This window comes from Eupeodes corollae, chromosome 1, assembly GCF_945859685.1.
Source record: "Eupeodes corollae chromosome 1, idEupCoro1.1, whole genome shotgun sequence".
Taxonomy (NCBI): Eukaryota; Metazoa; Arthropoda; class Insecta; order Diptera; family Syrphidae; genus Eupeodes; species Eupeodes corollae.
This window is the reverse complement of record NC_079147.1, coordinates 196868075-197156432: the sequence shown is the minus strand read 5'-3', so window position 1 is coordinate 197156432 and position 288358 is coordinate 196868075. Positions and strand designations below refer to the sequence as shown.

Below are 288358 nucleotides of genomic sequence, written 5' to 3'. Positions count from 1 at the left end.
GTATTTTCATTAACAACAGTATCGATTGTTTTTAAAGACATCAAAGTGCATGGTAACAACTGTTTTATCCGAAAGTTAATTTTGTCAACACCAACATTTTTTGGTGTTTAAAATAGTCCAAGTACTGAGCCAGTACATTATTCTGTGTATCCGGAAAAATACTCTGAATGTATTCATTTTTTTCCTAAAGAACAGCGCAGAAATAGTCTAGCAGTTTAATACATAGCTTATATAAAGCGTTCGGAAGTTTGACATAGCGCCATGTATTAAATGCTTACTCAATCCAATCATCACATATCTGAATATATCTCTTAGAGGTAACACATAATTGTGACTGGCGAATAATATACAAATAATTTGCAATAAAATAATATTGCGAGGGTCAAACTGCACACGGTGTACAAATTTGATTAAAATCGGTTAAGTAGTTTAGAAGTCCATCGCGGACAAACATACAATTTATATATATATAAGATAATAAAATTAATATTTTACTAATTACAGACATTATTATTAATGTTAACTCAAATATATTGCTGATGTCTACTGATTGTCACGAAACATATTATTATCAAATTTTAAAATTTCATAATATTGTTGTATCATTCGATACTAGCATACAAAGTTAATAAATTATAACTATTTTTTTTATCTTAAACATTCAGGGTATGTCGGAAATATTTAGTTCGATGCGTTAGATAATGCTATTTATTTCGACAATGGAGCAGTGAAGTCTTTCATGAATCGGTAGTGAAACGTCATCGTGCATTCAGAATTAATTTTAACATTGACCATCACGGTGCGGAAAACAATTATTGGAAAAGCGGGAATAATTACAAAAATCAAGCCACCTGGTACTGTACGTACTTTAACAATTACTGGTATGATTTTCGTACGGCTGATTTCTCCAAATTCAACAATCTTCCTAGCTTAGAGTCCCTTACAAATTGGTTTTATTTGATTCTCTCATACTGTATTGAAGAATCAGTACCGTTCTATGGTAAAACAAATGTCACCATTTCTCCCCCTTAGTATTGCCAAAATAGTAAGCCTCAAAGAAAACTTTGGCCCTGGTCCTGATGGAATTCCATCAATTATTCTAAAAAAATGTATGCATTCTCTATTAAAGCCTCTAACTGCACTCTTTGAACTCGCCAGACCTATTGCTCAACTTTCGTGCATTCCAAAACTGTTTGAAAGCTTAGTTTATGAATCCGTTTATTTGCATTGCAAGACCTCATTCTCCCCTACTTAACATTGTTTTTTTAAAGGAAGATCCACTACGACTTACTAAATTGAATTTATATAAAAAAATTTGTTAGCCATCGATAATGGTAATCAAGATTACATTGTATGCAATGATTACAGCAAAGCCTTTTATAAAATATCTTATAAGGTAAATCATCTCAAGCTTAGAGCCCTAGGATTTCGATCTATATTTATTAACTGAATAAGCTGCTGGATAATACATCCAACTTGCTCCTTATGCTTATCGATTACAACTGCTAGGTTTGCAACCTTGACATATAGGACGCAAAAGCGCTGGGATATAATTTGCTCACCAATTGCTAATGGGCTTGGGCAATATAGATTCCCCGACACTGCTGACTAAATTTCATCTTAACACTAACACTCGAAATCTGCAGTCTATCTCTCTTCTCTTAAAGAGAGAAGAATTCTCCGTCACTGCAATGCTGCTATGCTAGTCTTCGACTTTAACATTCAAATCCCATCTGAAAGATACCCTTTACTTTTTTCCTTTTTAAGGCCGCATTCCTCGTCCCTTTCAATTTTAAGTCTAAAAAGAGGCTGGGATGCGACCCACACTAATAACTTCCCATCCCGTATGTTAATTTGTCTTGCTTAAAAGTTTGTCTATATGTACTCGTATCAATGTTTACCAAATTTGCGAACTATTTTTTGTAGATTTTATTTTTTTATGAAAAAACGGACTGTTGGATTTTTATATAAAATTTATTGAATATCGAAAATAATATTTTCTGCAAAATAAAATAAGTTTGAAGCCAATATTTTAAATTTTTGAAAAGCTATTTGAGTCGAAAGTGAATTTTTACCAAGTTTTAGTATTGTTTTTTTTTTAGTTTTATTTTTGGTAAAAAAAACTGTCAATTCGATTTTTTTCAAAATTTTATCGAATGTTGAAAACAATGTTTTTTATAAGATAAAATTAGTTTGAAGCCAATTTTTCAAATTTTTGAAAAGAAATATCGAAAATAAATTTTTACCAACTTTTATTAAATTTGGTTTAGGTTTTTAATTTTTTGTACAAAAACTGTGAATTAGATTTTTTTCAAAATTTTACTAAATGTTAACAACAATATTTTTTGAAAGATAAAAGTAGTTTTGAGAGAAAATATCTACAATTTTTGAAAAGATAATTGAGTTGAAAATCAGTTTTTTTCAACTTTTATTAATTTTTTTTTATGGTTTTATTTTTTGTAAAAAAAATGTCAATTCGATTTTTCTCAACATTTTTCCAGAATGTTGAAAACAATATTTCTTATAAGATTAAATAAGTTTGAAGCCCAAATTTCAAGTTTTTGAAAAGAAATTTGAATCGATATTCAATTTTTAACAACTTTGAGTAATGTTTTTAATAGATTTTTATTTTTTATAAAAAAAAACTGTCAATTCGATTTTTCTCAAAATTTTATCAGATGTCAAAGACATTATTCTTCGTTGCACAAAATTGTTTTGGAGATGAAATCATATTTAAGTCGTAAAATTATGGATGTGACAAATTTTTTTTTCAGTTTTTTTGATTTATAGAAAAAACCGTTAAATGGATTTTTTTCAAAAAATATACTTCTTTGATATCACGTTACAATATATTATATTAAATTTAATTCAAATCTCTAGCGTTTTTGGTTTGTAAGATATTTAGGGTTAACCAAAATTTTCACCTTTTTTTCAAACTGCTATGGTAAATAAACCACCCACGAAATTTTCTTGAGAGCCCTTTCTGCATTCGATATCTCTTCTGGTTCTTGAGCTATGGACGACGAAAAAAACGTCGCGAACGTACGTACACACGCACGCACAGACATCTTTCTAAAAATCTTTTATTTCGATTCTACGGACCTTGAAACGTCGAGAAATGTCAAAATTTTCAATTTGACGAATCGGACCCATTACAATAACTTCCTATGGGCGCAACAGTCCGTTGAGAACTAGGGCCTAGTGACTTACAACTCTCAACCATTCCTGTTTATGTGCCGAATCCGAAAGGCTGAAAGCACTTTTTCATGACAAGAGTTACACTTGGAGAATTTGTCAATTACTCGCAAGGGGCAGTACCCGTGAAAAGACTTAAGATATGGCATAGGCAGGGATCGAATCCAAGACCTCTGGCATGACAGTCGAACGCACTAACCATCATGCCGCGGGTACTAAGTCTAATAAAATTAAAATTGTTAGTTTTTGTACATTAAAGAACTTTTGTGTGGGTCTTAGGGCCCAAATGAATTAATGTTGAAAACTGATAACAAGAACAAGAAAAAAAAATTATTCTTAATGTTAAGTGTATTTAAGTTAAGTTAAGCTAAGTTATAGCTTGTATTAAGCTGAATAAATAAATAAATAAACAACTCCCAAAAATTTGGAAAGGGTAAGAACCGCTGTTCTCGAAAGTCCACGACGCTCAGTAGCAAACAAGATTAGGAAATTAATTGTTCTTCCGTTTGTTGCATCGTTGAACTTCCATCCTTGTTAAAACCCAATGATTATTATGTTAACGTTCAGAATTTGCATTATTGTTGTTATTTAAGGTGAATGAGGACAAGTTATTATTTTCACGATCATCAGCAACAAGGTGACCGTCAACAGTGCCCGTTACATTCACATGCTATAAGTAACTGTTTAAATTGAGAGTAAAAGAAGGAGACAGACTTTCTTCGTGCAACAAACAAGATGGATGTCATATGCTCGATGATCTGTTAAAATTAAGAATGGCACTAAACAAATAATTGAACGTCTAAAACATCATGAGTTATATGAACCAAAATGCATATCTTATTGTTAAACAATTTTTTGAAATGAATAAAATAACCAATCAATCTAAGCTTTCTGAAGTCAAGTCCACAACTAGCAACTTTTTGAAAGAGCAACTTTGAAGGTGTATTATTAAATTTCAGCAATCTATGACGGTCAATTATCCAATATGTTATTTCAAAAATTATTCCAAAAACTATTCCCATCTTCATTTTATATAAATCACAAGAAAAAATAAAGCTATATTTTCGTTTCAATTAAAATTAAGAATGAATTATGGCACAACCTTTAAAATGATTGGGTTCTGAAAATCTGCACCCAATCATTTATAATTCAATAATAATGACACAATAACCCAACAAGCTAACAGAAACTCAATCAGTTATGAATTTTTAAAACTTCAAAACTATATTCTTTGTTTGGCAAACCAATTCAACTTTCTTACACCAGATGATGATGATGATGATGATAATGATGAGGACAATGATGGTGCCTGATGCCATTCCCTGGTCCTGACTCAAGCTCTGTCTCTGATGCTGTGCCACACTTTCTACACACAAATCCATTGTCGCCCTGGATCAACAAATTACCACTGCATCTCTTCCATGAATATGAAATTTAGTCTCAACTTGCAAATTACCATTTTCTAAAAAATAAAGAAAAACTCAACAAAACAAAAACTGAATAAAAAAGGAACAAAAACTAAAGACCTCTTATTTGTTCAACAAAAAAATAACTATACAAACAGCAACAAAAGAATCTCGATGCCTGAGAAACTTTTCCCATTTTCGCTGCTTTTGGTGATTTTCCCTTTGTATTGCCGCACCCCGTCCGCCGCCATTTGCCATTCGACGTATAATATTGTCTTTCTCGCTACCTCAAAAAAAGAAAAACAGCCCAGCCTTGTTCCTATCTCTTGTCCATTTGTCGGCACAGAATCCTACCTTCTATATTATATACAAGGATGACATTTTTGTTTCATTTGTGATGACTTGGACGAAGAACAAAAATTTTTGAAAGCTACTTTAATCTGGTTTAAGCCATTATTTTGAAAACACTGGGCACGACTTCAGCAGATTGTCTTTTGGTTTTCTTCTTCGAGTTTTGAAGTTCTTTCGTCTTCTTTTCTGAACTGGTGATGATGTTGTGTCCTTTTATTTTATATTTTTAAACCCAAAAACAAAAAACAAAAAAAACTTTGTTGGTCGTTTTCACTAATTAGGACGAACGTGAGGGGCTTTGATTTTGTATATAACCTCTTCCTTTTTGGCCATTTCTGTGTCAACATCATTTAAAGGACGTTTTTGTGTCGTTCAAAAACAACAACAACTACTACAAAAAAGTAATGTCAAACTCTACGGTATTATATCGAATTAACAAAGTAACAAAATGGGTCAGGACCAGGACTTGGAAGAGGACAAGGACCAGAACCAAAACCAGAGCAGCAATAATAAAATTGTCGGGACAACAAAATACGTATAAATATAGAGACGACACAAATGCATGGCGCGACGTAGAGAAAAACAACAACAATACAAACAAAAAAGAATCACATAATCGCCTTGTCGGATGAAAGTGTTGAAAAGGACGTAGTGGAAGTCAAGGCGTAGATAGGTACTTTTCTTCTTCTTCTTCTGCTGCTACTGGTGCTTCTTCTTTTTCAAATTCTTATAAATGACTCATAAAATTTTCAAGGGAAAACTTTTAATGATAAAAGTTTTTTTTGTTATGCGCGTTACCATATTTCGAAGATTTGCCTCTCCTTGGACAGGACATTCATGATGGCACCAGCAGGATTCAAAAGTCTTGTGTTGTGTTGCTTTTGCCCTTGCACTGTTGTTGCATTGCATGCGATGCTGATGCGGTATACGTACAGTCGTATAACTGCGAGTAATATGTAGTAGATTGTTGAGCATAAGTTTTCATATCGTGATGTCCTTGCTGTCTCTGTATATTTTTGTATGCACTTCCTTTCTCTCTCCTTCCCTCTGTCTATCATTTGTGGTGGTCGTGGTAGGTACGACGACGACGCACGGGTGTATCCTGTTTTTGAAAGTGGTATTGTTTTTGAAACATACAAAACAAATCCACTACTGAAATGAACATGAGTTTGCAGCTTGCATCGGCTTAGAGGAGAATCGTATATATTCTAAAGGATATAGAAAAGGAAGTGGACTTGAACTACATATTTGTTAGGTACAACTATTTTTATTTTTATTATTTTGTTTTTGTGATTCGTATTTTGCATAAAATAGTTTTATTTTGACATTTCATTTGCAGTGATAGTGAAATAAAAGTGTTGTAAAAATGTTAAAATTATTTTCAAAGATTTGTATCTTCAGAGACGAGATAGAATTTTATGGAAAAACATGAGTTAGATGTGGAATTGTGCCAGGGATAAGTTTATCAGGGGAATAGTATTAATTAGAATTTCATTGTTGTGGTTCTTTGAAGTTCTTTCATAGAATTTGTTGTTATTTGAATTGTTATGGAACTTGAAAAGAATCGGTATTTTAAGACAATTAGCATTTACGGAGCCAACTCTTGCTCGGGTGGTCTTAGAATCCTAAGAATGTTTAACCTAGATTTTAAATTTTAAAAGTTTTAAAAATGTGATTCAGTTATTTTTTCTTTAAAAATTCTTCGAAAAGTATACATTTTCTGATAATCAATTCTTCTGCATAACATCTTTATATTTGTGGGAAATAGAACCAAACAATAATGTCATGACTTTTTATCCAGCTCGTTAAGAACTTATCATACAATTTTCTTATTTGCATTGAGGTTTTAAAATAAAGAATTTTAAAGATTGTGTCCTTTTCTGGTTTTCATCAACCAGGGACCTGCTCTAAAACATCATTTAAGGAGACTATCAGGAGCTAAAGCAGGAACTAAAACAGTACGAGTGACACATGGTCCTCGAACGTACATAGATATAAATCGGTATCAGAACAACGTAACAACATTTTTGTAGATATAAGATAAAAATGTTACACGAGTTCATAATTCCCTAGTCTGCGTGAAAGTCCAAAGGAAGTAAAGTAAAATCGAAAACTACTTCTAATCTTCGAGCAAACATTGCTATTCCTCAGTCTAAAGCAAGCAATAAAAAGAACGTGGTGGAATAATGAACTTAAAGTTCTTCGCAAAAACAAACAAATTGCTTTTCATACACTGCAACGATTTCACACCGATTTAAATCTTATGAATTAAAAGAAGCTACGCGCTAGCTTCAAGTTTATGTGCAAAAACGCAAAACTCAAAGCTTATGAAAATCTTACACAGAATATCAAACCATCTACTTCAGATCAAAAAATTTGGAACAACATAGGACAAATCTCAAGCCCTTAGTCTGGTAAAACTATAAAGGTAATTGATACAGCAATAGGACCATAGTTTCAGGTTCAAAAACATTGTCGGAACTTTTTAGCCAGCTTTGGTCAAATTATTCAAAAGATTCGAATTACCATCCCCGATTCCTAGTTAAACAACATAAACTAGTCTAGTATTCAAAATCTACCATCGCCATCCTGCACTGCCAAAAAAATTGAATTACAGATTACCATATCAGAGTTCAACTTCACCCTAAAAAGCTTAAAAGGTTCAACCCCTTCATATGACCGTATATTGTACCCCATGATCTCCCATCTATCGAAAACAGCCAAACTACGCCTTTGCAATCTTTACAACAATATTTTTTCATGCGGTATACATCCAAACCAATGGAAAACGGCACCTATAGTACCTATGGTAGAAATGGCGATCTCAAGGCAACCTAGCCTGAGATCCAATTAGCGCTGTAGTGCGCCGTTTTGATAACTGAAGCCTATACTAAAGCCGAAAAAACCGTCCTATATTTTTGCTATCTTGCCTCAGAAAAGTTTTTGAAAAAATATTAGCAAAGAGACTACTGTTGTACATAGAACAAAACAACCTAATTAACAAAGCACAAATAGGTTTTAGACCTAACAAAGGTACAATGGATGCCTTATTACATATAGACTATAACGTTTCCATCATACTATCAACTCGTTATCACGGTTCTATTATTTCCTTTGACTTTGACTTTGAAAGAATTGGTACACACACTATACTTGAAAATTGAAAGAATGGGAGCTTGGTCGAAGAATTATAAGAATCATCAATCACTTCTTAATAAAAAGTATATTCCGCACCAAGGTTAATAATGAGTACTCAACACTTTGGACACTTGATAATGGAATCCCACAAGGATCTCCACTATCGGTAATCAGTTCATAACTGCATTTAACACAGTCAGTACGATAATCAACAGCGAACAAATTTTAGAACATGTAAGTTATGCTGATGATGTATCTCATAATCATTACAAAAGTTACCAACATCAACTTGATACAAGAAACCTCATTAGAATTTTAGACAAAATACCAGAATGGGCTGAGACATCGGGTGCTAAAATCTGCCATAAAACCAGCTGTAAAGACTTTTCATTAGATCTCGGTAACTACACAATAAACAGCATCAATGCATTAAAAATCCTTGGCCTTACGATTAACAAACCTTATCGTTGGTCTTCGCATATTGAACAATTAAATATAGCTGACATATCACGTTTTAATATAATAAAATAATTTTGTAACAAAAAAAGCAGGGTTTATCCCAGCTCAATTTTAAAGATGAAATGTTTGCCTGCTAACAGTCGAATTGTTATTTCTCGATTCTCGATTTATTCGAGAAAATATGCGTCAAGACAAAGTGTAATGGTCATCTTCTGATGAACCCAACCATTACATCGGGGCGAAACACATATTTGAACACCACGCTGGTTTATTTTTATATTCATTTTTCATGATTTTAAATCATATTTATTAAATTAAACGTTGTTCAGGAAATAAAAATTCTACTGTTAACAGTCAAACATTTCATCTTTAAATTTCCCATAGCAAGGAAAGAAAAATAGCTACAATTTATCTTCTCTGAAGACTTGTAGCAACCATATAATTCACAGTAGCTCTATGTAGCTCATATTATATGGATTCTCGATTTATTCGAGAAAATATGCGTCAAGACAAGGTGTAATGTTCATCTTCTGATGAGCCCAACCATTACATCGGGGCGAAACGCATATTTGAACACCATGCTGGTTTATTTTTATATTCATTTTTTATGATTTTAAATCATATTTTTTATCAATTTTAAACGCTGTACGTGCGTTCATTTCGGCAAAAATCGATTACGGGCATCCCATTTTCGGGGACTGCCCAAAAACTCGGTTCTGTAAACTCAAAGCTCCATATCATTCAGCACACAAAATTACCCTAGACGCCTTTACTACAACACCTATCAACAATCTTCTAGCCGAAGCTGGATTCCTTTCACTTGAAGAACGAAGAGTACTTCTTACTGCCACATTAATACCGAAATTCCTGATTTCATATGGATAACCTATACTAAAGGATCTTTCACCTTCAATGAAACGTAAAACCAAACCTAAATGTGAACACGTTATCTATAGAGTACTTCAAATTGCAAACTATCTGAATATTGCACTTAGACCTATAAAAACAAAATCAGATGTGTTTTCCCCTTGGATATTAAAGGAAAGCAGTGTTGATATTCAAGTCACAGTTTAAAAAAAAAAAACGAATCTTGATGCTATCAATTTCAGGCAACTGTTTAATGAAATGTACAACAACCTATCTAAACAACAATATAAATTTCTTTATACCGACGGCTCAGTTTATATTAACAAAATTGCATATGTGGTAGTTGATTCAAACTACAATACTGTACAAGTAGCAGATACGACGCAACAGATACTGCTGCAAAGTAAGCTACCAACTCACCACTAATCTCATCAAATGTTGTCAATCTATACGACTTCATAAACAAAATTAAAAAATTACAAATGGAAAAATATTTAAGCAATTAATAATATTAATAACTACTTCACGAAAAAGGGCATGATTCAACATCAGCTAGAACCTAATTAATAGAATTGGTCGATTCCGTTCGTTGTTTGGTACTCAGGAAGATATTTTTTATTTTCGTTTGGCTTTTGTTTCGAGTAAAAGTCGTCTTTTTGCAGTCGTTAATGTTCCATTTTCGTTGGTATCTACCAATATTTTGTTCCTTAAACATTGTCAAAAGATCTTGGGTTTTAATCCTACTTGTATAAGGTTTCCCGGGCAAAAATCGTAATCAATAAAAACACTTTCAAAAGTTAAAATATTTGTTTTATTTTGTTCAGAAAATGTTCTTCGTTGGCTCTGCTATAAAGCTTTGCAATTGTTTCTTTTTTTTTAAATAAACTACTGACGGCTATTTTGCTTTTTAGTAGGAACACTCTTTTACTGGTCTTAAACCAAAATTTCAATGTTTGTTTTTTCTTCAATAGTATTTGATAGGTAAACATTTCATTGGAATTTTTTTTCTCAAAACTCGATATCTTTGAAATGGGTCATTATTTTCTTATGAGAATCAAACGTAAAACACATATTAATAATTTATAAATAACCACACAATAAAAATATTTTTAAACTAAAATTGGAGAATGTTATATATTCAAAATTAATTTTAAAAAACGCTCAAGCGATTTCTTTGAAAAAAACCTTGATTTTTTTTTTTAGAAAATCACTTGAAGACAAACTTTTTTATGTTGAAAGATAAAATAATAATTACTAACTAGATAAGCAATGAGAAGATGAAAAGGTCTTGTAGCCTTTTTCCATATTTAATTTTTGTAAAAAGTAATATTAAAAGTTATTAAAATATTAGAATTTAAAAACAAAAAAAATTGATGTGCATATAATATAGAAACCGAGGTTTTAAAACACATTAAGGAAATACAAATTAAGAAGGTTATAAGAATAACCAAAGAAGAAAATAAACAAGTTAAAAATAATCCAAGTTTTTTAAAAACAAGAAAACGATCATAACTAAGGTTTTAAAAACAACCACTCTTATAAAAAATAAGCAAGAATATAAAAATAATCGAGGTTGTAAAAATACTTCTGGTTTTTGATAATCAATGTAACTGACTGACCAAAATTGCAAAAAAAAACTATGGTTAAACAATATTCAAGATCACAAAAGTAACCAGGATTATAAAACTAACCCAGGGTCTATTTCACCAAACAAAACAATTATCACTTTTAAACTTTTCAAAAAAAAAATATAATAATTAACATAATAAAGTGAAAAGACTTTTATCTTTTCAATTTTTCAGACAATATTTTCAAAGTGAAAAGTCACAGTGTTTCACCAATTAAAAATACAACTTTTTGCAGTGAATTCGTATTTTGAACAGTTGCAAAGATTGAATTTATCACGATGAAATAGACAGTTGTTTAATAACCGTAAATAATGCAAGATTAGTCGGTCAGACAAAAGTACTAAGAAGTTAGCTGTCTTGGAGGTTGAAAACAATGAAGAGGTAATTTTTGAATGCTAATTTTGATTCAAATACAGAATGACGATGGAGAATGCACGGTGCTCTATCAAGGTCATTAAAGATCTTCCCTATGCATTTGATGTGAAAAAAGGCTTTAGACAAGGCGATGATGCACTGTCATGCGACTTCTTCAATATCGTTCTGGAAAGAATTGTGCAAAACTCAACCGTCAGAACTAGAGGCACAATCTTAAAGGTCCATGTAATAACTAGGATACGTAGATGATATTAACATAATTGGAAGACCCAACCGTGATGTCAGTGGAGCATTTTTGAGCATTGCGTTGGAAGCGAAGAAGATGGGTTTAGTGGCCAATGAGGGCGAGACCAAGCATATGCTGTCATCAAAAAAGGACATTGAACAACGACGTCTTAGACAATACGTCACCATGGACAGCTATAAGTTTGAGGTAGTTAAGGACTTTGTCTACTTAGACACCGCTATAAACACAGACAACGACAACAGCGCTGAAATCAAACGAAGAATAGCTCTTGCAAATGGCTGCTTCTTTGGACTTAGAAGGCAATTGAGAAGTAAAGTCCTCTCTTGAGCATCTAAAACCACCATCTATAAGACACTCATCATCCCGGTTCTCATTTATGGCGCTGAGGCCTGGACCTGGCAAAGAAAGATGAGAGCGTCTTAGGATGCTTCGAGAGAAAAATTCTTCGGGTGATTTTTGGTCCCGTACGCATAGATGGAGAATGGAGAAGTAAATATAACGACGAACTGTACGGGCTGTACAGCGACACTGACCTAGTTAAAAGAATTTAAGTCAAACGACTTAGATGGCTGGGTCATGTAGAGCGAATGGACATCAACGCTCCAGCCCGGAAGGTCTTTAAATCCAATCCCGAGGGACGGCGCAGTAGAGGAAGACCGCGACTCAGGTGGCGCACGCAGGTGGGTGACACCTCAACCAACTTGGCGTGTGAAACTGGAGACAGCTAGCTAGGGACCAAGCTGGCTGATCTGCAATTCACGTTGTGAATATTTTCTGTACCAGCATTGTACAAATCTTATAGGTTGAATTTAGAAAAGAAATCCCACGACAGTTTACTGCATCCAACTAGGATCCTTTTTTGTGTTTCGGGAAGATTATAGCGTCTCGAAATTCATTTACGGAAATATACCCCTCCAATACTCCATTAAAAGTATTACTACACGTTTTTTTTGAATGGCTGTTCCGTATTTATAGAACTTAACAGGAATACCATTTGCACCCGCTCGCCGCTTTTCCATCTTTAAGAGATCCTAGAGTTATTTTCCACTTCTTGAAGGTTAATTTCCGTATTAATGATTTCGTTGTTGAATCCAAGTATAGCATACGGCATAGTGCCAATTTGTTTGTATGCGGCTAAGATTCAATAATTCTTTGAAATGAGTAGATAGAAAGCTTAAACAATAATCGAAGATGTAAAAATAAACAAGATTATAAAGATAACCAATGCTATAAAAACAACCCAGGTAATAAAAATGCCAAGATATGCGAATTATATTCAAGCTTTGGAGGGATGAAGGCTTTGTAAATTACAGCCAGATCAGAAGGGGTGAACATTTTCTTGCACCGTCGCGTCGTCAGAGAAATTCTAGGCGCCTGGCAGCATTTTTGGCAATATCAAATATATGATCATTCCATAAAAGGTGGTCTGTCATACACACACCTAGTACTAAGAGTTCATAAGTTTCCTGGATGCAGGATGTAAGAATGGTAATTTCTAATTGTAGTTCAAATTGGCTTTATCAATTGAGGATGACGTGGTGTTTCGTATATTTTTTTACAAATGACCAGACATTTTAACTACCTTTGGGACCTTGTAGTATTATTTGCCTTAACTTCTAATCATGTAAAAATTTGGTTCGTTGAAGATGATAGTTTTTGTTTTATAAATTTTAAAAATACTCCTACCTCCCTGTTTACAATCAAATAAACATCAATTGACTTCTATTAAAAAAATACTCTATTATTCAATTTCAAAATGAAATATAACTTATTGTGAAACCCTACAGAAAGTAAACAACTGTCCCTTTTTAATAAGCGAGCCATTTTTTCAAAAATTCCCGTCATCATTTCAGTTTTCCCTTAAAAAACTTTGAGCACAACACAAATCAATCCATTTTTACACCGGAACTCTCCAGAACTCTTCAAAAGATATTGCTTTTTTTTATAATTTTGCTCTATTTTATATTTTGTAATCCTTTTCCTTTTTTTCGTATGAAATACTCTGAATCTCTGATGATTAAAGACTTCGTTCCTTTTACTCGCTGTGACACTTTTATTAATATGCATAATAAATAATTACAATAGCATCAGTCGTGTTGTCGTATTATCCTTTCCATTGATAAAGGCTATTTTTCTATATAAATGTAAATATAATATTATGTCCTTTAAAATAAAATAAGTTGGAAATGTAGTAAGAAGTCAGTATTAAATATAGAAAAAAAAAGTAAAACTTCTTGTCAGTACACAACTGAAGTGTACAGTAAAGAATGCTTCGTCAAGCAGAGCCTTTTTGTATTTCAATTCTTGTACAAAAAGAACTAAACTGTGAAGTGTATATAAGTTTTTGATGGAACACCATTGAATGCGCTTCTCTTGAAAAATAGTTGAGATCTTTTAATGAAGAACATTGCAATACTAGTCGTCGTTGTGTAGTCTTCGTCTTCGTCTTCGTCTTTGTCTTCAACTTTATCGTCACCGTCATAGTCAGCTCTTGTCCTGTAAAGGCATCAAAACGAGAGCATATAATATTAATTTCCTGTCCTTGATCTCATTACTGACATCAGGAGGAGACTTTATATTGAATGTTATAATATTTCTTGAAAATTGAAATACCGTTATTGCAATGAATGAATGAATGACATAGAAACACGGACACTTTATATAAATAGAACGAAATGAAAAGTAGATAGAAATGTTTTTGAAAAATAAATTCCGCTGAGAAAATGATGATGACGGAAGTATGAGGAAAGGTATCCTTTTGCAGGACATCTTAGTCTTTGGTGTTCAGTTTTTGAACATCATCTGGACACAAGCACTTGAACTTGAAGAGATGATGATGCAATTTTGAAATGTATATAATTTATATTATAATAAGTAAGGCAGCACTAAATGTCACATCGTCGTCGTTTAAATGTCCTACGAAACTGAAATTATTATTATAATAATTTTAAAAAATTTAATTCTAATTACGAATAATTTTAGTGTTTTGAAATATCTGGATTCAAAAAATTCAAGATAGAACAATAATTTTTTTATTTAATTTGCTAATGCACATTTTCCTGTAACATTGAGGCAGCAAAATTATTGAAAAGTGGATAACTCAAATCCTTAAAACGGAGACGGAATTTAAATGTTACTTAGGATGCTCTTTAAATTTCTGGCAATGTTTACTTTTTTACGGGAAAAAGTTTAGGACTTGACAATTAATGTCACCAGATTGTTTTTCTATATACAAGCGATTTTATTCGTTTAATGAAAGTTTAAAATTTTTAGAGATAGATTTCTTAACATCTATCGTAATAATTTAAATTCGGAACTTGCATCACATATGTTGCATAACCAATTACAACTAAGGAACCTGAATCAAATGATAGTCAAAGCTGTCCCAGCAGGCGTAGAAGTTATATGGTTTATAATATTTTTAGGCAGGGATGGTTTGACGATGAGTATCTTAAAGCAAGAAAAAAATCGTTGGCATTCTTAAAGTTGCTGAGGAAATTCAACACATCTTTTTTCAAAATAATAAAGGGTGATTTTTTTGAGGTTAGGATTTTCATGCATTAATATTTGACAGATCACGCGGGATTTCAGACATGGTGTTAAAGAGAAAGATGCTCAGTATGCTTTGACATTTCATCATGAATAGACTTACTAACGAGCAACGTTTGCAAATCATTGAATTTTATTACCAAAATCAGTGTTCGGTTCGAAATGTGTTTCGCGCTTTACGTCCGATTTATGGTCTACATAATCGACCAAGTGAGCAAACAATTAATGCGATTGTGACCAAGTTTCGCACTCAGTTTACTTTATTGGACATTAAACCAACCACACGAATGCGTACAGTGCGTACAGAAGAGAATATTGCGTCTGTTTCTGAGAGTGTTGCTGAAGACCGTGAAATGTCGATTCGTCGCAGTTCGCAGCAATTGGATTTGTGTTATTCGACCACATGGAAGATTTTACGCAAAGATCTTGGTGAAAAACCGTATAAAATACAGCTCGTGCAAGAACTGAAGCCGAACGATCTGCCACAACGTCGAATTTTCAGTGCCCTAGAAAAGTTGTCAGAAAATCCGCTTTTTTATCGACAAATTTTGTTCAGCGATGAGGCTCATTTCTGGTTGAATGGCTACGTAAATAAGCAAAATTGCCGCATTTGGAGTGAAGAGCAACCAGAAGCCGTTCAAGAACTGCCCATGCATCCCGAAAAATGCACTGTTTGGTGTGGTTTGTACGCTGGTGGAATCATTGGACCGTATTTTTTCAAAGATGCTGTTGGGCGCAACGTTACGGTGAATGGCGATCGCTATCGTTCAATGCTAACAAACTTTTTGTTGCCAAAAATGGAAGAACTGAACTTGGTTGACATGTGGTTTCAACAAGATGGCGCTACATGCCACACAGCTAGCGATTCTATGGCCATTTAGAGGGAAAACTTCGGAGAACAATTCATCTCAAGGAATGGACCGGTAAGTTGGCCACCAAGATCATGCGATTTGACGCCTTTAGACTATTTTTTGTGGGGCTACGTCAAGTCTAAAGTCTACACAAATAAGCCAGCAACTATTCCAGCTTTGGAAGACAACATTTCCGAAGAAATTCGGGCTATTCCGGCCGAATGCTCGAAAAAGTTACCCAAAATTGGACTTTCTGAATAGACCACCTAAGACGCAGCCGCGGTCAACATTTAAATGAAATTATCTTCAAAAAGTAAATGTCATGGACCAATCTAACGTTTCAAATAAAGAATCGATGAGATTTTGCAAATTTTATGCGTTTTTTTTTTAAAAAAAAGTTCTCAAGCTCTTAAAAAATCACCGTTTATATGCAGATGTCAATAAGAAATTGAAACAACTCTGTTTAGAAAAAAGAAAAAGTCTGCAGCTTCAAAATATTAATGTTTTAAATACGACAAAGTCATCCTCAGAATTTTGGAAAGCCGCCAAATCTATCAACGGAAGAACCGATTTAATTGCTGGCTTACTGAAAGCGTCTGAACTCCGTATGTATTTCAAGAAATTATTAAACGCACCGCAATTTGCACCACTTCCACAGTACGCAGCTCCATATTTCAAGGACGAATTTTTTGATGCACTATTTTCGACTACTGAGCTAAAGAATGTTATTGAAAATGCCAAAATGGGTAAGGCTCCGGGTGAAGACAGAATTCCAGTACAGTTTTTTAAGAACTGTTCCATGGAATTCTTATCCGTATTGATAGAGGATTTTTGAGAACGCATTCATCCCTGTATGCTTCAAGAGGTCAATATTAAACCCCTTACACAAAAAATGGTCCTTCTCGAATTCTTCCGTAAAGCTTTTCAGTACTCTTATTTTTAATGGACTTAGACATTGAACCGAAGAAAACAAAATTCTTAATGCATTTTAAGCAGGATTTAGAAAGAGCTATTCGACTACAGATCAAGGTGTTCAGTTTGGTAAACATGGAAGAGGTCTTAAAAAGAAGGAAACAAAAACTTTACGCCTTTTTTGTGGATTTTCGAGCTGAGTTTAATTCAATCAACCTTCAAGCGTTTTTTATAAGCTTTGAGTTTCAAGAAAAAAGGGAAGTTTCTTCTGTGTGGAAACGTTGCATCGATAATAAAGGTGTCGAGCACAGTTCAAAGCTAAACATTTTTCATGCTACAGCAGCTTCTGGGACGTAGGTTTTGGGATATTGCCAATAGGAAGAGGTGGAAAGGTTCCCCAGGTATTTCTTAAAGCGCATTTTGCGGCTACCAATTTATATGCTACATTTGGAAACAACTAAACCTCCATTGTTCTTAAGGACCTTAAAGCTTCATTTTGACTACATTATTAAGGTGATGGAAATGGACGAAGAAAAATTGACGAGACAAGTACTTAAAAAGATTTTGTAATCCAGGGGTAATCTAGTCAAAACGTGGGAGAAGTTGGCTATTAGCTTAGGTGAAAGTATCGAATTTTTTCCCGGTATAAGACTTTCATATCTAAAATACAGTTTTAAAACAATAAAAGAAAATTTTAGCCATGTCGCGTATAGAAGTTTAAAACAGGATGCTCAATCTTCGCAACATAGAATGATTTACAGTCAACTAAATTTAGAACTTCAAGAGCGAACATACCTCCTTAACCGTTTCCCCATAAGTGTGATAAATGTTATATTTAAAGTTAGAGGCGAACTATTAAATTTTGATTACATTTCGCATCGACCAGATCGGCCGATCCTATGGGACCTTTGCAATTTTAATGAGAGGGAAGATGTACAACACTTCATTGCAAGATGTCCTGTTTTGAAAGAGTTTCGTATAAAATATTTTGGAGCAGCTGTGATGGTATTGGCCGAAACATTGGAAGTTCTTAATGAAAAAGTAGGCTGGAAAATTTTATTTAAATATATTACAACCGCATTGCGATATAGACAGCGTATCCGCGAAGGAGGCTTTTGATTAAACAACTAGGTTAGTTATACAATTAAACTTAAATACATTGTCAATCTGGTAGACGGCCACTGGAGAAACCATATTTAACTTGTGAAAAAAGTGTGATTATTTTAAGTTTTAAAATCATTTTTCAAATAAAGTTTTTCTAACTATGTAATTCATTTTCATTGACAACGATTTTCTACGCTAGAAGAAAATAAAATTATATTTTATCTTAAATCTCATTTTCTTTTAAGCTTCAAATATGAAGTTATTGTAATCGATCCATTTGTTGAAGTGAACATTTTGTCATTTCACCACGTTTCAAGGTCGCTCGAATCCAATTCAAAAGTTTTAAAAGAGAAGTCGTGAATCCGTACGTTCGGGACACCTTTTTTGTCAGCTTTATTTCAAGAACCGGTGACGACATTTACACTAACAATATTAATACATCAAAATATGCAGAAAAGTTTTCCAAAAATAGTGGGCAACCAAATACCGTCTGCCTGTTCTCGCCCCTAGAGTCTATACCATTGGGTCGATTGAGTTCAAACTTAAAAGTTGACGTTTTAAGCAGATTTGCGTTAGGCGTTTTTTTATCAAAAATAAAAGTAACGCTCTTACGATTTTCAAAAAAAAAATTGAAAAATTAAGGTTTTTTAAAAATCAAAAGCCATTTGCGGGTAGATTTTTAAATTTTAACATATTGGTAACTACAATTTTTAAACAGACTCTTTGAATACCAGTCGTGCTTGTATAAACATTTATTTTCGACTGGAAAATCTTTTCAAGAAATAAATATATTACCTTTAAATTCATTTTATTTTATGAAAATTATTGTTTATAATATTTGGTTACATTTTTAAGAACGTGGCAGTTTTTTTCTATAGAAAATAAAAATTGTTACAGAATTGTTAAAACTTGGTTTTTGAATAATCGAGAACAAAAAATTAACTTGTGTTATCAAATGCATATTGTTCTTAACTTTAAGTTATTTTTTTAAAGAAGTTTAGTTGACAACTTTTTTTTAAACTTTTAACAATTTAAAACCTGCACAAAAAAATAAAAACTGATAATAATTGTGTTTCAACTCAAGTATCGTAAGAACAAAGGAAACGATTGGTTTTAAACTTGTTTTGATTTTACACAAAACGTTGTTATTACTATTTTTTAAGACTTTAAGGAACATCAAATGACAGTTAAGTTAAATACTAAGAGATAGTTCTGCCAAAGATTCGTTTGTTGAAGGCAATTGTTTTCCCTTAAAACCAGAGATTCGTTGGTGGGGCGTTTTGTATAGTTTTACCTTAGAAGTGCTGAAACCGCTTGCATTATTTCATATAGGAACCCTTAAGTATGTCTACGTATGGTTTTTTCCTTATTATTGTACTCCGAACAAATTTACACATGAGAAGCAACTATTAAGTACTAATGAGCTATCTCCTCTAGGCGTATCTAACCATTCTGTAATATCAGCAAATTTCTCGTGTCAAAAATCTCTAGTTAAAGAAAGAGTTGCTAAGAGAACCGTTAAGCAATACGAGAAATATTGACGTCGATGCCAGCACTCATATGATCATAAGTTTGATTCTCCTGGGAATGAGAACATTAATCCCGAATAGGGTTTAAAGCATCAGACCTAAGAAAAACGCATTATTTGATACGAGCTGTAAAGAGGTTATTAGAGTTACGGAGGCAAGTTTCCGTTGTTTTAAAAAAAAAAACCCAAATGAGGAAAACTGGAATAAGTTCAAACTAGCTAGGAAAACCCGCAGCGGTCATATTCGACGGACTAAATTTTTACATGAGCAAAAATTACGGCAAAAAATCCTGCAACGTCCCAAAGGCATTACAAATTTTTGGTCATTCATGAGAATCCTCGGTTCCCACGCTCGTTATCAATGATACTACATTTTTTAGCTATCTCGAGAAAGCTTATCTCTTTGCTAGGTTGTTCGCGTTCAATACAATGCTGTCAGTGAGTGTTATAACTGCGACTGTCATTGAACGCGTTAGTGATCCTATGAGACCAATCTTTTTTCGTACTTATATTTTGGTGAGAGTCCTTAAAGATCTCAACATACATAAATCCACTAGTGCGGATGCTATTGTTCTAAAGTGGTGGCTATCAAAACCACTACGTAATCTTTTTCTTCTGTCCTACTCCTCTGGTGTCGTGACGAGCGGATGGAAAACTGCATCACATCCCCAAAAAGACGAATCTGCTTCACCCTATTACTACCGACCGATTGCACTTACATCCCTTCTTTTCAAGTTCATGGAATCGCTGATTATTTATTACCTCAAGAAATATCTTAAAGATCGAAAGCTTCGAAGCAATAGGTCCATTGTTCATCTCATGGTTCATCATACCGAATAGTGGAGCAAATCTTTACATTGCTTTGGAGAAAGTAAGATTATTGCACTTGATATTTCAAAAGCATTTGATAAGGTTTGGCATCAAGCTCTGCTATCGAAAGTGCGTGCTTTCGGTTTTTATGACTTCCTCCTTCATTGGATTAGTAATTATCTTTTGAATCGTTCAACCAATCTGATAGATGCGACCCATCCCATACCGAAGCAGTCGACGAGAAAAGGAAGTTGAAGTATAGCTGCAATAATTTAAAGCTTGTACAACAATGCTTGTCTATTCACCTTGTCAAATGCAGCTTTGCAGTCAACGAAACAAGCATATATTTTTTTCTTTTTATCAATACATTTCTTGTCAATACTTGTTAACGCAAATATATGGTCCAGCATTGAGTAACCCGCTCGAAAACCGGCTTGGAACATACTGAGAAGGTTTTTGTACTCAATCCAAGCCGTTCGTAGAGTATTGAAGTGAAGATCTTCCTTAATGAGCTAAGAATAGATATGCCTCTATAGTTCTCTGGCTGGTTCACATCTCCACTCTTATTAATTGCAAAAATAACTGCTTTGTTTAGATTGTTTGGAACATGAGACTCATCATATAATCGGTTGAAGTATAGAAGAAGATAATTTTTCAATTGCTCAGTACCATTTTTGTAAAATTCTACTGGAATTCCATCGATACCAGGTGCTTTATTATTTTTCATTTTTTGTAAAGTTGATTCCAATTCACGTAACAGTATTGGACTATCCAGTTCATCGACTATAAAGTTGGGGAGAGCATAAGAGAAAGTATGGAGATTCACGTCAGCCGACAAAAGCGTTTTAAAATGAGTCGCTAGTGTCTCAGCTGCAAGAGTATTCACCGAATGTCGACAAAGTCCTCCTAGCTCGTGAATATTATCCCAGAAAACTTTTGAGTTTTTACAATCTTCAAGTTTCTTCGACAGACTAGAATTGTAATCTCCTCTTTTTGCTGCGCATAAAGTCTTGTACTCCTTATTTACGTGAAGGTAAATACTTTTGAAGAACAATGCATTAGTTTGAGATACACAAATGATAGTTTGCGGAGCTTCTTGCAATCATTATCAAACCATAAGTTTTTAGGAGTAAAAGAGTTAGAGTTGTTATTGTTAATGGCAAATGGCGCTGAGATATGAATTACACTTGTTATTCGTTCATCTAAATGTTCTACTCCGGATGTGGCATGGGGAGGGAGGGAGCTAAAGTTACGATCCAGGATAAATTTATAAACGGTAGCACTGTTTTCTTTCTACCTTAACTTTTGGAAATTATTTGAGATGCTTTGGCTAGCTACATCAAAGAATTTAACGTTGACTTCTATTGGAAGGTGTGCAGGGAAGTTCGCTGTGCCGACTTTGAAGTTTGGGGTTGTATTAAGCCACCCAGTTGATACTGCGTAAATATCGATCACTGACTGTCCTTGCCTGCTGATAAAGGTAAACTCTCCATATTCGTCGCCTTTAATCGCACCATACAGTACAAATAGGCCAAAGTTTTCAAAGAATTCGGTAAGAAGTCGTCCGATCCTATTAAACTGTTCATCTTTGGAGTTTCTAGCAACATTTAGTAAGTTTAGCGACAGTAATTCATAATTTGAAGGATTCTGATATCTCCCAATACGTGCGTTTAGATTTTCAATGATCATGATGTTCTCCAGATTATTGTTATTCACGTAACCAATTAAGCAATCGAAGTCACTCTGCCAGTTATTACAGTTCAAGTACACCGGAATTACTTGGTATTTTAAATTATCATTAAAAATATGAAAAATAATTCTATTTTCTATACAAATAAGTTTGACAAAATTGCTGTTTATAGTTTTTTTGACACCACATAAAATTCCTCCACTAGTTTTAATGTGGACGTTTGTTCTAGTTGCAGGTGAACACATTATTTTGAAATTTTTGAAATATTATCTAATAATATTTATACACATCCAGAACTTGAGTATAATTCCCAAATCTGGGCTGGTGGCTGCAACAACTGGCTCCTGCAACTTATTTCAGCCACTTGGACAGTATTGAACGTAAAGAATTTAGATTGATTGATGATGAAACCATCATAGGACCATAGAAAAACACATAATGTAGAATACTTACTTAAGATACTTTAGCATATAGGAAAATCGATAGGTTTGACATTTAACATTTCTTCAAACCGCTGTAAATTGTATGCACTTGCTCGTAGTTGACCATTTTACAAATGCAATACTTGTCATATAGTTCCCATTTGTCGCAGCTTAAAAGAAGTAAATTATCGATGGTATCAATAACCACTATTTTAAAAGTATACGTTTTTTAAAATTTCTAAAATTATTTTTTTGACCCCATTGAATTAGATGATCCACTCAATATTTAACATGATGATTCCATCAGTTTTAATTCGCCTTTACTGCATATCGAATTAATTGATCCCTTTCAAAATTTCCAATATTAAATTTCTCTATGCTCAAAAACCATTCAAATGTTTTTGAAACCATTTAATTTTGTTGTGTGTTTTTGAATTTGCCAGACACACTCAATTAAATTCTCAAAACTAAAACCAAATTAACAAAACATTCCCAATTAGATTTCACATATTAAATCCACGCTTTTTGGATATTTTAGACTCGCCATAGGACCAAACCTACATAATATGTTCGTATATCGGCTAGAAATTCTCTTTAGAACTAGCCAGAGCCCCTTTCTTCCTCTCCTTTAACACGTAGCATAGTAATTTCAATACAATCAAAGGACTTTATTTCATACTGCACAGGCCTAAATAGTTAGTGATGGCATCAAATTCATAGCCAAAGTCCTTTATTACATTAAATTAACATTTTAACCCTGACTGCAGTGCTTTGCCACGCTCCTTTCGTAAAGCCAATAGCCAAAGGCTCTTTTATCAATGCGGGGATTTGAAAATCCCCACAAAACCCAAATCCAAAAGTAGGTATAACCTTTAACACTGACACGGAGATTCCAAATTATGCCTGTAGACAGGACAGACAGGCAGATAGACAGACATACCATCACCATCCACGTCGTCCGTCCGTCGCTCGTTCGTCGACAACAAACCACCCGCGCCATATTCCCCCTCCAGCTTCTGTTTCAATCGAATCCTGTAAAGGATTTAAAACGTTTCAAATCATTATTAAAGTCAATGAATAGGATTTTAGGTGATGGTGATGGTGACGTTGAATATTTGTGTATGAGTGAATGTGTTTCATGTCCTGGATGTATGTGGTGGTCTTCAAAATAAATAGGGATTCAGCAGCAAGTTGATGTTGATGTCCATGTTGGGAATATGCACGACAACGGGACGACGACAAACGCACAGTAAAGTTCGTGTGAATTTCCGGGTACGATTGCGGTGAGCCAATTTTGCAGTTTGGCCTTACGAATTACAGTCGCCAATGGCGGTGGTAGCAGCAGCGGTGGCGGCCGGCGAGGCGGTGGCTATCGGCGCAGTGAGGCAGTCGGTGGCGGGAGCAGTGGTAGCTCAACTAGGAATGCGGTGTATCTCCATCGGCTGAGCTTTAGCGACGAAATTAATGAAATTACGTCAATCTGTGCCAAAATACACGTGAAAGCAGTCGTGTTTGGGCGTTGTTCCGGCCACTAACGACCCCTTTTCATGGTGTCAAATTATTTTGCAACATTCACAATGTACAAATATGTAGCGCGAGCCGTCCGCATCGCATTGCCTTGCGTCGCGTCGCGCCGTCGTCAGACTATGAATGGATTTTCGTATTTCCACAATCAGCAACAGCAACTTAACCATACATACGGATTTCGATATAATTAACGTCCAAGGATGTTTTCCCTTGCTCCTGATGATGGTGGTCTTGGCTCTGCTCCTATACTGCATCCCATCAACAACGCATCATTCGTAAATATGGTGTATGCCCGGAACTCGAACATATCCGCCGCCGCCGCCGTATATTGGTGTCGCATTTTTATAATTCACTGCCTCGTTTCACGTCCACGCATTCAGGATCAGAAGGATGCATGTATATAGAGCGATATTTCCATCCAGTTAGCGCAGAGCAGCGTGAGAGAGAAATATCAGGACAATCACACATTCGTACATATTCGCATGCACTCGTTTGAAGGACATTCATATTGGCTAGCGTGACATTTGTGTACGGTACGTGTATGTTTGTTATGTGACGTGATTTGACTATGTTTTGTAGTTGTAGTCATTGGGTGATGGTGGTCTTTGTGTTATTTTTATTTTTAATGCAAATTGACCTCCACCCACATTCTGTCAAGCTTTGTATAAATATAAACGGACGCGACGGCGACGGCGACTGTACGCTAGCAAAAAAGACTCATATGTCACATTGGAAGCATTTCGCGCTAGAGTGGTTGTTGGTTGGGCTTTGGAACTCACTATATGCGTTAGATGTGAATGTCAAGCTATAGGTCAGAGAGGGGAACAAATTGCAGTCACAATTTTGCTGCGCTAAATGTAATAAATTATTCTAAGTAATTGGAACTGTTGTCGGGATAATTAATTACTATACAGTTGCAGTGATTTTTTGTTATTCTATTTAATTTTTGTGTTTATTTTTTGTTTGTGAACTTGGGGAGCTTATTTTTGGATTGAAAAAAAAGAACAGTTTAATTTTTCTGAATTAAATATTCCAATTTTTAGATTTTAAAGGGGCATAAATTAACTAGAGTAATTTGATGGTCATGGTCACATTTAAATGTCATTTTAAGAAGATTCTTAAAGATATCGAGAGCTTATAAGGTATTAGCCTTCACATAGAACACTGAGAATTCTTGTGGAAAAGAACTCTAAATGATATTATCCTTAATAGGTCTAGAGTATTTCAAATGAAGACTTTTGGGTAATAATTTTACATTCAAATGGTAACCAATCTAGCAAAACGCCTAACACTCTTAGCTATGGTTGAGGTTGTGCTTACAGTGATTTCCCTTAACAGCTAGCATTAGAAGAAGAAACTTCAGGATCTATCAAGAAGTATGAAATCTCATTACCACAAACACACGAAAAAGAATTTTTTTCGAAAGGATTGAAGTGTCTTAATAAGAATAATTTGCTGTTAGGGAAGGTACTTTTGAAGCTGTGACACGACACAAGTAAAAACACTAAGTTTAAGAAACTGCACGGTTCACGAAAAAAGCCTTGAAATTTAAAAAAAAAAAATTGAATCTTTTGCAATCACAGTTTGCAATTTTGGGACGGCAATGGGAATAACCAAATGTTGCATGCATCACCCCACAGTTTTAACGAAAACACAGATTTGTCGATTCTTCGTTGATCTATGGAATAAGACATCCGATAAAAAGCATCACAACGTGCTTTTTTATAATTATTCACAGGCACTCAAGGTGTTATTAGTACCCTCTATATGTTTAAATTTAAACACAGTGCGAGCATTAGGAAAATAAGGAAGGATTACAAAGGAGATACCGGTGCACAGTGGTCTTGAAGTTCAGAACATCAAAATGGGAGGGAAAACAGAGTTGGCTAAAGCATTCTACATTCTCGATGTGCGATTTAAGAAAGAATCTCTTTACATGACAGTACGCCCGAAATTGAGCTCAAGGTAAAACTGATGAGCATTCCTAGAAGTGCGAGTATTACGGCTGAAAAGTTTAAGGGGTGGAATGCAACTGGATAATTCGACAGATCATTGTTTGTAAAAATATCGATAAAACAACGAAAGGCATGAAACATTACAGCGATGTTCTAGCGATGTAAATGGTGTAAATTATATCCAAAAAATTTAAACTTGTTTAAGGGGCACCTGCCCAGATATGCAAATTATATTTTGGACGGATGAAGCCTTTGTAAATTACTACCAGATCAGAAGAGGTGAACAATTTCTTGCACCATCGGAGAAATCCTAAGCACCTGGGAGCATTTTTGGCAATATCAAAGATATGATCATTCCATAAAAGGAGATCTGTGATACACATACCGAGTACTGACAGTTGATTAGTTTCCTGGATTCAAGTGCCACTCATAGATATCAGCATTGGGGGTGTTTTACGCTCTAACAACAGGAGACAGCATTGAGTTTTCAAAGCATTCAATTCTACACGCTTTCTGACTCTCCATTGGACAATGCTGTCAAGATCAGAATTTAATGAGCTTATCATACGCTGCCGTTTAAGTTCCACATCCGAAGGACAAAGATGTGAATCTAGAAACGAATATGAAAAGCTGAGGGTACTATCGTCGGCGAAACAGTTTAATCAATTATGAGTAAAAGGAAAACGATGTAAAGATTTCCTCCACTGTTCGGTGAGATAAACCATGAGATCACTAGTGGACCTATGGCTACGAAAGCCATACTGCTATTTGCCACTAAAACACATGTCTCAATGGTTTTATGTTTAGTTAGCATAAGCTGCAAGCTACAGGCTGCTCAATGATTCAACAAATTGCTCCGGATTTTTATCAATGATAACGTGCATATTCACCTCGAAAGCCAACACTTTAATACGAATTGAATTGAATGATTCTTGAAAAGCCTTTTCATCGTTTAGTGATTTATTTAGACAAGCGGGCGACACTAATAGGAAATAGCTTTCGACCCAATTATCTTGAAAACAAAAAAGATATTGACAAAAACAAACAATTGTTATTAAAATTTTGTTAACGTTTTAGATAAATCCTACTTTTTTCAATAAAAGGCTCAAGTGGGAAAGTTTCTTAGCCATGTTAATTCTCAAAGAAGTAATCACAATTGGCCACTGAGATATTGTGATTTTATGGCGAAGAAATATAACTACTCGGGACAGTATTCCCAATTTTCTGTTTTTTGGACAATTGTGAGACATAAATTAGATAATCTAATTTAGGACATATGTTCCACTTTCGTTTTCTGATGATGGGACAAAACTTAGAAATTTAAAAAAAATAGTATTTAACAAAAAAAAATCATAAGCCTCAGCGTATCCAGCAGAAAAAATGTTGCCGAAGAGAAGTATGTATGGGAGGGTACGCTACTGCATTGTTACACCCCTACTTAAGCAGGATATATGATTTCGGGGTAAGTGCGACGTTGTCTTAGACATTTTTTAGTCGAAATCATGTCCCACCTTAGTTTTGTACGAATCCCAAATGAAAAAACTAGGACTCATGTCACTTATTCAGTTGATGACAAAATGTGTCACCAACTCCCATTCCGCCTCCCACGTCGTAATTCCAAAAAAGCTAGACAGCGCTCCTCTCTCCGGTGCTCCTTCTGTTTACCGATCGAAATCATTTTCTTACATATAAAAATGATGTTCTTAATATCAACTGACTCTTTACCCTATCTCTTAAAGGTGTTAAACGACCCGTGCCGATGATCAGCCTGGCTGGGGCCCATTTCAAAAATAGATCAGTCTCTAACGGAGTATCCGGATACCTGGCGACCTCCGGATTAACTAGCCTTATCTGTATATGCGAATCTCTGTACAGACGGACCTCTCTTTTTTCGCAACGCGTGGGACCAAAAATGAATAATCGAAAAAAAGAAAAAAATCATGAGACCGGTATCTCTCCAAGATCGGGCGGCAGTTTGGCGTCAAAGCCTTTTGCCGTATCTCTTCGGCCAACACAGAGAAGAAGAAGAAGAAGAAGAAGAAGTGGCAATCTATGGACCCTCCTCTGCTGTTGGTAGCAACAAGAGTAGGAAGGTAGCGATACCTAATTCCAGTAGTGACAGGGTTTTTTATAATGGCCCTACCACAACTACTGAGAGTACATCCAGAAATCGAAAGGAGTACTTTCAAAAAACCTATATAGACAAAGGCGGAAAGCTGCGAAAATACTAAATGCCTCTGGTGCATCTACGTCTTATCGTAAAAGGTCTCTTGAGGGGGCCAAACCGACACCAAAACGGCCTCGTGTGCACAACACCAGCCTACCCCTCAATCCCATCAGTAAACAAGCCAGTTTCAGTGATGTCACGAAGAGCAAGGTCATTGAAAGGAGCGATGATGATGGCACAATATCGGTTGATCGTTGGCAGCTGGTCAGGGTTAAGCTCTCGGAAGGCTTTTTAAGCATTTTGAGAGAGCTTCTGGGAAGACTTCCTTCCATAAGCGATGGGGGTTGGCACAGGGGCATGTCAAACTAAGGTTTGTGGCGATCAGCGGTCTTGTGACTTATACAAGCTCGCTGTCAGCTGGTTAAGTGAAATTTGGCCATGTGCGGAGCTCGAGGTTGTCGCTAAGGAAGACATTCCCAATAGACCTAGAGCCCACATTGGGATTCCAATCGAACCTGCTGGTATCGAGAATATTCTCGAGATGATCAAAGTTTTGAATCCATCCCTTCCGAAGCATAACTGGAAGATAGCCAAGCTAGAGGAAGTGAAGGGTCTTTATAGGAATGCCATTGTGGTGCTCAATAAAGAATCCTTGGCTCCACTTGCCTTGACCAATGGCTCTATAAACTATGGCTTCGAATAAATCAAAATTCGAATTTACAAAAAAGATGAGTTTGATCTGCCTAATTGTAGCCAATCGTTGCTGAAGCGGAACGGCAAAGGATCAACCTAATTATTGGGAGCGATGTTAACGCTCAACGCACCGTATTGGGAAGTACGAATATCAACAACAGAGGTGAGTCTCTTGTTGATTATATAGTCTTGGTACTAATCTCTTAGTAAGTAATGTTGGAAATGAACCAACCTTAATCACTAAAACTCTACAAGAAGTCCTAGACATAACTCTTGTCTCAGATACTATACACCATATGATCTTCGACTGCAAATTATCCAAAGAACACTCGTTCTCTGATCATAGATACAACCAGTTCAATATCAATTTGGACAAAAACCCCAGTTCATTGTCATAAATCATAGGAAAACTGACTGGGCTTCATACACGAACTTATTACAAAGTTTACCAAAACCTGGACTATCTAGTCCTACCTCTAACGCTAATTAACTTGACAACAAAGTCAATTACCTCACCTCAGCTAAGAACAGATCGCTAGAAATTGCTTGTCCACTTATACACATAAGAGGAAAAATTAAACCACAATGATAAGCCTCAGAGCTTGCCTCGCTCAGGAAAACATGCAGTACACTCTTTAACCGAGCCAAAGCCACAAGACTAGCCTCTCACTGGAATTCCAACAAAGAATCCCTAAGAATTTACAAGAAGGCACTAAGACAATCTAAGCGATCTTCCTGGCGATCCTTCTGTGGCACGATAGAAGAATCTTCTGAAGCCTCTAACGGTAACAGAAAATTCTTTCGACTTATCTAGCGATGCCAAGCTGCTTGAAAAATGAAGACGGCTTTTTATTCAAGTCGCTAACCATTTTTTTGAGAGTCCTTTCTGAACGTTCTTAAGATATAGAGGACGAAGACATTTTTCTAAATATATTTTATTTTAACTATAGGCACCTTAAAACTTGGAGAAATGTCAAAATGTTTAACCCGCCATTCGCCAAATTGGACCGATTACAATAACTTAAAGTTAAAAATAATTTGTTCTCCTACTATTCGTTTTTTTTAAATATCGAAATGAGAGCTACTCTTGAATACCCTGCACCTAGCAAATGTGAAATTATATTTGCTAAGCTGCGAAGAATGTTAAACTATCACTTACTTCGGTATTTTACACCGGGAAAGTCAAGAAAGTCTTAGATGTCTAAACATAATCATGATCATCCTACCAAGCTTCTTTAGTGCTGATCTTGGACGACTTATGAAACCTTATGTTTGATTAGATCGAAAACATTAATAGCTAAATCAAAAATAACTGGTTAGCTTAAATGGAAGAAATTTTCAATATAAAAAATAAGGTTCAAGTCAACAAAGCTCTAAATCTGTGATTGATCACGCGTTATGATAAAGTCGATTGCCTCTGGCCAAATGGTAATAGTAGCCAAAGCTTCGAATATCTCAAACAATGAAAGATCTTACACCTCCGCAAGAACGAAGATATCATTCAATAAATCGAACCAAAAATGGAACACCCGAAGTTTAAAAATATTTTCTACTTAATTATGTAAATTTTTGTTTTAAAATTAAGCCCTCTCTTACGAACCCTCTCTTTCATAGCCTTGAACGATTAAAGAAGCAGGAGAAGAAGACCTAATGTTTGCGAGCATCAGGACTGCGAGACGTGCTAATCCCTCTGATGCTAAACAAAGTTCCTTTTGGAATAAATCCTCTTTTCATTCTTCTTATTAAGGGATGTTATCAGGGATGGTTTTCAAATTTATTAAACAAAAAAATAAAAACAATCTACGAACTTCCAAAATAGGAAACCAATTTAAAAAGCATTTTATAACTTCTTCCTTTTTGTGTGTCTTTAATTCAAATAAGAATTAAGCTTAAAAAAATAAATTACGAAAACTCCACTAACACGCTTTGACGTGCTGCCTTACTGGCTCGGTATAGTCTGACTGACATCCATCTCTCTGCATAGGTGCGGGGATATCTGCGTTTGTCTCTATCATCATCCTCACTAAACTCCGACAGGCTCTCATTTATTTAAGTGTACTTATGGCATATGCAGCACAAGCACAAGCTGAGAAGCACAAGCCAAGCACTACTCTAATAGTCCTCTCCTCATCATCGTCGTGTCGTCCTAGTCCTGGTGGTGTCAACAGCATACACTTGGATATGTTAAACTCCCTTAGCTACGACGACGACGACATTGCTTTAGCTTTCTATACCACTTCTACTTCTGTTGCTGCTTACTGGGTACTGCCTTTGGGGTAGTGGGTTGTGAGACTTGCTACTGCTCCTGCTCCTGCATCCTACTGACTGCTCCTAGTGCTTGTGGATGTTGATGATGATGATGATCCTTCTGCAGTATTGCAGTTGTCGTCACCTGTTGCTTGCGTGTCGTCTTTATTCATTTATTTGCTTTGGCAAAATGCATATGCCCTACACTCAAAACTACACACTCTACACTCCAAAACTCCACTCCACACCCTCCTCTACATGTATGCATTTAATAATATCCTTTTTGTCGGCATATACATATATGTGGAATAGACGATAAGTGTATATGTGGTACCATCTGACTGCTGCATATATTTGTAAGGGCATTTGAAAGCTGGATGATGGTACCGGTATACGGCTCTTTGCAAATTCGGTATTGGGCGTCTGTCTATTTTTCTTATGTTTGTGGATGAGGGGCAGTGCAATGGTTTGGGAGGAAGAGGCAGCGAGGGATTGAGCAAATTTTAGAGGAAATTGAATTTATTAATCTACACCTCTACTTTCCATTCCCGTTTGTCTGGGTTGCCGTTGTTCCTGCCTTAGGACATTTTGAATCCTTTACAAAGGATGGCTCTGCTGAGGCTCCTTCTGCTGCTTTGCTACTATATTCTGCTGCTATTGCTGCTGCTACTGCTGCTGGTGGTGATGATGATGATAATGACGATGAGCAAATCCAAAAATTGATGGGACTTCCTATGTATGTATATTCGACAGGGTATAGAGGATAAAGACTTTGCTGCAAAATCCATTTCGAGGAATGAAAATGCAATGAAATTTTCATACTCAAATTCGCTTTAGGGTGGAATATTTTCTCGTAATGACGCTGACGCGGAACTACATACGAGTATGTATATATAAATAAGAGGTTTGAAACAGGCGAATTTCACCACAAGTATGAAGAGTTTAATGTCTACAAGGTGAAATTTAAGGAGGTTTTGCTTATACAAAAGTGAACAATCTCTACTCAAAACATGAGTAATCTTTTCAATTTGAAAGAAGGTCATGCGTTATGGCCTTAACCAACAAGCTTCTCTCAATTTCACACGTTATTTTGATTGATATCGACTTCAGCTTATATGAATCACTATTTCACATTTTTAACTTTTAAATTAGCAGATTCAAACATTGGGTGTACTTACTTACTTAAGGTGGCGCTACAGTCCGTGGCGGACCTGGGCCTCAACCAACATGCGTCTCCAGCCAGCTCGGTCGCTAGCTAGCTGTCTCCAGTTTCGCACGCCAAGTTGGTTGAGGTCCTCTCCCACCTACGTGCGCCACCTGAGTCGCGGTCTTCCTCTACTGCGCCGTCCCTCGGGATTGGATTCGAAGACCTTCCGGGCTGAAGCGTTGATGTCCATCCGCTCTACATGACATAGCCATCTAAGCCGTTGGACTTTAATTCTGCTAACTAGGTCAGTGTCGCTGTACAGCCCATACAGTTCGTCGTTATATCTTCTCCTCCATTCTCCATCTATGCGTATGGGACCAAAAATCACCCAAAGAATTTTTCTCTCGAAGCATCCTAAGACGCTCTCATCTTTCTTTGACAGGGAAACCGAGGACCGGGATGATGAGTGTCTTACAGATGGTGATTTTAGATAATTGAGAGAGGACTTAACTTCTCAATTGTCTTCTAAGTTCAAAGAAGCAGCGATTTGCAAGAGTTATTCTTCGTTTGACTTCAGCGCTGGTGTCATTGTCTGTATTAATAGCGGTGCCTAGGTAGACAAAGTCCTTAACTACCTCAAAGCTATAGCTGTCCATTTTGACGTTTTGTCCAAAACGTCATTGTTCAGTGTCCTTTTTTGATATACTTGGTCTTGCCCTCATTTACCACTAAACCCATCTTTTTCGCTTCCGTCGCAATGCTCAAAAACGCTCCACTGACATCACGCTTTGATCTTCCAATTATGTCAATATCATCTGCGTATCCGAATAATTGGATGGACCTTTGGAAGATTGTGCCTCTAGTGTTGACGGTTGAGTTTTGCACAATTCTTTCCAGAACGATGTTGAAGAAGTCGCATGACAGTGCATCGCCTTGTCTAAAACCTTTTTTGATATCAAATGCATCAGTAAGATCTTTTCCGACCTTGATGGAGCAGCGTGCATTTTCCATCGTCATTCTGCACAAACGGATAAGTTTGACAGGGTACCAAGTCATCGCCTGCTGCTTTGAATAGTTCGGCAGCGATACCGTCAGCTCCAGCAGCTTTGTTTGACTTAAGTTTAGATATAGCTATCTTCACTTCGTCAAGGTCGGGTAGGCGGAATTGTTGATCTGCGTCGCCGAGGTTGAGTGGTTCTATCCCCTTACAGCGGAATTCGGTTCGTCATCGCCGTTATATAATTTGTATAAGTGATTTTTCCATATTCATTGGGTGTGTTTAACTTTTATTGGAATAGGGGAGAGTTCCCAATGTCATTCTTTAACTTTAAATTACATGAAGAGAACTTATAAGTTGTACATTATTTATTCTCTACTGAATTGTTTTAGTTTTAAGTTTAGTTTATTTCATCAATATCAATATCTATAACCTCAACAACAGAATTCGCTTCTCTTATGCAACGTGGAAACAGTTAGTTATTGGTTGACTATAATTTCTTCTATAAAAAGTCTCTTGATAGAAAGTAAAAAAGTATTCGTTCTAACAAAAAAAAAAAAACATTTGATACGATTGCTTATTAAATATTTTACAAACATTATTGAAAAATATTTTCTCCTTACTTCAAGCGTTGAATGTCAATAAGCAGGCTTCTAAATGGACAAGACGGTACTTCTATACTCCAATTTAATTTATAGAAAGCATACCTAACCTAGAAAAACTTTTTTGTAATTTTTCTATTCAAGAAGAATGAGTGATATTTAAGGGGTTCCAAATTATGCTGCAATATTCCACTACCGATCAAACAAGCGCAATATAATATAATGATTTGAGGATGTAATCCCTAGAGTATCTTCTGATAAGCCCGAGCATCCCATTAGTTTTACTGACTATGTAATCGATGTGCTTATTAAACGAAAGTTTTTTATACAATATAACTCCTAAACCCTTTTTTTTCCGTAACCCTATCTTAACTCGTATTGTTGATAGTACGAGTGTAATCAAATATGATATGTTCTTTTTTTCTATTGCATATAAGGCTCTGACATTTGGCAACATTCAGGAACAACTTGTTATATTGACAATATTCGGCCAGTTTTTGGATATCCTCTTAGAGATACAGACAGTCTGTAGAATATTTTATGAGCCGGAAAATCCTGACATCATGGGCATACATAAGATACTTTGAATATTTCAAATTTACCGGAATGTCATTTATAAAAAGAAAAAAAAACAAGGGGCCAATATGACTTCCTTGCGGAACACCTGAATTTACATCAATACCTTTGGATTTAAACTTTCCCAATTTTACAAGTTGAACCCGATTTATTAAATAGGAGCAAATCCATTTTATGAAATTATAATTGAAACCAAGTTTTGAAAGTTTAAACATTAGTATACTATGATTAACTCTATCAAAAGCTTTTTCAAAATCTGTAAAGATAATATCAGTCATTTTTGAACCCGCAAAGAAAAAAATCGCATATCAATGAAAGGTTTTTAGCAGCAGATCTTCCATAAACAAAACCATGTTGGTATTCAGATATTAAATCCTTAAAAAAAACTAAATTTTTTAAGGACAAGTATTTCGAAAATTTTTGGGATCACTGATAATTTTCAGATAGGCCTACAATTGGTCACATTTTGCTTCGAGACAGACTTAACTATTGTGGTTATATAAGAGCTCTTCCAACAGTCCAAAAACTGTAGACTTTTTAAGGACTGATTAAAAATCAAGCTGAGCGGTAATGATGTTATCTGGCCCAGGACTTTTATTTACATCCAGACTAGCTAAGGCTTCAAAAACATCAGAAACAGATGGCGAAAAATCAGAGGGTTTACAAGGACCAGAAGGCAAATAAACAGATTTAAAATAATCGGCAAATAAATCGCATATAACGTTCATATCACTAGATACACAATTGGAGTACTTCATACAGTGTGGAATCCCTAAAGATTTTCTTTTGATATTTATAAATTACCAGAAGTGTTTCGAATCATTTCTAATTTTTGACTCAGCAGAGAAAATGAAATTATTAAAAGCTATTGAGACAGTCATATTCAAGGTGGCACTGAATGTATTTCTGCTTAAGGGCCAGATTATCTTTGTTGTTTTATAAGCTTTATACTCTTTGTTTTTTTCTATTTTTCAGATTAGATATCTCTGTTAAACCAGGGTGGGTTTGAATTGGTTTAGCTACTTTTTTAGGAATATATCAAAAGTATCATGTAGATACATTGCAAATTTTTCAAACACATGATCAAGGCTTACATCAAGGTATTATCCCAAGGAATTGACAACAAAAAGTTATTGATTGCAACAAAGTTTGCTTAATCAAAATAAAATTCTGGTACATCAATTGTATCTTTTATATGAGTTAAAAATGTACATTCTCTAGTAAGGCATATATGGTGAATTGAGTTTCTTATAGCAGGAAAATCAGTCTTATCGATATAAGCTTCGGACTTTTTATCCACAAAAATTAAGGCTAATATAAGATTTAGATTATTATGAAAGTTATTAACTTGAATTAAGTTAAATTGACTAAAAAATCTATCACTTACGTTTCTATTTCATTATGAACATTGAATGGCACCAAATATAATCATCCAAAACGGTTTCCCAGCTTATATCACCAAGATTGAAATATTCTAAAACCATAACATGATAACAAATAAGTTTAAGTTTATGTTTATTTTGACAAAACAAGTAATAAATGTCAAAAATAAAAAAATGTTCTTGTTTTTATTTCTGAGTAAGGAAAGATCTCAGGAATAAGTCTATTCGTAATGAAATAGCAAACCAAACCAAGTATAAAACAAGTGACAGCTGTCAAAACGATCAACTTGGAACAAAAGTATTGCCAGATTGAAAATGTTTAAGTTGTAATTATGAAAACAAACAAAAGAAACTTCACAAAAATGATAAATTGATAGATAGATAGATAGATAAAAAAATTTATTTTCTGAATATTAACAATTTAATGGTTTTCGTAATAATATAAATTAAATCAATGGCAATAACATATTATGTTGCCTGTCAGGTTAAATTGTTTACTTAAATAAGTTCAGCGTTGGATTGGTGTATTTTTTAAGAATATTCATTAATTATTAGTTTTCTATACCTTAGAGCGTTTTTTAAATAATTGTAAAGTTGTAAATAGTTTTGGCCATTCAGGATTTCTAGGAACTTATCACGGTTAAGTTTTTCGCTTCCAAGGAATCTTTTTCTGTAAGTTCGGAAACAAGGACACACTCCTACAAAATGATACGTATTTTCAGTAGCGTCAAGGTTGCAGATCGTACAAATTTCATCCGTATTATTTTTAAATGCTCATGCATTGAGGTTAAGCAGTCCACACCTGGACTTTAATACCATACTTATTATTTCACGCCAGTTACTATCATTGAAATAGTTTGGTACCTCAGCATAAATCAAGTTGCAATATTCATCATGGAATCGTGATTGTAGAGCTCTATTAGTCAAGTTTTTCTACAAGTTTTTCGCAAGTTCCTGCGTGCAGTGCCTTCCATTCAGACTTAGTATTCCAGTCAATCTGAATGTTCAGATCGTTAAAGAGTTCTGACCATTTGTCAGCCCAGTAGATCTTTTTTCTCACTACAATATCCAAAAGTCTTCTTGGCAGTCTGTTTTCAGGGAGCTTGCTTACCCTTTGGATGTATTTAAAGTGGAGTTTTAGTGACATAATATAAGCTTTTCTTAGACCAGGTTCAATATTTAGAACATAGTTCGGCGTGTTATTAAGAAGGGAGAAGCATTTTTTAATAAAAAACCTTTGCAACTTTTCAACTTCGTAATTCTCCGAATATCCCCAAACTTGGGCACAGTAATTCATTATAGACTTTGAAGCAGCTTCGTATATTTTGAATTTATCTGAGTATTGTATGTTCTTATTTCTGATAATGTTTGGCCAAGTTGCATTAATTGAATTCTTAGACATTACTAGCTCTTTCGTAAGATGATCCGTCCACGACATATTGTATGTGAGATTTATTCCTATGTACTTGAAATTTTTAGATATTTTGATCTCGGTGTCGTGTACTTCCATTTTTCCTCAGCTGCTCGACGTCAACCATTTTGAAAAATAACTATTTCTGATTTTGTTAGGTTCACATAAAGTTGCCATTTGGAACAAAAATTTGCAAAGCTGTTTATCATTATCTGTAAGGAAGCAGGATTATCTGAGAGTAGAACTATGTCGTCTGCGTAAAGTAGAGCTTTTATACCGATCGTTTAAGCATAAGATAAATAGCAGAGCGCTTAGAACACAACCTTGTTTCAAAGCTTGATTAATAGGGAAGAAGTCACTGATATGAGTTCCATTCCATACTGTAGCAGTGTTGTTGGTACAGAGTGCTTTAAGAATCAATACCATTTTTGTAGATATACCTAGCTGTGTCAGTTAGTAGAAAAATTCGTTTCTGCTAATACTGTCGAACGCAGCTTTCAAATGTATAAAAAACGCATACAGTTTATTTTTCCGGTTAAGCTGAGGCTTATAAGGCAGGAGAGATTGCAGATTTGGTCCCTGGTTGAGTAGTTTTCTCTGTATGCAGTTTGGAATTCGTTTAAAATATGATTTGCTTTGGCTTAGTCTATTCAGAAGAACAGTTGTGAACAGCTTACATATAGTGTTCATAAAAGACAGACCACGGTAGTTGGCTACATCCTTGGGATTTCCTTTCTTAAAAAGAGGGAATATTATTGATCTTTTGAATGAATCAGGAATTTTGCCAGTGCGAAAGGTTTTGCTGAATAGACGGTGAATTTCTAAGATTAACGTGGGTGTTGCATTTGAATAAAATTCAAATGGAATTCCATCGATTCCGGGAGCTTTATTATCCTTTGCCGTAGTAATAGCTGCAAGAACTTCGCTGATTTCAATTTCCTTATCAAGCAAGGGTATATATACAACTCTATTTGAAGCATATTCGAAAGATGTTTTTGTGGACAATGTCTGATAGAGAAGGTTTTGAAAGTGTGTTATCTAAACTCTAATGTGTTTATATTTGCCGTCATGTTGCTTTCGTTTGTATTGTTACGTATTTTCTTTGCCAGTTTCCGCCAGTCACTTGTTGTCTAAATTGATGCTAGTTGACTTGTGATATATTGATAATAATTACGCTGTTTTGCTGTGCATAGGGCCCTAAATTTCTTGTACTTATCACGGTGTTCTGTAAACGTCAATTTTGTATTAATAAGCGTTAGGAATGGTCATTTCAGAGCTTAGTCCAAAAAAAGAACAGCAAATTTTGCTACCTCATTGAACTTCCATCTTTCTACCAGAAGGTATGTTGCTTTAAACATTTTTAGATTTATTTATCTAATGTTTTTTGATGGTTTTCTTTCCCACTCATTAAATTTGTCTCCTTCGCCTACTTTCCTTTAACCTGTCACCAAAATAAAAATAGAAGAAAACTCAGCTTTATTCTCCGAAAGAAGACAATCAGCCTCATTCCAACAAGCCCAATACTACTAATGAAAACAAAAAGTGGTAAAGCACTCTTCTTGACAAAAATACATGTTTTTCATAGAATTTCGAGTTTTGTTGGAATTTATAAGTTACGTCCTTTTTTGACATTCGTAGTATTAATATATTTTCTCCGAAAGACGCTTTTCGGCACATTATTTCTTCTTGTCAGTTGATTATAATAAATAGCTAATGTCTATTTTATTATTTAAACAATGTAATTTAATCTTCTGCTAGTTAAAATAAAAGTAAACAAATAATAATACGTTTTGTCTGAAAAGAGAACCTTTTACGAAAATATAAAATATCAAAAAGCAACACTTTGGAGAACTGACAGGTACATATCTGATCTAGTTTGAGAATACCTGTGTATACACTTTAATTTCTATGAACTAAATATTTAAAAACAGTTTACAAAGTGGTAAATTTGACGTACGAAACAGGAATATATGTATTTATTTTGAACTGTCTCTTTCTCAGTTGACAGCGCTGTTCCTTATATAATCGGACAGTTTAAGTTTCTAGGATTTCTTAGAACTTTGCAAGTCATATTGACAGATTAAGAAAATGAAATTTAGACCTAATGCATTTTCACCTAATATTCCAATACTTTTTTGAAATTTTGAGTTGTGCGTTACAGAATTCTTGAGAAATCGATTGGCAAACATAAATTCTTTTCGCAGACTTCTGACAGCAAAAGTAAGATTTTTGTATCAGTAATATCGTTTACACATATTGCTTAGTATACGGAAATCTCTGATATCTTAGAAATGTAAAACAGCCGAGTTTTTTATGATGATTAATAATTTTTCTGAAATAACTCCTAAAATTTAAGTAAGTGTTAAAAAACTACCTGGACATTTTCGTTTTCTCGTCAACGAGTATTTTTTTCTCATTTTATATTAGTATTATTTTTTTTAAATTACAAATATTATAAGACCAGTTTATATTTTTAAAATCCCAGAAATGTTTGCATTCTCAGAAATACATAGTAACCAACTTTAGTATAAAGTAAGTGTCTCATTTTTGAAAGAAGAATTTTTATGATTCGAGATCTCAAGAATTCTGTATCGCATAATTCAAAAGGGAAGAAAAGAAATGCAAAGCTAATTTGATTGCTTGGAATGTAAACTGGTCAATTTTAAGTGACAGTCAACACTTTTGAGAACTGACAGATGCATCAATTCCTTTGTATAGAAATAATCTTTCCCAATACAAGCATTTATTTATTTCCAAAAACAATGGTTTAATTGTCATTCTCCAAAGTGGTGACTTTGACGTTTCTTTGAAAACAAATAAGAGTATGTAGAGCTTATCCTTAAATAATTTAACAGAAACATTTATAAATTCACAAAATCTTGTACGTTGGTGAATATAAAAGCGAGCATCAGGAATGTTCACCCCAAAGTAGACAATGACGGATTTCCAAGGTTATTGGTTTGACGGTTGATTAAGAATTTAATTTAAATTCTTTAAATTCATTGAACGCTCATTACAAGCTAGACTTAAAATAAATTTCATTAAAATTTTAACAGTAAATTAATTGAACAAAATAAGAATTAACTTAGCAAAATTTCATAAAAATATAAGAGGCAGTTATTGGCATAAGTAGAGTTGAGAAAATTTCGCAGGAATGGTTTGGAGGTGTGGCAATCCAAATTTTTTGATGCAATGTTATTATAGAGCAACATACTAGATATGGGATTATAGAAGCTACAATTAGTGCATTGGAAAGGAATGAGGAGAGGAGGTACGGATGTGAGACAACTACTAACCATGAACTCAGAACTTGGCAAAAGTGGAATTAATATTTTCAGTTATCAAATCAACATTACAAATTATATCTCCGGTTATAGGTCTATTTTCAAGAAATTGGCTGTCGATCAGCTTTAAGCGATTAGAGCTCGGGGTAGCCGATATCTTACACATGGAAAACCATCAAGTCCTACGTTGAACGGCTTCGATCCTTTTAATTTGAGTAGTATCATAGGGGGACCCAACTTAAGTTTATTCAAGTATAGGTCGAACAAGCAAAAAGAAACGAGATTTCCTTACCTATGGGTCAGAGAAAATTTTTCCTACCGCTTTATAAATTATATTGCATAGAGGATCGAGATTTACTCACAAGCTTTATAAACAGAAAAATAGAGTAGAGAACACAGGCTTCTCAGAAGGAATAAGACAGAGTATATGAAAATCGTTCGGTCGAAGATGTTGAGAGGTTCAAAAGCAGAAATGAAGTTCAAAAGTTTTATGTGCGGGTGGATACAATTTAGTTAGGTGTATTGTTTGCCCGATACTGAAAAAGGATACCTCCAGGAGCGGAAGGCCCCTAAATTATTTTCAAAATAAAGCAAACCATTTTTTTTCACTTGAGTTTTTCAATAAATAATTTCTTGTGAAACCAAGTAGATTCCTTTAGTATTGAACAAACATATACATATAAATATAAACGGAAAAAAGAATTATCTGAAATTAAATGTTAGGGCTAACGAACGGAAACTTTTTAACTTTTTTCGCCCACAAATCGTTGATGATTTCGCTTAAATCCAATTCGCGGAGTAAATCACTTTCAATTCTCAGGAGAGAGAGAGCTTCGATAGACGATTTTGTGCCATCGTGCCTATTTTTAATAATTTTCATTTTTGAAAATGAGCGCACTCTAGTGCAATTTGTTTTCATCAAAACCAAATACATTCCCAATTCAATATCGAGGTTTGGGCAAGTAGCTCTGAAATGTTGGTTTTCGATAATTTGGCAGTGAAATAGTTCCGGTTGGTATTTATCGGTTGTTAGTTGATCTATTCTAAAATTCTTTTCTTTTTTGTATGAGTAAATCAAAGACACAGATTGAACCAACTCATTACCAAGAGTAGGCTCTAAATCATCCAGTTACACTTTCACCAATGCCTCTGCTGCAACGTGCAAATTTTCAGCATCCGTCTTCTCGATGTGATTCAAGAATCTAAATCTCGAACGTACAGCTTTATATGCATGCAATCTTTCAGTAAGAAAAACGGATAGCTGCTCAACCTCACGGATAAATGCGATACTTTCCTTCGATTCAAGAAACATTTTTGGGTCTTGCAAAATCTTGTTTGTAGCGTTGAATCGCTCCAAGATATCTTTCTAAAGTGTTGTAAACAAAGCGGTTTTGAGACCAGTCATCATCTGTAGAAGGTGCGTTGCTTGATTCCTCACGTTTTTTTGCTCTTTATTGGAAGATATGCTTATTAGAGCTTCTTCAATTTCCGAATAGCCGTTGACTAAGGTTTTCGTAGCTTCAGCTTCAGCTCCTGCTCCAGCTTCAGACCAACGAGTGTCGCTGAGCTTTTTCAAGACTAAAAACTGGGCGCTTTTCTCTCCGATAATTTCGCAATCAGAATTCGGTGCCGATCTGTACTGGCTGTGAAAAACGTGTATGAATTCTGCACGAAATCAAGAAATTGAACAGTTGATGGACAAGAGTTAGCAGCTGCCTTTCCCACTAAATTTAGAGAATGAATACAACAAGGTACGAACGCCGATAATTGATTTTTCTCCAAAATAAGAGCCTGCATCCCCTTGTATTTGCCACTCATGTTTGCAGCATTTTCATATGGTTTTGATATTTCACTAATTGCCTGATTGGATCGAACAAATGTAGATCAATGATTTTTGTTATTTAAGATTAATATAATTAAATAATCATGTATGTACAAAGTACTGTAGGCTGTAGGTAAAGGTAAAAGACCAAAAAAAAAATGCATATCAAAGGAAAAGATGTTTACTAGCATTTACTAGTAGGAGTTTGAAACAATAAATTTCCGAAGTGTCTATTGTGGGGGTCCCCCGGTTGCCCTCCTTTTGATCCGCCCCCGGATACGCCTTTACTCGTACTTAACATCGCTTACAAAATCTTCTCCGCTGTAATATGCGAACATCTAAATCACATCATCAACAACCTGATAGGTTACTGCTGATCCTGCAAAAGCCCAAGAACATCAAATCGACACCCACCATCTTTTCATCGATTTCAAGGCCGTATATGACAGCAACTACAGGGACGATCTGCATAGAGCCATGTCTAGTGTTGGCATTCCTGCCAAACTTGTCAGTTTGTGCAGGATGACCATGTAGCATTCGCACTGCTATATATAGGTTTAAAAGAACTTAACCAAACCAAAGTTTTCGAGACGGTCCCCCATCTTTCTACTAACCACGCTCACTCATATTTGATTTCGGTGATCGATGGGAACCGAAGCTTTATCAGTGACTAGGCCGTTACCTGAAATCTGTTCAATTACTGGCATATGCTTATGACAATGACATAGTCTAAAGAGCGTGATGTCAATGGGGCTTTGTATGTATTGAGTATTGAGACAGAGTTGACAAAAACGGGTTTAGCGATTAATGATGACAAAACAACGTACATGCTGTCATCAAGTAAGGACCATCGACAGATGTAATTTAAAGCTACCTTAGGACTTCGTCCACATAGGCTTCGATTTTGACGCCGAAAGCAACACAAGCGCTGAAATCAAACGAAGAATTACTCTAGCTTAGCTCTGTTTCCTTGGGCTAAAAAAGCAATTGGTGTAGTAAAGCCCAGTTTCGCTATATAAGACCCAAATCATCTCCACCCTGCTATACGGTACAGAATTATATACCATGGAAAAAGCTGATGAAAGCACTTTGGGTCGTTTCGAGAGAAAAGCTATTCATGTGATATACGGTTCTGTATTCATAGAAGGTAAGTTGAGGAGAAGATGGAACGACGAGCTGCATAGTGACGTGGACATGGATAAATTTTGATAAAATTGGAGTTCTTAATAACAAATGACTTCTAAATCACGAGCTAAATCAACTACAGGCAATAACTCGCCATTGATAAAGTTGTTCCTGGGGGAAGAGGGAGGCGTTTACGTGAGAGGCAATATCAAGTTGAAACATTTACTGAGCAAATTTGTCTACACCATTAAGAAAAAAACTTCTAAGCTGTGTTTAGATAAATACCAGTTGCCGTAGATGGCTACCTTGCGGTACACCAAAAGGTGAACGAAACGGAAAAGGACGATCTATAACGGACAAGACATTTTCAATTAGCAGTTCAGTCAATAGAGGAGTGAACCCTGGGCTTCTTAAGTTAAAATTTCTCGATATTGTTATTGCCACCTTTTTATGTATTAAAATAACAAAGTCAAGTGATAAATTTAAAGTATTTATAATTTTTTTTAAAACAAACAACTATTTTGTTTAACTTTTGTAAATTTCACACTGATAACTTTATTTTTATTTGAATGTCATTTTTATAAGAGACAACAAATATTAATTTACAAAATCTCTATTATTTCAAAAATGTGATTGACAAATTCCTCTCGATGGTTTTCGAGTTTTTTTATTTGAATAATTTCAATAAAGACATATTTTTAAAACCTATTCACAATGAATTATTATTTTTTAAAATTCACCTTGGTTTTCCCTGATGAGCATATAAAACACATACACATACAAAACATATAAGGATTCATACAAGAGTATAGAGTGATAATAATAATGAATATGATGATTATGATGATGAAAAGGATGCCAGAAACGATATGAGGTGACAAAGTCAAATAAAATCGTTGGCATTGTTCGTTCATCAAATGGCTTTTGTTCTTCACTATTGCTATCGCAAAGTGGGGGTATAAAATGATTCAAAAAGGATATAATATCTAGGACCATATTTTCTTCTCTCGTTTTATTATTTTCAATTATGAATCTCAAATACAAGTTCGTATCTAGTATCATGTAGAAATGCATATTTGTCATTTTGAAATTAATTAGTAAAGGAGGTCTCTGTGTCTTCTATATAAATTTAGCTATTTTTTTCTTTGTCAGATCCTCAAGGATATAATCATCGTCAAGCGATGTGCTGATGATGAGAATAGCGCTGAGATTCCGTGGGATTTCTAGATGTGTTAATTAAAATTTAATCATACTGTTGCAATATTTCAATTGTATTTTCAAAGATACAGGATGAGCTTGAGAATGAGTATGAGAAGGTACTGCACTGCATACTGCACAGGTGGTAACGTTTACGACGGTTTTCGGATTCACCGAATATTTATGCTAAGGGTTTAGTGAAGGAAAAGGGGTCTTTTAAAACACAGGTGAATTTTGTAATATCACATACATGCATACATAACAACAAAGCATACGGTAGTATTCAAAGGAATTTGTACAAATGTGAAACCACAGTAAGTTGTTCACCAAAAAGGAAAATGTTTGAAGGATGTACAATAGATGTTGTTTTTTTTTTGTTTTCTTGGAATGGATTTAGTTATTTTTTGAGGCTATTAAATGAATTTGTCTTTCCATTTGTTAAGGAATTCTTAAATACTTCCAAGAACCAGACGGGAGTTGGGAATATAAATTGAATTATTTTCTTGCAAGTTAATCATCAAGTTAGTAGTTTTTAATACGTTTTCAATGAACAAGAAAGGACATATTACGGGGGAGGTCAAATAATGCCAACAATTTGTTTGAAAAGGTGTTTCCTTACTTTCTTGGGACTGGATAAGTGTAAATATGTATAAGTGTAAGGATGAGTGAGGATGAGTAAGGATTAGTGAGGATGAGTGACAATGAGTGAGATGAACAAGGATATGATTGAGGATTAGTTAGGATGAGTGAGGATGAGTGAGGATGAGTGAGGATGAGTAAGGATATGAGTGAGTATTAGTTAGGATGAGTGAGGATGAGTAAGGATGAGTGAGGATGAATGAGGATGAGTGAGGATGTGTGAGGATGAGTGAGGATGTGTGAGGATTAGTGAGGATGAGTGAGGATGAGTGAGGATGAGTGAGGATGAGTGAGGATGAGTGAGGATGAGTGAGAATGAGTGAGAATGATGAGGATGAATGGGGATGAGTTAAGATGAGTGAGAATGAGTAAGAATGAGTGAAGATGAGTAAGGATGAGTGAACAAGTATTTACTTCACATAGAAAGTTATCGGTCCAATTTGTCAAATTGAAAATTTTGATTTTTTTCTACATTTTAAGGTCATTAACATGAAAGGTTCTTAGAGTGATATCTATGTTTTCATGTATATGAGAGCTCTAAGAAACGCCACCAGCGGTGGTTATAGGCTCAAAGAAGGGAAAATACCTATGTGCACCTCCACGTGGTACAGAGTGGGTCGCGCTAACGCACATTAAGGGGACCGAATGGCTGCCGGTATAAGCAAGCAACCCAGAATTGTTGGCATGGGCACATACTTCTCCTTGGGTTGAAGAAAATCTCACTATAGGTGGAAGAACTGCATGTAGTGGTCAACCGCATGGTAGACTGTTGGCGGATGAGCCTATTTCTAGAAGGCCAACGGCAGCAGCTGGCAACGTCTGTATCCATATTGGGCTGCTTCAAAAGGCGTCTGTTTTCCCACATTGGGCGGCCTTGATTTATTTTACGTGTTCGACAATCCAAGATAGTGTTATTAATCACATCCGGGAAAACACCCAGTGGAGCGAGAAGTTTATTCTTTTATGAAACATGACAAAGAATGGTTGAAAAGGCCTTCGATCGCGTTAGTCGTGATGTTATCTGGAGATCGGTTGTTGCTAAAGGCATTCCTGATAAAATTGTTGCTCTAATAAAAGAGTCATACAACAACGCAAGTTGTTTCGTTTTGTACAATGGACAGCTTTCTGACGCATTTGAAGTGCAATAGGGAGTGAGACAGGGTGGTGTTTTGCAACCGATTCTGTTCTTGCTTGTTATTGATGATGTTATGACTGCTATGGTGGGTGAACACTGGGTATCCAATAGCGCCTGAAGAAAACATTAAACGATTTGCTGACGACATATGCAATGGCAAACAGAAATGGAGAACTCAGCCAAATGTGCCACTCTCTTCAAACAAAATGGAGATGTGGTAGGCTTAAGAATTAATGCCAGTAAGACTTAGTTAATGCACACTAGCCGAAACCAGCAACAACATGTTGTTGTGAGACAAGTGGCAGTAGAAGAGGTCACCCAGTTCAACTATCTGGGAAGCTATTTGGCACTCAATAATGGAACGGACTTGGATGAAGTTAAAGTTGTTCGAGTCCAACGTAAAATCCGTGCTGCTATATTCCTACGAAACGTGGAAGTGCTCTGCAGACATCTCGGGAAGGTTCCAAATTTTTGTCAACCACTGTCTACGTTACATTCTTAACATCCGAAGGCCACATACCATATCTTACTATGAACTGTGGCTCAGGACTGGGCAAACAAAAGTGGATGTTGACATCGCGCAGAGAAAGTGGCGCTACATTGGCAATACATTCAGGAAGCCGGACGACAACATAGCAAAGCAGTGCTTTCAATGGAATCCTCAAGGTAAAATGTTGGGCTAGAAGGCCAAGAGAAACATGGAGATCATCTGTCATGAAGAAAGCTCGTTCCCAAAACTTGGAGACGTGGTCTCCAAGCAGCAAAAACACCAATTCGGCCAGGAGAGGATGATGATTCATCTCCAAAGCCTTCAACAAATAATCAAGAAGATGACGCAACAACAACAGTAAGTACTAGAACACTGCCGACATTTGCACCAACATAGGGATCATTAGAAACCTCATTAAGATGTTTTACCGACAGCATAAAAACTTCAAACGTCAAATGGATAAGACGGTCAGATCAGAAAAAATCTCATCCCGAGAAGAAAAAGACGTGGTGGAAAAATTCAATGATCTAAAATTGATCTTTAATAAGATCATGGTAGACCTCGGATATTATAACAATAAAATTGAGGACATCTACGAAGAATCGGCAACAGAGCGCTTCTAATGTCCAACAAATATTTGAAGACATACAAACCCCGAGATCCAGAAGAAGTCCTCCAACCTGAAGTTAAAATTCCAGTTTTTTATGGCGATTTAAACGAATGGATGTCCTTCCGTGATTTATTTGTGAAATTAGTTCATGAAGTAAAGCACATCTCCAAAGTAGAAAAGATGTTCAGACATAAGGACAGCAACGTTACTGAGACGAATTATGAAGCGGCATGGAGTATGCTCGAATACAGATTCGAGAATCGTAGATTTCTGTTTACAACTCTGGTTGACAGATTAATTGAACAGCCAAGTTCTGTTAAAAAGGTATTAGACACCACAAATGAGTGCATATTCGCACTAAAAAATCTAAAGATACCACTAAATGATGCATGTCCATTTATAGCTAAAGTGGGTATAAGGAAGCTTGGATGACGTTTTACAATTCCTGGAGCAGCAGTATTAAACACTTGAAGCAATAAAAGGAAAAGCGAGTAGAAGCAACAATGCGCAAAAGAATAAACAAAATAAACACACGTTTTTTACAGACCAGGCCACCAAACAAAAAATTATTGAAAATTTGTACAACTTAATGTGGCGGAACCAAGAAATTGGACTCGGAAATCAAAAGTATGCTATGGGTGTTAAAACCACACAATAAACACAAAATGCACAAGCAAAACAGAAAAATGCCAAATTTGTAATCGTAACCACAATACGATTCTTCACGATAAAGATTTTGCTGCAGAGAAAAAAGAACGACAACTAACAGCAACAGTGACGAAGGAAGGCGCTTCATCAACCATTTTGCTGGCAACTGCACAAATACAAGTGAAATCAAAAACCGGTGATATCGTGCTAGTGCGAGCATTAATAGACCAAGGATCCCAAAAAACGATGATCTCCGAAGAGGCCACAAAAATATAAGCCATTCACTAGACTAAATATAGAACCGAACTTCAAGGAACTGGAAATACAACAGTGGGAATATCTAAGAGCAAAGTTGTGTTAAAATTCGAGCCACGTTTTTTGATTACACATGTAATCAAAGTTGAGGCATTGGTGTTACCAACATTGGCTAAGGCTCAAGGGAGCAGAAGCTTTTCTTTTTATTTTAACCACTGGAGTAATTGTGTGCTCGCTTGATCCATTATTTAACAAATCGGAGAGAAGATAGAATAATAAAAATTATTGGAGTACTGGGACAATCCACAAAATTTGGCTGGATATTGTCTGAAATAATTAAAAATGAGAAACCAATTAGTAAAAAAACTAACAACTGCCCTTACAAACTAGAGCAATTTTGGGAAATTGAAGAAGTATCGTAGAAAGTGTCACATTCGAAAACTGAAGACCAATTATGCTTGGAGGCTTACGCAAATAATAGAGAAGTGGACATCGATGGAAGATATAAAGTGGCTCTCCCGCTCAAAGAAGTGGAAGAACTTTGGACTCTAAAAAACAAGCCGTAGCTCGATTTCTTAATTTGGAGAAGAAATTTGAGTCTGACAAAGTTCTAAAAGAAGAATATTCGAAGTTTATGAAAGAATATTTAAAACTAGTTCATATGCAAGAAGTCGAAAAAGCCAACATGGGAAAATATTATTTACCTCATCAAACAATAATAAGAGCGAATAGTCTTACTACAAAGCTTCGGGTGGTCTTTGATGCGTCTGCTAAAACATTAAATGGTAGAAGCCTGAACGATATAATGATGGTAGGCCTTAAAGTGGAAGTTATGAAGACTGGAGATATTGAAAATATGTACTGACAACAAAAACAAGGCCTTAAAGGAGTATCGACTTACTACTGTAACCTATGAAAGGGCAGCTGCACCATTCTTCGCTGTACATATCTTAATGGACATAACCAACAATTGCAGTAAAATAAACCGTGCTACAGCAAAAATAACCGCAGAAGATTTTTACATGGATGCCCTTATGACATGGGCAGATAATATGGAAAAATGCATGGAAATTCAACAGAATGTATCCACACAACTTAAAAAGTATGGTTTTTATTTTAAAAAATGGTTGGCAATTGATTTAAAAATAAGAAACAACATACCCGACCTTACAACTTGGTGTTTTATTTTTAACTCGCGGTTCATAAATTTCCCCACCAGAGGTAAGGGATTTTGAACAATCGGTCATTGCTCATCTTTGATCTTTGTTTACACCAAGCTTACTGAAGAATTGAAGCCGTCCATTTCTTAAGCTAAGTTGTCAAGTTATTAGCATTCAAATAAATTCTTTCTAGACAAAAGATGGCTATTGATGTAAGATACTTTTCTTAAAAAAAAACAAAACGTCATTTTCTTATAAGAAATAAAAACTTTCAAAAATTGCTACTAAAAGTTGGTATTGAGAACAAAGAAAGTTATTGAATGAAATCTTTTTGTATTATACTTTAGACTTTGTTACTTATATCCTGTAGATCATTTTGAAATATCGTAATCGATTGTTTTAAAATTTCCCAAAAGCCTGCGGGCATATTAACTTTAACATTTACCATCTATGTATGTACTTTTTAAAATTAATTGCAAATTAAATTTCATTAAAATATTTTGTTATCCTTGAATTAAATCCTATACGCTTCTCTTTTCTATTTTTTGATGAATCAGAATTCAGTAAAGGGTAATGTTGCCCTCTTTGTCATGTGATACTTTGTTGCGCATTAAAAGTGCAATTCAAAACTAAATGAACATTAGTATCTTACTCGAAAAAACACATTAAAAAAACTATATGCAACAATCCAAAGGACTAGAAAGAATGCTTCAGTCGTCGGATATATGAGGATGCTTTAGTATACGGATGAAGTGAGAAGGTCTCCGTCTCGTCTCTCTGATGGGATGCACGATGTTCCTTAAAAGCTACGTGATGTAGTATTTCGCACTTATCAAGGACAACACTGCAGATTGCAGGAGGTTTGAATTTCATGAAAAAAAATACAGAACGTTTCTAAATAAAAAGACCAGAGACTCAATTTAGAAAGGGCTCAAAAAGAGAGACTATATCCTGATTGATAAAATACATTGCGAAATCTTTAACACCAATTATCTTGCACAGAAAATAAATAATCACTGTCTGAGTGTATGCTTGAAATATACATATTTATTAAAGAATCAGGGATTCTAAGATTTCTTATATTCAAGAATTTTCGATTAACGTTAATCTTTAATTCATAATGGTATATGGATGAATGTGTGTGAAACTTTGATAGGAAAAACTATTATTATTATTTTTATCATTATGACGAAGAAAACTCACCAAATATAAAAGTTTCCTCCATAATTCCTCCAAAAATGTGTTGGGTACTCAAGGATTCATTTATACCTTTTATGGAAAGGTGTTTAAGTCCTTTTTTATATCCTTATAACAACAACAGTAGCAACAAAAGTTTCTTAATGATTTTAGTGACCATAAAACAAAAAAAGAAAACCACAAAGCTATATATATAAAGTCGTATATAAGTATACAACAATGCGTGTTAAAGTAATGATGATTTTGGTTCTTTTTTGCGAGAGAGTCCAAGGACTTTGTTGATGTTTATTTTTGTTTGGTCCTTTGACACTTGGATTGCGTGATGGGATCAGAGTTTTCCAAGAAGATATTATAGTATAAATTTCTTTGTCTTTCTTTGACACAACTTGAAAATAAAAGAAAAGAAAAATTTATATATACATACTATAATTTAGTTGAAGTTGATTTTTATTTTATATATTGATTATAATGAAGAATGAAGATTTAACTTTGGTTGACCAAAAACGATTATAAAAAGTTTTTTTTTTTCAAGAAAAATTGTTTTGAAGAATCAACGTAATGAAATTCCTCGAATACATACAAGAAATTCTTCTTTTAATCGTAGAATTATTTTAATTCTGGTGTTGAGAGCGAGAAGGCTTAAAAAAACATTTTGTTTAGTAATAAATTTCATTCGAAATGATAAAATACAAGTAGGATCTCAAATATATGATAAAATCGTGCATTCATTATAAGTGGCGCCCAACGCGAGTATTTTGTTATTATTTCGTAGAAGAATTTTCACTGTTTTTCTCAAAGAGTTTTGATGAAATATAGTCTTAATTTAATTGTCTACCTCTCCTACTGCCAAAATCCCCATACCTGCTAGCATATCATAATTTTTATCGCATTATAGCCTCAAATAATTGAATCTTTTTGCTTAGGGAAATATACTTCTTGGTTAATACTCCTTTCCAGTTGCAGTTTAGCTTTAGCTTTTTCTTGCATCGATTATCTTTGCTTTCAAGTGTTTTTTGAGGGATAGCGATGGCGTTATGATTACGCCCAAAAATGGTACACTACATTGTCGATTTTCTTTTCTTATTGCATATGGTCCTGTTCGGTTGTTAAAAATCATTTCCTTCTAATTATTGGTATTAACAGTCAGATCCCATGGGTTACAATATAATTAGACTTTGAATTCACTGCAAATATGACAACATCATCTGCATATAACAGTGCTTTAGTTGTGGCGCCAGTAAAAATAATAATACCACAAAGTAAACCCTAGTAAGATCACCCAGTAAAAGATAGAAGAGAACTGGGATCAGAAGACATCCTTTTTTAACACCTGAAGCCGTGTGGAACCATTCTAAACTTTCTTTTACATTCCATACCGTTGTTTGGTTGTTCGCGTGAAGCTCTTTCAGCGTATTGAATATTTTTGTGGATATACCTAAGCAGCTTAGCTTAGAGCTGACTTGAAGTTAAGGTTAGGTTAGGTTAGTTCAAAGTGGCTGTCCATGATGGAATCGGACACACTTAGGCCAGTTTAATGCCTCAATGTGATACCACATGAATTTTGAGGCTTTCTCCTCAGCTCAATGGAACCAGTTGGAGTCCTTTACAAACATTGAGAGGCTGACTATGCTGATATTATTTAGATCATTTACATCGCTATAGAAGATTCTTGCGTTTTTGAGCTAGAACACGGCACGTAAAGAAAAGGTGAAGAATTGTTTCCTCCTCTTCCTCGTCCATACAGCTTCTGCAAAATGCATTTGAGAACACGTCTAGCCACGTGACGTGCTTTCCTATTAGACAGTGTCCGGTTATTACACCTATTATCGAGCTTATATGCGATCTGCTTAGAGGGAGCAAGCACCTTCAACGTTTTAAATCCAGTGTTGGCCAGATGTTTTTTGTAACTTGACAAGTGGTAATGTTGTTCTACCTGGTGTTTGCCTTCTTCATATCGTCCTACATTAGCAATAGTTTACAAGTAGCGATTGGTATGCCAGCATTTGTCAAACGTATTAGAATGGGCTGTACTGTAGGTACCGTTTCTGGCGAGATCATCCGTCTTACAGTTACCCAGCAAAAGTGAATATTAAACTGTTGTGCCATCTGCATTAGAGATGATGGACAGTTATCTTAGAATTTTAATGGGATTCCTTTAATATAGGAAGGGTTAACAAATGGAATTATGTATTTCTTCGAAAAAAGGACTAAAACGGATTTGTGTGGGTTAACATGCAGTCCACACCGATCAGCCCAAAGTATTGGTCTGTCTAAGGCATTTTGTAAGAGTTATTTTAAGGTGTTAAGCTGTTTTCCCGAAACCGCATCCACCCTAGTTAAAATTGTATTCAATACTAGGTTTCAGAAGAGAGGGGATAGAACACCACCTTTTCTCTACGTACGAATCATCTAAAGGAAGAGTTGCTCAGTTTTTAGGTGAAGCGAAGAAAGTGTTTAACTTCTTTCCTTCCATTTGGAATGATCTGGCAATTCGTGTGAAGAAAAATATAGTGTCCTCCGTTGAGTATCCTTTTCTGAAACCAGGAATGATAATCGCTTGGCAGATTGTTATCTTGCACCCTTAATTCGGTCTAGAATCACATCAGTTAAGATTTCCATGACAGAGTTTATAAGAGATATACCACTTTAGTTGAAAACTGGGAAAGAAAATTTGGTTATATTATATGTATTGGACAGTTTTCTGAAGCGTATTTATAAGGTTCATAGGGAACTCATTCATCTCTTGGAGCTTCGTTGTTGTTTTATGTTGTTTTATGTCATACGATACACTTGTTACAGCTCTTGAAACCAGAGATCAAGCGGCAATAACTTTGGATCCAGTAAAAGCAAAGTTACTCGAAGAGTTTTCAAAATAAAAAAAGGTATCATATAAATTTTCGAACGAATCTACTAAATGTTTCATTTGTAATAAAACCGGTCATATGAAGAAAGATTGCAGCAAATACATCCAATGAAAAATTCTAAGTCACAAGGAAAAGTCAACACCGTAACTTCTTCCAGTGAATTTTGTTTTGGTTTGGTTTATTGATTCAGGTGCAACAGTTTACATAACCAACAACCTTAACAATTTCACAAGCATAGACTCAAGTCATAATAAAAAGGTGAAAGGAAAAGGAATTTGTATGCTTCAAGTATTAAACGACAATAACGAGGAAGCAACTGATCACTGATCTTCAAGGCAGTTTACTATCTGTGTAAAGAATAACAGACACGGGATTTGCGGTAAGTTTCGGAAATAGGATTTGCTCAATCAAGAAGGATAAAGGACACGCGGTAGCAGTAGCTGACTTAACTGGCAACCTATACAAATTGAGGCTTAGATTCAACTTCAACAATTCGGAGGCACTTTTAGTGAATGACGGGGGGGGGGGGGGCTCCAAAACACTGTTTTGATTATTGGCATCGTCTGTTTGGTCACAGAAGTACTGAAGGTATTAAAAGATTGGCCAAAGATAAAATGGTTAGTGATTTTAATATTATCGATTGTAAGCACAGTAGAGACTTTGAAATATCTGCGCAAGGGAAAATGACTCGTTTGCCATTCGTAAAATCATGAATTGAAAGTCATTCGCATATGGATTTAATACATAATGATGTATGTGGGCCAATGCAGACAACTACACCAAGTGGAAATAGATATTTCTTGCCGTTTATAGACGACTTTAGCCGTTATACTGTAGTATACCTCTTAAAAGATAAATCTGAGTTATTTGAATGGCTTATTCAGTATGTTGAAACTGTCAAAAATATTTTTTCGATAAGGCCCAAAGTCATAAAATCTGACAAACGCAGTGAATTCACTACAGGAAGAGTTTTACAATTTTTAGAAAGATAGGGCATTAAGTATCAAAATAGTGCACCTTACACTCCTCAACAAAATGGGACGGCTGAACGCAAAAACAGATCTTTGGTAGAGATGGGTAGGTGTATGCTTTTGGAGGCAAACCTAGGATATGAATTCTGGGGAGAAGCAATTATGACCGCGAACTACTTGCAAAATAGACTACAGTCGAGTACAATTCCAACAACACCCTATGAAAGATGGACTGGAAAGTTTCCAAATATAAGTCATCTTAGTATTTTTGGAAAAAAGGCTTTTGTCTACATCCCTAAAGAAACTCGAAGAAAGTTATATGATAGAGCTGAAGCTTAGATTTTTGTTGGTTACGATGAGCATTTAAAAGCTTATCGCTTTGTTGACAAAAGAAACAAGAAAATTACAACTAGCCGAGATGCAAAGTTCTTTGAGTTATCAAAAAATGAGAAGGTTCAACGCTCGACTTGTTGAGCAGTGATTCAGTGAAAAATATGGAGAAGATCACGACCAAACTTTTGCACCAGTCATCAGGTAGACAACTTTTAGACTTCTTCTCTCCATATGGATGTAAAGTCAGCATTCTTAAACGGGGAACCCAAGGAAGAGATTTATATGAAACAACCGCCTGGGTTCGAAGTTGGAGAACAGAGCCTGGTTTGCCGATTAAGGATGAGTCTATATGGTTTGAAGCAAGCAGCACATGTCCAATGTCCTCATTGGAAGTGGTTCCGTCCAGAGTAAAGCAGATCTATGTCTATACATTAGTTTAACGAAAGGTGAAGGTTGTTACATACTTTTGTATGTCGATGGCATTTTAGTTGCTAATAAGGATGAATCACTTATCAAGAAAACAGAGGCATTGCTAAATCATCGTTTTTAAATGAATAATATAGGAGAGATTAATCACTACTTGGGGATCTCCAAAGATGCCATTATGAATTACAGAATAAGGCAAAACAATACATTGATAAACTAATTCAAGACTTTGGACTTACAAATGCAAAGGACTCAAAAAATCCTATTGAATCTGAATAAGACAAATCAACTAAAGGAAGAACCGTTACTACAAAAAAACAAGAAACACCAAAGACTAATCGGATGCTTATTATATACAGCAGTTAACACCAGACCGGACATAGCAGCAAGTTGATCAATCTTGGCAAAAAAGCCATCGTCACCAAATCAAGCTGATTGGATCGAACTTAAACGGGTTCTTAAGTATTTATAACGTACATCTAATTCGCAAATAAACCTCAATAAGGACAATAGAACTAAAAATAATTGAATCGGAAATGCTTAGGCGAATTGGGAAGCAGATAGAGAAAATCGAAAATCAAACTCAGAATACATATTCTTCATAAACGGTGGAGCTATCCTATCCTTATCCTGACATTCCCCAACAACAACCAACTTTAATTTACGAAGATAATCAGAGCTGTCTGAAGCTTACATGTCAAAAAAAATTAGGCAACTTATCCAAGCATATTGATCCCAAATTTTATTTTGTAAAGGATAACGTGGACAAGAATTTTGTTAAGTGTGAGTACTGTCCAGCAGAAGACATGCATGCAGATGTGTTGACCAAACCACTGGGAGCTGTGCGAATTAAACAACTTGAACTAAATGTGGTCTTCAAAAGAATGAGGAAGAGTGTTAAATATTACATTCGTTAAGTGACAACACTTTGTAAAATATTAAATTATAATCACTTGATCAGTTTATTGAAAATCAGAAAATTTCCTTTAGTTTTTTCTGTCTGAATAAAATATCGTTACCTAGAAGACGTTGTTTTTCTTATAAAGGAACTTTATAAATCTAATTAGCCAACACAAATAGTCCAGTACTAATTTTTGTTTTCCTAACGAAAGGTATCCTATTTAGTTCTCGTGCTAATTTTAAAAAAGAGCTTTCTGTTACTGTGTTCAGTTTTAACATGCTTTTCCTCGCAAAAATTTTGTGTAGGCCACATTTGCCTATAGAACATGATTTTTGCTGAGTTTGTATTGATTGATCTGACTAGCCTAAGCTACTGCTTCGCAATCTGCATTAAACCATGGGTCCCTCCAGTTTTTTTGCCTACGGTTTTTTTATTTGTATGACATCCAAAAACGTCTTTCCACTGGGGCTTCGGTAAAAGTTTAAGACTTTTGTTTTGTAGTTCTTTTTATATAGGAAGAATGGCTAAGTAAACCAGTTGCTCTACTGTTAATTCAGTTGTGTACTTAAGCTATTTTCCATGTAAAAGGCATTAGTGTAATATGGAGTTGGTACTTCCTCTCAAAAAGTAAAATTACCAGTTTTGTCACTTCTTTTTCCTCCATTCAACACGGTCAGACCAATGATCCATACATTATTATAAGTTTTCTCCCACATGCTGATCTGTCTGAACTTAACGATAAAGGCGTCAAGTCGGATGGCATCTGCAGTATCTGAGAGTTCGGGTTACATTTTTCAATCAGCATTAAATTTGTCATGCCTTCTTTTAGAATGAAATTAAGTGGTCGGTATACTCATGTATCCATTTGTTGCTGCAATTGATGTACACGATAATTATTTTCACTTTTTAACGTTTAACTACTACCCTATCCATTCTTCTTACAAAAAAGCTATTTTTGTATTTCTTAAAAGATTTCCTGATTCCGTAAAGACATTTTTATCGTTGACACTATTTGGCTGGTACTCCACTTGTCTTGAGTGAAATACAAAGGGTATCAACCTTCTCTAGCGGATTTTGATGAACCTTGTTGTTTCGTTTTAAAATGTCAGTATCAGTATTAAATTAATCCATGTCTGCTTTAGGAGCAAAGGATTTACGTTTTCCATCCAAAAGTGCAGACATACGGTCAAGTAGATCTGGGATTTTCATCTCTCTTGCGAACAAAGCGGATTTTCCAGTAGTTTGTTTTGGTGGAAGAAAAACCTCTGGCAAGGTGCAGGATAAAGTTTGTGTTGTGTCGTCTATGGTTTTTTTGTTTGATTTGCTCAATTTGGATACATTTTTAAAGGGATTAATAGAAGTTTTTGTATTGGTTTTAGCGAATCTTGGTTGTCTCACACAATGGTTTAATACTGCAACGAAAGATGACTTACTTTATTATAACTATTTCAGCTTTAAATCTATACCATTAACATTTTTCCAGAGATTTAAAATAGCATGTCTTTACTCACTCACTCACTTTTTAATATAATAATAATAATAATAATAAAACAACACCCCAACCAATTTAAGACTTCAACAAGTTCTCCAACTTTGCAGTTTTAAATGATCTCATTTCCAGTCAAACAATTAAACATTCTCCTGCAATCAAATTTATCCTATCGTTCGTTTAACAAGAATAAAATGTATGTCAAGACTCAACAAAAACAGTGTTGAACAACTTTTCAAAATTAAAAACAAACAACATTGGAAAGACCTCAAAAACCAACCAACCCAAAACAACTAACCAACTATAATATCCTATTTTCGAAAATAATCCTCCCAAAAAATCTGAACTTTCTGCACCAAAATAAAACAACACAACCATTTTTGACATATTGTTTACAACTACCACAAAAACAAATTTTTGCTGCCACCCATCTTGTTTGTACTGGATTAAAGAGTATTTTCCAATAAATTAAATTTCGTTTGAACAGTTTTAGGAGTTTGTTCCTTTTTATCATGTACCTATATCGTCCTGTGCATTGCTGATTCTGCAGCTAGCTGCTTGGCTTGAATCAACCTCCCCATCATAATATTTTTCACTTTGGAATAGAAAATCCAAAAACTTTACATTCAATTCAACACACCAAAAAATTGAGAAAAACGGAACGAAAAAAAAGTAAATGATTGCCACGGCGACCGTAAACGAGGATAACAGCCATGGCATATGAATGATCAGATGAGGATGGAGTTAGAATATTGTTTAAAGCCTTCAACTTGGTCGTATGTTCTTTATTAAGTTGCCTAAGGAAATTCATTGAAGTGGAAAAGTTATTCAAATTCCTTTGAATTAAGTCAAAAACCATGTTATTAATTAAATTAAAAAAGTAATTAAAAATAGGTTTTCGATAATACAAAACAAAATATCGAAAAACCAAACCAGCATTGGGCGCCACTTATCATATTCGTATTGGTATTTATTCATAGTTTGAGACTCTTGTACAGTGTTAATTCCAATAGAAAAAATAGTCAATAAGTGATTAAACGTTTAAATATTAAACGGCTTACGAAACTTTTGGCTGGTCCCGAAAAAGAACCCACATTGGGCGCCACTTGTAAAATTCATATTACTTACTTTATTTACTTACTCAAGGTGCCGCTACAGTCCTGTACGAATTGCTTTCTTCGTCTAAAGAAACAGCGCTAAGCAAGAGTAATTCTTTGTTTAATCTCTGCGTAAGTGCTGTTTTCTGCGTTCGTTAGCGGAGCCAAGATAGACAAAGTCCTTAACTACCTCAATGTTACGTCTGTCGATAGTGACGTTTCGACTCAAATTGTTGCAGGTATTTTCTTGATTACAACATATATTTTATTTTGCCTTATTAACCGTTAAACCCATTTTCGCCTCTACTAGATCTAGTGTTAACTTGGAAGTTTTACACTATTCTTTCAAGGACGATGTTAAGAAAATCGTATAAAAGCGCATCACCTTGTTAAAAGCCTTCCTTAACATCAAAATGTTCTGTTAAGTTGTTTCCAACCTTTATGAGCCAGCCCGGATTCTTCACGGTCACACTGCACAAACGGACGAGATGCTATGATACGGAGCCTTGAAATCGATGAGGAGATGGTGGGTGTCAATTTGATGTTCTTGGATTTTTCCAAGAACTGCCTTAATGTAAATATTTAATTGACTGTGGACTTTTCTGATTTAAAACCACACTGATGGGGACCTATCAGGTTATTGACAATGGGCTTTAGTCATCCTCATATTACGGTAGAGAAGATTTTGTAAGCGATATTAAGTAGACTTATTCCTCTTTGGTTGGTGCAGTTTATAGGATCTCTTTTTTTCAGTATCGGACAAGCTTTTTTCGGCCCATATTTTACAGATAAGTTGGTGCATGGTCCTTAACAAATTACCTCCAGCTTCTTTGAAAAGCTCGGAATTCAAACTAACTGTTCCAGCGGCTAAGACTGCAGCTTAGATATAGAAATCTTCTCCTTACATATCCTCAACATTCAATGCGGTTTTACTATGATGTTTCCAGTTTCGGTTTTGCAGCCTTCGGTTCGAGATTTATGTATTTGTGAATTTTGTTTCACCTGCACATGCAACTTTCGAACTTTATTTCTACTTTTGAACATCTCAACATCTTCGATCGCACCCTTTTCATGCTCTCTCTTTCTTCTTTTTATTTTACATATTTTGAAAAGAGCCTTGTAAAATGTTTATCAGATGAAAAGAAAGAGTTAATAAATTATTACACTTGTATGTATAAATCTGTTGGCCCTGGAAACAAATCCACATTGGACCCCACTTATAATATTCAAACGTCTATTTTTTCTTAATTTGAGACTCATATATGACTTTTAGATCAAAAAAAAATTAAAATACAAAAATGTTCATATACTTTTGGTTCTTCCAGAATACGAACCCACATTGGGCGCCACTTATAATATTCATGATACTATTTCTTCATAATTTAAGGCCCTGATTTAGTTTTATAAGAACCGAAGAAAAAAATAATGGATGAATACGTTTTGGAATACAAGTGTTTATAAGCTTTTTGTTGGGCGACAATTTCAACGAGCGATTTCTTACCGTACAGGAGGCGTTTCAATTTGTTTGTTTTAGTGTTAAGATATTTTAAACTATAACTTCCTACTTTTTGTGTGAACCAATAGGTTATCCTTTTATATACCCCTAGTTCAGTAACTTAAGTTTCGAAAATCAAAATAAAAATACTAAACTGAAACGCAAAACGATTTGAAAACACTTTGCAGATGGATCGCCATGTTGTATACTCGCATACAACACACTCTAACCATGGACTTTTATAGAACAATCGAAAAGTTATTTTATCCGAGAAAGGGCAAAGTTTCTCTCTTAAAAATGGTAATCGAAAGTTCCACTCGTAACCTTTTTTTTTTTGCTGTGCACTCTCCCACAACCAACAACAGCAACAACAACAAAGAAGGACGAACGAATAAACGAACGAGCAGCGATGGTGACCTGCTTCGCATCATCGCAACATCAAGAGAAGAATTATTGCAAAACTCAATCAACATGAGTTTTCATAAATCCATGCAATGATTTCCAAAATACCAACAAAGACCCTGGTAAGGAGAAAGCAAAGCGCATAGGAATAAAATATTGGATTGGGGCTGGGGTTGTTTTAGGGTTTGAAGAGGCGAGTCTTTATCCAATTACCCATGCGGATTACCATTCATTATGATTTTTCCGCCTTCGTTTTGTTTTTGTTTTTTTAATCGTTCTGCTTTTTCCAAGAGTTCGTAAGCATGGATTTCAACAATTACCCTCGAACTGTTGAGTTATTTCAAGCGTACATAGATGGCAGTGTTCACGCACACTACAGCTTCTAACTGCTGCCTCTTCTCTTTCCCAAACTGAAATCAGTTTCCATTTGATGGTTCTATTGGCCTAGTTTGGTTGAATAGTTGTTGTTGTTGATGTTCGATTTTTGGAGAACAAAGGACTTGTAAAAGCGATAAAAGTTCGATTTTTCTTCTGGTAAAATATGTTGATTCATGTTTTTTTTTAAAGCAGAAGAATTGAAAAAAACCTTAACATTTTTTAACAAGGAAAGTGTAATGGAGTTTTTTTGAAAGTATTTTTATTGAATTAAATGATTAGAGATCTATTTTAAGTGACTTTGGAAATGTGAACATGCAACACAAATCAAATGTCATGGTCGATTGACTTCTTCTCAGCTTACAAGTCTCCAGGGCCTGATGGAATTATCCCAATGATGCTTTAATGCTCTAAAGACCCAATGGTTTAGATTAAAGTAAATATATTTTTTAATTTTTTTTTTTTTTTTTTAAATTTTTTTTTTAATTTATTTATTCATCAATCGAGTTACAATTACTCTTACAGACTACGAAACTTACAATAACTTGTTTACATATATGTACATACATTATTTGTTAATAAAATATAAATTTAAGATATTTTTGAACATTTCTCTTGTATAGTGAAAATTAAAGTCAAATTCAACTATAACAGCATTAATCTCTTTGATACAGCGATTAATAGGCTCATTTGCGGCATAATTAGTAGTATGATAATCTTGTATGAACAATTGATTTAGATTTCGGTTTCTTAGACAACGACTTGGTGCATAAAGACTGATCAAATTGAGCAAACACAAACAATTGATGCGATAACATAAAATATCTCTTATAAATATGATTGAAGATATTTTCCGACGGTTTTCGAGAGTATGTAAGCCAATAAGCTGACATCTTGAATTGTAAGGAGGCATATTTTCTATATTCCAACCGAGCCTTTTAACAACAAATCGAGTAAATCTCTTTTGGACTCTCTCAATTCTTACTGAGTACGTGATATAACAGGGATTCCACACTACACTACAATAATCCAGAATTGATCTAACATATGAGATGTATAATGATTTAAGAGCATACGGGTCTTTTAAATCTTTCGAATTCCGAATAACAAACCCTAACATTGAATTAGCTTTGTTGACTATAAAATCAACATGTTTGTTGAATCTTAAGTAAGAGTCAAAAATAACGCCTAGATCCTTCTTTTCATTTACTTTTTTTAACACGATATCTTCTAAAACATAATCAGACAAAATAGGAGATAAACAACGAGTAAACGTAAAACTTTGACATTTCGAAACATTGAGAAGAAGTTTGTTTTTATTGCACCATTGCGAAAGCCTATTAAGGTCTTCTTGTAAAAGATAACAATCAAACGGATTCTTAATACATGAAAATATTTTAAGATCATCTGCAAACAAAAGACATGTTGAGGTAGAAAAAGCAGAAGGTAGATCATTAATAAAAATGAGAAACAGGAGAGGACCAAGATGGCTTCCTTGAGGAACTCCAGATGTCACCCTTATTGATTTAGAAACTGTAGAATCAATTTTAACATGTTGAGTGCGTTCTTTAAGATACGAACTGAACCAATTAAGCATTTTGGAATGAAAACCTGTTTGATTAAGTTTATGTATCAATAAATTATGATCTACCCTGTCAAATGCTTTTGCAAAATCTGTGAAGATTACATCCACTTGATAACCATTTTCGATATTATTTAGAACATAGTTTGTAAAAAGTGTTAAATTTGTGCAAGTTGACTTTCCAGACATAAAGCCATGTTGATAGGGAGATATTGTTTCTTTTAACAGAAAACTAAGTTTATCACAAATAAGTTTTTCAAACAACTTAGGAATCACTGATAATTTACTAATTGGCCTATAATTTGAAATATCTTGTTTCGAACCACTTTTATATATTGGAGTAATAAAGGAAGTTTTCCAGTCACTCAGAAATTCTCCTTTTTCAACCGATGTATTATAAATAAAACACAAAAACCTAGCAATCGAAGAAGCACAATTCTTTAGAAGTACAGCTGGAACTTCATCGGGACCGGCAGAAGTATCTTCAGTAAGACCAGATAAAGCCTTTTCAGTTTCTTGTAAGGAAATGTGTATGCTGCCAATGTTGATGCTGCTATTAGAATCAACATTTTCAAAACTGTCAGTTTGAATTGAACTTAGATAATTTGATTGAAAAAAATTCGAAAAAGCATTACAAATGTCTGATAAATTTGTGTATTGTGAACCTAAATATTCCATATTCTTTGGTATTCCATTACTATTTTTTTTTGTCTTGATGAAAGTCCAAAAAGTTTTGCTGTTAGTTTTTAATTTAGATTCGATTGCAAATATGTAATTCTTATAAAGGAAATTATTTAACACATTAAAACTTTTTTCTAGAGTAACATAATTAGTCCGCAAACTATCATTTAACCCAGAATTTCGCAGCATTTTATAAGTTTTATTCTTTTTATTCTTCAAATTAATCAATCTCTTATTGAACCAAGGTGGCTTTGAGTTATTTTTAGTTAGTTTTTTTGGAACAAAAATATCAATTGCCGTTTTTAAAGTGACAAGAAAAGTATTATAAAATGAAGCTAAGTCAAAATTATTTGAATTTGATGGCAACGATAGATGGTCTATATAACGCGCTATACCAGAAAAATTTGCCTTATTATAATTGTATTTAAATGAATTAACTGTATTACTTTTAAAATATTTTAAAATTTTACATTCAAAGACTAAAGCTAGATGATGGATAGAATTTGAGAATATTGGAAAAACAGCTTCTTCAGTAGATATAATCAATTCTTTATCCACAAATTTTAGATCTAAAATTCTGTTTAAACTATTTTTACAGTAATTAATTTGTTTCAAATCAAATGATGCAAAAGAATCTATGACTTCAGAAGCATAATCCTTATTAACGTTGAATGGTATTAATTGTAATTCATCTGAGTCAAAATTCCAATCAATAGTTGGCAGATTAAAATCACCAAGTATAATACAATTTTGATTGTGACTTAAATTCGATAAATAATGTTTACAGTTATTTACATGCTCTTTATATAAATCCAGCGAGCTTCTTGGGGGAATATAGCTTAACATAATATAGATTTCTTTATTATCAAATAACATTTTTATAATTAATTGATCTGAATCAAAAGATGATGAAAGGAGATTTAATTGACTTGACGCATAAACAGATCGAATTGCGATTAAAACTCCTCCACCCCTGGTGTGAGTTGAGTGAGAACATCTGTCTTTGCGATATATAGAGTACTGAGTAGTATTGAACATCTCTGCGTTATGCTGATTAGGAGTGAGCCAAGTTTCTGTGAGAGCTATGACATCATACTGTTCCGAAGACGATGATAAGAGTAAATGTTGCATTTTTGTGCGAAGGCCGCTTACATTTTGATAATATCCAAGAATATTTTGTATGCCTGTTGGCGATGACGATGAAATTGCAGGAGAATTATTAGTAGTATCAACATTATAAGTGTTCACTGCAACACTCGATGATTGTGATGACGATTGACATTGCAGCGGAGACGAAAGAGACAATGAAGAAAGAGCAAAATTATTATTTCTGATAAACGATAGTAGCGGTGGCGTTGAAGCGGCATTGGCGTCGTCGTCGGTGGCTACTGTTGCAGTTTGAGTCATTGGTATGAAAAACGGAGAGAGAGTTTTATGAGTCGTTGATTGAGATGCTGTTGACATTAGGTTTGAAGGGTATTCAAGAAAATCTATATTCCTTATAGATGAAGACCAGCTAATGATATCTTCATTCCCAAAGCCGATAACCCTAAGTCGAAAGACTTTAGGCCTATACGCCTATCCTTTTTTCTTCTAAAGACTTGAGAAAAAATATATATAAAATCATTTTGTAGGTGTCCACACCCATTGTAAGGCCAATATTGAAAAACGCATGTTTGGTATGGTTGTCAGCCCTTAACAAGGTTACCTATCTATACCAACTGCAGCCCTAGAGAAATTTCTATAGCTAGCCGGCGGAAAGCGCACTACGTCTAAAACAATGTAATAACTATAAAGGTGATGCTTTGGCCATAGAAACGTAATTAACACAATCGACATGGACCTTTAAAATGAAACAGACTATTTAAAGCCTTACATAGGTTTTAACCCAGTAACCTATACTGAAATCCTTGCTAGGGAAGAATGAGTCAAAAAAAATCATGTATCAGTTTTTAGGGACGAGTCTAAAATTTGTAAACAAAAACAGAGATTTTTAAAGATAGTCAAGTAGGAATCAAGACCAAACCTAAAAAAAAGGTTCGAAGGGAAATACATTTCCTCAGCGAGGTTAACACGTTTACCCTCTGCCAGTGCCCTGTGACATTAAGGGAAATGAAAGAGCAGACAAATTGGACAAAAACGGAACAATGCTTCATCTGAGCTACATTGCTGATATGATCTAAAAGCCAATTAGTCGAATAAATGGATTTTTAATACAAAATTTAATTGAAACCGCATAAAACAGATGGGCAGGTCTTGGAACTTGCAGGGATGCCAGTAACCTGTGGCCCAATATGACCTGTGTGACGTCTCATCCTTGACATTCTGATTTTTACACAAAAATCACGATAGTTCAGGGGCTCACTTTTACCCCTAATCCTCTCTCACTACCCCATAATCAACCAAATCCTTATCATTTTCTTAGGAGCATATTGTATCTATAGTGATTCAAGTTAGATGTTTTTTGGCCTACCCTTGCATCACCTAGTCAGCAGATGGATACCCCAGAAAATTTGAAAAGCTTACTAATGAAAATTAATATCGCGTTGGGCGCCATTTATTAAAATTTCATTAAACCTTAGGTAAACTATGCATTCAAGAGAGAAAGAAAAATAGTTTTTGAATATATAGGTTTGAGTATACAAAATGTTATATTAAAATCTTGAAATTTGAAAATATTCTTGTATTCATTATAACCTTACCTTCCTTGTAACTGTTTTAAATTTGGTATTTTTCTCTTATATTTCTACATAGTAGTCTGAATTCTGAAAGCCATATTGCTACCGACAGACCGAACAAAAATATAATCTTCACGTTGGGCGCCATTTAAGAAAAAACACTTTTAGAAAAGCCACATGCTTTCCCTCCCTAATTATAATCTCTGCATTTAAATGACATGCCTTCTAGACTTAAAAATCAGAGCGTGTACTATTCCAATAGTACTTACCTAAGCGTAAACATTTACCCTCTTTAAAACCGCCCCCAAAACCAAAAAAAACACCAACATCTAACCTTGATGTGTAACTTAACCTCTTATACCGGATTTCCCTCTTAGTCTCATTAAATGTGTTCAAAAAGAACCAATTCGGTTAAGCGTTCGTCCTTAACTTATTTCGTGTTGTTTTAATTGAAAGCATTAAAAGCAAGTTTTAGCTTTGTAAGCTTGCTAAAACAAAAATACTACTTCCTATCGTATATTTGAACTGAACACCCCCAAAAACACCATCATACGCTAGCACTTGCAAATATATGTATATGGGTAAGATGAAGGCAGAAGAAGAGAGAAAAAACAAGACCATGGTCGCTACAATAAACAGAAAAGAAAAATGAAAAAGAAAAAATCCGGAAGCAGGTTATTTCCCGCACAGCAAAACCAACACAAATATACATACACACACAAACACAAATATAGACTCGTATAAGGCGTAAAGAAACTCAAAAAAGAGGGACGAGAATCCGCACCGGGGTATGCCGGAAATTCAATGAATTGATTATTTCCACTTTAGATTAAGCTCTTGTATGAAAGGGCCACATTCTAGGAGAAGGTTCCGCTCCCGTTTATAAATTGCTGTTTCACGTGAAAGTGTTGAAAGCGCATCATGCAAAAGCGGAGCGAACTCCAAACTCATACTCAATTCTAGACAATCCCACTTCACCACCGACCGTCACCGCCACAGCCGCCGCCGGTCATGTTGTCGTCACCCCTCTTTCCAGACCGGAAACACATAGCCAAACCCATGATAGAACTTGCCACCATCATTCCATGCTCGTTCAACGCTACATGACGATAGCGATGTGGCTGGCTCTGTAATGACGCCCGCCCCATTTGCGAGCGAGCAGCAGGCATAAGGATAAGTATAAGTATATGTAGGTAAGGTAGGTCGCCGCGCACCGTCGTCGCTTGAATTCAATTAGAAAATTTCAAATTTCTACGTGGAAATGGTTTAAGGTGTGTGATGTGTGTGGAGTGTTATGTTAAAACGGCAATCGATAATAATCAAACATTTCATAGGTAATTCCTAAAGAGGCTACAAAAGGATGTGGATGTGGAGCTGGATGTTTGCCGAAGGGAGATTTCTCCAAAAATTTTAGAAAATACAAATTACTCGAAGCTATCCAATCGACTTTGAGCGAGGACGACCACATAGTATAGTTTGTAAGATTGCCTAAGGGGCTTTGGGTATTATTTTTGCTCGCTGTGGACTCAATTTTGATTTAGACTTTTGGTCGAAATACTACTTGCTATATCAGAAAGGGAAACAACGAACTCTATTTAGGTATACGGTTCCTGATTTAAACATTAAAATCCAAAAATGGTACAAATGGAATGAGATCAGCCAAAGTAGGTACATTATAGGATTTACCAAAGACTCACGTAGGTGTATAACTCTTGAGTGGATTAAGTTCCCTATGTGTCTCGTCCATGAGTATAGACTAACCTACATAAAATCATTTGTTTCAAATTTCAAATTGTTTGAAGATGAAGATTGAAAAAGGAAATTCTAAACCTTCCACAAAGTGCGCTTTTCAGATACTCTACTCTGGGGATGCATCGAAATAAAACGCACGTTGCCATGGATGGTAGTATTATGGAATTGTGTGGACATAGAAAGCTGAAAATTTCAACAAGAAATCTTTAGGTAGCTTTTAGGAGGCGTCGATGGAAATTTTTTTGCAGGTAACATTTAAATCGAAATTTTAATGTGACGTATGTTTTGATTGACCACTCCACCAATATAAATATTGAAACATTTCCACTTAATATTGAAAATTAAGTGAACCCTTCTGTAATTTGAACTTCTAAAAACAATGCATATTGTAAAAATTTAAACTCCTACCTGGAATGCTGAGAAGTTTATATTAAACGTATTCTAAGCCGGCTTGTTGAAGTTTGTAGAACGTATTTGTTTAGTTATCTACAGTTATGAATGGAGCTTATTTAAGAATTTAAAAAATCTTAATTTCACTCACGTTGGGCGCCAGTTTTTATATTTCCTAGCGCACTAGAAATTACAGTGACTGGGGTACTTTTAAGGAAGCTCTTGGAGAAATTTTTGCAAGGAAATAGAATGCACCTAAAATTCGAGATTAGACCTTTTCACCCAAAACCCTAACCCCCAAATCCTTAAATGACATAAAGTCAATATTGGACACAAAGCCAAAAGATAATATCAGGAACCCAAAAAATAGAGGCGAGTTGAAAAAACCCAAAGCGATGTGGAAACCTCCAAATAAACTTTAAATATTGTGAAAAGAATTGTTTAATATTGGTCTTATGACATTGGAGTTCGGCTTTGTGACATTTTTTTAGGATATTACGGCGATTATGATTAAATCGTTTTTTGTTTCTTACCACGCAATGACGTACAACACAAATCATAAACCCCAAAATGAGAAACGTCGTTAAAAATATCACTATGGCGATAAAGCTATTTTTGAGTGATATTTCATTTTTAATATTTTGGCTATTGGGCAATAAGACCGAACGTTTCTTATGACTTGGTGTTTCATAAAACTCCCAAAGGGTTGATTATATTGCCTGAACCGAAGGTACAGCAATATGTAAATAAAATTGTTTAGGACGTTGTGGCATTTAAATTTTGGGCGATATGGTTTTGGCAAAAAGACCTAACTCCCAAAATATCAGCTAGGCTTAGAAACATTTAAGATAAAGAACCCACAGCAATACGGGCTGTAATCATGATGAAGATATCGAAACAGAGCAAACAACTTCCTTTTAAAACGTAGTCCTAACTGGAATTATGTCGGCGGCCTTTAATGGGAATATGATGCTAAGCTGTGACGTGAGTGGAGAGTAGTTTTTATTTCTAAGCAACACTAATACCAAAGTCCCATCAGCCTCACATGGGACTATTCTTTAAGGCCTTAGGAAAAATTTGGAACATTTGCATCAGCCTCAGGCTTAATGTTTTATTTCTTACACAACATGTTTATTTCAAAGGCTAAAGCTTAGAAACGGTCTTATATTGTGTAACACTCCACGCAGTATACACTGTTCAGTTTCTTAGACATTAAAGGGGTCTTCAACTACTTTTAAAACAGTACAGTGATAAAAACCTTTATAGAACTATCTATCATGAACTGGATCATGTTAAAACAAAGACAGATATCACAATGAATTATAGTTGGTACAGAGATGAAAGTAGCATCATTTAAAGTAGGATTCTTGTCAAGAATAAATTCCTTTACAAATTTAAATATAATGGAGTAAATGACGTAGCTCCTCAGGCGACAAGAAAAATTATGACCACTATAGACAAAAAGCTAGAAGGATCTAAGGAAGCTGAAATAGCATTCTAAACATGTAGTAGGTCTTCAGTAATAACTTGGGATCGAATCTTAAAGTCATATTGAGTGTGTTCACTAAGGGTAGAATACTATTGAAAAATCCTTGAAAGGTAAAAATAGGGAGAAGATGAGAACCACTCCAAATGCAGAATTGTAAGTAATATATAATCTTTTATCCCTACGTACAAGAAACCTCTTCCTGCAAACAGCGCTTCACTGCTCGTTTAAACCAGTTGCTGGAAAAGTAGCCAAACTGACCATGTTTACAAAAATACTTCAAAGCTATCTTTCCTCATAGCTTCCCACTCAAAGCAGTGTCTTTCAAGCCGGTAATACTAGCATTTCCATTGATAGCCGAGTAGAAATAAAATCGATTTCTGCCATCACCAAGAACTAACGATTCTTCGCTCAAATTGATACCATTACATTTTGCTGGGTAACATGGGGAAATGAGAACTGATTTAAGGGTCTTGAAACCTATACCACCACTAGACGAAACTAGATTCCGATCGAATATGCAAATAAACAAAATTTTTAGGATTTCTTGTAAGCATAATAACCGGTCACAACTTGTTTGGCTACCAACTTCCTATCAATCCATATAAGATACACATTTTTAGGGAGAAACTTCTTCAATAATCTTGAAGAACCCAAAGACCTTACGAGAAGTGGTGTCTAAGATCATATTGAAGTCTCTTAATGGCAGGAAAACGACAACCCATAGAATTATAGTGTTTCGTTAGTGAGTTCAAGGCTTACTTCACATCGGGATATTACACCGTAGATCACATTTTTGTACACCGCTGACTCGTTTTTATCGAGAAATAAGAAATTAATTGCATTTTTCGTTGATTTCAAAGCTGCTTTCGACACCGTGGATCGCAATGCCCTATTTTACAAACTTTACCAGTTAGGAATGCCGCCTAGGTCAGGTTAACTTTAAAGCTCTTCTTTTATCTGACGACATTATCCTACTCGCGTAAACACCAAATTCCCATCAGCTAATGATAAATAAGCTTGCTGAATATTGTAAAAAGTGGAAAGTGGTAAATTTAAGTAAATCCAAAGTGATAGTTTTTAAGAATGGCGGAAGTTCGGGCGCAAGTGATCAATGGAACTATAATGGTGAAAGAGTAGAGTTGGTGAAAGAATACAAATATCTAGGAGTCGGCTATACTAAGAACTCTAAACGAAGCATGGAAGCAATTTTTTAATAATAAGGAAATTACGCATTTCAGTAAATTCAGGGTCTTCGAAGCTGTATCGGAATCAGTTATGTTTTATGCGGCTTGAGTAGGTCGGAAATATGAACAAATGGAAAAACTGCTTAGATTTTACATTAAACGGCCTTTCCACCTTCCTTCGAGCATGCCAAACTACATGATTATGTTGGAATCAGGTAACATAACTCCATAAAATTAGTCTCAAGGCGTTAAATCGCATGATCTAGGCGGCCAATTGACCAGTCCCGAATGTGAAATAAAATGTTCACCGAACTCGCATCTCAATAAGTCCATTGTTGAGCATGCTGTGTGGCACCGTCTTGTTGAAACCACATTTCATATAATATAGAAAAAAGTTGTATATCATTTCACTGTAGTGCTCACCATTCACAGTTACGTAACGTTTCGCATCATCTTTGAAGAACTACGGTCCAATGAAAATCGACAACTCTGCTTATTTTCGTCCCTATTGAGCCAAAAATGAGCTTCGTCGCTGAAAACAATAAAAACGAAGAAGCGCTCGATGAACATTCTTAAAAAAGCACGCATTTTGATAATAAAATTCAATAATTTGCAAGCGTTGTTCGTTTGTAAGACGATTGATGTTAAATTATAGACCAAACTGAAGTGAAACAAAACACGAAACGTGCGTCAGCTTTTTGAACCAGTGCTGCCAAAAAGATAATAGCTAAAAAATCTTCCTTCACTATTGACAAATTTGTTTATTTTAGATTTCTTTAAACAAAAATCTCTGAATGTCAATTTGAGTACATGGCACAATTCAGTCATTTCTTATGAACTTAATAGATATGATGTTATAGTTAGAAGATTGGAAGTTTTGCCGCCATGTTTTCCTAACTATTTCTGTTTTCAGATCTTAGCTACACTGCTAGTACAAAATCTTGATATCCTGTGGATGGAAAGATGTCAAGAATGATTTTCTCCCGAAAATAATATGAAAGGCAGTATAGAGTTTGTATTTCCAAGCAACTTTAACCTTTGAATATACTATTAAACCATATCCCCCATAGATTGACTTGAGGGCTCTGTGGCCTGTGCAACGCAGTGAGATTTACTTTTCATTATTTCCCAGAACCCCATACAAAACCATCAACGACAAAAGCAAATGCCAAATGTCCAAATGTATCCTGCCTTGATTATAATAGCCCATCACCTCCCCATTGCTTGTTTTATAGTACAACACCTTTTTCAACGTCAAAATCCAATCAATAAAAAGCCCTAAGTGATTTGTGCGAGTATGACCAAACAAGCGTCATTCATTTCATTTCATTTCAATGCTTAACGACTTTATCGTGACGATAATGCGAATTCTCTGTGCCCCCTGCTTTTTGGTCAGGCTTGTTTTATTCTATAGATATAGGCATCGGAATCGGGTATCAGCAAAAGAACTCAACGAACACCGAACTTCAACGACGACAACAGCAACAGCAACAGCCGACCGGTTGGCCATCTCCACCCACTTAATTGGCTATATGCGCACTCGAGGTATTTAGGGATAAATTAGTCTCGCGGGTGTGATGTGACAAAAGTTTACGACTCCATAATTAATCACTACGGCAGCTCTGGCAATTTCTAGATATGAAGGTGTGGGTTTTCTCCATACCCTGAACTAGATCCTGTATACACATCAAAGTATAGGCCCCCATTCTTTAACAAGCAACAAGAAATAAAAACCCAACTTCCGTCAGCACATTGCTTGGGCGGCAAAAGTGTAATTATCCAATCAGTATTAGGCCAGCTGCAAGGCTCAAGGATTTAATCAATGTCCATTAATCATTTTGAATTTAGGTGAATACATACATACATACACACACACAAATACATTGTGTACAGTACCTTCGTTCATATATTTTATGACAACAAGTCTTTTGCTTTTGTACATAGAGGCCTGTCAAATTATTTTCATTGATTGCCTTCAAATGTTCAACTTAATGTATAAAGATAAAGAAGTTTCTTGGGTGGTCAATTATTATTATTGAGATTTTGATAGTCCTTCAAAATAAAATATACTTTATAGAACTTTTGACACTCGTGCTGTGCAAATATGGAGCTCTACGTCACAAGTTGTTAGAAGGTCAATAATGATGAGATAATGATTACCTTGGGAAAGTTGAAGCTTAATAAGGGCGTTAATAGCGGAAGTTTGTTGGGCGGTATAGAAGTTTAAGTTAGCAACACTATTTTAGCTGGCGGCCACTTGGCAGCTGCTTTTGGTTTGCCATAACAACATGAATAGATTGACGCCTCAACAACTCTTCCAATTTGTGCAGATTTATTTTTAAAATCATTGTTCTGTCAGAAATATGTATGGTGTGAAATTTGCTAAGCATTGAAGTTCAATTTTACCGTATTTTAAGAGATAATAGGGTATGTTGAGCTACCCTTGCATGCAACGGAACTGAATGACACTCAGTGCTTCTTTAAAACCGATGCTTGTCAGAACGTTACAGTCAATGGTGATCGTTCATGATTGTAACGTCTCCTGAATCGTCCTTCCTCAGATAAAATAAGAGGGCAACAATCATCCACAAGACCTTTCTTTGGAAAACTCCTAAGAGATCAGAGTTCCTTTTACTGAGCAATATGGTCTCGGATCCATATGTGCATATATGTGGCAAAACTATTTTTTTTTGTATAGCAGCACCTTGCAAGTTATGGTAAGGTTTCTGGACTTAAAAAGCTTTTCAAGACTGAAGTAGGCACTGTTAGCTTAAAGTAACCAGCAAAGATGTTGTTATCGGTATTGCTACTGAATTACCATGGCTGTGATATTGTAGGTGGCCTTAAAGTCTATAAACAGATGGTTAGTTGAAATATTAAATTATAGATATTTTTCTATCAAGAGCCTTCCTGACAATAACAATTTGATAGGTCGTTGAATTACCTGAGATGATATTGTTCGATGATAGTTTAAGCGTATGGAGCTATACGATATTGCAGGTAGAGAACAGTGTCTTATAGACGGTACTTATCAACGTGATAGCTCTACAGTTTCTACAAGTTCTGACATCTTCTTTCATGTGTATGGGACATTAAGTACCTATTCGTCAATCTGCTGGCATTTCTTTTTGAACCCATAAATACACTTTAATTGCTATGATTGTCGGATGTCCGCTAGCTAATTTTCGTTTTGTCTCAACCTTTTTACAGCCTTCTCGAGCTTCTTTTTGATGTGGAGAAACCTCCACTTTTTCAGTGACCGCTTAGCAATTCATAAAAAGACACTTCCTATTGTTTCAAAATGTCTACAAAATCGCCGATCAGAATTTCTTCTCCGTTCTTGCAATGCGTGGTGTATACTGCGTCATGTTTTGGACGGATTTGTAGAACTTACGCAACAGATACGGGCCTCGGCTTTGTTCAAGTTCTTCTACCAGGCTGATTTTTCTGTCAGTAAATGCGTTGTTTTGTTCTTATGAATTCTTTTTATTCTGGCAGAACTAATAACAGTATTTTTAAGGCAGGTCCAATTTTCTTCAACACGCAAGATGAAGATTGTAATCCGAGTCGATAGTGGCACTTCGGTAAGTCCGTACCGTAAGCAGCCTATCAACACCTGGTCAATTGGTTTCGAGTGACTTCATTAGGTGATACGCAGGTGGCTTTGTAGATATCTTTAAACAGGAACTTTGTACTCGAAACGATAAAGTATTTTGATGATGGCAGTTCTAAGACTCGAAGTCTATTATCATTAATATTCTCATGCAAGCCCTGAATACCGACTCTCGACCTATTTCTGCATTCAAATCCCCAGGAATGACTTTTACATCAAAAAAAGTCGTTGGACTTTTACTTCTGGCTAAGTCCACGTCGATGTACAGCACGTACAGCCCATACAGCTTGCCGTTTCATCTTCTCCTCCACTCCCCTTCGATGCATACCGGAACGTAGATCACACGAAAAGCTTTTCTCTCGAACCGACCCAAAGTGCTTTCGTCCTCTTTTGTCATAGTCCATGCTTCTGCAACGCATAGCAGGTCGGGGATGATAAGGTTCTTATATGGTGACACTTTGGTCCTTCGAGAGAGGGCCTTACCACTCAATTACTTTATTAGCCAAAAGAAACAGCATTTGATCTTAGCGCTTTTGTTGTTTTCTGCGTTTATGAGGAGCCTAGGTAGACGAAGTCCTTGACTAATTCAAAGTTACGTCTGTCGATAGGGGACGTTTTGACCAAGACGTAGCGTTGGTATTGTATGTCCTTTCTTGACGAAAGCATGTACTTTGTTTTGCCCTCATTAACCGTTAAACCCATTTTTGCCGCCCCTGCCTCAATACTTATAAAAGCCCCATTAACATCACGCTGAGTTCTTCCGATTATGTCAAAGTCATCAGCATATGCTAGTTTTTGGACAGACTTTTGAAAGATAGTGCCTCTAATGTTGACTTGTGAACTCTGCACTATTCTTTCAAGCACGATGTTACAAGAATCACATGACCTTGAGTAAAACCTTTTTTGAAATGGAAAGGTTTTGTTCAGTTGTTTCCAACCTTTATGGAGCAGCTAGGATTTTCTATGGTCATCCTGCAAAAAAAGGACTAGTTTGGCAGGGATGCCAAAAGAACATTGCTCTATACAGTTCTTCCCTGTAGGTGCTGTCATATGCGACCTTGAAATCGATGAAAAGATGGTGGGTGTCGATTTGGTGTTCTTGGGTTTTTTCCAGGATCTGCCGTAATGTGAATATTTGATCGACTGTGGACTTTCCTGGTCTAAAACCACACTGATAAGGACCCATCAGGTTGTTGACGATGGGCTTAAGATGTTCACATATTACGGCAGAGAAGATTTTATAGGCGATGTTAAGTAGACTGATTCCTCTATAGTTTGTGCAGTTTAGAGGGTCTCCTTTTTTCAGGATCGGGCAAATAATACTGAGGTTCCATTAATCGGGCAAGCTTTCTTCCTACCATATATTACAGATAAGTTGGTGCATGCTCCTAACCAACTTATCTCCAGCTGCTTTAAAAAGCTCAGCATTCAAGCCATCCGCTCCAGCGGCTTTATTAGACTTCAGCTTAGATATGGCAATCTTTACTTCGTCTAAGTCGGGAGGACACGATTGTTGGCTTTCGTCTTCTTTGTTGAATAGATCATCCCGCCTGACAGCGGAATTCAGTTCGTCGTCCCCGTTATAGAACTGGTGGTTCCACTATGATGTTTCCACTTTCGTCTTTGCAGCCTTTGGTTCTAGGTTTATGTACCTGTGAATTTCGTTTCACCTGCTCATAAAACTTTCGAACTTCATTTCTGCTTTTGAACCTCTCAACATCTTCGACCGCGCGCTTCTCATGCCCTCTCTTTTTCCTTCTAAGAAGTCGCTGTTGTTCACGGCTCTTCTGGTCATAGGGCTTATGAGCAGTCTCTTCCTTTGATGCAGCGCCGGTTTGCGTGCCTGTTGCTTGGCTGCATTTGCCTGCCGACATTCAGAGGCCGCTTAACTGATTCCATCTTAGCAATGTTGCCACTGGTTTTCGATACATTGTGTTGGCGGCAGAGAACTTCGAGAGTGGTTACTTGTAACTCGGTCGGAAAAGGATTTTGCGATCTCTTGCGATTGTAGCCGTTCGACGTTGTACCTTCTCCAAGGACGAGGAAACTTTTGGGTTTTACTTACAAAATTTAATGTATTCGTAATTTTTGTAATTTTTTAAAATGAAACGAGTGGCGCCCAACGTGAAGTCATTGAAAATGCTTCGCAATGCAAAGGCTCTGCATAGATTTTCTCTACCAAATTACTGATATTTTTAAAAATGGCGCCCAACTGAAATATACTTTAAAATGATTGCAACGAATGTTATCCCACTTATTGCTCTTTTATTTAAATTTAAATCACTAAAATGTGTTAGATATATTAAAAGAAAATAGCTTCAAATTTCAAAAACACAAACAAATTTTCCTTGTCACAGAAACTTAACTGCAACTTAAAATGTCAATTAAATTTTGTGCGTTGACAACTGAAATTCTTTTGACAAGAAGAACATTGTTTTTAATAAAAATAAAACTCAAATAAAGAATCCTAGACTCTAAGATCTGCACACCTGGAACTTATTATTACACGTGACAATAATTTTAAGCCTTCCTCGCTTATTGTCAAAATTCTGTTCACACAAAAACTCTCAAGTTGCATGTTAATGAGGAACCGTCCGACATAATAACGACCTCTAAAAGAGGTCGTAAACTTCATTTCAGTATAAACCAAACTGTTTATCTACGCTCCTTGCACAAATGACAAATTCTCATCTCGTCTTAGCTAAGTCAAAACCTCCTCCGAAAAGTTATCCTTATAAACTTTGCTAAACAAAAACGACAACAACAAAAACAACAACAACAAATGACACAGCCACAATATAAAACTTCACGCGTTATATTCTCTAGAAACTTTTCATATACATACAACTTATAACTATGGTAGACGGTTATACCTGATCCTTAATGCGTGTTTCTTGACACGACTCGTTGTAGGAGTAGAACTGAAAAAGAAGAAGAAGAAAAAATCGGTAAATTATACTCCTACCTACAGTAAAAGGAATTATATTTCCATAAAGCGATCTACCATGCAAATCCACTTGAGAAAACTTACACCTAACACCGTTATATGCATAATAACGTGCAAGTACCTATACAAGATACGGTTGTAGGAAAGTTTGGCCAAAAGCTTAAGTTACGTCAAAAAACACCAACAAAAATTACACTTGCAACAAAAAGTCATTGCCACCACCACATAATGTGTTTTTGTGGCTATACTCTATACCTACAGGGGTAGGGGCGTCGACAACGACGGGAATATCAGAGAATGATGAAATTAAGGTTCCGTACTAATTTCGTAATGAAGCATACGCGCATACACTTTTGCCCTCAAGGATATTAACTGAGATGAAATTAACTTCATTTATATGATAAATAGTTGAGTTTAAGTTGCTCCTGTTCTTCCCTGTTTTCTTGCTTCTTATATCTTCCCAATGGCAGCGAAGGCAGTGAAGAAGACAACGCACGGTGGCTGGGCTATGCTAAGTGGCGCCCGGGCGGGGACACCTAAAAACTACCAAAAGACGTATCTATGATTTCGCATCGTTTTCTCTACATAACGCTTAGCTCGTTGAGTGTATTTTTTTGCTCTTGTTTGTTTGTTTTTTTTTTTCTTTCTTTAGTTGAAGTTGCAAATAGAAAAACTTAGTTTTACGCCAAAGCTAAACTTTTCGCATGACTCTATTCTTGTGAGGATGAGAGGGGAGGGGGGGTAAGAAGGTGGTAAGTATGTGTATTTGCTTGTATGTATTACTAACGTGACTTGCATGCTAAAGAAGAGCTAAAGAGAAAAACTACTACAAATATTCTATTCAAATCAACTTTTGCAACATCGCAGCCATTTTACACCAAGTTTATCTAGATTTTTGTTTTCTTCTTTTATATTTATTTTTCTTCTTAATCTTCTCCTTCTTCGTCTTTGTCTTTTTTTTAAAACAATTTCATTTAGCTTTTAAAATAAAAATTGTACTCCTGGGAAGGAACAGGATGGTGTTTTATTATAATTACAGACCGCGTGCCTTGAAAAAATACCCCCAGTATCAACATGTTGTCCAATTTAAATGAGATACAAGGGAGTTTCTTTTTCTTTTTTTTTGTGTACGTTCATATTTATACTACGCAGAGGATGGATGCAAAGTAGACCACAGGGAGGGAGATGTGGAGAATTTATAGAGGGCCATTTGTTGAATTCTTCTCAGATAGCTTCATTATAGAAATTAATTGTACAATTGTTTAAAATTGAATTGACTTAAGCAAGGGAATAAGGGGAGGCGTGAAAAAAAGTCTGTTAAGTTTTGAAATTTAAAATACACTTTGCATCATACTTTGATGGTAGGGACTTCAAAGAATTTCGTACAAGAACTTAAGTTTTTCCATTTACTATTGAGCTTGAAAACGTAATTGCCAAAAGATTCTAGAAAATCTTGATATCTCGCCGAGTTTGCTTTAAGCAAGTAAGTTTTGCAAAACAGGTCAACAGTAATACAGTATAACCGTCAAAAATAATGTCAAAAATATTTCTATCAATATTGTTTTTGAATCTAAATCAATGTGAAACTTGTCGGTTGAGATCAGAAAAATGATTGCTAAGCACCAAAACCTTATAAATCCCCAGGTCCAGATCAAATCCTTCCAGCTAAACTACAACTTACCATTGATATAACTTTTCCCATCATTGAGATGATATAAATCTAGTTTATATACCTCAGCGATGGAGAGATGTTCTCATTTCCAAGGCGGGCAAATGCTCGCATGTCAACCCTAAAGACCTAAGACCTATCATCTTTCATTCTCAAAACTCTGGAACGATTGATCGATATCCATATGCGCAACAACATTGAAAAGAGACCATCAATGTCTCAGCATGCTTACTGCAAAGAGAAATCGGTAGAAACAGCCTTGCACATGCACACTCTGCTAAGAACTATCGAATACTCCCTAGAGCAAAAGGAATATACTATGGTGGCCTTCCTGAATATTGAGGGCGCTTTCAACAACGTTGACACATCCGCTATCACTTCTGCTATGACGACCTTAAACGTCAAATACTCAATCTGTGAGTTGATTAATCTAATGCTAAAAAGCAGGATCATCAAATCTTAGATGGGGGATTTTTGTAGGAAAAGGTCTGTCTGTAGAGGCACTCCGCAAGGTGGTGTTCTGTCCCCTCTCCTGTGGAACATATGGGTAACAAACTACTAATATCCCTTCAGAGGGAAGGCTACAGAGTGGTTGCGAATACCGATGATGTTGCTATCGCCGTCACAGGAAAACATCCTAATACACTGGGAGACCTCCTCCAAAACGCACTTAATATGTTGTAAATCTAATATTCAGAAAGGAGTTAAAAAAGCTTCAGTAGCTCTTTTCCTTTGCAAGAAAGCCATAGGAAGCAAATTAGGTTTTCAATCTCGCATAACCTACTGGCTATACACATCGGTCATCCGACCAATACTTATGTAGGGTTGCAGTATGGTGGACTGCACTAGAGAAAGTCACATACTACGACAAACTCAGCAGAGTCCAACGCAAGCCAATGCATGTCTCTGCATAAGCGGGGCATTGAGAACCACACCCTCAGCAGCATTAGACAGTCACCTCCAGCTGACACGCCTTGATATCTTCAGCAAACAAGTGGCAGCGAGTACAACTATAACACTCAACGCCTCATCACAATGGACCAACAACAATGTGGGGCACTCCATCATTTTGAACCTCTTTAGTTCTATACCAAATACATAGACTACACTATTCCTAGACCCCAATTTGAAAAAAAACTTCCAACCGCAACCACAAAACTCATATGGCCTTCACTGGACCTAAGGCGCTCTAAAGACTTGTTATCTCAAAGCAGACTTCATATTAGCTCCCTAATAGGTGTCCTTACGGGACACTGTCTTGATGTAGCCTCAAATGACTTTTGCTGTATGGACGAAGAAGAAGAGGAAACAATCTCTCACATTCTCTGTACTTGCCTTGCTCTTTCACTAAGACGCAAACTTCATCTGGGAGACTACTCTTTTGATAATCCCAGTGAACTTGCTAAAAAGGATATCAAATATCTTTTTCGCTTTATAAAAAGTTTAAAATGGTTCGACTATTAAGAAGTAATTCTCTAGATTCGTATGGTATCACAATGGGCCTTTTCTTTTGGCCTAAGTGTATGGATTCTGAATCTTCAGCCACTTTAACCTAAACTAACCAAAACGACGATGGTAAATCATTAAAACAGCTATCAAAACTGGTTGGCAGGCCGAGGCCAACTGGGCAATCAGTAGTTAAAAGGTTTCAAAATGAACATTACATTGAAAATAAGCCGAGAAACACCACAGGTGAAATTTTCAACACTCATCATTAGCTTGTTATCATGCGGACCAAAACTGACTGAAAGGTTTCATCAGGAACTAAAGAAGTAATTTTCAACAGAAACTTTGAAGAACATGATTTTAACTAACGAGTTGCCCGGAAAAAATTCATTAGTGCTGCAAAAAAAGTTAAACGCCTTAACTTTGCAAAAGAGCATGAATTCAGGGACTTTGAATTTAGATGGACTACGACGCCACGACGTAGCGGAAATCAAACACGAAGCTTCTTCCAAAAAATACATGGTGGAGGATCGGTGATGATTTGAGGTTGTTTTTCAACAGCTGGGTTGGGAAAGCTACTTATTATTGATGGAATAATGGGCCAAAAGAACTACATTGAGATTCAGAAACCATGGTTGAGAGAAACTGCATGAAAATTGGATGTAAAAAACCAATTTACTTTTTACCACGACACTGACCCGAAGCATAAAGCTTATAATACCAGGAAGTGATCTAAAAAGGAAGAAAGTGCAAGAATTGAACAAAATTTTTGCTGAAACTACAAAAAAAAACTGGTCCAATCCTTGACAAATATATTTTTAGTATATATTAAGATATAAAATATTATATACATTTTGCATTTGATTTGTAGAAAAATGCTAACCCCTTTTAGAGATATCGAATTTGAAAAAAAAATGGTATTGTTTTAAAAATCAAAAAAAAAGTGTTAACATTTTTGATCATCAAAAAAAATAAGAGCTTATGCAGAAACAAAAATTGTTGAGATTGGTTCCTTAGTTCCAGAGTAGTTAAGAAAATACAATGTAGAGAAAACTTCATAAAAATCTTTGCATTCGTTTTCCAATGAAGTCGAATTTTCAATTTTTGACCAACAAATTTGTATGGCGACTACTGTCATTTTGTATCTTTCAAAACAATTTAAAACTACGCAAATTTGCTAAAAAACCTTAATTTCGAATTTTGAACACATCGACCCAATGGCCTAGGCTGTAAGATCGAGGACAGACGCACGAAATCGAGGGCCCCACTTTTTTGGACATCTCTACCATCGCTGTTTCATGTTTGCTCAAAATCTCGAGTTCGAAATTATTTTCGAATGCAAAACTTACATTTAATTGGCAGTTAAAAAAAATCTACAACAAATTGGTAAAACTGGGGACCGAATTTTCGCATCAATCATTGAGCCATACGTGACTGAGTTATTTGATTTTTTTATGGTCGGAGACTTCAAAACTAAAAAAAATTAAGGGCTATTTTATTTTTAATTTGTTTTTACTAATTTTTTGATCAAATTCAAACGAAATCATTTCCGAACTAAAATTTAACTGTAGAATTTATGTTTACATTTCAGAATTTGCGAAAAGGACGAACATGGTAATGGTACGAAGAAAGAGTAACATAGGGTTCATTCAAATCCTTAGCCCTTCGTTTTATAAAACCCAGCATAGAACTTTCCTTATTGCCAATAAAATTATTGTGATGTATAATCTTAAGTTGGAACAGAAATGAACACCTAAATCTTTAAATGTGAAGACGCGACAGAGTTTTTGCTGCTTTATACATTAACAAAATATACTATCGATTCGTTTTTTAGAAAAAGTTATTTTATCTTACCTTGTAAAAGAATACGATCATAGTCGGACTTTATTAACAAGTACAAATCAGAACTCTACTTGAGCGCAGACACGACATCATAACCAGTAAAGGGCCAAGATGACTTTCCTGGGGAACACCAGATTGAGTACCAAAAGATTTTGAATGACAACTTGTACACTTTATCTCTTAAGATCTGTTTTCAAGGTATGACTTAATGTTACACTTTCACAAACAACTTGTTTAAACAATCTAGGAGTACAAGAAAGCTTTGACATGGACCTGTAGTTTGTTATATCCGCATAGTAACCTTTCTTAAAAATTGGTGTGAGAAATTACTGTTTCCATATTCTGGGAAATTTGCGTGGTTTTTAGAGAAAGTTTAAATGTGAACGGTAGCGCTTCAGCTAAAGCAAGAATACATTCTTTTAATGCTATCGGAGGAATACCATCGGGAACGGCTGAGCAGTCATCATTCAACACAGATAGAAAATTAAGAGCCGTACCCTGTAGCAGGGATTTGATTACAGCTAGTTGGCGAAATGGAATGAAGATTATGAAAATATACCTCATCAACTACTTCAGGGCTAAAGTCTCAGTCAAAACGTCACCATCGACATACGTAACTTTGAGGTAGTCAAGGACTTCGTTTACCTAGGCTCCGCTTTAAACGCAGAAAACAACGCCAGCACTTAGATCAAACGAAGAATTACTCTTGCTAACCGCTAGTTCTTTAGACTAAGATTGCAATTGAGTAGGAAAGAACTCTCTTTTGAGGGACCAAAGTGTCGCTTTATAAGACCTTCAACATCCCCGTCCTGCTATACGGTGCAGAGGAATGAACTATGACAAAAGCGGATGAAAGCAGCTTGAATCGTTTAGAGAGAAAAGTTCTTCGTGTGATTTTCGGTCCCGTAGACATAGAAGGGAGTAGAGGAGAAAATGGAACGACGAGCTCTACAGGCTGTACAATGAGTGTAAAAATTTAACGACTAAGATGGCTAGGTCACGCACGTAGAACGCATGGAAACCAATGTACCGACCCGGAAAGCGTTCGAAATCAGACCCACAGGACAGTGCAGTAATATAAGTAGCGTATACGAGCACATCTTCGATTCATTAAAGAAAAAGAAGTCAGCAGGTGTCGATGGTATATCCAACATTGTACTACTACATTTACCTCAAGAAGCTGTGGACATTTATACCAATGTGTATAACAACGTTCTGAATAATGCATATTATCCGTTCCGTTGGAAAACAGCCGTGGTACAACCTCTCCCGAAAAAGGGAAAAGACAACTCCAATCTGGCGGATCTCCGGTCGATAAGTCTGCTGCCGAATATCAGATCGGTATTCGAGAAGGTTATAAATAAAGCTCTGTCCAAGTGGGCTGAAAACAACAAAAGAATTCCGGATAATCATTTCGGCTTTAAGGCGGGACATGACACTATTCATGCTGCTCTAAGCTTGTTTCTGATATCCAGTGGAACAAATCTAAAAGACAATGTACAGGTGCTTGTGTAGTTGACTTGAAAAAGGCCTTCGACACCGTATGATTAGAGGGTCTGTATCTAAAGTTAAACAGACTTATAATAAGTAAAATAAGTTGTAAATATATGCCTTATGACATGCTTAATGGTAGAGGGTTTATTGTCACAATTGGCAATGTAACATCTACCAAAATTTTTGATATTAAAAATGGTCTTCAACAGGGAGCGGTTAACTCGTCGAACTTAATCAGCATATACATTTACAGTTATCTGATAGCAAGTCTGACTCATGCAATAGCATACGCCCACGAACTAATTGCGTACAGAACGGCCCTAAAAATTGGAGTTATCAAGACACTTTTGCAGGGTGACTTCGACCAGATTCAGAAATATTGCGATGAATGGAAGTTGAAAATCAACATTCAGAAATGCTAAACTATTCTGTTCAGGACTACGCTGAATGGAGCCTCAAGTTATACGAGAAAGGACTGGACAAATCTAGTGATCGTTGCACCAAATCGACAGCCACTGGCGAATTAAAGTGTTGTGAAGTACCTTAGCATCTGCTTGGATCAGTTTTTGTATTTGCCCTGACAATACGGTTGTATTTTAGCAGCCGTCTTGACAGCAGGGTGACGGCCGATGATTACCTATGGGTGCCCGGTATTGTTCAACGTTGCCCCATCTCAAATGATAAAGATACCAAGTCTTTTTTTTCAATTTTCTTGGTTTTAGAACAAGTTCTTGTTATTTAGTATTAAAATTGTTCTTAGGCTGAAAGGCAGTAGTTGTAATACAATGGATTAACTTAGAGCGGCCGCATAGGGCCAGTAAGATAATTTTTAAGTTTTTGAAATGTATGCTATATTTTTAAGAATTTTTGTCCAGCTTTAAGATAGCTTTAAGGTTTTGAAAAAATGAAAAAAAGTAGTGTATACGAAATTAGAAAGCGTCTTAAATCCATTAAAGAGTTCAAAATTAAAAGAGATGTTGATTGGTGAACGAATTTTGAGTTTTGCTTTATTTATTTTGTTTTTTTTTTTGTTCTTACGTGTACCAAGTTAGTTCGATCTTTAAAATTAGGTTTTTTTCAAACAATTATTAAGGATCCTATAAAACTGCTTCGTCAATATTAGAAAATGCTGATGTGTGCAATTCTAGAAATGGTTAAATCGACAACAACTGGAAATTAGCTCTTTTGAAATCAAAGTTTTATAAGCAATTGAATGAATTACTGTGTTCAGAAAGGGGGTGATATATACCAATATTAATTATTCTAGATTCTAGTACTGATAGTACTAGACAGCGTTAGAAGAAAATACTAAATCGATAATTCCATTGTTTGAGCTTTTAAATCAGTCTTCTGTGGGATACACCCACTTAGTCACTGAAGCCGTAATGCAAACCCTGATTTTCGACTCGAATAACTATTTTTTTTCAAGAAAAAGAAAACCTAAATAAACATAGAAATGATAAGAAATGGTTTTCGACTCAAGTATATTAGGAACAAACAAAGATATTCACTTATCAAAAGTCGTGTTTAACAAGAAAATAATCAATCATAAACAAAAAATTAATGATAAAATAAAATACACATGGCAACCCTTTAACCAAATCAACATGACCATTTTTGTGTCTTGTAGGTATTAATTCAAAATAAAAACTCCTCAAAGAAAAAAATAATGCTACAAAGAAAAGAACAAGTTGTTAAAGAGAGAATTTTGTTGCAGAAGTAAACAAGTGTTACACTTCAATGACAGAGGCACCTTTTTTGTGATGCACGCAACATTTGAAAAATATCTTCAAATTTATATCGATCTCGTTGTTCATTTGCTTTTTTTTCTTTTTCTATAAAATCCACCTTATGCACATGTCTTTCAAGTAAACTTAACCCTCCTCCTTGCTTAAGGAAGGCTGCTGGTTTATATTTAATGGGATTGCAAAGCAAGTGTCAAGTAATCATTGTCAACAAGAGACGACCCCTCTACTTGAGTATAAAGAGAGCTTGAAAATCTCTTATTCAAGCCCTGCCTGATGGAAAACGTTGAAAACTATGTGTGTGGAGTGGAAAAGGATGACTACCCAGAGGTTTGGTGGGTGAGGAGGAAGGAACTCTCGTTTTGGGTTGGTTTTTGGTTGTGATGGAGTTATTCATCCAGCTCAAGATTTATCTTCAGACTTTCGGATACATTCCATCTTTGGAAATTCGTCGTCGTAGTCGTCCTTCTCGTTGTCGTCGTCGTCTTCGTCTTTTTCTTCATCTTCACCGTCATCGTCATCGCCGTCGTTCTTTTGGAACCTCCTCTGGGTTTTGATAAAGTTTTTGGTATATTGTTGGCCTTTGGGATTTTCATGCTTTACCTCTTTTCAGTCAGTCATCTTTTTTTTCTATACACATACATACTTCTGCCATAGTTAACCTTAACATAACTATATAAATGGGTATAGTATATTTGAGCCTGGAGTATGTTGCTTTTCAGCAGTGTCGGTATATATCCTTGAGTGAGTCCTTTTAAATAAATTGCGGTCTTTAGGAATTTATTCACTCATTCAGTCCATCTTCTCTCTATGCCCTACCCTGATGGGGATGACTCAAGCTGGAAGCTCCATCTCCAGATGGAGATATAGAAGAGAAAAGAAGTTAAAAGATGGCAAGAATTTCTCACAAAACATGTCCTTGTTGTGTTATCACAACAACAGAAACTTTGATTTAGCTTCACAGTTAATCTTGTTTGCGAGAAGTGTTTGAAAAATGTCCTCCTTTCTCTGCGTATACAATACATATATGTATGTATATATGAAAAGGACATACCTCCATTACACACATGCTGCTCTATAATTCTCTATCCGCTATGGACTCCCCCCCCCCTTTCGTGTTGCCCTTCATATGCTCCAAGTTTTGTTGGATGATGGTCGTTTTATTTCGTTTCGTGTTTAGAAAAGTGGTGATGGAACTCAGGGCTGAACGAATATAGGGGAAGAGGATCGCAGTAGAAGCAAAAGCACCCGGGAGCAACTAGGAGCAGCAGGAGCAGCGCACACACATTGACATTAAATTGGACGCAATTGTAGTCTCGTTACGCGGTTGATGTACTCGAGATTTAATGCCATTTATCTTCTTCGTTTGGGATAAATCACGTTGTATTGGATTCGTGTTGAATTCCTTTTTCTGTTATAAGTATATATATCTATACCTTACCTATTCGGTTTCTGTGTGTTGTATAGCCTCACATGTGGAGACCTGGATTTAATGGTGTACCCAAAAAGACAAATGCATCAAAGGATATCGGCAACAGTTTATTAAACTGGATACATTTATTTTGATGAGAGAGATGCTTCATATAGAGAATATAGATGTGAAGAGGGTATAGGATGTGTAGGGTTAAATAGATATAGGTTGTTTTAGACAGGAGTTTGAAAATATAGGTTAAACACTTTTTGTCTCACTGTAAACTGAATATCCACAATTTACGTATTATACGTGGTTTAAAAAGGATCATCGGACGCCCAATGCTCTGGTCCTTTAGGAGGATACTCATTACCTATAATTGCCGTAAACTTTTTTCAATTGTTTTGAGATGGTAATAACATCGTTTTAAAACCTTGAGTAAGCTGCTACGAGCTTAATATGAAAATTCCATTGGCAGCAATATATTTGTGTTCAGTTCAAAGAGAAGTTTAAAAATAGGACGATTCTGGTTTATAACCTATAACAAAATCAGGGAAATGAGCTTAAGCTTAAGTTGCAATTACTTTCCAAACTTTTGCTTTTAACAAATCCTAAATAAACCAGCTTATGATTGGAATAAAAGTGTAAGCACTTGATGAATTTGGGATGCTGGTGAGAATTTCGGGTACATTGTCTGTGAATGTATCTGTTTGTCGTGGACACTCCACCAAAATGTGATAAATTTTAAGAATTATTCCACAGTTTGAGCACTCCTGTGGGCCCTCATGAGTATACAAATATTTGCTTGGAAACAAATTTTTTCCAAATCGGAATTTCTCCAGTATTCTTTAAGCTCTATTTTTTTTAAAAGACCAGTAAAAGGCCAAGTATCCAAGCTAGTATGATGTTTTTTTGAGGTTTAAGCAGCCCCTATCAATTAATTTGTGTCATTGCTTAATTCTTTAAGTATACATAGGTTGTATGTTAGAAGATTAAGGAACGTTACAAAGTTTGTTGGGCGACTGAAACGGCTTTGTTTATTCACTCTAGCTCGGCAATATAATTTTCGGCATATTCTGGAAGTTGGCCTGGTGAATTAAAAAGATTTTACTACAGCACAAAATCACCATTGCATTTGTTTTCATGAGCGTTCGGTGTAAAAGATGCTATCTGCCCTTATTTTTCTTCATGTAGCATTTTGAACAAAGCGTCGGAAGTTTTTTTTTTCTACGGAGGAGGGCTGCGGCATGGGAGATCGGGTAGTTGGTGATTGCCTTAAACTTGGTTTAGGCCGGCAATGCAACTTTCTTGCCATGTCAAAGTTCTTCGTTTATCTCTTCGTGGTGGCCCCCGGGCAATGATTTGTGTATCCCTATATACATAAGTTAGCTAACATCGCAAGGACAAAATTTTCTAACTCTTCAGGATAGGTTACGGAAATTAGCACTCTTCGTAACTGAACTGCGTTCTCGTGTAATTAATGATAACTCTTTGACTACTTTTGGTTACTGTACCCGGACAAAAATTGGTTTCTGAAATGTGAGGACGCTTCTGGACGCATGGAGTGAAGGCCCACATAATACAAGATTCCTCCAATTACAGGATAGATATCTTAAGGTTAAGCAAAGTTAGATGGTGGGGGCTAATGCATGTGATGGGTGTTTCCGGAGTCGGAAGTTGCAATGACAATGGTGAGAGGTTCATTGACCATGTAATTGGTGGCACTATTTTTAAACACAAACTGTGTCATAAAATTAGCTAAATGTCGACGGATAGGCAATAGTCTTCCAACCAAATTTATACCACTTCGCGATTTATCGAAGCTTTAGAAGCTGGAATCCTCGTACCGCGTGAAAAAGAAAGAGGTTCACCGTAGTGTGCGCCGTGACAAGCGTAACTACATCATGAACGCATTCGCGAAAGAAGCAGAAGATGCTGCAAACAGGTGCGACAAAAGGACCATTTACAAAATAACCAAAGAACTGACCCGTGCACACAGCTCGAAGCAACACCTGGTAAAAGAGGTAGACAGTAGTTTGCTAAGTTCGGTGGATGAAGAAGTCAGAAGGAGCAAAGAATGCTTTTCCTAAGTTTTAAACCCGCGTGTTTGCAAACAACGTACAGCCGAAGCTTCTGAAGCAGCCAAACAAACCAATCCCCGAATCCACCGCACCTACCAGTAAAGATGAGATCGTTGCCGCAATTAAAGCAGTTGAGAACAACAACAAAGCTGTAGGACTCGATGGAATTCAAGCACAGGTTTTACAAGCAGTGCAAACGTCATCAAGCGAACTGCTTCATATACTCATAAAAATAGCACGGACAACCGAATGAGTGGAAGAAGTAAAAGATAATAAAGCCCACAAAAAAAGGATATCTTACAAAGTGCGAAAACTCTCGAGGGATATGAGTTCTACCTACCGTCGCCAAAAATAGTACTAACAATCATACTGGAGCGCTTAACAGAACACCTAGAAGCCACACTAGATGCAGGCATGATTCCGTGCAGGATCCACCTTGCGGATCATTATTGAGCAGTACGTTGAATATGGAGCTCCACTATACCTGCTGTTCATTGATTTTGAGAAGGCAAATGATAGCGCCAACAGGGAGGACATCTGATTAGCTTTGCGGAGGAGAGGCATTCCAGAAAATTTAATTGTTATTATGAAAGTAACATATGGTGGATCCAAGTGTCACGTTCTGCACGATGGTAGGTTGTCAGATGATTTTGAAATCCGAGGCGGAGCAGACAGGGCTGTATTCTGTCGCTAATATTATTTTTGCTGGTGATAAACGATGTACTGCGCTCATATTTGTCAGGTAATGGAGCAATCCAATGGACTTTGACAACCTATTTAAAACATTTGGATTAAGGTTACGATGTATTCTTACTCTCTCATAGAATTAAGGATCTCCATCAAATAACAAGTGTGGAGAGAAATGAAGAAGTCGTGGGACTGAAAATTAATTTCGGCAAAACAAAACACATGGCGCAAGACAGCGCAGGAATCAGCGTCACTAGTCAAGAGCTGTAAGTAGCTGAAACATATCTCCAAAAACCGCACACGATAGCGCGTAGGCGTAGTAGAGGCCCTATGCCCATTAAGGGGTTCTCAAAGGACTTAACAGGCCTGATAACCTAAGTAAGTAAGTAAGTATTCCGAAAGCAATTTGTCAATCCCTTCCACAAGGGATGTTTTCATATGTGGCCCTTTTTGTTTTGAACATGCCAATTTTAATGAGTTCTTTCGGGACTTTAGGTTTCTGGGGATTAATATTTAATCCCCCTATTCTCCTATCCCATTTCAATATCCATGTAACAGTAACTCCAAAAATCTTTATGTCTCTCTTTAATGAAATATGAATGTTCCGTTGTTCCTAAATTGTATCCATTTTTTCCGACCAACTAAACATTGACAAGTCAACTAGTTCAAAGCTATCTTGACAACCTGTTTAAGGATTACCAGAAACGGCAATGAAGATGATATCGGCGTAAATTAGAAATAAAGTCATGATCATAGGGACTGGGAATGTTGTAATTTTCTATAAAGCTGTTCAATTACTGCAACCATAGTAACCCTGTCGAAGGCTTTTTCTAAGAAGAATGAAATTACTATACTCAACCCAATTTTAAATAAAAATTCCCAGAGAAATATTTCCCTTTTCCCTTCTCTCACATTCTAAACGAAAAATTCCCGGGAACTTTGTTTCCTTTTCTCTGTTATCTTATTATAAACTAACTTCGAATGTCTTGAGTTTGATGGAAGTTCACCGCGATATTGCTTGTTGCTTCCAGAAAGGAAGCAAGGAGGAGGTGCTATTGTTTTGGCATACGGCTGAAAATACTTTAAATTCATCTGGGCCACCAAGCAAAAACATATTAGAATGGAAAAAGCTAAATTTTTTAAACGAAAGTTCGAACCTTTAGAATTAAGAAGTACGTGTTATTATTTTAGGTGTGGAGTGGTAAAAAAAAAATATGTTAGAGCTAAGGATACTACAAACCTTAATGCCAGAAATGGTAGGCCAAACAGAGAAGAAAATCTTTCCGAATACCAACAGGCTGTCTATGACTTAATTGGAATGAAAGAGTCGATAGAAGGAATTACGTTTGTGGTTGAACGTTTTGATTAAAAAAAACTTTGTCGTTTTCTTTTCTTTTTATTTTTATTCTTTATTAACTTATTTCTTTGATTCTTATATTATATTATAATTATTTGAACGAAAGAAGCCGCTGTCCAAAGCTAGGCTGCACTTCTTAAGTCAAGAGGAAGATTAAGACTGATCTTACAATTATAATTTATCTATAAGCTAAATTCTGTATTGGGAAAGGAATGCACTTCTTGTTGACAAAATATTCATATTTCATTTGAGTCAAATGAAATATGATCATCACTTTATTAATTTTTTAAATGAACTATGAATGTGCAAGGAAAAGGTGGGTGTATCTATTATAGATACGTTTTGCAAGTTAAGCAAAAACAAATGGCGTGGGATGCCGTTATGGAATTCAGTGCCGTTAGGCAAGGGATTGTAAGGGGAATAATGGGTTAGTGTTAATAGGTGAAGTCTGAGACGTAACTCCTCCCCCCTTAGGATTCTGCTCCGGAGAATCATTGCTTTTTATATTTACTTTAATGTTTGTTTTATTTTTAAAAATTAATATTAAAATGACTGAAACAATAATGAAAGTTATGAGGAATGTTCCAATATTCATAGAAAGGTGGGTAATGTTTTTTCTTTGTATTTCTTCTATAAATTTACGATTTTCTAATTGCTTAAAGTGAAGATCCTCTGAAGTATAATTCGTTACAATTCTTTTAATAGTTATATTTTTATAATTTGGTATGATGAAATTATCATAGTAAATAAAATTTTCATATTTAACATTATTTATTATAATTTTACAATTTTCGAATCTTATTATATTATTTCCACCTATATTTACGTTATAATTATGACAATTGTGTAATATATCTGTTTGTGCTATATTTTTTGTTATGACAATATTATTTGTCATTTGCTTAATTTCTATGTTTTTATTTTCTTTAAAATTACATTCAGCATTTTCTTTTAATAGATTTGATACACAAGTATCGTTTACAATTTTTAAGTCTTTTAACTTTAATCCATTCTCCGTATTATAAAACATTAATTTTCCATTTGTAACAAAATGATTACTTGATATTAAGATTTCTAGATTATTTTTGTTGGGAATTGGTTCAACAATTATTTTATAAAAAAATTCTTTTGAATAATTTGGTATAAGTAAGATAAATATTATTTGATCCTCGTGAATTATAGCAGAACTTTTTATGTTTGATATTTTATTGAGAGTAATGTTAAACTTTTGAATTTCTTTTGGAGTTAACAGATCTGTGCTTAGAATTCCTAGCTGACTTAGCATTACATTTTCTTTTACTTTCTTTACTTGATCCCTTAGTAGTTCTATGTCATAATTAACCTGAAATGCATGTTGCATCCTTTTTATTCTAATATATTCTTCATTTATATCAATGCTTAATTTCTCAAATTGTTTCTTAATGTCATGTTGCTGTTTATTAATTTGTTTAGTAATGTTGTTCGTTATTTCGTTAAAGTTATTGTTTATCTTTATTTGGTCGTTTAGTCCGTCTATTAGATTTTTATTGTTCCTTTCGTTAATTTCTAAACTCTGTCTTATTTCCTGTTCATCTTCATGGTCCATAGTACCAGCTAAGTATTTTAATCCTTTTCCTAATATGTCAAATAATCCTCTTCTTGATTTATGATGGTGATGTCCTAGGGTATTTTCTATTTCTGAAACTAAACTATTAAAATTGTGTTTTACAGTTGGGAATTCATTATCCTCGTTCAATTCATTTATATTGTGTTCTAAAATGTCAAGATTTTCCGTCCATGTTGTTAAGTTAATGTTGTGTAATATTTTTGTATAATTTTCAATAATATTTAAATTTTGCTCTCTGATTGTTATAAATCCGTTTCCTGTGTTTAAATTTTGTACGTAAAGTTTTTGTCCTGTTGTTATTGTCATTGGGATTGTCAGAAAAATAATAAGTATTGCCTGAAAAATATAAATTAAGGGGTTTGTTCAAATTTATAATTTCGCTTGAGTTGAGTTTTATAGTATTTATGTCCTCTTTCATTAATAACATGGTCTTTGTTCAAAACTATGGGATTGGATTGTATATGGGTTGGTTTAAGTTTGTTATGAGTTCTTGTCTTTAGGTAGCAGTGTTTATTTTCTGTAAGGTCTATGTCAGTTTTAGTTTTATTCTGTTTATTTATGTATCGTTCTTTATTGTTGTTAACAGTCTCTATAATCTTAGGGTATTCCTGATTCGTTATCGTTCCGTTTGTAAATTCTATAGGTCTTCTTTTTGTTGTAGAGTGGATTGTTTTATTATAAATTGTAACAGCTTTAAGGACTTTATTTCGCAAGGTATCGTTATTTTCTTTATCAGCTTGAAATGTTCTTATGTGCTCGTTCAGAGTCGAATGGAATCTTTCGATATCCGAATTTCCAGTTTTATGGTAAGGTGTCGTTATATGTAAGTCAACATTATTTTCTTTTAGGTACTCTCTAATAACTATTGATGAAAATCCTGTTTCACCATCGGTTATTATCCTTTCCGGTATTCCATTGTTTGCAAATCTATATTTTAGGATGTTTAATAATTTTGGCCAAGTTCTATGCTTTATTTCGTGGACCGTTACAAATTTTGAAAATTTGTCTATCATTGTAACATACATCAGATTTATGTTGGCATACCAGATATCAATATGTATAATTTGGTTTGGTTTAGTTGGTGTTTCAGTTAATTTTAGGGGAATTTTGTAAGGATTTCGTTCATACTTTGATTCATTACAAACTTTGCAATTGTTTATGAATTTTTGAATTTTTTCCTTTAGTTTTGGGCAGTAGTAAACATCCTTTATTTCAAAATAAGTTTCATTTATGCCTCTATGGTTTAATAAGTTGTGGGTTTGTGAGATAACTAAAAGTTCTTTTTCCTGATCTTCTAAATCACCTAAAAATTTGCTACATTTAATAACCTTCAGTAATTTATTTTTGCTAAAATATTTTAGATATGTTTCTTGGAACTGGGCAAAAATATGGTCATCTGAAGAGTAAATTCCTAGAATTCCTTTAGAAGGGATATATTTTTTCATTATATCCAAAATAAGATCTTCTTTATAGGTTTTTAGTTCTATAACTATTCTTTTCTTATGAAATGGGGTATATATTTTATGGTTATTTAAATTATTTGTTTTATTCAAAATAATTTGTGTCTTATAAATATTGACTGGGGTTTCTACAATTGGGATGTGGTTGCTACTATCCTCATTTGCGCTGTGAATAGTGGCTATTAAAGATTGGTTGTCCAATTGTTCCTCATTTATATCATCGAGGTGTGTCACATCTCCGTTGTGGTAAATTTCCATTCTTGATAACCCGTCAGCGACCTGATTATCTTTTCCTTTTACGTATTGAATGTCAAAATTATACTCTTCAAGTTTCACTTTCCACCTTTGCAGTTTAGTATTTGGTTCTTTTAGTGAACTTAACCAAACTAGGGGTCGATGGTCCGTTCTAACGATGAACTTTCTTCCGTAAAGGTACGGTCTAAAATACTGTGTGGCCCAAACAATAGCCAATAACTCCTTCTCAATTGTGGAGTAATTGATTTCGTGAGTGTTTAGAGTTCGGCTGGCAAAACACACTGGGTGATTTTCTTGCGATAGCACCGCACCAATTGCATAGTTTGATGCATCTGTAGTTAGTGTGAATATTTTATTAAAATCTGGATGTTTTAAAATTGGGTCTGATGTGATTAAGGTTTTTAATTCCTCGAAACTTTCTATGTATTCTTTATTATTTGTGTCAATTTTAGCCCCTTTTTTGAGGAATGTAGTCATTGGTTTCGCTACTTTGCCGTAGTCCTTAATAAACTTTCGGTAATATCCGGTTATACCTAAAAATGATTTTATTTGTTTTGATGTGGTAGGAAGTTTATAATTTTTAATTGCTGAAATTTTGTTTGGGTTCGCTTTGATGCCCTCCGTAGTGACGACATGTCCTAAAAACTCAGTTTCTTTTTTTAAAAATTCAGTTTTATCTAGTTGTATTTTCAAATTGACTTCTTGCAATCGTTTAAATATTTTTTGTAACGATGTTATGTGCTCTTCTAGGGATGTTGAGAACACTATGATATCATCTAGATACACAAGGCAAATTTTTCCTATGTATTCCGATAAGACTGAGTTCATTAGTCTTTGGAATGTAGCGGGTGCATTCTTCAACCCGAAAGGCATTCGAACAAATTCGTAGTGACCCTTGTCAGTTGAGAAAGCAGTTTTTCTTATGTCTTTTTCCGCTATTTCGATTTGGTGAAATCCTTTAGCCAAATCGATTGTAGTGAAGTACACAGAGTTTCCCAATTTACCAAGTATGTCGTCCATATTTGGCATTGGAAACTTATCGTCGATTGAAACTTGGTTCAATTTCCGATAATCTATGACTATTCTCCACTTCTTTTTCCCAGATGCGTCTTCCTTTTTCGGAACGACCCAGATAGGTGAAGAATATGGAGAGCTACTTGGACGTATGATACCTTGTTTAAGCATATCATTTATTTGCCTAGATACCTCTGTTTTATGGATCTCAGGGTATCTGTAATTTTTTGTGTAGATCGGAATGTCATTGACTGTCTTTATACTATGCTTAATCGCATTGGTGAAAGATAAGTCATTTCCGTCTTGATAGAAAATGTTTGAGTACTGAGAAACAAGTTTTATAATTTCTGTTCTTTCTGCACTATTAAGGTGCTCAATCCTGATTTGATCAGAAATTGGTTGTCTACTAGTTTCAGTATGGTAGATTTCTAATTGAGGAATAAGTTTTTCATATTCTTCATAATAATTAAAATATATTGGTAATTCTGTTTCATTTGTTTGCAAAATTTTTCTTTTGAAGTCAATGATTACTTCCAATGGAAGAAGGATATTATTTCCAATCAATCCATCGAAAACTTCATGGAATTGAAATTCTAGAAATTCAGCTGTCTTATCCTTACCAAATTCTTTGAACAGCGGAATTTTAACTTTTTTACTAATAAATAATGGTGTACTTGTAGTTTTTATTTTAACAGGCGCTTCGAGATTTGTTGCCCATTTGGGGTGACAAATTCCTGGATTTAAGATGCTGGTTTCTGAGCCTGGGTCAATAAGTATTTTAAGGTTTCTAGTGTTTGATTTAACAATTATATAGGGTAATCGGCCTGTAGGCTGGTTCCCTGAAAATCCGAATCCTGCAAGTTTACTTGTCTTTGATAGGAGGCGGAGAGGGTGTCCATAGGTTCTCCTGGACTTCTAAAATTGCCTGAATTATTTCTTCGATTATAACCTCTGTCCTGCGTGGAACGATTGGGGTTATTAGGGTTGTAATTAGAGTTAGGGTTATTGCTTAAATTGTTTTGGTTGTGCCTGTTCCTATGCATACCTGAATTATTCAGATTATGTTGACCAGATTTGTTTGTGTTGTTATGGAAGTTATTTGTTTGGAAGTTGCGTTGGCTGTTAGGATTTGAATTGTTACTAAAATGATTTGGTCTGACTTGTCTATTCATATCAGATCTATAATTGTAATATTGTTTTAAATTTCCCTGGTCTTGGCCTATAAATTTATTAATTATATCTCTTACTTCTCCTATACTATACCTATCTGCTAACGCATGGGCTAAGGCGCCAGCTGCTAACTCCTTAGCTTTTTGAACAAGCATACTATTAAATATTAAGACTATCGATTCTCCGTTTTCACTAAACGCCGCGATTTCTGCTATTTCTTCGGTGAGTTTTTTAAGTCTTATATCTAATTCTAATATCGAACTTACTCTAAGTGACCCAATATTTTTTGTGATGGTGGGTTCGTCCTTCGAGGGGCGAAAATGTCTTCTTAGCTTCTCTAGACATTGATTCCAGTCAGTTGGGGGTTCTGCATACAGGATGTTCTTAGCTGCGCCCTGGATCTTCGTGTCATGTATAACTTCATATACGGTTGGTCTTTCAATATGGGTATGATTCGCGAGGATTTTATTCACGGAACTGGCGAAAGATGGGAGTGTACCGGGGTCACCCGTAAATACGTTTAGATACCGGATTTCTTTTTCAATTCGCGCACGGAAATTGTTTCCATTGTTATTTTGTATTATGATTTGTGTTAGTGCTTCCAGACACTGTTCCACATTTAGTTGAGCCATTCTGTTAGCTCTTTGTAAATCAAAATTGCGTCCTCGGCTAATCTTTAAATTGATACACGCACACTTAAACGGTGTACTTCACGAATCGTACTTATTATCTTTAAACACTGCGTTTGTTTGAACTCACGATGTCTTTATCGAATCGCAAAAATGTTCACTTCTGTTTATTTGGACTTACGATGTCTTTATCGAATCGCAAAAATGTTCACTTCTGTTTATTTGAACTTACGATTTCTTAATCGAATCGCAAAAATGTTCACTTTGGTTTTCCTTGTACGGATATTAACATTCATGCACTTTGGTTTTCCTTGTACGGATATTCATGCACTTTGGTTCTCTCGAGTTTAAAAGTAAAAACTTAACGCGTTTCTTTTTTTTATTTCTTTATCGAATCGAAAAAAACTCGCGTACTCGACTAATACCGACTGCGCCAATTACGTTTGTGGTTGAACGTTTTGATTAAAAAAAACTTTGTCGTTTTCTTTTCTTTTTATTTTTATTCTTTATTAACTTATTTCTTTGATTCTTATATTATATTATAATTATTTGAACGAAAGAAGCCGCTGTCCAAAGCTAGGCTGCACTTCTTAAGTCAAGAGGAAGATTAAGACTGATCTTACAATTATAATTTATCTATAAGCTAAATTCTGTATTGGGAAAGGAATGCACTTCTTGTTGACAAAATATTCATATTTCATTTGAGTCAAATGAAATATGATCATCACTTTATTAATTTTTTAAATGAACTATGAATGTGCAAGGAAAAGGTGGGTGTATCTATTATAGATACGTTTTGCAAGTTAAGCAAAAACAAATGGCGTGGGATGCCGTTATGGAATTCAGTGCCGTTAGGCAAGGGATTGTAAGGGGAATAATGGGTTAGTGTTAATAGGTGAAGTCTGAGACGTAACTAAGGTGTAACAGCAAAAGGTTTTGGCCTGGAAGCAAGAGAAAAGGTAAACAAAGAAAATGTTCAACCTGCGGAAAACGAATCTTTAGTTGAAGGATACCTCCAGGAGTTAGTAATTGAAGCCCTGTATGACGAACCAGAATCAAAACGAGTAAATAATAGAACGCAAGGGGTTACCCTAGTCCAAGTACAAGTAGTACAAATAAAAGGACTGCCTCAGAAGCTTTTGATAAGAAACTTAAGACTCAAAGGGAGGTATGCGAGGCTGTCAAGGGTATATAGTTGAAGAAACTAAAGAAATTAGAAAAAACACCACAAAAATTTACCGAACTCTTGAGAAAATTTATGAAATAAAAAAAAAAGTAATGAAGACTATTTCGCCATAAAAAAAAGGAAAACTCGAGGAGGTTAAACGACACAACCAGCTCAAGAAATCAGGTGTCAGCACCTTGCTGAATCTAGGCTGAGCAATACCGTCACTTTCTTCATTTCCTACCCCAGTTTGAAAAAAAAACGTAAACATGCGCCCAATTTAATGATTGGTGGAATTCCAAAACGCTTTCTTGTTGGTTCACTGGATATGATGAGGACATCCACAAAATTATTTAAAGGAAACCTTCTTAAGTCTATAGTTCTTTTGGAACCTAAGAAAAAAATGATTTTTACAAATTATGATAGACAACATTTGAATAAACTAATGAAAGTTTGCAGCCACTGAAGCAACTCCAAGGGATACGCAATATCTCTTAAAGATCTTCTAATAGTCCTTGGTTTTACATGTTCACTTTCTTCATTCAGGTAAAATCCTTGCCGTGATTGAAAACATTTTAAATCTTTTTTAATTTGAATGATGAACATTTTTTTCGCGAGTTATTTTTCCTGTCAAACAATTCGGAACAGCTGATTCGAAAATCAAATGTCTATCCAGAAATTCGAAATAGGAGAATTTAACTCGCGGGAAAACTAGTTTACCGTTTCTTTTCCCCGGGAATATTTGGAATTGGGCTGACTGTGTTGAGTTGTTGACAAGTTTCTAGTTGGTATGTGTCCCAAGAGTGTTGAAACTCCTCTATTTGGTCTGTAAGTATGTTGTGTTGTATAAGCCCTTTTTTCTCGAGTAACCAAAGCTACTTGTTTTCAAAGCATGATTGAAAACAAAAAAAGGTATTCATGAAGGTAAAACTTTTGAAAATTTAAAACGTTCTTGATTCAAACGTAAAGAAATCTCAAACAAATGTTTGCTGCACAACGTAAAGTTAAGTCCCTAGAAAACAACTGATAACACAAACATGTACTTGCAAAAAATCTGGAATACCGTCGATGCTATAGGCCATATTACATAGTCTTAAGTCTTTTATCAGATCACTAAAATTAAAAGAAAAGCGTTAGTTGATTTTAGATGTCAGAATATGACAGCGACAAGATTCAGGTTTAAAAATGATAAGACAGTCTTAGGAGTCGACAATGTAGTTCGTCCTTTGAATTGCATAATCAAAGTAAGCCATCCTAATAGAAATTCAATGTGAAGACCGTACAAAAGCCTCGAGATAATTGAGAGTTAAAAAAAAAATATAAAATGACGTGAAAGTGAACTGCACCTGAAATATTCTTCACAAGAGATGAAAAGAACTTAACAGTTAAGTAAGCAAGAAACTGGAAAAGAAACTTTTAGTGAAGAACAGAATCGGGTGGGGCCGCTGAACCAAGTGAATTGGACTTAAATCTTTAATTTTGCATTTCTTTAACATATATAAACGTATCAAAATTGAAAGACTTGTCAGTGTGAATCTGTCATATTCTTCTTGTAATTCACGCTTTACGCATGAGTGTCTTTCACGCTTTCCAAACATTAAAAACATCAACATTTAAACCTTCCCTTGAACAAAAATAATAGTTCATCCTAATGTTTAAATGCTTTGCAAAAGAATAAAGGATTGAAAGAATTTGGTATTTGTTTCATATAACTGTATCCCTTTTCCTTCCTCTGTGTTCCACAATTCAAATATAAAAATATTGAAATACATATCTAACCAATTTGAGAGAATTTCACTTAAAATACCTGGTTTCTCCAGAAAAACCACCAAAAATGTCAAAGCTTTACAATTTACTACATCTTTTTATCCAGGATATTCTTCCACTTAAGATATTCCACATATTATATACTTTTGTCTTATGTTTCAGTATATTTATGTAGAAAAGCGAATATACAATACTTTTTTTCCTAAATCAAATTCACTCCATTGCGCAAAGCACTAAATTGTCTTAACCCAAATTCTCAACACAGAAGAAAGGCTTGCATAAAAATATGTATATTTCTTAACATGGAAAGAAATGCCTTACCTGCCAAGAGAAAAATAAAGGTAACCCAAAAAATTCAACATAACGAAAGCTGAGAAAAAGGGAACCTCCTCCCGTCTTTGACGTCGATATATCTGTATAGTAAATTTTAAATCACAAAATATATTTTATTATATTTTGTGTATAGTCTCAAAAGGATCCCATCCCAAGCCACATGCTAACATTTGCAGAGAGACGAAAAAAGAAATATTAAAAGAAAAAGAACGTCGAAACAGGATATAATTCACCGCCAAAATAACGGACATGAATTATATAGGATGCCACCATTATTATGCTATTGGAATGATGCCAACAATAGAATGAGGAGGTCTTCAAGTAGAACGTTGTCTATCTCTATCTTTCTCTGCCTCTATCTCTTTTCCTTTTTCTAGGCATCCATGAAATTATGTTTCATCGGCAAGAAAAAAAGGAAGAACGTCTTGAACCTCTAACAGAGGTCAAGAAACTATAATTGTAGCAATCATAAGTATACCTATGCCGTAGCCAACATAAAAGAAAAGAAATAAATTAAGGCGGATTCCTTCCGAAAAAAAGGTGCACATTCTCTTTCATTTAAATTAAATGGAGATTTTTTGCTTTACTTTCGCTGTTTTATATTTCTTGGCTTCAAGACAGAACAAAATTGCATGTTATTAAAAAAATGCCCTTCAATGAACACAAATTTTGTATTAGGTATTTTATTGTAGGTCTGCTATTATGATCTGACAACTTTAGCCTTTTTTAGCGAAAGTTTAAATTTAATAATTTTATAATTCAAAATATTAAATATTTAATTCAATTAAAATTGTATGTATATATTTGTACAATAATATAATAAGTTCGAAAGTTTTATGAGAGTGTGAACCGAAATTCCCATGAACATATGCCTCAAACCGAAGGCTACAAAGTTTAAAGTGGAAACATCGTAATAAAACCGCAGTCAATGCTGAGGATAAGGAAGGCCAATTTCGCAGACTAACGGTTCCAGCTGTCAGGCAGGAAGATCCATTCAATATAGATGACGAAAGCCAAAATATCGAAGGTGAATTCTAACAAATCCGATAGAGCAGATTGCTTGAATTCCGAGGTCTTCAAAGCAGCTGGAGATAATTTGGTTATGTGTATGCACCAACACTTCTAATAAGAGTACTTGCAGAAATGGAAAACTCTCAAAAAGCCTTTATAGACAAAGGCTGCAAGCGGCGAAAATCTTAAAGGCCACTGGTGCATCATCTGGGGCTGAAAGGACACCGCATACTAAAAGCATACTTGCTACAACAAGGACCAATAAGAACTCTACGTCCAAAAGAGAAAGGTCTCCAGTACCACCACTCCCCTCAATCCCATCAAGAAACAATCCAGTTTCAGTGACGTCGCGAAGGGCAAAGTCGTTGTTGCGGTCATTGACATGAGCGATGATGATGGCACAATATCGGCTTTTAGTTGGCAGTTGGTCAAGGTTAAGCTCTGGGGTGGCTTTTTGAACATTTTGAGGGAGTTTCCGGGACCACTTCCTTCCATAAGCGATGGGGGTTGCCATCAAGGCCATGTCAAACTTATGGTTTGTTCCTACCAGAGGTCTTGTGACCTATACAAGCTTGCTGTCAGCCGGTTAGGTGAAGTTTGGCCAGGTGTGAAGCTCGAGGTTATCGCTATGGAAGACATTCTTAGCAGACCTAGAGCCCACATTTGGATACCAATCGAAACTGCTGGTATCGATGACATTCTCGAAATGATGAGAGTTTGCAACCCGTCCCTTCCGACGCATAACTGGAAGATAGCCAAGCTAGAGGAAGTTAAGGGTCTTTATAGGAGTGCCATTGTGGTACTCAATAAAGAATCCTTGGCTCCTCTAGCCCTAAACGAAGACTCCATAAACTATGGTTTCGAATCCATCAAAATTCGAGTCTATAAAAAAGATGAGGTTAACGCGGAAAGCGAGCCTCCAAAAACAACCGAAGGTGAACTAGCGGTTGGTGGGCCTGGGACGTCGTTTTCTCTCCCATGCCCTCCCCAATCGCGACTCCACCCTCTGCAAAAGTCGTAGACAGTCCTCCCAGATCTTTTTGGGAGGATAGGACATTCTTGGAGGATGAGTCAATCCATTTTTACACAAATGGGTCAAAAACAAAAGAAGGGGTTGGTGAAGGTGTGTACTCTGAACGACTGAAATTAAGTCTCTCATTCCGCCTTCCCAATCATTGAAACGTGTTCCAGGTGGAACTTTTGGCGATAAAGGAAGTCTTGTCTTAGCTCAAAGAAAACGTAATATCAACATCTGATATCCGTATTTTCTCTGATAGCCAGGCTGCTATCAAATCTCTGGACTCTGTCTCTACAAACTCTTTAACACTCCATAACTGTCGATCATCTCAGTTTAATATTCACCTTTGCTGGGTGTCGGGCCATAGAGACATTACAGGTAACTGTAAGGCAGATGAACTCGCCAGGAACGGTACAGTACAGCCCATCCTACCACGTTTGGCAAGTACTGGCATACCAATCGCTACTTATAAACTGCTGCTAATGCAAGACACTGTGAGGAGGGCAGGCACCAGGTGGAACAACATCATCACGTGTCAAGTCACAAAAAACATCTGGCCAATACTGGATTTAAAACGTTCAATATAAGCTCGATAACAGGTGTCATAACCGGACAATGCCTAATAGGAAAGCACGCCACGAGACTAGGCGTATTCTCAAATGACCTTTGCAGAAGCTGTATGGACGAGAAAGAGGAAGAAACGGTCATCTTCATCTTCTCTGCACATGCACTGCTTTAGCTCAAAAATGCAAGAATTACCTAGGAGAATTCTTCTTTAACGATCTAAATCATATCGGTATAATCAGCATCACACGTTTCGTAAGGGACTCAAGCTGGTTCCATTGAGCTTAGAAGGAAGCCTCAAGATCCATGTGGTATCACAATGGGCTATTAAACTGGCCTAAGTGTGTCCGTTTCCGTCTTAGACAACCACTATAACCTAACCTAACCTAACCTATGCACCAACTTGTCTGTAAAATATGGTCGGAAGAAAGCATGGCCGACGAATATGCCCCAAGTATTTTTTGCCCGATATTGAAAAACCCTGTAAACTACACAAACTATAAAGGAATTTGTCTATTTACCATCGCTTACAAAATCTTCTCTACTGTATAATTTTTGAACGTCTAAGGCCCATCTTCAACAACATGATAAGTCCTTATCAGTGTGGTCTTAGACCATGAAAGTCCACAGAAAAAAAAACAAAATACATCAATGGACACTTATTACCATTTAATCGATTTCAGGGCCGCATATCAAATCAAGAACTGTATTGAACCATGTCTTATTTTGGCATTCTTGGCAATCACTTCCACTTGTGCTTGGATAACCATGGAGAATTCCCGCTGCTCTACAAAAGTTGGAAACAACTTAACAGAACTTTTCGATGTCAAAAAATACTTTAGACAAGGTGATGTGCTGTCATGCGATTTCTTTAACATCGTCCTTCAATGAATAGCTCAAAGCTCTCCCGTCAATACTTGGGGCACTTCCTTCAAAAATCGGTCTAGTTACTGGCATATGATGATAACAATATTATTGGAAGAATTCAGCGTGATCTCAATGGAGCTCTTGTGAGTATTGAGGTAGAGGTTACAAAAATACGTTTAGCGGTTAATTAGGATAAAACAAAGTACATGCTGTCTTCAAGAAATAATCTATAACACCGACGGTCTCGATTAATACGTAACCATTGACAGGCGTAACTTTGGACTTCATCTACCTAGGCTCCGCTATTAACGAAGAAAATGAAACCAGCAATTGAATAGTAAAACCCTCTCTCAAGCAACTAAGTGTCGATTTAATCTTAAGACTTTAATCACCCTCGTCCTACTATACAATCGAAAGCATTGCAATCTACAATCCCGTATGCATAGACGGTGAGTTAAAGAGAAGATGGAGCGACGAGCTGTACCAGGCTGTAAAACAACGTAGACTAAGCCAAGTCCAACGGTTAAAATGGCTGGATTACGTAGAGCTCATGGAAACCAAAGCTCCGGCCAGGAAAGTTTTGTAGGAAGACGGCGGATCAGGTGGTGCTCACAAGTAGAAAGTGACCTCATACAACTTGGAGTGCACAACTGGAGACATCTAGATAGTGACCAAGCTAGATGAAGAAGTTTGTTGGGTGAGGCTTTTTGTTAACACAGGACTGTAGCGTTACCTTAAGTAAGTAAGTAAACTGAGAAATTTACATTTTCAATAAATGGATTAAGTTTATTATTGTATAATTGAGTTTTAAGAAAATGATGAATGATGACGGTTATAGTAATCGGAAATCGGAGTTTCTATCATTGAAAAATAATTCCTAATTCCACTCAGATTGATTTCAATGATAGCTATAACTGACCCCTAAGTTTGAAGCCCAAATCTGGATCGCATGACCCACAAACCGTAAACAGTAAAAATGCCCATAGCTTTCAGAGAACATTTTTAAGATGTTATACTTTTAGAATTCGTCGAGAACGAAAAATATTTCCTTACAAATGTTTCACTAGGTGTACTCCCCCCGCAAATAAATTTTATTTTCGAATGGCTGTGTTTGACACTTTTTACCAATTTAAAATTCTTCAAAACTATTTATTCCTAATCAATCCTCTTTTCTTCAACGTTAAGTACAATCAATAAAGTAGATTTCCATCATTGATCCCTCTATTTCAGCTGCATTTAGTTATAACCTTGATGTGAAGCTTCTCCAGGTCAATGCTTAACTTGAATTAGCTTCAATTCCCTGAGCTCCTATTAGAAAAACTTTCAGCATTAGATCTTCATATCATCAAGACAGACATATGTACATAAGATTTTACAGTTGAGTTACGAAAACATTTGATATGTTTCATATTTGACAGGAAAAGTTGCACAGATCTCTGAGTTTTTATTTCCCCAAACAAGACTATCACGATTATTAAAAAAACGTCAATGTCAACACTTTTTAGAAGACCATATTGTTCTACAGAGTGTGTTTTACACAAATAAACTCAAGGGCAAAGAAAAACCTTTATTAATACCATAAAACCTCTTAGTTACCAGGGTGTTGATAACAATACCGATTCGGAAAAATTAATGCTGTAATTCTTATTCAAATTTGTGTACGGCCAGATCTTCCTTAGACGACTTCTCGTCAATCATGTAAAAGTTTTAGTTAGTTTTTTTTTTCTCATGGATTTACAACGAAACGATTTGGCAATTTAAAGTTGTATCACCTTTCTGCCTTGTGGCTCCGAATCTTTTTAAAGAAATCTGTTTGTCCTGACACTAAAAAGTTAAATCTTATATCAATTGACAATAATAATTAATAACAGTTACTTTCCGACCATCGAGAAATACTCTGATCCAGTTAATAAAGAATTTTAATTTCTCAATTATAGAAGACTTGAGACCAATCTCTTTTATACGAAATTGAGGAAAAATCTTTGAAAAAGTTCTATTAGAAAAATTGTCAGTTTTTATGTCCGATAACAACATCATTCCCAATATCTCAATAGCTCAATATCTCTACAATTTTTAACCGCACTACGAGAGTCCTAATTAACTTTCTCTTTCAAAAGGAATCAAATTGGAATCCGGTGTCCCGCAGGTATCATTTCTAGGACTTATACTCTTTAATATAGTTCTATATGACTTCCCATCTGTACTAGGTAACACCACTTTCACAATTCAGTACGCTGACGATATATTGGTTATGGCCAAACATGAAAGACAGTTTGAAGCGGTCTCCAAAGTAAAAATTCACCTGGACCTTGTAATAAATTACTTTAGAAATTGGACAGTAAATATAAAGAGCGACAAATGTGAACTCATAAGCGATTTAGAATGATAATATCGCAGGAAAGAAGAACTTGTAAAATTCGATGCTACAGTTGAGAAAAAACTAAAATAAAATATACATTCAAGGCAATAAATTAGGAGTGGTAAAACAGACGCAGCTATGTTGACAATTTAAATAACAAGACCAAAATTATAATGCACAAAACCTTAATAAGACCGATACGGTTTTCATCATTCATTGGACAGTGGCAATGCAACTGCAAAGTTTATAGAAAGTGATTATTCGAAAGCGCTCTTAAGAACTTTGACAGCCATCCCGTAAATTGTTCAAGACTATTTCCGATACTATCTTCATTCTTTAGTTTGGCAAACGGATTTCATGAAAACCAGTTGGTAAAAAGAATACAAATCAGAATCAAATCAGATACTTTAACTCTTGTATTAGGTTGGTGAATCAAGCACCGGGTCTCTATACATTTGGTAACGATCCGTCAGACCTCTGTCTTTTTGTATGCCGAAGTAAGCTCTTCAATCCTCAGAGAACCCGTTTAAAAATGGCGTTTTTTTTTTATTTCACAGATATAATACAGGCACGTGAAAAAAAAAACATGAATGGTTAGGCCTCAAACTTTTATATCAGAATTGAGGGTTACAACATTTTCGCGAATGGAATGATAAGCGTTTTAGTGTACAATATTTATTACACTAAAACACTGTCATCAGCCAACTGAATTGTTGGATTATTCAATTTATTGGATTTCTCTACAGGAAGGAAATAAATTCAAATTTTAATACCTTTGTTTCTTTTTTTATTACCTGTTCCTTTATCATCATTCCTATACCTTAAATGACTTATTAATAGCTTACACAATAACATTGTTCCCTTCTTTATTGAATAGAAAGTTCTGTTTTTTTTTCTTAAAACCTTGCTGCAACAGTTTGACAGTTTTTTATGATCCATAAAAATCGTGAGTTTATTTGATGATGGGAAAGACAAAGTCGTGAATGGTTTTATTGAGTGTAGTATATCCAGCATGATATTCCTGTGAGTATGTGCTATGTAAGTGAAGAAATCCCTTGCAACATAAAGTAAAAAGTGAACAAAAGGAATTACTTTTTTAATCTCAAAAACTTGACTTTAACTCTTGTGCTGAATAACGGTGTTTGGCACTTGATAAAGTTAAAATTTTACTACCAAAAAACTTTAAATCAATTTTAAACAGCTGCGCTTAGGTATGTTAGCAACTTGTTGCTTCAAGGAGATACCATAGTTTTGTAAAAGTTTTTTTTAGCAACCGAAGCAGTTTTGTTATTTAAGAGGTTCATATTTACATATAATGATTTGATTTTTTCAAGATAATAAGTGTGAGACAGCATGATGAAAAATCAATGTGATTCACCTCAAAAAATGTCAATTTAACAGTACTTGTCCCTACTAAAAATCATAAAAATTCAAAGAAACTAACGAAACCCATAGAAAATGATATCCTGAGAATAACCGTCACTTTATAGAAGTGTATTTTTGAAGCAGGGTACGTAACGTTTTGCTTAGATGTTGTCAGGGATGAAGGGGACCTAGAGCTTTAAGCTGAATCTGAACGGCTAATTTGAGAAAACACTTTTCATGGCAAGATTTACTCTTGGATTATTCGTCAATTGGTTGCAAGAGACAGAACCCGTGAAAAAGACACAGGCAGGGATTGAACCCAAGATATATAGCATGACAGTACTACGCACTACATATGTCAATTCTTGAGTTTAACTTTTACGACGCAAGGGAACTAGATGAGAAGTATTGCATTTGTAAGAAATATCGAACTCGTGATTTTAAAACATGACTTTGCGATACTGGTTGAGAACTCGAAAAAGTGGGTTACCCGATTCCGTTCAACTTCTTTTATGTCTTCGCCACTACAGCCGTGTCGTCTCGTTGGATACATGACCGATTTCATTTTTGTATAATAAGAACACAATCAAAGGGTTTAAAATCTTTTTAATATGCCGGAGACAGTGTGAGTATTCGAGAAAGGAGAGGTTAAAAAAAGGGTACATTAGTTTTAAATTCTTGAAGATTGCAAGAAAGGTAGAGCGTACTAAGACATTCCAAATTCGTGCAGTACGTCAAAAAAAACAGTACAGTTAATGATGCTATTGTCGCCAATCATTTTAAAAGCTCTTCGTTGAATGCTGGCGAAGGGGCTTAACATCATTTCTGGAGAATTAGCTTTGAGTGTTCGAAACGTTCGGTTCCTTTTTCCGCATTGTAGAATGATATTGATCTTAACATATTTGGTCATTGTAGTTCCACATCCGAAGAAGAAGGATATAAATCCAAAAGAAAATATGAAAAGCTTAGATAACTTAACTATCGTCAGCGAAACAATTGATTAGATTTCTGATCCAAGACAACACATCGTTAATGAAAATAAGAAAGGGTGTCGGAGACAAAACAGAGCCTAGAGGCACACCATAATTTATTTCGTGGTTTTTAAACTTGAACCCGTCCAATACTAAGTGTATGAAATGGTTCGAAAGGTAGTTTCTAATCCAACAAAGAAGCGATTTAAAGAAGCCCATGGCACTCATTTTCCATTAAATGGCTGGATGATAAGCCCTGTCAAATGCTTTTGAAATATCAAGCACATCAACCTTATTTTCTTCAAAACTATATATAGGTTTGTACAAAGGAATGTTATACAAGGCAAAGGAAGACAACTGGAAATCCTTTGCAGAGACTCATAGGGAGGATCCTTGGGGAAAACTCTCTAGGTTTTTTTTGGGAGGGGCGGAATCCATGAAGGTAGGAGCGATTAAAAATGGAAGTATGACCCACGTCACGAGGAAATACAGTTTAGAAGCTTTTTTCCCTAAGTCTAGGTCTGAACACCTGGACGCCCCGTCGTCGCCTGGCGGGCATCTAAGGGCTCCGGGCTTAGATATCGATGAGATAGATGTTGCTGTTTTTAGATTGAAGTCCAAGAAATCAACTTGCTTTGATGGATTAGCTGGCGAGATGGTAAAAGCCATCTGATCAGCAATCCCTGAATATTTGCAGATCTAATATTCAAGTTGCATGGGGTTAGGTTATATTCCGACTGAATGCAAATGCGCGAGGATACTTCCACTTCTTAAGTCTCCGTATAAGATCAGGTCTGATCCTTGATCTTATCGCGGCATCAGCTTCCTTCCAGTTGGAAAAGTGCTGAAGAGAGTGATGGTAAATATGGCTGATAGAAGTGGTGCCTGAGCTATGTACATTTCAGTTTGGCTTCACCTTAGGCCGTAATGTCATGGATACCTGGTTGTATGTTCAAAACTGCGTCCAGGAATCTAAGCAAAAGTATATACTCAGAGTCGTCGTGGACTTAAAGGGTGCTTTTGACTACCTAGACTGGACGGAGGTTGGTTGCTTGGAGTTAGATCCCTGGTTTAGCTTTTTCACTGGTAGAAAAGCTGGGGTGGTAGGTGTTTTTGATGAGGTATACGTTAGGTTAGACAGACGCTGTCCGCAGGGATCTATCGCTTGACCATTTATTCGGAACCTGATGATGGATCCTTTGCTAGTAGATATTAGCTGCAACTCAGGGCGTTAAGTGTGTTGCTTTTGCTGATGGCCTTCTTGTCCTTGTAGAGAGCCAATCTCGTGTTGCGCTTGAAAGACGGGGTACAGAGTTCGCTCCTGGCTTGAGAATGTCGGTGTAGATCTGGCAGTGGATAAAACTTCCATGATGCTGCTCAAGGGCATGCTATCTAGGCATCCAACAGTCAGGGAAGGAGGTGTTTCTCTGAGGTATGCAACGCAATTTACATGACTTGGAATTACAGTCGGTGAAAGAATAAGCTTCCATCCACATTTTAGAATAATTAGGGATAAGGTTTCGGCAGTGGTTCCCATGGTCAAAAGGATTCTGACCAAAGAATGGGGCCTGTTTAGGAGGGCAGTTCGTACCGTGTATGAGGGACTTTTAGTTGCATGTGCAACATTTGGCGCCCTCATTTGGTACAACACAGCCTAATTACTTATCAGTAGGAATAAGATTCTCTTGTGTCAGAGAGTAATGCTCCTTCGCTCCTTGCCAGTGTGTCGCACCGTCTCTACGGAGGCAATGCAAGTTCTGGCTCGGGCACCTACTCTTGACCTGGTGGAAATACATCTGGCGATTGCCTACAGGATGTCAAGAAGAATAAACTTATCCTCAACGGACTTGGAGGAGAACTCAAATTTTACTGACAGAGAGATGTATGTGCACTAGATGGCAATTTATATGGACAAATAGTGAGGTGGGAAGAGTAACTTTTGAGTTTCTTCCCAACATTAATCAGGCAGTTAGGGTAAGGGACTTTGGTGTATCATGTGGTCAATTTACTTATATTTTATTGTTTTATTTAAAAAATCAAACCAAGTACGAAAAAAGATTGGTCCCATAAAATCATAAAGCTTAATAAAGGCTTCGGATTAGCAAAAATTGAACATTGATCTCGTAAAATAAAATTGAATAGAAAATAGAGGACATCGAATTATCAAAAATTTCACTAAAAAATATCAATTCAACCCTTTACATTAACTGTCAAACTTGTTCTTAATTTCTTCATCTAATTATCAGTCAATAACATTTATGCTTACATTAAATCTTCATACAAATTTACCTCAAGATTTGTTATTTCGTAAAAAAAAAATTGTCAAGGCCTAAGCAAAAGAAACAAAAAGGCCCAAAAATAGTAGTCCAGTCCATGAACGAACAAAATTACCTTCACAAAAATTAAAATTCAACAGTTTTGAAACTTGACACACTTACTAAGGGATGCCTGTTGATGACCTAAAAAATAGTCCCCAGGAATCCGACGTGAGCTCCGGCGGCAGTTAAGAGAAATATGGTGTTTGTTTCAGTTTTTCACGTTTATCTCGAAAGCTATTTGTCGTATCAAAAAATGCTTTTAAGCAAAATTAAAGCTCCTTAAATTTTATTTAAAAAATCTGTTATAGTTTATAAAATAACTCTAGCGGCAGTAAAGAGAAACATAAGTTTTATTCAGTTTTTTGGGTTTATCTCGAAAACTATTTGTCGTATCAAAAAATAATCTTAGACCAAAATTAAGGCTAATTAAATTTTCTAAAGAAATATGATATTAATTTGTTTGTACTTGTTTTAATTTGTAAAATAACTCTATAGGCATGTAAGGAAAACATCTGACGATTGATGATGATCAAACACGTTGATGACGATAGTGTACCTAAAACCCTAAAAACGTTTCTGGAACCTCTTATACTACAGAAAACGAACATTGAAAATAGAAAAAGAAAGTGCATCACTATAGGGCAAAGCATTATGTCAGTTGTGCGTCCCACATCATTCATGTCTCCAATACTAAACAGCCTTACCTTATTTATATACAGAAAGCTTGGTTCTAAGAAGTTGGTAGACCTTATATCAAGCTTAGGGTTTTGTTCTTCATACTATAAAGCTCAGTTGTTGCAGATATCAGCTATTTGCCACACGCGAGCAGATTCCAGCGATTCATTTAATCAATTAGTATAGAATTCGTTGCCGCAGCTTCATCTGAGTCCCTTCTATCAAAATTCGTAGAAATATTAGGTGGATTCCACCTGTTAATGTCCTATATTATTCCAGTACGTTTTTTGAAGAGTGGATTAGGCCTGCAATAGTTAATGAGTACTATATACGCCCGGTTTCTGTTGCAAAGATGATGCAATGGAATGCCCATATTAACTGTGTGAAGAATATATCTGACACTTCTCATACGCCAAATCATGTCACCTGTATTTGCAGGACATGATAAAACTGCTTTCTGTGATGACCCCAGATGGCCGGACCAGACAATTGAACAAACTCTAATGTGTGGAATGAAGAGTATGGGTGGCTTGACAACAGGGCGTGGGAACACTGATACCGTACTTAGAAAATGGGTTCTAGGGCTGACTGCTACTCAAGAAATGTTCATATCACTCGAAGATTTCACTGCCGTCTATTTTTCTACTAGTGAGCAACATGACGATTTTGGAGAAGTAGGTACGTAAAATTAGAGATAATTTAGACTTTGCAAAGCTGTCAAACTCGTTCCAAAGTCCTCTGCCATTTCCAGTTACAAATGAAATCATGTCAATAGCGAGTGGCATCGTTGGAGATGATAAAGTAACTTACTACAATGCTAATTCTCTAGGCATGCAGGCATTGAGCCATATAATGGGCCAACAAATTTCAGAAGTAAGAAGGGGCATACAAATTGAATATTACGGTTTTTTGGGGACAATTACAGAGACGAAAAAATGCATACCATTTTTTTAGCAAATTTAATGAGCTTTAATTTTGTCAAAGAACATTTCTTGATACGACAAATGGCTTTCGAGATAAACGTGAAAAACTGAAACAACCTAAATGTTTCTCTTCACTGCCGCTAGAGCTCACGTCGGATTCTTGGGGACTTTTTTTTGGGTCATCACCAGACATCCCTTAGTAAATGTGCTAAGTTTCAAAACTGTTGGATTTTGGTGAAAACTTTTATTAACTGGACTATAGAGTTAATTTATAGAATAACTTTCCCAAAAAAAGTAAAATTTCGCAGCCACCGCGTATACCTGTTTGAAAACCTTGAAAAATGTCAAGTTACTCTGCTTTTTAAATAAAATTATAGTTTATTCTTTTTCTCAAAATTTGTTTAATTTTAAGTCTCAAGTTGTGTCAATTTTAAATGCATTCAGTAGAACTTATAGCACCGATGATAACAGAAATACAAAGCAAAGAAACTGACCCTTAATTTGCTTGAACTGAACTTTATTAGAATGCTGAAATGTGTTAGAAAGTATCTAAAAACAAATTTCAAAACCTAAACCTCATTTTGATTTGAAAAAAAAACTATAGGTTCATATATCACTTATTGATTAAAAACTATATCTGTCTAAAATAATATAATGCATTGGTATACTTACATTCAGAAATTATAATCCCACAATTTCTTATTTGAATTTAAATTCAACGAAGTTTTTCAAACTGATCCACGGCGCGCGGGGCGAGCGACGAGCGACTAGCGACGCGGCCGGCCGGCGGCGAGACGACAAAAAAAACACTAACACTCGCGAAAAATACAAAACAACGAACAACAAATATATGAAAGAAATTTGTGAACTTAAAATCGAAATCACACAAATTTTGTAAGAATAATTACTTTTTACAAATGGAAAACCATATATTGTTTTAGAAAAACTAATCTACACATTATTAAGATTTATAAACAATTATTTAACACATTTTATCACACGCGAATTAATCGAAGTAAAAATCAACTGCTTAGTTTAGTGTTTTGGCGATCACGAATGACTGAATAATGAAAATAATGGCGACAAAGAAAGAGAACAAATATATGTATTTCATCCATATAGCTAATGTGTATATGGAGTGTCTTTGATTTCATGTTAATGATTGTGGTCTGTTCTTTTTCTTATCCTCTTTATATCAATTGTGGCTATGTCAACAAAAAGAGAGTGTTTAATTGTCATTATTAAAAATTGTTGGAAATTGGAAGCATTTGGGGACCTTAATTGTCAGAAATTGTTGATCTGTCAAATTAGCAGTGTTATAAATTTAATAAGCGTTTTAATACTTTTAAATCGCAAAATGAATAGGGAAAGACAAATTATCGTTGATTTTATCTTGCTTGAAAGACTTTACAAAAAAGTTAATGAAGTAAATAATGTACATTGTTAAAAACATAGCGTAAACTAGACATTTTACTTATTTTCAACAATGGGATGAAAAGCTAAAATAAAATCTATTTTTCATTCAGTTTGACAGTTCAACATTTTTAACTCATTTTGTTGTTGCAAGTTGTAGTAATTTGACACTTTTAATTTAGATAGCTGGACACAAATATTTTTAAGCAGACCCTATGGATACATGAGCAAGTTCGTGGGGCCGTTCATGATTTTATTTTGAATTAAAATATTCATGAAAATATTAACGTCTTTTTTTGTAAATATAGAATTGTATGTGCCACACACATTTGATACATTTTTGATTAAATCTTCATGATTGATCACTGGTTTTGAACATTACATTTTTGACACTTATTGAAACGGTTTAATTTTAGTATAAAGGCTTTATTAAAAATCTAAGTAAAGTCTAAAGTGAAGGAAAATATTTATAAACGCATTTGAAATTTGATGCGAAGCGATTGAAAAGGAAATGTCAATGGGGAGAACGGATGATAAAGCTCTGTTAACTATTTTATTTTCAACATCCGAAAAAATAATATGTGAAAGAATAATAATAATGTGAAAATATCAACAAAAAAAGTCTTTGGAGAACCATCATAATGAGCAGTTAAATTTTTAAAGCTGATGTTGAATGCGAACCACGCCTAAACGTCAAGCTTTGTTTGCTTTTAATTTGACATTTCTCACTTCCAGACTAATTCAATTTGAACCATGGAAAAATAGACAATCGAACAACGCGTTAAAGTTATTCAGAAATCGTGATTTTTTCGGTCAATTTAACCGTTTAAATGGAACAATTTGAGAAAACCAGGTCTATGCGAGATGGGAAAACACCAGTGCATCCTCGTACAGCCTACTGCAGAAAATATTGCTTCTGTTCGCGCTAGTGTGCTTGATGAGCCGTCCACCTCACGTTCATTGTTGATGAACATCAAACATAAAGATTTCTATTTACACGCTTACTTACTTACTTAGGTCCTCAACCCTTTTAAGTCCGTTGGGAACCCTTTAAGGGTCATAGGGCCTCTACTACGTTCTAGTGACGCTGATTCCACTCCAACTGTCCTGATCCATGTGCTTCTCGCTCGTCCAGCTCTTCTTTCTTCTTTTGTGAGTGGATTCCACGGCATTGCTTGGCCTGCAATGCAGTCGTTACCTTTTCAAAGCGTATGTCCAATCCATTGCCACTTAACCCTTCGTATTATAAAGTCTATAGGTTCCTGATCTGTCCTTCCATTAAGGACATCATTTGATATATATGGTTTGGCAAGAAAATCCTTTGGATGTTACAAAGACATCTTTTTACGAAGGTTTTCTGTTATGGCTGAAGTAACCATCCAAGTGCTGCACTCATAAAGAAGCATAGATTCGACATTTTTGCGCAACAGTCGTAGCTTTGTTAATAAGCTGATAGAGTTATTCGTCCAAATTTTCGACAGCTTACCGAACGGTGCCTTTGCCTTGCCGATGCGGCAGATGACGTTTTGTGCGGTTCCGCCTTCGATGGAGGCAATACTTCCAAGGTATTGAAAGCTCTTCACTTTTTCAACCGGTTGCGAAGAAATATTTATTGAGAGGATGGTCGGGTTCCGAGGCTGTTCTGCTTCCCTCTCCACACTTGTTGTCATTTGATGGAGATCCTTGATAATATGAGAAAGTAAGCAAACATTGCCGCGTAATTAAGTGCTTTAAATAGGATGTCAAAGTCCATTGGATCCCTCTGCTAGCTGTCAAAGCTAAGCGCAGTGCATCGCTTATCACCAACAAAAACAATATTGACGACAAAATACAGCCCTGTCTGACTCCGCCACGGATTTTAAACTAATCTAACAACCCACCATCGTGAAGAACTTGACACTTGGATCCATCATAAGTTGCTTTAAATAATAGCAATTAGTTTAAAACGCTTACAGGGTGCAATTGACTTGACCATTTCAAGCGTGCGTCGTCAATGGTCAAAAGCCTGAATGCAGAATTGTCGCATTTAGACGTTCATTGTCGAAAAACCAATGCAAAACAAAGAGTACCTGTTTGGTTAGGTTTATGGGCTGGGCGCTGGCAATATCAGACCTTTTTTTTCAAAATGAGGCCGGTCAAGTAGTTACTGTGAATGGTGTTTTAGTAACGAACTTTTGATGGAACGAATTGGAAGATATGTAGTTTCAACAGGACGGTGCCACTTACCACACAGCTATGAAGTAATGATGACTGAAACACAAACTCGCTTTAGCTTCGACTTGGCCTGACGCTCACGAGTTCAGCCATTGGAATTCAATGCATTACTACACCATGAAGCTTTGCCCTCACTTTTAATTTGACACGATCCTGAATCGGCAGTTTTGCCGTACCGTCGATTTGACCGTATAAGCCAGTGTCAATATAATTTGAATGAGTATATTAAGACGATCCGGCATTCGATTTTGTCATTCGGTTTTGTCTCTGCAAATCGTTTTCGGTCGTACGGTAAAAAAAAACCGATTCGGCTTATCGTGGCAATGTATTTATAGACAAAGCGTTAGTGCGTCATTTTTCGTCTGGGCTACTGTCGAATAATTTATTGCTAGTATATAGTCGTAGTGGGCCGTCGGTGTAGGGTTGAGTTCACTCCAACCGAAAGGCACCGAATTGAGAAAATATCCGATACAGTGAAAATATCGAATCGTGTGAACGGGCTCAAAGGAAAAGGACGTAATGTTACGTAATGTGACTCCAAACTGCAGCTCTAGTTCAAATTTGCTGAACAATTGCTTTGTCTGACAGCTCAACAGCTGTAAAAAAAAGTCAACAAATAAAATACATTTGCTTTTGAATGGATTCCCATTGGTCATTAGAAAAAGTTAAAAGTTAAGTTATTGAAATATGCAAAGAATATAACTACAAACATTTTTCTTGAAAACGTTTTATTTTTGTATAACAAAACTAACTGAACTCGTCATAGATTGAAGAACTCCCGAATCACCAACGTCTCTCAGGCTGCGCTTCTTCTTGCTCCATGAGCTGAACATACCCACGATACTACACGAAAAATCAAAACAAGCTTTTGAGAAAAAAATACCATTCAAAGCAACCTCGAAGAAGGCTCATCGTAACGCAGATGAAGCCGAAGGTGAACCTAAAGCGTGTTTGTGTTTCAGCCATGACTCTTTTGCGTGACAACTACAAATTCAATGACCATGTAATCTCACGTGGTGGAGCTGTAAACTTGGCCGCCATGATCATTTACAAAGTTGAACTTTTTTATTTTGGGTAATTCGTCTCTAATCTCTTTGAACTGCATATTCTTCCGCAATAGGGCCGACAAAAACAAAGCAATTACGTCCTTCATTTTGAAAATAATATACAAACTAGCAAGCTTAGTCGCTTTTTCGTTTTAAAGGTAATTTGGAGCCCTTTAGAACGCTGCCATTCATAAACTGTTAAAGACACGACTTTGCAGCTTTCACAGGATATTTTTGAAAGTGTAACCTATCGAATAAAGCAAATATTATGAGACTAATGTTATTAAAATTCAGGTTTAAAGCTAGATTCGTTTTGGAACTTTCCCAAAAGTGGTTTCGTCTTCATCTAAATGCCACAGAAGTCCCCCTTAAAAAAACAAAGGTCAATTTATTCAAGTTACACTAACATTTGTATAGTCGGTAACCTTTTATTATACCCTTTGACCTATATAAATAAATATGGGTCTTATCCCCTTCAATTTATTTAACCAATCCTAAAATATAAAAAAATCTTCTAAGTTTAGTTAGGAGTACTATATCTTTTTTTCCTTCTACTTCTTGGTTTTAGATTGAGTTGAGATCGAGACTGCCCAGGATCAGGACCATTACGCCAATGTTTACAGTTTGCCTGCGGTTAGATAACTCGTGCATCTTTCCTTCACCGTTACCGTCACCATCAGCCTTAACGAAATATGATGGGTGTTTCAACTTTCATCCATGAAATTCTCAAAGAGGTCATCATAACTTATAAAATATGTACTTTTAGAGAAGGAGAAAGGGGGATGGTAGGGTTGATGATTCCATCTGAATATGCCCGGATTTTTGTTTAATTTTTTTGGTTAAAACTTAAACTGAATATCACTGACGTCGCTACGTTTAGTCGCGACGGTCGTTGAATATCAAAAATCCCCCTCTGGATATATTTAAAGCAGACCATATACCCGGTTAGATACTTAAAATTGCATGAATGCCAGAAAGACACACGGTCATGGTAAAGCCAAGCAATAGGGTAGAGAGGGTTTCCCCAAACCAAATGCTCTTTCCGTCTAAAGTATAAAGCGAGATATAAGGACTTGGGCGAACAAACAGTAGAGATTTTGGAGCAAAATCGCATCAAATATGAATTTTATGCCGCATGCTTCGTCTCCTTATACGTATACAGTTTAAGGACACAAATTAACTGTTCATGAAGTTTATCGTTGTTTCGCCATCTGGCACGATACTACTGGCGGTGTTGGTGGCGTCGGGGGCGGTGACGGGGGATAGGGTCCGTACCGTACACAAGAGTAGGGATCTATAGTATTTCCCCGGGATATGGGAAACTTTAGTTTAGCACCGAAAAAAAGAAACGAAGAACATTTTTCCTTGACTTTCAACTCCTACTTTAAGAGTAGATACGTTTGTTCTTATTTTATAGCAAAAACCTACTCGAAGTCGTACACTCGTATTTATACGGAAAGGAAAACGACTGACGGACGTTTGAGGGTTTTGTTGTGTTTTCTTTTATTTTTATTTGTATTTTTATTTCTATTTTTGTTTTTATTTATGTTGGATGTGCGGGAATAAACAAATAGACACAAATGGCTTTATACCAAGTAAAAAATAAAGCACAAAACACTGAAGAAAACTCCAAGCTCAGGACTTAACTTTTCCTACATCCGTATCCGTTGTTGAAGTTGCTTCTGTGCAGGAGTTTAGTTTGACATGAAAACTTTTTTTTTTTTGGGAAATTATGAAGAAGGATTAAGATTTAGAAGAAGTTCAACATTTTTCTTTCTTATTCTGTTCTGGTGAGTTGTTTTGGTTTACGTTAAAAGAAGTATATTGAAAGGATAAAAAGAAGAAGGTAAATGTTGTAATGGAAAAATAGTGTTTGGTGGGGAAAAAGTTGGAGACAAAAATTGTGGTTGTGATTGATGTAGAAAGTTAAACTGAGCTTTTGGGCTTAGCACAATTTATGATTATAATCAAATGACAATCATGTGAACTAAACATTTAACATTTTATGCTAAATGTTTTATATTAAATTATTCGTATGCTAACGGGTTATCCATTTTGCGGTTTCAAAAGTATAGGGCTGGAATTCGACATCTGTCAAAATAAGTTGCTAACCCCTTTTTTTGTCAGTTGAAAGTCTGACATTTACGAAAATGGATCGCTTAACTATCTTAAAGCATAGAAATTCGTGCCATAAAAGAAGAATTTGGTTTACATAATCGTCCAAATACGCAAGCAATTAGCAAAATTGTGAAATCATTGGTTTTGTCGTATCACTGCAAATATCGCTGCTGTAAGTGAAAGTGTTGCCGAAGACCCGAATGTGCCGATTCCTCGTGGTTCTCAGGAATTAGGAGTGTCTTACGATACATTATGGGGTATTTTGCATTGCATCTACACTTACATCTATATACAGTCTAGCTTCAAACAAAACTGAAGCCAGCTGAGCTGAATATTCACAACGTAGTAGATACTTCGAATTGGTGCTTTAACAACAGACGGTGGACGGTGATTTTTCGAACAAAATTTTCTTTAGCGACGAAGAACATTCTCACTCAGTGGGTATGTTAGTAAGCAAAATTGTCATATTTGAGGTTTTGAGAATCCTCAAGTAATTGAAGAGAGGCCATTATATCAACAAAAAGTCACTTTTTGGCTCTTTTGTTTGGAGTTGTGATCGAACCCTACTTCTTCGAAAACGACGATGGAACGACTATCACCTAAAATTCGGAACGTTATGGTCATATGATAAAGTCCAACGTTCAGCTTGTCTGTGTACATATAAACGGATCGCTTCGCACTACACCATCTGTGGCACTGGACACCCTTATTAACACCTCTTGATACACTTAGCAAACAAATAGCTGCAAGCTCTCGCCTCAAAGCTTAACTAAAGTGGTTTGATAACAACATTTGGCACTTTTCCAAAGCAGTCAGAATACGCCATCCCACAACTGAAAATTTACAGAAACTTCATTCTAGGAGAGTACGTTATTCCTAGAAGACGAGTCAATCCACTTTTTATACAGATGGATCAAAATCATGTGACGGGGTTGGTGGAGGTGTGTATTCTAAACAGCTAAAACTTAGATTCTCATTGCAAGATTTGGAGATAAAAGAAGTTTTGTCCTGGCTTAAAAAACGTGGTATCAACGTCTGATATCCGTATTTTCTCAGATAGTTACGCCACTATCAAATCTCTGGACTCTGTCTCTACAATCTCTACAAAAGTCCATAACTCTTGATCATCTCCAATTGAGATTACACAAAGTTTTGCGGGGTGCTGGTCGATGGAGACATTTAAGAAAAATTAAATTTTATAAGTATGGCACAGCAGAGCTGATCAACCGACTGACAACTATATACAGTGTCGAGCATAAGTCATGGTACTCAAAGTGCCATGTCATTAAAAGCTTTGAAAGAAAAGAAAACTTAAGGACTTAATTTTCATGCATCAAGTTATTTATTATGATAAAACCTTATTCTTTGTTTTACCAATAGAAAAAATTAAAAAACAAATTCTATTTTCTAGCAAAAAATAATAAAACCTTAAAATCTATGAAAAAAGTAGTGCAAAAGTCTAGGTACGTGAAGATTGTCAATCTGTACAAAGCGATCGGTCGTGCAGGTTAAGGTTTAAGAAATTTTGTTTTTTAAAACCAAAAAAGCGATGGTTAGAAAAGAATTAACGGAAAATGAGCGTCAAATTATTATTAATTGCCATGAGCAAGGTAAAAGTTATGCGGACATTAATAAAATAGTTGGACGACCGAAATCTACCATACAAGATGTGATTAACAGTTACAATAGAGAAAACCGAATCGAAAATAAAGTCAGGTCTAGTCGTCCGCGCAAGCTTACAGAAAGAGATGAACGATAAATCGCGAGTATAATAAAAAAAGATCCATTCAAAAGTGCTCCAAAGATTGCTACCGATATACAGATTAGTTTAAATAAAACAGTTTCTCCGTGGACAGGTGCAAGATCGCTCTAGAGATCTGGGTTTAAGTCGTGCACAGCTCGTAAAAAGCCGTTCGTAAGTGAAATAAATAAAAAGAAAAGACTGGACTTTGCAAAGGATTATAAAAATAAATGAAATGAATTTTGGGACAACGCAATATTCTCCGATGTGTCGAAATTCAACATTTTTGGTTCAGATGGGAGGATTAGAGTGTGGAGAAAATAAGGCGAAGCCTTGAATCCTAAAAACATATTTAAAAATGTGAAACACGGTGACGGTTGTGTAATGGTATAGGGGTGTATGTCATCCAGTGGTGTCGGGAATTCGACAATAATTGATGGAATTATGAATAAGGAAGTTTATTTGAACATCTTAAAACAAAACTTACAACAAAGTGCAGAGAAACTTGGGATCGTAGACACATATAACTTCCAACAGGATAACGATCCCAAGCATACGGCTACAAATGTAAAGTTGTGGTTCTCCTACAACACGCCCCACATGCTAGTTACACCCCCCCCCCCCCCCCCCAAATATTAATCCAATTGAACATTTATGGGATGTCTTAGAGAAACGACTTCGAAAACACAATATAACGAGCAAAACCCACCTTAAAGAGCTCCCGGTATCAGAATGGCAATTAATAGGGTCAGATGTCACGCGAAAACTTGTGAACTCTATGCCAAATCGTTTAAAAGAGGTTATTAGGCTCAAAAATTTTCCCACAAAATATTAGGTAATTATATTCTTAACATAAAACATTCGAAACCGAATCAAATTCTTTTGTCCTTCTAGGGTACCAAGACTTTTGCACAATTGTTGTTAGGGACTAATACTTTTATTTTAATTTTTTTGAGATCCTTGAAGGATATTTTTCTGTTTTCTTGTGTTAATTTGTTAAATAAACTTAAACTTGAATAAATCAAAACATAAATTGAAAATTGTGTCTTTATATCATTTACACAACTCATTTTTCAAGAATACCCACATGGGTACCAAGACTTTTGCTCGACACTGTATAACAATGTCATGGAAACAGGAATGATACCACTAGAATTCAAGGAGTCAATCATTTTCCCGATTCATATATATAGAGGATTTTACAAAAACGACGGTTGCCACATTATTACCCTTAAAAATATCGCAGAAACATTCCTGAATAAGGACAAGGAGCTAGCGTTTTTCGTTGACTTTAAATTTGCATTTGATATGATCGATAGACATGCGCTTATATACAAGCTGTATTGTAACGGAATGTCATGGAAGTTCCCAAGAGTTATACAGAATCTATATGCAGATACCTTAGCAATTGCTAAGGTATGGAATGGAGAAGAGTTATCAAGGGGGTTTAAAACACAATCGGGAGTCAGACAAGGCTGTTCATTGAGTCCAAGTCTGTTCGCCTTGTTTATTTCTTTTCTACTTCTCCGGACAAATAAAAAAAGCATTGGTGTTTGGCAACATCACCTAAATCATTGCAGTTAATGATAAACAGGCTGTATCAATATTGTCAGCTTTGGAGTTTGATGGTGAATCCTAATAAGTCCAAAATATTGATTTGAACATCACCTAAATCATTGCAGTTAATGATAAACAGGCTGTATCAATATTGTCAGCTTTGGAGTTTGATGGTGAATCCTAATAAGTCCAAAATATTGATTTTTAAACAAAAAGGAGCCCGCAATTCAGCGTAATAAAAATGGTTCTATAATAGAGAAGTCATTGAAGTTGTTAAGGAATTCAAATACCTTGGAGTTCACTTAACGAAAAATTTGAGAATGGAAATTCATCTAAGAGAGAAACTAGTTAAGGCAAAAGCTGCAGTTAGTGCAACTTGGAAAAGATGTTTTTCTAACAAAAGTATAGCACATAGCAGCAAGTTGAAGATATTTGAAGCAGTATCTGTGTCTGTCATGTTTTAAGCGGCACAAACTTGGGGAACGAAACAGTTGAGAAACTTCCCCGATACTTTATTAAGCGAATTGTTAGACTGCCATCAAATACACACAACTATCTTATTATGTTGGAATCTGGATTATCACCTATGTTCATACAAATCCTAAAAATACAAGTCGATTACATCTTGAGAGTTATGAAGATGAGCAATAATAGGTTTTCAAAGATATTAGCGCTTCAAGTAATACCTTTTGTGTAATAACCAGGATGAATTAAAAGGTTCTGTATACCATATCTCAAATAAGCTCGATAATCGGTGTCATAACCGCGCAATAGGAAAGCACGCTCGCCAGGCTAGGCGTATTCTCAAATGACTTTTGCAGAAGCTGTTTGGGTGATAAAAAGGAGGAAGAAAAAGCTATATAACAAACAATAATTGCTAGAGGTTTATCAGATAGGAGGACTTGAAAAAGGAGTTATTTGACTTGAAAAAGGAGTTATTTTCATCGAGTTATAATCATCGAATGACAGCTACAGAGTAGACGCACATTTGAGTCCAGCAATCTTGTTTAAATTCTCGAGTGTATTTATAGATCAAGAATTATAAAAGACTTACCTAAAAGTTGTTTACATACTCCTTGAACGTCTTGAATATTTTTGCATTGAGAAGTGTTATTAATTTAATCACAAAATCAAATCAAAAAATTAAATTCAGTGTTCCGATTCCACTTACTCTTAAATAATAATGTCACAGTCGGCGACACGTCTCGGGAGTAAATACAAAAACACCAACACTAAAACAACAGACTCTCCCGCTAGATCCGTTCTGACCCCTCCTAAACAAATCGACACAAATCTTAGTGAACAAATAACGGACCAACGGTTTAAAGAACAGTCCGACTACATAATTGACCTGCTTTCAAAACAAATTACCGACTCCGAAAAAAGAATTTCTGATAAAATTAGTAATCAAATTAAAGAATTGCAAAATTCTATTAATAACACTATAGTAAAAGTAAATGAACTTGAATCACTCCTTTTCAACGCTAAATCTAATATCACAACTCTTGAATCAGAGATATCGCAACTTAAAAACACTCTCGCGGATGTAAACAAACAATCCACCGTCACCCAAGTTGAATTAAATGCAATAAAAACACTTCAAAACGCACAGGAAAATCGTACTGTGGCATGCGACTCATTTATATTCGGCTTACCATTTTTACCCGACGAAAATCTTAAGACCACTTTTAATCTTCTGTGTAATGCACTACAAATCAAACCACCAACAATAAAAAACATCTATCGAACACGCGCCCGCACAGAGTCAAAAGACACACCGATCCTCGTCAAATTTCACACACCGTATGATCGTAATTTCGTTTTGAGGTCAATTGCGGATTTTCGTAAACAAAAACAAAGGGAACTGAGCCTACTAGATGTTGATTTAAATTCTTCAAACTCTTTTCACATGCGCGAATCATTAACTAAGAACAACTATACCATCCTTCAACATGCCTTGGCTTTAAAAAAACAAAAACGGTTATCTTCTGTTTACACATCTCGTGGAATAGTGTATGTAAAACGTCACTTGAATGAAACAGCTGATCCCATCGACTGCATCGAGAACTTGGACAGGGATGCCAACTCTAGCTTGCCTACATAAATAATTATTTTTATTATTAATTCATTTTTCAAATAACTACTTTTGTCTTCAATTTATACCTTATATACCAATTATTAATTTCATCTTCTTTTCTTTTTCTCTATAAATTATACTAGAAATAATAGTTTTTTTATCTCATTCTTCTTTTATTAAACTTCATTTTTAGAATCAAATTCAATTTAAATTATTATTGCTTTTATTTTTTATTTTTTATTTTTAATTTTTAATTTTTTTTTCATTCTTTATTTTTCTTTCATATTTCCATTCTGTGCTCACTATTCTTCTTTTAATTTTTTCCTTTTTTTTCTCTCAATTCGTACTATGGGTGATTTTAGCTTACGCACCATGGTTAACGTGTTGGGTTGTCAAGAAGCTGGCCTACGGGTGTGTCACATAAACGCACAGAGTCTGCTGGCTAAGATGGATGAATTTCGTTATGTATTTGAGGAATCTAAGGTTGATGTTATTTGCGTATCTGAAACCTGGCTTACCGATGAGCAAAATGATCAGTTGTGTTCGCTTGGGGGTTATAGGATTTTTCGTTTGAATAGGGTGCGCTGCAGAGGTGGGGGTGTCGCTATTTATGTAAAAGCAGGATTTAAATGCAGACTTAAGAACTCTTCTCCTGACGATAGCCAAGTGGAATTCGTTTTTGTTGAGTTGTCAAATTTAAATGAGAAGCTTTTGATTGGTGCTGTGTATAGACCAAACAGAAACATCTGTATTTCTCCACTTATATCTATCATTGAACAAATTTCAGCTTCTTATCCAAATATTTTATTATGTGGGGATTTCAACTGTAACCTCTTACAGGAAAATAACTTTGTGTATGAATTCCTCTCTCTTAATCTCCACTCCGTTAACACTACCACCCCTACCCACTTTTCCAATTCGGATCCCTCGTTATTGGATATTTTTTTCGTCACTGACAGAACTAAGGTCATTCTTTATGATCAGCTATCGGCACCAGCTTTTTCGAGGCATGACTTAATCTATATGACCTTCGACTTTCAAATGGAGAATCAAACTGATGTCTTCGTATACAGAGACTTCAAAAATATTGACTATACCTCGCTTCACTCAGATGTGCACAATATTTACTGGGATTTAGTTTTTTCAAAGCCCTCACCTAGCGATAAAGTAGAATTTCTTAACTCCAATGTATCTAGGCTCTTTGAAATATATGTGCCATTAAAAACTAAATGTTGTATTCCAAAAAACAAACCCTGGTTCACCAATGAGATTCTATCATTAATGCGACAACGCGATATCGCCTATAAACGCTGGAAAACTTTTCGCCTTGACAGTTTTCATCAACAATTTTGTGCTCTTCGAAATAGAACTGTATTAGCTATTCGCAATGCAAAGGTTGCCTTATATTCCAGTCGTTTTAATGATACACTAAATTGTAAACAAACATGGCAAAATCTTAAGAGGATAGGTGTAACCAAATCTCGCAGTGGCTCTACTGTAGATATTAACGTCAATGATCTGAATCAAAATTTCGTATCTTCGAGTAATTTTGTTATCAATAATATAACTCCAGGTCCCGTTGTATCCAATGTTTTCAATAGTTTTTCCCCAACTTATAATTCATTTTCCTTTTCCATTATATCTCCTGAGGATGTGGTTGAAGGTGTCCTGTCTATTAAATCAAACGCTATTGGGTTGGATGAAATGCATCCATCGTTCTTGAAACTTCTTTTGCCAGTTCTTTTGCCGTATATTACCCACTTATTCAATTCAATCATATCAACAAATGAATTTCCTACGCAATGGAAAAAGGCGAAAATAATACCTGTTCCAAAAACCTCAAGAGGAGACGAGTTTAGACCAATCGCAATACTACCTTTTCTCTCGAAGGTGTTCGAAAGAATTATTCAAAAACAAATTAGTACGTTTCTTGATCACGAAAATATATTAACATCAAAACAATCCGGATTCCGTAAGAAAAATAGCTGCATCACTGCCTTAATAAGTGTTTCAGAGGACATAAGAAAATCTATCGATAAGGATTATGTTACTTTTTTGATACTTTTAGACTTTTCGAAAGCATTCGACATGGTGAATCATTCAACACTTTGCCAAAAGCTCTCCCTATTTTATAACTTCTCTTCTGATGCAATCGAGTTGATTTTTTCTTATTTAACTGGAAGAACACAAGCTGTTGAATTTAAAAAAGTCCTCTCGAATTTTCTATTAAACAAAAGCGGTGTCCCCCAAGGGTCCATACTTGGACCTCTGTTGTTCTCCCTCTACATTAATGAGCTTCCATTAACTATTAAGCATTGCTCCATTCGGCTATACGCTGATGATGCTCAGTTATATCTTAGTTGTCCGTTGGGATTAATTGAGCACTTTGCTACCTGTATAAATGAAGATTTGTTAGAAATTCAACGTTGGTCACACCAAAATAGCTTAGTGCTCAATCCTAAAAAATCTAAATGCTTAGTGTTGTCAAGGAATAATAAAGACGTATCTTACTTCCCATTAATTTTGTTAAATGGCTCACCTATCAAATATGTGGATTCAGCGAAAAATTTAGGAGTTGTATACAACCAAACGCTGACTTGGAAAAACCACGTTTCATATATTCTTGGTAAAATATACGGTGTCCTCCGCACCCTTTGGTCTACACAGTATTACACTCCTTTAAAAATCCGTGCATTACTTGTAAAAACACTTATAATACCCTTGGTCACTTACGGTTGTGAAATATTCTGCAAACTTGACTATGAAAGTAAACGAAAGCTCACTGTTGCTTTCAATAGTGCAATACGATATGTTCACGGACTACGACGATTTGACAGAATTTCACAACACGCACACAACTTTCTTGGGATGTCATTTGAAAATCTGCTCAATTTTCGGACCTTAATTTTGTTATCGGATATTCTTCTAACACAACAACCTGCCGATCTCTTCAGAGAAATAACTTTTTTCAGTTCAACTAGATCAAGCCTCTTAGTGAACCCTCGTTTCAGTTGTCTTACTTCTGAACGCCAGTTTTTTGTCAACGCAACACGTCTTTGGAATACACTACCACGGGAAATTAGAAGAATAGATAGTACAGTACTATTTAAACAAAAACTTAAACTTCATTTTAAGAATATATAGAAAATAGTTAATATTAAATATTTGGTATCTTTCAAAATAATTTGTAAACTTCCCATTTTGTAAACATTTTTGTAGCTTTGGTATGATTTATAATGCTTCACTAAAAATTAGATATTATATCTTACTGTGTAAGCAACTCATAAATAAATAAATAAATAAAAAAAAAAAAATATGTTCAGTGTTCAACATTTCGATTAATTTCGTCTGTACATGCCCTGCTCTAGCTCAAAAACTCACCTAGGAGAATTATTCTAAAGGGTTTTTCGATTAACGTGGGTACATTTTGGCACCCTGTGGCAGACATTTTGTTTTGGTGGCAAACTTTATTATCAACAAAAGTGTTCGTTAACGCAAATGTTGCGCGCATTGCACCCATTTTACGGTAGACGTAATGGCTCAAAGTCGACTCTTCAACGTTAGGTGGCCAACTTTGAAACGACCGGTTCAGTAAACAATCAGACAACACCCGTACATTGAAGGAATGCAAGATTGGCCGAGAACATCACCCCACTTCGTGAAGGTCTACTGCAGGACCCGAGGCAGTCTATTCTTCGCCGTGGACAAGAACTAGGCTCTTCGCAGACTTCAACTTGGCAAATTTTGCGTCGGGTGAAGGCCCAAACCCAACTGACCCAGGAGCTCAAAGTTCATGACCGTAGACAACACCGCTTGTTTCCTGACTGCGCTTCGAATTGTTTGGAAGAAGACCCTAATTTTGGCCTAAAACTCATCTTGAGTGACGAGGCGTATTTTAGGACAAATTGCAGTATATGGGACGACACCAACCCACAAGAGGTTCACCAGGTGATAATGCATCCTCAAGAAGTTACCGTTTGGTGTGGATTTTTGGCCGGCAACGTAATTGGTCCGTAATTTTTAGAAAACGTCGTTAGTGAGGCGGTCACCGTCAACGACTAGCGCTACATAGCGATGATAACTAATTTCCTATGATAGACATTTTGCATGAACGATTTGAGGGTAAGGTTATCACTCGCAGGGGTGATGTGAATTGGCCACCAATTTGACTTGACTTGCTAGACTTTTTCTTGTGGGGTTTCTTGAAGTCACAGGTCTACGTAAATAAATCACAATCGACCGATGCCCTAAACTTGAACATAATTAAGGCCAACGCTCAAATTCAGCCGGATCTAAGCGGAAGAGTCATTGAAAATTAGGCCACTCGGATCCGTGCCACCGTAAGAAGCCGAGGCTGGCATTTGAATGGTGTCATATTCCACACTTAATGGCATACATGCGCCTCTTAAATAAAAATATAATTTTTTTAATACCTCATACACAGCTTGTTTTATTGCATTTCAACATCTACCCGCCCTTTTTGAAAAACCCTTTATAAGGATTTCAATAGTTTCGTAAGCCAGTCAAACTTGTTTCATTGAGCTTAGAAGAAAGCTTAAAGATTCATGTGATACCACAATGGGCCATTAAACTGGCCTAAGTGTGTCCAACTTTATCACGGATAACCACTTTTACCTAACCTAACCTGAACTCCCTGTCGGTGAGTTATCTGTCAGATTAAAGTGTTGATACTTTGATATTGGAAAAGTCTAGGGCTCAAAATGCAAATTCTTTTTTAAACGTCAGTTTATCTCCGATGTACAATTTTCTTTCCTTCAAAAAGTATCAGCAGGATATTGAGGGCGCTTTCAACAACGTTGACACATCCCTAAACGTCGAACACTCAATCTGTAAGTTGATTAATCTAATGTTAAAAAGCAGGATCATCAACTCTAAGATGGGGGATTTTTGTACGAAAAGGTCTGTCTGTAGAGAAACTTCGCAAGGTGGTGTTCTGTCCCCTCTCCTGTGGAACATAGTGGTTAACAAACTACTAATATCCCTTGAGAGGGAAGGCTACAGAGTGGTTTCGTACGCCGATGATGTTGCTATCGCCGTCACAGGAAAACATCCTAATACACTGGGAGACCTCCTCCAAAACGCACTTAATATGCTCACTAGATGGGCTGATCACTGCGGACTTTGTATTAAACCTCAAAAAACAGACCTCGTCATTTTTACACGGAAATATACAAGATCCCACTAATTGTAACTCCTTCAATAAAAGGTGTACCACTCATTTTTACCAATGAAGCCAAACATCTCGGTCTGATATTCGACAAAAAATTAAGTTAGAAACCTAATATTCAGGAAAGAGATAAATAAGCTACAGAGCTTTCCAAGAAAGCCATAAAAAGCAAATGGGGTTTTCAACCTCGCATAACCGATTGGCTATACACATCAATTGTCATCCGACCAATACTTATGTACAGGGTTGCAGTATGGTGGACTGCAATGGAGGACCACATACTAAGAAAAACTCAGCAGAGTCCAACGCACTGCATGTCTCTGCATAAGCGGGACATAGAGAACCACACTCTCAGCAGCGTTATAGACTCTCCTCCATCTGACACCCCTCGACATCTTCAGCACACAAGTGTCAGCTAGTACAGCTATAAGACTCAACGCCTCATCTCAATGGACCAACAACAATGTGGAGCACTCCATCATTTTGAAACTCTTTGGTTCTATATACCAAAGTACAAAGACTACACTATTAAAAAACGACAATTTGGAAAAAACTTCCAGGTATCCATTCCATCCAGAGATAAATGGGAAGACAAAAAACTCCTGTATGACAAAAGCATTAATTTTTATACAGATGGATCCAAGACAAATGAGGGAGTTGGTAGCGGTGTGTGCTCAGAAAAGCCTAATCTAAGCATCCCATTCCGCCTCCCTAATCATTGTAGCGTCTTCCGAGCGGATATTTTAGCGATCAAAGAGATTCTCTCCTGGCTAAGAGAAAACGTTATATCAACTTCTGATATCCGCATCTGCTCTGACAGTCAGGCTGTTGTTAAATCTCTTGACGGTGTCTCAACCAAATCTCAAACGGTCCCGTGGCACAATTTACCACCATACGTAACCACAAAACTCATATGGCCTTCACTGGACCTAAAGCGCTCTAAAGACTTGTTATCTCATATTAGCTCCCCAAAAGGTGTCCTTACTGGACAATGTCTTCTAAGTAGACACGCAATACGACTTGGTGTAGCCTCAAATGACTTCTGCAGGAGCTGTTTGGACGAGGAAGAAGAGGAAACTTGCCCTACTCTTTCATTAAGACGCAAACTTCATCTGGGAGACTACTCTTTTGATAATCCCAGTGAACTAGCTAAAAAGGATATTAAACATCTTTTTCGCTTTATAAAAAGTTTAAAACTGTTCGACTGGTAAGAAGTAATTCTCTAGATTCATGTGGTATCACAATGGGCCTTTTCTTCTGGCCTAAGTGTGTGGATTCTGAATCCGCAGCCACTTTAACCTAACCTAACCTAAAGTGTCAGCTGACATTTTTGCTAGACAGACTTGTAAAATCTTCTTATACTCCACACTCTTTTACTTATATAAAAATTGAAACGTCTAAGCGCTTTTAAATTAAATTAAAAATACAATATTCACAATTTCATATTACTTCACATATTCAACTGCCACTTTTTTTAACATCCAATTTAAAGTAATTACCGATAACTCTTTTAAATCCCAATTTTGTTTTTAATTTTTTTGGCGTCTGTTTGTTTTAAATCCTTATTCAAAAAGTCCATGGAAGAAAAACAAGTACATGTATATGTATGTAATACCATTTGGAAGGATTTAAAGAACCCCTTGAAGTTGATTTCTGTCCCAAGGGTACCAGCATCAGATTCATCACTTTTTTATATACGAGTATATATCACTCTAAAGAATAAGTCCCCATCGTCGTCGGAGCCGTCGCAATCGTCGTAGTCGTCGTCGAGAACAATAATAACCCACGACACAGAGAAGAAAAAAAAATCTCTACTCCTTTCGTTTTCCAATTAATTTCTACAGGACAATGAAGCTCCATGATGCAACAGCAAGCAGCATGTATAGACACCCTGCCCATATTGACAACGTACACATATTTGTCTCTCACACTGGACCCTGAACTGGACAGTGGACAGTAACCAGGGACACCAAGTGAAGAGAGACCTTATGTTTGTGTTTTCTTTTTTCTTTTTGTCCCCCAGGATTTTTCCCTATAGGTACCTTTAGTACAACAGAATTAAGGTTGAGGATGACAAAGGGAAGAGAGGGGATTTAAGGGGCAGAAAAAAGCCGATTTACAATTTCATTTCTTGTGTTTCGTATGTAAGTTACCTATCAATGTCTCCGTTTTCTTTTCCTTTTACTAATTGGTATTGAACATGGTCATGAATGGGATTTTCTGTTGGACTAAATACACAAGGGTTTGTCCCTCTTTCTCTCGATCCTAGCTATTGACTGATGTCAAAAACCTCATCCTAATAGTGGGCGGGGGCCATACATATACGTCATTCACAGAAGTTTGATATAAAAATAAATCTATAGGTATGATGATGCCAAATGGAAGAGATTATGGGTGAATGCTGAATATGTCATGTGGGATATGGAACTGGATGCTGGGAGCAGGCTATGGGAAGGGATATTCAATGAAAAGAAACATAGAAGACGGAATACTAACTAACCAGCTTTTGTTAAGAGATTTCGATAGAAAACGAAAACCATCCCCAAGCAATAGCAACAGCAACAACCATCATCAGCCAAAAGCAACAACGTTAAGGGACACGTGAATATAGAAGGTATCCCTATATAGATCCATTGGCATTGGTATAAGCTATAGAAGCACATGACTTTGAGAAAAGTTGAAGAAGAAAGCAACAAAAATTAGGTATATTAGAACCTAACCAAGTATAGAGAAACGAGAGGGTGTAAACAATAAGTCGTCCACTACGACGATGACGTTGAAATAACGAGAGCAAAAATCTAGAAAATAAAAACAAAGAAAGTATCTCAAAGGAACGCAACCGATATATAGACCATAAAGGAGATTCTAGTCACGTCTTCCACTGGCCGGGTTGGCCATCATCATCATTATCATCATCATCACTGATGCTCCCCTAGTTGGCAAACAAAACACTACACAGGAACACAGGCAAACTTTGAAAAGAATCTACGAAGAAAGGGCTTCTGACTTTGTGATATGAATATCCCCATTAGTATCGGAATCGGAACCTGAAAGCTTCTATAGTCACTGTAGAGTGCGTTTGGAAAGTAGTACCAGAAAATTAATACAAAGCCATGATAGTTTTGCAACTGTTTTATGAATTTATATTTCAAGAAAGTCTAAGTCACAAAAGGGGCGCTTTTTGAAAAGACCTATTCGTAAAGGAGGTGTATATTTGTCACCATACAAATAAATATTAGATGGCACAACAGCTCGTAGAAGACCCCTGCCTTGTGACGTACAACGCTCAACCATTCCTGTGAGCGTGTAATGTTGTCAAGGAGGATGGATGGGACCTACTTTTTTTTAAGCCGAATCCAATCGGCTAATTTTAGAAAGCTTTTTTAAGGATAAGAATTTGTCAATTCCTTGCAGGAGGTAGTACCCGTGAAAAAAAAACAACTTTTAGGTGGCATAGGCAGGGATTGAACCAAAGACCTCTGGCATGACAGTTCTAATCATAGTACGCCACGGGTACTACTACTACGCTTCTGCCACCACAAATGATTTTTTTCTAATAAAAAGTCTTTGTCTTGTTGTCGTTTTTTATCTGTTCAATTAACTAATGTCAAAGCCCGATAAACATGTAACATACATATCCCATAGGCTCATACTCTTTAAGCTTTTAATCCTTGGCTTCGAATTGATTTTGTTGAAATTTAATTCTTCTTACCCCCTGTGCAATGTTAACTGTAGATTCGATCTCTCCTTCCCTTTTTTTGCTAACTTTGGCATACCACAAGAAAGCCCCTTGGGTCCTCTACTTTTTATCCTCTCCATTAACGATATCGAAATCGATTAATGAATATTCCTATGTGTAACTTTACGCCGACGGTAGCAAGTTTTTGAAGACCATTACGTCGATTCCGGACTCTTTCTTTATTCAACTACACTTTGATACTTTTTCATTAGCTCAATATATACAAATATCAGTCAATAACTTTTTCAACAAAGCGTGTAGGAACTTCACACCCTCAATACTCTCTTCATTAATAACTCATTCCCCAGTTATTCGCAGCCTGGGGCTCTTATCTGACCGAGACCTAAATTTCATGGCCCATATAGACGATAAACTTGTTCAGCACACGGCTTTGTTAATCATCGGTCAAAGGAATTCTCCAGCCCTGACCAGATCCTCCTTAAAAACGCTTCTTAAGCATGGCTGCTTAAAGGGACCTATACGTATATTTAAAGTATTGATTGTGTTTAAATACATTTCCTTCGATTTGTCCTTCGAGGCCTACCCTGGCATTATTCCCTGATTCTTCTAGAGTAGACTATCTTGTTTATCAATATTCTACTTTCTGGATCTTTTTGAAATGCTTACAACTCCACAATTTATGATATCCTTAAACGTGACAGACTAATTTTCAGCTTTCAGCCCAGTCCAGTTTAGAGAACAACACAACTGATTTTCAGCGCTACTCTTAATTCAGAACTTATTAACCCAGGACCAAGAACTTGACACTATCAACACTTATAAAGATTCTGGATTCAAGCAAATATCAGCTACATAGCAAAATTTGTGTCAAAGCACTTTAAAATCACAAAAATCGTGAAAGGCTGACTGATTCACCGACCGATCATCGCACAATCTATAGACCAAAATATACAAAATAGAATTCGATGTGGGTACAAAGACAAAAATAAAAAAGCAGCGATTATGCTCTAAAAAGGCGTGGTATCCACCCACTATTCACGTATTTGATATAATTTACAAAGGAATAAAAAGTACAGACACACTTTGTTAAGGGTGGTTAAATTTAAGGGGCCGATGCGTTGAAAGTGAATCAGATCAAAACATCAATTTCCTTCTGTATTTCATTTGACATTTATCAATTTAAGACAATTTGATACATAATCGAGTAACGGGTTTTTTTTATAATAAGAGCACCCTCATAGGGATAACACTACCCTTATTATGTAGACACAGTGTGAGCACTAGGAAAGGGAGAGAGGGGTTGAAAGGAGATGTCGATGCACATTGGTTTTGAATTCCTAAATATTGCTATGGCTGGGAAAGACAGAGTGTGGCAAGGCATTCCACATTCGCATAGTACGGCTAAAGAACGAATCTCTGTACTTGACAGTACGACCGAAGTTGGGCTAGAAGGTAAATTGATAAGCATTCCGAAAAGCGTGAGTATTACGGTTAAACTGTTTAAAAGGAGGAATGCAACAGGCTATTTCACTAGAGCATAAGCCATTTAAATAACGGTAAAAGAGGGTGAGACAAGAAACATTTTGACGACGTTCAAGTGACTTATATGATATAAAGATGGTAATATCACCAATCAATCTAAATGCTCTACGTTCAATACTATCCAAGAAGCTTAAGTAAGTTGCAGTAGCAAGAGCCCAGATATGGGAGTTATACTCAAGCTTTGGACGTATATAACAGCGAGATCATAGGGGGAGAAAAACTTGTTGCATATCCCTATAAAACCCAAACATCTTGCGGCATTTTTGGTGACATCGCGTTTATCGAGTTGTTCAGTTTCCTCGATGGAAGTGCTATCCATGGATAATGGCAAAGGGGGCTATATTTCGCTTTAACTATACAAGACAGCATTGCGTTTTCGAAGCATTAAATTCCACGCGGTTTCTTATTCTCCATTGTACAATGCTGTTTAGGTCGGAATTCAATGAGCTTATCATATTTTGTCGTTGCAGTTCAACATCCGAAGAAGAGGAGTGTGATTTTGAAAACGAATATGAAAAGCTAAGAGTACTATCGTCAGCGAAACAATGCATTGGATTAGAAGTTGCGGACAGGAGAAAAGGTGTTGGAGATAAAACAGAGCCCTGGGGCACACCAGCATTTATTTTGCGATTTTCAGACTTGAATCCATCCAATAGAACTTGTATTGAACGATTCGAAGGGTTATTACTAATCCAATGAAGGAGGGATTCATGAAAACCGAAAGCACGCATTTCGATAAGAGAGCCTGATACCAAACCTTATCAAATGCTTTTAAAATACCAAGTGCAATATTCTTACTTTCTCCAAAACTATGTAAAGATTTGTTCCACTGTTCGGTGAGATGAACCATGAGATCACCAGTGGGCCTATTGCTACGAAAACTGTATTGTCGGTCATTAAGAAGCTTTCTTGAGCTTATAATTAATCAGCGTTTCTATGACCTTAGAAATAAAGGACGTAAGTGCAATCGGTCGGTAATTAGACGGTGAGGCAAATGCGGTCCGCCTCTACTCGTCGTCAAACAATTGCACCTCTCACACTCGTCGTTGATTAACTTAACATTATGCAAAAGACTTGCATTTACGCGCTTTCAAAGTGCGAAGAAAATCATCTTCAGTGATGAGGCACATTTACATTGATATCGTGAGATGACAAATAACTTCTTATTATCCTAATTGGATCATATGATGGATGTACCCGAAAAGTGGTTTAAACATGACGGTTCCACTTGCAACACAGCTAGCGAAACAATGGCTCTTTTGTGCGACAAATTCAATAACCGTATTATCTCACGTTGTGGCTATTGGCCACCGAGGTTATGTGATTTGACACCGTTGGACTTCTTTCTTTGGAGTTATTTGAATGTACATTGATAAGCCAGTAACAATTGAAAAGCTAAAAGATTAGATAAATCGGCATATTAACCGCATAGAACCTCAATTATGCCTCAGTGATATCGACAATTTGGAACATCGGATGGAGGTGTGCCGCCAAGGTCTATACATGATTGAACCATACCAATATTATCAAAATAAAAAAAAATGAAACTAAATTCTTACATAATTTGCGTTTTATATAAAAACAAAACTTACCATATGTTATTTTTCTAGTAAATTTTATATAAAAATACAACTTTACATCAATTTCAATACAGACAAATTTGAATGATTTAAAAAAAAAAAAAAAACAGTTTTTCGGGGAAAAAAAATTTTGGAACACCCCATAATTGCTCACTAAAATTTACTGTTTTTAGCACTTTCTATTATTTGTTTACTATTGTAGCTGCTCATTTTAAGAAAGTCGTTATCAAGTAAAGTTTATAATTCTTGCGAAAAATAAAAATCGACAAGTTTAAGAGCTTTTTGCTAATATTTTGAATACTTTTTATAAACAATTGTTGAAAAAATGCCAAGAATGGGTAAGGAAACGACCAATAGTGAAAGAACAATTATTTTAGATCAGCACTCGAAAGGAAAATCATTTTCTGATATCGGGGGTTTTGTCAACAGAAGCCGTTATATGGTTCGCAGAATTGTAAGCCGGTTAAAAGATGCATGCAGCTTAGAAAATAATAAGAGAAGCAGCCGACGCAGGAAATTAACAAGGAAAGAAGAAAGGTCTGTTGATAATTCTATAAAACAAATCCGAAAGTCAAGTCCTCTGAATTAGCGTTAGATATTTCCGAACAATAATACATGATGCTGGTTAGTTTTCCTGGATTCCAAGGCCAAAACCGTTAATAGTAAAGTGAACAAGATAAAAAAGCGTATGGAATTCGCAAAGCTTACGTGAATAAGGAATCAGACTTTTGGGACAAAATTATATTTTCCGACGAAAGCAAATTTAATACCTTTCGGAATGTTGGTCGGGAATTGGTGTGGCGAAACCAAACACTACCCTTAATCAAGAAGAATTACTTCTTGACTGTTGAAGCATGGAGGTGGCGGAGTCATTGTATGGGGGTGTGTTGCGGCATCGGGGTTAGAGCAGTTAGTTAGCATTATGGATAAGATGGTAGTTCTAAATATACTTAAGAATAATCTCAAGAAAAGTGCGTACAAATTGGGTCTTGCTGAGAGTTTCTATTTTCAGCAAGACAATGATCTGAAAAATACTGCTCATTTTGTCAAGAAATTGATCCTCAACAATAGCCCTCATGCTCTCAATGCAATGCCACAGTCTCTAGACATGAAACCCATTGAACATCGTTGGGTTGTTTGAGATAGAAGAATGAGAAAACACGCTTTTACCAGTAAATCCCATTTAAAAACAGTGCTTGCTGATAAATGGTCCAAAATTGGTCAGGAAATAACAAATACGCACGTTTATTCGATGCAGAATAGACACACGGAAGTCATTAAAAATAAGGGTATGCCAACTTGCTATTAATTTTTGTTTCTTTATTAAATTAAATGCATTTTGCTTAAAATTTCTTAATTTGTGCCTATACTTTTTTCTTCAAATAAATAGTTATACTATTATACTGTTATTTTTGTTTAATTTAAAAATATTGTAACTTTTTTTTGACTTTATAAAATTACATTTAAATAAAATATTAAAAACTAATTAAAAAAGAAAAACTCAATAGTTTTTAATAAAAACCAAGTTACTTTTTAAAAGTACAGGAGCTCCAATATTTTTGTCCATGCCTGTATATATTGCATAATGTTTGGGAAAATAGCAATTGCCATTACTTTTTTGATCTAGTGTAGATGTAGAGTGGTTGGGCTGTAAATGCAATCAAAACCAAATATCGAAACCTTTATATAGGTTCAAAAATCAAATGACGTAGATTCCTGACATCAAAAACTTTAATGTTAAATGAAAAGGAATGTGATTGAATCAAATGAAATAATCGAGCATACGAGGTCACTGTTCTTTATGTCACGAAAGAAACGAAAAATTAACCGCCTTCAAAATTGTGTTTAGCTCGAAAATAACTGTTTTTCGTACATCCCTTCACCTTCCTCACTTCAAAATACTTATAATACTTATTAAAGAAGAAATAAAGATATTCTCAGCAACAAAATTATAAAACTATAAACACTTACCCACTGCTTTTAGCAATAAGTTATTCCAGGAAGCATACCTTTCTTAAAAACCACTTATAAGCACTTTTTAAATTTTAAATTTTAAATCATTATTTGTATTGAAAACATTAAAATTTACAAACTACAAAAAAAAAACACTACATTCTAAATTTTATTTTATTGTTATTAAATCTCAAAGCACTTTCATTTGAAATGTTTACATTTATGTGAATGATCCGCATTCAATAAACAAAACTCAATAGCTAAAATATCACTGCACAGAATTATTTAAACAATTTTAATAAATAAAAGTTTGAACATTAAAAACACAAGTACACTTTTTCTGCCCATATGAACTGAACATGTACCAACCTGTTGGCGCAAATCGGAAGAGAAACACAATTTATAACAACAGGAAGCGTTCCAAGTGTCAGCAAATATAAAATTCGTTCAAAGTTAATATTAAAAGTGCTTAGGCTCGTTTCACACTACACTGCTTTGACAGTACGGGGAACTCTGCAAATATCGTGTTTTACCGTACGGTTAAAACCGTATAATGTGTAATTAGCCATTGATCCGGATTATGCCGTCTGGTTTTTTGCCGTACGGTCCAAACGGTGTAGTGCGAAACGAGACTTATTCTGTTTGACAATTTGCAACTATAGGAGGAAATTTTGCAAAAGCCTTAAAAATAAATGTTCCGGCAATTTTTAAGCTTGGAATTATTGAAAAACCTTATTGTTGAAGACTGTATGTATTTTAATTTCATAATATAGTTGAAGTTATAACGGGTGTTTTAAGATGTGTGGTTTCTAATCTGTAATACTTTTTTCAGAGTTGGTCTTTTTGATAGTTGTCACTTGATTTATGCTCAGAGTTACACCTGGCGTACAAGGCGTACAAGTCAACGTACCAAGCACTCTATTGAATGAACATTTTGGTGAGCGCATTATGTCGCGTCGTGGCCTCCATGATCGTGCGATTGAACACCGCTGGGCTATTTTTGGTGGGGTTATATGAAGAAGGAATGTTATTGTTGGCATACCGCTCCAAAAAGTAATTGAAAATTGTTCATTCTTGGCTTAATAATCGCCTAGTTAGCAACAAGGTTGCTTGCAACTTAAGCTTTTAGTTGCAACTCCATCTACCAGAAGATAGATAACCATAGCCAAGAAGATGTGGAGGATTATCTACCTGTTTCTGATGTGGCTTCCGGTTGCTTTTTTATTGATGGGCTTTTTTTATTTACATGGCAAACAATTATAAAAATATTTTCATTTTTCGCTTTATTTATGCAATAAAGAAGATAATTTTATAAACAGAACGTACAGAAAACCCAAATTATTGGAAAAAAAATTACTCAAAGTTGTCTCCTTTTTGATGAAATTCTAGTTACTTGAAGTTGCCGGCAGCTAAGCTGCTTATGAGGCGCCAACATGTTTGATAGCTATTGGCTATTATGATAACTGCTCACTGCTCACAAGCAGGGTCTGGTGTCTATATAATGAAAAACGAAAACAATCCTTCATTTTTCGAAAAACTTATAAATTTAGCGGTAGCGACATTAGAGATTCTGTTACGCTTTCGTTTTGTAAAATTAAACAAATCGTACGCACAAGCAAAAACTTTGGTTCTTTTTCCTTATGGGCCCGTTGTTGCTGATTGGTTGTTCCAAGTTTGTCGGCAACAAAATCTTCGCAATTAAAAATAGATGTTCTTCCAATTTTATATTAATTGGTTACAATTTAAGGGACTGTTGCACTAGTCACATTTATTATGACTGTCAAAAATACTTTGCAATTCTCTGACAAAGTAATTTCGTGCAGTTTTAGTTTAATGCAATGTTTTCCGATCGGATTTACTTGCCGTTGAGTGATGGTTAGTGCGTAGGACTGCCATGCCAGGGGTCTTGGGTTCAATTTCTGCTATCTTAAATTCTTTCATGGGCGATGCATCTTGCAAGGAATTGACATATCCTCCAACAGTTATTGTTGTCATAAAAAGTACTTTCTCAAATTAGCATTTTAGGCATAAAAACTGTAGGTCCTCTCCATCCTTGAAATTGCTCGCACATAGGAATGGTTAACAGTTGAACGTTACTAGACCCTCGTTCTCTTCGAGGTCTTGCGCCATCTTATTTTTAAGCTTTTCTATATTTAAAAAAATAGAAGCTTTATCTAGACGGACCACTTAAGTTTCGTTCAGTTTCGTTAACTAGTAAATGCATATTAATTGACGTTGATATTTGTTAGCCATTTATAGTTATCCATCTTATTGAACTTTGTTGTTTTCTTTATTCGCCGCTCATGTTCCTTAACAAGAATAAAAGCGAAACAGTAGTCAATATGAATATGATACAAACTTGACAACTTTTCAGTTCCAGTGCCAACGGGCCCCCTTAAATTGACTTTCCTATGCCCACAGGATTGGTAGCACCTGTCCTGAAATATTTAAAGCTTCCATTGTATAGTTAAAGTTGAATTTTTAATCCATCCATCCTCTCATATAACTATCTCATCGATTTTATTCTTCCAGGCAGTTTGATTTCATCTAGAATGACATATCGTTGTAACACTACCATATCCTTTCTATATTCCATAGCCACTCTTGTCACATCCCTCTTATTCCTTTCATTTCAAACAAAATCCCATATACACGAATGTATGGTTAACTTTATATATTCTTCATCATGGAACTTTTGTGAAAACTGAGTAAAAGCGTAACTACTCGTAGAATAATTAATTTGACATTCAGTGTGTGTTTACCAGGTCGGAAGAATTTCATTCCCATTGATCACATTGACTTTGTATCTAGATAGATTAGATGAAGGTATATCTGCCGGTTTAGTGTATTATAGGGTTTGTACCTTCTCTTCTTTTCTGTCGAGTAAAGCAATCCCCATCAGTAAGTGAATTCAGAATGATACATTTCTTCTACGACTTCTTTCTTTCTTCGTTCATTTTGTTCGTTTTGTCTCTATATTCCATTTTTCCAATTGCCAAGCGACACAATCCTTACTTTATGGTGCGGTGCGGTAAAAGTGAGATGTGGTAGTGGTCTTATAACGGGTGTTTTTAGAAGTAACTAAACTTTGAGGTGGCTGCTCTATTTTAACTGGCTGCCATTTTGTCAGCTGTCAAGTGATTGGCTGACTTCTGAACAACGCAGTCAAGCGATTGGACGAACGTCTAAAAGCCCAACTATAATAGACCTAATAGAAAGTAAGCTAATGTCAAAACCGAACGAAAAGTTATCGTCAAAACAAAAAGTAACCATAATGGATTCAAGTAACTTAAGTAAATGTTGGGTTGAAATACGTTTCAAATTTGACATTTGCTTAAGCTCGAGCCATTTAAATGACTCTTGCGTGATTGCGCAAAAGTAAGCGAAATTTAACGAAACCGAGCAGAAGGTCTATTATGGTTAGTGACATATAAGGCTGCGTATTGGTTCGTTCCCTTAAGCTGGCTTAAGCTCGGTTAAGTCTATTATAGTTGGGCCTTAATGAACTCTTTCAGCTGTCATTATTCTTATTTTTCATAAGCGATTTAGAAACAAAGATAATTTTTGGCATACGTCAATAAATAACAACTACTGTACCTACTCGTATTTTGGTTAGTGATAGTCCCCATCTGGATTTTGGATTGTTGCAATAATTTGTCCGTGCTGTTTTAAAAAGTGTTCTAGTCAGAACGTTAAAGACAACGACAATCGCTTTATAGCCATGATTACCTTCATCAATAGGACAAAATGATGTGCACAAGGTGTGGTTTTAAAAAGTGTGAATTGGGCTCTAAGATCAAGCTATTTAAATATTGACTATTTTCGTGGCGATTTATGAAATACAATCTCTAAACTACGCCGATAATGTTATGTCCATTCAAAAATTATGTGATTTATTCCATCTCAAAGTTCCATGTCTTTAAAAAGACACCCTTTTGTGTAGAGCTTAGGAAATAGGACAGTTCTCATTCAGTTGTTCTGACATTTCTTTGGGTGTTTTTTTTTTTCATTCGATCCTTTGAGAAACGTTGTCGTCATACACATACCAACTGCCAACTCCCTCCCTTCCAATCCCATTTTAATGTCCGTTTTTCGTCACTTGTTAACAGAAAATCGGTTAGGGCTTAGTTGTCGTCGAATCGACCAAAGCCAATTTTTCACAATATTCTTTCATTTTCTCTCAGTTTCTGTTATTTTGTCAAGATTGACAAACTATAACGGGGTGGATGGTTTTTCTGTCTGTCTTCTTGCAACGATAGATGTTTCGAAGAAAAATGTGATTTGTAACGAAAACTGAGAAAAGTGGAATCATGTACTCGTATGTATAAACTAAAGATGATTTAACTACTTTTTTGTTTGTTGTTTGTTTTTTTTTTTAATTTTCTAATTCATCACGAAATAAATTTTGTTTCCCCTTTTTAACTTAGAGTGTAAACTCATCATTTTCTGGACACAAAGCGTTTGCTTTAATGACAACAAAGAGGAAAAGAGTCACATACATCAGAAAGTGTCGTTAAGTTAGTTAAATGGCTGCTAGCACCATTTTGACTTTGGGAACTTCGAAGATCCATTCAATTGAAATGGAATCAGATGCCTTGACATAATCGTCTATAACATTATTTGCTTTAAAACTTTTTACACAGAAAATCCTAAATTTAATAAGTTAAATTTTTTTGTCAAAAACAAAAATTAAAAAATTGTTACAAACTTTTGTTCCGTTTCGTATTTTTTTATGGAGCTGTCAAAGTACACCTCATTTGGAATAGTCAAAATTATATTAAATAAAAATACGAGTTCCATTTAGTAAAATCCAACTGGCGACGACAACGTCCACTTCGTTCTATTTAAAAATTCTGAGGCCTGATTATGAGGTTCGCGGCGGATCGTTTTCAATTCGACTTTTAAATTCGACAGTGAGCTTAATTCCTATATTCCAGCGATTTGACACTTTTGGTTTGACAGCTTTAAACAAATTTAGTTTTGTTTTGATTGAATTTGTGAAATTTGCGGTGATTTATTTAATAAACAATATGCATATATTAAATAGTATATTCATTCTGAAAGAGAGGAATTTGAGGAATCCCAGGAATCGTCAAGATTACGGGTGCCCAGGAGAATGAATGAATTTTAAAATTTTATATTTTATTGAGGGTTGTGGATATATTATAAGAAAATTATAATAAAGGTAACTCACATTTTTATATAATTACAATCAAGAAAGAATCCACGAATTCGAACATGCCATATTCTGCATTCGACTCGAAGTCTTCAACATCTCAAGCAGTTGGCTCTTAGATATGCTCATGGCTTTAATAATGGTCCAAGTAGTGTAAGCATCTAAGCAAGTCAACAATTACTACTTTAAAATAGCCTGGAGAACATGATCGTTCTGCTATTATCGCTACATCAACGTCAGCTGTAAGAGTTCAATGTTTAAACTGTTATAGAATTGGCTATTTTTCGTCTACATTTATTCTTCTTGAAACAAAATAGAGAATCCTGTTTTTGGTGTGGATCAACATAAGCTAGCACCAGAAAATTTTAACCAAGTTGCTTTTATTTTTTTTTTTTGCGCGGGCAGATTTTGGCACCACTTGGCGCCCATTTTATTTTGGTGACATCTGCCAAATCTTTTGTTAATTATTTAGTTTTTTATGCTAAATCCTTATGACCAGTTACACGATTGAACAACATTGTTGTTGCTTGACATTCGGTATGTCAAGCAGGTGAAAGAATTCACCACAGGTAGCAATAAAAGTATTGCCAGCACGGTAGCTCAGCTTAAGGGGGGGTTTCGATTAGTTGAATATTTTATTAATTAAGGTGACCAATAAAATTGAAATGAAATTGATATCAAAATGATATCGAACTACGACGAGGTGAATTTCTCCAAGTCGTATTGATAAGAATGGGTGCCAGGATACTTTTTACTGGAAGTTTACCAAAACCAAGAGCTGAAAATTAGTCTTCAAACAAAGTTATGAAATAAAAGAGTGGTTTATTTTCCAGATGGGAAATTAAAATTATCTTTTGTTGCCTGGAAAACCTTGACCGAAGCCAGGATTAAAAACCAGGATCTTTTATAACAACGAAATTACAAATAGAGATTTTGAGATTGACAGAAGGTTAAATCTCGGTGAAAAAGGGTATGAAGAATATCAATGAAAATTATTAATTTTTAAACGAATTCGAAAAAAAACACAACCAAGAAAAATCACTCAAAGAAAATTTTCGACAAAAGACAAAAAAATCAAACGGTTAAACACTTCCCGTAGTACCGGGAAAACAGATATTTGACGCGTAGGTCAGAAGGACACCAGAAGGAAAGCAATATTCTAGGAAACAAAGGAAAACACTATACTTAGCTTCTTTGTTTGACTTTCTCCAACTACCGTAGTCCTTCCTCAACAAATTTCCTCACAGCCGAACAAAATCTTCAATTTACTAAAATTTAAAAAAAAAACTATAGTACAAAAAGTTCGTGTTTTTCAAAAAAATTGGTTCACACGATCTTCGTTAATCTTCGCTGTAAGGCATAATTCAAAAAAGTGGCCATCATAATGGCGAGCTTGACTCTTCTAGCTATGTACTTGCCCTCAGGCAATCCTCTCGGATCTTTTGCGTGGTTATCGATGTGTATCGGTCCCGCAACTTCCTCCATCCATAAGATTGGGGTGTACGACCGAGAAGCCAGGTATCTTTCATCGCACGCGATCTCTTTAAAGAGGTGATGCGATCACCCCATAGCTCTGTGAGTGAGTTCAGCTCATCACTTTCGAACCCATACCAGCCAAGACTTCTTTGTCGAATCACATCACAAAATAAATAAACATAACTTCAAAGAAGTTGTCCTAAACTGCCCCCGTCCTAAACTGCCCCCCTCTCCCCTAAGTAGCAAATCAAATATTATTGTTAAAACAAAAATTTAATTACGTTCTAAATTAGAATAGAATAGAATTAAAACTTCCAACGAAATGTTGCATTACGCTATAGTTCTTTTAAAGGTAAAAATAAACATAAGTTCAGTCCATTCAATCTTTGCCAGGAGCCATCAAACAAAAACTTAACGAATTTAAATGATGTGCGACGTTGTCTTCTGATTTTGACGAACATTCAGAAATACATAGATAAATTTGATTATGATTTTTCCTTAGATTTCTTGAATATAATATTTTTTTAAAACCCTGCATCCTGCAACAAATTAAACACACTTTATTTTTTCCTTTACTAAAGAAATCGTCTGATATTTGTTTAAATTGAATGAAATAAAGACATTTTTATTAAGAAACCAAAATCATTAAAACACTTTAAATAAATCAATAATAAAATACATTTCCATTATTCTTAACTAAAGCCCAGTCGAATTGGAAAGAAAATCTTCTTATATTAGAAACATCCATTACTACATTGAATATTTATCCAAATCCAACATAAAAAATTATCCAACCATTTGAAAATCTTAAATGGCGCCCAACAACCAGCAAATATTTAAGTACTTCACATTTAAACAATTTATTCAAAATATTTATTTTTCTAATTTAACTTTTTCAAATAAATATTATATTTCTTACATCTACATACATACATATATACAGAATGCCATAAATAAAAATTAATTTATTTACAGGGAAAACTTTTTGATGTTATCATAATTGAATTTTAAAACTAGGGCATCTACTATCTTCATTTACACACCTTTCAGCATAAAGTCTAACGAAATGATGTTAGTTTTTAGTTTACTTATATTTTTGCATGAATATGCAAAAGCAAGTGAAACACAAACACACATTACCCATACATTAAATAAACATGCATGAATAAGTTTATAATTTCTTAACTAAATTTAAATTTTATTTAGAGACATATATGTTGTATGCGCTTAGGACCGACTCGACATACAGGTAGAAAGTTTTCTTAGAAAAAAGCATAAATATAAAATTTAAAAAGTTTCCATATTCATTTATATTTCAGTTTGTTCGTAAGAGTGTGTGATATACCTGAGTATATTTTTTACAGTTAATTTTGTTGTTTCGCTCTAAAAATTCTATGTGCTCGCTTAAAGTTTTGACAACCTGTCAAAGATAATGTCATCAAATACAATTAATCAAAAAGATTCCGGTGTCAAATGAAAAAGCACCTTTCCTTCGTAAAGGATTCTGTTTCGTTCGTTCGTTGGTTTTTTTTACATTTTAAATTAAAGAGAAAAAGAAAAGAAACGATTATAAGGACGTCATCGTTAATATATATAAAATAAAAATGAAATTAAACCCCTGCAGGTGTCGCACAAAACTTCTTTAATCTCAAATGACAGCAGCAAGAAAGTCTGAAAATCCAAGAAACATTTTCCTTATGCTGTTTTTCTTCTAAATAAAATATTTTTAGATATATTATTTTAAGCAACAATGATATACATTGCATATAAGTAAGAAAATATATATTTAATTGAATCAATCCATGCAATGAGATACTACTTACTTACTTACTCAAGGTGGCGCTACAGTCCTGTGTGAACTAGGGCCTCACCTAACAAACTTCTCCATCTAGCTCGGTTCCAGCTAGATGTCTTCAGTTTCGCGCTCTAAGTTGGGTGAGGTCACTTTCCACTTGTGCGCGCCAACTGATCCGCGGTCTTCTACTGCGCTGTCCTGTGGGTGTAGATTCGAAGACTTTCCGGAGCATTGGTTTCCATGCGCTCTACGTGACCCAGCCATCTTAGTCGTTGGACTTTTACTCTTCTTGCTAAGTCTACGTCGCTGTACAGCCCGTACAGTTCGTCGTTCCATCTTCTCCTCCACTCCCCTTCGATGCATACGGGACCGTAGATCACACGAAGAACTTTTCTCTCGAAGCGACCCAAGGTGCTTTCATTCGCTTTTGTCATGGTCCATGCTTCTGCACCGTATAGCAGGACGGGGATGATAAGGGTCTTATATAGCAACACTTTGGTCCCTCGAGAGAGGACATTACTACTCAATTGCTTTCTTAGTCCAAAGAAACAGCGGTTAGCAAGAGTTATTCTGCGTTCGATCTCAGCGCTGGTGTTGTTTTCTGCGTTTACAGCGGAGCCTAGATAGACGAAATCTTTGACTACCTTAAAGTTACGTCTGTCGATGGTGACGTTTTGACCAAGACGTCGCGTCGGTGTTGTATGTCCTTTCTTGACGACAGCATGTACCTTGTTTTGCCCTCATTAAACCCAAAGCAATCAATTGAATGCAATCTTTCGAGAATTATTCCATTCTTTGTATTATTTTGGTTTCTTAGCATTTTTTAGCATTCTTTTCATTCTTGTGCATTCTTTTGTAAACCTTTTTACTTTGCCATTTCCCTCCTTTGCAAAGAATGCGAAGAATAAAATAATGCAAGGAATGTAAGGAACACATGAATTCTCAAAGATTGCATTCAATTGATTGCTGTTAAATGAATGGGAGGAAAAAGTGATTGCAATTTTTTCCAACAAGTGAATTGAGATTGATGTCTGAAGTCTCAAAGTGAAGTCAATGAATGTAATCTTAATATTGAAGTCATTAATGATTGCATCCAAAAAATTGCATTCTTTTATAACCCCGTTCCTTAAACACACTTGAACTCTGCTGTTTTTTCAATTTCACCTGTCAAATGCTTGTGTTCAGCATTCAACTCGCTCTGCTTAATTATTTTATTCTAAGCTCAGAACGTAACAAACATTTGAAGCTCTGAACGTTCAGACGTAAAAAAGAAACACAATGTTTTGTTTGACAGCTTAGGTTTTGCTCTCTGAACTAGAAAAGAAAAAAGCATATTGTCTCACTTAGTTGGGCGTAGATAACACTGTATTTAAAAAAAAAGTCTTACTTCCTAAAACTACAGGAATTGAAGAGGTAAAGCACTTTCTTTAAAATTATTTAAAAAAAAAACAAGTAAAACTTTATTTGATAACAAAAATTAAAAATCTATCCCATGTGTACTGAGCAAATACATATCACGATGTCTCATCATTAAAAACCTATTCTTGACGTTTGTGGTGTAGACAGTCAATTTCTACATTTTTATACCAGTCATACAGGTATTTTTTTATTAGCTTGTCTATCATCATTAAAATGTCTTTTAGTCTTTTTTTATTGAAAACTCAACATCCCCTTAATCACAAGTTGAAAAAATATATATTACGAAATTTTTCTCTGCTAACCACGTCGCTATTAATCTGTCAAAGTAAAGTGATAGCCATAGCAGCGTGATTTTGCTTTAATTTCCACCAGAGGGCGGTAAAGATATCAGCAACTTCACCATCAACATCAAACACCCGAGGACATTTTGCAGAATTTTCCTGACTTCATTTTCTCTCTGTCCCTCTTTTTCTGTGATATATACCTTTAAAAAATTTATGTGTTTCTTTTTTTTGTTGGTAGGTAAGGTATAATGTTTATGGTAGTGGGGGAGACATGGATGACAACTAAAGAGGACACAACTTAAATGTTATGAAAGAAAAGTCAGACGCAACATTTTTGGAGAAAAGGCGGTGTTTTTTTAAGGTTTTTATTTTTATTTTTTGGTTGATGGTTGGTTGGTCGATAAGGACGCAGAGATGATGATGATGATGATGGCTTTGATGAAGAGCAGAATGTGGTCATGGATAAAAAAGAAGAGTGGGAAGGGGCAACAGGGTAACACACATAACATTTTAAGGGTGGGTGGGAGACATATAGAGGAGCAATATAGACGCTTGAAAGATTCTGGTGCTGATGAAAGTGATTTTATTGACTCTCAAATTGATGGATGGATGACTTGACGGGCAGTTGATAGCTTACACCGTTGTAATGTTGGAAGTTTTAATTGCTCAATTTTTATAGCTCTTCCCTGTCCCTTTCTTTTAATATTTGATTTTTGGTAAAAGAAAAATAAAATTGGTTAATTTTGACAATCATAATACGATCAGAATGACAGTTACTAGGACTTGTACATTGAGTTGTGATTCATACTCTACTCATCGAATTTTTTTATAAATGATTCACTGAAACAGACATATAATATGTCTATTGAAAAAAATGGATAGAAACAAATTATATGTAATGCCGATCCATTACCATTAACTGGGTGATAGAAAGCAGATATGTCCAAAATCAATCGCAGATATGATACTGTCAAATTTTATTGTACAAGAAAATCAATTTTTAAATATTCCCTCTCATACGCATTAGACTTCGAAGTAAAACTATTTGCCACTTGTACTTCATTTTCTGAACCAGTCGGTCGAATAAAAACTGATTTAATTTAAAAGCACACACTTTTTAATAGTTAGCAACATAACTGTCAATTTCTACTAGCTTGTCGTTCTAGACAAATGACTTCCTTCATTCTACGAACTCACACATTTAAAATTCCCTAAACCGGTGGCTAGAAAATTCTTACAAATTTAATGTGTCTCAGCTGCATCCAGCTTTCCTGAACTTCTCTAGACACAAAAAGGCGTTTTCCTTTCTAAAAAACTGAGCTGTCATTCTTTTTTAGCTCAGACTAATTAGAGCGCTGGGTTTATGTTTGTGGACCGAGCAAATGGAATAAAAAGCTGAGCGTGTCTGACGTCACTTTTGTTTCGTGTGGTATGAAAGAGACAAATGGAAAATGTTTAAGCCATTGACAGTATATTTCTCAATTGTATTTCATGAACAAATCAGAACGTACTCGATGTGCTGGTGCAGGTTGATCCAAAACTGTCAAAATAAGTTCGTGGTATTATTCGATTATATTTTGTTAACTAAAAAAGTTTATTTTTTGTCCGCACTTTTTGTATTTGTGATTTAAACGAGTGAAGAGCAATCTCTGGTGATTCATTGGTCTCCCAACACAAAATTCAACCTTTAGTTAAGTAAGTAGAAAATTAATCCATTAATTTAATAAATAATAATTAAGTAACTTTTCTCAAAATGTATTTTCAATTATTCCATCAATTGTACTTGCGGATAATTAATTTTTTAATTTATTTAGTTTTCTTCTTTTTAGAAAAACCTAGATTTCATTTTCCTGCTAGAACAAACCTTCCACTTTTTGAATATATTTTTCTCATAAAATACTGTTTACTGTTCTGAACTTTGATAATTTACTGTTCCGAACTCTAAAGCACTATTGACATGAGCACAACCAAAGACCAACGAATGAACGAATATTTATCGATTTTGACATTTCTTCCACATGAGAATTTTTAATTCGTCCGAATGAAATAAAACAAGAATGATTTTTTTAGGTTACGTACTCGCAATTATTTTATTCGTTGCGAGTGTGGATAATGTGGAACGCGAATAAAGTTTGACAGCTCGTATCAACTTAAATTTTTTTCGCGACGAATTAATTTGTTTTCTTAAATTTATTAATATATGATATTGAAAAGTAAAAGTATGCATCATAAATCAAATAGAAACTATATTGCTTTCGTTTTGAAGAATTTGTGTGGAAATATGTCTTCAAACGTATATAAACTCACATTTTGTAATTCATTCGTCGCGTCGTTCGTTGGTCGCGCTCATGTGAATACTGCTTAAAAGACTATTTACATGAGAGCGACCAATATTTTAACCAATTTATAAAGCTTTATTTTAATTTTAATTGTGAATAAAAATGTAGAAGTATAGCTTTAAGTAATCTTAAGGTAATAACATATTCTGTTTAAAATAAATTTAAGAAAACAGCGAACTGCAATATGAATGTGGGGAACTGTCAAACTCAATTCGCGTTCCTCATACGATCCAGACTTCACCAAATAAAATGATCGCACGTTTATTAATACACAAGGGTGCTTTCATGAATGCATGGTTGCTTTGTTTATATGCGATCAATTGCCAATCAGACTAACGTCACACAAAATACTTGCGCAAGTGTTTTAAGCTGCATTTATGAACACTTTCTTATGATTTGCGTCATATGTCAAAAGACTGTCAGAATTTGAAGTTTTACTTACTTCAAGTTTTGAAATTTGATAAATAATGGACAACAAAAAGTTTTTTCAATAATAATAAGTGAATATTGTGAAAATCGGATTAATCGAAACCATGGCATTGATTTTCTCAGAAAAGGTATCTTAAGAGACATCAATTAATCAGTTTTATTTTATCAAAAAGAAAAAAGGGACAATTTAAACGAAAGATTCCGGGCTTAAAGGAAAACTTTCATCGGTTGACAGTGTTCCATAGCACATTTTTCTTTTTTTTTCCCATCGGCAAACTCCTTTTCCATTTGTAGCCTCGTTTCCAACATAAGTTGAATATATTTATGTTGCCACACTTTATCATCCATCCTTTAATAAAATTCAATTTTCAGAACAATCTTTTGATTTTTAGCAAACATTTACCTTTATTGAGCCAGAACAAGTTTGTGATGCCGTTTTTCTGTTTTCAATTGAAATTTGAATTTTCAAGGAAAAGAATTTGACAGTTTCAATAATAAAGGAAAGAAAATCGTGTTTACCATATACCGGTCTCTTTTATTGAGAAAGAAATGCAGATTGCATGTGAGTTTTTGTAGTTGCACATCTGCGCTGCAAATATTTGCTTTTTGCTTTTATGAACATCTGACATTTATCATTTGCATTTATGAAAACTATGCATTCGTCAGACTTTCGCAACCATGCATTTATGAAAGCACCCCAAATTTCATTCTAGTCTTTGTTGAGAATCTGCCAGGTGAAAGAAATGTTATAATGAATTGTGAATAAAAATGTAGAAGTATAGCTTTAAGTAATCTTAAGGTAATAACATATTCTGTTTAAAATAAATTTAAGAAAACAGCGAACTGCAATATGAATGTGGGGAACTGTCAAACTCAATTCGCGTTCCTCATACGATCCAGACTTCACCAAATAAAATGATCGCACGTTTATTAATACACAAATTTCATTCTAGTCTTTGTTGAGAATCTGCCAGGTGAAAGAAATGTTATAATGGACCAATATTCGTTCATTCATTGCCGTTTCGCTCTTATGTGCGTCCTTAAGTCTGATGAGCATGTTGAACACGCTTTAAAGACGCTCTCATCTAAACTTTTCCACTTTGAACCCTTGGCTGTCACAGTAGAACCAATAACATGCATTTTTAAAACACAGACTTTTCAAAAGTATGGTTTTGTTTAAGAAAGTCTTCCAAATTGTATTTTTTTTGCACAGACAAGTCCAAAAAAAGTCACTTGAATCTATCTAGATATTTCTTATTTTTCATAGAATATTTTATTTTTTTTATATTTTATTTTATATTTTATTTATTATTTTCTTAACTTTGAAAATCAAAAATATGGCCAGTTTAGTTGTTTGAAATACTGATAATCTTTTTTTTAATAATAAAACATTTCCCTAATTCTTAATCATAAAATGTTCTCCATTTGACAAAGCGAACAGCTTCATGTGGTATTTTAAGATGTTTTAATGCATTTTCCCTCTTCTCAAAAGCTTTACATTCTTGTGTTCTTGTGTTCAGCCTTAGAATCAGAGCTCTCGATCTTTTTTTCAGAGTTCATTGACCGCGGTCTTAACTTTCGACAGCAGTCTAATCTTCTAAACGAAAAAAGGATCTGTCAAAGTGACATTTAAAAATAGAGTATTTTTATTATCTTTTCTCTCATTTTAACGTGTCAAAAAATTATTCAACATATTAATTAAACATAATAAGATGGTTTATTGGCGTTAAATCACAAGAATCTGAAGGCCAATTTACGGGTCCGTAACGTGAAAGTATGACAAAAAATTTCCTTGAATAAATCAATTGTGACAGGGGCTGTGTGACATGTTTTATTTTTTCTTGTTTAAGCCAGAGCTCCTGCACGTTATGGTTGTTCAATTAATGAACGAAAAAGTCAGTTATTATGGCTCTATTGCTATCGCAATAGAAGTACGGACCAATTATTCCAACAAACTATAAATCACACCAAACGATTAGTTTTTGAAGATAAAACGGTGTCTCCACATACACTTGCGGATTATCATCACTCCACATGTAGAAGTTATTCACCCAATTTGGAAGCATTGTTCGAGCGTCAGGGTATACATATTGGAATGCCAAAAGTACATTTTTTGACAGCTAAAAAAATGGATTCCATTTGAAATAGTGCTGCCAACTTCAAGTAACTTAACTCTAAAAAAATAACACCGGCTTCATATTAATTTCGTTTAGTTCTAAAAAAGTCTTCTATTTTCCACTATTTTGCAGCTGCTCACTTTCTACCTCTGATAAACAAAACCTTTGCATTATAACACATCTAAAATCCCCCTCAAAAGCCGGTTGCAGAGAAGGAAGGGTCCTGTTCTTTTTTCCTGTTATGTTCCATGCTGTCATCCGCATTACGCTTTATCAGTTAAGCACTATAGAGAATATGCTTTCCTTCCCTGGCATAGGTATTTTGTTAGTCCTTGTCTATTTATAACAATAGTCTCCGTTTTAATAAATACAGAATGACAATGGGTTAGGTTTTTGCAAGAGCACAATTGCCATGTCATTCGAATGCGAAACATTAATTCCAACTGAAAGCATATTTCTTCATGCCGATCGTTGCTTCCTTCCTCTACGCAGGTAAAGCTATCTACTCTACAGCCAAACCGATGATATGTACTCGCCTTGCCTTTTTTCGAGAAGAATCAACCGAACAAACAGAACTATAAACCGTTATACCCACCCTACAGTTTCCTTCAAAACAGTCATCGAACAACAATAGAGTCCTATCCTGTCATCAAGTAACAAACAAGCCGCTTTGGTCCAGCTATACAGTTATATACACCTCCACCACCCACTCCAACTCTTCACTATAAGGACGAGAGCGATGCCATCCAGTGAGTGAACAGGAAACTAAGTTTGATAGGATGCTTTTTTCAGCCAACAACAACAACTAAAGTTCTTCGCCTGCTGCTGCTGCTTTTTTAGCTAATCACATAATGAAAACCTTTATCCATAAGCGCCTGTGATTATCCTTGAAATAAATAAAAATAAAATCCCCAACAACAAACTGATATGATGATGGATCCCGGTCTACGAAAGCTACGACAAGGACGATGAGGACGACTTTACGTACCTTTGTTGGTGTCTGTTACTTTCCCGACTATGCTGATGGTGGGTATGTATGTGGTTTTTAATGTTTGCATCAAGGATATATTTTTCCAACCGAAATGATTTAAATGAACATTTTTGAACCATTCTTGCGCATGCAATGCAGCAGGCGGCAGGCTACAGCTTCCCGTATGGGTCCCGCTAGAGCTGCTACTACTGGAATTATGCTCTTCCTTCTTTTCCTCAATAATGCAGGATTACAGCGATAAAGTCAGTTGAGAGCTCGTGTTCATTATCGGGTTTATGTGTGCACACAGAAAAGGAGGAATATGTATCCCCATCAGTTTTGGATTTCCGTTATTTTTATACTTTTTGCTTTTTTAATATAAAGATAATTTATGCAATGTTTTTCATACATACAAATATATGTGAAGGACGAACACACAGAATGAACACAATTTCTCTCTGTCGGTGGTGATATGCGGAATTCATGCGGAAATGAAGACTCCTGTACAAGCCATATGTATATACTCGCATAGGTAGGTCCTGTAGAAACTATGTAGTAGAAGATGCTGCTCAAATTATACTGTATTCTATAAATATATATACTTTCGACACCTACAAACTTTTATTTTCGTAGTCATTTTGATATATTTATGGCCTACATGTCAAATGACCTTGAAAGATTTTACAGAATCCTTAAGGCTATTGCACAAAAATACAATTACTAAACAGGGTGACACAAGCTGAATATATGGTGAAATGTCAAGTCAGGTCTTCTTAACAACTTTCGGATTAAAGTATGTTTTAGTCAAATTAAAAAAAAAAAAAACACATACTTTTAGTCTGTTTTTTAATCACGCTATCTTACTTACTTACGTAAGGTGGTGCCACAGTCCGGGCTGGACCTGGGCCTCAACCAACATGCGTCTCCAGCCAGCTCGATCCCTAGCTAGCAGCCTCCAGTTTCGCACGACAAATTCGTTGAGGTCTTCACCCACCTGCGTGTACCACCTGACGTTTTCCTCTACTGCGCCACGCGCGCCGTCCCTCGGGATTGGATTGGAGCACCTTTCAGGTTGGAGCTTTAATGTCCATTCGCTCTACATGACCTAGCCATACAAGTCGTTGGACGTTATATCTTCTCCTCCATTTTCTATCTATGCGTACGGGACCAAAAATCACCCAAAGAATTTTTCTCTCGAAGCATCCTAAGACGCTCTCATCTTTCCTTGACAGGGTCCAGGCCTCAGCGCCATAAATGAGAACCGGGATGATTAGATGCTCGAGAGAGAACTTTACTTCTCAATTGCCTTCTAAGTCCAAAGAAGCAGCGATTTGCAAGAGTTATTCTTGGTTTGATTTCAGCGCTGGTGTCGTTGTCTGTGTTAATAGCGTTGCCTAGGTAGACAAAGACCTTAAATACCTCAAAGTTATAGCTGTCCATGGTGACGTTTTGTACAAGACGTCGTTGTTCAGTGTCCTTTTTTGATGACAGCATATACAGCGATAGTGGACTTTCCTTGTCTGAAGCCACACTGATAAGGACCTATCAGGTTGTTGACAAACGGCTTCAAACGTTCAAATAATACGGCAGAAAGGATCTTATATGCTATGTTAAGGAGACTAATGCCTCTGTAGTCGGCGCAATTTAAATGGTCTCCTTTTTTATGTATTCGGCAAACTTTGCTGGGATTCCACTCATCGGACATTCTTTCTTCCGACCATATTTTGCAGATGAGTTGGTGCATGTTCCCTACCAAGTCATCGCCTGCTGCTTTGAATAGTTCGGCAGCGATGCCGTCAGCTCCATCAGCTTTGTTCGACTTTAATTTATATATAGCTCTCTTTACTTCGTCAAGATCGGGTAGGCGGAATTGTTGATCTGCGTCGCCGAGGTTGAGTGGTTCTATCTCCCTTGAAGCGGAATTCGGTTCGTCATCGCCGTTTTATAATTTGGAAAAGTGGTCTTTTCATATTCTCAACATAGACTGCGGTCCTACTACGATTTTCCCCTGATCGTCTTTACAGGTTGGTGGCTGGTACCCTTGGGAGGTTTTTTTTTAACTTTTGGTAAAATTTAAGAACCCCATTCCTGTTGTGACATCCCTCTATCTCCTCGATCGCGCGCATCTTATGCTCTCTTTTTTTCCATATAAGAAGCTGGTGTTCCTCTCTCCTGTTCTGCTCGTAGAGCTCGCGAACAGCTCTGGTCCTCCTGTACAGCGCCGTTTTGTATGCCTGTTGTTTCGCTGCGTGCGCTTGCCGGCATTCGTCGTCAAACTAGGGGTGTGGTGGCCGTGTGAAACCTAGCACTTCAGAGGCGGCATCTCTGATGGCTGCAAGTCAATGTTGCCATTGGTTTTCAATGCTTAATGCAGGATGCATAGGATTCCTTAAGAGGTTATTAGAGACTCGATCGGAAAAGGACATGGCAATCTCTTGCGATTGTAACCGTCTAACGTCGAAGCTTCTGAAAGTACTTCCTTGTTTTGGCTTGGATCGGGATATCCGTATATCCGAGGTAGTGGTGCGAGTAAATGTTGGCCTTTTGGAATGTTCGGACATCCTGTATACTGGAGAAGTGTCGTGCGTCGATCGCAATGTGGTCAATCTGGTTGAAAGTTGATTGATGAGGAGATTTCCATGTCCCCTTGTTTATATTGAGATGTGTGAACTGCGTACTAGCTACCAGAACGTCTCGCACCGCAGCAAAATCGATCAGCCTGAATCCGTGAATCACGCTCTCTACAAATGATTTTAAACATCCTCTTATCGAAAATTGAGTCTGAAATTAATAAAATAAATGCTCTTGTTCCTCAGGGCTCCGTTTTGCCTCCAATTCACTTTCTTATATTCATAGACGATCTTTGGTCCCCACTTCTAATACATTTTCATATTCGTTTTTAGATTTACATTCTTGTCTTCGGATGTGGAACTTCAAAGGCAGCGTATTTTAAGCTCATTAAATTCCGATCTCGACAGCATTGTCCGGTTAGAAATTATTAACCTTGTAGAATTTAATGCTTCGAAAACTCAAAGCTGTCTCCTGTCGTATTCAAGGAATTCAATGCATGCTATCACAATGACAATGGAGCTTACGTTTCATTTGACAATCGTAAGGTAAAGAACGTAATGTAACGTAATGTGACTCCAAACGGAAGCTCTAGTTCAAATATCTGAACATTTCCTTTGTTTGACAGCTCAACAGCAGTAAAAAATGTCAACAAACAAACAAAATATTTGCTCTTTGGAGGGATGAAATAATAGAAATGTCATTCAAAGTAACCTCGAAGCAGGCCCACGGTAACGTAGACGAAGCCGAAGCTGAAGCATGTTTGTTATTCAGCCATAAAGCTTCAACCATCACCGATGTTACTATTTATGAGTGCCACTTGCATCCAGGAAAATTATCAACTTTCAGTACGCGTTATTTGTATCATAGATCATCTCTTATGTAATGTTTGCATATTCGACATTGCCAAAAATGATGCTACGCGCTTAGGACTTCCCCGATGTCACCCCTTCTGATCTTGATTATTTCAGAGCTTTAATACACATACATAACTCGCAGATCTGAGCCGGTTCCACAAAAACAAGTTTACCCTTGAGCTCAATTTCAGACGTGTTGTCACGTACAGAGCTTCTTTTTTAAACCTCACATTTCCCTCCCATTTTGGCGTTCATAACTTTAAGATCTCATGTCAAAAATCTTCTAGGAGATCCTCAAAACAGATACATACTTTTAAGTAGTGAATTAGGATCACATATGCTTCAGACATATTCTTTAACCTCTTTTAGAGGTGACGTTTTTTAATCTGGCAATACTTTTTGGGAGCTTGTTTTTTTGACAGCTGTCACTTTGATTTATTCTTCTTAATTTGGTTTGCCATTTTATAGTGAATAGGCTTACCTACTTCTGAATAAATTTTGAAAATTGTGCAAATTTATCAACCTTTTGATGTTGTACGAAATAAAAAAAACTTTTTTGGGTTTCATTGAATTCCGAATGAAGAAAAGCCATAGAACTAAAAATGTCATATCACCCAAAAACTTTTTTGAGAAGAAAATTCCACAAAGCTCAAAATCATTTTTAAAATATCATAACGCTCAAACTACAAATTGACATATCTCCCGATAGATGTCATGTCTTTCACCATTTGGGCATTCTGACAAAAATTTGGTTGTTTTAGACAATACGACATTTTGAGTTTAAAATTGTATCGACCGAACGCAAACATTAAACGAACAAAATGTCAGATCGTCCAAGAACTCGGAACTTTAAGAATACGTTAAAAATATGCGTCGCTTTATTTTACTTTCGGAAAGCGAAATATGGTCATACATACCTCACTTCTTAAAAGTCCAACCACCCAAAACCTTTTGGGCGTTATGTCATTTCTAAATTTGGGATTAACGACATTGAAAGTTTGATTTGCGTGAAATGACATTTTATTTGGACTTTGTGACGTTATCGTACCGGTATTTCTTACGGCATTTCTCTTTATGGGCTTTTATGTCGTTGTATGATTTGGGTTACATGTCATTAGGTAATAAGACCATAAAATTTGTAGATATAATAATCATCGCAATGCCCAAAATAAATGTCACCAAAGACAACTCCCAAAGCCCAACTTCAAAAAATTTATTGGGCAAAATGACAACTAATAATTTGGGCATTTCTTTTATGTAAAAATTATTTGCCTGTTTCGATATTTGCTTAGAGGTTTTAGTTGATCTTTTGGCTTTTTGAGCTTTGCGACCAGTTATGGACTGTATGATATTTAACGATTTTGGCTAAAAGACCTAACGCCCAAATTTATTACCAAAAGAATAGATCGGTTTGCGTGACTTAACGAAAGAATCAATCGTTTGGTGAGTGATTTATCTTAAGTCGTGGGACAGATGCGGTGATTTCCAATATTTTGCGATTTTTTTGTGGGGTTATGTGAACTTGCATGTCTATGCAGATATGCCCGACACGATTGACGCCTTGAAAGGGTTTGAAAACACTATGGCTAAAATAAAGCCATATTCTTGGTAATAACATTTAGTTTTATTTATTCTTGAACGCCACAAGAGAAATGGTGGATTTGAACTTTTTTTGAAAATTTTGACATTGAAATATTGATTCCTTAGAGATATTCCTTATGTAGATATTCGCTTTGGAGCTAATGGCAAGTTGCATATTTTGTATGGAGATTTCGTCCAATGCTGATTTTAATTTTACAAAATGACGTGACTAGGAGTAAGTTTTTATTTTTAATTACTTGAAAACCATTAGAATGCGGTAAAGACAAGTTAAACATTTTTGATATCTTTCAGCATGTATAGTATAATTTATGGGACACCCTGTTTACAATAATTATTTTTAAGTGCGAGTGTTAAATATAAAAATTCTCTCATTGTTTTCGAAGTTAATTTTAATGGTTTTAATGTAATTTTGTTCTCTTTTTTTAATTTTTTGTCTTTCACCTTCGACTCATTCAATCAATTTCTGGAAACGGAGTTTTATTTTTTAACATGCAGTTAAAAGTTATTGAGCACCTCATATGGTTTGGATAAAACGTATATGCACGTAAACCTATACCTAGAGAAAGCCATTAAAGAATACAGTGGATGTGCAATGAGATAAGTTGTTAATTATTTCCATATGAGGTGTTTTTTTTTAAATAAAATATGGGTCAAATAAAGATAAAGCAGAGAAAAATATGTAATGAAATGTCACTTTTAATACGCCAATATGATTTTAATAACAAATTTAACAATATACGTAGGTACATTAATCACGTGTCGTGTTTGTTAACGAACCTTCAGAATGAACGTCATTTTTATTCATTCCATAATTATTCAAGCCAAAAATTTCCATTGACATTAATGGGAGATTATTTTTTGTGAACAGAAATAATTTTAAAAAACACAATATGAAACAATGGATTTTCAAATAAAAAGTTAGTTTGTTGGGATTCACATAAAGGGTTTTTCAATTGGCGCTAGTAGATTTTGGCGCCCCGTGGCGGCCATTTTGTTTTGATGCCTTCTGTCAAATCCCTTGTTTATTATTCTCAGTTGTTTATGCCAAATCATCATGACAAGTAACATGATTGAACAGCACGTTCAAATGATAAAACTTTATTATCCAAATGTTCGTCAACAGTCAACACAAATGTTGCTCTCATTGGAATTGGACCCCAATTTTGGCCGAAAATACTCTTTATTGACAGGGCGCATTTTTTGAAGAATGGCTGTGCTAACAAGTAAAATTTGCCGTATATGGGACGACACCAACCCACGCAAGGTTCCCCAGGTAATAATGCATCCTCAAAAAGTTACAATTTGGTTTAAATTTTGAGCCGGTGGCGTAATTGGTTCGTACTTTTTTTAATACAAAGTTCGTGAGGTGGTCAACGTCAACAGCAAGCGATACATAAAGATGATAACTAATTTCTTATAACCCAAATTGAACCATACGGACCTAAAGGATATGTGGCTTCAGCAGCTACATACCACACAGCAAACGCCACGTTTGACACATGAACGATATGAGTTAATCTCTCTCTAACTGGTGATATGAACTGCCCACCAAGATTTTTTCCTGCGGGGTTTCTTTAAGTCGCAGATCTATGCAAATAAAACACAATCGACCGATGCCCTAAAGGCCAACATAACACAGGCCATCGCTCAAATTCAGCCAGATCTATGCGGAAGAGTCATTGAACCATTTGAATCCGTGCCACTGTAAAGAGCAGAGGCATACATGCTCCATTCAAATAAAAAAAAATAATGTTGTTAATACCTCGCAAACGGCTTCTTTTATTCCATTTCAACATCTACCCGCACTTATTGAAAAAACATTTATAAGGTCTGTTTCTTTAGTCGAAATTTCTGTCAATTTCTGGGCATATTTATTTCAGTTCTGTCAATTTCTTTTTGTCTATTTCCATAATTCGCTGCGCCGAATCATTGCAGCCAACACTGCCAACAACAATAATAGAAATAAACGTAATTTGGCACAACTAACATTGTCGCTCTTATAAATAAATTATCTAAATTATAAACAAAAGATATACTGTCTTTGGCTGTTCCATTATGTTTGACATTAGTTTATATGTACTTATGTATTTACAATAAATAAATAATTTCATATCATTTCATGTCAAGAATTATTCTTAGAGAATTTGACAATTCCTCGCAAGAGGCACACCAGCGAAAAATCTTTTTCGCGAGATGCACAGTTAGGGTTCACCCCAAAACTTTTGGATATAACAGTTATGCCAAAATAGTACAATTTTATCTTAAATAAAAAATTGGCAAATAATAATACAACACACAATAATGACACAACTTTTTATCTTTCATTTAAACTCGTTCTTATGGTCAGGTGTCAATTCGGAAATAGACAGGCGTCCGGATGGTGATATTATATTAACAAGAATTGGTTTCAAAGAACTAAAATTTCCTCCCGAATATTAAACCTGTTATATTAAAAACTTAGTCCAACTTGACAAGACTTAAAGCACAGGAAAATCAAGGGCTTGGAACAGACCTAATCTTTAGTTTAAAAGAAAAAAGATTGACACAGCAACTTCAACAGCAATGGCTGCGTTCAGTTTCAGATTGATAGGCTATCCAGATACCTTTTAGTTAATATTTTACGTGTAAAAGAATAGTCGACCTAAAACTACTGGGATGTCAAAAACGTAATCCAAAAGTATCAAAGAATTTCTGGCATATGTGGGTATCTGACAGAATAGCTGATTCAACACATGGTTCAATTTGAAATAATAAGAAAATTGATTTTAAGTTTGTATCTTTTAATGGTGAAAGTTCGGTGAATTATTAAAATTACAGATGTGTTTGAAAATTTCGTTTTACAATATTTGGATCTCGAAATGTTAATGTTTGTCTGCTTTTTGTGAAGAGCTGAAACTTAATTTAACATAGCCAATTCTTACAACAACGAAATCTTCCGCTTGAAAGGACATGCGTGAAATAGATTACAACGTCAACGACGGTTTTGACAGCATAAAAACGAATAAACAAAATTTATTTATAAGATATTCTCTTATTTTCAACCAAAATACATATGTATGTAAACAAATGAAACAAAAAGACGGTTATCACATTTTGATTTGAGTGTTAATAAACCTTAAAAAATGTCGCCTTAAAAGTTTCGAACATTTGTACAGCGACATCAAGTTTAGGATATAAGTATTATGCTAATATCGATGTCGATGTGGATGTGTTAATACGTGCGTTTTGTTCGCATTTCATATATAGTAAAGCGAGAAATTTCCAACAAAACGATCCGCAGTGGCCAGATTTTTGTATTTAAAAATTGGTACAACTGAAAGAAGATCTATCAAAATAATAATAAAAAACTTCAAAAAGGGGGTTTGTTCGTAGACTACTAAATTAACATGTGGTGTTGAAGCGAGCTTGAAGCTCGCCTCAATTCTTTATATACTTGAATCGAGTTGAGATTTATCTTTTCTAATGTTTTTTCTTGCAAAATAACCCCAGTTAGTTCATTTTCACTAACAAAACTAAATAATATCAACAGTAATAGATTCTTTTTTTCCCCAATTTAAAACACACATGATTCCAAATGCAGATCTACTCAACGAACACAGCCATCGAGATACAAATGCAATATCAATCGTACCAACATTTGAGAACGAGATCACATAAGATGCATTTGAGTCTCGTATAAATGTCAAAAACCTATCCATAGTGAGATTCTACTCTAACTTTTATCGGTTTTATTCTCACTGTGGATATTGTTTTTGTTATTCTTGTAAAATCCTACTTTACTATGGATAGATTTCCCAACAAAACACGGGTAATGTATTCAAAGCCATCTAAGCCCAGTGAAACAAAATTTAAAACAATACGTGCGTTTTGTTCGCATTTCATATATAGTAAAGTGAGAAATTCCCAAAAAAACGATCCGCAGTGGCCAGATTTTTCTATTTAAAAATTGGTACAACTCAAAGAAGATCTGTCAAAATAATAATAAAAAACTTCAAAAAGGAGGTTTGTTCGAAGACTACTAAATTACCATGTGGTGTTGAAGCGAGCTTGAAGCTCGCCTCAATTCTTTATATACATGAGTCGAGTTGAGATTTATCTATTCTAAACTGAGATAAACCTTTTTTGGAAACATAGCAAAACATAAATATCTTTTCTATTGTTTTTTCTTACAAAATAAGCCCAGTTAGTCTATTTTAACTAACAAAACTAAATAATATCAGCAGTAATAGATTCGTTTTTTCCGCAATGGAAAACACACATGATTCCAAATGCAGAACTACTCAACAAACACAGCCAGCGAGATACAAATGCAATATCAATCGTACCAACATTTGAGAACGAAATCACATAAGATCCATTCGAGGCTCGTATAAATGTCAAAAACCTATCCATAGTGAGATTCTACTCTAACTTTTATCGGTGTTATTCTCACTATGGATATTGTTTTTGTTATTCGTGTAAAATCCTACTTTACTATGGATAGATTTCCCAACAAAACACGCGTAATCGTTAAGGGCTTTACAAGTTACTAGCAGCAATTTTCTAAATATTAAACAATTTCAAAATTTTTAACCTGTGGTTTGGTTTTGCTACCCACTATTTTTTTTAAATCAGACATTTGAACATGCCTAAAAAATGACAGTTCGTAAAAATAAACAATGAATTAGAATTCCCAACTGTAGAAGTGTAGACTGCTCTTATAAGATTAATTGACATACGCCATATTGCTTCAAGTTAAAGTAACCATACCGTGGTTCTACTCTAGCAAAATGTTCAAAATAAGCTAAATCACCTTTCAAACTTAATAAATTGTTAAAAATGGCTTTAATATTTTACTAGATTGTTTAAAACTTTGCGCGAGTGACTTTGAAAAGTGTAGATTTGTTGTAAAAGTTGGTGTGTCTGTGTATTTCTGTTTTTATTCTGAACAGATTTCGAACTCTCAAACTTAAAATTGTGTTTATTTTTTGTTCAGTGTGTTTAAAGCTTAAAACCCATAGTTTCTGAATGTTCAAAACCGCGGTCAAGGAGCTTGGAAAAGAATACCGAGCATTTATCCCACGTGTGTAAAAACCTGACATAAAAATTGTCAAAAGTGTGAGATGTCGAAAAGTGTATACAAATTTATCTCAAAACGAAACCAACTCTGGTAAGTAAATTTTTTAATAAATATTTTATTAATTTTGGTTCAAAAAAAAATATTTCAATTGGAAAAAGAGTTAAATAATGTCAATTTTCTAATAAGTTTTTGTTATCAAAAATCACTACTGTCCATTCGTTTATTGAAAAAAAAACCTCATAGTCTAAGAGCTCAGAGGTTTACATTAAATGCGGCAACCTACACGTCTTTCGAAGCTATATTTGAGACCAGCGGTAAGTAGGCTTCAAGATGCAATGCTTTTGAAGTGGTTTTCCTCCCCATTGCAATTTTCGGAAAAGTTATACTTTTAAAGCAGACGAACGGTTCTGTTATCACCTTTACGGAGACTACCTACAACTTTAGTGTCAACTAGTTTCCTTTCACCCCAAATATAAACCCTCAGCTCTCTGTCTATAACCTTTGAGCCAATGTTCAAATGAGACTTTGTTAAGAACACAGGGTGTGTTCAATATTTGCATAGTGCTATAAGAATTTATAGCCAAGATTATTGTCCGAGACATATGATATGTGGACGTAGAATTATCATGCTTAATATATCTAGCTTGAAGCACAGTCAATATATTGTCTTTGTTACCCCCGATTGGATTGTTTTCACGGTGTGAGCAGAGAGTTGACAAGTCCTCAAAGAATAACTACTAATTTAGGCATTGAAAAGTAGTTTTTCAAAATAATCAATATAATTTTAAACCTATTTTTCAAAGCATATTTTTAACGCGCAATCCATTCAATATCCGTTTCCTTTTTTCAACAAACAAAATTCAACAATATAATACTATCATAGACACAAACCTGTATGTGAATTGCATTTTCAAGCAGTTTTTATAGCGCCATCTGTTTGTCAATCTCTTAGACGCATGAAAACAAAAAGAGGTTTAAAATGAAAATTTTGTAATCGATTATTCTGATCGAAAAAATGGAAGATTTTGAATTAAGCCCAGGCTGTAACTTAAGGGGGTCATCCCATGTGATGGGCTTTTCCATAAATTGCTACTTTAATATGTAGTAAAGGGATTTTTCAAAATTCGAAGTCGTTTTAAAGATACAGCAGGTCCATGGAAAAATATGGGTAAAGTATCTTACATACATCGGCGATGGTGAAAATAAAACTTACAAAGAGATACTAGTTATCATTTTTAATGAAGGTTTTGAAGGTAATTTGAAAGTAATGTCGGTTATGGGACACCCTATAGGCCGCGAAACCCATACTTATGTTGAGAAACGTGAAGAAAAGCGAATCTCACGTTCTAAACAGTGTGTAAGTGATACCGTTAAACAAGCCAGAATTAATTCAAGAGCTGAACAATCTGCTTTGAAAGAGTTTAAAAAAGAAGAGGAAGGAATACTTTATGGACCAGGCATCGCCGCTTAAAAGGTAAGTTGATATGTTCATAGTTAAGAGGACTTGAAACTTTAAACGAGTTTTTCTCAAAACTGTGTTTTTCAAAGTTTCCTCCATCGTATCTCAAAAACGGCTTGACCGAATGACTTGAAATTTGATGGGTTGGATTCAGCACAAATAAACGCATGGAATGAACTATCGACAAGGAAAAATTCCACAAAGTTCGATTTTTAATAGCAAAAAACAAAACAAAACAAAAACGCAAAATTCACGACTTTTTTTAAATGTCCAATTTTTAGTATATTCATTTGATATGGTAGTTCATTCCATGCATTTAGGCTCACAGATTAAAACGCCGTTTAATTTTTTTGTTTTAGATAAGCCATTCAGCCTGAACTGTGGAGGAAGTGCCAGACCATTTTTTCGAGGTGGAGTTGTTCGTGTTCCTTACAATATTTTTAATTTAAAATTTATATTTATACTATCGAACTATGTTAATAAATGATAATAAACTTAATAAAGTTGTATCTATTTACTGGCCGTATAAAAATTCCTTAAAATACAGGCCGTCACATGGGATCAATAAATAATGATTTTAAAATCCCTTGACACAGCCATTCAGCCCTATCAATAATTCCATTCTAATCGAAAACTTTTACAAATTCAGAAGAAAAACTATTACCAAATACGTTGGCAGTGAAAATTACGTTTTTTTCGGAACTCGATTACGATGGAATTCATGGTAGGGGCTGAAATTGTTTTTCTGACATATTTATTCTCCTTTCAATTTTGGAAGGAAAATAATTTAACTCTACAAAAATATATTTAAAACATTTCAATTTGGTTTTTGTGTATAACAATTTTATTTGTTGTCCGAAGCTAATATTTTACCAACTAACTCTAACTCAATATTTCACTTTGCACAGTCGCAAATCTGTTCATATTAATGATTTAATATTTGATCCATCTCGCGACATTTGAAATAGGACATATAGAGCAGAGATACCAAGACCAACACCACCACCCACTGCGCATTTCCTTAGACCAGCTGAAAATTAAAGAAACGATTGATATTTCGATACTCCAGAAAATAAAAACAAACACTACCTGAAGATTTGTACAGAAATCCAGTTGCTGTACCTGCAAGAACTGTATTTAAATCATCATCCTCTCCTCGGGCAAATTGTAATAGTACCCCGAATGCGGAGTACATCACAGCTAAAGTACCAAGGGTGTTTGCTGTTGCAGATCCTTGTTTCATTACATGATTAAGGAGCCTGAGAAAAAAGGTTAAACTCAGGTTCACCGAAAACGATATCCACTTTTCTCATTAACTTACTGTGTTCTTCTCAATTTTCCTGTCTGTTGTAATGCTGCTGTTGTTCTCATACCATTATAGAACCCTGCTACTCCACCAATTCCTGCTCCAATTATCACCGAAGATCCAATTTGAGAAAAAGCTAACTCGAAACGACCGCGTTGTTTATTAGCACCTTCGGGAAATATAAACTCCGGCTGAGACTGCTGCATAAATCTTGGATCATAGTTAAGATAAGGTGATGCGAAGGCAGGACTGGTCGTTCGGGCACGGCTTTCATTGCCTGTGGAAGCTACGAATTAAAAAAAACACATGTTTTGAAATAGTAGGGGAAATTGCGTAATGTGTAAACACTTACAAGATGAACCCGTGTCCAAAGATAGTGGTTTATTTAAATAGTCATCACTCATTGTGTTGTTAATTTATTTGTGCCAAAAATATTTATATCAGAATAATTTTTTTTACTCTTATAAAACGATAAGAAAATCGAATTTTTCCCGAGTAGATTTTTATTGGAGCAGTGAGAGATGACAGTTGGTTCTGTTTGTTTTGCTCAATTATCTATACATTTTTGTCTTTAGGTTGGCAGATCTTTTTTTCAATTTCATTCACAATAGGTACATTTAAGAAATCCTAGTTATCTTATTAATAAATCATGTATGCCCATAAAGAGACTTCAACCTAGAGCTCATTTTTTAGATTGACCAATAAATTCATACAGATATTAAATGAACTTTACTTCATATAAAACGTATAATATCGCATTTCCGAATTTGATAATTATGTTAGTTTGATAGTAGGAGTAGTTAGATTTATAGTAGATTTATTTTTAAAATAATTTTGAGAAGATTAAAATTTCATAACAAATTCACTTCATTTAGCTCTAAATCTAGATAGTGAATTTAGTTTGAGGTGAAACGCAGTGAAAATGTTTTTTTTTTCACATGCAATTGATGGTTTTTAGGGTGATGTACTATATAGTATTTTTAGGGGTTGGAATCGAAATACTGTATGGATCCAAATACTGTATCTCAAAATACTGTATTTTAAAATACTGTATGTACAAAATACTGCATGATCAAAATGCTGTATCTCAAAATTCTGTATTTCAAAATTCTGTATATCAAAATTTTGAAATAGTGCACACTTTTTTACATTATCAAAACGGTTTTTGTTTTTTTAACTTATTTACAGCATTTTGAAATACAGAATTTTGAAAACAGAATATTTTTTTTAAGAAAACATAATAGTTTTTCATTAGCATAATATTCTAATATACTCCCTTGAACAATAACATACGTACCTATGATAATTCATAAGTCTCTGAAATAAATAAAACAAAAAATAATATATATGGTATCTTCTTTTAATTTTCTCTTTTTCATTCTTCTTCTTATTTATTTGTATCCCTCTTACATTAATTGTACATGAATTTTTCCTATCATAATCAACAAATACATAAACAATTGCACCAAACTAATTGATCTGTCAAAACTTCCAGTATTGTACAGTATTTTTACAATACAGCATTTTGAAGCACAGTATTTTAAGTGTAGATTATTTTTAAATACAGAATAATTATTAAACATACAGTATTATGACCATACACTATCGGTCAGTATCACACAGAATTTTGACCATACAGTATTTTACAATACAGAATTTTGACCCGCTCTGTATTTTTAGTTGAAAATGGCTTAATATAAAATAATAAACTATATATTACAGCTTAAGCCTTATTTATTAACTCATGTATCACAACACCTTTTATACTGAAAATAGTTAAAAATACACTAGTATAAGTGCAACCTAAAACTTGTAAATAATTGTATTAAAGCCAGAATAAAGCTGTTTTAGCATCTAAATGCCATTTTGACATTTCAAAAGTGAGTGTAAGAGAAAAGTTTTCACAATTTTTAGAAAATATGGATGTCTTAATTGAACACCTAAAAGATTTAAATAGTTTAAAAGGCTTTCTACTAGAAGGAGAGGATCAAAGTGGTAAAAACCACGATTTAATCCCATGACAAGAAAGTTTGAAGATTCCAAGTGGTGGCAGATATAACCTATGATACGTTTATAAATAGGATATGGACTAAAAATCAATATCTATTTATATTTTGTTCTTTTAAATGTACACAGCATTCAATCAATTAATTAAAATAAAGTTGTATACATTTATAATACCCAGAGATTTATATTGATAATTTTATAAATAAAATATTTAAAAAAAGAAGAGCTTAGCTAAAACGGGTTGGAAAATATTCTAGAAATGAGAATTCGTCCTGGCGTAGAGATGGTAACAGTGGATGATCAAGTTTTGAAGATGAGAAACATGTTCATCTTAGTGGTTGTCAAAAAAACCACTGCACCGTCAAAGCGTGATCATGAGAATTAGAAGCTATTGATGTGGCCGTATAAGTTCCTCCTTTCATGTTTTTTCCATAATTTTGGATATTTCAGAAGTAACTGCCACCAGTTTTTGACTTTTTTAATACATTTAGTCTAACTACGGTGGGAGAATAACGTTAAGCTTTAAGACGTTTTTTTCTCCCAAAACAAGCACATAATGATGCTCTTTAATTACATATATAAAAAAGATGTGTCATTGCAATACATACATATGAAGAAAGCATATGTAAACCTATTCAGATGAGCGGCAGTGTAGATGTGGACGATATGTGGTTTCAACAGGACGGTCCCACTTGCCACACTGCTAACGAAACAATGCCTCTTTTTTGCGCTACAAATTCAATGGCCGTGTTATCTCACGTGATGGCGATGCTGTCCGCCAAGATCATGTGATTTGACTACATCCTTTGGGATTATTTTAGAGTAAAAATTTACATCGATAACTCGAGCATTCAAGAGACAAAGAAGAGATAATTTAGAACATTAACGGCAAGAACCCCAATCATTCCTCAGCGTCATCAAACATTTTGACCATCGGATGGACTTGTGCAGTCGAGGTTGTGGTGGCCATTTGGTAGATATTTTATTCTATACATAATTGAAAACCATAGCATTATTATCATAAGAATTTTCAGTGGGAGATCATCCTATTTTCCCGAGTTAACTCAGGGCTTGTTTGACAATGTAAAAGTAAAATTCTGAGTGGTTATCCACCAATGAAATTACATATCAGTTAAATTTTCCTAACTACTACTACTTGTTAACCAGCTTTCCAGTGTTGTAAGGATTTTGAAATATGGGAATTGAGAAAAAACTTCAAAATCTCTTATTAAGTTCACAGTCTTTAGTTTATTGCATTATTTCAGTAATAATGGGGTAAGGATAAGATTTGTATTTATTCTTTTTAATGGCCTTTGTGTAGCGTTTAAAATGTTTATCTGTATTAAAGACAATGTGAAATGAAAATGAAAACAGATATTGTCCAAAGACTCTTGTTTAGTTTCTTTATAATACTCTAAACAAAACTTATCAAAAAAATATGCATCCACCGTTGCATTCAGGACTGCACTTTTTACAATGTTAACTGTAAGTTATCTATGCTATTGGCTACATCATCTACACAATAAGAAACTTGAGACAATAACTTCTAGTTAGACCTACCCAGTTATTGTGAGACATAAATGTGAAATTTATCTGCTGGTTAGGTTCCAAATTGCTTAACTTTTACTTAATTTTTATATTGTTGAACAGGCCTTCAGTCTATTATAATCTCGAAGCTAGCCCTGAGTTATTCCTTTAAATTTGGTGAATTAACTCTAATTCGATTACAAAAATGTTTTTTTTTGGATTAATGAATAAATGTTTGTTATATTCAGACTCTGACGTACGATGAAGGTCTATAAGAAATTTAAAGTTTAAGTTCAAGTTTCGCTACCAATTTATTTTAATTTATTTGGAGAAAAAGTTTGAATTTCATTTATTTATTTTGGGACTTACTAATAGTCAAATTTAATGTTGTTATTAAAATTTGTGTGGAATTGACCTATATGCTATGGACTCTTATTAATGAACGATACATGCTATGAACTAAATATTAAAGTAGAATCTTAACTTAGCACTGAAAAACTGGTCCAAAGTAATTTTTGATTTATTCAAAATCAACATTAGCCCTTACAATTTAACCAGCCTTAACACTGGCGATATTATAAAGAAAAAACTTCAATCAGTATCGTCAGCAACGGAATTAAAGTAAAGAAGTTATTAGGATCAAAGATGTAAGTTTCGGAACTATAAAGCCAACCCAACTGAGGAAAACCGAAATAAGTTCAAACAAGCTACAAAAACTTGTAACGGACATATTCGACGCATTAAATGTTTGCATGACCAAAAATTGCGGCAAAAAATACTACATAGTCCCAAAGGTAGTCGAAATTTCGGGTCATTTGTTAAAAATGTGCACAACACTATGTAATCGTGCGTAGGAACTGACGTTTCCAATAACACTCCATAATTTAGCACGATTGATAAAGCCAGTTTGTTGTTAATACGATGCTGCCAATGAGTTACATGACTCCTCCTGTACTTGAAAGCGTAAACTATTACATGGGACAAATCGTCTTTCCCACTCGTACAGTTACTAGAGCACTAAGAGATCTTGACATTCACAAATCCGCTGGCCCGTATATTATCCCCGCTATTCTTCTGAAGAGGTGTTCTTCAACGCTGGCAAAACCACTGCGTAAGCTTTTCTATCTGTCCTATTCTACTGGTCTCTTTCCGAGTGGATGAAAAACTGCATTGGTCCAGCCTGTCAATAAAAAAGGCGAATCCTCCTCCTCTAACTATCGTCAAATTGCACTTACGTCCCCTCTTTCAAGGTCATGGACACGCTGGTTTATCTCAACGAACAGTGGAACAAGAAAGTAAGATTATTGCACTTTATATTTCAAAAGCATTTTATAGAGCTTGGCATCAAGCTCTCTTATCGAAAATGCGTGATTTTGGTATCGATGAATCTCTTCTTTGTTGGGTTAGAAATAACCTTTCGGACGGTTCAATTCATGTTCTATTGGACGGATTTAAATCTGATATACACAAAATAAAGGCTAGTGTGCCCTAGGGCTCCGTTTTGTCTCCGACACTTTTCCTTGTTTTATAAATAATCTTTTGTCTAAAACTGTTAACCTACTAAATTGTTTCGCTTATAACTGAACCCTCAGCTTTTCATATTCGTTTTTAGATTCAAACCCTAGTCCTTCAGATGCTGTGGACTATCAACTGCAGCGTATGATAAGTTCATTAAATTCTGATCTTGACAGCATTATGGGTAATCAAAAACCGTGTAGAATTTAATGCTTCGAAAACTCAATGCTGTATACTGTCTCAAAAGCGTAACCCTCCCCCAATGCCACTATCCATGGGTGGTACTTGCATCGAGGAGCTTGAACAATAACCCTAAGTATGTGCATCACAAACCACTTGTTGCGGAGTGATCACATATTTGACATCGCCAAAAATACTGATAAGTGTTTAGGTTTTCTACGACGTTGCAAGAAGTTTTTTACCTCTTCTGATCTGACTATAATTTACAAAGCTTTTATTCGTCCAAAACTTGAGTATAACTATCATATTTGGGATGGAGCATCAATAAGGTACTTGAGTCTTCTGGATAAATTTGAAAAAAGAGCTCTAAAAATGAGAGGAGATCGTTCTCTCACCGAGACATTTGATTTGAGCACCGCCGCAAGGTCTCATGCCTGTCAATGTTTTATCGTTACTTTTATAAACAATTCTCTATTGAAATAGCCAGTTGCATTCCTCCTCTTAAACAATTCAACAGTAATACCCGTATTGCTAGGAATGCTCATCAATTTACCCTTAAACCCAAATTTGGACGTACTTTAAGTACAGATATTCTTTCTATAGCCACACCTGACTCAATATTTCCCACTCGTTACAATATGCAGACATTCAAAACCAATTTTTAATCCTATCGTCCTTTCCTGATTGCTAGCACTGTGTTTAATCATTATAAGAGTATTCATAACCCCTTTAGTGCGCGCACGATATAAATAAAAATCGAAACAAATGCAGTGTCTCACGTATTAGCAAGGAAATTGTTCTTAAATCCTTTAAAATTGAAAAAACAACAAACCTAAAGCTCAATATATGTTAAATGTTTTTATTTCCTTCAAATAAAAAACATGCATATTTTTATTAGCACCTATTGTGATCTACCATCAAAACAAAAATCAATTCTCTCTTGCACATACTTTGCCAAAATTCACAATAATTGAAAAGCGAATGTCAAACAAAAATAAATTTTGTTTTTATTATTTTTTTTTTGTAATTTTATTTTCATTCTTCTCTCATTCGACTAGTGCATGATATTTCGCTATTTTTTCCTATTGCTATTCTTCAATTTATCGTCAGTGGTCGTTGGTTACGGTTCGTTTTTGTATCGTTATTTGGTTGTGTGTTTCAAATAGAAAAGTTCTTTATTATATTTCCTCTGTTCTCAAAAATTAAAATAACTCAAATAATAAAAAAGGAGCAATAAATCTATTCACCCCAGAAAAAAAAAGAAAAACAAATCTCAAACTTTTTATAAACTTACCCCAAATATCACATCAAAAAAAGAACAATAAATCTAATCTAATCAAATCAAAAGCAATTCAAAACTAATTCAAAACCAATCAAATGGCGTCAAGTGATGTTAAATTGTCAAGACTATTTAGACTTGCACAAAAATTTAATAACTTCTATCTAGCCGGTGAGTAATTGCAAAGGAATTTAGTTGATGGAACTCTTTTTTTTCTGCCCTCTGTTGTTTTCTTGTGTCTCCTTTTGGACGCAGCAGCATAGGTACGACTATAATAATTGATTGTTAACTCTTTTTTTTTCTGCCAAGTTTGCCAATAAGACCAGAAAGATGTATTTAAACAGCCGGGTTCTTGATTGTTCTCATTTGAATGAAATCGCCCTTTATTGTTCTTATTTTTGTTGCTGTTGTTGTTAAACCACCCAAGACCGACCCAAGACCAACATCAGCTTCCATCCTCTTAGCTTGCCTTGATTTGCCATCGCCCGCTTGCTCACTCGCTCGTCTCTTCTTAAAAAAGCTTCATCCTCTAATGTATCACAACGTCCGACGACGTCGTCGACGAGAACGAGTCTTATCGATTTGTCCCAAGTTTTTCTTGTGTGTGAAAAATGAATTCCTATTCATTTAAATACATGGTACATATATATAAAAATAAATCAAACAAGAATATTATTTCATAATAAGTGATTTCATTGAACTAATAATATTATCGTCTCCTCTTCTTGGAGGTTTTTTGAGTGGATGCGATTATGAAATCAAAATCATTTTCGTCGTCATTACGTTTTGTTTGAGATGAATATGTGTCTCGCAGAACTAAGTAGGTAGAATGTATCATCTAATGGAATCAAGGTAACCGTTTTTGTTTTTTGTTGTATTCTTATTCTTTTTCTGATTTGGGGCGCGGGGAATTTATATTCAAAGAACACCGTGGCACGAGTAGTGCGAACGGAAGACGTCGACGGAGACGACAACAAGAAGAAGCAGCACGAGCGTCGAGCAACTCGAGCACCAGCACCAGCAGTAGCAGCAGAAGAAGGAAGATTTCGATTTGTTAAGATTCAGATTTTGCAGAAATCTCCTTCGATCATTCTTACACTTTTCATCTCGTTTTTCGTTTGCCTCTACCTTTGCGTTTGCCTTCGCTTTGCAAATCTTTTTAAAATCTTCTTCTCTTGGTCTTTGGGTTATTTCTTTTTGTCAACAAACAGTTTTTATTTTCATTATTTTTGCATATTTTTACACCCATACATATTTTTTTCTGTTTTTGACGTAACATGTTTTTTCTTTGTGCTTTGACACATAATTTGTTTATATTTTTGTGTTCCCTCTGCATCTTAGCCTCCCTAACCCACCCAACGAACTAGAATGACATGGTCGACGACGTTGTCGTCACTCTACCTGCCGGTCCGTCGATAGTGGCCGGTTGTGATTCGCATCGCATTCGCGAATCGAACCGGCTGCTCTTAACACAAGATCCCATCACAAAAGAACAGAAATAACTACATCCCAACAAAACTATGTACATTTATGTAGATTTAGTTTTCAGCTTTGAAATGAATTCAGAACTTTTTATCTAGATTTTGTTTTCAAGTGATATGAATAAAAAATAATGAACTCGTGTTGGCTTCGACGAACTAACAAACAATAAACTGTATAAGAACTGGTAAAATTGGTTTTGACAATCTCTTTTTGATTATGTGTTTCTTTTATTTTTATCGCACATCAATTTAGTTGCGGAAATTTTAACATATAAGTACCTAATTATAAATATAGAGTAGAATTTGGGGTAGTTACTTAATATTATCATCCCAATCGCTTAATAAATTTAATTTCTAATAGATTAAGAATAATTATGATATATTAGTTAGAGACAAGTGGGGTACACTCATTAATTTTAATGTCACGTGAAAATACCGACTAAGTTCGTTGTTCGTTAAAATCAATTTTTGTTTACACACAAAAATAACATTGACAATATTGAATATATGTACTTCAAAATACTAACCTATAATGTATCACATCACATTATCGACAAAACAAATTGTACATCAAAAACGTACGTAGAAAATGATAAGAAAAAGCAAATATCATTTTTATAAAACGTGCGCCACAAAATTCCTATGGAAACAGAATGTTAAGTTAAATACCAGAGGCGTCGTCGTTAGGGTATTTTAGGCGCTAACGCGCCTTATTTATTTTGTATGCACGTTAAACATTTTAATGCTTTTTGGAAGATCCATTGTAGTTTTTTTTTTTTTTAAAGAAATCAAAGCGTTATGCTGTGCGTTATGAAAATTAACTACAGTGGCTCCCACGGCTTCTGATACTTAAAATATACATTTTCGCTCTGAATAAATGAATGGAGAGTGTACAACATTATAACCATTTTGTATGACATTTAAACACATTTTTATTTTAAATAATAATTTAAGCCCTTAAACAGTAAATTTATACTAAACATAAATCAACTATTTAATTTTACACTTCACACATAATCGGGCGCTTATTATTTAATACTTAGTTGAGTTCTTTAAAAACAATTTTTTTTAAATACTTCAGGACTTAATTTTTTGCCATTCCACCTAAGAGGCTCGCCTTAAAGTCCTCAATGATTCTAAAGTTCTTTTGGACAACTCGTGCCAGTTCATCCATTATATACCCGATAGCATTAAAGTCAGGTGACTTTTTCTGTGTTTTAAGCACCTTAGGGCATTCATACAATAACCACGATCTTGCTGTACAAGATGTGTGCTTTGGGCAATTGTCTTGGTAGAAGATAAAATTGTCTTGTAATTGTTGTATTGGACAACACAAAGGGTCATATGCTAAATAATGAGAAAGTTCTCAGACTCAGACGAGCAGAGACAGTTCTGACATTCGAACGATCTCAAAGCTCTTTGTATGCACTTGCACTAGATAAAACAGTCAAAATTTGCGTATGCTTGAATCCATAAAGTAGTCTTCATTTAAATTCTTTGCAAAGTTATGTAGGACCAAACAAAAACTGATTAAGGATGGAATTAAAAATAATATCTTTACTCGAACTTTGTGTTGCAAAATCGGAAAACGTTGCTTTATTTGTCAGTTTTCTATTAAATTTACGTTCGGCATCGTTACTTGTATGTTTAAATGATGTCATTAACCATGGCGTTATGCGATACCCTTCATCGCCAAGTAATATTGCTGAAGAATTATTATTCATATTATTAAATAAGAAACTATTGTTCAGAATACGGGAGTCGTGGACTGATCCTGGCCAGCAAACTTTAAAAACTTTAATGCTGGTAATTTTTCATCCGCGTCGCACGTAGCATGTACATTTATTGAGTAGTATACTTTGCGATTGACGTTCTCCTCCAAAACCTTTACGCTTCTTCTATTTCTTCAAAAGTGTATGGAATATGATCCAATCATTTTTGTTGGGACTTGCTGTACCATCCTAGATATCGTCAATTGATTGACACCAATGTCTTCACCAACACCGCTTTAAATTCTAGGATCTCCTACATAACACAGAAAAATCATCTTTGTTCTTGATGAGTCAAAGCACCAACGCGTGCTTCCAGGGTTGGTCCCAAAAACTCATCTGTCAATAATTGCACACTTGTTTCACTAAATCTATACAATTTTCGAAGATCTTCACCAATTTGACATCTTTTATTTTTATGAACACGATTTGTATCAAAATTATTCAGAAACTCTTCCATTTTGATAGTTGTTTATCAACTAAGGAAGAGAAAACCCATCCTCAATAATTTTTGAGATCGATCTCATGCAATCGAGCGTTTGCTCATCTTTTTGCTTATCAAAACTAGAACTTTATCACATAGAGCTTTCTACGAAAGATCGATCTCAACACTTTGAGTTCGAACTCACAGCTTGAGATCGATCTCGGTCTCTGTATTTTTTTTTTTGCATACCACTCTAAGAAAGTTCTCAGAAATATAAGTAAAGAGCTTGAAGTCATCTTTTTGCATATGACCCAAAGTTTTTTCAAAATATTGACATTAGACATTTGATACATTTTAACCTCCACAAAATATTTGTTCCGATCACCAGAACTTTCAACAGATAGTTTACTTTACTTTAATAATGCATAGATTAAGTTAAATTCGCAAATTTGTAAAAATATGTAAAACTTGAATTTAAATCAATTATGTACGTAGCTACTGTACATTTTACAAGCTACACTATAAATAAGATATTGTATCTTAAAGTGTAAGCTAATCAAGAAAATAAATAAATACTAAATATTCATACCTTGACCAATGAACCCGCATGCTTTACAATAGCCCGAGTGGGCTTATGAGAAAATTCTTCATTTAATTCTTGACATACTACATTCTTCCATCTGAACGTTTAACGTTAAATTTCCGTCCGTGAACAGAACATAATTTATAGAATAATTAGTCGCAACAGTGTATATTTTTATGATCTTCTTGTAGTAATGGAGGGCGTCAAGGCCTAGACTAATATGAGCTAACAAAAACGATAACTTCTATAGCGATATGCAAAATATTTCGATTAGCGTAGCAACTTTTCGGGGTTAAAAAAAAGTCTTAAAAGCGTTCAATAAAAAATTAAATAATAACGACTAAATTCAAGAGTAACAAAAAGTCATAAAAGCAATCGACTTAAAAAAAGCCATTGTGAAAGTTAAGACAATATAAGGGAGTTTATTTGCATTTAACTGCATTTTTTAAACATAAATTTAGATTTGTTTAGATTTAAGGCAACTAGTTATTTTTTCACATGTCAAACTTGGAATTTTGCTGTTTGCAAAGAAAATACGAAATAAACGAAACTCTTCTATAGGTTGTAAATCCATTTAATCTTTCTAATTTAAAATTTAATTTAAATTATGCAAAGATTAAATACATTTTTGAGTAAGAGAGTTCACTTTTAGTTTAATAAAAAAATCTGACTTGCATTTTAATACAAGTTAACTTGACTGGAAAGTAAGGGAATGTGCAGGTTCAGACAACATAAGGGACTTCGTTTGCATTGGGCAGATTCAGCCGACTTAAGAGACTTGGCTGTTAGGTAAGTTTCTAGTATCTGTTTGGCCAGCTGCCAAAAAATTGCCTTCTAATTTAGGCAAATTTATTGTAATGTTGCCTGGAAAGTTAGTCAAGAAAAATCTCCCTAACTATAAAGTCATGTCTACTTATGTCAAAATGACAACTGATCTCCAGTTTCCTTAACATCACTGACTGAGTTAAGTAGACTGAAGATTATGACAACTGCACACTAACTCCTTGGTAAAAAATGGGAAACCATAATCACCAAAATAAATATTGTATGCAAAATTCTAGAGATAGTTAAATTTGTAATGTATAATTGCTTGAGTAAAACTATTACTCTGTTAAGTCCCACGACGTTTTAATATTCTCACACAAGTCACAGAAGCTCCTTATTTTAAACTTTGAGATTCTAACTCTGGAAATCTAGCGTCAGTTGTGTCAAAAATATAAAATAAGAAATTGCGTATACGCCTCAGTGTACGTTCTAGAGTTTATTTATTCAAATTCCTTTTTATAAATAGTAAAAAATAAAGACCATATTCTGTTCCTAAAATTTGGCCGTTAATTTAAATTCTATATCTAAGTAATTTATTTTTCTTCAAAAAACGTCCCATATCTCGTGTTTTGTTAGAAAATCTAATTCTAATAGTATAGTAGAATTTTACACGAATAACAAAAACAATATAAGCAGCATACCGTTGAGAACTAGGGCCTAGGACCTAGTGACTTACAACCCTTAACCATTCCTGTGTGCGAGTTATGTCGGGGATGGAGGGGACTTACAGTTTTAAGCGGAATCCGAACGGCTGATTTGAGAAAGCACTTTTCGAGAAAAGAATTACTCTTGGAGAGGCAGTACCCGTGAAAAAAAACATTAGATGGCATAGGCTGGGATCGAACCCAAAACCTCCGGCAGTCCAGTGACAGTCCAACGTAAAAACCATCATGCCACGGGTACTGTGAATACTACCGATAAAGGTTAAAGTAGAATCTTACTACGGATGGGTTTTTGACATTTATACGAGTCTCGAATGGATCTTATGTGATTTTCTTCTCAAATGTTAGTATGTTTGATATTGCATTTGTGTCTCGATGGCTGTGTTCGTTCATAAGTTGTGCGTTTTAATCATGTCTTTTACCTTGGGGAAAAAAATCAATCTGTTACTGTTAATATTATTTAGTTTTGTTAATGAAAATGTACTAACTTAGAGAAAACGTTACAAAAGATAGTTAAGTTTTGCTATGTTTCCACAAAAGGTTTATCTCAGTTTAGATTAAATAAATCTTTTTCGTGTTTCCAAATTTAAAAATGATTAGTTTTGACAGCAGTTTCTTAAATGGAAATGGTGTTTCGATGTTTATTATGGAGTGGAAGTGAGATAGTTTGATTCGTGTCGAACAATGAAGAAATAAATAGTTCAGCACCACAAAAGAATATGCTACCTACTCCATGTACAATTTCTTTTTCTTTAATTGATTAAAACAAAACTATATTTTTTGTACACAAACATGCAAATAAACAGACCATAATACGAAAGTGAAGGTGCACATTATCTTTGAATTCCTGAATATTGAAATGACATAAAATATCGGAGTATAATAAAGCATTCCATATTCACTCAGTACGGCAAAAGAACAAATCAATGTACTTGACAATTTGAATTAAGCTGGATTCAATTGTTTACTAATATATACTTACACTTTTGTCCTCCTAGACATTCGACCCCGTGAAATATGTAATGTTCATATATTAGCTACTGTCCTGGTAACCAGAATGTTATTAAGTGATGTGTGCCATTTAAGCGTTATGTGACGATACTCTTTTGTTTCTCATTCTTTGATATGTTATCTTTGCTTGTATAATATTTCTATTTTGCGTTTTATGACTCATTAAATGATTTTGTTTCTCTAGGTTAAGGATTCCACCCCATTGATTATCTTAACGATACAATATAGGATACATATGATACGATAAAACACATGTAACGGTTGTAATAAATAAATAAAAAAAAATATCACAACCTCGAACAAAAAAAAATTAATTGATTTATCATTTTTTGTTTGCAATATGTAAATATGTAAATTTTGTGGTATGTGTATTAATGCACCAGGTGTGTCCTTAGAGAGTGACGCATTACATACTTAGCACCATCGTCGTTGTTTTTTTTTGTTTGGTTCTTTAACTTATGAACTTACAAATCACCTTCGTTCTTAATGGATAGTCGAAGAAACGTGTTAAAAAAACATTTGAACTACTTAAGGGTGTACTATATATTATATAGTACTACATAGTTAAGTTGTTGGGTGTAGTATATAGATATTAATGGATCGTCCTACTTTCTTCTTTCAAAAACTTATTGAATGAAGGTTAAAATACAACTAATAGTGGGTTATATGAGTCATCGTCTGTAGAAATGGTTGATTAAATGGAATTTGGCCAAAACCAAAATCGATTTTTAAATGAAATTTGTAAAATTATTTAAGTTTTTTGTGATGAATTAAAACAAGAATTGTTTTTGTATTCTTGTAGTAGAAATATATTTTTAAAATTCTCGGTTAAGAAGTCCTTGACTTGTTAGAGGATGTTTGGTGAGTTGCGATTTTATGGCAATTATGAATTCAAAAAGAATTCCCAACTATCTTGGATAGTACATACTCAATGCTGATATTACTGTAAATTCAGCCAATACCCTAACGGTTGAAGAAGACCGACATCACGCAGCTTTAAATTTTTTATGAGACCACACCATTGCGAAAACCGCGCAATATCTCCTCCATGGTTTGATTCTTGCTTAAAAAAGGCCTGGATTAAATATAATGAAGCAAAATCTAAAGATGACTTGGTAATATACAATGAGCTATAAAAAATATGATTATTGACTATTCAGATATTCTTTATAATGACTTTATTTTAAATACTGAACCCGACATAAAAAACAACCCAAAAAACTTTTGGAGCTATGTCAATAGTAAGAGAAATACTGACGGGTGTCCAAACTGCATGTTTTTCAACAACGAACTTAGCCATGGCTCTGAAAAAATTTCAATTTGCTTACAAATTTTTTCAAAGATGCTTTCGAAGTGGCGAACTCCTGTCAAACGCCTGAGTCATTGGCCCTTTCACAAAATTTCCCTCATTTGAATTCAATTAGTATAAGGATCTCTGAAGATGAAATCGTTCGCAAAGCTTCAGAACTTGACTTAGCCATGGTTCTGAAAAAATTTCAATTTGTTTGCAAATTGGCCCTCTCACAAAATTTCCCTCATTTGAATTCAATTAGTCTTTGGATCTCTGAAGATGAAATCGTTCGCAAAGCTTCAGAACTTGACTTAGCTATGGCTCTGTAAATATTTCAATTTGTTTGCAAATTTTTTTAAAGATGCTTTCGAAGTAGCGAACTCCTGTCAAACGCCTGAGTCATTGGCCCTCTTACAAGATTTCCCTCATTTTAATTCATTTAGTCTTTGGATCTCTGAAGATGAAATCGTTCGAAAAGCTTCAGATTGACGTTTGTTATAGCACTGGTCCAGATGGTGTACCTTCTTATATTTTGAAAAAATTTGCATCCTATCCTCTTCATATTATTTTTAATCAATTGCTCAAATCTTTATTTTTTCCTGAAATTTTGAAGAGTTCGTTCATAACACCCATACATAAAAAGGGTAGTAAAAATGAAAACTGTCCGTCATCCCTAAGATATTTGAATCGATTATTTGGAAAGTCATATCGTTTAATTGTAAGTCTATAATTTGTGACAGTCAACATGGTTTTGTTTAAAATAAGTCAACAAGTAACTAACCTCTTTCATTTCAGTTCATTTTGTTTAGATTCGTTTGAAAAATTGAAACAAGTTGACTGTGCCTTCACAGACTTCAGTAAGGACTTTGATAATTTGTGCCATAAAACTTTAACTTCCAAACTTAAATACCAAGGCTTTAACGATAAATGTGTTAGTTGGGTTTCGTCGTACTTATATAATAGATAATACAGCGTAGTTTTTAGGAATGAACGGTCATCATATTTTTATACCAACTCTGGCGTACCACAAGGTAGCCACTTAGGACCTTTACTGTTTATTGTGTACGTTAACGACTTACCTTCTATTATAAAACAATTTAATTTTCAAACGTATTGACTCACTTGACGATTGACCAATACAAGATGATCTAAATAGTTTTCGCTTATGGTGTTTAGTAAATAAGCTTTTACTAAACATAGACAAATGTAAATCAATGTGTTTTACACGCAAACAAAATGTTTTGTCTTTCAATTATCAATTAGACTCTTCTTATTAAAATAAACTCTCTATTTTCTCTGACCTTGGTATTATTGTTGACTCAAAATTAACTTTTACAAATCATTATGACTATATTATCAAAAAGCAAATAAGACACTCGGATTTATAAAACGGTTTTCACATGATTTTAGCGACCCTTATATTTTAAAACTTCTTTATATAACATTTGTAAGATTAACATTGGAATATGGCTGCATAATATGGGCTCCCTTTTATTCAGTCCATATAGACAGAATAGAAGGATTGTACTCCTTATAATTAATGCGCTTCTGCCTCCCTTTCTTCCCATGGTCCAATAGGCTCGAACTTCCACCGTACAATCATAGACTCACACTCATAAATCTTCCATCGCTTTCTAAACACAGAGAGTACATTCAGCTGTGCTTTATTATAAAATTAATCAATGGCTCGAGTCATATCACTATCAATTTTAGAACAATTAAACTTTATAGCCGTTCAAGTATTAGAAGACAAGTTCCTTTACGTCCTACATCAAGCAGATCGAACTATGGTAAAAACAGTCCCCTCAACCAATTGGTTTCAGTTTACAACACGTATAACTTTTTGGTATGTAACGTAAGCGATGATTTCAAAAGTAAAACATTTAAAGTACATTTTTTCAATACTTCAGTTTAAATTGCTTAAAGCATTGTAAATTAATTAATCAAAGAATAATTGTAATATTAGTCTTAAGTTCTAACGTTAGTTTGTTTAACGAATTCAATAAATAAATAAAAATTTCTTGCATCCTTGATCAAAATCATCCAAAGTTTTTTCAAGGACAGACTTTTTGGTGAATTTATTGGAAATGCAATTCAGATTATTAGGATATCCCTTTTGGAGTTGTTAAAGGATCAGTTTTGGGTCCTATTCTCTATAATATTTATGTAGCGAAACTTATGATCACTTGTAACAATACACTGTGTAAGTCCTTCAAATAATATTATGTCTTCACTGGAAAAATCACTTACAGCTATTAAAAACTTCTTTAAGAAGTGGGAAATTAAAATCAATGCTACTAAATCTCAAGCTATTTTCTTGACGAGTCTTTGTAGGAGTTATTTGCCATTTACTTGCTTTTAATTTGAACGTGTTTTCTTCATTATGTAAACATAAATTAAAGTTGACAATAAGTCTTAAAACTCTTGCAAATATTGGATAAATGTAAGAGTTTTTTTTACCTTATTTTACAATAAAACAACAACAAACGCATTTTGGGTGAATCGAACTTTTGATTTTTTTGAAATGCGTAATCAATCACGGAGCATTATTATGTTTATTTTTATTTAAAACTATGATTCAAGACCAGTTCCAGTGTATGTTTGTTATTTTTAAATAATTAAATGTATCTGTTTTTTCTTATACAAATTATGAATGTTAGATTGCTACAAAATTATTCAGAGTCATTTACATGTAAACATATAAGGGAATGTTTTATAAAATAACAAAAAAAAACAATATAAATAATTTTGCAAAACAAAAAAAAAACACTGTATACAGATATGGTTTCGTTATTCAGATTATTTGCACTCTATTATACAATATTTATTTACAATTCTTACCCGGAACCGGTATATATGATATAATTAATCATCTAGGGTTACTAAGAAAACAATACAAATGTAAATAAAACAGCAAAAGTTTGAGATATGAAATTGATTCTAACAATATTATAGAGCTAAATCTTTGATTGGTGGAAGCTTCGTTTAATCGAGATAGTAGTGTTTCAAGCGGTTGGTCCATATTTGTTATTCCTCATTTTATTCTTGGGTTGTATTTAGTTTAATTTTAGATTCAAGGCCATCCAATGTTTTTGGCCAGAGGGCGATCTACAGCTGTCTTCTCAATTTTTAGAGTTAAAATTGGTACTTCCACATACAGGGTGGCTGGGCGTCCTCCCTTGGTTGTATGTCGAAAAAAAATCTCGAATTTTCATCGAAAGGCTTATCAAAAGTTTCGTATTGACTATCTAACTAACAATATGTACTTACTTTTTGAATTGGATTTAACTTTTGGGCCTCTACCGAGTTTGAAGATCTTTTGAAAGATAGAAAATACTAAATTTTTTTTCTCATTTACCTTCATTATATTATTTACAAAATTAAATTTTAATATTTCACTAGTATCAAAAATATTAGTTTCTAATATTTTGTTTTACTTTAACAAAACAATTAATTCATTTTAGGAAGTAAATTTAAAATATTTTAATATTATTACAAATCATTCTAAGGAAAATATGGGACACGGTAAGGATTGTTCCCTAGAAGAGAAAGCTGTCATACTATGGTGGCTCCTTATGGGTTAGGCTAAACCAGTTGGATAAATAATATTTTTAGTTTTTCCATTTTGAGCATGAATAAATACAAAAGTTTGGGGTACCGACTCTGGAACAGGGAACATAAAGTTGGCCATGTGAAAAACATGATTCCTCCAAATTGACACCACAAACGTGAAGTATTTGCCCTAGGGCCTTATTTATGGACATCGCAAAGGATAAACGCACAGGATATTGTAATCTTTTGAATTCAAATGGCACATTTGTTAGAATTATAGGGATACGCGGTATCAAACACACTTATCCTTTTGATTTACCAGTTAATATTGTAGCTTCAATCAAATTTGGCGATTACTTTTACACTGCCAATCTGGTGCCATTACACAGTTTTGGTGGATTAATGTTTCATAATAATATAATCAAAGAACCAATTTTCAGATTCAAGCAATGCGGTGCTATACCAGCCGGTTCCAATGAATTTGAAAATTCAATTGGATAATTCATTGCCTGATCTTGATTCATAACACTGTCAATCGATTTATATATAGTGACTACACGTGGCAGTTTCGCTTGAATTTGAAATGGCATTGATATAATTGTTTTTCGGTGCTAAAATGGTGCGTTCTCTTAACCAAGAATATTCGGAAAAACACATTCAATAAACTCATCTATAGATTACGCAACTGTTCAAAAATTTTTCGGTAAAGTGATCAATCCGTTGGTACTGTCGATTGGTATTTTGCCCTCACCAAAACTTATGGTCGGTTGCATCATTATGTAGGTGAATACGCATATTAATGTTCAGTGTCAATTTTCGTACATATCTCCAGAGAACTGATGACTTCAAAGAGGCGTTTATTTCATTAGTAGGAGTTGATCGAGGAATGACAGGCAATGTTTGACGAAAGTCTCTTAACAGCAATATCAGAGCACCACTAAAACAGCTATTGATTACCGCGTAAATCTTTCATTGTTCGATTAAATGCTTCTATTGATTTTTTATTCGCCATTGTGCACTCATCCCATAAAATAATTGATGTTAATCGCAGAACTTTTGCTAAACCAGAATTTCTCGAAATATTGCAAGTTGGAGTTTCAATCACCCGTACATTCAATTGCAATTTTATTGCAGAGTGTGCGGTCCGACCACCTTCTAATAATGTAGCAACAATTCCCGAAGATGCAAGTGTCAATGCAATTTTCTGTTCAGATTGAATAGTCGCTAAAATCAAGGATACAACGAAAGTTATCATTATATACGATTGTACAAATAAACGTATGTAAATCATTAGAATTTAACTCCTGCTCACGTTGCAATTCACGATCAAAAAAATCATGTATCTCACGATTTGGTGCGTTCATACACAATTGTGCTAATGCTTTATTTACAATCTTCAATTATTATTACAGCTTCGTTGTACATTTCCAAGGTAATCAACAAATCTTTGTGTATTAGTACAAATTATTTGTATGTTGATTTTACACCTTTTCAAGATTTTTTTTTAAATTTTATTAACGTACAAACCTTCTCTGGACTTCCACGAATAATTCAAGACCAAAACTAGCCAAATCGGTGAAGGCATTGTTGAGTTATAACATTACAACGAAAAGTGGCATTGATTTTTATATATATAGATAAAGTTTAAAAGAAATATTGAAATCGCTTGAAAACAAAAAATATTACATTTCCATTTGGATTTAATGTTATTTATTTTAAGACAATCTCTTGATTTTGCTCTTATGTCGTATTGGCTTGCTTCAGTCAATTATTGTATGCATCTTTTGAGACTTTGTGTATGAAATAAGAAATTTCAAATTTTGCTGGAACCATTTTAAGAAAAATATTAATTGAAATATGTTATTCGCTTCATCTATCATATGTATTCCACAAGAACTTTTAGATTCTCAGATGGCTCACTGGTAAGTATTCATTATGAGTTGTGACCCATCTTGAATGTACCATTTTCTCAGGCTGTTTTTTCTACAATCAGTTATGCCCTTACCAATCAAGCCCGAATACTAACGAGTTTCTTAAATAGAACCATCTAAGTTGGTGAAATCGTTCGCATGAAGTAAACATATTGCCAACTGTAATGATCGACTTAGTTCCATTTCCATGTTACGAATTACTCCTCCTTTTCAACCCGTATTGGTGGCTGGCAGTACCATCATAAAATGCAAAAAACAGTTTGTAAATCAAATTCCTTATCTTAAAGAAATTAAAAATTGAGTTACATTGTTCTTTTCCTGTAACAAACTTACGCGACCCAAGAAAATTGTGGTTCTGTAAAAAATGAAATTTGCTCTTCTAGAACTTGTTTTGGATAATGAAGCGATTCATTTTCGTCAGAAATATAGGTCTTATCTTTTCTTCAATCAAAAGAAGATACCATAATTTTTTCAACTTTTTTTGACAAGAGTGGTATTGTCGGTTTTAAGAATTCTAATTTCCTTCAAAACTGCTGAAGCTACTGATGTAGCAGTTTGGACAGAAAGGCAAACTCTTGCTAAAGATGGCAAAACAAATAAATTACGCTTACCTGATGATGTTAAGGACATTGATATAGGGACTGTCTCGAATAGTTCCACTGGATTGTTTCTTCTTTTTATAGATTCAAAGGCCTCTACTTATCGACCTCGTTTAATAAACTCGGTAAGACAGAAGAGGAAACTACGTTCTTTTAGCTTTTGAATTCTTAAAGTTTCAATTTGCCAACAACACCGATCACACTCCTTTGGTCTATTAAGAACAATCTTAAGAAACTTTTTTGCTTCACTGTGGGGAATTCATTAATCAGGATTTTAAATGCTCCCTGCTCCTTGATACATGTGCACCATCTTACCAAAAAAGTTGTCCATTACTGCTTGGAGAATTGAGACAGGAATAGCCGCAGTGGTTTTTCGAATAGCTTGTTTCAGTTCATTCGAACGTGTTCATTTTGTTTTATTGAATTCTCATTTACAATAACCCCGTAAGAAAAAGTCAGGTGGATTAAGGTCAGGCGACTGTAGAGACAACGGAATGTGGAATTTCTGAATATCAGCTTATTGGGATTCTGTCATAACAGGCTGCATCTTGCTGAAACCACATAAAGTTGAAAGAAATTTTCATACGTCTCAATTCTGGATAAGAAAAACATGCTCAAGTAACGGTCTCCAGTAACAGCAAAGGTGTGACTTTAGTTCGAAGATGTAGGGTCCAACAATGAAGCATGATGAAACTGCACGCTACACTGTTACATAAATTGGATGCAATTCCGCCTCTTGAAGTATATGTGGGTTGGAAGAACTCGATATTTGCAAATTTTCAAGTCAAAATGGGCATAATAGACATAAAAATACAGTTCAATTTGAATTTTATACAGGAATAAGTACAAATCGCCGTCCAGCTACAGCTGGAATTGTTAACTCTGTCCGAACTGAATGGTTTCGATGGTAAGATCTTCTTTCGAATGTCCCATGCTCGACAAAATTGTCCAAAAATCTCATTATCATTGTCCATCTGCTCAGAAGATTGCAGCCAAATGTGCGCCTGCTTGCAAAAATAAACCAGCTCTTATTGGTTAATGTGGAGACTTTGATAGGGGCAAATCTTCTTTTCGCTTCTTTTTGTGAAAAACTAGAGCTTATCTAGGAAGAGAAAAGGAGCCTCTCAATGTATTGTAAGAAAAGCACCTTGACATTTGTTTCTCTTTTTTAACAAACCAAATACTTGCCACAACCGATTACTGATGCGTCACCCCTTTTAACCTTAAGTAATCTATCGTAAACTTATAACGTTAGCGGTAAAAAAAAATCGTCCAAATTATCGCGATATGATCCATTCGCGTCGATATTACTCTCCGAGCTTTGGATTGCTTAAATGGCATGTACTCGCACTGCCGTTGTTTTTCGAATCACGTGTCGGATATATCGAAGAATTGGGGATCTTGTAAAGAATAGAAGGCCCATTCAAAATGTATCCATTCCTTATACTAGATCAACTAGTCAAGGAGAAACGATTTCCAATAACCCCTTAAAAACAGTCTAGCGGTGTTAAATGGCACGATCCTGGAGGCCATGCCACAGGCCAACTGTGCAAGATAATACGCTCAACAAGAGACACCTTTATTATCTTGGTAATAAATTTGCACTATTTGCAAACCTCTTAAAATAATAAGTGTAATCATTATAAAATGTCAAAAAGAACAACTTGCCAGATTTTAAGCCACACGTCTTAAAAAATACACCTTACATTTTGTTACCTCCAATCACGAAAATGACTTAAGGCCTATTCGGAAGTAAGTGATAGCAAAACAGATCTATAGCAAAAATGTTCGTGTTTGTTGTTGTGAGGTAGGAAATTTTGATTCGGCATAATTTTATACCGATGCGGGTCAAGCTCTGGTCATGGCAAATTCAAATTATTTTGGCTCTGAACCTACATTTTTGAGCTTTCCTCACCTTCAGTATGAAGACCGAAAGCAATCAACTTAATCGCGAATAATTTTCTGCGGCCATGTTGACGTCCGGTCTTACGTAGAAATCCAAGTTGTGTCATTGCATTTTGGTTTGTATTTTTATTGTACAGTGATCCCAAGCCTATTGTGAATTTAATACTCATGAAGTTTTTTTTAGATAGAAGTGAAAATAATCCGAATAAATAAAACAAACAAAAATTACGAGACTATTACGCACTATTTTTCTTAAATAAAAAAAAATATATTTTATTCAATTTTAGGATATCAAAAAGGTGAAATTCATCCATTCCTAGTTGAGGGTCAACAAGTGGGCCTTATTAAATCGGATATTGCCAAGCATTTGCTTAAGTATCCTGAAGTATTTTGCATTCGTGATTGCGAATATACTAAACAGGTAATTTATTACAAAATACACAAAATTTCCTCATGATATTATTCTTGTGCTTATTTTGCCTTTTTATTTCAGGGAATTGTGGAACTGAATCCAGCATTTCGTGATTATTCGGAGAGAACTGAAAAACTTGACAAGATTCTACGTGAAATACGATCCAATGACATTTTTTCAGCTCTCGAAGGTTGGCGTGATGAAGTAAGAAAAAAAATAAATAATTAGTTTACATGGAACAAAATGATATTGATTTCTTTTTTTTAGTACTATGAAGTCAAGTCATGGGATTATAAGAGTCTCCTAAAAATGGATCGATCTGCAACATGCCTCTTTGGTGTTCGTAAATATGGTGTTGATATTAATGGATATGTACGACATCCAACCCATGGTATTTGTATTTGGCTTCAACAACGTTCGAATACAAAAGAAACTTGGCCTGGCAAATGGGATAACATGGTTGGTGGAGGATTGTCTGTTGGCTATGGCATACACGAGACAGCAGTTAAAGAAGCAGCCGAAGAAGCGTCCATTCCAAGTGATCTCATTAAGAATCTAGTTTCAGCCGGTTGCGTTTCATTTTTCTTCGAAAGTGATCGTGGTCTATTTCCCAATACCGAATATGTGTTCGATTTGGAATTACCAATTGATTTTGTACCTCATAATGCCGATGGTGAGGTACAGGCTTTTGAGTTGCTTCCGGCTTCAGAATGTATAGAAAAAGTTTTCACACCAGATTTCAAAACAACGAGTTGCCCAGTAGTTATTGATTTTCTTATACGACATGGTTATATTACTCCAGAAAATGGTAAGAATTGTTGCTATCTAAAAAATATGAATGATTTTTGATTTTCTCTATTTATTTGCTTAGAACTTCATTTCACACAAATCGTTGAACTTCTTCATGTACCATTGCAATCGCTGTACACGTACAAATCAAGAACTGAACAGAACATCACCGAAAATGGCCACATGAAAAATAATAAATAAATTTGATGTTTAAATTTAGATATTTCTTGTAGCTTTGTATATTTATTATTTGTTTCTTCTCCTCTACAAATATACATTTTAGAGACATTTTACCTGTTTTAGTTTCTGTATTTAATTTAAATAAATAAAATAATTACTTAAATAATATTGACGCAAGGGCAAAGCCCTAAGATAATTAATTTAATAATATATATATAAACAAAATTATAACAATTAATTATAAAAAAAATGAAAACACACACACAGCAACAAGCATATTTAACGAATACTTAACCAAAGTGCTCAAAAAGTAGCGTTCTTACTTTTGTTATATTTAAATAGTATGCAAATTAATTATAAATTATATATAAATAAATGAATATGCAATAGATTGTAGATGTAAAGACAACAAAAATGTTTAAAAAAAAAGAAAACAATTTCTTCCGAACCGAAGCTAAAAAGGTAAAAATACAAAATATTATTATAAATATTAAAAATAATATTTATACATTATATATTTGTTGCTGCACACAATAATTACTAGTGATGTTATTTTCAAAAACAAAACAAAATATATAGACTATTGCTTTTAATAATTCTTTTTTACTTTAATATATAAACAAATGTATTTGTATTTAATAACACCGTTTAACAAAGTTTGTTTTTTTTCTGTCTGTCACTGAAACCAGGCCCTTGCTTTTGTCGAAAGTTTTGTGGTGCTGAACGCTAATACAAATTTGATAAATGCATTGTTCCATTGCGAGAAAAGATGTTCATATTTTATCGTTTAAAAATAAAAACTTAAATAAATCTTGTTAAAAAGTTAAGTTAAAATATTTAAAATTTTGAAACATTTGTAAACTTTCTTATTCGCCAATTCAAATTCTACAGCATCCTCAAAATCTTCAAAACTTTGGTCTTGCTTATCTAAAAAAAGCATACTTTGTTGACCAGTGATTTTTTTTGTATTCAAAGCTTAAAAAAGATGTTGGTATTTGATATTCCTATTAAGTAGTTGCATAAATTTAACAATGCAAACAAAAAAAACTTGTTTTTGTAATTTATTTAAAAATTAAAATTTATTTAAATGAAATTCAATGATTTTATTTTTGTGTTGATAGTGTAAGTTGTTTTTCTCTTATTTTCCTTTTTTCTTATTTTGTACAAAAATACAACAATAAAATAAAATACAAATTCGTGTTTTTAAAAATTTTAAATAATAAATTCTACTGTTTTTTTCATATTTAAAGTATTAATGTCAAAAACACAAAAAATGTATGAATGTGTTGCCAATATAATTTTTTTGTAAAGGGTTTTCTGATCATAATCTTAGAAAAGGCTTTGATCTCGTAGAATAGGGTGGGCACGATTTGTCAACTAGGTTTTTCGTCAATTACAAAAAAAAAAAACAAACAACAATTTAAATATTAAACTTAAAAGATGTTAGAACCAAATTTACCTAACGTAAAAACACTACCAAAAAAACACTTTAAATTTCGTTGTGAAAATAAACCATAATGGAAAAAAAGCATATTTAATCAGCAATAATAAGCACGATCGTCATTATTGTCCCCTTGTAGCAATGCGATATACCAAAAATCTTTTCTTAACTACCCGTCAGAACAGATGGATTCAAGTCAACGCATAACTCATCATTTGCATTAACATAAGAGGTAGAGATTTCCATACCGGTATTCTCCTAGATTATCTTTAAAGCTGATGCTTTTGTATTCCAGAGTAGACAAAGTTAACAGCTTATTTGAATGAAAAGTTTGTAATGTAAATGATAGTATATCAGTTATCAAAGCAATTTATAACACAGATAAAAATGTAGATATTGTCTCTGTTATAAGAAACAATAATATAATAAAAAACTAATGTGGATTCAGGTGACGTAAGAACACGTGGAAACGAATAAGCTGACAAAGCTGTAAAATCCACCAGCAGAGCACCTGTATCCAAATTTTATGTATTTACCAAAAAAGATCTAAGAAAAATGAACAATTTATGGAAATAGAAACAACTAAACGAATAGACCACCACGACTCCCACAATCAGGTCAAAACTAAAAACGACAAAATCCATCCATCTTGTTTATAGAATAATAATCCATCAATATTTATTAACGTAAAATAATATAGCTTATTAAGCGTGAAATCTCTATGGTTGAACTGGAAGCATGTCTTTTTAAACTAAAAGGTAAAACTCCAAGCAGGGATAGAATGTCGTACCCTATGATTAAAAACCTCCCAGCAGAGACAAAGCAAAGACTTCTGAATCTATACAATTCGTTTCTTAAAACCGCAGTAATTTCCCAAAGCTGGAAAACTGCCGCAATTCTTCCGATTTTTAAACCTAACAAAAATAAACTAACTGCAGACAGCTTCCGACCCATCTCTCTCCTCTCATGAACAACTTTAATCTTGGAAAAAGTTGTCGCAAAACGAATTATGTGGTATGCAGAATCTAAACAACTTTTTAGCCTAAATCAAGTAGAATTTAAAACTAATCGTGGATGTACAGACGCCCTGCTTTTTATAGATATAGACTATGTCTCTTGAGCACTGAGCTCCAAAAACCATGCATCTTTTCTCACCCTAGACTTTGAAAAAGCATTCGACAGAATAGGATTACATGTAGTGTTTAAGAAACTCAAAGATTGGGGCTTTGGCTCTAATATTTTTAATTATGTTAAAGATTTTCTTACAAATAGAAAATTTTGTATAAAAACTTATAATTCCTGTTCTGCTACATACAAACTACAAAACAGAATACCTCAGGGATCCCCATTATCTGCCATTCTGTTCTCTATTGCATTTCAATATAATATACATATGTGACATTTTAACCAATCACAAGTATTTTAAATACTGCCTCTATGCTAATGATGTATATATACTCTCTAAAAACTAAAATGTTGTGGAAATCAAAAATTCTCTCTAAAAACCAAAATGTTGTGGAAAACAAAAATTCACTCTCAAATGCTGTTAATGACATTTTAGAATGGACAGTTTCTTCTGGAGCTAAAATTTCGTAACCAAAATGCAAAGCCTTACATGTACTTCGGAAACATTTTTGTACACCTCTGCCAATAAATGTAAATGATGTAGAAATTGAAAATGTAACAAATTTAGGACTCATATTTTATAGTAAATAGTATTGGCACAATCATTGTTTAGATCTTAAAAAATCTCTAGCTGCAAGGTCCAATATTATTAAGTATTTATCAAGTAGGAAAAGTAGCATACACGTAAAATCCCTTTGTAATACACATAATCAAACAACTGATATTAAGTAAAATAGATTATGGTATTTTTATTTATGGCAAAGCTCCGAAATCCGCACTCGGGATCATAAAACCAATTTACCACCAAACAACAAGATGTAGTGAAAGAAGAGAAAAAATCATATATAAACTAAATACTAAACTGATATTTTCATCGAACTCGATAATCGACGAAGAAGTCAACTTAATAGTAGGGGGGCCCAACAAGGGATTTTGGGATTTACTACAGCGCGGCAGATTAAATACAGATACAGGGAGGTACCTAGTACCCCATTGAATACCTCCACCAAGTATTAGCCCTGTATATGTGGCCGCGCGTCAAGGATCAGATTAGTAAAAAAAAATTAATCATCTGAAATTCTCGAGCGCGTAAGATTAAGGTAGGGTAAGTTAGTTATATGCTAAAAAGTGTATATTCCACTAATCTGACAATTTTCGATTGACGATAAGAAGTAGGCGGGTTACAAACTTGTAAAAAAACGTCATCTTGACTTTCTCGAGCGTGGCTAATTTTTTTTTTATTTTGAAGGTAATAATTCAACGTTCACAAATAATATATAATCTGACGATTTCCGTTAGCCGAAGTGAGGGGAGGGGCAATTTAAAAAAATTATTATTAAAAATGGAAAAAAATAATTAAAAAATAATGGTGATACTTACAATTAAGATTTATACATTTTTTTAAAGCCAACATTCTGTTTTATTAGCCGGTTTTTAATTCAAGCCAGAACTATGGGTAGTTCTTGAAAAATTTAATTTTAAACTCAAAATTTGAGTAAAAAACGTTAAAAAAAAGGTTTAAAGTGTAATTTTTCAACACTTCAAGATTATCTACCATTGTTTTTATTTTAAAATTTATTGCTCTTATTTGTTTTTGATTAAAAACTGAAAACTAGATGATTTTATGTCGTTTAGTTTTTGAGAAAATTGAAAATAAACACAACTACTATATTAATAATTCTTTTTTTTTGCTTCAGTGGTCTTTTTTTGATAGTAATAATAGTAGGTGTGAGTGTGGGTGTATGCAACAATGGGGTGTGTGCGAGTTTGGGTGTACGCCACACCGAGGTGTGTATGGGGGCATACTGCCCCCTGCAACCCCCCTGCTTGGGCACACTATAGGATTTGGAGTGGGTCCAAGGTGCAGTATGTGCAAGGTGGGAAGGGTGAAAGGCGCGATGGATGCAAGATGGGGTGCATGCAAAGTTTCTTTTGCATTTAAATAAATAACTCATAAATAAAAGTTTTGTACTTCAAAGAATATATACTGTTTTCCTTGCATGCTATATTTTTAGCTCTTCAATTTGTTAAAAGATTTGAAAAAAAAAATCTTTCCATTGTCAGATTAGGCGAATCCCTCCAGACAATCGTCAGATTAAGAGACAACACGTTTAGGATATAGCGCTCGAGTATTTCAAAATGGCGATTTTTTTTTGCAAGTTCTAATAATGGCCGCGAGTTTGGTTCACATCCAAATCGGCAGATTATTACATAAGAGCGTTCTTTAAGGTTCACTTAACACCCCCTTTGAAAATCTGACGTGCTCGGTAAATTTTTTTTTTACCGTTTTCAACCCTTACGTACGACATCCGCTCTTTATTAATAAATTCAAACCAGCATATAAAACTAATCTGGGTCCATGGACACGTTGGCATCCGTGGCATTGAGCTCGCGGATAAAGCCGCCAGCCGCGCAAGCAAGTCACCAACCTACCTCTATAACATTAACACCAAGAAAGAGCTTGTGAAGAACCTCACAAGAAAACTGACCAGCACCCAATAAAACGAATGAAGAAGGTACAATCACCACTTTGCTGGAGTGAATCCAACAAAATCAAAACCTATATACCCTACAAACAACGAAAAATCAAAAATTAAAAACTATCCGACTCCGACTTGAACACACCCAACTCCACTTCCTTAAAAATAAACCTCCTCCCATTTTCCCGCAATACTACATCGAACCTCCAACACCTGGTCCAAAACTGTAACAGAACGAAGCCAATCATAGAGAAAATTCTAAATGGATGATGCGTTTTTATGTGATTTCTTTAACATCGCCGTTCAAATAAATAGTGCCGAACTCCCATGTATACAATGGAGCCGCAATAACCGGAAGAAATTAGCCTTATGTCAATGGGGCATTTGTCCGCATTGAGACAATAATAAAATGGATTTTATAGATAATGAGGGGAAAAACAATATATGGGCTGTCCAACTTCAAAAATAGTTGGGTCGCGTAAAATGGAATCCTTTGCAGTGACTGGTAAAGCCTTGGAATCTATCCCAACACGGCAGCGAAGTAGAGGTAGCGCAGTGGTCAGGTGGTGCACACAAGGTTAAGGTGACTTACCAAATTAAGAGTGCACAGCTAACAAGAGGTCGAGCTAGATGAAAAAGATTAAAATTAAGAGATGACAAGAGGGATCATTATTAAATGAACCAGAGTCCAAACACATATCGTTGGTATTGGAACCTAAATAAAGGCAAATGTACGATATGATTTCTTGAGAAATTAGTATTTTGGCAGACGTTTTTGTAGATTTTTACATGTTAACAACATTATTTAGTACAAAAAGGAAAGAATTGAATCATTTCTGAAACAAAAAAGATGTCATTATTATTTTTTTCCTGATATGCAAAAATTCATAACTTAACTATTTTTTAGGTTTAGAAATTGTATGGAACGTTGCAATTGATTTTTTCAAACCATATCTTTTTGTTTTTAACAAATTTTAAATAATTTTATAATTGGCATATGTATTTAAAATTACATTTTTCTTTCTTTTACGAATAGGGTGCTTAAATTTTAGAAAACAATGTGAACTTAACTGGAAAATTTAACTAAGCATTGCGGATTGTGTTGGGTAAGTTGTATATGTATAAGATATTTGATATTATGGTGCAATACCACAAGAAAGTAAAAAATATCTACCTGACGTCTTGGATTTAAGAGTTAAATATAAAGGATATGGATTTTAAATGCTGAAGAAGTACTCAACAGAGTTGCCTTTATTTTAATTATAAGAAATATACTGTAATTATAACTCTTCCCCTGTACGAAATCCAGGCACTATTCTGCCATCCAATTCAATTGAATCTATGGGGTCCGCCATCTAAGATTCCTTTTTGTCAACTAGTTCTTATTTCGTGAATGGTAAGACTTAGCTTATGTCGGATTTGCTAGATAATTAGTTTTATCCTTCCGCTGAACGAATAAGGTTGTATATACTCTTGAACAACGCTTTGACAAGATGCCGATTATGCCCACAAAAATCATCTTTTGAGATGATGCTCATTTTGATCATGGCGAGTAAGTAAAGAAGCAAAATTGTCGCATTTGGGCACAGAAAAGCCGCTACACCAAAAAAAGCAAAAGGCCATGCTGAACGAATTTTTGTTCACAACTATTGAAGAGGAAGATATTAGCAGCATTTAGTTTCAACAGGACAGCCTAAGCCACATTCGAAAAAAAAAGTTATTTAGCGGGCCCTATTCTTGAATGTTTGAAACAATTTGATTTATTTATTTAAATTAACTTTTTTTTTATAATGCGGTGAATATTTAAATACAGACTTTTACATTTGTTGTTACCTCTCGTATAACTTTAGGTGTCTTAAATTGCTACGTCAACGGGATGAGACTTCACTTTCTCCTTTTTAATTTCAAAAACTGAATTCAGAGAAATCCGTTTTAAAAATTTAAGATAGTCTTTGGAATACATAAACATTCACATAATGTAACAAAGCTTTTAAAGCTTCAAGAGTGCAAAACATTTTAAAGTAATAGAAAACAACAGAATAGAATAGCTCAGATTTAAAAAAAATTTCTATTCTTAAATATTGTTACATTGCAATCCCCTTGCAACAGCTTGGAAGCTTTCTTTTGCTTAAATCACTATCAGTAGTAATGAAATGCGATCAATGAATCACTGGTAAGTTGTGAGGTTTTTTTTCCAATTCCCTTCTTATTTGTTTTACTAAGCTCAAGCTTTCTAATCTTCCTATCAAAAAAAGTTGTTTTCTGAAATATTCCACCTGGCTTCACAGAATGCGCTGATACATTTATTCCTACCCAAACTCAATTCGGAGTTCTAATATAGGGTTTCCAATAAGAGGTGTCATTTTGAATAGCCCCCTATTTGGACAGCACTTGCTTTTAAAGTTATAATCTTTTGACATTCGAAAAGTAAACTACGCAATTACTAAAAATGGAACAATATACGCTTTAAAAACGCATTTAAATTTTTAATAATGACAACAACGCATTGAAATGTCTACACAATCGCAATTTGCAAAAAAAAGTTTTCTGACAGTATTATCTCTCGACCCCGATTGCCACCAAGATATTTTTGTTTTACAGGTTTAATTTATTTATTCATTGAAGTAACTTATAAACTAAATTTATAAATTACTTATTTAAGGCATCAGGGTAACCATACCATCCGATGCCGTTTTTAATTTACTAAGGCTTAAGAAACAAATTATTTACATTTTTACATTATTTATCATTGAAAAGATAACAATTATAGCAACTAAACTAATTAAATTTCATCGAAATTCTGGTGAGCAGATATGGCAGCTTTAATTCGACAGATAGTTTTTACATTTGATGGATCTAAGATTTTTGGCATAGTCTCAACTACGTCGTCTGTTTCAGTATGTCTTTGTAGAGAAACAGGACACAGGACACTACAAAAATATGCCAGATTGTAAGATGTGTTTCACAATTTGAGAATTCCTTTACAGCTTCACGAGTGTGGAAATGTTTCCTTGTAGTAATACTTCATACATTCTTCTCTGATAAAGGACCTTTTATATTGGACAAGTGTGTTGCAGGGCTGATGTTTTTGAAGAAAGGTTTGAGCGCTTCGCCACTTTTCTGAAAACTCTTGCTTTTTAAAATGTGTGAAAGTTGTTTCAAAAGCTAGGGTAGTTTAGGATATTCAAATATATGAAGAGTGTTTGTGTTGTAGTACAAGCAGTTTCTTAAAGTTTGGAGAGATGGACATTTGTTATTAACGTTGCTTAGCCCCTTGAGTATACCAAGATTGTTGGTGAGGATTAAGAAACGTTCAGAACTTAGTTGAGCTATAGAGATCGCCTTGTAAATTGCAGCTAGCTCGGCTATGTAACTGCTCGCATATTCTGGAAGTAGAGCCTAGTGAAGAGTGGAGAATTTGGCATTGTATTGGAACTCTGCAACAGCACAGGAGCACCAATGATTTGGCTTTTGCGAACCGTCGGTGTAAAAGATTCTGTCCGCTCTTATGTTTGCGATAAGTTCTTCATGTAGCATTTTGTATATAACGTTGTACAATACTACTGAAAGTGGTGAACGTTCAGGTGTGCCATTGTCCAATTTCCTTAGAATAGAATCGTATCCATCCACGGTTACTTTAAAGGTTCTATTAGCCATAAAGGATAAAACAATCTTAAGTATTTTCTTAGATACACATTTGTAAAGCTGTTCGATTACCGGAACCATTGTTACTCTGTCAAAAGCTTTTTTTAAGTCTGATGACATAACATTACTGTGCTTAGTTTTCGACAAATTTTCTAGTTATGTTCCAATAGATGCAAAAATTGATACTCCTCTATTTGGCCTGTAAGCGTGTTGTTCGATGCTAACCCTTTTCTCTAGTAACCAACTAATTCGTCTCGCTAAGATTTTTTCGAAAATCTTGGAGAGAACGGGGAGAAGTGAGATCGGGCGATATTCACCAAAATCATGTTTGTTTCTATCGGCTTCAGTTTTGGTCTTTTCCAGTCATGTGGAAAAGTACCAGTCGTTAAAATGTCATTGAATAATGCACAGCAGATTCTGTTTTTGGGGCTAGTATCACTAGGTTCAACCATCTTGTAGGTGATTTTGTCTTCACCCGCGCTGCTTCCTTTTGCTATTTTTAGTGTCATTTCAAGCTCAATTTTTTCTGCAAGGAGATCGCAAGAGTCGGTTCGGAGAAAGAGTTTGTAGATCGAAGTATAACTTGTTTGCTAGAATATTTTCTTGAAAGGTATTATCTGCGCTGTATGATGCCCATTTTTCTGCAAATATGTTGACAATTTTACATGGATCTACTTGGAATTCTTCATTGACTTTCATGTAGGGGAATTTCCTGCATAAGCCTGGCATGCGTATATCTTTTATGCAACTCCATAGAGTTCTCATATCAAGTGTAGGATTCATAGTATTAATGAAATTGTCCCATGAAGCTCTTTTACATCTAATTGATTCAAGTTTTACTTTGGCAAAGGATTTTTTGTATTAAGGAACCTAGAAGCCTTTCGACAAGCTTTTCTCTTACCAATAAAGCTAGGTCTTTGGTAAACCATATTGGGTTTCTCCTTGCAGTTTTAGACTAAGTTATAGGTATGGATTTGGATGCTGTGCTTCTGATGATTTTTTTAATCTTTGATGCTTCTTGGTCGATATTGGGTGACGATTTGGGCACTTAGTTTTTTGTTTCTGTCAGATATAACTTCCAATTAGCCATATTTTTTCTTAATATCGTAGAGAAAATTTAGGTTTGAATCTTCGTTCTGGGGTGCGAATCACGATGGGCATATGGTCTCTACTTACTGCATCAGGTAGCACATTCCATTGTAGGAAAGGAGCTAAATACTCAGTTACCAAGGAGACGTCGATGGTAGAGAAAATTTTTCGAGTACAGGTTTAAATGGTAGGTGTTTTCATTAAAAGTCTGCTTAACTTAGGCCTGCTTTAAGCATGTTTATAAACTCAGATTCACTATCGAACAATGATGACTTTCAGAAAATATGTTTATAAATGTCATAACTGACATCAGTTTGTACATCTAAATTTTGTTGACAATTCTTATTCAAGTTTTTATTGTTTATTTGTATTAAATTATTATTGTTTACACTTAAATTTATTTTGTATGGGAATTATGAGTTGCGGGATGGAATGCGGCAAAAATTAAGCTTTTAATAATAAAAACAATCTTTATGAAAAAATAATTGGGTCTGGGATATTAAAATGAATCTCTCATTGGCTGGCATTTCTGATTTTTCGCTGACGTTTATGAACAATTAGGGCTTTACCAACAGTAAATTGCGAAATAAACTTTTAGTCATCTTTGGTTTAAATTTTAACAGCTGCTTATTTTGCGTGTAGTCATACTAATAACTAAAATACATATTTTCTGTATTGATTACACGGGTCAACACGAATTTTGAGTCTGAGTTTTGTACCTCTGATTTTCATTACTTATGCCTAACTAATTAAAGAAAAAATATTTGTTTCTAATAAATTTTACTTTTGTACGAAATTTTAATTTTTATGAAAAAGCTCTATTTTTTAATTTCAATTATATGTAAAAGGAAAATAGTTTTGAATTCACATATTTTTATTGACTTTAATTATACAAGACGGCATAAATAAACCCACAAATACAAAAAAGACTTTGAAAATGAACAGGTTTGGTATTTCTTCTGTGTAACTTGGAACTTTCTCGTATGAGTCCCCAAATGTAGTCACCCATCATGTTTTCATTTTATTGTCCTTGATTACGGGGGAAACTTTTCCCTTGCTCTTCTTAATATGCACCTAAGTTGTCTTTAAATGTATCCAAATGAGCATGTACCATGTGGCTTTCAAAGACATTCTGCAACCCATAACTTTTAAGTTGTGAAGCATATCAGTAATAAGCTCCGTCTAATTCTCTGCCTTTCTGTTGTCAAGAAAGCCATGAATCACTGCTTTAAGGGTACTGAGGAGCAGTGTTGCCATAATCTCAAATTTCATAATGCTAGATTTCAAATTTTATAATGCTAGATCGTATGGGAGCTCAAAAAACAAAATGCTAGATTTTAAAATCCATATAAAACGTCTATATCGATGATTAAAAAACAAACATCTTAAAAAATGCAAAAATATATTTATTTTTACATACAAATACCTAACAAACATAGGTATATAACAAAAGAAAAATAATTCAAAAATAACAAAACTTAAGCTTTTTATGTTAATAGGTATTTACAGCACAATGTTTTTAAGTATAGGAACATTTTATAGTTAATTATTTAATTTTAAAACATTTCAGACTTATCACATTCTTATTTATAGTTTTTAAAAATAAATTTCTTATCTATCTTATAATTTAAGATAAATAACGAGTTATCCCAAAGTTCTTCATATTAATACTGTTCTTCACCCTTAGGTTTTTCGCGCTTTGCTGAGACTCCAACTTATACTTTAAAAAATTCATGAGTTTTTTGAGCGTATGTGTGAATCTTCGTGATTTCGCGTTATTATGGTTAAATCAGAAAGGTTTGTAATTTCAAAAAAAAGAAGATTTTTTCAAACAATATGATATAATGAAACCAATCTTTTGAAATCAATTTTGGCATTCAAGAATGCAAAACTCAAAAACAATAATGCCAGAAAAGCATTTAGCATTATTTTAAAATTTCATAATGCTTTTCTCTTCTCTATAATGCTAGATCTAGCATTAATAATGCCGTTATGGGAACACTGCTGAGGAGCTGTAGGAATTGTTCACTGGCCATTATTTTCTTTATTTGTGGACGATGAAAATACCAGCTTTAATTTAAGCCTCTGACAATTTTGGGAAAAATGATTTTAAATATTGAAAGGCCACAGAGTCTTGACGCAGAGCCTTTATGAACTGCTTCATCAGACCTAATTAAATGTGCAATGGAGGCATTAAAATATGATCGGGCTTCACAATTGGTTCATTTGTGACTTGTCCTATTTGAAACTCGCTCCGTTGTGTACATGAGTGCTGCTGGTAGTGAAGTGCATCGGCTCTACTGTCCCATAAGCAAATACTTTATCTTGACTTCGTATGGGTAAATTAAAACAAGCTTCATAGGCTTCACAAAGTCTCGTATTTGACGACAAACAAATTTTTTTGGCTCTCACTTTAATGAATTCGCCGCAAATATAACAAAAAGATTCCACGGGATTTTTACACTTTTTGGAAGACATTTTAGGCCTCATGACACATAAAATACGTTATTCCTTTGCAAAGCACACGTGCAAACTGCCGTTGACAGTTTCTCACTCCCGCTTCACATCCACAGCCCCCTACACCTCTTCTGCATCTTATATGCAACGGATCTTAAAAAAAACTGCTAAAATCCTATAATATTCGTTTTACATTGTGTAAAGGTACAAAAGCAAACTTTATTTATTATAAATGGAGTTTCTGCTTTTTTTTTCGATTTATACAATCAGAAAATATTTACTAAATAACAGACTCAAAGAAAAATATTTTTTTGTTGACTTGTGTTATCATTCTCTACATTTGCTGTCAAAAAGACATTATTGAAATGACATTAGTAATATATGTAAAAATAAACAAAGAACAAATATTTACATATGTAAACAAAATTAAGTGTTGAAATGGATTCAGACAATTCAATTATTGAAGATGTGGCAGAAGCTAGGAGCCAAAAAGTATATTAAAAAATATTTGTCTGTGATATAGCTGCTTGGATCTGTAACTCCTCCTTACTGTTGTCCAAGTACCCACTCTACGCCTTTTGAAATGTTGTTTTAAGCTCTCTAAAATGATGGAATTTTTTTTATACAAAATAAAATCATATCATAAGGGACTTTATTTGCAGTCAACTGCATTCTTTGAACATAATTTTTGACCAATTTAACTAGTTAGTTGGTCAATCGTCATCAATCAAATGCTAGAAACTTATTTCGTCAGTATGCAAACTGTTAAAATGGCAGTGCAAACCATGGAGTTATATTTAACTTATTTAATAAATCTTTTTGATTTTTCCATGCACTGGACCCTATTTCATAAAAATTGACAGGTGACAATTCTACAAATGTGTCACACTAGTCTGACAAGTCCGTATGTTATAAGATATTGATAGGTAACAAATGGTTGCGTTCAATTGCAGACAGATACATATCCGGATACCTTTTTGTTATTGTTTTACGTGTAAAATAACAAAAAAGGAATCCAAAGGTATCCAAGAATTGCTGGGATATGTAGGTATGTGACAAAATAGCTGATTCAACACAAGGTTGAATTTCAAGTTAAACAAAATGATACAAAATTTTAGTTGAAGTTGTATTTGAGGATGTTCTTTACATAATAGACGATGAAGAAGCTATTTGCCTCCGAATTTTAGAAGGTAATTATGATCTATTGTTTTAAACTTCAAAATTGACTTATTTTGTTCTAGTTTTGTAGATGACCAATTTGCTAGGTCTTAACTCCCATTCTAGTGTCCAGCATTCTGAAGTTGAAGAACCTCATCCTGTTGCAGAGGTAAAACAAAATACAGGTAAATATACATACATATGTACATATACTAATCTTGTGGAAATAAATAAACTAACTTTTTTGTTTTTATGTATAAAAGCAGACAGAGGCGGACAGCTTGTGGAGCTTCAAGCAAATAAAGTCGCTGAAAGGAGAGGTAAGTTATTCTTTCACATAATTAAGGCTGGCAACATAAATCCATTCTGCTCTATTTGAAGGAGTGCAGAAAGAGAAAGGACCTGTTCTGAGACTCAAAAACCCGCCGAAGAACAATTTTTCAAGAAATTGCAAAAGTTCTTGAAGAACACGGGTCAATTTTTGATGAGAAAGACTTAGAAATATAAATATAGAAATAAAAATATAAAAGTCTTAGAATAATTTTTACTTCGAAACTTAAATATTTCTCTGCTTTTTGTGAACAGCTAAAAGTTCAACAAGGTATTTAAAAATCAACCTATCCAAGATACCCTATCCAACACGGGATTGAACGTAGCCAATTTGTCAGAAAAATACACATTTGCAAATTGACAAATTTGATTGTATAATCTCGAAATGTGTTATGATCGAAAAACGAAGAAATATGGAACAAATGATTTGTAATTTGTTTCAATTTTCATCGTCGAATAGAAGTAACAGAACGCTGGCTCTCTTCAACTTTAATATGTTACAGTAAGCAAAATCGTGTTTTTTTATTATTGTATTAAAAACGCTTTAGAAAATAAAAATACTTCATTCGCAAAATGAAGCAAAACCTTAAAGCCTAGTACATACTTCCTCGTGAAGTGAACGTTCGCCAGTGGAGAAAGTGAACTTTTGACATTGCTCACTGGTACACACTTGTGAGTACACGTTGTGAACATTTGACTTCAGCTTCACCAACAGTTCCCGTACATTTTGCACGTGAATTGCCAGTGAACGAAAACTCTCCACTTTGTTCTCCACTCAGCTTCACGAGCAAGTTCACGGGTGAACCAAAAACTGAAATTTGTATGGGTTCACGAGATGGTTCACAAGTATGTACTAGGCTTAAGCTATGATATGAAGGTCCATAAATCTCAACGCAACGTATTCAAGCAAATACTATTAACAGTAAACACCTTCGAGATACCATTTAACGATTCGAAATTATTATTTATTCTTTGTATAAAATTTCAAAAGCGCCGGCAACGTATTACACGAAGACCCAATTGAGAATCTTCATCACTTGAAAATATATCGTTTATCATTTTAGTTCTTTTTACTGGACCATAGCTCAGTTTCGCAATTGTCACTTAAATACTATAGATATGTAAAGGGTCCGCCATGTAACGTTTTTTGTCAACGAGTGCTTATTTCGTGAATGGTAACCTTTAGATCATGTCTGATTTGATAGATAATTAGTTTTATCCTTCTGCTGAACGAATATGGTTGTGTAAACGCTTGAACAACGCTTAAAGAAGATTCCGATTTTTCCAAAAAAATCTTCTTTTAAGATACAGCTCATTTTGATCTTGGCGGATATGTAAAGAACCAAAATTGTCTTAAAACCCACACGCATACATAGAATAGCCGATACACCCAAAACGAGTCACTGTTTAGTGCGGATTTTCGTCCATAGGCATAATTGGGCCATTTTTCTTTCAATTTCATAAAAAATGGTCATAAGTCACAACAAATTTGTCGGAAAATTCCTGACAATTGTAGAAAATACTCAACACTTGTCTATCATTTTCCTACAATTCTACAAAACTGTCAAATAGTTTGTCACCTGTCGCAACTGTCAATGTTTATGAAAACATTGTTGAAAGACCTAATAAAATTCATTGTAAACCTACTCACATGAGCAGGATCATACTTTTTCGTTTGCATATTTTTCAGCTCCTTATTGTTCTTATTTCTATTTAGTATAATGTTGCTAATTTTAGATCTTCATTCTTAAAACTATTTCCGGACTAAACCACACGGTTAAACCATCAAAATTCTTGTTCCCTAATCTCTAATCCTCGTAAACTATAAAATCAGGTACCTAAAACTATATTTTACGTACCTTTATTTTATTTCCCACGAACCATAAACCCTCTTATTTAAATTGTACAATACAAACAATACAAATTCAAAACCTATTGTTTAGTTTGTCTCCGATTTGTGAACAAAATTCAAACATGCAACTATTTTACTTTTTTCCAAAATCAAATAAAGTCTTTCAACAACACTTCCATCCCTCTTTCCGCATATAGTAACGGTTTTTTCGTCTTCTGAAAATCACTTGAAAACAAACAATACGTAGGTACTTTTCTAAATATTCTCACACGCAGTTTATGACTGCACAAAACTGCATCATATTGAACCACCAGCCAAAAGGTCATAAATCCAAATTAAATTCATTCATTATTTATGCACCCCTCAAATGTTTCATATCTCCCCTAAAGTATTTTTAACATTTATCATGAAACGAAGCAAAACCTGTTAATTGTCATTCCATCCCTTACCTTTAATATTGTCCTCGATTTCACCATATACCAGCATAATTCCAAAAAAAGTAACGTCTTTTTTTTCTCATAGTTTTCAAACACCAATTTTTGAAAGAAGAAAAAGAAAACAACAACAATATAATCCAATTATTGCTCTTTAACTTATTTAATATAGTTATATATTTTTATTTTTCTGTTATCTTAAAGTTTAAACAAAGTTATGAATAATATACAAGTAAAATAAATATTTAAAAATTTAATCTAAAATTAACATAAATGTGTTAAGATCCTTTTAATTTAAGTCAAGTCAAGAAAATGATCAGAAAAAAAAACAAACAAACAAATATTATATAATAAAATATTTAAAAAATAATTAATTCAAATTTCCTCAATTCAAAGTATTTCTCAATACAAACACAAATTTAATATAACATAATAATGTGTATAAGTTTAATAAACAAAAAACATAATAATTATAGGATGGTAACTTACCATAATAAAAATTATGGTTTACCTCCACTTACATAAATGAGTTTTAAGAAATACACAAAAATAAAAAAGTGTTCGTTTAATAATTTTCAAAAACCAAATATTTTTTTTTTAAATAACAAAAAGTAGGTTGGTATTGGATTTAGAAGAAAACAATTTTCAAAAATGATAAAAATAAATTTTGTAAAAATGATTTGATGTTTGTCCACCATTGTCAAATAACATAAACGACATAAAAACTGCAACGGGACAAACGTTTTCCACGGGAACAACTGTTTTTGTTTTTTAAATCTCATAATAAAATAATAAAAATGAGTTTTGTAAGAATAGAAAAAATAACAATCAATCAATTTTATACTCAACAATAGAACACATGAACACGATATTAAAAATCCTTAAAAAAGTTCAATGAACCATAATCATCTTCATCATAGTTCTCAACCATCTCTCAGCCTCACCGTTGTCATTTCTAGTTTATCTAGGTAGGTAAAAGGTATACAAGATTCTAGATCTAGCGCCAAAAAACATGAAACATCTGCTCTACCCTCTCAGAACTTCTAAAAATTGCTTTGATTATTCTTAGTGTTTGAGAAGAAGGTAAATAAAGCATATTCCTGTTGCTTGTGTTGTGTATCCTTAAAAATAAACCACACGTTAAGGACGATAAACCCCGAGAACGAGGAGAAGTGACGACGACAACACAGACGACACGACAAGAAAGTAAACAAAGGAACATTCCTTTTATATCTACAGGAATTTTCTTTTCATCGCACTTCTCATCGCACATCCTTCCTCGTCGTCACGATAACAAATAGGTATATGAGGGACGTCCGTCGTCGCCAACAACTGGCGGACGGGAAGAAGGAGGATCATTTGAACTGAATTCATTTGAGAGGGAGATCTCCCATGCGAAACATTATTCATTGTTTTGATGAGGGTTCCTTTCCATAAAGAACCTTTCCTCAACATGATCACCATTTATGCAACAAAGGGCTACATTGTGTCACATGGTTGCTTGTTATGTAAATATACTCCATTCATACAGGAGATACAAGTACAATCTTCTTTTTCTTTATAGGAATACATTATTATAGCATACGTGATCGTAATCACTGCATAAATTATATTTTATAGGAAACTTAAAAACATCTAAGGAGGGAAAATAAAATTACAAAAGGAGATCTACGAATATAATATATGTATGTAACTATAGGATACTTATCTAACTTATTTGACTATATTTACTTATTCCACGTCTTAAGGGGGCTCTTTATGACCTCCATGGTGGGCAGTAGATTCTCTTTGCCAGGGAACAGGACTGTCTTCATCGACTTCGGGGTCCTTGGGGTACGTGGTGATCTGGGTGTCCTCGGTGTTGTGTTTTTGGGAGTTCTAGGCAGGCTCTTGGGGGTATTAATGTTATTGCTGATTTTCTCCTTGAGCAACTCCTTAACCTCGTTATTCTCGTCAGCTGTCGATAGTAACCAATTTGTGATCTTATCGCACTCAGCCTTCAACTGTGAATCAATTAGAACTTCTTGCTGTTCGTCGGTGTCCTTTTCAGCGATGCATTTTGTGTTATCGTTTGCCTTTGACTTGAGCGATAGATTCTCCAACTTGAGTGTCTCGTTTTCATCCTTCAACTTGGTTAGACATTTATCTTTGTTATCGATTTCCAGCTGAGCCAATTCCAATACCGTTGCAAACTCATCCAAAGCCTTACGCATATCGGCCATGTATACCTCACGATTGTCGTCCTTGTTCTTGAGATCCAGATATAGTTCAATGTATTTCTCGACATTTTCATCGATACGTTCCTGAAAAGTGGTGGCAATTTTATTGAATTTTCCCAATGTTTCCTCTTCAGAGGTGAGCATATCACTAAACATGCTTTCTTTAGCTCTCACCTCATTTTGCAGGGCAGTTGATGATTCCCGCAATGCGTTCAAATTCTTCTCGCTTTCGGCCAAATCGTTTTTCAGGGCGGCCAGTTCGTTTTGCAATTCGGTATAGTTGGCTTCTAGCTGCTTCTTCTCGGCTTGCACTGCCTCTAGTTCAGTCTTCAGGCTTTCGACATCAGAATCGGATTTTTTCAAACGTTCCATCAGGATGTTCACAGTGGAACGGGTATTACTGAGTGTCAGTTGATAGTTGTACTTCTCAGTGATAGTCTTGGCCATGTCGGCTTTAATGTCGACGACCTGCTTTTGCAAAGTGTCTGTCAAATTAATATAATATTCAAGACCCTTGCGAAGTTGGTCTTCGTATTTTTGAATTTTCTCATCACGTTCTCGGAGCATATCGTTGGTGGATTCGAGAAGGATCATGACATCCTGTTTCTCCAGCTCGATCTTGATAACTTGATTCTCTGCCTGCTCCTGTCTCTTATTCAGTTCACTGCGCCAGTAGTTTCTTTCACGCTCGATTGTTTGTTCCACATTCGATTCCAGCTGCTTGATCTTCTGTTCGGCCTGGATCTCAACGATACGAACCTTCTCTTCGGCTTGTTCAAGAACCTTATCAAAGTTGACGTATCGCTGTTTTTCCTCTTCCAACGAACGAATGGTATCTCGATGGGCATCGATTTCACAGTTCTTATCCAAAACCTCTTCCTGAAGATTATGGATGAGTTCGGATTTTGTGGCCAAGTCGTTGCGCAAAGAGTTCTTTTCATTTCGGAGGGATTCCAGTTCGACAAAGGTGTTCTTAGTCTCAACGGCATAAGACAATGCATCGGCTTCGATTTGGTCCTGGAGTTTCTTCACCTCAGATTGAAGTTCCTCGTTCTTCGATTTGATATCATCGAGTTCTTTTAAGCTCTCCGAACGCTCTTCGTTGTTGCGAGAGAGATTCTCCTTGAGCTCAACTATTTCAGAATCTAGCTTTTGGATTTTTTCATTTAGGTTCGAATTCTCACTGAGATATTGTTCGTACTTTGAGTTGAGATTCTCACACTTGGCTTCCAACTGTGAATTGATAGTTTTGAGATTTTCCAACTCAGTCGAGTGTGATTCGGTGAGATTCTTCAATTCGCTCTCGAAACTATTTGCCTTCTCGAGAAGCTTAGCGTTTTCAATACCCAAACAATCAATGGTGTTCTTGTGATTGCGATTCTCTTCAGTTAACTCAGAGACGAGAGTTTCGTTTTTTTGCAAAATCTGTGCATTCTCTTCCTTGAGGCGTGCTTCAGTCTCCTTCAACTGTTCGACATGACGCTTAAGTACATCAATTTGACTCAAATAGTTCTCGAGAAGTTCATTCTTCGATCTAATTTCAAACTGTAACGCTTCTTTGCCTTTCAAATTCGACGCAGACTTTGTGTGTTCTTTGATTGGGGTCGAACTGGTTGACTGAAAAGGTGTTGAGGACGTAGTCGAGGCGGTTGAAGTCAAATCAGAATGTTGTCGGAAACGTAAACGATGTGGCAACGATGGAGTTCTAAATAGTCGCATACCTTTTTCCTTCAAACTTGTCTTCTCTTTGGTTTTACCTTCTTTGGGTTCCTTAGCCGAAGCCGATGCACCATTTGCTCTAACTGCGTCTTTGAAAAATTTCTCAATTTGTTCCCTTCGTTCTGGATGAGCAGTAGTGCCCGACGACGTCGTCATCGATGACGATGTAGATGAGGACGACGATGATGCAACAGTTGTACTTGCACATGTTGTCGATGTTCCTGCTGCGGCAGCTGAAGGGGAGTCACAGATATCAACATCGTTGAAACGCTTCAATTTTGCTTTTGAAAACGACATGATTTTTATTTTTAGAGTTTTTTTTAAAGGGTCTTAAATATTTTAAAAAACAAAAACGCACACAAATTCAATAAAAATGATTTTGAAAGCAAGAAAAAGAAATCACTCAAAAGTCTTTAAAAACAATTTAAAAAAAATAAATTAAATATAAGAAGAAAAAAACAATAATTAATTATTAAAACAATAATTTTTCTTTTATTTATAAAAAAAATAAAGAAAAATGTTTAACAAATTTTAAACCCGAACTTAACGCGGCAACAAACCAAACCTAACTGACTTTGACTTCCTAGATTCTTGATAGTTACCCTGTCAGCTCAGGCATCAACTCATGGTCGTTTCCATATTCCCCTTCTTTTGATCCTTATCCTTGATAGATCTTGTTTCTTGATGGTGTTGGGGTTTTCCCGCTCATTTTTTGAACTCCTTAAGGAATTTAGTAAACAAGAAATGGAATTTTTTGAAAATAAGAAAAAAAGAACCAGGAAAGGTGCACCATTATCGCCGCACCGTTTTTAAAGGTAACGTACGTAGGTAAATATAACGTAGAAAAACGGTTGTACCTATGGAGAGGGATTTACGAGGATTATTCGGTACAAAGGTAGAAACGGGAAATAGGGGTGGACAAAAAAAGGGATGACGATTATTATATTTTTGTACATTACATTATATGAAGACTCTAAAGGTAAAACTGGATACGCTGGCTGATGGCTAGCTGGTTGGTTGGGTAGACCAATTTTTGAAAAACAACTGGTGGTTGAAGAAATATGAGAAGAAGGACGTTTCGTTTCGGTGTAAGAATTTTATTGTTATTAAAGCCGATGTCGAGGTGAGGCAATGGGAGCCTGACTGATGCAAGGGAATTTCAATTGAATGTCAATTCTTTCTGTTTTCTTTTTTGCGCAGGATTTTTAGTTATTCCTTTTTTTCTAGCAGGCGGGCGGTACACTGGGAAGGAAGAGACAGATTCTAATTGCATGATTAAATAAAATAAAGTACGGCTGTATGTTAAGTTATGTATGATGAAGCGTGTATATGATATCACAGCTGGCTGGGGCGATGTTATGTTATGTAGCTTGAAATAATAATAAGGTTCGAAAACATAAAATTAGTTATGGGTATATATCGTATCGTATATCGGTTATATCAGCTTTTACAGTTTGGAAATGCAAAATAATAAAATTTGTCGACAAAAATTGGGCGCCAGTTAAAATTAATTTTTTTTAAATACTCGAAAATTCAAATTATAAGAATATCTTTTTAAAAAATTCAGAGATAAGGCTACATCAAGATTTTCGAAAAATCTATTTCTATTATTATTGTTATTATGGCAGCAAGAGACCTTTAATTACTCAGTTTTCAATTTTTTGTTTCAAAGGTATTGTAAAGTTTTTTAAGGTTTTCTACTATTCAAAACCTTATCTCTATATTGCCTTTTTAAGGTTTGTCAAACTCATAATTAAGACATTTTTCAATCGATTTACTTGAAATACATCTTTGAAAGTACGTTTTCCATCCAATTACCTAAGAATTTTGTTTAACATTGCGGAGATCATTTGTTATTAAAAATTTTGTAGACTAGTTTTGCATTTTTCACTTTAAAGTGTGCCGTTTGGTCAAATAAATATATCACAACAATCCTAGGTTTTTTTCTAAAAGATGATATGTACAATCAAAAAAAGTTCATTAAATCATTTTAATTTAAAAATTCCAGATGTATTTGACCGCGGACCCTTTAAAATAATGACGCAAAAACATCATTTTGAAATTAATCACTTCAAAAAAATTATTTTAAGCAGTCAATATGTTTTATAAAACTCCATATCTGTTATTCCGCTGTGTTTTGTAGTTTTATTCTGAAGAAAATCCCATTTTTCGACCTTTAGGATGGTCTAACCTCTTTAGCTGTGGTGAATTCCTACACTTCTTTATACTTTTTCAGTAACATCGAGTTCTTAAAATATTTGTATTTAAAAGTGTAAAAGACAACCAAAAACAGTGTTTTTAAGGCTTGTGTTTAACATAAAAGATTATTGTGATTTTGTAAAGTAGAGGGTAGTTAAATTTTAATGGCCGATGTTAATTTTGAATAAAACCCAAATTATTTAGAAAATAATTGTAATTTCTTTGTATTATGACTAGCTGACCCGACAGACTTCGTACTGCCTCAATCGATGAATAAAATACCTAAACTTTTGTGTAAATTAATTTCAAAACAAATAAAACGTATTGAATAAAAAAGCATTTTTTAATGAAGCATGAAGTTTTATTATTATTTTCGACACATCATGTTGACACTGTTATGATACAGTTTGTTAATCAATTTAATGCTTTCTCAAAAACTATATTTTTTGTTTTCTGTTGTGGTCCGTAAATAAACAAAGAAGACGGTTTTCCGACGCGCAAACACGCGACGTATAATTGGACTTCAACTTCAAGTTGATTCCTCAAACTTCTTAAGACTGTCTTTGCGATTTATTTACTGTCATCGTGAAGGCCAGATGTACTGGAAATTGTAAGCGTTTAAAATCGAATGCTATAAATTTGTTGGAGTCATCGGTATTCGCGGGATCAAAACATCCTCTCCTTTGTATTTTCCTTTTATGATTGTTGACGTTATTCATCAGCTTTTTCACAGCCAGTCTTGTTGCATTGCAAAGGCAATTCCAGTGAATTTAAAATCTCCGTAGGATAGTTGACTACGTCACCCTGGTTCATAACGGTGTTGACTGATTTGAAGGAAACAAACTGTCCTGAAGAAAATTCTGAATAGGAGCATTAAGTTACTCGACATCTTTATTTTTCGCTGCCAATATTGCTCGTTCACCCAGCCAATTATGGTTATTAAACTTTTGACAGAAATCTGTGGGTAATGTGATGAATCCGGTCGAGGTGTCCATTGCAACTTTATTATTTCCAATATCTAACAACTTGATGTTAGTTGCATGTTAGTTGTTATTTGGAGTGTCTTTACGTACTGCCACAAATTCAATGATTTTAGGCATGCATTTAGTTCATCAGCAACAGTTGATCGGGGAATAACTGGAAGAGTCTGACGAAAATCACCTGCCAACAGAATCATAGCCCCACCAAAAATATTTTGGTTGTCACGAAGATCTTTCAATGTTCTGTCCTAGCAGAATCTCAGCTATTCTAGATGAAGCCAACGCTAAAGCAACATCATTTCGCGATCTGATCCTCGCCAAAAGCAATGAAATTAATAACCTTTTTCCGGTTCCTCCGGGAGCATCAAGGAAATTTTAGATCCTCCAAAGCGCAGACGAAGACTATTTTCATAAATATGATTGAATTTTAACTTTATGCAGCGGTAATAAATTGCAAATTGACTCTTTGACGTTAGGAACACACCTAAATTGCTTAGACAACAGTGAGTGGTTATAATTTAATATCAACTTTATTGAATAGCAATAAAGTTCAAATTGACTCTAGAAAACGTTTGTATAGGAAATAGAAAACGACTGTTTTTAGAGTTTTCCCGAAAATTATTCGATTTTTTCTCGCCTTTTAAACCTTCCCTAGACCTCCACGAACATTTCAAGACTAAGATAAGATAAATCCTTTCGGCCGTTCTCGAGTTTAAGTGAGACTAACGAACAGCAATTCATTTTTATATATATAGATAATATTGGTATGATTCAATTATGTATGGAACAAAATATCGGCCACACCTCCATTTGATGGTCCAAATTTTCGATGACGCTGGGGCTCTATGTCGTTAATGTGCCGAATTATCTCATTCTTTAGCTTTTGTATTGTTGTTATATTGACATAGACCTTTTCTTTCAAATAACCCTAAAGTAAGAAGTCCAATGGTGTCAAATTACTTGATCTTGCCGCCAAATTGACATCGCCACCACGTAAGCTAACGTGGCTATTGAATGTGTCGGAAAAGGAAGCCATTAGAGCCTGACCGCTCTAATTTAGGAAAAAAATACGGACCGATGATGCCGCCAACCTAAAAGCCACAACAAGCATTCACACTTTGTGGGTACATTTGTTTTATGACATTCGCTGTTGGATTATAATTCGCCCAAAATGCAGAAATTTTACTTATTGACTGAAGACGATTTTCTTTGAAAATTGACCATCCACTGTTGCCATTTCTTGCTAACATTTTGACCATTGAAGACTCGACGTTTGAAATGGCCAATAGGCTTTAGTTATTGAGTCAATTGCCCATTTAAGCGTGTAAATAGCGGTCTTTATGGATAATGTTCATCAAGCCTGAGAAGTGGAATTATGTGGTACGAAGACGAGTTCAGGTGGAGGGTTCTTCAGTCACACTTTTGAAAACAAGAACAATATTTTTTGAAGTACGAGCTGTACGAGCTTGCACTAGTGTTTTGACATCTCCTAGAGACCCGGTTGGTCCCAAATTGTGGCCAAATGTTTGCTCAATTTTTTTGATTGTATGCATAATTAACCGAAAAAATCAAGAAGCAAATTTGAACGCTCATTTCCATAATAATCCTGAATAACTTTAATGCCTTCATCGATTGTGTATCTTTCAATAGTTCAAACTGAGTTAGCCTGAAATTGAGAAATGTCAAATGAAATTGCAAAATAAAACTTGACGTTAAGGTTTGGTCCTTAAAATTTAACCACCCTTTACAAATCTTTTGCCTTCTAAAATAAGTTTCAACCAATTCAATTCTTATATGTTATGATCCTTTATTTTGACTGTATGAAGTTCTTAGAAATCTTGAATTGAATGTTTAAAGGATTGTGAAAAACCGGTTTTAATTTTTAGTGCAGATTTCGAAACCAAACTTTGATTTTAATTATGTGCTTTAAAAATCTCAGCTGTTAAAAGGATTGTGAAAAACCCGTTTTAATTTTAAGTGCAGATTTCGAAACCAAACTTTGATTTTAATTATGTGCTTTAAAAATTTCAGCTGTTTTAAAAGTAATTTTGAAATTGTTTGCAATATATTTAAAAAAAAATGTATGAAATAGCCTTTTTTAGCCATCGGATTCGTTACAAAAAGACAAAATTTTCTTGCAAAAACAGTTTTATCATAAATAGTTCCTCATTTTCTTAAGATTAATATAAGACAGGTGAAACTTAACAACTTACCAGTATGAATTATACAATTTTATCACGAATTGTATTTAAAAGACACATACAATATGTTTTTTCGAATTTCAAAAATAATATCTCAAAAACCAGATGTGATAGAGTGATTTTGAAATTGGATTTAAATTAAAGCCCTCAAAAACCATCTGAAAAGTGTAATTTGAGTGCCAGTAATAAAAGTGCTATTGATGTTTTTAAAAATATTAAATCTTGATTTTAACTTTTTTACATATGCAATTGTTCATATTAACAAGTAATTGTAAGTTGAAGCAGAGAATTTTAAGGTAACTTTGGAGTTAAATCTATGGACAGATTTCTCAAAAATATATTTTTCAGTATAGATTTTGCATGTAAAAGGATCTAATTAGCCCAGAGGTTAAGAAATCAATAGCTTTTTATCAGTCCATTGTTGTTATATTATATAACAAATGTGTTAAGTTAGTTTCTGTTCAACTTGAGCCCCACACCGTAAAATTGGTCTCTAAACTGATGAAGTGAATTTCTAAGAAATCTGTTCCTTTGGTGATAAGCACACATCTCTCTTTTTTTGATATTGATTGTTTTCTTTTTGAGAAAAGCACACTTTCAATCACTATAAATCATCGTTAATACTATCGGTCATCTGGGAACTTTTGTTGTTAAAAATTTTAAAACCCACTCAAAACAAAAAACAACTTTTTCCCTCAGACTATTTTTGTTTTCAATATCAAAATGAAAGATGCAACTTTTTTTAACACAATGTATTTTGCCGAATTCGCTTTTTTACAATAGGTACACCAAAATATTCCTGATTTGACAAAAGGTATAAGTAGATATGTATTTACAACATACTTTATGCATGTATACAAGTAAATAAGTGCCTATAGTTATGAAAGAGGGGGTCTAACGAAGTATACTTTGCGTACCTAAAGTCTATACGACAAACAATAACTATACAAAAAAATACTCCAGAACCCCTGTTAGCATAGTTAGCAGAGTCTTAAGTTGAAGACGTTACCCTACTTTTGAATTATTTTACTACGCAGTTTGAATTCATTTTAATTGCTTTTTCCATTGCATTTTTTTTTAATGTGATTTTGTTCCTTGTTAGCTTTATATTTTCTTTAACATTATGCTTGGATGAATATGTTTTGATACAATATTAGGATTGGGCTGTACACCTTCCCTTGCTTTTACATTTATGCACAACTTGTTTCCCTTTTGCTGCAATGATTATTTGAAAAATTTAACTGAAGGCATTATTTCGTGAAAAAGTCGGACATTTTTTATTTATGATACAGGAACTATTTCGAAAGTTGTTTTAAAAGTCAAAAGATATCAATCAACAACAAAATGATTAAGAAGACATACTTTTGTGTCTCACCATAAATTGCCCCTCTTAGATTTAAATGAATTAATAAAGTAATTCCCCGTTTAATTGTGCTGCCCCTCGCCATCTTTTTTGAATACTTCTGCGGATGCCTAGCTCGTGCGGTTCATTGACCTGCAATCCAAACCACTTGAATTTGCGTTAATCAAACTTAATATGGTTCTAAAAAAACATATCTTGAAAAAAAAATAGGATAGACAATCCAATTGACTCACTAGGATTCGAAAATCCAATATTGTCTATAAATAATCGTAATTATATTCAGTCCGTCGGGTTGGTAGCAAGGGGGAAAAATTTTCAACAAAATGGTGACCATTTTGTCAACTGTCAATAGATTTATTTTTATTAACGCCAGAACAACGCTTACAAATTGTACCAATTTTTTTCTCACTTTTGATCGAATGCAAACGTCAATAATAATCTTATGTTGAAACACCGTTATATCCACAAATACTGACTGCTTTGTATACTTTGTGGGTTGGTAGGATATTTGGTCCGTACTTCCAATGTTGGCCAGAACGTAGAGTCAATGGTGTCCGCTATAGATATAGAGTCATAATTACTGACATTTTCGTTTCGTGGTTTTAACATGACAGCGTGGTGCAACATGGCACACAGCTCGTGATACAATTGATTTTTTGAATTAACAATTAATTTTGAAATTAAACGCCAATTGAATATTTCCCGTGTAAATACCTGATACGCAGACACGATTTTCGACTTGAAGGACACCATCACAAACGTTGGAAAAAGTCATTAAATATTGTATTTTTAGTTTAGACTACGTCTGTGCCAGCCGTGGCAGAACTAATATTTAAATTATTCTGCCAGAAGATTTTCTGTGGGATGAAGTAAATTTAAGGTTTAAAAATCATCTCTGTTTTAATATATTTCAAAATTTTATACCTCTGAGAAAAACACCCTTTATAAATATATGATACATTATTATGGGCTTATTTCTAATGCTACGCCATTTAAAACGAAAACCATGCGAACCAATAAAAAGCAATTTTAAATAATATATAATAAAATTATAAATATATAAATAATTATTAAACTTGAGATACCTTATAACAGATTTTTGACGTAAGACAAAAAGTTAGAAAATGGTCACACATACTCAATGAACTTAAGACGTTAATATATAAAAAAAGATTTTTATATTGTCGATATTTTGCAGTTGTTCTAACCTTCAGTTTTAATTATCAAACAAAACCTAAAATGTAATTTTTGGACTAAAAGCCTTTTTATCTAAAGCTAAAGAAATGTAAGCCCGGACGGTAATTTATTTTCCTGAACAGCTGATACTTTTATGTTCAAAAGTGAAACGAACTGTTCCACTGATTTGTAGTGCAATATCACATAATTTCAATGTCAGATTTCAGTCAGTAAACATTTGTCAGTGGATTTCAGAGCGTTCAATACAAATAGTTTTGGACGGGTTTAAATCTGATACCAACAAAATAAACACAGGTGGTCCCCAGGGCTACGTTTTGTCTTCGACACTCGTCCTTATTTATATAAATGATCTTGTGTCTAGAACTTTTAATATATTGTTTCGCTGACAGTACCCTCAGCATTTTACATTTGTTTTTAGATTCACATCACAAAGGCAGCGTATAATAATATCATAGAATTCTGATCTTGACAGCTTTGTCCTATCTCTATCTATGAGTGCCACTTGTATGAAAAAAACTAGACTTTCAATTCTAACCTTCTAGTTTTCAGAAAAGATTAACAAGTTCACAATTTAACAATTCTGTGGTTGTCTCGTAGCATAGGTAAACAATTTTTCTAAAAAAAAACTGATCTGTAATTTATAAAGCACTTATTCGTTTGATAACATTTAACAAGTTGAAGCTCTTTAAAATAATTCAAAAGATAATTCTAAAAATGACATGCTTTCGCATTATAGGAAGGCAAACATGTAAATTTTATAGCATCGTCGACTGCATCAATGGTGCCAGAATCTTACAAGTGTAACACTTTAAATTTCGTCTCTATTTTTGAGTTACAAGGCTTTCTTTAAAATTTCCTTTTATTTGATAGGTTTATGCAACTAATTTCAAAAAATGGTTTTCAACAGTGAGATTGCTTTCCCAGTTTTTATACTTTTCTAGTATACACAGAATTATGTATGAGTAGCTAAAAACTTTAATTTTAAGACAACTCGGAAAGAACTATGGCAAACACAAAAGTTTTAGTACTTTATAGAAAGTTAAAACGACTTATCTCTCCTACTGTCGGTTTTCTACCCACTTCTTTCCACTTTTCTGCTTTGTAGATCCAGATACATGTTAATCCACCATAAATCACATTTTATCTCCCTTAAGAAGATACGAATCTATTGGAAGTAATATTTTCACTTTTGGCTGTACTCAAACAAATCTTTTAGAACTCACCTAAAGATTATTTCTAAACGAGCCAAAACATAGAATTTTGCTATGTTTATTTTGTTTTCCTTTTCTCTGTTTGTCACTACTTCTTTTTTTGTATATTTTGTTGAATGACACAGTTGACATTTTGTTGACGTTTCATACATCATTTACGTACGATGAAAAATATAAATTGAAAATATAATAAAAAGTGCACAACATTACAATCAACATTAAACTTAACAAAACAGAAACGTAAAAAAGCAAAAACAAAAATGGCGACAACTCGGGCACTAAATCGGAATGTCCCCTATTTAAAGCAACAATTCTCCGCCCTCTTGAAAAACACTTCACCCGTCATTACGGTAATATGTGCAGTCACTACCTGTGGTTATTTGCTCTCGTATTCCAAGACAGCCGTCCAAATACTCAGTGTTACTCCGGGCTACATACTTCCCTCGGAATTCTGGATATGGACAGCATTTACCTTCTGCTTCATAGAGCTGCATTTCTATGAAGTCCTTGTCGACGTTATCACCGTTGGGCTATGTGGCAAGATGTTGGAACCTCTTTGGGGTCAGATGGAAATGTTTAAGTTCTTTGCAATCACTAATCTGGGGGTGGCAATATTGACAACTTTCTATTATTTGTTTGTCTATATGTGCACTAAGAATGCTGAGATCTTATTCGATGTTCACATTCATGGGTTGGCTGGATATGTGGCGGGAATTTGTGTGGCAGTGCGACAGATTATGCCAGATCATTTGATATTCAAGACACGCTATGGAAGGCTCACCAATAGGTTTCTTTTTGTTTAATTTTGCAATTAAGTATGTTTTTGTAAGTGTTTCTTGTGTTTCAGAAACGTTCCACTCACGGTTCTTACATTTTCCCTTGTTGCTTGGCTGATCAACATCCTCGAGGGAACTTATCCGGCGATGTTCTGCTCTGGCCTGATAGTCTCATGGGTCTATCTGAGATTTTACCAATGGCATCCGAATGGCCACGGTGATAGCTCGGAAAGCTTCACATTTGCTAGCTTTTTCCCAGGCGTCATGCAGCCATTCATAGGTATCTTAGTGAATCCAATGTATCTCTGCTGTTTGAAAATGGGAGTGGTTAAGCCTCCAGCTCCACCCCGCACTGTTTCAACTTCGAGTCTGTCGTCAATATCGATTTCAATGCCTGGTGTTGACCCACATGACATCGAAAGGAGAAGGTTTGTCTCAAAATCAGGATTAACTTGAATGTTTGAGGATATTGTCTTTTCCTGCATTTTTAGATTGATTGCTTTAAAGGCTTTGAGTGAACGTTTGAAATCATCCGAATCGGGTCGTCAGAATTCGTCTTTGCCAAAATCTTTTCCCCAGCCACCAGGTAGTGGTAGTGGAGGTGGAGGAGGAAAGCATCATCATGGACATGGTCATGGCCATTCCCACTCACATCACTCATCCTCTGCTGGACACAGTCATTCCGGTGGACATTCTCACGGAGGCGCTGGTCATTCGCATCAACATCATCATCATGGCACCGATAGCAATACCCCAGCATTTTACCAACCGCCACAGCACAAGCAGCCGGCTGCTCCTGTGAATCCCGCGCCACCACTTGCAACACCTGCATCATATTCAAATGCCGTAGCAATCCCTAAACCAGAAGCAATTGCCCTTTTGAATGCTGGTTTAATGGCGATTCCAATGCCAGCACCACCTCCGCCTCCTTCCGATAATGAAACGCTTATAAGTATAGACGATGGAAATGCAACGTCATCACCATCGAAATAAATTTACGATCAAACGATTAAGTGTTTTTTTTTAATAATGCGTCTCATTATTCTATTTACCGTTAGATTTATCACTTATATCAATATTATCCTATTTTGATGTTTTTCTTTTTAATATCTTGGTACGAAATTGTCTACCACAAGAGTTTAATTATTATACAAAAAGAAAATAGCTAGAAAATATGATATTTCAATGATTTATTACAAACATTTTTAAACAACCACAACAAAAATAAAATAGTAATTTATGCAACAAAAAAGAAAAGAAAAACATTATTTTCCGAAAATCCATTTTGTGTAATGTAAATATATTAAAATTAAAGAAGTCAAAAGACAAAAGTGTGTAAAATGTTGCTTTGAATTAGAATTTAAACAAGACAAACTACTGTTGGTATTCTAAATAAATAAAATTATTTTATTGGAAAAACAAACAAAAACATTAATTCCATTATTTTTTTTTTACTGGTACTGCCTCTTGTGAGGAATTGACAACACCTACAAGACTAATTATTTTCATGAAAAGTGCTTTCTTAAATTACCTCGCATTCGGGTCCCTTCCATCCCTGACAACATTAGTCGCACACCTAGTTCTCAACGGACCTTTGCGACAACTAAGTAGTAGTGGTAAGTAAGTAAGGAATTCATTTATTTACATTAATTTACACAATTTTATACAATATTTTGAATTTAGATGCCATGGCTATGACGTCAGCCAGGTTGACAACAAGAAATAAGAATATTTAAATTTGTGTATGTTTTGAATTTAAAAGAATTCTGTTATTAATAACAATCTATACTTGTACATATCTTTCAAAAATGTACTTTATGTTTTCTAATCATGCTCGTTAAGGATTTTTATAGTCTCTTGCAGGGTAAGAGTACTTTTCCCAAAAAAGTAGCGTCTTTGAGTTTTGAATATTGGACAGACACCAATGAAATGTAGACAATCGTCTTTTGATTGTAAGTTGCACAGCGTACAGAATTGGTTAAAACTACCATTATAAGGACATCCATATAAGTTGAGAACTTCACATCTTGCTTAAAAGATTAGGGATATCTCTTCGTCTTTAAACTTTTACTTAAATTTTCAGTGCAAATATTTTTAGAATCTTGATTATTTAAAAAAAATCCTCATTAGTTGCACATAAGTCACCTGCCATACATAAATCTAAACACGCTAATGTATTTTACATTCAACGTTTTTCAAAACATCAGATCAGCCCCGATGAAAGGGAGGGGGGAAAACGGGGAAATCCGCCGGGCCCGGGATTTTCTAGGGGCCCGTAAAATTGAAAGCAGTGAGGAGAGCGTACATACATAATCGTACCTATTCCTGCTTACTATTCCCACTTATTTTTACGGGCCCGAAAATTAAAAATCACAAGCTTGCCGACCTGGGCCCCTGATTATTATCACCATGTGCAGCTCACAGCCTTAACTTGTTTGGAGTCGATTCAGAGAAATGTTGAACTGCCGGAATCACATTTTTTGGTTTTGTTCAAAAGTATTTCAACTTGTTTAGCAGCAGTGCCCAACGTTGGGAAATTCTTAAGATGAGTGTGCCTGGATCCCTTCACAAACTTTGCGAAATAAGATGGTCAGCTAGAATTGATGCAGTAAAACCATTTGCAAAATCATCTGAAAAATCTTAGAATATCATTAGAAGCCTTAAGTGATATTATTTAACTCATGAAGCTCGAAGAGGTGTAAATGGCGTCCTGATGTCTTCCTTCATTCTTCAAGCCAGAAACTTGACTGTTGACGTTGAAATTGAAAATCTTGACAATTTGATCTCTGATTTGAACATTATTCGAAACGGATGGGATCAAATTTTATCTGGATGCAAAGCAGTTGCTACCAATTTTGCCAATTTTGAAGCAGAACTTCCACCATTGAGTTTACTTAATGCTATTTATTCCCAAAACTTGGAGACGATTTTCCCCAACATTTGTGTTACTCAATGTATGTTTTCCACCATACCTGTGTGTAACTAGTGCCGAACGTTCATTTAGCGTCTTTGCTAGAACAACGAGTTTTCTTCGTTCGTGCTCATCACAAGATAGTTTGAAATTGAATTTTGATGCAATTATAAGTTGTGTTGCTGCTCAGAAAGCTAATCACAAGATAGTGTTTCTGGACTTGGTACCTTATGCATCGAAGAACCTTTGGCAAGGAAATTGAATTTCAATGCAATTATAAGTTGTGTTGCTGCTCAGAAAGCTAGGAAAGCTCGTTTGCAAACAGAAAACACATATTTCGTTGAATGCAAACTAACTCTAATGAAAACATTGTGCTAATATTTTAATATAATTAAAAACAATAAAGGGTATTTTAATGTAAACCTTTTATAATACATAGTTTTTTTTTAAGATAAATTTAAAATACTTTTACTTCGCTCTATTTTATTTTCATATTAGGTAATAGTTCTTCATGCTATATTTTTTTTAAATATTTAATCGACCGTATTATCAGTTACTAACTTGCCGTTGGCAATATCGAATAAAATGTATGATTCTTTTCGGAATCTGATCTACTCCCATTTAGAATTATTTTCTATCCATCCTTCATTTCAACAAAATTGGACGATACCCATAAGATTGATTTTGATTTGACGATTAACACTTTTTTTTGGTTCACTTTGCAAACAAAAAATTATTATTCCCGTTATTTCCAACCAATTTTATGATATTCGTTATTGAAATTAGAACGTACCATATCAGTAGGCATGAAATTTAAAAAAAAAAAAGGTAAATATGGGGGAGGTCTGAGATTTTTCCGTCCTGGGCCCGGAATTCCTCTCGACGGCCCTGCATCAGATAGAGTCAAATGTCTCCAAAACATAAAGTTATAGAGAAATTATAATGTGAGATTCCAATTCAGGGCAACAAAAGTATACAATTCAGAAAAAAAACTTAATTTTGCTGGCCAGTGTTCTTATTGTACCCAATTTCTGCAGGAAATTTTATAAAAATAGCCCTTCATATTGAACTCATAGAATGTAAAGAGGTTAAAACAATGAATGGTTGTTTGAGTTTAACGTTTGATCCTTTATTTATAATGCAGGCTTATAATGTATTCGGACTGCTTGTTCTCTTGATGGCACTATTTTTAATTTAAAAAAATTCAAGGGTAGTCATAACCCCTTTTAATATGCCGAAACTTAAAAAAATCAAATTGAGAATTTGCTAATCAATTTAAAAGGCCATACAAAAATGGAGAAAAAACAAGAAAATTATGCTATTGGAACGAATTAATCTAGAAATGCTACATATGTATGTAAGTCCGAACTGCACCTGAAATGGAACTCTGTGTAATTTGCAACACAATTATTGCCGGGGTAGTTAGCGTAAAGGTTGTTTTAGTAAATGGCTTTCGTGTATCTTGTTTATATGTTAAATGAGCTCTTTTTAACCCATAACTATAGAATTATACTGCGTTCAATCCAATTCTGTGCAATCTAAACATTTGTTTACAGGTCTTGCCCCTGTGACAAATCCCCTAGATAGAAATTGTAGGTCCAATCCATTCCTTTTAATATGCGCACATAGGGTGTTATTGTAATCAGTCCGATTTGTCGAATTGAAAAATTTTAAATTTCTCTACGTTTGTACGTTGGGTAACCGTTTTATTGTCAGGAAATATGTATCTAAAGAACGACATATCGACTTCAAATAAATTCAGTTTTACAAAAAAAAAATGCAGAAAGGAGTATTTACTCTAACAATTTAAAAAAATGAAAATTTTGTTTAAATCTTAAAATCTCTCAAAACAATAACGCTAGAAAAATCAAAGTAAAAGTTTTTTACAAAAAATAAAACCATCAAAAAAATCATACTAGAAATTTTGTAAAAATTGACTCGACTATGTTGGCACCAATTGTTTTATCTTTTAAGAAAAATGAAGCCGTTATAGTGTTTATATAAGAAAACAAAAATCTACAAAAAATACTACTCAAAATTGATAAATATTAATGTTCGACTCGAATATCTTGAGAATAAATGATACAGATTTTTTAAAAAATCCAATGGTAGTTTTCTTAGAAAAATCAAATCATTCCCTTTTTATAAGTAATAAAAGCCGTCAAAAATTCTACTTAAATATAGTAAAAATCTCGCTAACAAGAAAATTAAAATAAAACATATTTTATATTTTGTAGTTAATTTTTAGTTATTTTTGTTTTTAAATATAATTTTCAATGAAAAACTTATGGGATATGGTTTTTGACTCAATTATTATAAAAACAGATATTGATTAAAACATTTTTATCTTACACAACATGATATTGATATTTTGTTATAGTTTTAAAGAAATATCGACAGACGGTCACCAATGGGAAGTTATCAGTGACAATAGCACGCCATCCACGCCAGTCTCTTCTTTATTTATTGATTTCATATAAGAGAAGTATAATTTTAAAACTTTTTTGTTCCCAATCTAAGTATTCAACTCAGATTTATTAAATCGTGCTATTTTTCTTCCTTTCAAAACTCATCGATTCGCATACAAACCAAATTTTGAACCAAATTATTTTATTTATGTGCTTTCAAAAAAAAAAGAATTTGTACTATTTTGAGAATATTCGTAGGTTACATTATTAAGCTTTTTTTTCTCGTGAAGTAAATTTCTTTAGTAAGCTCGCATATAAAAAATTGTTATTATTTTTGTTTAGTTATATTTTAAATTTCTGGTAAATTAACTAAAATAAATTAAATCTATTCTCCTTCAGAAACTTCTTTATTACTAAAAGCTAAATCAAAAGTCAACTGTTTCAATCGTTATTTTCAAAACTCTTCTTTTTAAATTTAAATAACTTTTAACAATTTTATGTCCTGCCTAAAAGTATTTAAACCAAGATGATTACAAAATAACAATTTAGCCTTGAAACGAATTGCCAATATTATTTAAGCAACTTTTAACAATTTTGTTCGCTTTACTAAAAATTCTTAAAATTGAAGGAAAAGAGTTGTAAATGACAGTTTACGTTGCTGATGGGCTGCCGATTGATGACGTTATCCCCACACATAGACCAATCTAGATCTATTGTTATACCCAAAAGAGTGATTGACCCTATGATATTAAAGACATTTAAAGACTTGATTAAGCTTAATAGGCTTTTTCTTAGAATATCTTCAAGTTCTTCAAGATTCCTGAATTGTTTGCCTACGAATTTTGAATAGTTATACAAGCAGTGATAAACATTTTTGGTCTAAATGTAATCGAGCAGCATTTTGTTTTCTTGATATTGGCCTATAATTTTCTGCCCGTGGTGCATGTTTTCATTTTTATCATTGGTGTCTTGTTATCTTGACACCAATGGCCTGCCTTAATTCATTGGATAGGTTGTCTCGGTAGAGTTTCTACTGAATTACTTCAGTGATGTACCAATCCTAGCCAGCTCATCAGTTCTCTCGTTCTCAGGTACCTACATCAACGTGATTGGTACAAAACCGAGCATAATGTTATGATAAGACCTAAGAACAGTAAGTTCTTGACGACGGTAATTAGTTTTAAATTATAAACCTCAAATATCAAATTGCTAGCCCGGTAGCTGTTATTCTGTTGCCGGTGCTGTTGCTGTTTAGACTTTTAATACTAAACCGAAAATCCAGTTCTCGTGAAATTATCGGTTTTGGCTAGAAACCTACATCACTCAAGTTTTCATACATTATTTTTTGTAAACACACAAGTTTTTCTAAACAACAATTTTTATATAAAACACTAGCTGACCCGACCAACCTTGTTTTGTCATATAAATAAATTTTAGAGAATAGAAATAAATAACTAACTTATTGTAAGTTTGTACGGATGTGGTATATATGTAAGTGGGAGAGCTATAGAGTACTGTAAACGGTGACAAAATATTAAAATAACAAATCACCAAACAAATTTTTTTAATTAATCAATTTAATTTAACATATCGCTAATTATTACAATACTACAAAAAAAAACAATATCAGTCCCTTAATGCAACAGAGTGAACAATATTTTTTGTGATCCCATCTTTCGCCAATACAAAAAAACTGGATGGTTTGCCCACTCTAGAGCACGCCACGTATAATTGTCCATGTGAAAAACGTGAAGTGCCCAAATCTAAGCCGCAGACAAACATCGTTTGGCCTTGAGACTTATTGATAGTCATTGCAAATTCCATTCTAATTGGAAATTGAAGGCGCTTGAATTGAATTGTCACATCTGTAGGTATAATAGGGATTCGCGGTTATAATATTTGTTCACCTAGGAATTTGCCATTTAAAATAATGGCTTCGATAACATTTTTCATTAATTTTTTAATTACTAATCGGGTTCCGTTGCACAACCGCGGTGGGTTCAAATTCCGAAGCAAAATTACCGGAGATCCAACCTTTAGTTGTAAATTATGCGGTGGCATGCCTGGTAAATCTAATGAGTTCAAAAACTCAGTTGGATAATTTACTGCTTCGGTAGCATCAAAAACTGTATCAATTGATTTGTATGACCCCAAGTCTTCTGATAACAAATGTTGTATCTTAAGGTTTATATCGTTGACATCCAAATTTTTTGCTGCTAAAATTGCTCTTTCTGCCAGCCACTCATGATTTGTATATTTTCGGTGTACATCGGGAAATATCTGTTCAATGAGAGCATCTTGTGAATCAATAATCGTGCATAAATCGACCGGTAATTTTATGCATCCAGTTTCATCGGTAGTAAATTTTCCGTCGCCTATATCTAACAGTTGCTTTGAAAATTTTTCAGCGGATGGATCTTGAAGCATTTGAACACGCATATTTACTTTCAATTGTACTTTTTCAACATTACGCCACAGTGGCGATGATTTAAAGCACGCGTTGATCTCATCAGCGTACGTTGAACGCGGAATAACGGGAAGTGTTTGCCTGAAATCACCTGAAAGGAGTAACAGAGTTCCGCCAAATAGTCTGTCGTTGTTTTTTATGTCTTTCAATGTTCTGTTCAATGCCTCAAGTGAATGTTTGTGTGCCATAGTGCATTCATCCCAGATGATAATTTTACACTGTTTCAGCACTGTGGCCATGGATGATTGATTTTATATATTGCACACCGCGTCCGGGTTGTTTTGAATATTTAGTAGCAGTTTAAATACTGAATGAGCTGTTCTGCCTCCATCCAATAAACTTGCCGCAATGCCAGAAGATGCAACAGCCAATGCGATACCATTGTTTGATCGTATTTTAGCAAGAATTAGCGAAATAAGGAATGTTTTGCCAGTTCCACCTGATGCATCCAAAAAAAAGAATCCACCTTGTCCTGCCGAAACTGCGAGCATGATGTGGTCATAAATGGTTCTTTGTTCTTCATTCATAAGTGGGACATTGCGAGCAACTACCGCTGCCATTTCTGCAGTATTGTATTGTTGTTCACGATTCAATTCATTGTCTATTAAATCAGATGCATTTCGATTAGGTGAATGCATACCGAAATGACTGAGTGGTAAGTTGGCAATTATAATGCAAAGATCCTCAATAGCAATCAATGCTTCATTGTACATAGCGTCACTGAATATTATCGTAAGATCGTTGCACCGTGTACGATGTTGATGCAATATATCATCAGTCATTGAATCTTTGTGATTATCCCATAATGTCTCTGCTCTGGCCGGGAAACATGTAGTCAGCACTATAGCAAATAGTAAGCGAATTTGTTTAGCTGTACAGTTCAATCCTGTTTCAGTAAGTACACATTCCCATTGGTTGTCGTCTTCCAGCAAGCCGAGTGCAAGGCATGCATCTTTATACGTTGGATACTGTTGTCCATTCACTTTACGTATATTTTCAAATGATAATGGGCCGGTGATATTAACCAATAAGATAGAAGCACTCAGTCTGCTTTGGATTGACTGTAAATACTCGTCCCAAGGTATTTGATTTGAATAAACCGGGACATGCATCAATTGGCTTACCTTGCTTGGCGAGGCATTCATTTTTTTGTAGCAGCCCATGTGAAATAGCGTGGTACTTCTGAAAAGAGTAATGTCCGTGTTTAAGCACCAAAAGCATCCGCACGATTACACAATTCAAAAAATTCAGTGAGTGTAGTTTTTGGTGGACTAATAGCACAATCAAACGCTGTCTCGCTCGTGAAATATACGCGCTGGCCGTTTTCAAGATGGACGGCTAAATGAGTAACTGCTGGATCCCGTTCATGAATTGGGAAACCAAAGATACGCCAAACAGCTTCATTGGAGCTGACGTACCGGCCAATTTTCGTCATCTTTATTAACCGGAGGAGCATTCAAATTGGTATTTTCAACCCGAAAAACAGCCATATCACTGCCTTTATTCACATACTTGCAAATATATTTGATGCTCTTCACTGAACTGCAGAACTCAACATTAATATGAGCATTGAATGTTTTACTCAGCAGAGGCGAATTTGGGACCACCCAACGGTTATCAATGTCAATGTCTACGCTGTTAATATTTTTAACAAATGATTGTCCGCAATTGTCGGGATGTCTTCTACGATAAGTTGGATATCCATCAACATTTGTGATTGTATCGTTAGTGAAGTTTTTCGGAAAACTTTTAGTACACTTTCCGTCTGCCATGCAAGGTGATGAACGATTAAGATTGCCGCATGGGCCATGAATCATGTTTGTTGTAACAATATCAAACAACATTTGATCAGTAGACGGATCTGGAATTTCCGCAGAAATTATACTGTCGATTTCCACAGGACGTATTTTATCGACTAACCAAACCAAAATGTGAGCATGAGGTAATCCCTGCTTTTGCCATTCAACGCTATACATCCAGCAACGTGTGGGACCGAATACATGTAATTTTGTTATGAAATTTATCAAAGACTTCAATTTTTGTCTGAATACACGTGCTGTAATGTCATGGCGATGTATTGCATTTTGGCCAGGCAATAGTAAAGATGTAATCTATGACCATTTTGGATTACACGTGAACGTGATAAATAAACACGGCCGCCCATATTCGCGTACATTAGTCAGAGCATCCTGGACATATTCTTGCATATAGGGTGGACTGCCTATGTATGATGATGGTAGAATGACAGAGTTGCCGATTTGAGCGGCGTCGGCGTTGGTGATGATAGTGTCTCGTAGGTGTATATATTCTTCCACACGCAACTTTTGTTGATTAAATCTCAAGTATCGTAATCGTTCGCTCTCTATCTTTACATACATGTCGACCATGAATTGCTGACAAAGCTCACGACATCGTAGAATAACGTTGCTCTGGTCGCGTCTAATCATCAACTGATACGCATAAAAATCCTTCGAGCTGACATTCTTGTTTGTTTCGGCACCTGTTGTGGGATCTCGTTGTTTAATATTTATGCAATACCCATCCTGTCCCTTCCAAAACATTGGAATATTGGAGAGCATCATAAAACGGTGTGTATCAGCAATAAACTGCTAATTATTATTTCTTCTACGAATCACGATTTCTGGCGTAGTTGTACGGTCGCCAACCATGATTCCAGCAACATCGTCAAGAACAGGTGCATTAAATCTACGAATATGCTCTCCAACAGGTGATTTATCAGGACTGATGACAATAGCGTGATTATCACTTTGTAAATTGTGCATGTGAGATTTGAATCCGGGTCGCTGACGATGCGTCTGGCAAAATGCGAGTCGGAGTTATTATAGCCACAACGTGCATCCACACGTTCATTTTCTCCGCCCATAAAGTAAATTTGTAAAAATTTAGATGCTTCGTTCGGCATTGGCAGCAATGAGCCCATTATTGATATATTTGGCCTTTGATTTTGAATGTTGAATTGAAATGAATGAAATGAATTATAATTATAATAAAGAATTATATATATAATAAAGAAATTAATAAATGAATTAAATATAGTGAAATAAATGAAATATAATACGTTTAATACAATAGGCGTTGTTCACGGGAGCTTGCGACACGTCTTAAGTATTTTTGAGGTATTAAGTTAATGTGAGAACTAAACTTTTATTAAATTATGAATAAGACAAATATAAATAATAAACAATTACAGCTCCTACAAAGAAAAACTGATCAATAATCACGTGCGCAGTTATCGACAGAGTTTAAAATTATTAAATTAACAATATTTATTAAACAATAGCACTTAGGAATATAAAAAATAGATAAAAACCTATTCTCAGACCTACCGAATGTATATGCAAAATTTCATTGAAATGGGTTAAGCCGTTTCGGAGGAATATGGCCACTAACACTGTGACAGGAATATTTTATATATATAGATATCGAAAACTAGTAGCAGTTCAAGATAAACTAAACAACTAAACCTTTCGAAATATTGAGCTGATGGATGTTGTCAAAAGAAATATTTCACTTTAATATTTTGAATTTTTGTCCACAATTCTAAAGGTTTGAGTTTTATTAACCTTGATTTTGTTGCTGAATACAGCCATCCCTCAGGTTGAGTTTTAAATAAAAAGGATAAAAAGATAAAATTAAATCAAATTCCAATTACAAAATAAAATAGAACTTTAATGTAATAGAAAAACAATTACCAAGAAGCAAACAAACGTATCAAAGAATACTGTTATACATCAACAATTATCAGTCTCCCTTTCTCAACCTGTTTGTTTACGTGAAACGAACTATCTATCTCCGTCTAATATTAACCCATTAAAAATATCCCCTCAACTTCAACAACTGTCAAACTGGTGTCACAAAAAATCCCTGCAAAATTTCCCACATATCAGAGAAGAAATAAAAATGAAAAAATCAGCTGTATCTGCTGCTGCCAGTGAAGTGTTGAGTGCTGATGGGCGTTTCTAATAAGAATAAAAATTCTTCTTTTTTTGTACACACATAAATTTCAAATTTAATTAAAACCAATTAAAAGAAATCTTAAATTCAACCCTCTTGAACTGATCTTTAATTAATTTCGTCGAAGCTTAGTGTCGGAGTGTGTGCTCAAGCTTGAGATATCGAGAAGAAAAACAAAGAGTTATAGGAAAACCCCTCACATATTTTTTTCTATCTTTCAATTAAAAAAAATCGAATAAACTCTTTAGAAATCGAATAAATCCAAGAACAAAATAGATTCAAATCGGGTAATTGGTGGTTGGGTGGTCTATCAACCAACTAACAACTAAATCAAGCCGAGCAAAGCTCCAATTGCAAGTGCAGAATCCTCGAAATTCTATACCACCAAAATTTTCGAACCTCAAAGCAGTAGCAACAGCACAGGCAACAACGACAATATGCCACCGCTTAAGACATACTCATTGCACAAGGAGTTCTGTCGCAATTCCGATGGTGGTGGAGGAGGAGGTGGCGGCGGTGGGGGCAACTTCCTGAGCGGAGACGCGAATTCCAATACAGATTCTTCGAGGCGTCCGCCGCCGTATTCGAATGCCCAATTCCCGTTCAAGGTTTTGGCCAATTTGAACAAACTACGTGAACAGTCACGATTTTGTGATGTGGAAATCATAGCTGGCGGAACGACATTCAATGCTCATCGAGCTGTGCTCAGTGCTGCGAGTGCGTATTTCGAGGCGATGTTTCGTCCGGAATTGGGTCTAAACGAGGGAAAACAGAAATCGGTTATTCTCCATACTATCGACGGAGATATTCTTCATATTCTTCTAGACTTTATTTACACTGGACGATGTGAAATCATTCAGGTTCGGCAGAGAGAGTTGATTTATTTTCTTTTGTCTCTATTTTGTTTGTGTGTTTCGTTATCGTTTTGCCTCTTTATGTTACAGACAAATGTCCAAGAGCTGCTGGCCGCAGCTGATATGCTTCAATTGCCTGAAGTGGTCGAGGGTTGTTGTGAGTTTCTGTGCCGTGAGCTGCATTCGACGAATGCTTTGGGTATATTGCGCTTTGCCGAGGCACATAACTGCCTTTCATTGGCCAAAAGTGCATTGAACTATGTGCATTCGAATTTTCCAGCAGTGAGTTGATGTTGGAAAAACTTTTGTTTATTTTTCAATTCAATTCTTTTTTCTTGTTTTGTAAAGATTTCCGTTGAAGATGAATTTCTCGATACTCCGCAAACACTTCTATCACAGCTTCTCACCTCTGAAATGCTGCGTGTCGATAGTGAATCTCAAGTATTCCAGGCTGCCCTTCGTTGGATAAAACATGATGTCACTCAGCGCCGTTGTTATGTTTTCGATATACTCTCGCATGTCCGTTTGGCATTGGTGCCAGTGAAAGTAATCGATCAAGCCCTTAAGGATTGTCGTGACATGTCAATGAAGGTGGCTTTGCGATCGATTTGTCGCGATATTGCTTCCAAACGGGGTCAATTGGTTCCGTTGCGTGTGTGCCCTCGATTGCTTGCCAAAAAGAATATTTACATCATAGGTGGATCGCGTCGAGAGACACCACGAACCTGGAATCCAGCCGATTGCATCTTCGAAACGGTTGCTAAATTTGACATATTCCGCCGGGAATGGAGCGAAACTGCCCCCATGGAAATCGGGAGAATCTTGCCGGGCGTGGCGGCTTTAAATGGAAAGATATACGTAATTGGAGGAGAGCGTGGAAGCCAGATTCTGGCCAATGGTGAGGTGTACGATCCGCAGAATGACAATTGGAGTCCCATAGCACCGATGATAGTGCCAAGGTGTGAATTCGGCCTGTGCACTCTGGGACAGAAGCTTCTGGCTGTGGGTGGATGGATTGGAGATGACATAGGAGGATCGATGGAATGCTACGATCCTGAAAGTGATACTTGGACAATGATGGGCGATATGCCAGAGGCCCGCTTCAGCATGGGAGTGGTGAGTTTTGAAGGATTGATTTACATAGTGGGCGGATGCACCACCACCACGCGTCATTTGCCCGATTTGATCAGGTGAAAGAAAGAGAGTTTTCTAATATTTGTTTTTTTAGTAAAAATGAAAACCTTCTTTTTTTCAAGTTATAACCCCGTGACCCGGGAATGGACTCCGCTAGCCAGAATGCAAATGGCTCGGTGTCAAATGGGTGTAGCCATTTTGGATCGTTATCTTTATGTAGTTGGTGGTAATAGTAGTCATCAGGATGTGTTGAGTTCGGTGGAACGTTATAGTTTCGATGAGGATAAATGGATTACTGTGAGTCCTATGTCAGTGAGCAGAGCTATTCCGGCTGTGGCTGCTGCTGATGGATTACTTTATGTGGCTGGTGGAGATCAGGTCGGTTATAGTTTGAGTTTAAAATTCCTTGAATTTTCTTTAGACTCTGTATTCTGTTTCTATTTGCAGCCATGTGAAGTGAATTTTTATCGCGCTCAGGTTACAATCAGTGCAGTAGAGTGTTATGATCCACTATCAGATACGTGGAAAAACTGTCCAGATCTTCCAACCAGTCGATCAGAGGCTGGTGCCGTAGTTGTTTAACATATTTAGTTTGTTTGTTATTTTTATTTTTATTTATTTTTTGTTTTTGTTTTATTTCCTTGTTTATGGCAAATTTTATCAAAAACGCTTGCGTACTGATTTTTAACAATATTTTATTTTATTTTTATTTGAAATTTTTGTATCTCATTTTTTGTGTTTGGTGGTGTTTTGATCGTTTTAAAATTTTTATTAAAAGAAACTAAAAAATAAAGAACTGAGCAAATTTGTATTTATACTCATTTTTCTTTTTTGTTTACTAAGTTTTTATTCTTGCTTTAATATTTTCTAGTTATAAGAATAAAATAAAAATAATGCTTATTAACAAAAAAACAACAATCAAACTAAAACCAAAGTAAATGCTAATTAAGTTTATCTTGGTTATTTTATTCATTCCGAATCGCATTCCGAAGAATATGTTTTTTTATATTTTTTGTGTTCTTGCAAATTTTTGGCCAAAAAATAGATAACAAGAAAAAATTAATATCAAATTAAGTTTTTTATTTGAAACAAAAAATATAAGATTTTTTATTTTTTCATAATATTTTTGATCGCTGAATTAAAAAAGAACATTAAATGTTTATTAATCTGGTATAAGAAAAATAATAATTAATAAATAAAAAATAAAAGTATATACATAATAATAAATTAAGTTTAAAAATAAAAATATGTTTTACGGATATTATTATATGTATTAATAGAGATTTTATAAATGTGTCTTTAAATTTGAAATAAAAACAAATAACATATATTATACTAAATAAAATGATAAATGGATAGATGGAAACCTTTTTTATTTGTATTGATTTTTACCAAAATCTTCGAGAAGTCAATTATTATTTAGGCAATTTAACTAAATTACTGTTTTTTTTCGAAGGCAAAGCCAGAGATGTAGTTATTTGAGACAATTGTAGTTTTATTTGTTTATTACTTTTTCACAGGTTTGTCTGCAATCTAAACTTGTAGAATTACTCTATTTTAACGGAGCGGCTTTTGTCGACAGATTAGCTTTTGGGCTTAGGGTTAGTGGCCTATTTCTGAGAGGAATATGTGGCTTTATTTTTTGTATTGTTAATAACCTCAAACATAGCCAAAAGCTCTAATTAACCTTTAATCAATAGCGACAAAAGTATAGATAACCTGTTGCAATTAAGTACAGAAAAACGACCCTTCTTATTCTTCCAGCTTAGACTTTGAATATATTTTTCTTATATTTTAATTAATTAAAAAAAATGTATCGTTTCATCTGCACAAAAATCGGCAAAATTATTAAAATTAAGATATGTTTAAACAAGAAATTCTTTCAATTTTAAGGTGTTCTTGAGAAAATAACTATTCAAGGTATGTTTTCCGAACGATTTTTTTAGCACCATTTCATATAAACCTTAGAAACGTATTTTAAAATGTTTTCAACAGTAAATCGAATAAATTTTCTTAGGCTTATTTGTTCAAATTGTCTCCGATTTGAAATTTAAAAACTACACAAAAGAAAAAAAAAGATTAAAAATGATAAACTGAACTTTGAACCGTAGCTTAGCTGTGTAGCTTAAAAGTTATGTCATAATTTCTGCTTAAATACAATTAAATTCCCTACGTAAAACGATTTCAGAGAATTTGGCACATTAAGATTTGTAAGATATTAGGCCCTAGTTCACACAGGACTGTAGCGCCCTTAAGTTAAGTAAGATATTAAAAAAGATAAAATCGACACTGATACCTCCCCTTTGGTCCCCTTTAAAATAATAATGGACTGCTATTTAAAGGTTTATGAAAACCGTGTAGTCAATTATTAAAGCTTAAGCTTTCGAGTGTTCGACACGTTAAACCAATATTCACTTTTGTTTGTAAAATAAACTCTGAATAGATTATTTTCTAAAAATTTTACTTAAATCTTAACAACAAATCTCATTTAATTGCGCAAAATTTTAAACGATTAAGTAAAATGTTAAAGACATTTTTAGCAATTTACTAACCTTTAAACACGATTTACCTAATTTTGAACGATTTTAACATAACAATTTGCTAAAGTTAAAATTACGGAATCGCTACTTTAACTTTTAGCAATTTTTAACTTCCCATAGGAAGTTATTGTAATGGGTCCGATTTGTCAAATTGAAAATTTTGACATTTCTCCACGTTTCAAGGTCCTTAGAGTCGAAATAAAAGATTTTTAGAAAGATGTCTGTGCGTGCGTTTGTTCGTACGTACGTTCGCGACGTTTTTTTCGTCGTTCATAGCTCAAGAACCAGAAGAGATTTCGATTTCAAATAAATTTTGTTATACAGATAATAAGGCAGAAAGATGCAGAAAGGGCTCTCAAGAAAATTGCGTGGGTGGTTTTTTTTACCATAGCAGTTTGAAAAAAGGTGAACATTTTGGTTAACCCTAAATATCTTACGAAACAAAAATGCTAGCGACTTGAATTAAATTTTATATAATATATTGTAATTTGATATCAAAGAAATACATATTTTGAAAAAAAAATCCATTTAACGGTTTATTTTTATAAATAAAAAAAAAACTGAAAAAAAAATGTTTCACCTTCAAAATTTTACGACTAAAATTTGATTTCATCTCCAAAACAATTTTGCACAATAAAGAAAAATGTTTTTGACATCTGATAAATTTTTGAGAAAAATCGAATTGACAGTTTTTTTTTATAAAAAATAAACATCTAAAAAAAACATTACTCAAAGTTGGTAAAAATTGAAAATATCGATTCAAATATTTTTTCAAGAACTTGAAATTTAAGCTTCAAACTTATTTTATCTTATTAGAAATATTGTTTTAATGTTGAGAAAAATCGAATTGACAGTTTTTTTTACAAAAAAAATAAAAATCTAAACAAAACATTACTAAAAGTTGGTAAAAATTGATTTTCGACTCAAATATCTTTTCAAAAATTTGAGATATTGGTTTTAATTTACTTTTATCTTTCAAAAAATATTGTTGCCAACCTTCAGTAAAATTTAAAAAAAAAAATCGAATTGACAATTTTTTTTACAAAAAATTAAAAACCGAAAAAAATTAACAAAAGTTGGTAAACAATGATTTTCGACTCAAATATCTTTTCAAAAATTTGAGATAATAGCTTCTTACTAATTTTTACTTATAAGAAATATTGTTTTCTACATTAGGACAAATTTTGAGAAAAATAGAATTGACAGTTTTTTTTACAACAAATAAAAACATTAAAAAGTTTATAAAAGTTGGTAAAAATTGATTTTCGACTCAAATATATTTCCAAAAATTGTAGATATTAGCTTAAAACTACTTTTACCTTTCAAAAAAATTTTGAAAAAATCGAATTGACAGTTTTTGTACAAACAATTAAAAACTTAACAAAATTTAACAAAAGTTGGTAAAAGTTGGTTTTCGACTCAAATATATTTTCAAAAATTTGAAATATTGGCTTCAAACTAATTTTATCTTATAAGAAATATTGTTTTCAACATTCGATAAAATTTCGAAAAAAATCAAATTGACTGTTTTTTTACAAAAAATAAAACTCTAAAAAAAAAACAATACTAAAACTTGGTAAAAATTTACTTTCGACTCAAATAGCTTTTCAAACTGTCCGTTTTTTCATAAAAAATAAAATCTACAAAAAATAGTACCCACATTTGGTAAAAATTGATACGAGTACATATAGACAAACTTTTAAGCAAGACAAATCGACAGACGGGATGGGAAGTTATCAGTGTGGGTCGCGTCCCAGCCTCTTTTTTTTTAAATTACTGTTGGTGTTCCAATTTTTTACTGTTCACATCACATCATTAAAAATTTTACTGATGAAAGCAACAGTACAAAATTTGTCTGAGGCGCGAAGCTCGGTGTTATGATCTAAGGAAAACAACATTTTCCTTCGCCATGTATGTAAAAAGTGGGTGTACTTGAAAGCGTCGTATTTTTTGAGAAGCTGATTTCCTTATTATACTTAAAGCTGTTGCAGTCAATAAATTTTGTTTATTTTTTGCACGACCCATAATAAGATCAACTTAATTTCACAGAAGTACAAACGATAACAAACAAATTAATAACAAAACGAACTCTTCAAATAGAAACTTCAAAGTGACATTTAATTTAATGACGTAAGCTTACTGATTGCTATACACGCTCATCAGTAAAACGTTTCAGATTCCTCCTGATTTGAATTTTACTGATGAATTTTACAATTGCCTGCAAGCGGTCCCTAAATAGAAAGAAAGAAAAATTTGTGCTCAATTTAGACAATTTTTTGATAGAATTTAGGACATTTTTAATTGCTGCGTTCAATTTCCTGTTGGATAGGCTATCCTGGATAGATGGATTTTGAGATACCTTATTGAACAAATTGGAAACTTAAATTGAAATAGCTGTAAAAAAATAAAAACAACTTTCCGATGGTCTCAAAAACCAGAAAACAATAATAAAATAAGATGTGTAATAGATAATTTTAATAATTCACCCGATTTTTACCAAAAACATACAAATTTGAAACTCATATTCCTTCAATTCCTTTACATTCAATCATATTTAAAATCTGCTATATCGTCAGATTACCAGAAATTCTTGGATGTGACTGTAACTCTTAAAAATTAACAACTTTTTAGTATAACAAAAAAATGCGTCCACTAAACACGAATCCAAAGAATGTTAAAACAGATTATTGGTAATTAATTATGAAAAAATGTTTTGGTAAATGGAAAATAAATTGAAAACTTTATTCTCACAAAAAATTCAGTTTAAAATAATATGTAGGGGAAGTGGGGGAAAACCCGCATATGGGAGCAAAACCGTTTTTGTACTATATTGTATGAAAAAAGTTTGAACGGCAACACTTTTTAACAAAACATGTGTCTTTTGGTATGATCGATCATGTCTGACAGTATGAGATAGCTCGGTTGAGCAGACCAGAAGTTACGGTACTTTCTGTGATTTTTCGTCAGTTCGTTATCGTTTGGGTGCAATGTAATGTTTATTATTATTAGTAAATTACTTAAAATTATTAACTTTTTCTCTTTAGTATTTAGAAAGTGCATTTTCAACATCATTTATTATGAAAAAAAGTCGAAAAGTAAAGAATTAAACCAGAAATTCAATAAGTTATGGTAGGATCCGAATTGGGCAAAACCGCATATGGGCGGTCATGCCCCTATGCGGTCGTGCCCCCAATGTTTTCAATAGCTGACGGGTTTTTCTTTTCCTAATTTCTGTCTTTTTTTATGTTTTTTAGTCTAATATGGTACGAAATTACATTCGGAAAACAACGTGGCAGTCTTGAATTAAAACCGTGTTTACAAAAGAGCAAGAAAATGAATTATCTGAACATATAATTCAGCTCGAAAGCTGTTTGTTCCCCATAAGTATCAAGGATTTGCGTGAACTTGCATTCCAACTAGCAGAAAGAAATAACATACAAAACGATTTTGACAAAGAAACTGGGATGGCTGGATATAAGTGGGTGCAAAATTTTTTGAAGAGGAATCCTAAAATTAGCCTTCGTAAGCCGGAAGGAACCTCTGGAGCCAGAACCATGGGTTTCAATCGAGTATCTGTCGCTAAGTTTTTTGAGCTGTTGACAGAATTAATGAATAAATACCACTTCACACCTGATCGTATTTATAAGGTCGACGAAACGGGCATATCAACGGTTCCCAAAAAAGTATCAAAAGTATTGGCTAAGAAAGGAAAACCCCAGGTAAGTTCCTTTTTCTTTTCTTAGCGTCAATACTTTATCTTTAATGTCAATCATAAGGTTGGAACTCTTACTGCTGCAGAACGTGGCAAAACAATAACAATTGAAATCTGCATGAGTGCTTCTGGACAGTTTATACCGCCTTTGTTTGTTTTTCCTCGAGTCAGAGCGCATAGACATGTAAACATACTTGAGAGAGCTCCACCATGTTCAATTGCTGTCTATCATCCCAGTGGTTGGATGCAGACAGATTTGTTTTTAACTTGGTTTGACCATTTTTTAAAACATTAGAATCCAACAAAGGGTAACCCGGTTTTACTATTACTAGACTGGCATTTAACACATACCAAAAACCTGGAATTCATAAACAAGGCTCGAGAGAAAAATGTTGTTGTTCTATGCTTTCCAACCCATTGTTCGCATCGAATGCAACCACTAGACGTTGCGTTTATGGCACCATTGAGTCAATATTATTCATCAGAAGTCAAAAAATGGATGCAAACAAATTCACCATCAATGGTTAGTGAGTATCAAATTCCTGAACTATTTGGCGTCGCTTACATGAAATCTGCCATCATTCAGACAGCAGTTAACGCATTTAAGAAGACTGGAATTTATCCATTAAATAGTGACGTGTATGAAGACTGGATGTTTGAACCAACAGAAACCACAAACAGGCCTTTCACAGAAGTCGCTGAAGAACTTGTCACAAATTCCACATTACAAGATGTTTTTGAAGCACCCCTTGAAAGGGCACGTTCAATTGAACCACCTGCAACAACAATGATTTCCACGCAGGAAAACTTTGTTAACACAGACTTCGTCGATGCTCTAGCTGCCTTAGACAACACTCCATCAACGTCAGGAACTACAGCCTAAATTTTATCTTCGCCAAAGGAGCTTGTTAAGTAGCCTTCTGGAAAGAGAACTTGTTCTCAGAGAAAGACAAGGCGGGGAAAAACGGCAATTTTGACAAGTTCACCATATAAAGCTGAGCTGGAAGCTTTAGTTGCTAACAAAGATAAAAAAAGCAAGTCACCATAAAAACCACAAAAAAAGTAAAGCAACAGGCTTCAAGGAATGTTGCTGATAGTGAGGATGAGGATATTGGTGTTGCAGATTGTAGTTGCATCTTCTGTCTGGAGCTTTTTTCCAAATCGAACCCAACTGATGGCTGGATAAAATGTACCATGTGTTCTGGCTGGGCTTATGAAGTTGCGCTGGAGTTGGAGAAGACGAAGATGTTTGAATGTGACTTTTGCAAATAATAATTTGCATTTTGAGGGTCAAAACGGTCTTGCCCCCAAAAAAAAATAGTAGGGCGATCTTGCCCTTATATGGTCTTGCCCCCACTTCCCCTACTTCAAAATGTTGTTAAAGCGTACTAAGAGCATTAAAAAATAGAGATTATTTAAATACAGAATGTTGTTATCATTATTAACTCATTACTTTTATATGTTTAAAAAATCAGACTCATTTTAGATATCTTCAAATGGGAGGATACAAGTCTTGGTAGCATTATTTTAACAAGTATAAATTCGTTCTAGAATGTAACTCCTTTTTGTCTCTCAGCACAACAAAAGTCATTCGAGATGTGCGTATACATGCATAAATGTATTGGCAACCTAACTTTCCTGACTATTGCGGCTATAATGATGTGCCATAATTTCTGATTCATTATTATAAAACATCATAAGACCATGAGAACTATATAATATTTTAAATTCATTGTTGTTTCATTTATTTGGCCAAAAGATTAGTTAAATTAAAAAAGTAGACTCACTCAAATGATCAACCTCATCTTAAATACCCACCCTTAAGCATTGTGGCCATCGACTTATAGTGGCACGCACAGTTTCTATCGATATTTTTGACAATGCTTTCTTTAAGCCTTTCTTAAGAATTTAAAAATTCCTGTGAGAAGTCTTTTGGGCACGATCCCGAATTCTGACCACAAAAAATAATATTAATCATTAAAATATGGACGTCCTGAGAGCAAATGTTAAGTTTTTCTAAAAGCTTTCATATTGATCTTGACTTTTTTTGCCTCACCAGAATTCTATAGAAGAATCTATTTATCTCAATAGTAAACTTGTTAACCTTTTTCACATTAATTCCAAAAATGTAGGCACCGATCAGAAGACTATTTTATGGGCTGTCTTCTATTCTTAAATACATAGCAAACGGGCGGAGAACCCGATTCCCGAACATCATTGCAGTTCGCATTGAATTTTAAAACAGGAAAATTTAACCAGAAATCTTTTCTTACATACATACTCGTATCTTAGGCAATTATGGCGATTTTCTTTTCTTTAGTGCCTGACTCCATGATAAAAGATGAAAAACTTAAACAATATTTACATTAATTAATTGCTTACTATAATATAATCGTTTATATAGAAAAATAAGATAAACATTTAATATTCTTTGGATGTTTTGATAAACAAGATCTGAAGTTTTGTAACATAATTTATGGCACTACTAAGCACATTTAACATTTTAAACCAAAAAAAGCACTCATACGCCCCATAGTCATCTCCAAACATGATGATTCTCAACAAATATATTCTTAATCAAATTTTCCATAACTTCATTTGCATAACCTAAGACAATACATAACTCAAAATGTAATTTTCTTCCATTCTTCTTTGGAAACTTCTTTCACAGTACCGTTTTTTCATCAATTCCCTTTTGATTTATTCATTCACCAATGACACACTCTGATTCCTTTGCAATATTGTAATTTCCATGTCCAATTTTCCTCTCTTTATCAGCCATTGCATGTTTACCACCCGCTTTAGAATAGGTTTAGGTACGACAAAAAATCCTTTTTCCTTCTACGCATGTCCGTTTCGGTACGAAAAACCAGGACATAATGGAATTGAAGAGAATTCTGGTGAAAATATACCATACACTTGACACCTGGATTTTGACACGAAAAATAAGAAGGAAAAATAATCAAATAGCTTTTCTTTTTCTGTGCTCTCACTCGTTCATTTGGCCCGCAATGGATAAGTCTACCGCCATCGCCGCATCGAACACCTGCCGCCTAACTGAACAAGCTCAATAAAAAAGGACTTTGAGAAAAGATATAAATTTATTTCAAACATAAAAGAGTCCTTTTTGTTATTTGTGGAACTTTCGTCCTTTAAAGCGAGCCGAAGAACAAGATTAAAATAATCGAATACAAAATAAAGAACTACATCTAAAAGAAAAATCAATCCTTTTTATCTGTGTGAATATATCCTTGAAATTTCATATAGAAAACCCTGCACCGGTTGTCAAAGCACAAAAATCAATTAACATCATCTCTCGCTCTTTGATCCCTGAAAATTCAATAAATCCTTTACAAAAGAAAAACTAAACAAATAAAAACAATTGAAATTTTGTTAAAATAAAGTTTAAGTTATGACCTCCCACGGCAACCCCTCGTACATGGATCACGGTAGTCCTTACGGTTCCTCGTCCTCGACAAATCCTCGACGAACAGCTCAATCGTCAACGGGCTACTATCAAAAGGGTGGAACTTCTTCGGGTGGTTCACCATCAAGATCTGGGAGTGGTACTGGCAGCGGCAATGGCGGTAACAACAATGGAGCAGGAAACTCTGGAGCTTTGGTGCATCGACAGAGCTCCCAACAGCAGCAGCAGCAACAACATGACCAATCAAGCCTGCATCCTGAGGATTCTCTGGAATACTTTATCAAATTTCCAACTCCACATTTCAAGAAGGAAATCGACTCGGCTGAATCGGATTTTGTGTTCGTCTACAAGGAGACGAATGTTCCTATCGTAATGTTGCTCGGATGGGCTGGTTGTCAGGATCGCTATTTGATGAAATATTCCAAAATTTATGAAGATCGAGGGTAAGTTTAAAAGTCCTATCGATTTTTCTTCTTCAGTTTAATTTGAATGCAAATTTTTGAGAGCTTACATATGCTGGGAGCAAGTGTTACAGAGAAGAGGGTGTTTTAAGTTTAATTGTGCGGCGATAACACTTGATTAGTCATTCGGTGTGTCTCCATCAAAATAGTCGTGTAAGTGGAGGAGACACTCGTAGAGGTGCATGAAGGTTAACGTATAATATAACCTTTTTATCGTTAATTGGTTGTTATCGATTTTTGCAAGTCTGTGGGTTTTTTTGTGTGTTCGGTTTAATTCAACCAAATACCAACTCTGTACTTTTAATAGGATGTAGGTACTTTACAAAAATGGGGGTTGATTTGGGGTTAACAATAATAATGAAAGTACCTACAGAAACCGCAAGGTAACCACAAGAAAAGTGGTTGGAACTCTTATGGAGATAATAATCATTAGGGTTAATTTTGCATTATTTAGCATTGCGTCAAATGACAATGTCGATAGTTTTTTGTTACTTTTAAAAGTTTTGTCTGTTGTTTAGCTTTATAGTTGCATATTTCAAAAATAGTTTGGTTCCCATTTGTACAGACAATAAATTAAGATTTTTTATAAAATTTCAACAAAAGCTCTTTTGAAAATGAAATAAAAATGCTAAATAATCATTTTAAAATGTGTTATTGTTGAACTCTGCTTATAGCTTTGTTTCCAAAAAAAAGGCTGTTTTGTTGACGAATTAAAAAAAGAAGTGATTTCTTTTCGAACAATTGATAAATATTGCTGTTATATCAAACAAAATATTCAAATGTCATTGGGAAGGTTCAGGCGACATAAGGGACTTGAAATTTAGGCAAGTTTCTAGTATTTGAAAATTACCTTCCAATTAAGGCAACTTTATTGGAAAGTTGACTGGAAACTGTTAGTCAAGAACAATCTCCCTAACTATTAAGTCAAGTGTACTTCTATCATAATGACAGTTTATAATGTTTTTTCATTCAACTGAAAGCTAAACTTTATAACTCTATGATTTAGTTATTTTCTGCAGAACTTTATTTAATGATTTCTGTTAAAGAGTTCCTTGTTAATTTAGAAAAGAAATAACTTATATTTCTTTACAATACAAAATACAAATCGTGGTGGAATTTAAGCTTGCGTGAAAAATGTTTTGTAGGCAGTAATTTGTTTGGTTCTTTTTGTACTATAAACTTAAAGTAGAGTTTTGCGAAGTTAAGTTCTGAATTTGAAATTTATGACACTTGAAAAACTAACTTGTTGTCTTGGTCAAAATTTACGTTCAAGATATGAATTTGACTGCAAATGGAGTCCCTTATGTTGTCTGAACCTGCCCATTGGAAAGTGTCACATGACATAAAGGACGTGAAGCTAAATAAAGTTTCTTGTATATGATTGGTTAGTAGCCAAAAAATTGGTTTCTAATTAAAGCAACTTTATTTGAAAGTTAATCAATAAAAATCTTCCTAACTATCAAGTCAAGTCCATTTTTGTCACCATGGCAGCGAATCTTTTTTTTTATTTTATTGAAGGCTGAATTTTATTACTCCGCAATTTATTTATTTTCTGCTCAAATTTTTTTAATGTTTGATGTGAAAAAGTTCCTTGTCAAATTCGAAAAGGAATAAGAAATATTTCTTTACAATACAAAATACAAGTAGTGATGGAATTGAATAAGGAGTGTTTTGTAAACAAAAATGTTTCGTTAGCTTCTTCAATTGAAGGCAGAGGTTAGTAAAGTGACACTTGAAAAACTAACTAGTTACCTTGGTCAAAATGTACGTCCATAGAATTCAGTTGAGTGTAAATTCAGTCCCTTATGTTGTCATAATATAAGGGACTTGAAAGTAAGACAAGTTTCTAGTATCGGTTGGCTAGAAGCCAAAAAATTTGCTTTCCAATTAAGGCAACTTTATTATCCAAATATAAGATAATTTTTTGGTAGAAAATCGGCTGACAATTGGAGACAATTTTGTATCTTCCAATTAAAAATTGTGTTTTTGACCATTTGGCCTTATCTTCGTTTTGCCAAAACGTGTCATTAGATAGATAATCTCTCCGCACAACTTGCATCCCACAAATATCTTCAAATCTCCATCTCCTGGGTAAGTTAAAAATTTAGTTCATGCGTCCAATAATTTGCAGCTTTTTTGTGAATGAATATTTTTTCATTATTTTCTTTGGCGTGAATTATTTCGATTTTTGTAGTTCTTAAATTCTTTCAAAATCCTACACTTTTGTTTTTGTTTATGCTGATCAAAAACTTTTTACCAATTAAAAAATGAATGATATTGATCAGGTGCAGACGACATAAGGGACTTGAAAGTAGGGAAAGTTTCTAGCATCTGATTGGCCAGCTGACAACTTAATTGGAAAGTTGACTGGAAATTTATTGAAGAAAAATCTCCCTAACTATCAATTCAAGTCAAATTGTGTCAAAATAACAATTAATAATGTTTTTTTCATTTAACTGAAAGCTGAACTTTATTACTCTATGATTTATTTATTTTTTGCTCGATTTCATTTAAAGTTTGGGTAAAAGGGATCCTTGTAAAATTGAAAAAGAAATAAGAAATATTTCTTAACAATACAAAATGTAAGTCGTGAAGGACTTGAAGTTTGCCTGAAGAGTGTTTTCTAGGCAATAATGTTGTTGATAATTTTTGTACGATGAACTAAAGGTATAGGTTATTGGAGTAAAGTTCCAAGTTTAAAATGTATGTCACTTAAAGAACTAGCTAGCTACCTTGGTCAAAATATACCTTCAAAGAATGATGATGTCTGAACCTGCCCATTGTCATCAAGAGCAGCAAATGTTTATTTGGCCCTTTCGACAGATAAAATTGATTGATTAAATGGTTGTTAGAAACTTGTTCCGGAAAAATCTGCAAATATTGCAAGTTCTTGCAATCGTGTACACATAGCTTAAGTCAACTCAAGTCTACTTATTTCAAAACGACAGCTGATAGCGTATTTTCACTCAAATGCAAACTGAACTTAATAACTCTTTTATTTATTTATTATGGACAAGTTTACAAGTTTGTACTTTCTGCACATAAAAAATATTCAAATAAAGTTTCAGGTGTGAAATTATTGACATGTACAAATTCTTGCTTTTTTAGTCTTAAATATTTGTTGATAACTTGAAAATTTAACCTATTCTCAATTTAGTTGAGATTAATAAAACAATTCCTGAATGAAATATTTAGTTTTTTTACCAAAAGGATGTAAATCAAAAAGAGTAGTCAAAGAAAAACATTGGTTTATTGCATAAAAAAATGTTTAATTTGGTTTTTTTCATCCATCCATCCATTGTTTTCTCCCAAGCCCGAAAAAATACTTATTCACTTTAACATACAATACGGGATCTGGGTTCCCAAGCTGAGCTGCGAATTATTAAAAATCGTAGCTATTTGCAACTTTAACAAGGAGCTTAGAATCAATGTGATGAGGTCAAATTGTAACAAATAGTAACGATATTGATTAAAATCGACAATAGTTAATGATTGTTAACAATAGTTAGAAAGAGAACAGACCTTTGGTAACGATATTAACTGCCCACAAATGAAAGAAAAAGTTTTTTATACACCTCTAAAAAAATATTTACAATTCGATTATCTATTTATTGTATTATCTGTTTTTAAAAATTAATAAATACAAAAATACGAAGGCGCAACAATTCATATAGAGAACTAGGGCCTAGTTAATTACAACTCTCAACCATTTCTGTGTGTGAAAAATGTTTTACACATAATCGACAATATTGAAAGATCTTCCAATCGTGTATACTTAGCTTTAAATGAGATTTATCCGGACTAACTTTCTATTCAACTTTCAAATAAAATTGCATTAATTTTAAGGCAATTTTTTAGCATCTGATAGCCATTCAGAAACTTACATACCTTAGCTTCAAGTCCATTATTACGTCTGAACCGATCACTTAAGTTGGTTGCCGTTTTTTACGTGTTGAATAAAGTAATGGTTATTAATGGCGTGGACTTAAGTCAAGTAAAGTAAAGATACTACTCACACTGATAACTATCATATCCCGTCTGTCAATTTGTCTTGCTTAAAAGATTTTTAGGTTTTCGTGTTTCGTTAAATAAGTTGTCAGTTGAATTATTCTTTAAAATTGAAAAATTACCAACAAAAATTCTGCATATAATGAAATAGGTTGATTTCGAATTTTAGTCGGAAACCAATTTTTTCCAATTTTAGTAGCATTTGTTCAAAGTTTTTATTTTTTATATAAACAAAAAAATTTTAAGAATGAAATGAATTTGAAGTCAATAGTTTCTATTGTTCACGAGATATCAATAACCGAACATGAATTTTTACCAAATTTGCGTACTATTTTTTGAAGATTTTATTTTTTATGAAAAAGCTGATTGTTGGATTTTTATAAAAAAAAATTGCTGAATGTCGAAAACAATATTTTCTTTAAGATAAATTAATTTTGAAGCCAATATTTTTAATTTTTAAAAAGATATTTGAGTCGAAAGTACATTCTTACCAAGTTTTAGTATTAATTATTTTAGGTTTTTATTTTTTGTAAGAAAATTGTCAATTCAATGTTTCTCAAAATTTTATTGAATGTTAAAAAAAATATTTTTTATTAGACAAAATTAGTTTGAAGCCATAATCTCAATTTTTTTACAAAATATTTGAGTTGAAAATCAATTTTTACCAACTTATATTAATTTTTGTTTAGGTTTTTATTTTTTATAAAAAAAACTGTCAGTTCCATTTTTCTTAAAATTTTATCAAATGTTGAAAGTGATTCTTCAGTGCAAACATTTTTTTTGGAGATAAAATCATTTTTTGTTCGTAAAATTTTCGGGGTGAACTTTTTTTTCAAGTTTTTTTTTGATTTATAAAAAAACCATTAATTGGTATTAAGACGGACTGCAGAATTTTTATAACTATTAGGTTATACTCAATATATTTAAATATTATAGAAAACAAATTTTATAAATCTGTTGCTTTGTTTTTATAAAAAAGATAATTTAAATGCATTACAATATTCGAAAACATGATTAAAATAGCTGAAAATTGGTATTTTAAATAAAACCTAAAGTTCGTATATATATTATACAAAATGGAATTGAAGTCTCTAGCGTGATTAGTTCGTCAGATATTTAGGGTTAACAATATTTTTAGGTTAACAAACGTTCGTACACACGCAAGCACAAACATTTCTCTAAAAAAATCTTTTATTTCAACTCTAGGGACTTTAAAACATGGAGAAATGTCAAAATTTTCAATTCGGCAAATCGGACCGATTACAATAACTTTTTATGGGAAGTTAAAATTTGTACTAAAGGTTTTTAATCCTTTTTTTTTCTAGCCTAGTCTTTGGCAAAAAATAGAATAATTCATATTTGTTTTGATAACGTTCATTGACTCTGTATGACCAGTTTCTGACCTATGGCAAAAAGGCCTAACGTCAAAGATTTATTGGTAAAACTTGAAAAGGTAATACCAATAGAAGCTTATAAAAATATCAAATCGATTCTAAACAAATAAATGTATGTAAGATTAAGTGCACTGTTTTTATCAAGTCTGAAATTGATGGCTATCATTGACAAATAAAAACCTTATGAGCAGAAGTGGCTTGATCCTCAATTAACCTTTTTGTTTCCTTTGATAACAAAAATGAAGATGCAATGATCCCCAATCATTAAATTTTCTGTAGGTAACGGTATATTTTTTATAAACCGTGTTTTTACATGTATAAAACTTTGAAATGAAGTTAAACAAAATTGATCTCTTAAAATAGACACTCTTATTCGAAAGACAATATTTTAGCGTTATTTTTGAAAAATGACTGCTGTAGCTGGCTTGGACTGTGTGTAAACTAGACTTCAAATTTTCTGTGACTTTTTCCAACATTTGTGGCCGCATATCGGCAATAATTCTGGGTATTTTGAAAGTGGTCACTCATTAACAGCCAAGCGGCAGCGTTAAATCTCAATATCCTGGATGCCAATTCAAGGCGTTTACCAAACGTTTCGTTCTGTGTGACTTACTGCACCGTTTTTTTTTTTAAATCACATGTCACCATTGATTGTAACGTTATGGCCATCAACATCATAAACCACACCAAACACTCATATTTTGTTGATAAAACGGTGCCTCCTCAAAAACGTACGAATTATCAACACTCCAAATACGGAGGTTTTGTTTATTGACGTATCCATTCCATTCCACCAAAAATTAGCTTCCACGCCAAAAAAATGGGCTTTTCCATGGACAAAATAAATCAATTTATTCTTCATCTAGATCTGTCAAAAAACAACTTAAAGTTGTTTCTTACCTCTAAAAAATACCCTTTGAAAATGTGAACTTTATCAATTAGTTGCTAAGATCATTCCCCTTTAAATCAGTTGAATGAAAGAAATTAAATATGTGGTATATTATATCAACTCTTACATCTTGTGTCGGTTCAAGATTTTATTATTTGATTTTTTTTTTAAATATTATTTTTGCAAACACAAGGGGTAAACATATATTTTGTTTTGGATCAAAGTTTAATTACAGTCCGTTACACAGCCCCTGTGGAAACACTCTTCTGGAAACGAACTGCAATGAAACCCATTGGCGAGAAAATTCTTAAACTTATTCATGACATGAATTTCGATTCGCATCCATTGATATTTCACATATTTTCAAATGGTGGAGCATATTTGTACCAGCACATATCTTTAGCAATTAGGAATAATAAAAATCCGATCCAGATACGTGGAATGATTTTTGATTCTGCACCTGGTGAACGGCGGATGTTGGGTTTGTTTAGAGCAGTGACAGCTATATATGGCAGAGAGAAAAGGAAATGTAATTGTTTAGCTGCGGTTTTCATAACATTAACATTGAGTTTTATGTGGTTTGTTGAGGTAAGTTATATAATAATTATGCATTTGCATAACTGACAGCATAATTGAAATAAATGAAATGTTTGTATTGTTTATAGGAAACTTATACAGCATTTAAAAGTCTATTTGTGAAAACCGAGCCCTCGCAAACAAATCCGTTTAATGATTTGAAAAATGAACCAAACCAATTTCCTCAACTATTTATGTATTCGAAAGGTGATGTTGTCATACCATATGAGGTAAGTTCACACATTTTAAAATTTATTTGACACAAGAGCTATCAACCTACCCAAATGTCAACTTAGATTTGACATTTAAAACTAACCCGATATAAATAATACGTCAACATGACAGTTATAAATCGTCCTGATAACTTTTGTGTTGCCTTTTATGATAATTCCTCTTTCTAACCTTGAGATTTCTTTATTTTTCATTTAAGGATATTGAAAACTTTGCTAAATACCGCGAACAACGTGGCGTTGATGTCTCGAAAATATGTTTCGAAGATGCTGAACATGTTAAAATATATACAAAATATCCCCAACAATATATTCATTGTGTTTGTTCATTTATAAATAATTGTTTAGCAACAAGCTATAAAGGTTCATCAAAATTCGATTAAACAAAAACAAAAAAGAATAAAGAAATAAGGAAATAAGGAAACAATGCGCCCAAAAAAATAGACACACTAAGATTTACAAAATAAAACAAAAGAAGTTATACCTCTCTTTCTCTCTTCTGATAAATTGTTCTAAATTTTTGAAAGAAAAAACAAACAAGTTCTTAAAAAAATAGTAAAATTTATTTTTTATCTCTATCAAAAAGAAAAAAAAATTAAAACAAAAAAGTTTATACAAGATAAAAAAAAGTTTGTGACAAAATATTTTTTAAAATTTTGTGATACTAATCGAAATTTAAAAATTTGATTTTTAAGTTAAAAAGCTTTAGCTATAAAATGAAAAGTTGTGGTTAAGCTTAAAGCTCAAAAGCTTTTAAGCGTATGTTAAAAAATTGTGTTGAATTGTATTTTTTTTCTATTTAATATTAAAAGTAGCAAAAAGAAGCATCTTAAAAAAATGTATTGTATTTTAAAAGGCTTAAATCAAAATGATGTCAATTGTCAAAACTTTTCAAAAGTTTACGAGAATTTTCTGAACAAATTAAGATTTTCTGTGATTTTTTATTCTAACTGAACTCGAACTAAAAATCACAGATATTCAGACTTAAAGAAAAACTTATAATATTTCTGTTTTCAAATAATAAAATCCTTCAAATTGTTGGTATGTAAAATTTAAACGAATTGAAAATTCTGCTTCAATTTGTATTAAACCTTATAGTTTTTAAAACTCATCCAAAGTCACAGATTGTCCCATTTAAAAGTTGTTAACCTGGCCTGACTTTGAAGTATAATTCGAAATCTTAATTATTCGAATTCGAAAAATTCATCTTGTCCGAAAATCGAAGTTCCCAATATTTGTCAATTTATTGTTGTATACGAACTCTACAGAATTTTGGACTAAAAAAAATCTAAAATCAAGGAAATTATGTGTTATGGAACATTATAACTTGTTATTTAAGAGTTCAAAAGTTACAATTTTGAGAAAGGATTCGGGAAAATCTGCTTTCAAATTGATTCAATTTTCACATTGGATGACAGATCCAGGGACTATAAAGAATTTATTATTTACTGTTTGTTTATTTCGAAGCTTGATCAAAAGGATAACACTTAAAAGCCTTAGAAGCTTTACAAACGTCTTTAAAGAATGTGTGTCTATAATTGTATTGTATGAAGTGAAGATGCAGCTTAAAATTTTATGAATTTTAAATTCATAAAAAGAATTTTTAAAAAGTTCCCAGCTATTTATCTTTTCTTCATGTTAATCTCAAAAGCATTTTATATCAGACGGTTGAACACCAATGTAAAATTGGATTCTTTTCGACGCGCCTATATTTTGACATTTCATCATTTTATCCTGTTCACATGAATATAAAAATAAAACAGTCTGTCTCACTTCCTTATCTCTTTTTAACGAGATAGTGATTAAACGTCAAAACGAGTAGTGTCAAAGAGTCTAATGTGATCACCGTCTTATCAATTTAACAAAATTTAACATTAAATTGTACTTTAATTCAAACAAAATCAACTTGAACCCAAATTTTGCTTCAAAAGTTTTAGTATATATCAATTATTAATGGAATTATACCGAAAGCTGGATAGCATCATTTATATAGCTTTTACAAGCTTAAAACGAGAACAACTTCGTCAGAACCACAAAAAGTGAGTCTTTTAATTAACCTTTATTAGATGTTGATACTTTTATATTCTTTCTTTTTTAACATCCATCAGGAAGAGAATAGTAATATTGTAGATAAATTAAAACAAAAACAAAATAAAAATTATATTAAAATTATCCAAAAATACTAAAAAACAAATTATTCCTAAACTTAAAAATGAACAAACTTGTGACGACAAAAAAATACACAAATTTCTAAGAAATTTCTTTCTGAAAAATAATTAAAAAATCATTAATAAATAATTAAAAAAACAAAAAAAGTCAACTTGTTATAAAATATAAATATTGTATATGTATAAGTAGATAAGTAGTAGATATGTATGTATGTTTAATTTTGGATTGAAAAACATTTTCGATATAATAATTTAAAACCAAACACTTTAAATAAAAAGCGTAATTCAACATGGAAAATAGAAAAAACAAACTTAACAAATAAATAATACAACATACAGGTAGTTGAATGCTTTTAGTAATTTATAATTTTTGTTTTTTTTATTTTTAAACTTAAAAACTAAATACAAATTATTGTCAAACGCTTAATTATTATAAGAACATAAAAGAAAGAACAAAGAAAATAAATAAATGGAAACCAAAAATGATGCACAAACATTTAACAAAAAAATATTAATTATATTTGATTCATTTTATTCGCATCGATTAGAGGATCCAATGAGTAAGCTGTGGATTGATTTTTAACATATCAAAAATATCAAAAACTAGTTCAGAATCCATTCGCAACTCATTCGTCAATTCTGTGATTGGCATAATTATTTCTAAGGGTATTTTTTCTGTGACGGACGAAGACTTAAAATTGGAGCTTCCTAGAAGTTCAAGATACAAATACATGTGCTTGAAGGCTCGTGTCGTTGTAGAAACACTAGATTTGACTTCTTAGTTGAAAAATATTTTGTTCACAGGATGTGTATTTATATTTTGGTTCTTTATATCGTATTTTTCAAAGTGTTTTTTGGCTGAAAAAGCGAAGTTTTTTGGATCAGTATATTTGGTCCGTTGTTATATGTTTATCATGGATCTAATGATATTCTCTACTCGTAAAACTATTAGAAACGTATTATTAAGCATTTAAGATGATAAACGCCGTATTTTGTAAAAACACTGATATTGTTACTTTGTTTTGTTTTTATGAGTTATTAATTCTTCAAGTAGCTTTTTTTCATAAAACCCATGGTTTTTTTTCCAAATCTATAATCCCTTACTTCAATACTTAGTTGAAGCATTTATATTTTGAAAGTAGGTAATTATTGTTCTTTTAGTGAATCCGCCGTCTAAACAAATATATTATATCTATATATTATATATTATATATTTATATATATATATAAAAGAAAGTCGTGTTAGTTACACCACTTATAACTCAAGAACGGCAGAAAAGATTTGGCTGAAAATTGGTAGGGAGGTAGCTTAGAGCCAGGAGACGGACATAGAATACTTTTTATCGCGTTCGACAGCGTTCCCGTGTGACTTGACATGAAACGTCAGTCACTATAAAACGTGGTATAACAAAAAAGAATCAGACTTGGAATAACAAAACGCAAATGACAGCTATGTAATTGACGTAAAATGACAGCTATGTAATGACGTATGGATGACAATTTGATATTTGTAAGATATCAATATTAAAACTTTTTCTATTAAATAAATAATTAAGAAGTGGATTAAAGTGAAGTGAAGTTTAATTAAAAGTGAAGTGAAGTTTAATTAATAATGCCGCGACCAGCCTGAAGCTCTGGATCGTACACTTAGGAATTTTAGAACTGAGTAACGTCCGATGAGACGTGTTCTGATACTGTTTGCAGGTGTGCCAACAGGTATAAAATCGTCGTTTCTGTGGACTTCTGTCATTTGGGTGGTGATAGTAATGCAGCACAATTTTCAAGAACTCTTTTGGATATAGGAAATGGAAATATTTTAAATAATGATGGTGAAGTACTAATAGAACCAACATTTGCTACTAGCGTAACTAGACAAGATGAATTAAAAGCTAATGTTTACCCGTCGCCCAAATTTCAGAAAAAACGGATCAGTCATCCGTAACGCGAACGAGTGATTTAAGAACCTAAAAACGATTCTGTTCCAAGCATAAATCATAAAATTCTTTCAATGTTTGAAGCCCATCAACAAACTTATCTTTCTATTGATAATCTGACTTATCAAGATAATGCTATTGATATTCCAATCGAATTTTTGAATTCTTTGAATACATTAGAACTTCCTTGGCGTAAACTAGACTTAAAAATTGCGGCTCCAATAACACTTATGAGAAATTAAATGCACCGAAATTATGCAATGGTACTAGATTACGGATAGTAACTATGCAGGGGAAAGCGATTGAAGCTAAAATTCTTTCCGGTTCAGCCCAAGGCCAAAGCGTTTTCATTCCCAGGATACTGACGATTACTAACGAATGCCCTATAAAGCTTTGTTTTGCTATGTCTATCAATAAGGCATGGACACTGAGGGTTGCAGGCATTTATATCACAAATCCCTGTCTTACCCTGTTTTTTATGTTGCTTGCTCCCGTGTCAGCTCGGCAAAAAATCTGTTTGATTACAAAAAAGTATTTTAACCATAATAGAAATATGTATAGAGATACTTTATAAAAATTATTAAATAAAAAAAGGTACAATATAAGAAAATAGTAGTTTTTCATCCTAATTTTTTTATATAAAATAGTTGAATACGTCCCGGGTGAAGTCGGGTAAACAAGCTAGTTAATTTATAAAATTAATTTAAGATATAAAAATGATTTTGAAAATAGATATTTTCATAATTTGCATTGAACTCAAGGTTTACTCAAAACATCATATATGTACATATGTATGTAGAGTCAAACATTCTTATTCATATACCCGTGAATCGTCTACGTTTAATAAAATATAATATTAAAAAACAGGCGGCAGACGAATAAACATCGTTTTTTTGTGAATGCGTTCGCGTATTCACGTACGACACTGATAGACGGCGGACGGCATGGTCGCCTTATATTTCAGTCGTTTAGACGGCTGTTTTAAATCGTCCGTATCGAAAAACCCGTCTCCGTGAAAGCTTTAGTTAATTTCATCAGTTTACTATCAATGGCTCACGGATAAAAACCGTACGGATTTTAACCGTACGGACGAAACCGTCTCGTGTAAAAGAGGCCATACGCTTTCATATTATACGGTCACCGCAAAATGCCGGCGCCGCGCCGGACGGTGTAGCAACCGTCTACTACCACTACAGTATATGACAGCCGGTAAGCGCGATAAGCTTAGTGGCGTACTTGACGTAATGCATGTTTTCACATCATACGATCTTATTCGTGCGGCAGAGTTCGAACTAAAGCCGTGAAAAAGAATACTAAGCACAGGAACCCTGCATGTGTCGTGTTTTACAGCACGGTTAAAACCGTATAATGTGTAATTAGCCATATTGATCCGGTTTATGCCGCCCGGTTTTTTGCCGTACGGTCAAAACCGTGTAGTGTGAAACGAGCCTTAGTCCACATGATGCAGTTCGCTTAACCTATAGTATGTCTTCGCAGTAGTGCTTTTGTCCAGGTTCGTGCCCTTTAAATTTCCTCAAATTGTTAATATTTAGCTACTTTGCTATATCCACAATAGCGATAACAGTTCAACAGTTCAATGAATTATTTACGGTCATTAGTTTGTTGTAGTTGAAACCGATCTTCAAGCCAATAGAGGAAACCTTTGGCAGCAAGAAAGGTCCCAATCAACAATTTGAAGTTGAAATACGGTAAATAGACCGTCCATGAACCTGCGTTATATAACTCTATAAGTTACAAATTAGTTTCAATAACGTCCAAAAAACCTCACAATGACGTTCCAGTACCCTGTTTTGGTCAGTAGAATTAGAACGTTGGTTAGAATGAAGTTTGTAAAAACCCGGTTTGCTTATAACAATGTTATAGCTGCCGTTTAGATGAAGTTTGTAAAAAACCTTTATTTTGTTGTTTTTTGTTGATTTCCGGTTACTTCACAACCTCAACAAAACCTTTAATACAGGGTTTTTTACCAACCAATATTTAGTTGATTGACGGTTGATATCTTACTTTTTTTTGACGCCCGTTTGAATACAATTTAAAAAAAACCTGTTTTAAGACATTTTTACGGTTTTTTATAAACCATTTGAGACCGTTTCTAAAAGGTTCTAACAAAACCTGTAATAGCCCTATAGTAACTTTGTTACCGTTAATTTTCGGTTCTCAAAAAACTTGTTAATGCCTTAGGTTAGTTTGTGATGTTTGCAGTTTTTAAAAAACCTGAATAGAAATTTCCTAGGTTCGATTGAACACTAGTCGTTTTGACAATTATTCTCTCTTTATCTTATATCTATACTAGTGATAAAGAGATCAATTGTCAAAACGATTAACGTTCAATCGAACCTAGAAGATATCGGCCCAGGAATTCTGAAAATTGGAAAAAAAACATATTAAATCATTCTTTTTTATGCTTACGTGATCAGGACTTGAATCGTTGTCTAGGAGTAACTTTGTTCAAATTTTTCGCAGCTGGAAGCAAAATCCTTTTAAATAAAAAGATAAAATTTAAATGTATGGGGTTATTTATTTCTACCTATAATCTATAATGTAACTTAAAAACTAAAAACTTAAATACTAAAAACTTAAAACTATGTATGTAGTGTAGATATAAAAAAAAATAAGAATAAAATAAGAATTTATCTTAGTTTTTGTTTATAGTTGTTGTTGGTGGTGGAGATGGTGGTGGAGCTGTTGATGGTGATACTGATGCTGATGATGGTGATGATGGTGCAGCTGCCGATAATGATGATGAAGCTGATTTATTGCTTTAAATAAATAAAAAGCACACACAAACAATAAATATTATATTTAATTATTATTTACCGAGTGTTAAATACATAAAGAAAAATTATGGAATTGAAGGAACTAAAAACACATAAGTTACTTACAGTTGGAGCTTGCTCATGCGAAAAGGTGCATGTTTAATATAATTTTTAAAAAAATGTGGCACCCTCCACATCCGTAAAATTGGGGAATCGAACCCTCACCGCCTCCACAATGGCCGAAAAAATGGAATGGTTGTGGTGGAAACTTTTTTTATTGTATGTTCCATTCCAGGTGAACAGTGATAGCAGCTCATCCTTAAACAATAACTTTGCTATTGTTCTAAGTGTTTTGACAGCATTCACCCCCCCGAATGTAGACAACTTAAGAATCTAAAAAAAAAACGAAAACGAAAGAAAATGGAAAGCAAATCTTTTTGAAAAAAGGATTTAAAATTACATTGTTCATTATGATAAATGCATTAAATAAAACAGTTTATCTTACCAAATTTCTTTTAAATTGAAGGTCCTGCCTAAGCCTTTGCTCCATCTCATCCAGCTCCTGTGGTGTTGCGAGAGGCGACAATTCCTCCAGGAGGTGATCCGCCACAATTTCTCGGCCGACATTTTGGCAAATTTTCTCCACTATACAGGTGAGGGAGACTTCAGTTTTTGCCATAAACTGCTGCAGCAGTAACTTTATAGCTTCCACCTCACCTGCCAGTTTTCTAACTTCACTTAAAAGCTGGACCTGTATTTGTTCAGAAGCCCCTGGAGCAAAAACAGGAGATGCAGGAACTGAAAAAAGATGAAAATAAACTATAAATAAGGAATATTGAATAATTAACAGATTATTTTTGTTACCTTCAATTACACTCAAAATTTGAGGACGATCCATGATTTGACACGAGGGAGAGTGTGTGCATGAAACATCGGCTTCTAGGGTGTCATCGGAGGGGAGGAAAGATTGATTTCCTGGTAAATTAAATGTAAAATAAGCTGACATTCTAGAACAAATAGTACAATAATAACAATAATAGAGTCTGCTAGCATCGTCCACATTAAATTATTATACTCCGCAAACAAGGAGGAACGTTTGTCGACTTGCTCCGTGTTTTCATCGGAAGACAGACACTCGGCTTCTTTTTCCTTCCTCATGGCCTGTTCCCAAGAATCTTTAAATAAAGAAATAAAACATTAAAGAAAGAAATACTTTGGTATTGCATTATTTGAAGTTCCAGTCATTTAACTTCTCTTTCGATTGCAATATTAAAAAGTTCTTACCAATATCATCGAAAATTATTCCACAGGCCATTTTTTGCCATTGTGGTTGCGGGTCCGTACAATTTTTCCGGCCAAGGACAGATTCTTTCCGAGTTGGAGGCCATAACAATGTGCACCCATCATGCACCCAGCTGTAACGAGCTTCGCCCCATCCTCAATTGTTTCAACAACATAAAACATCGTTTTAGCAATGAACTAAAGGAAACATAACTAATTCGTTGCCTTGTAGAGTTATTTTAAAAAGTTTAAAATAATAAAATTTAAAGCGCACGCGCGTCACCAACAACTCCGGTCCACCAAAGATAAAAGAAGACTGAACTCATAGAGGAAATATATTATCTAGAGTCCCGACCGGTACCCGTCCTACCTGAAACACCCTCAAATTTTATTCGAGGTGAACTCTCTCAAATTCGAGGTAAACTCTCTCAAATTCGCTATCGGTGAATACATGTGAGTGGAGAAAAAAAAGCAAAATGGGGGATTGGGCTTAAAAGAAACTTATGGAATTTTTGTGACCTGTCAAAAATGACAATCAATTTTGCAAAACAAAACAATAGGTTTCGGATTTTAAGAGTAAGTTTTTGTTAATTGTTTTGATTTTTAATATTATTTGATATTTTTCAGACCAAAATTCTTTATGATGAAGAGGGTATATACAAGTTTACTTCATTGAATAAAAAGTAAGTCAAATTGCAGTGAAGGAGGTGCAACAATAATCAATTTTTTATAGTCTATCTTTTCATTTTAGATAGTGCGAATAACATACTCTCATACAGGAAGCAATTTCCCTAAGAAATCTGTAAGTCCAAGCACACAAAGGGCTGATTTGCCGGAAGTTTTTTTGTATATTATATTTCTCTTAGCAAAATACTTCTCAAGGGCCATAGCTGCCGCAGGCGTTGACGGTGGAGGTGTCACCATCTCTACCAATAGTCAAACGCATTCAATGCAACAAAACCATCAGCAACAACACTACCAAGTCAATGATGCAAGTTTAAGTTTTGCCATTCAAAACTTAATACAATCGAAACAAGACTCCAAAATCGCATAAATTCCAACCTTGACTGTAAGTGAATTAAAATATTAAATCTAAAACGAATACAATCATTTTGCTCTTAAGGATCGCACTGGCTTAACGGTGGCAATCATTCGGAGGCAAATGACCTGGCCCGACAAGAATCCCCAAGAAACCAAACAGATTCAGATCAGTCTCTCGACAGCTACTGATGATGTCGGCGAGTTGAATCCATCGATTTTCACACAGAAAATCAACATCAAAAAAGTAAGTCAACTTCCATTTCAGATATCCTTATATAATGAAAATTAACTTCTTTATAGTCACGACAATTCAGCAGCGTCATGGTCAACCTGCCGATCAACCATTCACAGTGAACAACCTCTATTCGTAGCGGAAGCGATCTCTGCGTTGTCGACAATGCGATCACAATGCGCGGACATCAGTGTAAATGCGAGGCAGCGGCTACTGCTGTAGACGAAGCTGACACCGCCTACATAGAAGAGGTGATACGAATGCCGCTTTATAAGGAACTTGTAGCGACAATATAGTACCTCCTAAATGATGGGAGTCGGAAATCATTGGTAAGCCTTCTTAAAAAATGAACTATAAATAAATTAAATACAAAATAATCTGAGCAGTTTTGTATGTACTATTTTAGAATTCCCTGAGTCAACTTTGATTCGAGATTTCCTTATATAATGAAAATTAATTTTTTTATATAGAAGGCTTATGATGGCAAGACAACTACAAAGTAAGCTTCACATAAACCACAAACTTTAAAAGCACTACCTAATTGATGTGTTTTTTTTTTCAGCAACAAATCGAAGCGGTATTGCAACAAATCCTGAAGTGAAGATGATTATAGTCGACGACATGCTTTCAATCGCATCCTTAATAATCAAGGTTCGCGGCGCAGCTAGTTTTTAAATACATTTGTAATTATTTTTCAAAATTGTATGTAATTTAGTATAATTTAATTTTGTTTTAAATTCAACGCTAATAATGTATTTGCACTTAAAAAACAATATCTGTCTGTTAAAATGTAACTTCTTGTTTTTGAATAAATAAAAAAGATATTAAATGTACTTTTTTCAAAGAAAAATGCTTCTTTCTGGTTTTCCCAAATTTGATCCGCTCAGGTCAATTATCAAAGCGGATTATTCCTTTTTTTATTCTCATAAGTCTCTATTTGACTTTACCTGAAGTTTTGAAAAAAACTAGATTGTAATTTTTGTGTGGACATAAATAATAAATACTTCGTTTAATTTTTTATGCTGATTACGAAACCCAACTCCGATTTTACTTTATATTAGGTATAATATTTATTTTTGTATTTTTTCAATATATTACATGAATTTGATGTAATAATCTTAAGACTACAAATTCGTTATAGGAAATAGTAAAATATTGTAAAGGAAGAAAATATTGAAGGCATATATTATAGATTTTGATAATCATAAAACATTTGTTTTGAAAAAAAAACTATTTTATAAAATTGATAGCTTCGAAAAGCCCTTTATGTATGTATATAATAGCTTTCTAATTACAAACAGGATAATATCTCAAGAGCCTAAATTGATAGATTAGATTTAAATTAGAAAAAGAGAAAATTAAGATAGTTCTAATTTTATTATTTATAAACACATCCTCACCAAATACATCACAGAGTTGCAAAAAAAAATGTAAAAGAAGATATTCAAATGTGAATTTCTGCTAAAATAACGAAACAGATCAATTGGCGAATCCTCGGTGGTAGGTACTGTCTTGAAAAACTGACTGTAGATTAAATTAACTATTGTTCACATGATGAGGAAGGACTTGCATACACTGCGATCTTTCGCCTATCCGTAGCTGGCTGAGAGAAGTGCTTTGCATTGTAACATTACGTGAATGTGCTACACACGCTGCAATTGATTCAACTTGTATTTGGCTTGGCTATGAATGCCCACCAAGTAAAGAGAATCCTCAACTTTATAGCAACTCTCGAGTTCTCGACTTGTATAGCTAAGCGAAGCTTTCAGTCTTCTGCGACATTGATCCCTTCGCTGTAATCGGCCTTTCTCATTCCTACAGGGTTACAAATGAGGATATAAGCCATCAGAATAGAGCGATTTGATTGCCAGGAACAAAGTCTTGTAGAGAAGTGTAATTTTAACTAAAAAACAAAACAAAAAAATATTCATATAATTTGAGTCTAAAATTAATATGAACACATTTACCTTCAATTTGTACATATTCACTCCAGAATAAATATGTCGACGTTGCTGGCTTCCTACTCGGGGCTTCCACTTTTCTTGTTGCAACGTTATCCTTGGTTTCTTTTTTATCTGAGGATTAAATTAAATTCATTATATATTTTTATTTCAATAAATTAATATTTTTGTTTTACCTTCATTTGCATTATTGATACCTACTGAATTTTGTTTTGTTTACATTTTCGTAGAATTGTCAAAATACTCACCTCCCTGTTAATCTGTCAAAACTTGACATAACTCAAATTGGGCCACGTTAGCATTACAGTTCTAGGGCGCGCTTATACTTTCAGCACGATTTTTTCTGTTTTTAGCGAAATTTTTCATAAAAACCATAAAATTTGTGTGCCAAAAGCATTTGAATATTATTTTTAGCACAGTTTTCACTAAAAAGAAGTTGTAAAATTCATTTTTCTAAAAATATTGCATTCATTTTTCAATTTTTGAATTCAACGGATTTCTTTTTTGAACGTCTGAGTTCACCTCATATTGTTTTCCCCCTAATTGTGCAAACTTCACCAAAAGCCCATAACAACTACATAGAATCTGGATTTTCCCATAAGAAATGCACGGGAGAACTAACACATGCTTATGCTAACGGGCAAAATTCATTCAATTTAGTTTGTAGGCCGAAAGAGAGCAAACCCATTAAGTCGGGACTCTAGATAATATATTTCCTCTATGACTGAACTGATGAACAGAAATATTTGAGAAATCCGATATGTGAACGAGAGAGAGAGAGAGAGATTTTACAGCCAATATGAGAGTGTGCGTGTGCATCTGGGGTTTGAGTTTAGTTCAATCGCAGTTAAAATAATGTGTTCAGTTGTGGGCTGGTAAAATTATCGATATTGTAAAACTAAGGTTCCTATGTGGTTAGTAGTCAACCAAAAAGTAACCAGTCTGGGTTAAAACATCATAATTTAAAAACTTATTCCACACTTGTGTTTGGATTTAGTTGAATTTCAACCAAAAACTAATATTCTGGGTTAAAAAAACGTAATTGAAGTACTTATTACAAACTTTTTTGTCTGATTTGGGTTGATTTCCAACCAGAAACTAATACTTACCGTTAAGAAAGAAAAAAACAAAAAATACCAATAGTTTTCAAATTCAAATTATATTTAAAACAAAAATAATAAATATATAGCTTTTCTGGATTGAAAACTCCGTAATTTAGGGGCCAGTTATAAGTATCATTGAAAAGCATAATTGGAAATGTTTAAATCGTTTTTTTTAGTATGTTTTCTTTTAGCTAGAAAAGAAAATGATGCAAAAAACACGTTTTTAACTCAAAATTAACGAAAAAAAAACCATTAAAAAAAAGTGTAAAGTATAATTTTTCGAAACAATAACATTTTAAATATTTTTTTTTATGAAATTAGTTGTTTTTATTGATTCCTAATCAAAAACTGAAAACCGGATGGTTCTATGTCTTATAGTTTTTGAGAAAATTGAAAATTACTTTTCTATGAGAAATTTATTTTTCAAGTACAGTTGCTTGAAATTTATGCTACGACATCCAATGTTTTTTAAATATACATTTACGTGGCCTGAAGATACATATTTAAAATTTTAAGAAATTAAAATGTAATTCATTACAAGAAATTCACATTACAGCATACCTCAATACATATTTCGACTATTTTTACGCCATTATGCTGGGTACTACCCTACATAAATACCAAAAAAATACATTTCTCATAGAAAATTAATTTTCAATTTTCTCAAAAACTATAAGACAAAGAACCATCCCGGTTCAGTTTTTCATTAGGATTCAATAAAAGCAACTAATTTCATAAAAAAAATATTTAAAATGTTATTGTTTCGAAAAATTATACTTTAAACTTTTAATGGTTTTTTTTCGTTAATTTTGAGTTAAAAACGTGTTTTTTTGAAAACTATACATAAATTACTTTTGATTTAAAAAGTGGCTAATAGAACAAAGTATTGGCTTTAAAAAAAAGTATCAAACTTGATTGCAGGTTCTACTGTTATTTTTTAATCATTTTTTCCAATTTCATACAATTTTCATTAAAACGCTCCTCCCGCCCAAACGGGACAAGATAGACCCCCCCTCCCATTGTAAAAAAAAGCTTGTTTTTGACCCCTCTACCAAAAACCATTATCAAATTTCAGAGTCCCAGTTATTGTACTCTCCCCAATTGAACAATTTTGTTTGACAAAAAAAGGTCGAAAAAACAATATTCTGGTTTAAAAATAGAGTAAACAAAGTACTTAGTTGAAACTATTGCCTGAATTCAGTTCATTTTAAATCAAAAATTAAATTCTGTTTGAAAAAAAAACAATGCTTACAAAAGTTGGTTAATTTTAAGCCTATAAATAACGCTTTGATGAAGAGTTTGTTTTTCTTTTGAAGAGTTATTTAATGACCTGTTTAAAAACTGTGTCTGAATTTGGTCGATTTATAACTAATAAAGGCAACGATAATAAAAGATAGCTATTTTGAAATTTATTCTTACGCTTGGTGTTATATCTGGTTTATTTCGAACTAATAAATAAAAATCAGAGTTGAAAAAGTGGTATTCTAAAACTAATTTCAAATTGTCGCTAGAAATGAGAGGAAAAATCACTCTTATTAAATGTAGATTTATAATTGGTTGGCCTTAAACCAAAAAAAAAAATAAGAACAGTTAGGAAATAGTAAACAAAATTCTATAATTTAACCTTAAAGTTATAAAATGCAAATTCACTAACGGAAATTTAATTTAAGTTCTAATAGGGTGAAAACGTTACCCCAGGTAAACTTCAAAGTTAGAATGATGTAATAACTTTTCCCAGGTGAAACTAGAATTATAATTAAGCTTTATTTTAGACCATAAGTAAACTTAGAGTGTTGAAATAACTTAATTAACACCATATAACAACCAGAGATTTTGAAGGTTTATTTTTGACCCACAGTAAAGTTATACCCGGCGGTTCAAATTGTTGCTTGGGGTATGTCGTAATGTACGCCTGCAATGAACCCGATGTCTTTCGCATAGAAGTGAATCTCTTCGTCTGCTAAACATTAGTAATTAGACCTGAATAGATACATTTTCTAATTAGGGCATGAAAAAATATTGAACCAATTAGGAAAACATTATAACAGATATCATGTTCATAGTTTGAAATACCACGAGACAAAGAAATTGAACTTCGAAGTCTTTAATTATTTCTTCCTGTCGATTATTATTAAATGAAATTACATAACATGCTATTTTTAATAAAAATCTTTCATAATTCATTTTTTGGCATTCTGTATCATGGCAAAGAGATCGGAATCAAAAAAACGTAGCCTTGGTTTTTAGGCCTATTGTAAGATTTTCAGCAAACCAAATCATTAACAAACTTAAGTCCCAGTTCATATCAGCTATAAGATAGTGGTTGCTATTTGCACTTAACCTATAACCCACATCGTCAGCAAAAGCAGTCAATTCACCCTTGAAAAAGAACCTAACGAATGAATTTATGTAAATCAAAAAGATAATTGGTCCTAGAACAGATTCCTGTTTTTTTTCTATGATGTAAACCAATTTAAAATTGACCTTGAATCCCTGCATTCTCAATTTTAGTTAGCTGTATTTTGTAATATCAAAGGAATTTGAAATATCAATAAATAAAGCAGCTGTAGATTTTGTTTTGTCCAAGCTTGCAAATATATGAGAGCAGAAACGCAATAATGCATCCTCAGTAGATCTTTCACTTTGGAAACTAAATTGAAAATCACTTAGAAACTTTGTTATATTCAATAAACTTATTACTCTGTTTTTCAGGGGGGTTTTCAAATACCTTATCTAAAGATGGTAAAAGAATAATCGGCATATATTAAGATAAATTACTTGTAGCACCTTTTTTGAAAAGAGGTAGGTACAACATTAGAACATTTAAGGGCAACAATCTTATAAGATCCTCCGCTAAAATTGACCAAATTATGATAATAGCAAATACTAGTTCTCAAGAACACCATAGATTAACAAACTGTTCTTCGGTACTTGTCGTAGAAACAATTTATTTATTTATTATCTACGGATGTTATATCTAACAGATTATTATGAGTAATATAATTAAATATGTATAAATACAATATACATATGTACATATAAATAAATGCCTATCTTAAAGATAATGTACAATATTTTGTAAATTAATTTAAAATTCAAATCTGTTTGTTGAGAGATCAAGTTAATTACATAAAGAATTGAAAAGTTTATTACACCTAGAACCATAATTGTATCTCTGTTTTGATTTATTAAGAAAATGACGTAGCCGCAATTCTCTCTCCGGAATATAGATCTCAAAGTAAGTAAGAATCGGTGGACAGTTAATACGATAAGAAAATACATCATGCACAAACAACAAACACTGAATAGACCGTCTTTTTTCTAATGAATCAAGTCCAATTAAGGCACATCTAGATACATATGTACATATGATGAAGTGTCAATCCTCTATTTTAACTGCCTAACTACAAATCTTGTAAAATCCTTTTGCACTCTTTCAATACGTATTATCCTAATACGAGTAGAAGTAGAAGAAGAAAATGAACAATACTCAAGAACTGGAAGAACTAAAGACATGTAAACAGATTTTAAAGCGTAACAGTTTTGCTTAACGAAACCAAGCATTGAATTAGCCCTGGCTAAATATAGTCCACATGTAACGAAAACAACAACTTGGAATCGAAAATGACATCAAGATTACGAATCTAAGATTTGCGATCAAGAATCTGATTGAAAATTTGGTAGTTGTTTATCATTGGAACCAAAGTTCGATGTGCAGTAAAAACCTTACATTTTTGCATATTCAAAGGAAGAATATTTCTTTCACACCAAACGGATAAAATATATAAATCATTTTAAAGATTTTGATGATCAATTCTATTTTTTATGCAAAGATATATTTTAATAGAAAAGCAAAAAAGTTTTCTGTCAATTTCAGAATTTGATTTTCTGATTTTTTTAAAAGCTTTGTTTTAAACATTTTTTAATCTTACCAAACGTTTATGTTTGACAAATCTTCCAAGAGTAATTCTTGTCATGAAAAGTGCTTTCTCAACTTTGCCGTTCGGATTCGGCTTAAAATTGTAGGTCCCTTCCATCCCTGACAACAGTACTCGCACACAGGAATGGTTGAGAGTTGTCAGTCACTAGGCCCTAGTTCTCAAACGGACTGTTGCGCACATCCAATTTAATTTAATTTTAAACGTTTATTGGACAAAGGACTTTTAGATGATATCCAAGACTTTTTTTGCAATATGCAGATTTAAACCGATTGAAAAAATATTAACAAATTTGTTATACACACATTGTAAAGATAAATTGGCAAGAGAATGCGTCCAGTCAGTTGATGCAATGTAATTATTGAGTGCAATGAAATTAACTTGTTAGAATCAAAAAAATTCATCATTAGATACGTGTAGAAGCAACGTGTTTTTTTTACACAGTTTTCGAATTTTAAAATAGAGCATATTTCAACATGTTCAATTTGTAGACATGTAGATTCAAGAGGACACAAGCGTCCACAGGTTTTTCTCAAAACCCACCTCTGTCTATCAACATCGGGTGCCTAGTACCTCAACTGGAGATTGGGTTCCAACCCCAGTGGAAAGTTGTTGGGGACAGCAAACGAGAGAGGGGGAAGAGGTGTTTCCACTAAGGCACCTCTCCTTATCCAGATGGCAGGGGAGGGATTCCCGAGATGGAATCAACGGTGGCGTCTACAGTTCCAGTAAAGTTGAACTACTTAGTGAACACTTTACAGGACGTCTGCGATTTATTCGGAGCCCAGGCCTATAAGGAGTGGTTTTATCCGGCTCCTCGTCCTTCGAATTATATTAAGGATCGAACCCTCCAGGTTGAGGGTTGTGCCGTCGTTGTGCACTTAAAAGCTTCGGGTACGGATTTATTTACTGTTGACAACCTATACGCAAACTAATTAAGGACAATGAACTTCGGTTATGCACGTGGAATGTTAGGTCCCTTAACAGACCACGTGCGGACGAAGAATTAGCGGATGCCCTAGACTGCTATAAAGCAGGCATTACCGCCATCCATGAAATACGATGCGATGGGCCGATCAAAAGAAAGATAGGCCCACAGAAGAAAAAGATGACAACACCAAATATATCTTCTTCGAGCTCTTAGACAAAACATATGAACAGGGTACTAGCTACGATATTAAAACTGTCATTGGCGATTTTAATGCCAAGCTTGGAAGGGAATACATCTTTGGTGGAATAATCGTTAAAAACATCCTGCACAAAAACATTTCCTACAACGGATTCAGGCTCATAGATTTTGCTGCGGGGCGATGCGTCATGGTAGCCATTACGCGTTTTCAACACCTGAACATCCACCAACGGAACTTGGAGTTCTCCAGATCAATCTTCCGTCAACCAGATTGACCATATTGCTTACTTTTATACCCAGACCCAAGGCAAAACAGGGAGGTGCTGGGAGAAGGTACAACGTTGAACGGCTACAATCGCAAGAGATTGCCAAATCCTTTTCCGACCGAGTTACAAGTAACCTCTCTCGAAGTTCTCTGCCGCCAACACAATGTATCAAAAACCAGTGGCAATAATGCCAAGATGCAATCAGAGAAGCCGACTCTGATGTGCTTGGTTTCAAGCAGCCACCAACAAAGAACCCCTGGTTTGATAATTAATTTCGGGAGGCAAATGCAGCTAAACAATAGGCACGCAAAGCGGCGCTGCATAAAAGGACGAGAGCTGCTCTAGAGCTCTATGAGCAGAAGAGGCGAGAAGAACACCGAATTCTCAGAAGGAAAAAGAGAAGCGTGCGGTCGAAGATGTTGACAGTTTTAAAAGCTGGAATGAAATTCGAAAGTTTTATGAACAGGTGAAACGAAATTCACAGGTACATGAACCAAGAACCAAATTCTGCAAAGCCGAAAGTGGAAACATCATAGTGGAACCGCAGTCAATGCTGAGGACATGAAAGGACCACTTCTGCAGACTGTATAACGGCGACGACGAACCGAATTCCGATGTCAGGCAGGATGATCCATTCAACATAGACGACGAAATCACGTCCTTCCGACTTAGACGAAGTAAAGATTTGACATATCTAAGCTGAAGTCTAATAAAGCCGCTGGAGCGGATGGCTTGAATGCAGAGCTCTTTAAAGCAGATGGAAATAAGTTGGTTAACAGCATGGACCATCTTAACTGTAAGATATGGCCGGAAGAAAGCATGCCCGATGAATGTAACCTCTAAACTGTACCAACTATAGAGGAATCAGTCTACTTAACATCGCTTACAAAAACTTCTCTGCAGTAATATGTGAACGTCTAAAGCCGATCGTTAATAAACTGATAGGTCGATCAAATATTCACATTACAGTAGATCCTGGCAAAAAGCCAAGAACACAAAATCGACACCCACCATCTTTTCATCGATTTCAATGCCGCATATGACAGCATCTACAGGGACGAGATGTACAGAGCCATGTCTAGTTTTAGCATCCCTTCCAAACTCGTCCGTTTGTGCAGGATGACCATAGATAATTCACGCTGCTCCTTAAAGGTTGGAAACAACTTAACAGAACCTTTGGATGTCAAAAAAGGTTTTAGACAAGGTGATGCGCTGTCATGTGATTTTTTTAACATCGTGCTTGAAAGAATAGTGCAGAGCTCACATGTCAACACTAGAGGCACTATCTTTCAAAAGTCTGTCCAATTACTAGCATATGCTGACGACATTGACATAATCGGAAGAACTCAGCGTGATGTGAATGGGGCTTTTGTGAGTATTGAGGTAGAGGCTGCAAAAATGGGTTTAACGGTTAATGAGGGCAAAACAAAGTACACGCTGTATATCGTCAAGAAAGGACCTACAACACCGACGTCTTTGCCAAAACTTCGCCATCGACAGACGTAACTTTGAGATAGTTAAGGACTTCGTCTACCTAGGCTCCGCAGTAAACGCAGAAAACAACACCAGCGCTGAGATCAACCGCAGAATAACTTGCTAACCGCTGTTTCTTTGGGCTAAGCGTAGTTGAGAAAGACAGCGGATCAGGTGGAGCGCACAAGTGGAAAGTAACCTCATTTAACTTGGAGCGCGAAACTCGAGACATCTAGCTAGATGGAGAAGTTTGTTGGGTGGGGCCCTAGTTCACAGAGGACTGTAGCGCCACCTTAAGTAAGTAAGTTATCTAAAGATGGTAAAAGAAAAATCGGCTTATAGTAAGATAAATCACTTGTAACACCTTTTTTGAAAAAAGGTACAACATTAGAACATTTAAGCGCAACAATCTTATAAGATCCTCCGCTAAAATTGACCATATTATGATAATAGAAATTACTAATTCTCAAGAACACCATAGATTAACAGTTTAGTTTCTTTTTTTAGGGGCAGAAATATTTCGGTACTTGTCGTAGAAACGATTTAAAGTAAAAAGCTGTTCAACTAAAATAAGCGCAGACCCTCTTAAAAGTTTAATTACGTGTCAATCTCATTTCTCATATCGATCAGAGAGCTTAGTGGTTTAATAGTGAGTTCACATCATTGATAGTTTAAAATTGATAAAACCCAAATATTGTTGTTTAACTTAATTTTACTTTATATGTATTTCCACAGTGATGTACAATTTCTTCCTAAAACAATATTTAATATAATCTCAAAATCTCCACACAAATTCCTTCCTTAGTTTTTCATAAATTCCCTTTAGATTTTCCAGATGCGACTCTCCACCGGTCATTTCTCCATATTTCTTTTCAATTTGGCATTGTATTTCCTGAAAAGAAAAGAATTACAAAATTCCAGACAACTATTTTCAGTTATCCTTTGCATCTCTCTTACCAGTAAATTCCTTTTCAGCTCATCATAGTTATCAGTGGTTTGTTTACAATTCTCCCAAAGATACTTTGCCAAACAATTTTTTGCATAATAAATCGCTACCGGATTTGAACTCTCTGCACTTATTGTGTTTGTGGGTTCGCAAAAGAATAACCCAACTTTCGCTCCAAGAAAGAAAACATTCTCAACGAGAATTTCATCCTCTAGATTCTCACTGGTCTTGGGTTTTGGTAAATTGAAAGCTTCATAAACATGTCTCACGTGAAGCTGAGGGCTGGAAACTTTGAAAGTAAAAGTTGTGCCAGTTGATTGTGGTTGATTCATTGAGAATTGTCGCAATCCCTGATTCAGAGAAAACAATTTTCTCACATCGATTTCTGCAATCTTCACCGGGATGTTAATGCAAACGAAATCCTGCTCAATATTGACATAAGTGAGCAATTGAATTTCGAACTCAGGAATAAGTTCGTCCTGGCTTCGCTGGATTGGAATGAGGACACTGAACTTTTGTTGAAGTAATTCTGGAGTTATGCTCAGGAGGCGGCTGTGAGTTCCGTGAGAGATCATCAAGTTCCAAACACTAGATTTGAAGATTTCATGAGGGATTATTTTCATAGAAACCACGCCGAAGTAAGTGAATGGAGGTATTCCATTGTCCCCAGGATATATAAGCATTTCCTTGGTGTCAGGAATATGTTGGCAGAAGGAAATGTTTGCCGAGATTAAGTCAGAGTAAATGGAACTCTTTCGGCAAACTGCGATTAGCTCTTGTTTCTTGTATTCCTCCTCTATCAATTTTTCGATCTTCTCTGGCAAAGTGGTGATTTCTTGGAGTAGATTTGTCTTTGTCTTCATTTGCTGAACTTTTTCATTAGTTAATTCGAAGATATCTAAATCATTTTTGTCTTCTTCCTCTTCCAGCTGTTGTTCGGCATCAAAAGTCAGATGATAGAATATGTTGTTGTTGCTCAAACACACAAGGTTGGCAGCTTCTTCGACATAAGTGACTGCTACCATTCCTGGAGCGTCTATGGATTGCTCCACCACATGGCAGGTGTGCTGAATTGTGTCGTAGATAAATTCAACGCGGGAAACCTTTTCTTCGTCGGTGAAGTAGAGAACTTCTCCGGCGAAAGCGTGATGCACAATTTCACTACCATTAATATAAGTGTACTTGTCGAGAACCCATGCAATCCTTGACAAATACCATACCTCAATAATACCACAATTCAGAAAAACTAAAAGCATGTTAGATTCTTCCAGGAACTTTACCAATTCGATGGGTGAAATCTGAGGAGCAAGAGTTTTTATTTCGTAATCTTCTTCGCTTTTTGGCAGAAGAGCAAACAATTGATTACCCATACTGAAAATATGCACCTCGTCTACTTGCAAGTCAACTTCTCGCACCAGAAGTTCTATGAACTTACGATTTGATTCACAAATTGCAATCGAAGTGAGACTAAACTTCTCATCACTCCAATCCGAGTCAAAGAGATTCTTTTCGTCGAATGTGAGGTCAAATGATCTTACACACTCCTGGACAGTCTTGCCCACATTTGGGACATCTTGGTACGTCTCAAGATTGATTCGATTGTCCTCGAAAATTCGAATAAGACTGAATCCCGCCAAAGACCTACTTATGCAACGGACTCCTTTCTTCAACCATGGAATCCGATGAATTGACTTTATGGATGAAAAATAGCATACCTCACCACTTTGCAGCAGAACCAATGTGTTTACTTCAAGGATTATTATATTTATGATTTCTTCAGCAATATCGATTATGAATTTATTACAACGACTCGTATTGTCGGCAGTTTTTTTGAATATGAAATTCATCAAATAATTTTCATTCCATGTTACAAAGACGGTTTTGTTGCCTGTGGTGTGATTGATTAGGCCCAAGGGATAGAATAGTGTGTCTTCGATAGACCAAGTTTCATTCGATTGAGTTAAATTCATTTTATTTACTTGTTCTTATTCATAATTTGCTTTATTTCTGAATATGTTTTTTTAAAAAATGGTTTTGTTTACAAATTCTTGTACAACGACCTGTTGGTTTTTTGTTTGATTCAAATTGAAATGTCAAAATAAACTCAGCGAAAAGGAGTGAAGAGCAGCACTACCAGATTCAAATTATTCCGGATATAATTGTAGTAGATTATTATAGGAAATTAATTCTATTTGGTTTATACACATTATTCAGATCAATGGCAATGGATTCGGAGTGGTTTTTTAACGTTATTTGTTTTGAAAATACTTCAAATTGGAGAACGATCATGTGATTTATATGGCCCATTGTGACAATCTCTTTTAGAAATAACAAAAAAGAGACTACTTTTCTTGCAAAATTGCAATTCGTTCGCTGGTGTATCTTTTGTGGAATCGTTGTCTGCATCAGTTTTTTATTTCAATCACACCATCATTCTGAAAATGTAACAAACAATGACAAGCTGTGGATGAAGAGGGTTCCTGAAAGTCATACCTGGATTTTTGCGTCCAAAATTTAGCAATACTGCTTAAAACATTGTCTCCGAGGTGAAAATGGACCTCATTATGGAAGATAATTATTTGATGAATTTGAGGGATGCAATCACCTAAAATGTTTTTGATGCCAGACCAGCTTGTACTCTTGTCTTAACTGAAATTTAAAGGCCTTAAGGCCAACAAAAGACTGTATCCAAAATACAGTACCATGTTGTTTTTGAAGTGCCCAATACTGTCAAATTTTTGTAAGCAATGTTTTTATTTTTGTTTCACTAGCTTAGCGTAGTTCTGTGTCAAATATCATATACATATTTTATCAAAAGAGAAAACTAGGCAAATAGAGGTCTATTCAAAGTAGAACCTCACATAAGAAAACCTTTTTTAGCTAGGTCCTACATTTCACTATCAACGAAATAAATTTTTTAGAACTTAAAAAAGTCCCTAGTATAAATAGAATACCACTCAAATTATTATCAAACTAGGAACCGAATCCTAAAATCATTCTGTTGGTGTACATCGCAATAGGCATACTTGTACTCGGTAATATGGTATGATCATTGACATACTATACAAGGACTGCTAGTAGCCAACTTCACGATGGTTCCACTTTTAACGGACAAAACACTAACGCAAAGAGGGCTATGCGGAAAAATTGTGTAACATTTAATACTCACATCCACTGCTGTCGTTTTTGCTACTATAGTTGTATTTTACTATTTTCAGAGTCAACTGCTACTCTGCCCACGGACGAAAACTACTCCCCAAAATAAAACGCAAAAGAAATTTGTATTTGGTTTACAATAAAAACCAAAATTTAAAATATAATGCCCCGATAGTAGTGCAACAACAGAAAGAAAATTTTTAGATATAAGCCTTATAAAAGATAAAAAAAGGAATTCACTCAAGGTAGAAACGGTAAATGCCCTACTAACTGCTAAGGAACTCCTTAAAAACAATTTCACAGAAAAATGGGAGCCATCAAAAACTTTAATCGAGAATAAAAAATCATTAAATAAGGCGCCAGTTATAGCTGTCATTGGTTTTCATCATTGAAAACAAACATTCGAATTTTTTTGACATTGAAAAAATTTCCCGATTGAAATCCACCGACAAAATTTTACTGACAGAAATCTATCATTGGAATTGTGTGAAATTGGAACACAAAACAGTGGAACCATTCGTTTCATCTTTGAACAAAAAGTATCAGCTGTTAAGGAAAATGAATTTCCGTCCGTTGTAGAGAAAAATAAATGCGCAATTACAATTTTTTCTCAAAAAACAAATTCTTTGTGTGATTTCCGATGGGTGACTATATAATTTTCATTTCTAATCAAAGGGAAACACCATTTTGATCGATTTCAATGGTAGCTATAATTGACCTTAATGATTGTAACTGAAAATATAAAACATCGAATTTACAATAATGACTTTAATTTATTCAAACATGTATAATTTCAATTGTCAATTTCTTATTTAATAAAAAAAGTTATGAATTTATATTATTTAATTCAACTATGTTATTTTAAAATGTTGGCTTTTAAGCAGTGAAAGCAAAAATTTGGTAGGACATTATATCCTTCTATTTGTTTGTTTTCGGAACATTAACCTTCGCAATAGGTCAATTAACTTCGAATTTGGATATTTTTATTTTCAGTTTTTAATTTTGTTCATGGCCAAGCATGTGTTTGTTCTTTTTTTGTTTTACTCCTCAATTTAAGAAAATGCTCCCCAAAATGATAGAAAAAAACTACTCTTGAAATTTTCAAAACGACAGCACTGCTCGCAGCAAACAAAACATGGCATCGTTTGTCTTCAACAAATTATACTAGATGTCAGTACTTGCTATGTCAGAAAAAGCTTATCTCATCTAAATACAAACAGATGTCGCTAAATATTTCATAACTTTTTTTGCCACTGTGCCTGAAAGGGCTAGTGTAACTAATTTGAAGTGGAACCATTTTTATTAAAATTTTGTATGGAAAATTCACATCACTATGCATAGTATGTCAATGGGTATGATATAATGCGATAGAAAAATCTAAAAGAGGACAAATGCCACCGCAGGAATTAAAGCAATACTAAATCTTTTACCCCCGGCCCTTAAGGTAAAAAAAAGTGCAAACAGTGCCTTACGGATAAGCCAGACCAGTTGCTGAAAAACTAGCTTCATCGCACACGGGCAGATTCTTCATTAATACATAAAGAACAATATAAACATAGACTTCATGACTCCCTGTCTCAACTTAAATATCGTGAACTAAAACAGATCATTCTTAATACGATACTTTAAAAAAACAACTAAAAATGGGAAAACCTTGAAACCTGTGCTAAAACCAGGAAATTATGGCTTAAATGTGCAAAGGCTGCAATGATGAGGAAGATACAGCAAACTTCTTATGCAACTGTCCAACACTATGCCACACTGAAAAGCAACCAAACCGAGCCAACTCATTTTCCCCACACACGGTCGATTTTGAATCGGCTCCGATCTATTTGGACCTTCGACTCTGTCGTGTATGGCTAGCTTTATAGAAACACTTCTTTAATTATTTTGAAAAATTGGTAGATATTGCAGGAATAAGCCTATTAGGTTTTATCAAATCCCCTTAATGGCTAGAGCAAGACAATCATAGATTTAATATTTTATTTTTAGTAAAGTTCAATACTTCAGGGCAGCGTTGCCGTTGAATATTTATCTGTAAGTGCACAAAGGAGAATAATGGAGTCAATAAATGTTTCCTGTGTATTGGTTTATTTCGTTGATTACTTTCGGAGTTGCTTATTTGCGTGATGTTTGGGCAACTAACGATAGAACTATTTAATTTCGAAGGTGATTCCACCTCTTTAGCTATACTTGCATTTTTATAGGTTTGGCGCACAAAATTATAATTAATTTTCAAACGCCATCTATTGTTCATTTGCGTCAAAAAGCTTTATTCTTATAAAGTTAAAAAAGAAATAAAATACAAAAATCAAGTTCAAAAGTTTCTCCATATTTTCGCTGAACTTACAGAAAGACTAGTAGCATTGAAGATAGCTGACACCAATGCGAAGTTGGCTGCTAGCAGTTTATATCTGGTAGGTCAATGTTTCAGAAACTAATATCTCGAGAACGTGATGTGATATAATAATTTCGGAAACGGATTTGATTTAATGCTATCAAAACCCATCAGAAAGGTCCAATTTTATTGTCATGGACAAATATTGTCGACCAGATTAAAGATGCGAATAAATGTATATCCGATATTTTTAAGTTGTGCCAAGCAAGACGTGCAGAAAATGAGATAAAATAATTTAACATAACTGAAGCAATCAATCGAAACAATAATAATAACCAGAAGAGATAAATTCAGAGAATGTGTTCATGACATCGAAAAATCAAAAATACTTACCATAATTTAATTTCTTTATAAACATTTAGTACATTATCTTTTTTTTCTTGCTTGGCAACTCTTACCTGAAATCAATCTCATTCCTCCATTTTCCTTTGTGCAAAAAGAATTAAAACGTCACTTGTAGTCGGGCGTTTGTCAAAAGTGCACTGCACGAGATAGAATTGTTCTTACAAAAGAAAATAAAATTAATAAAATCAAATCATTTTGCCGAAATTCTTATCAAATAATTATTTATTTTTAAACTTTTTGTTTTCCTTCAAATTTTAACACCCAAAGTGAGTTCCCCTCGGCCTATTTTCATCTTCAATTTGCAATTCTAAAATCAAAGTTTTCTTTTTTCTTCCCAAAATTGAAGAGAGAAAAGAACTTCGCAGCAAAAACATGGCTCTAGGACGCAATAAATGCGTCATCAAAGGTGGTGGTGGTGTTGTTGGTGGACCACCTAATCAAAAGGTAATTTCCATATTTGTTTTTCATTCTCGTCCAAAAAAACAAACATTGAATCTTGAATCTTAGATAATATCTGAAATAAATATCATAATACTTTTAATTCTAGGTCATGCAACATAATGATTTTATTGATAGGATAAGAAAATCCTTGTATTTCGGAGAACAGACACTGTGCGAGGACATGGAAGTGAGTGGCCCATTGGCCGAGTATGCTTCGGAATTATTTTCCGAACCACACAAAGGTCACTCGCTGAATCGCCTGAATAAAGTCACTGCCGGCAGCGTGCACGCCACGCCATGCTCGCTTATTATGGCTCTTATCTATTTGGATCGATTGAATGCAACAGATCCTGGTTACGTGAGACGCATTACGCCATCCGAATTGTTTATTGTTTCTATGGTAAGTAAGTCGTTGGAAAGTTTGTTGTTTTTGTGTAGTAGAGAGTGAGATTGCAAGATGATTGATTTTGTGTGTCAGTAGGTCTGGTTGGGGTTGTTCTCCTTCTCTACTCTGTAGAATGTATCTTCGTCATACAATCTGTTTTGAGCTGGTACTGGCGCTGGGGGATGGTTTCGATGGTGGTGTTTTTTTCACTTTTTGTTTGAAGGGGGCTTGTTGGTGGGCAAATGGAATTGAACTATTTTTAGGTCAAAAGCTAACGGCAGTGAGACAAACTAACGATGATGAGTTGATGAAAACCTTCAAGTGCCCTTTTCCACTACGTCCTTCATTCATTGCACCGCTTATGTCGTCAGTGAAAGTTATTTTCTACTTTTTCTTTCTTTTTTATTTGCATTTTCGCGGCAAATGATGAGGTGGCGTGTAATCAGTGTTCTGATGACACATGACGTACGTTTGTTGTTTGTTCTCTCAGTGTGCAAAACTGCAAATTGTTATTGCATTTTTTATTTGCTTAACAAAGCGATTAGTGTCTGTTTTTCTTCTTTTTTGGTAGCAAGTAGCAAAACAAAATTGGATCGTTGAACTGAAATAGAATGAATGTGTTGCTTGTTACCAACCACAAAGTGTTTCGATTTAGAAGTACTCATTCTGTTGATAAATTATTCCTAAAATAGATAGAAAAATCTTGTCTATAAAAGTGTTTTTAGTCGCTGGATTTAGAAACACTTTGACGCATTTACCGACGTCACCTATACAATTTTTCAATAAGAAATTCGAATTAAAAAATCAATTTATTCTCACCTTCTAAACTTCTTCATATTGCTGAAAGCAAACCCAACTGAGGAAATTCATATTCACATAGAAAAAAACTTTCAACGTTCCCAAGGCTTGAAAGTTTTCTGTCCGGCAATGCTCCTTGAAATAAACTGCACCCCACACAGTCACTCGTTCTGGTTGCAGTTTTTTTTTCTGGATTAAAGTCATTCTTAATAAAGTACTGAAAAATTATTCAGAAACGAATTTTTAACTTTCAAAAAAGATTGTATCGATATATCCTTTTATGTAATTGGTAAAAATATTTCTATATTCATTATCATATCATAAACCCTATTCTAATTGAACTAGAGTCTAAATTTAACAGCCAGTTAAGACAGAGCTCCTTTTCATATATAATTTGGCATCGCTGTTTAATTAGAAACCGCGTTAAGGTATAATGTACTACAATCCTAGTACCATTTCATTCAAATTTCAAATCCTGATGAGAAGGTTATTCCACAGTCTAACAGCATGAACGAAAAATTACCTGCGCGATGTCAAACACGTAAAGGTGAGCGAGCGCAATAAAATGGAACGGCTAGAAACACACAAATTAAGTCTGTCACATAGATTACTTGGAGTCTTTTTAACAATCAATTTGAAGAGTAAATTATAACAACGATACATGAAGAAAGCTACCAAATCGCAATTTAAAAGCTTGAAACAGACATGATCGAACCTACGTAGGTTAAAAACAAACCGTTAACCCGTTGTTTATGGAAATTGGAAGATCTTTCGTTTTTTTCAGGATTTAATTTTAGATATTGCATCCTTAAGCATCAACTCAGCAAAACTAATAAATAATTGGACATCATCTGCATAGATATGAAACTGACAGTAAGACAAAACAGAGGGCAGATCATTGATGAGCAATGAAAATAGTAAAGGTCCAAGGATTGATCCTTGAGGAACACCATTATTAATAGGGAGGAACGAGGACATTCTATCATTACAAGACACGGCTTGCATACGATTGGTCAAATATGAGTAAATAAGTTTTTTTAGTTGTGTCAGAGAAGCTAAATAGGGTCGTCAATTTATCACAGAGAAGATTATGGTTAATACAGTCAAATGCCTTTGAAATGTCAATTAAGGTTATCACAGTTGTAAATTTATTGACTAAAGCATGTCTTATGTCATCAGATTGCAAAGGATTCAATAATTGCTTGTCTTTAATATAATAATGTATCTGGTTACTTATCAGACTTTCAAAAACTTTAGATAGAAAAGATATGATAGCTATCGGTCTATATTCCTTCTTCTTTCCTTGTTTTAGGATAGGGATAACTTTCGATGTCTTAAATAGGATGGGATATGTAGATGTCATTATAATAGCGTTGAATGTGTGCGTTATGTGGGAAAGTAGGAAGGGAAGGAGGATTTTAATAAAGTCAGGATGAATATTGCCAAATCCGGTGCATTTAGATTTTATGGAGAAGATTGTTTTACCTACCTGATAATCATCTACGGCACTTAACGAAAAAGCGTTAGTAGTATCATTCTCTGCACGTCTAAAAGACATTTCACAGAATTGTTATTTTGAAGTAGATAATTTAACATTCAAACCTTGCAAATCAATATTATCATCACAAGATTGATCATCTTTTCTCAAACCCATATTCTTAACTTTCTTCCAAAAAAACTTTGACGACCGATCTGAGTTAAACTTTTTGTTATAAAATTTGTATTTCGCAATTTTGATCAAATTTGTTACAGAATTACGTAGCCGGGTAAAGTCGAGGAGCATTTTTGAACAACCAAAACGTCTCCAACATCGGTATGATTTTATATGACACGTTTTTAATGTAACATGTTTGTTAAAAAGATCTTTAATATTACGAAAATCACGATACTGGAAAGAGTGCTGCGATTTTTTTATCGAAATTTAAGTCAAGCGTTGAAAATATAAAGTCATGATATGAAAACACAGGGATGGATAATTGACTATAACATTTAACAAAATTTTCATCACTAGTAAGGAAAACATCAATCAACGATAGTGCATAGTTGGGGACATTTAGTTATCGTTCAAACGCTATCGTTTTGAAGATATCAATTTGACGATTATCGTCTTACGTATCGTTAATCGGAATGACCCCCTGGCAGTTTTTTGTTATCAAATCGTTTGAAACTTTAGTATTTACCCTTATTTTTAACCATGACTGCAAAAATCCAGGGCCTCATTATGGGATTCGCTGCGAATCGTGTTGCAATCGAGATTGCCATTTTTAAATTATTGCTTCCGCTTACGTTTTGAATTCGACCAATTAACGAATTCGAAGGTGAATTTGAAATTTCATAATGTTTGTTGGCGAGTTCGAGTCCGGCAACTTTTTTTTGGCGGATTCACAGGCGAAAGAGTGTTTATTATTATTCACTGTTCGATTATATACAAATTTGATTAGGCTCTATTTTATATTTTTTTATAATTTATCCACAATCCATAATAAAATATAAAGTTTTAAATAAATCACTTCAAATTTCACAAATTCAGTCAAAAGAAAACAAATTTGTAGAAAGCTGTCAAATCATTGGAAAACAGGAAGAAAAAGTCAAACCAAAAGTGTCAAATCACTGAAATATAGAAATAACTATTTTCATTTCGTCGAGATAATAAAAGTCTATCAGGCCAGGCAAGCGTTTTCAGGAGTTGCCCTGACAAAAGAAACATATAGAATTCTAGTAATATATGGATCACCAAAGTCTCTTGGAAATCTTTAGACGAAATCATTTTTTTTATAATTAAAATTTATTGATTTATAATTAAAATCACCCCATGATTTTTTAAAAGCTATAGGAAAGTTTAAAAAACCGTAAGATTCAGAAAAATGCATGAAATCTCTTTCCAACACTTCGGCCGGTGTCTCACGAGTAAATGCTTCAATGTTGTCTTCTAATGCGTCAATTGAAGCGGGCCTATTTGTATAGACATGAGTTTTAAGATAGCCCCACAAAAAATAGTCTAAAGGCGTTCAATTGCACGATCTAGGTGGCCAATTGACTGGTCCCGAATGTGAAATAAAATGTTTACGGAACTCGCCTCTCTGGCATGTGGCACCGTATTGTTGAAACCACATGTCATGCAAGTCAAGCTCTTGCAATTTGGGAAAGAAAAGGTGGATATCATCTCACGCTAGCGCTCACCATTCACAGTTAAGTTACGATTCGCATCTTCTTTGAGGAAGTACGGTCCAATTATGCCATCAGCCCATAAACCGCACCAAACTGTGACTTTTTCTGGATGCATTGGTAGAACTCACAATGCTTCTGGCTGATATTCACTCCAAAATCGACAATTCTGCTTATTTACGTACCCATTGAGCCAAAAATGAGCTTCTTCGCTGAACACAATTTTTCAGTAAAAAAGCGAATGCTGAACTTTCTTAAAAGAGCGTGCATTTTGATAATAAAATTCAACAACTTGCAAGCGTTCTTCGTTGCAAGACGATTCATGGCCAAATAATAAACCAAACTGAAGACGTTTGACAATAAAACAAAACACGAAACGTGTGTCAGCTGTTTAAACCAGTGTTGCAAAAAAAAAAATTAGCTAAAAAATCAAAAATTATAGTGATCAGTAGTTTGTGCTTAATAAAACACTAAGGTCCGAAAAACTGGATTCCCTTTTCAAAACAAATACAACATAAAGGTTATATTTCTCTTGCGTGTTAAACACGTTGTCTTACTTTTGTCAATATTTGAAATCAAACGACTTTTACTGCACCATTCCTAAAATTGTTTTAGATCTTTTTTGTAGCTCTTTGCAATCCTTGTAGAGTATATATTTCGAAAACAGTTAACATCATCTTGATAGATTAGCGATATAGAATTATTTAAAACAGAAGACAAATCCATAATAAATAAAATAAACAGCAATGGACCAAGGTGACTCCCTTGAGGTGCACCAGAATTGATTTTAAATTGACAAGATGGGTTACTCCTCAATATGACGCTATTATATCTAAATCCACAGAAGGAAAGGGTCTTTAAATCCAATATTATTTAATTTATTAGAAATAATTGCATGACTAAGTTTTTTAAATGCCTTGCTGAAGCCTGTTAAGATGCAATCGGCTTGAGAGTGTTTTTCCAATGCATCCAAATAAAAAGTAGAGAATTGTTATAAATTAGTAATTGAATTTTTTTTCACAAACCCATGTTTTTTTTACCATAAAATTATGTCACAGAAAAGAGATTTAAAGAATTTAGGAATAGTAGACAATTTTGCTATAGGACGATAATTCGTAACTAAATTTTTAGTTATAGAATTCGATTGAGTTTTCGAAAAGCTGGAAGCGATACTTATCTCTACTAATCAAAATTTTATATTAATAACATAATATTTCAACAAAAAGATATATTAGGAGACGTAGATCTTAACTGTCCCTCCTGGTTGGTGTCCTTACTTATTCTTCTTCTTTCTCTTCCTATCAAAACACAGCAGTCTAGACAGAACTAGAAAAAATCTGGTAAAATACTTCTTTGACACGCGACGGTACTCAAACAGATTCCTTGAACTTCTGCTAACAACTTGTTAGGCTTATTGATAAAATCTAATTTAATTCATGTCATGATCTGGAGGACTCAAGCGTCATGTCATCATCCTCAGTTGGAAGTGGAAGAGGTTTAAAAAATGTCCAAGCCATATCATTCATCTCAATTTGTTCTGAATGGATCAAGGCATCAAGGATCGAATGCACTTGGTTGTTGTTCCTACTCATTTTTGTCTAAAACACTTTGTACCTTTTCTTTTTTCAGTAATGTTCTAAAATTTGTGTGCTTATGCCCCAAAAAAATGCTTAAACAAAATTAAAATTAACCGTATATGTGTACCTTTTCAGATGATTTCGACAAAATTCTATTCAGGACACGATGAAGAAATATATCTAAGCGACTGGGCAGAGGATGGCAATATGACCGAAGATAGACTTAAACAACTAGAGCTTGAATTCCTTTGTGCTATTGTAAGTTCTGAAACCCCAAAAAATTAACATGCTTCACATTACTATAACCTATGTTTTCTTTTAGGACTGGAATATATACATATCAAATGAAAATTTCTTTGCGAAGTTAACATCTGTCGAGAAGACCCTCGCCAAACGCGAAGGTCTACGTCGTGGTTGGTTAACGTACACTGAACTCATACAATTTCTGCCTTCGTTTACGATAGCTAAATTTCTGCTCAACAATATCACTGTGATGGCTGTTAGTTATGCGGCAAGTGTGATGACAATCGCTGGTGCATTCTTTTTGGCCAGTCAGATACCAGGAAATGCCTTGCACCATGGTTCCCGTCGTAGTGAGAGTAACTCAAATACCAATCATCCAACAACTGTTCCAACATCGGCAAATCAAAATATGCTCAATTCACCGGTGGATATGATGACAGGTACATCGAACTCGCCAGATCCCATGGACTCGGGCATCAATATAACCTGTTCAGCGGCCACAGCATTCAATGTCGAAGAAGAACTACAGAAGCTCGAATTACAATACCTGAAGGAGCAATATTTGGACAGTATTCGAATGCGAAACAACGAAAACGATAAATCACTGCTAAACTATCAGGGTGCAAGTCGACGATCGAATATGACTCCGCGTCATCGTGGGGTTATGCATGACTCGGAAATTGATTGGTACAGTTTCAAGGATGAATACAGTGAGGACGAACAGAAAATACTTGGATGTCCCAACTTGACCAATTGTAGCACAAAGTCCCTCTTGTGGAATCTACTCGCTGATGCAGAGAACAGTTTCGTTAAATTTCCATTTATGTGGTTCAAATTTATGTAGACTTTGAGAGCCCTTTTTAATATATTTTATTTTATCCATTCAAAACACACATTTTGATGAGTAATTAAAAGAGATACAAATTAAATAAAAACTGAATAGATTTTGGATTTAGTGGTCAAATTATATTTTTGTTACCACCTTTTTATTTAAAAATTTTCTTTTCTTTTATTTTTGATTAAAATTAAATAACACAAGTAAATTTTGTACTAAAAAATGTTTTTATTTAACAATGAAAGTTATGGTACATTGATATAATCATGTTTTGTAAGAACGGAACATACAAAATATACAGGCACGAAAATGTAAGGTATATCTTCTTTAGCGCGATCGCCTGTTCCATGAAATATCAATGACGAATTCCACTGAAATCGGAAACTTTTACGAATTATATTAAAATTATTATTTTGTTTTTAAAGCTTCCATGCATCGCCATTGCAGAGAAGTTAGGAAGCAACAGTTGAAGATCTACGAGTAATAAATGTGTTTGTTAAGCATTAAAAAATGTTTCAAAAATTTAAAAATATGCGGTAAAAGTTTGGTTAGAATTTAAATGTAACTACAACACCTTAAGTTATTTATAAGCTTTTCCATGAATAAAAAAAATCAATTTATTCTTGATCCAGATCTGTCGAATCAAAAATTTTTAATTCCATGGAGGAAAACAAATTGATTTATTTTTAAAATCAAATCTGCATCTCTGGATTTTTCGACCAATTTACCCCTCTGCACCAATGCTAATACTATTTTTTAAGAATGATTGGTTGGAAATTTGATAGCTCATAAAGTTACTCTAATACCTACAATGATAAAAAAAGAACAATTCCAACCGTGTTCCATGCGCCACGAAAAAAAAAACAATTTTTGAGAAAATCTGAATTTACCCATGAAAAACCCCATTAGATTTCAACATTCCTAGCCACATTTCAAATAATCAAATGTTCATAATTTCAAATAATTCATAAGAAGTCAAGGCTATAAGGAATTTTATTATCCCTGAATTAATATTGATAATCAAATTTAAGCAATCTTTTTAATCAGCATGATCGCCTGGTAGATCAATAAATATTGAAGGGCAGAAGACTAGCACTTTCCAAAAATCACATTTGACTAGACAAAATAAGTAATATGAAATCAGCTTAAAGTTCTCCTTAATCCTAAAACGTAGTGGCAGTTGGCACAAGTTAACGAAAAAATGCGTAGCGAAACATAACGACAAAAATTAAACCTATTTAAGCATTCAACATGATCACATCGTGCCCAACATAATAAATACGTTCAAAGCTTTGTCGAAATGTTCATTTAACTGATGTATGTAATTATAACTTAGATCTAAAATACAAATATTCCATATTCTAGTTACAAAAGGAAGAGGCGCTCAGGAGAACACTCAGCTGATTTAAAATTCACAAACTTATTTTTCTTTTGCAATTAAGAAAGTACTTGAAAGTACCTAAGTCAGAGTTACCCATACCAAACGACTACGCAATTTGCTTTGAAACAACGGGCGATCATGCTGCTTAAGAAGGTACATACTTCATATTCGTTTATTTGGTTTATGCTTTGTATTTCCCTATAAATATGGTGTCAGTTGTTCTTTTTACTTCTTCCTATTTTCTTCTTGCAAAAACAACATAAAATAGATATATTGGTATTTGAATTTCATTTCATCTACAACGTTACTAACACTTAAAGAAATTGTACAAAGTGGGCGTGGTTAAGTATTTAGTAGTGTTAGTAGGGATGGAATGCAGATTTCAAAATAAAAAGATCAAGAGGGTACCTGCTATGTGGCCTGATCGCATGGTGCGGGAGTCAAACCTAATTTATCGATTTGAATGGCGTTGTCTGTCATAGGGATGGAATTCTTTTTGTGAGTCGGGATTTTGCTTGGAATGAGGGGAATATTGTTATATTTATGGACTCAGGGAAATACTACAAACACTTTTTAAATATTTAGCTTTTACTAATGGGAATTATGGACAAGTAATTTTTAACTGGCACATTTCCCCGTACGTTTCTACTTACTAAAATAGAAAACTATATTTTTTCCACAAAAGCATAACTGAAACCATATTTATGTATACAAAATTTTAAAGCAAGTACAAATAAATATAAGAGTGTGTAATATGTATTTTTTTAAGCAGCATGATCACCTGGTAGAGAAATTTTTATTGAATGAGTAGCAGAAACATAGTGGCACATGTTTACGACAAAATGTGGCGCGGAACATATTGAATTATATTGTATCTTTTTCAGCATTCAGCATAATCGATGAAGAACATTTAAAAAATAAATACGCTTTGTCAGAATAACAAAATG

At 34.4% G+C, this 288358-nt stretch overlaps 10 protein-coding genes and 2 long non-coding RNA genes across 14 annotated transcripts; 7 read left to right on the top strand and 5 right to left on the bottom strand.

The window, feature by feature from the left end:
• Positions 1 to 96340: 96340 nt before the first annotated feature.
• LOC129947967 (uncharacterized protein DDB_G0289917-like) lies at positions 96341 to 97336 on the bottom strand. The gene has a single exon (XM_056058760.1). The coding sequence runs from the start codon at positions 97334 to 97336 to the stop codon at positions 96341 to 96343; it is 996 nt and encodes a 331-aa protein (XP_055914735.1).
• Positions 97337 to 167169: 69833 nt separating this feature from the next.
• On the bottom strand, positions 167170 to 168168 carry LOC129939518 (mitochondrial import inner membrane translocase subunit Tim23). The gene is made up of 4 exons (XM_056047556.1): positions 168007 to 168168; positions 167670 to 167940; positions 167438 to 167607; positions 167170 to 167378 (listed from the first exon to the last, which is right to left on the bottom strand). Exons 1-4 carry the CDS (start codon positions 168056 to 168058, stop codon positions 167269 to 167271), a joined length of 603 nt encoding a protein of 200 aa, XP_055903531.1. The 5' UTR covers positions 168059 to 168168; the 3' UTR covers positions 167170 to 167268.
• Positions 168169 to 173958: 5790 nt separating this feature from the next.
• On the top strand, positions 173959 to 192825 carry LOC129941790 (uncharacterized). The gene is made up of 5 exons (XM_056050515.1): positions 173959 to 174333; positions 190483 to 190616; positions 190689 to 190811; positions 190875 to 191415; positions 191479 to 192825. The coding sequence occupies exons 1-5, from the start codon at positions 174261 to 174263 to the stop codon at positions 191595 to 191597; spliced, it is 990 nt and encodes a 329-aa protein (XP_055906490.1). The 5' UTR covers positions 173959 to 174260; the 3' UTR covers positions 191598 to 192825.
• Positions 192826 to 208862: 16037 nt separating this feature from the next.
• LOC129943236 (myosin-10) lies at positions 208863 to 212210 on the bottom strand. The gene is made up of 2 exons (XM_056052539.1): positions 209981 to 212210; positions 208863 to 209890 (listed from the first exon to the last, which is right to left on the bottom strand). Exons 1-2 carry the CDS (start codon positions 211820 to 211822, stop codon positions 209315 to 209317), a joined length of 2418 nt encoding a protein of 805 aa, XP_055908514.1. The 5' UTR covers positions 211823 to 212210; the 3' UTR covers positions 208863 to 209314.
• An 8578-nt stretch (positions 212211 to 220788) lies between these two features.
• LOC129941073 (transmembrane protein 115) lies at positions 220789 to 222887 on the top strand. The gene is made up of 3 exons (XM_056049615.1): positions 220789 to 221463; positions 221524 to 221880; positions 221944 to 222887. The coding sequence occupies exons 1-3, from the start codon at positions 220937 to 220939 to the stop codon at positions 222443 to 222445; spliced, it is 1386 nt and encodes a 461-aa protein (XP_055905590.1). The 5' UTR covers positions 220789 to 220936; the 3' UTR covers positions 222446 to 222887.
• A 7751-nt stretch (positions 222888 to 230638) lies between these two features.
• On the bottom strand, positions 230639 to 232021 carry LOC129947961 (uncharacterized). Its single transcript, XM_056058747.1, has 3 exons — positions 231875 to 232021; positions 231413 to 231787; positions 230639 to 231349 (listed from the first exon to the last, which is right to left on the bottom strand). Exons 1-3 carry the CDS (start codon positions 232019 to 232021, stop codon positions 230639 to 230641), a joined length of 1233 nt encoding a protein of 410 aa, XP_055914722.1.
• Positions 232022 to 233160: 1139 nt separating this feature from the next.
• On the top strand, positions 233161 to 236018 carry LOC129940628 (actin-binding protein IPP). The gene is made up of 5 exons (XM_056049018.1): positions 233161 to 234073; positions 234158 to 234349; positions 234416 to 235257; positions 235324 to 235579; positions 235649 to 236018. The coding sequence occupies exons 1-5, from the start codon at positions 233651 to 233653 to the stop codon at positions 235781 to 235783; spliced, it is 1848 nt and encodes a 615-aa protein (XP_055904993.1). The 5' UTR covers positions 233161 to 233650; the 3' UTR covers positions 235784 to 236018.
• An 8453-nt stretch (positions 236019 to 244471) lies between these two features.
• On the top strand, positions 244472 to 255122 carry LOC129941145 (transmembrane protein 53). The gene is made up of 4 exons (XM_056049705.1): positions 244472 to 245323; positions 251857 to 252220; positions 252298 to 252438; positions 252639 to 255122. Exons 1-4 carry the CDS (start codon positions 244866 to 244868, stop codon positions 252819 to 252821), a joined length of 1146 nt encoding a protein of 381 aa, XP_055905680.1. The 5' UTR covers positions 244472 to 244865; the 3' UTR covers positions 252822 to 255122.
• Positions 255123 to 260932: 5810 nt separating this feature from the next.
• Positions 260933 to 261600, top strand: LOC129941264 (uncharacterized). Its single transcript, XR_008780839.1, has 3 exons — positions 260933 to 261174; positions 261226 to 261281; positions 261332 to 261600. It is a non-coding gene; the product is annotated as an uncharacterized LOC129941264 (long non-coding RNA).
• A 19-nt stretch (positions 261601 to 261619) lies between these two features.
• Positions 261620 to 262704, top strand: LOC129941263 (uncharacterized). Of its 2 annotated transcripts, none has more exons than XR_008780838.1 (5): positions 261620 to 261667; positions 261722 to 261883; positions 261940 to 262200; positions 262258 to 262370; positions 262434 to 262704. It is a non-coding gene; the product is annotated as an uncharacterized LOC129941263 (long non-coding RNA). The 2 variants fall into 2 exon arrangements; XR_008780837.1 differs by having other exon boundaries at positions 262278 to 262370; positions 262434 to 262701.
• Positions 262705 to 272467: 9763 nt separating this feature from the next.
• LOC129940414 (uncharacterized) lies at positions 272468 to 274741 on the bottom strand. The gene is made up of 2 exons (XM_056048733.1): positions 272699 to 274741; positions 272468 to 272633 (listed from the first exon to the last, which is right to left on the bottom strand). Exons 1-2 carry the CDS (start codon positions 274655 to 274657, stop codon positions 272517 to 272519), a joined length of 2076 nt encoding a protein of 691 aa, XP_055904708.1. The 5' UTR covers positions 274658 to 274741; the 3' UTR covers positions 272468 to 272516.
• Positions 274742 to 278683: 3942 nt separating this feature from the next.
• On the top strand, positions 278684 to 286253 carry LOC129939924 (protein CNPPD1). Of its 2 annotated transcripts, none has more exons than XM_056048106.1 (5): positions 278684 to 278852; positions 278933 to 279030; positions 279134 to 279427; positions 285088 to 285210; positions 285275 to 286253. In XM_056048106.1, exons 2-5 carry the CDS (start codon positions 278959 to 278961, stop codon positions 286037 to 286039), a joined length of 1254 nt encoding a protein of 417 aa, XP_055904081.1. In that variant the 5' UTR covers positions 278684 to 278852; positions 278933 to 278958; the 3' UTR covers positions 286040 to 286253. The 2 variants fall into 2 exon arrangements, with proteins under 2 accessions (XP_055904081.1, XP_055904082.1); XM_056048107.1 differs by having other exon boundaries at positions 278906 to 279030.
• Positions 286254 to 288358: the final 2105 nt, after the last annotated feature.

Excerpts from the sequence above, each read along its gene's own strand:
- LOC129947967 (XM_056058760.1), bottom strand. The coding sequence starts at position 97,336 with ATGGCTCAACTAAATGTGGAACAGTGTCTGGAAGCACTAACACAAATC.
- LOC129940628 (XM_056049018.1), top strand. The coding sequence starts at position 233,651 with ATGCCACCGCTTAAGACATACTCATTGCACAAGGAGTTCTGTCGCAAT. Across the intron at positions 234,074-234,157 it reads GACGATGTGAAATCATTCAG|ACAAATGTCCAAGAGCTGCT; the intron begins GTTCGGCAGAGA and ends TTTATGTTACAG. Across the intron at positions 234,350-234,415 it reads TGCATTCGAATTTTCCAGCA|ATTTCCGTTGAAGATGAATT; the intron begins GTGAGTTGATGT and ends TGTTTTGTAAAG.
- LOC129940414 (XM_056048733.1), bottom strand. The coding sequence starts at position 274,657 with ATGAATTTAACTCAATCGAATGAAACTTGGTCTATCGAAGACACACTA. Across the intron at positions 272,634-272,698 it reads AGCTGAAAAGGAATTTACTG|GAAATACAATGCCAAATTGA; the intron begins GTAAGAGAGATG and ends TTTTCTTTTCAG.
- LOC129943236 (XM_056052539.1), bottom strand. The coding sequence starts at position 211,822 with ATGTCGTTTTCAAAAGCAAAATTGAAGCGTTTCAACGATGTTGATATC. Across the intron at positions 209,891-209,980 it reads CAACTGCCCTGCAAAATGAG|GAACGTATCGATGAAAATGT; the intron begins GTGAGAGCTAAA and ends ACCACTTTTCAG.
- LOC129947961 (XM_056058747.1), bottom strand. The coding sequence starts at position 232,021 with ATGCACAATTTACAAAGTGATAATCACGCTATTGTCATCAGTCCTGAT. Across the intron at positions 231,788-231,874 it reads GTACAACTACGCCAGAAATC|GGACAGGATGGGTATTGCAT; the intron begins GTGATTCGTAGA and ends ATGTTTTGGAAG. Across the intron at positions 231,350-231,412 it reads TCCAGGATGCTCTGACTAAT|ATTACATCTTTACTATTGCC; the intron begins GTACGCGAATAT and ends AAATGGTCATAG.
- LOC129939924 (XM_056048106.1), top strand. The coding sequence starts at position 278,959 with ATGGCTCTAGGACGCAATAAATGCGTCATCAAAGGTGGTGGTGGTGTT. Across the intron at positions 279,031-279,133 it reads GTGGACCACCTAATCAAAAG|GTCATGCAACATAATGATTT; the intron begins GTAATTTCCATA and ends TTTTAATTCTAG. Across the intron at positions 285,211-285,274 it reads TTGAATTCCTTTGTGCTATT|GACTGGAATATATACATATC; the intron begins GTAAGTTCTGAA and ends GTTTTCTTTTAG.
- LOC129939518 (XM_056047556.1), bottom strand. The coding sequence starts at position 168,058 with ATGAGTGATGACTATTTAAATAAACCACTATCTTTGGACACGGGTTCA. Across the intron at positions 167,941-168,006 it reads TTTGGACACGGGTTCATCTT|CTTCCACAGGCAATGAAAGC; the intron begins GTAAGTGTTTAC and ends TTTAATTCGTAG. Across the intron at positions 167,608-167,669 it reads GGAAAATTGAGAAGAACACA|GCTCCTTAATCATGTAATGA; the intron begins GTAAGTTAATGA and ends CTTTTTTCTCAG.
- LOC129941073 (XM_056049615.1), top strand. The coding sequence starts at position 220,937 with ATGGCGACAACTCGGGCACTAAATCGGAATGTCCCCTATTTAAAGCAA. Across the intron at positions 221,464-221,523 it reads TATGGAAGGCTCACCAATAG|AAACGTTCCACTCACGGTTC; the intron begins GTTTCTTTTTGT and ends CTTGTGTTTCAG. Across the intron at positions 221,881-221,943 it reads CATGACATCGAAAGGAGAAG|ATTGATTGCTTTAAAGGCTT; the intron begins GTTTGTCTCAAA and ends CTGCATTTTTAG.
- LOC129941145 (XM_056049705.1), top strand. The coding sequence starts at position 244,866 with ATGACCTCCCACGGCAACCCCTCGTACATGGATCACGGTAGTCCTTAC. Across the intron at positions 245,324-251,856 it reads AAAATTTATGAAGATCGAGG|TTTAATTACAGTCCGTTACA; the intron begins GTAAGTTTAAAA and ends TTTGGATCAAAG. Across the intron at positions 252,439-252,638 it reads ATGTTGTCATACCATATGAG|GATATTGAAAACTTTGCTAA; the intron begins GTAAGTTCACAC and ends TTTTCATTTAAG.
- LOC129941790 (XM_056050515.1), top strand. The coding sequence starts at position 174,261 with ATGGCGTCAAGTGATGTTAAATTGTCAAGACTATTTAGACTTGCACAA. Across the intron at positions 190,617-190,688 it reads ATTGCGAATATACTAAACAG|GGAATTGTGGAACTGAATCC; the intron begins GTAATTTATTAC and ends TTTTTATTTCAG. Across the intron at positions 190,812-190,874 it reads TCGAAGGTTGGCGTGATGAA|TACTATGAAGTCAAGTCATG; the intron begins GTAAGAAAAAAA and ends TCTTTTTTTTAG.